The 254,975-nt window shown below is 43.0% G+C and overlaps 10 protein-coding genes across 25 annotated transcripts in view; 7 read left to right on the top strand and 3 right to left on the bottom strand.

Moving 5' to 3' along the window:
- The window catches only part of CHCT1 (CHD1 helical C-terminal domain containing 1), a 17,691-nt gene extending 12,730 nt beyond the window's left edge, over positions 1-4,961 (bottom strand). The window contains exons 1-2 of the mRNA XM_054208256.1: positions 4,919-4,961; positions 4,682-4,743 (exon numbers count right to left, since the gene is read on the bottom strand). Of these exons, the coding sequence (XP_054064231.1) occupies positions 4,682-4,743; positions 4,919-4,961 (105 nt within the window). The remainder of the gene's footprint in view (positions 1-4,681; positions 4,744-4,918) is intronic.
- Positions 4,962-11,590: 6,629 nt separating this feature from the next.
- On the top strand, positions 11,591-89,125 carry USP32 (ubiquitin specific peptidase 32). Of its 7 annotated transcripts, XM_054207968.1 has the most exons (35): positions 11,639-11,747; positions 28,896-29,011; positions 33,826-33,953; positions 41,000-41,105; positions 41,666-41,784; positions 45,079-45,238; positions 54,753-54,884; positions 56,396-56,503; positions 57,289-57,404; positions 57,795-57,857; positions 59,750-59,833; positions 62,496-62,557; positions 62,670-62,772; positions 64,532-64,724; positions 65,901-66,076; positions 66,844-66,984; positions 70,181-70,340; positions 72,655-72,809; positions 73,532-73,613; positions 75,320-75,394; positions 76,000-76,138; positions 76,422-76,527; positions 76,765-76,938; positions 77,466-77,640; positions 78,289-78,440; positions 79,194-79,305; positions 79,870-80,081; positions 81,523-81,707; positions 82,053-82,139; positions 83,037-83,157; positions 83,768-83,959; positions 84,553-84,844; positions 85,351-85,784; positions 86,111-86,203; positions 86,740-89,125. In XM_054207968.1, the coding sequence occupies exons 2-35, from the start codon at positions 28,933-28,935 to the stop codon at positions 86,911-86,913; spliced, it is 4,890 nt and encodes a 1,629-aa protein (XP_054063943.1). In that variant the 5' UTR covers positions 11,639-11,747; positions 28,896-28,932; the 3' UTR covers positions 86,914-89,125. The 7 variants fall into 7 exon arrangements, with proteins under 7 accessions (XP_054063944.1, XP_054063943.1, XP_054063948.1 ...); XM_054207969.1 differs by lacking the exon at positions 28,896-29,011 and having other exon boundaries at positions 11,591-11,747; XM_054207973.1 differs by lacking the exon at positions 11,639-11,747 and having other exon boundaries at positions 64,532-64,577.
- Positions 89,126-106,847: 17,722 nt separating this feature from the next.
- CA4 (carbonic anhydrase 4) lies at positions 106,848-126,761 on the bottom strand. The gene is made up of 8 exons (XM_054209060.1): positions 126,619-126,761; positions 115,511-115,564; positions 114,547-114,717; positions 111,938-112,095; positions 111,114-111,206; positions 110,784-110,847; positions 109,662-109,825; positions 106,848-108,586 (listed from the first exon to the last, which is right to left on the bottom strand). The coding sequence occupies exons 1-8, from the start codon at positions 126,674-126,676 to the stop codon at positions 108,398-108,400; spliced, it is 951 nt and encodes a 316-aa protein (XP_054065035.1). The 5' UTR covers positions 126,677-126,761; the 3' UTR covers positions 106,848-108,397.
- A 7,938-nt stretch (positions 126,762-134,699) lies between these two features.
- Positions 134,700-135,887, top strand: LOC128913200 (lysophosphatidic acid receptor 1-like). 2 transcript variants are annotated; one of them, XM_054210372.1, is made up of 2 exons: positions 134,700-135,114; positions 135,533-135,651. In XM_054210372.1, the coding sequence occupies exons 1-2, from the start codon at positions 134,779-134,781 to the stop codon at positions 135,617-135,619; spliced, it is 423 nt and encodes a 140-aa protein (XP_054066347.1). In that variant the 5' UTR covers positions 134,700-134,778; the 3' UTR covers positions 135,620-135,651. The 2 variants fall into 2 exon arrangements, with proteins under 2 accessions (XP_054066347.1, XP_054066346.1); XM_054210371.1 differs by having other exon boundaries at positions 134,700-135,887.
- A 1,814-nt stretch (positions 135,888-137,701) lies between these two features.
- On the top strand, positions 137,702-139,145 carry ZNHIT3 (zinc finger HIT-type containing 3). The gene is made up of 5 exons (XM_054210373.1): positions 137,702-137,822; positions 137,999-138,030; positions 138,107-138,193; positions 138,265-138,345; positions 138,630-139,145. The coding sequence occupies exons 1-5, from the start codon at positions 137,743-137,745 to the stop codon at positions 138,818-138,820; spliced, it is 471 nt and encodes a 156-aa protein (XP_054066348.1). The 5' UTR covers positions 137,702-137,742; the 3' UTR covers positions 138,821-139,145.
- A 52-nt stretch (positions 139,146-139,197) lies between these two features.
- MYO19 (myosin XIX) lies at positions 139,198-167,219 on the bottom strand. 7 transcript variants are annotated; one of them, XM_054210362.1, is made up of 25 exons: positions 167,047-167,219; positions 158,995-159,084; positions 157,091-157,235; positions 155,552-155,700; positions 155,206-155,319; positions 154,310-154,442; positions 154,045-154,114; positions 153,571-153,673; positions 153,262-153,358; positions 152,700-152,776; positions 152,221-152,311; positions 151,038-151,209; positions 150,632-150,705; positions 150,416-150,537; positions 148,531-148,644; positions 147,979-148,155; positions 147,492-147,638; positions 146,905-147,012; positions 145,971-146,041; positions 144,893-145,002; positions 142,838-142,998; positions 142,042-142,171; positions 141,768-141,853; positions 140,964-141,272; positions 139,198-140,016 (listed from the first exon to the last, which is right to left on the bottom strand). In XM_054210362.1, exons 2-25 carry the CDS (start codon positions 159,004-159,006, stop codon positions 139,888-139,890), a joined length of 2,901 nt encoding a protein of 966 aa, XP_054066337.1. In that variant the 5' UTR covers positions 159,007-159,084; positions 167,047-167,219; the 3' UTR covers positions 139,198-139,887. The 7 variants fall into 7 exon arrangements, with proteins under 7 accessions (XP_054066337.1, XP_054066335.1, XP_054066336.1 ...); XM_054210360.1 differs by lacking the exon at positions 167,047-167,219 and adding an exon at positions 160,365-160,497; XM_054210361.1 differs by lacking the exon at positions 167,047-167,219 and adding an exon at positions 159,871-160,021.
- PIGW (phosphatidylinositol glycan anchor biosynthesis class W) lies at positions 161,358-162,908 on the top strand. The gene has a single exon (XM_054210370.1). It carries the CDS (start codon positions 161,358-161,360, stop codon positions 162,906-162,908), a length of 1,551 nt encoding a protein of 516 aa, XP_054066345.1.
- Positions 167,220-167,267: 48 nt separating the features above from the next.
- Positions 167,268-186,989, top strand: GGNBP2 (gametogenetin binding protein 2). 2 transcript variants are annotated; one of them, XM_054210369.1, is made up of 14 exons: positions 167,268-167,399; positions 168,135-168,266; positions 172,116-172,196; positions 174,259-174,512; positions 175,516-175,614; positions 178,769-178,882; positions 180,581-180,784; positions 181,813-181,987; positions 183,521-183,715; positions 184,360-184,510; positions 184,692-184,817; positions 184,900-185,051; positions 185,453-185,701; positions 186,342-186,989. In XM_054210369.1, the coding sequence occupies exons 2-14, from the start codon at positions 168,174-168,176 to the stop codon at positions 186,543-186,545; spliced, it is 2,097 nt and encodes a 698-aa protein (XP_054066344.1). In that variant the 5' UTR covers positions 167,268-167,399; positions 168,135-168,173; the 3' UTR covers positions 186,546-186,989. The 2 variants fall into 2 exon arrangements, with proteins under 2 accessions (XP_054066344.1, XP_054066343.1); XM_054210368.1 differs by having other exon boundaries at positions 180,581-180,790.
- A 1,844-nt stretch (positions 186,990-188,833) lies between these two features.
- Positions 188,834-214,035, top strand: DHRS11 (dehydrogenase/reductase 11). Of its 2 annotated transcripts, none has more exons than XR_008467837.1 (7): positions 188,834-188,984; positions 204,313-204,522; positions 210,498-210,592; positions 211,054-211,183; positions 211,824-211,938; positions 212,579-212,644; positions 213,723-214,035. XR_008467837.1 is itself a non-coding variant. In XM_054210103.1 (7 exons), exons 1-7 carry the CDS (start codon positions 188,853-188,855, stop codon positions 213,762-213,764), a joined length of 768 nt encoding a protein of 255 aa, XP_054066078.1. In that variant the 5' UTR covers positions 188,834-188,852; the 3' UTR covers positions 213,765-214,035. The 2 variants fall into 2 exon arrangements, 1 of the variants encoding a protein (XP_054066078.1); XM_054210103.1 differs by having other exon boundaries at positions 211,846-211,938.
- A 4,670-nt stretch (positions 214,036-218,705) lies between these two features.
- On the top strand, positions 218,706-227,445 carry MRM1 (mitochondrial rRNA methyltransferase 1). Its single transcript, XM_054209489.1, has 5 exons — positions 218,706-219,867; positions 220,330-220,423; positions 222,255-222,375; positions 226,415-226,534; positions 226,681-227,445. The coding sequence occupies exons 1-5, from the start codon at positions 219,050-219,052 to the stop codon at positions 226,728-226,730; spliced, it is 1,203 nt and encodes a 400-aa protein (XP_054065464.1). The 5' UTR covers positions 218,706-219,049; the 3' UTR covers positions 226,731-227,445.
- The last annotated feature ends 27,530 nt before the right edge of the window (positions 227,446-254,975 follow it).

The raw sequence follows: 254,975 nt of genomic DNA, 5'->3' as shown, positions 1-254,975 counted from the left end.
GTCTCTCCCCTCTCTGAGTCATGGCACCCGCAATTTCAAAGCCACCCTTTACGGCAGAGGCTCTCCAATCTGGATCTTCTTTCCGTCTTTTCCCTGCTCCTTTAGAAGATTTTGGTATCTGCCTCTAGTGATCTTGTTCTTTGCACAGGAGTGTCAGACTGGCTACTATTCCTAGTGCAATCAGTGCCGCTGGGCTGGCTGCCTGCTGGCATGAAGTGTGATGAGGCTTCAGGGCATGTGATGTGTGCCGGGGTTGCAAGGGGTAACGAAGTTCAGTCTCCTGGTAGGACTCAGGTCTCATCCCTCTGTTGTCACTGATGCCCTTTTCGTGCACATCCCTCCTTGCATTTCCTGTCTTTCCCCTGCTCCCATGCCTGTGCCTCATATCACCCTGCCCCACGCCTGACCCTGTATGAGAGAAGGGTGGCCAGTGCTTGGAGTATTTTTAAATTTCCACTTAACACTTATTTCGGTTCATGGATTTTTCCAGAGGAAGTCAGGTTTTGGGGGTATTTTTTTGTTGTTCATTTAACTTAAGAGAAAAAAAAAAAAAAGGAAAGAAAAAAGCAAAACCCAAGGAAATTCCCCTGCAACCTACAGAATGTAGTTATCAAGAGCAGTGGCTTCATTTCTCTTTCTTAAAGCATTGAACACCCTGTTATGCTTAAAATTATAAAAGCAAAAAAGGCCAGCCTTCTTTACGTGATGGGTTTCAGTCTCTTGTAATGATAGTGCAGTGGGGTAGCTGTAGTGAAATGTAGGCTGTGCTGAGATAGGCAGAAGGAAAAAAAAAAAAGCAGTGCATGCCATTTAATTTCTGCAATGTTCTGATTCCCTCCTACCAGCCTGAAAATGCTAAACATGATCCTTTGTCTGGCATATGGGGACTTGGAGAAGTGTTGCTAATTACTGCAGTTGTGCTATCTAGCTTAACCGGCTTAAATAATATATTAAGTGCTTTTATGATCTTTCACAACACGCTGGAATGCAGAGAGGTGCATTTTATGCTGTTTATACTTTATGGCAGGCATAACTTATATAACATTAATCTGCAGAAAAAAATTGGTTTTGATGATTTATTGCTTGTATAATTCACAGCCAGGGCTCTAGATGATAAGATCGTGTTGTGCTAGGTGCTATGCAGACGCAGGGCATGCATCTTTATCTCAGAAGGTGGAGTCTAATGGCAGGGAAGGAGGTTGTGGGTGGCTACAGGGAATGGTGGGGCCGAATGACTTGGGATGCCAGGCGAGGGTCTCAGGACACTGCTGGTCAAAGCACTGAGGATTCAGTGTATGTCTGATGGCAAAGGCCATCAGTGGGATCCCAAAGTGTGGGATCTGGAATAGGAAGTTATGATCTAACTTATTTAGGGAACATACCCATTGTTTTAATTAGCACTTAATATGAAATTAGGAATGGGTTACTAAGCATCATATCTAGAAGTGGGAGTATTCTAGGGTCTAGATTAGTGCTTATCCAGAAAAAGAAGAAAGGCATTATGTCTGCTCAAGAACCCTTTTTTTTTTACCCCTTCTTTTTTTTCTTTTTTTTTTTTTAGCAAAAATTCTGTTAGTCATCTGATTCTACCCAAATCCCCACATCTCTTGCCTCAAAATCTCAATTTTCTATTACCTGCTATTGTACCTAATGTCTAAACAAAATGTGAGAAGAGTATGCTGTGAACCTCTTGTTGATGGATCTAGTGTGATGAATAATTATGGAGCGTCTGAGCAATGCTAGCCAGAGGCTCAAAGAACCTGGTAAGACACGTGCTGGGGCGGGGGGGAGGGGGACATAAACCACAGAGGGAATTAGTGATAATGATGAAAAGATTGGCACATTCTGACCTATAATTTGGTTTAGTTTGACACAGCTCTCTGTAAAGTCGCAAGGGCTGTTAGAATATGCTAGTAATTAGCAGAATTTCACCTATTTGAAATTAAAGCATTGTGCAGGCTCTGCAGATTAGGGAAAAAAATGTAGGTTTTTGTCTGGTTTTGTTTGCTAGTAGCTTGAAAACAGGAAGGTGAGAAACTTGTGTCTAATCTTGAAGTATAATTTTGCAATTAAAAGACTGAGGAGAAAGTGTGATCCGAAGACCTTCAGTTTCCTAGCTGTGACATAAAATTAACAGCTATCTTCATTCTCATTCTGTTTTAATATTCCTGCAGAGGAGCAAGCAAAAAGAACTCCCTAGGCTGGCTTCAGCAAAATGGAGGAGCTGATACTTAGACAGTAACGGGCTGGGAGAGGAGTGATTTTTTTGGTATTAGCTGGCTAATGGTCACACAGTGCTTTGGATGCCATAAAGTAATAAATATCTAATGCTAAAAATTGAGAGATGCTCTCTGGGAGATACAAAACACTGTTTAAAGGTGTTTTTTGATTGGCTACATGGAAGATTTCAAGGTCATACAGGCACCAGCTTGCACGGATGCACGGCTGGTAGCTCATCGCTAAAACTAGCAGAATCTCAACTAGAAGGCTGTTAGCTAACTGTGTGGGTAAAAATGGAAGGATAAATTGAAACTACCTGAAAGTGGAAGAAACAGCCAGGAAGTGATAAGAGAAAGAGAAACGAGTGGAGAAACTCTTGTCTATCGTTGTGGTGTCCAAGTGCTGCATAACAACTTCAAATTGCTCCCTTCCTTGAATGTACCAATTTTCTTCAAGCTGCAACAATTTGGCAACCTCCAGCTCCTTGGAATTTGTCTTCTACTGCTAAGAATCTGCTCAAGAGTCTACTCAATATTCCAGGCCTAACTTTTAATATAGTAGCTGAAAGGAGCTGCTAGGCCAAAAGCTCATACGAGTAGCTGGCCTTCTAACCAAAGGGAGAGTCAATGCCAAAGGCTTCTATGGATCATTTAACAGTATGTTTTATATAATAAAAACACATGCAAATACTTAATATAGTAGGCAAAATTTTCATTAATGCCTAATGCCTTACCTTGCTGAATGGGTATGACCAATCCACAAAAATGGCAAGGCATAACGTTGAAGGAGTTATTTGTCCAGCAGCAACATGTTGTGTTTGGTTTTGAGAATCCACTGTAACACATCATCAGCCCCTGCGTGTTCAGCTGAAGTGACAGCTAAGCAATCTGGTCATCTACGTCCTGTTGTGGCTTATTGCTGTATTTAGGGGAATGAGGTGTGAGGTAGTGGTTTGAGCAGATGGCAAGCTGTTAGACTTTTTTTGTTGCCTTGTTGGCTTCAGCAGCAGCTCTTCATTGACTCTGGACAGATTGCAGGCATGATACTATCTTAGATAATGCTACTTGGTAAAGAACTTTAAAATCATTAATTACTATCAATAGCCATTTGACACCATAAAACAGAGGTCTGTTATTTTAATGTTATGGGTGTCATTTTGTTTGTGTGTGGTGTGTGGTTTTTTTGGTTGTTTTTTTTTTTTTTAACCCCTGTCTGTAGGGTGGCTGGAGTGTCCTTAACTCAAACAGGGAGGTGTAACTTTTGGATGATCCTCAGTGGCAGGGTGTCCATAGCAGCATAAAAATGTGTGCATGTGTTTGTATGCATACATGTTTGTGTATGCGGTTGTCCAGAGTTCTTTCACTATCTGTGTTGTGAAAGCACTGAACTGAGACATCAGTCTGTTGGCAAGGTCATGAAGGCTGGCAGGTTTCTCTATTTGAGGATGTCCTTTGTTTGTTCAGTGTTTGAATCATGTGAAACCTTAATTAGTGAATAAGATGCTTTGGCCTTCCCTTCCAAGATCTGAAATGGAATTAAGGGAAGTGCAAAGATGTGCCAAATGACGTGACAGTACTGGCTCCATGGTTTTTGTTTTACTCCGCTGCCCTGCTGTTTTGAGATGCGCTTTCCATTGTATCAGCTGCTGGCAAAACATTCATGAAGTTGTTACACGTTTTATGCTTTGGTATTGCTTTTTCTATCTACAACAATCAAACTGCTAAGATGTTGGAGACCCTGTGTGCAGCAGCTGTTGAGCTGAGAAGAAAGAAGCCCTTTCTTTGAAAGGGAAAGCTGCCCTGTTGTGCCACAGCGGTAAGCCACTGCCTGCTGTGCACCGGGTTTGCTGTTGCACTCTGGGGGCGATGCAAGCATCCTCTTTCTACAATGCTATTTGGACTTTTCTGAAATGGAGTAAATGTTAGTCAGTTCTTGCAAAGCCACTCCTTTCATTTGATCTGTTATTAATTTTTTGTACTTCCTCTTGTCACAACACTTTTTTTGCTGCTGAGGATGGAACTGCAGAGAAATCCTTTACTACCATTCCAAAAACACAGTGGTTTTCTGCCTACAAGAGAGTACAGAATTGCTTTTATCAAACATATTTCTTTTCCCATTGTTTCCTGATGACAGATACTACTCTTAATCTACAAAGAGACAACACTTTGAAATGGGAGATCTATGTTCCCATCAATTTTTGTTACGTTGATAAATCATAGCATGTCTCACTTTCTGAGTGACATGCTTCTGGATTTAGGTCTGCTTTTTTTTTGTATGTGACAGTTTTTCTTTTTCAGTGCTAGCAATAGACTTGCCAAAGCTCATCTTTTCCTTTAGCGTTCACTCCAGCAGACTGATTAATTCTATCACGCTTTTCCCCGTATATGGCATAATCAAACAGGTTGATAGAAAATCAGAAAGGACGTGATATTTACAAAAAATCCTAATGCCTTATACTTACCTTGTGACTTTCATTAGTTGTGGCACCTTGTTTCTTCTGGGTTGGAGGAATGTCAGCAAAATCTGCCAGGAAAAAAAAGGTTTTTTACTGTTCTTTGTGGGCCTCAAGTGTGATTGTATCACCCTTCCACGCACAGGGAAGCTTTACTTAAGGGAACATCAAGAGTGGAGAGTGCCTTATGGTGTTTTCTTCTGTGTGTTTCATAGGCAACTGCAGTAAAAGTAGGGGATCACTTACCCACAATCTTAAAATAGCTAAGAATGCGGGTGACGTACCTCATTTTCTTTGGTTGTGTAGATAATGCTATTAATAACATGAGCTGAAATTAAGTATTGAGTAGTAATATGAGCAGCAATTCTGAGTGGCTTTAAACATGTCATGAACTCCCTGAACAAAAACATCCAGAGGGAAGTGGCTTAGTAAAAATATTAATTAATTCTCTTGTAAAGGGGTGACAAGATTAAACAGAGGAAACCCACAGCCCCAATAAGGCCTGTGGGATACCTCCACTTCCCTTGCTGTCTTTTCCTGTAGAGGACTGGGAACGGTTGTCCAAACCCTTCTTCCCCTATCTGCTGCAACCTGATATACAGCTATGGTTTTTGCTACACGTGGGTGTGCACTGCAGGTCTCCTGTCGTTATTGCCTGCGTAGCAGTAGTTGTCACCTCCAGGCTGTAATGACACTAGAGCTCAGCCCTTTGGGGCAGAGGGACACACTGTTCTCTCCTGCCTCCCCACACTGCTTGTGTGGTATCAACTCATCAAGAAAGAGGAAGGTATGAAGTGCCTGCTGCTGCTGTGAAGCAGCAGGGGACGATTTCCAGGCCCTGGCTGTTACGGCAGAGGCAGCGATGTCAGGGCGGGTGGGGAAGGGCACCTGCTTGAACAAGTCATGCGAGTGCTGGAAAGTGGGAATTTATAGGGCAAGTGTAAAAAGAGAATTGCCCTTGTACTGAAAATAAGGGGGAAAAATCCAAATCATCTCACCCTGAGAGTCCCCTGGCTACACCACACTGCCACCCTGGTGAGCACTGCATTCATTAACACGTCCTTTCAACGAGGGGGATGATTACAGGGTTTGCAGAAATCCTGTTTGACTATTTGTGGTTAAAAAATAAACACAAAATTTATTAAAAATAGGTGGGGCTTCCCAAGAAAGAAGATAATGTTTAAGACTCCATTTTCTTATCTGCTGCTGCTAGTTACAGTGAGCTTATTAAAACTGAATTCTATAAGTATTACATCTATTTTCTTCTCTTTTTTTTTTTTTTTTTAAATTCAGTTTTGTCCATAAAAGCCACGGCCTTTTCCCCTGAAATGTTCTGCTACAAAGTTCATCCTGGCAATAGTGTGGGAGTACAGCTTATATGGTACCAATGTGACATAGGAGGGTGCTGGTAAGAATCTGTATTGTGTTTTGTTTTGTTTTTTTCTCTCCCTGGTTCATATAAATCTGTAGTGAATGTCATCCTCTGACTACTATTCTAAACCACTTGTTTCCTAGAAAATGTGGGATGTGATAAAAGTTGTAATTTGCATATGTAGTTCTGTTGTTCTCTGAGGAAGCCTCTTGTATTTTCCCTTCTCTCTCCGACAACATCAGAATTAGACTGGCAGATAACGATTTGAGGTATTTTTCTCATTCATCAGTTCATTATAATTAGAAAGATGTGAAACCATTTAGCTATGAACACTGCAGGCCTACAGTTTACAAATACTCTTATTATACCATGATATCTCTCCCACCTTCTGCTCTTTTCAAATATTTGAGATGTGCTCTGCTGCTCTCCATTCAGGACTCTCTGAGGCAGCAAGGGGTAAAAGTTGTCTCAGGTTTGTACGGTGCCTAGTACAGTGTGTCTCAAATCCTCACTGGTGGCCATAAATGCAAATTACAGACAATAATCGGCTCTTAGAGTCCTTTACCAAGTTTCCTTCTAGACTGATGGGTGAAGAGAGTTCTGTTAGTTATGTCTGTGTTGGAGATTTGGGATCTACGTTTCAAAAGCGCATAAATGTCTTAAAAGAATAAATCCTAATGCAGTGAGTAGGACTTGTCTGACCATAATCCATTACATGCAATTACAAGTTCTACTTTTACATTTCTGCTCTGTGACCATATGAGAAAACAAAGTTTTCTATATGCTTCTAGCATGGGACCGTGGTTTTGTTCACGTTTAGGTTTTTTCCTTAAAAAAAAATAAAACCTTTTATCAAGTTTAAATGCCTGGGACGGACTTCTCCTCCCTGCCTCCAGTTGCTTGGAGCAGATCAGGACAGACTGAAATGCTGACCTTTGACATGTAAAGAATTAAGCCCTAAATAATTGAGCATTCACAATGCTCACGTATTTCCCTAGTCACAAATTTGACTTTGATGACCGAAAGCTCACTTGCTGGAGTAATAAAAACCTAGAAAACTCCCTTACTGGGTTCCTAATATACAAATTCCTAAAGATGACACAGCATGTTTCAGCAAAATTCTGCTTTTTGTAAATAATCCGTAATAGCTATGGGCTACTATTCTGTGGAAGTACACAATCTGAGATCGCTTCTTCTCTAGGTGACCTAGGCCTCTGACATGAGTTTTCCTATTCATCTACCAATTCTTTATCCCCTCATGCATTTTATATTTTTTTGTCTGTTAGGCCATCAGTTTCTATACAACACTTCTGACAGATTCAGATTTAGTTTTAGCGCTCTGGATGCTTTTTCATCTTTGTGCTGAAAATGCCTTCAGTCCTACTTCCCAATATTGTATTAAGTATAAATACTGAAGAGTAGCCTAATGTTTTGTAGTTGTTTTTTTTTTTTTTTTTAATCATCCTCAAAAATAAAGATTGCAACTATTCTGGAGAATAGCGTGTAGCATTTACATAGAATAGCACAATACATTTATATATTTTGAAATAGTTTGCAAAAAAATCAACTGATCCTTAAAAAAATGAATAATGTTCCAGGATGGAGCGGGGAGACAGACATTGGGAAAAGTGAGGCAAAGATTTAGAGTCAAATAATAGAGAAGGGCCTAGAGCTTGCATTTTTGGTTCCTGTTTTTGGTGAATTTTAAATCAGGAAATCCTAGGGACTTATACTGCTCTTCTTAGAATTGTTTTTGATTCAATGCAGCAGTTCCACAATTACTTGGCTTATCTCTTTTGAGTTCAGGCCTTTTCCATGCAACTGGAAACGCCTTCTCCTTAGCAGATGCCCACTTCAGCCTTGGCTGAAGTCTGTGTGACTTTTTTTCCCCCGTCGCTGGTAGCCTTGTGGCCTGCCAACCCACCCTCCTGTTGGCTGCCGGCTGCTCTGCCAAGAAGGCAACGTTGCCGCAAGCCTCCTGCAGCTTCTGTGCAGCAGTAAATGTCTGTTTTTCCACAGATACTTGACAATGATGCAAGGATACTTAAAGATATTTTCTAAGTGCTTATGAATTAATTTGTGATTAGTGAATAATTAAATAAATCACAGCAATCAAAGAGACACGTGGCCAGTTACAGTTAGATTTGCATATATAGCACTTTTCCACCAGAATAGAGGAGCTCAACTCATCTAATACAAGTCTAAATTCACTGTATCTTAATTTGATTTACCTTTGACATTACATTTAAATAGTAGCAGCATCTATAATCTTATGCTCCCCAATAAGGCTTCATTAAAAACTTACTGCCAGATCTAATCCACAGTTAGCATACAAAGTCTTATCTCTAGGTTCCTGCTTCAATGCCTTTGAGAACATGCTTAATTTAATCTGAACAAAGACACTGCCGTCGTAGTAAGCCTCCAGTCTGATTTTCCAATCTAGAATATCTTTGTTATTAAATTTGGTGCAAGCCATGGTGCATACAATGGATCAAGTAAATTATTTTAAAGCACTCTTTGAAGAAAATTCTACTGCTTGTTAGACATCATTTGTATCTCTGGGACATAAAAGAGATGTTACTTTAGGTTGGATTTTTTAAAATGTCATACGAAAATGCAGTGTAAGTCTAAACAATTTAGCTAGCTGTGAAAAGCAACCAGCTTTAATGTGATAAATATTTTTAACCATTTTGGAAAGCTGTTTTTAAAATATGAATTGTTAACTGTCATTCCAATCCATTTTCCTTCTAGAGAGAGGACGTCCTCGCTAGAAGTTTCTGCTTCCTCATTTGCATCAAATACCAAGTCATCTGTTTGTGACTATACTTCAGGCTGGGATGGTGGCAGGATCTGACTTGTAATTATAATTTTAGACATTCATTTTTTTATGATTTAGCAAGTGAACCAGTTGTCATTAAAAACCCTATACTGCCCAATAATCTCTGCTGCCTGAGAACAGGGCTTGCGTATGCTACAAGTAGAGGTTCTGTCAAGACACAACCAATAAAAATTGAATGGTTTTGCAAAGTGCTGGTAAGGCCTTAGTTGAAAATGGAGTAAGTCTCATTATGTGTACTCAAAAAAGTGATCTGAAACTGGCATAGAGGGAGTCCGTTAAGAATTGGTGGAATGATGTACTCTATAGAGAGGGGCAACTAACTAAAATAGCTTAATTTGTTGAGTTTTTTTGAAAGCTGAAAAGAGTTAGATGGGTTTCTGTAAATATACAGAAAAGGATGTTGGTAATTCATCCATGTTGCAACATGGAATTGAGTAAAAAGATAACTGCGTATATAAAGATATATAACTGCATATATAAAGATATAACTGCAGGACAGCAGTTTTAAACTGTGGTGGTTGCAGTTACATGGGATGAGAATCCTCATCCTAGGAGGTTCCTTCACTGCTACGTGTCTAGATGAAACAGGCCTGGGAGTGTAATGTCAGTTCTGTGGTGTGCCTTGTTACTTGGGGTTTTGCTGTTACTGAGACTTAAGGAAGGTGAGGCAAGGGTAAATATTCATGGAGAAATTGGCATGAAAACTAGAAGAAATTGGTGTGAAGCTGTCTTACAACACCATTGTGGTTGCTTCCTGCTCTAATTGCTTTCTGTAACTGCTCTGCCAGTTTGGGTCTGGCTGTATCCCACGGCAACTTGTTCCAAGAAAAACGGGACTCTCTATGTATTGTTATCTTTGTAATTCAGAGGAGTAACCAAAACATTAAAAGATTGTTACTAGACATAAGGTCACACAGGAATACCACAGTGAAGTCAGGAATTAAACCATAAACCATGTCTTCTTAGCTGCGAGTTAATACTTTAAAAAAGTGATCCACTGCAAACAGTGCATGGCACAATTAATACCATCGTTAGGGGCTGGAATATATTTAATGACAAGATAAATCAGACTTCTCCAGACATTTCTAATATTGCCAACTTACACTTTTGATTGACATATTGCTGTTTTTTGTTGAATTAATTCTCTCAAGTATTCTAAAGAGTTTATATTGTATCTAAATTGAAAGCTGCTTGGGTGAGAGACTATATTGAGAAGAGATATGTAAAGGTAGTATAAGAGGTAGTATAAACTCCATTATATCCTCTTTAAAAGATAAGTATGTAACAAGTGACTGGTAAGTGAAGCATGTTCCTGACAATTTCATGTATAATTTTTAAAAGCACTTTAGCTCACACCCATAGTCTATATTCCAGAGAGGCAAAAGGTCCTTTGTGGCAGATCTTATGCCTGATTGTAATAAATATATTATTTGTCACAAATCTAAGATAATAAACAGTTCAGATGATAGCAGGAAAAAAACATGATTTATGAAGCTTAATTCATTTGTGGTGTCTTTGCACTTTGGCAGTGGTGTTACATGAAGAGAAATCTGGCCTTCAAGCTAGCTTCTCTGTAAGCAGCATTCCTGGCTTTGCGTATCAGATATAAATTTGTTTGGAATGTTTGCTATAAAAATACCTACGCGTGAACTTACATCAGTGAGAAAGTAACTTCGGCTTGACCTTTCTCCAGCTCTGATGTGGTAAGATCAGTACGGAAACGGTGGCTTTAGGGAATGACTTGTGACTGCTGTTTTCACAGGCTTTGTTTCTGTGCAAGAACAATCCTTCGAATGAGCTGCCCTTGGAAATCAGTGTTTTCTTTCAAAGTCCTTATTTTCTGCTCGGGAGTGACCCAAGAGTATGTTACCAGGCTTAATGTTGTAACAAAGCCATTGGGGAAATCCTCCCATTCTGTGTAAGTACTGGACTGAATACTAAAAGCAAACATGCTGAAGAACAGCAAAGGACAGAGGTATTTGTGATCCTTCTACAATTCAGTCTGTGTTTCTGTTTCCGACGTTGAAAAGACATTTTAATGGATCAGGAACTTCTGTCATCCCATCCTTGCAGTACTTCTCCTTAGAGGGCCTCCTGAGGACAGCTGCGCTCCCCTGAGGGTATGAGGGGGATGAAGGGGGAGGGCTGCCATAGCGGAAAGGCCGTTTTACCCGGACCCCGTTGCACCGCGGCCTTGCGCCTCTTTCCTCAGCGCATGTGTGCGCACCGGCGGAAAGCAGGGACGGTTTCAACAGTGCCAAATGCCCAAGCGGAGGGAGAGCGAGCTCTTCCTCACAGGGCTCCTTCCTCTCCGCGCCCTGCGCGGCACGGCCGAGAAGCCGGCCCCGCTCTCTCGGTCTCCGCGGCCCCTCGCTATCCCGAGGGAACCGATATCCCCCGGGTCTGCCGGAGACGCTCCCCTCAGCCGCCCCCTTCCCCTCAGGGAAAGCGGGAGCCGCGCGCTGGCGCCTTCGGCGGGAAGGGAGGGTGCCGCGTCACGTGACGCGGGGCGCTCCCCCCACCCCCGCCGCTCCGGCGCGCGACGCCCGTTAGGAGGCGCCAAAGGCGCCGGTGCCGGAGCAGGCCGTCCCTCCCCCCGTCACGTGACGCGGGGCGGGCTCCTCACGTGACCCGCCATGGAGGCGGCGGCGGGGAGGGCGCGCGGCCGCCTCCTCCCCCCGGCGGCCCCGGCCCGCCCCGCCCCCCCCCGCCCGCGCCCTGCGCTCCCGAGTCGGTAACGGCGCAGCCCGGGCTCCGCGGCGCACAGCCGGCCGGTGGGGGAGGCCATGGACTGAAGGGGGGCATCATGGGCGCCAAGGAGTCCCGCATCGGCTTCCTCAGCTACGACGAGGCCCTGCGAAGGGGTGAGGGCGGGGGGGGGCCGCGGGAGGGGGAAGCGGCGGGAGCGGGGGGGGGGGGGCCCGCTCGGCCCCTGTCAGCGAGCGGTGAGGCGGCGGCTCCTCGCCACCACCATGGCAGACCCCGGCGCGGAGGCACTTGCGCCGTTCCTCTGCCTCAGGCTCCTTCCCCGCCCCCTTCCTCTCCCCCCCCACCCCACTCCATATTTATTTATTTATCTCCCCTGTCTTAATAATGAGGCAGCGGGGGGGGGTGGTGGTCTGTTCTCCTGGCCGCCTCCGCGCCTCGGCGGCGGGGGCTGGTGCCGTCCCGCTTCGGCCGGGGAGGGCGGCGGGGGGCTGGGGGAAATGCCGCCGGAGCTCTCGGCCTTGCCGCCGCCGGCTCTGCCGTAAAACCGGCGCTGGGAGATGGTGCCATCCCGATGTGACAGGAGCCGCCGCGCCGCCCTGTCAGCCCGCACCGCCGGGCTCCGTCCGCGTGTTTATCCGTGATGGGGAGCACCCCTCCGCGGCTTGGGGCTGGGAGATGGATGTCGCTTGTGTGGTTTATTATCTGTGTTGCTGTTTTAGTCCGTTTCCAGATTCCTCCTGGAGAATCTAAAGAGGAACTAGCGAAGGGAAAACATAAACAAGCTAAACGCTGAATACTTGCAGCTGCAGGGCTCCAAGGCAAGCTACACCCTGTCAGCTACCTTGCTCCAGAACTGATATCCAAGTCCAAGGACAAAGAGGGACAGTAATTTTCAGCAGTAAATGTTTTGCAGGGAGGATAGGGTTTTTTTTGATAATTGTTGCTCTATTGTGCGTTCATGTGATGTAGTACAGACAGTTAAAGCAGTTCACCTGTTTGATATTTAAAGCGTTGATAAAATTCATAAGCTCAAACCAGTACATGGCTGCCCTTTTTATTTCTGTTTACATCTGAGAAGCACGAAATGACTGATAAGGGAAAACTGGGAGGAAACAGGGAGTGTTAACTGAAGGAGAAACAAATTGATGTGAAATAAGATTTTTATTAAATATTTCATAATTTTATTTGTTTTTTGTGGTGGAGCCTCTGAGGGATGCCATGTCAGATAGGAAATGGAGCAACGTACTGTCAAGCAGAAGAAACAAATATGTGATTCAAACTCACTTTTGTTGCAGATTTTAAATGTAACAGCCTTGAAGAATTTCACTTCTAGTGAAAGTATAGAGAGTCTTTAAAAGCATTGGTGTATGTGTTTTTAGAAGAGCCATGAATGTAGTTTGGTAGAGGTGTGAAGTTGAATATAACAGGAAGTGTTTGAAATAAGCTCTTTGGTGGAAAATACATTTGTTTGCTCAAGGTGTACATTCCATAGTTCATAAATAAGAAAAACCAAATGTTCTGAATTTTAAAGTTAGATTTAAACTCATATATTGCTTCAAAATCTAGGAAGTCAGTCTGGATGTTTCATAGTTAAAAGTTTGCTTGACATAAAATTAAGATTGAATTTTTTAAAGTTATTTAAAACTTTTTCTTGTGCAGTGAATGTCATATTTTTCTTTGATGTTATTCTATCTGTATGAGGCATTTAATACTGTTGTTCTGTAGGAGAACAGAAAGGTTGTTTTAGGCGCTCTAATATAAATTGATGTTTTGCTAAATAACTATGTTGTTTACTTAACCAATGAATCATTGTATGTATAAAACAGTCTAGTTATCAAAACATTATTTGTTAGGCCATTCTTACTTGCACAGGACCATGCTGGTACATGTGGCATTTCTGTGGACACAAACAGTGATAATGGATAAACATAAACATTAAAAAAGGAAAGCCAAATATATTTATGTCCAATTAGATCTACCTTCTCTAACATTGCGTCCTAGTCGTTTAATGCCAAGAAAGTTTTATTTTAGGTGATATTGTACAAATTCTTCATCTGTGAATTCTTCATATGTAATCCATAGTGGTTAACTGTACTTGTAGAAGTAGTGATCATTCAGAATGTTGTGATCATGTTTTTGAGACACTAGTTTTAATTTCAGTTGTTCAGAATATCTGGAAAAATGCAACGAGTGCTGCAGGTTCTGTAAGCTTCAGAAAGTACAGCTGACTTTTAGGTTGTGAATGGCTGCAATTTTATTTATTGCAATTCCATTTTGGGAGTAGCCAAAGGTTGTGAAGGTGAGGAGAGTTTTTGTGGTTAAACACTCACAATATAAATAACTGTAGCTAAAGTGTAACTTCTATTCAAGGAGATGAAAATGTGAGAGCAGTCTGGTGTTAATGGTCCTTTTTCACCCCTGGAGCGTGAGATAGTACTGGGCTTTTTTTTTTTTTTTTTTTTTTCCTGCTCGTTGGTACAGACAGCTGACTGTGCTGTGGATGACGTGGCCATGCGGATAGACATGATGAAGTTGTCTTGTGTCCACCAGTGCAGGTCACACAGAGTCTTGTTAGTCTTCCTTTTTCCCTATGTCGTGTGTCCTATTACGTAGTTTGGGAGTGAAAAGTAAGGATGCTATTTTAGGCATCTCTTCTCTTGTAATGAATATTACCAAATTATGGTCATCTTATTTATAGTAGCCAGAGGCACTACTTTGCTGTGGAAAAGGTACGGGTTCTGAACTTGTGGTGAGAGCTCTTCCTGACCCTGTAGACCTCCTTCTGAGAACAACTTCTTTTAAAGAAGTGAAATTCCTGGACAGGTCATTACAGGTGAAGTAAAAGTGCCTTATTCCAAATTGGGCATAAGATTATTGTTTATTTTATCAAACTAAGTTTGTGATGGCATAAACTAGTAATGTGGCTCTAGAATTTGTTGCTTTTTTTTCTTATCCCTAACCTCCAACAGCAATTTTCTTCCTCGGGCAGCGCCACAGGTAAGGCAGGCTTCCCTCTCTCAGGCAGTATCCCTTTTTGGTTTGGGATTTCCCTTTTCCAGCATGTTCTCTGATTTCTGACTCCTCTACTCCCGTTCTGTTCATCAGGCTGGCTGGCTGGCTGCTCACTCTTTCTTAGAATTGCCCAGTGTTGGGCCTTGCCTCATGCCAAGGAGGTAGTGTTCTCAAGTCTGCCTTATCTTTTACTTGTTCTGCTGGCATCCTTGACACGTGATTCCTTAAAGGGCTGCTTTGGGCCAATAAAACTTTATAAAAGGAAGAACTTTCCATTACTATTGTTTTAGTTTCAGCACAGCAGTTCCTGCACTATGCTGTGTTGTGTATAGAATATTTTGATAAGGATTCCACAGGATGGCTACATGGTATTGATGGCCACTTTATTTCAGATCCGTAAGGACTGTATTTTCCAGTGACTGTTATTGTATACTGATTAAGTAACTTTCAGAATATAACTACAGACTGAGCGTAAATTTATGAAGGTATTTTAAAATTCTGAGATTATAGGATCTGTAGTCAAAGTTCCTGTGAATGCTGCTTGGAACAGGTCATGCTAACTCAGGCCATTTTCAGTTTATGTGTGCTAAATATTCAGTCAGGTAACCACTTAAACAAAAGAAATGTCAGCAAATAATCATGGATCTGTCAAATTTGTGACAGAGGGGAAGGCAGGGTTTCTTTCTGCTTAAAGCAAGGTAAAATGTTGTTACATGTATGCTGGGATCGAAGAAAGGGAACTGCCACAACGTCGGTGAGTATGCTGTTCGAAGAAATCAGTGGCTTCTGATAGATCTGTTTCATTGTGGGTTTTTTTTGTGCACAGTGATCTCTGAGAAGAAGAACAAAAAGAAAGAGCAAAAACAGTGCCATGTTTCAAAAATGTGCATGCAGTTAAAACACCAGCTATTATTGAGGCAAAACTTGCAAATGTATCAGTCTTACAGGATTTGCCTCTGGAGAGGTCATGAAATAGTAATTTTTGAAGACAGTTTTCTTTCCTGTTCGTGTATCTCAAAGATGTTACCAATTGCAGAACAACAAGCCCATCAAAGCAATGAAAACCTGCTTTAATCCACAAAAAGATTAGTTAGTATGCTTTCCAATTATGACTGATGTTATGTGATGGGCAGAGGATAAGTCTTGCTAATGACCTTTTGTGTCCTGATTGAATTTGAATAATAGCTACATTTGTTTTATTTAAATCAAGGCATATATATCTTGTGTCTGATCATTAACATCCTCAAGCGTACAGATGTAATAAATCTGACAAAAGAATGATGGAAAACTTGGGCAAATATGTAATCATCTATTCGAGGTTGTCTTGATCTCAACCTGGTGACAAAATCAATGAACTCAGCCCTTGAGCCCATGGAAGACTGCTTTTTATTACTCCAGACTATGAAATTGACTTTTAAATCCCAGGTGTGTTTTTAGGAAAAATAATCAGGGAACCATTTTAGTGGTTTATTCTCTTCTTTTGATATCCCACAAATGCAATTGTTCTACTTTATATTATCTCATATATGAAAAACAGTGCGTGAACACCATAGGTAGGTGAACTTTCTTCAGGATATGTTGTTTTCTAGGGGTATAAACCTGCATCCTTCTGTTTAAGGAGCTTTGAGTTTTCAGATGCATGTGATGAAAATGCCTAGATCTCTCTCAGCCTTCTTTTTCCTTTTTTTTTCTTTCTTTTTTTTTTTATTAGCTATCAGAATGAATAGAATCCACTGTTGAGACAGTCTAGATTATACAGCAAGACTTGTTATGTCAGCTGGTATTTGATGGCTTTAGGGCTCTGTCATATGATTAAAGCAGGTATGAATGCATAGCTTCACACTTCCTGTTTATAAATCTGTAGAGCTGCAAGTAGCCGCTCAAATTCAGAGAGCAGTAATTATTTCACAACTTCGGCATTCAGTTCTGATGCTTGTTTTGGGAGGATACCTGAGTAGTCTCTGCTGAACATGTAATACAATGCACAAGTGACTTGGGGAATTCTACTTAAAGTTCCACGAACTGATGAAAAGAGGCTACTGTTAGAAGAGAAGTTATTTATCTGTAATTCTTCATCTGCTAAGCTGCAGTGACCACTTTCTCTTCTTTTACTTCAGGTTCCAAGTTTAGAGAAGTGTACTCGGTGGTTTTCAACCTCTTCTTACTTTTAACTGCCCAAGTTATTTCCTATTGGAAATGAGGAACATTTGTATAGTGAACTTAAGTCAACTAACAGTAAGTTTCCTTTCCTGAGATGCCTTTTGTGGTCTTTAGAAGTTCTTTACGAAATACCAGTTGAAAACTTCAGAATTAGAGGAAAACGTTGTCTTCTGCTTAGGCTTCTGTGAGTGCTGTGGTGCTGAGGGAGCTAATCGCGTACCTTTTAGTAGGTTTTTAGTAGTTCTTAGATGGTTAGCAAGTCCAGCTGTACCAAGCATGGCAGTAACTTGGTGAGTGGTGAAATGTTGGATGTGCACACAGTGATGTAAGTCTGATAAAAGAGGATTTAAGAATGTAGGCATTTCATAAGCAAGAAACAGTTGAACATCTTAAAGCAAAAAGCCCTCAAAACTTTGAAATATGAGTCAGTAAATGTTGGGAGTCCTCTGGTTTCTCACTTCAGCAGGTGAATCATGTCTCTAAATAATAGTAGTGTCATAATATTAGGTGCATTTTTGTCCTGTCAACATGTTACGAGAGATTGAAATCAAAGCGGTCAGGAAAGCTGCCAAATGAGCGTAAAGAGATAATATCATTCCAGCCATGGTGGCTGAAGTTAAAGGATAAGCTGAACAAATCCTCATTTTGAGTGTTAAACGTCTTGATATAAGCTAAAAGTACACTATCGGGCTATTATATGCGTAATATATTTTCTTACATTGGTGTGTAGACTGAAATTGAATACGCAAAACATTGATTTGTTTTATAGATTATGTGCCTATATATCTCATAGCTCATATCACTCTCACTTGTTCTGCTTTATTTCTTGTATTTTAAGCAATGAAATAAATTATTGTTGTGGTCACCTCTTTCTAATCAGTTTTTAGTTTTTACTCCTTTAACAGCAGGCCTTTTTTTCTTTTTTTTTTTTTTTTTTTTTTTTTTTTTTTAATATACACACCCAGAGAAAGTTGTTGAACTTTCATCCTTAGAGGTTTTCAAGACCTGCCTGGACAAAGCCCTCTGCAAGCTGGTCTGAGTTCAGTGTTGACCCAGTTTCAAACACGAGGTAGAACGAGTTGACCTCCTGAGATACTTTCCAACCTGACAGATTCTATGAAATATTTCTGTTCATCTTGAGTTTTGTAAAGCCTTGTTTTTATGAAAAATAACATCAGGGTCCTAAATCTACTTAGCAGTGTCCTACAGAGAAAATAAAATAAACCAAAAGTAGAAACTAGGAAGCTTTTCAAAATTATATCAAGCATCTCTAATGAAATATGAAAGGGAGAAAAAAAATAGAGGGGGCTACTTGAGTCCTGTTATACTTGACCTGTAATGGTATCAGCCTTTCTGGCTGCTGGCACTATGGAAGAAGTGAGTAAAACAACTCTCACCCCTTTCTTCTGGTCAGAGGGAAGACAGCCTACTGTCTCATTTAATAAAATAAGTAAGGCATTCCATTCTTTAGTACTCAAAAAAATTAAATCACATTCAAAAAACATGGGCCTGTGAAGGAATGACAAGCTTTGTGAGAATAAAAAAGAGCATAGCATTAGCAAGTTATGTGATTAGGTGAGGCATGGTATGTCTATTTAATTCTATAAATTAATATTATACAACTGCTGCTTTGTGATAGGACTGATTATGATTTTTCTGTATTTGAAAAAAAAACGGATGTTACTAATGTCTCTCATCTTAAAAATGACAGAATATCTTCTGAAAATTGAGTTTATTTTTGGTTAGGTTGTGAATTTATACATTTGTTCTAAATAATTTTGTATATGGGGAGTGCCAGGTAGGTCTAATGAGTTGTATGTCCTTGAGCTCTTATCATGGCATCTGTGTGACTTAGCTACTAATTATTTTAAAAATAATCCTGCTCTTTTTTGGTCCAAGAAGAAATGCAAAGTACAGTGAGCTTACAGAAAAGACATGGAGGAGGGGTAGAACAAGTGTTGCATTTTCAAATACCAGAATTGTTTCTGTCCACTAAGTTATTTCAAGGACTGTTGTAATCTAGAGCAGTTGGGCTTTTTAGGGCCTCCTGGGTTATTTAACAGTAGTCTATTAGTTTTAAAGATTTGCTCAGTGGGGAGCTTTGCATCCACCTGAGTCCTTCTGGGCCAGGTGGGTGCTGTGCTCCTTCTTGGGTTGGGATCTGCAGTCTTTTTTTACTGTTGCTGATGGAGGGACTGGGAGTGCACCAAGAAATGTTTGGTACCTCGCTGTGGGACTTTAGAGTAATGTATTTACAGAGACCTATGAAGAGAAGTTGTGTTCTTAATGAGTAGAAGTGTGAGAGTTTCTGTGCCTGTCCTTGACTCATAAGTCTTTGCCTTTGTAATGAGCGGGGTGTTTGCTCTCCACTTTATTACTGCACCCTAGGTAGCTAGCAGTACCGAACTATTTGGTGGTAACTTACAGAATTATTTTGAGTAACATGTGGGACTTGGTGTGCAGTGGAGGCTACTCAGGAGGACACAGTGTTTCATTTGAAGTGCCCAACCTCTCTTTAGGTGAGCTCCAGTTGGGTGTTGACTGCTCGCTGGGTTCTACAAGGAACATCAAATGAGATGGAGAGTGTGCTGAAGGTATATATGCAGGTCTTCAAGTTCCGCATGCCTGTTTCCCAAAATGCATTTTACAGTCTGGTCTTCGGTATAGTTCATAATGAAACTGGTGATTTCCTAGTTTAATTTTATGTATGGGAAAGAAAGTTCTGGAGTTTAATTCCACAGAAGACTTTACATTTTTAAGTATTTTAAAAACAAGTTATTTCTTAATTTGTTATATTGCTTGAAGCAGTTGCTTTTTCTTTAAGTTATACTTAGTCTGAGTTGCTGTGGATGTCCATGTGATATTTGCAGTATTGAGGAACTACAAAAAGCATCTTTAACATTTAATTTTCATATGAAAAGGTCATTTACATAATGAGACAATGAAGCCTTTGGGCAAAGATGAATGTAAAAGAAAAATCCATTAATGTAGATTCTGCCTAAGAGTTTGAAAGGGTCTAATTCACAAAACTTTGAAGACTATATTATTGCTAGCACTTACTGGAATAAAAATACCCTGCTTGCCTAAAGAGTGGCAAAATCCTAATGCACATTCTCTTTTGTGATTTCTTCAGGGACATCTTAACTTTTGTTAGTGATGACTCTGTCCCTATAGCTTCAGTGTTTTCAGCTTAGCTGTTTAATAATACTTAGCATTTCTTTTTTAGGTAATGAATTTTACCACCTCTGAGAAGTGGGTTTTTTATGAGCTTGTGTTTACAATTGAGCAGCGTTGGCGTAGTCCTCCTTATAGGTGGGGATATCTTTGGAAAGAGTGTGTCTCTTTTAACTGCAGTTTTATTAAACTGGTGTAAAAGCTTTTCTGGATTTCTGATTCTTAATGGGTATAAACTGGGTTCAGATCTTAATTTGAAACAAAATGTGTCTCCGTATAGTTTTGATAGTGGTTCACAAATCTGTTTAAAAAATTATGCAGGTTATAATTGATCACAGCATTTTTCTGTGTAGACCATTAAGTTACTCATCATAATGACAACAAAAAGTTCCTTCATTATTTTAGTGTAATATGGACATGCGGCTGAGTTCTAGGAGATAGAGATGTGTGTTTCTTGGTTAAATAATTTAATAGGTTAAGGAAATTACTTCCTTTTAAAAATAGGCTAACGTTTGCACTAAGGCCTTTATTTGGTTTAGAGGCAAAATAGGATATGCCTGGGAAAGGTTTAGACAAATGATAATCAAGGCAGTTTGTAATGACCAGGGTTTATTTCCTGTTGTATATGTTACTTAATGTAAAAATGGCAAAAGCACTGAAATAGTTACTTACCTGAATCATTACCTCCACTGAAGTGATTAGCTATCACAGGTAGGGTGACTTGGCATATCAAGTAGCATGCTCTGATCTCTTCAGTCCTCTCCCTCCTCCTTTTAGCCTATCACAACGCATAATGAGCCTCTCCTATCACATGGAAATGCGCTGATGAGGCTAACAACTAGGACTTACCATGTGGTGTTTTGGGGGCAAAATAATGATCTCCTTCTGTAGTTCTGTAACGGTGTTCCTAAGCTGCCCAGGTTAATGTGTTCACTAATGTATTAAGGTGGAATGCGCTGCAAACCATCCAGAGCTTCTGGGACAAGGATGCTGCTGGAACTAACAGGACAGAACCCTGCTCTCAATGGGTAGCTTTGGACAGACTGAGAAGACAGGCAGAAATATCATCTGGCTTTACGCATTGCTGTACGCTTCAGCTTTGCCTTTTAGAGTGGTTTTAAACAGTTAGTGAGACATTCTTCTGTACCTTAAAAAGGGATTTGACTTCTATTCTGGTCAAGTTCTCTGCGGGTGCATGTCATGAGCTGCAGAGAAAGGCACTGAAGAACTGGTCTGGCGTGAGGCAGCCCCGCTAGTTGTTGAGTGCCATACGTGCTTCTAACCACCAACTACAAAGGGAAAAGGAAGCTATACTTGTGTCTTGTATAACACTTATTTTGAGGATTTTTTTTTTTTAATATCCAAATCCTTTGAAGCTGTTTTGCTTAGTTTAGAGTCTGAAATGGACACAGAAGTTATGAGAGGCAATGTCACCAGGCCAAAATAAGAGATAATTGCGTTCTGCATAGAAATGTATTCTTCATCCTTTAAAAATAAAACCTATTACGAGCCCTTTTGAATTCTTCTCACAAGCTGTACTTTTTATTCACATTGTATCTATCTTTTTGTTACCTGGTCTTTCAGTCGTCATCCACTCACAATTTAATTTCATGTTAAGTATTTAATGTAGAATGTATGCTTACATTTATTTTTTGTGTGTTTTAAATTGATATTCCTTATCTTAATTTACAGTGATAATGGGAAGTGCTCAGTTTTTGTCCTGTAGCAGACTTCTTTGGCAGCAAGTCATGAACTTAAGTACTTGAACAGGTATATTCTACTGTCTCAATTGAACTCTACAAATGACCATAAGACTGATTTAGTTGGATTTTTTGACAGCTGTTCTAAATGAACAATTTTACTGCAGTAGTTTGGAAAATTGTTCTTTTAAAATTCTGAAACCTTGAATGAAAAAAATGGTGTTCTTCCACATTTCCACTCAGAAACCTAAGCAGAACAGGAAGTGCCAGATTTAATAAGTGTGTGAATGTAGAGAAAAAGAACTGGAAGTATTGGGATAGTAATTATGAGAACTTCAGTTTTGCAGATTAAATTTGTTCTAAAAATGAACTTGAATATGGCATCATGAATCTGTTTTGGGCTGAAGAAACACTTCCTTTCAATCTGTGTTTCTAGTTGTTAGGTGTTATCCAGAAACAAAATCTTACTCTGCTCTGGAAATTTCCTAGTCTTGTAAAGAAGACTTTTACCACGTTTTCCTGAACAATGTGATACAGTTAAATCCTGGATTTTAGTTTAAAAATTAGAAAAGTGGATTTGCACTTCGGATGGCAGAGGCACCATTGCTTTAAGAAAAATAAACAGTGGCGGTTAGTGCAGTTAGTATAGCCTGCTCTGTATTCTGTGAGGATGTTAACAGAGGTTGTTATCAGTGGAAAAGTAATATAAAAACTTTTTAGCCCCTGTATTCCAATCTTGCAGCTAACAATGTTATTTTTCTTTTCCTAAAGAATTATAGTCAATCTTTTTGCCACTAACAAGTTCCCTGCTTTTTTTGTTACCTGCAATTCAGTGCTCTCTTCTAATCACCTTGCTTAAAGAATAGTTGTGTAAATGTCTTGTGTGAACTAATCTTACTCCTTGAATAACGAGTAGATTGCAACGTAGATAGGTTAAAAGAGGAAGGAACCATAATATACGCTAATTCTAATATAGAGCACTAGTTAAATATCTGCAGAAGCCAGAGTATTACAAGAATAGAGGCTAAAAAGCAGAATATAAACTATTTGATAAATATCTCTTCATATAAAACGTTCCTAATTCATTATGTAAATGTGCTGCTTCTAATAGAGCCTGTAATGTCCTTGGGGATATATTGCGAGCCTCTTCGGGGATTCAGGGAGAGATTCCAACTGCTGATGCTATTCAGGGCATCATAGCTCTTTGGTTTTAAGTCATTCTAATACCTTTTCTGTTCCTGTACTTCTTTTCTGTGAAACAATGGACAGTGTGTTTATATGAAACTCTGAAATTTGAGTTACCACATCAATCTAAACTGGCCAGTGGCAGTAACATCAGCGGAAGGTGGTTTCCCATACAGCTGTTACATGGTGTATCTGAATATACTGCTTCTTTTTTCTGAATGTAGGGCCTTAGGAAGAGTATGCATCTAATAAGGAATATTTGTATAGATTAATTTTGTAATAGAGCACAGATACACTTAAAACTAGTATGACATCTTTCAGGATAGTTCTTCAAAAATGTTAGTCCTTGGGTGTTAATGGAGAAATCTCTTAACAGGAGATGCATCAGTGGAAATGGAGTTTGGAAAGAGTGACACTGATTGTTTACTATTCTCTGTTAAAAAACATCTCTGATTCAGGTCTTCGTGTTCTAGCAAACATGTAATAGGGTCCCAGAACTAAGCACATGTTAGTTTTTATTTTATTTCTTTACTATATAGGCTAGTGTGTCTATTAGTAATTCTGCCTTTATTTTTCAGCCACTCACAGATTGCTAGCAAACTTGTGTTATGTGTTTGTAACAGTGTAACAGAAGACATAAATTTGTGACCTGAGGCTAAAATAGTTCACTTCGCATCTGAGCTGAGGTTGTATTTTAGACAGATACATGCCCAAGAGCTGAGAATAGGAGCCTTTTTTTGTCCATCAGCTGTATGTGTACATACATGTGCATGATGTGTTTCTACCAAAACACTTGGCTTCCAAGTGAGTAATATTTTTCTTCTAACTTCAGAAATTAAGATGTAGCAGTATATAAATATTATCTGAATCTTTTATTATTCTTTACTTGTGATAGTATTTAAGTACTACGCTTAACTAGTTTGCTCTTTTAGCTGCCAGAGACTAACACTTGAGTAAATGCCCGATCAAAACTATACCAGCAATCGCAAATTAGAACTTGCCTTTCGTCCTCACAAAAGGCTATAGGAAACATTGCCTTCCTATGCAGAAATTGCAGATTATGTTTTAACTTTCAGGTTTTGTTTATTTTTTTAATTAAAGAACAATTCATAGTATAGTTGCATTTAGTATCTTTGACACTTTTGGGAGACAGGGTATGAAATATTTTTTATATTATTTTGTAGTAAGGTCCTTATATAGTGTTTGCTTTTACATAGTTGTCATTTGCCTTTACTTTTCATTTTAATGGGCTGTTTATTTCTTGGAAATTAGTTATATAATGTAATTTTGTGTATCTTAACAAGCATAAATGTCTAGATGATTTTCATGGTGGTAATAAAGTGGGAGCAGCTTTTCAGAATTGTGACAGAAGCTGTTCTACTTACCTGTGACAAAACAAACCTCCAGCGTATTTAGCAGGAAAACTGATGAAGGGACAGCTCAGAAGAGTGGAGTTCTGTTTCTGATTGAAATTGGACTAAATACTGAAAAGACTGACAGCTAAAACCATCATCCCAGGAAATGTACAAACTACATAAACCATGAAGAAGCATTGGAAGAAAACAGTAGTGGAAAAGGAAAGAAAAATGAGGAATGAAGAGGTTAGAAAGTGAGCAAAGAGCGATGACTGTGCTCAGGTAAAGGCAAGTGTCCCAGCCATAATTGATTACTTCTAGGGCTTCCCTGACTCCTTATTCATTATTGTCCATGCGTCTGTCTTTCGGAGGGAGTTCAGGGTTCTCGGTGCTCTTACTGCAAGATGGCTTACGCTCTGTGTTTAAAACCACTTAAAACTTGTACTTCTGCCTCTTTACCTTTTACGTTTCTGTGTGGTTTCCATGCCTGGCTGTGCTGGTCAGCTAGCTCGAGTGTGTTTTCTCCAGGGTCATTGATAATTTATTCAGAGCATCTACCAGCACCTCATCTTGGAAGAAGCGGTAAGTGTTCTGACAGGGGCCAGTGGCTGGGAAAGGTGGCATCCTGTGATTAATCAGAGCTAGAAATTGCGTTGTGCATTCACTGAGAATTAGTTTACCAGTTCTTTAATTGATAACAGTAATTAATTTTGTCCCTAATATTAAATTTGTGGTCATATGCATGGTCAAAATTATTTTAATAATCTGCAGAGATTTCTGAATTTTCAGGTTCTTTCAGGTTTCTTCTGTGGCTTACAGTGTTGGACTGGAAAGCATGTAAAACTAGGCTCCTTTAATTCCTGAGGATATAAAATATAGCCAATAAGATTTAAGTGCTCAGATGGTGGGAGGATTATTTCACTGTTGGGGCTATTATGTAGCAATTCCTATCCACACTAGTCTTATGGGGAGGGTTGTCACAGAACCTGTGCTGATTAGCTTTGCTTGAAGCAAACATAATCCAAATAGCAATGTGACAGTGTGTGCCCTGATGGAGATACTTTACAGATGGATAAAACAGGCTGATAATACTTAATGGCATTCTTTTTGAGGATGGTAACTGTGAGAAGTAAGCTCTTTGAAGATTAAAAGCGTCACATAAATGCTAAGTATTCATGTTACAGCAAATTGGCAAATCCTATTGTAATAACTAAATCTTCTTCCGCTCTCTGCATACAAGATGTTAAACCTTTGATATGCATTATGGTTAGGTCTAGTAGAACCAAGAAAAGCTTTATCCCCAGGATGAGCCACTACGACCAAAACCCAAAGAATAGGTAGAAGGAAAAAAATACAACTGGATTGAATAATATTTATTTTATTTTATTTTTAATACCAAAACTGTGTTGCTGTTATCCTTAAATTCCTGTTATTGGTAAAGGTCATGTTAAGACTGTTAAGTCTTCAGTGAGATGCACTGTTTAATTTGAATGGTGCCATTTTTGATACTCTGGTTATGAAAGATTCCTTAAGAGTGGATTAATTTTTTCATTAGGGGAGGCAGGATTTTTTTGTCTGTATTTTTGCCCAAAATATTGTCAAGTGGATTCCTTTTTGGCAGGAATGGGTGTGTGTGGATGTTGTCATTTTAGTCATAGCTGGTTCATTTATCTCAATAGATTTTTGCAGTTTGTTCTTCCTGTTTGAGGGTTGTTCCCAAACATGCTTTACATTCACTTGCACATTTTACCTCTTTGAAGCTTTTTAGTAATTGCTTTGGTTCTTGACAACTTCATAACCGCAGCCATTAAGTCACAATAAAGACTAATGAAAAAAGTAATAAAATTTCCATGTATAACTAGGATGAAGATTCCTGGGGGAAATATTGAGCAAGTGATTACAGGGAAGATAACTGTCTGGTTAGAGAATTATATGCCCTGTGAGTTTGATATTGAACCTGTAAAATTGTCGCTTAAAGATCAAAATATTAGAATTATTAAAACCTGAGCTGGAAGTCAGGTAGAGCTCGAGGTAGGTGAATTTTGCTTGCTTTCTGAAGGATGATCAAGTTGTCTGTTTTATTAAAATTCGGGTTTGGTTATTTTTAGTAAAGAATAAATGCAGTGTTATGCTGATGGTTGCAAATTATTGCTTGTTCTGTATACTTGAGATCTGCAGGGGTGTTTTGTTTTTTTGGTTTTTTTTTTAAGGCACTGACATAGCAAGCTCTTTTTCTTCCAGTAGTGACACTGGAAATTCAGATTTTTTTTTTGTTTGTAGAGCATTGTAGGCGTTTTGATGCTTACAATTCGGGAAAAAGTACCAGCACTACTAGATATATTGTAAGATACTTTAAATCAGATGAGCTCAAAGTTTCTTGACCCTTCACCTTAACTGAACTTTTTATCCTCGCCATTTGTTTTCTTCCTGCTTATGCAGTAATTTGTTTCCTGTTTTGATTTTCAGCATTGTCGATACTTTGTGGTCTTCTGCCTTGATTTGGCTTTTTTTTTTTTGTTCGTCTCCTGCAAACTAGAATAAATAATTTCTTTTCATGTAGCCAAATTAAATATTTTAGGCTTTTGAGGCATAAAGATTTTATCAGCTTTTTGGTGCTGTTACTACTACTCATACTAATGGAAGTGATGATTTACATGTTACTTTTGTGATTCTGGTGTAAATAGTTGTTACCACATCACTGATTTGTTTTCAGCTGTCACTAATATCTCTAATAAGATGAAAGGAAAGAAAACAGGTATGTGCTTTGTGTGTCCAGTTTGTTATAGGTTATGTTAATTGGCTGTCAGTTGATAGTAGCCATGGCAGATTAACTCAGTTAAACTACCACCTCCCCACCTACCCTCAGTTAAACTATTGGGATTCTGTCCTTTTCACTGATTAAAGCAGCTCCATAGTAGTAGTTTACAGTACTTTTCTTATCCTTTCCTACAACAGACAACTGTACGCTTTTCAAAGCTGCATTTTGTATCTCATTCTGTATTACTACAGCATTTTACATAATTGTGCTTGGATTTTGAAGGGTAGGGGAAAAAGCATTGTAAAGGAAGGCATTCTTATGGCTGGTCTGACTCTCCAAATAAATATTAAATAGGAATTTAAAATGCATTTATTGTGCTCGCTCTCGTTGCACATGTCACAGGCAAGGTATATAGTAATTATGTTATATAAGCTGTAATAAATCCATTAAGCCTGACTAACCACTTCTTTTAACCTTTAGACAAGCTCCCTTCAAAATGAATATTTGTTTCTTATAATGCCTAACATTCATGCGTGAGCTGTTGCATCTTAACCAGCAGTGCTCACTCGTAAATTTTGGTGTTGCTTCTCTTTAGTGCCTCTGTAAATCTTTAAACTTCTCTGCAAGGGCATTGGAGAGCAGCCGTATGCTGCAAGATGGGAAGATAAGTTACTCTGTTCGATCTTGCTTTGGGTGCAAGTTAGTTACTGGTGCCAGGCAGAGACTGTAGTGAGTGCCAGTTCTTACATTCTTCACCTCAATAGTATTCCTAGTGTTGCATCATTAAAAAACAAAAAAATTAAGGAAGATCTTTACTTTATTGCAGTATTTGAGTAAAACATACCATTGAGTTAATTTGTACAAACCTTAGCTAAGATTCATTAGTCTCTAAGGAAGTATGATGGAGTATGCAATGGAGGTACTTTGATCGGTGGGGAATTGGCTTTGATGTAACCATTTTTCTTCTATCTCTTTTCCCAGGACAGGAAATAAACAAGCAAAAGTATCAATATTTGGTATATTTCATTATGTAGTCATATTTTCATTGGTGCCTCTTAATAAATTTCACTAGCAGTCTTGTAATAGCAGAGGAACTTTTGCTGAGACAGCTTCCCAGCTTGCTGAGTTTTGCATGGGTGTTGGTTGTGTAAAGTTGTCTTGTGCTTTTCAGTATGACCTTTGTCTTGAAATGCCAGAGGCTGTGCTGTATGTTGGACCATACATTACTCACAATGCATTTTAAAACTTCCCAAGATAAAGCCGAGAAAGTGGGGGTGACATTAGTGCTACAGGATGTGGAAAGAAAAAACTTTCGAAAATGAATAGAGAATGTGTCTGCAAAGCTTGCCAAAGCTCCAGTGTAAGGGTTGATTTCCTCCACCTTAGTTTAGTTAAACAGAACTTAAGGTACATCTAAAGATGTATTTTAAAGTTACAGAATGGGTAAGCAAAAAGAATGCTATCTGTTGCCTGAAGAGAAATTGTGATACATAAATTATTGTTTTATGTATACTATTTGGACTACAATTTTATACAAAACAGACTTTAAATTTGAGAGTAGTTGATTGAGCACATGTAAATTTGAGAATTTGAGTATTAGACAGTAAATACTTCAGGTAATTACCCTTGTTTCTATGCACTGTGCTGAGTTTTAAGTAGGATGAGGAGGAAGGGAGTAACTTCAGCTGTGTTTTCTGCTTTCCCTTTTCAAATGGAAAGTTGTATCTAATGTCCAGAATGTGGGTATCTGACATTAGGCTTCTACATAAATGTAGCATATTTTTTTCTGAGACAGATTCCCTGCAGCTCCTGTTTCTATCAGTGACACAGCTGGTGGGGATCCCCTCTGAAATCCAGCTCAGTTTTACGTGGGTGGCAAAACGAAGTTTAAGCCTGCAGTTGGGCATCTAGGCTTGCATAGTTTGAGCTTTAGATACATTTTTTTTTTTTTTCTAAAAGGAAAACTCCAGCATGAGTCGGTGATAAATAATGTGGAATGAAAGCAATGGAAAGAGGGTGGCTTCCAGCACGGGACTGTTTTGGAATGCACTACACAAATCATTACGTGGAGAGATGTGAGTTTGAAAAAAATAGTAGTCTTGTAAATCAATATAAACAGCATTATGTTTAAGTAACGCTTTTAAACTAAAAATATCCTCGGCAGTTGAATGAGCTGAAGGTTTGTTACAATTACTGTAACTTGCGGTGACATTTTTAGCTGAGGTTGCGTGGTTTCATTTAAACTTTATTAAACAAACTGGAGCTCAGCTATTCCCTGCAGAGTTGGAAGCAGCGCTAATTTTCTGTTACAGTGTCTTTGACTTTATTGGAAGCCATCCAGCCAAGGTAGCATTGAGGAGGTTTGTATTATAAAAGTCACCTAGATGGAACAACTGTGACTTTTCCATTTGTTTCAATGGTGGTTTTTGGAATTTGGCAAATATGATTTTAAGAATTAGAATACAGTATCTAACTAGTGCAAATTGTTTTTATTATTTTGAATTAGAACCTCACAATAAAAAGCTAGCTTCAATAGTCTTGAAGTGTAAAGAATTAGGCGTGCAGTTCCAATTCCATTGCTTTCTCTGCCATAATATTGAGGTTGTGCCACTTGTTACTGGTAGGAGCAGTTGGCATGGTTTTTGCTGTGTTGGCTACCGTAAACTTACTTCGGGAAGTCTTACGTGTTCTGTTTTTCACTGTCAGGTTATGAATGCAGCAACAGTGTATCCCATAGTGTAGTGTCTGTGTAGTGAAAGCAGCTCGTGAATGGTCTTTTCATCGGTGTTTGTAGACAACTGTCTCCTGAAAGCGTTTGGTAAGACTGTGCTTTTGGAAACAGTGAATATCCTTAATGAAGGAACTTCAGTCAGTGTAGGAAACAGCGTTGTTAACTAAATTTGCGTCTAAAGGTGGGATTAAAAATATCTCCATGGTCTATGATGCTTCCTGCATGGGACTTGTGGAATTGAGAGGAAAAAAAGGTGGCTTGTGGGTATGTGAGTGTTCCAATTTTTATAGTAATAGATGTATTGCTTCTGGAAATGTTACTTTCATAATTTAAGACTTAATTTTATTTCCTCTCAACGTGCCATCATGTTCTATCTCTATGTTGAATAATTGGTACTTTGGTGTTGGGATTTTGTATTCAAATATTTTATTTGTCTTACAGACTCATAGTAAACATTGATAATATCTTTGATTTATACTCTGCTTATTTCAGTAGTACTTTCATGTGCCTGGATCTAAATGTGTAATGAACTTATTTTTACAAAGCTTTGCAGATGATTTTAAATGGCCAGCATCTGTCATTTTAATGTGTCCTGGGGAAGGAATGGAATTACCTTTCCTGTAATTCCATGACCTGTTTTGTAGTTTCTGCATGCAAACAATAGTATTACATGGTCTCTAGCACTAGTCACTTGCTTTCGCAACGTAACATGGGTTGTCAGTGTCAAGTTATCATCCACTATTAAATGATATGCTGACAGTTCTTTTTGAAGGTGTTAGTAGTATTGGTTGACTATTTTCTTCCCAATCTTCTCCTCGCCAACCCGTCCTGCAGCAGGACCCCAGCCACTTCTGTGTTTCATGGTGTACATATGGGATTTTTGTATATCTGAACACTGCCTGAAATACACTCTTGGCAGTCGTAGGTGCTCAAGGAAGTACCAATAACTGCTGCCTGCCGTGCTCTTGGGCGTACTGTGTATTTCCAAGATGTAGTTGGCCCCAGTTTCATTGCTGTGCTTGTTTTCTTAATTTGTGATACAGTGAGACCTATTTGCTTCGAGTGGAAACTGAAAAACAGCAACCCTTCGGGGTTAAATTAATTCACTGCTCCTTGTTACATCGGAGTTTCACACAAGAAATACCGCTCTATGCAGCTCTGTCACCAGAGAGGTGGTTGCGTTTCGGTGACTCCTAGAAACATGTAACTTGTTTCATGCACTTAAGGATGTAAGGTGATACATAAAATATCTCTGGAGTACTAATGTGGTCTGCAATTAAGGTTGTCAGATTACAAATTGCTTTAATTTCTGTTAATACAGGTAAATTTCATAAAGGAATGGCCAGAAAATTTTTTGATTAGGAAAGTACTTGACTGACTGAAATAACTTTATATTCTAGCCTATTAGATATAGTCAGTTCACATTTATTGGGTTAATAAAATTTTCTATTAACAGTGATTGGAAGTTTTACATCAGTATGGGCTGTTGTATTTCTTTTAATTAATCCTAACAAGAAAATAGCGCACAAGTATAACTCGGCAAGATTGTCGTTGTGTCCCTGTTGAGAAGAGCTTTGCTGTAAGAGGGCTCAGTGGTGACGGCAGCTGGAAGGTGCCCGGAGTTGGGTGAAAATGCTCTGCCTGGGAACGTGGGGGCTGTCAGTGCAACCAGGACGCAGCGCTGTGCTCCCTCCCTCCTCTCCCCGTGCTGCGGAGAAACTTTAACTAGCTGGAACAAGGGACACAAACCAGTCATTAGAAATGAATGCTGGGAAAAAAGATATTTTGTAATTTTTTAATGAAAATGATTTGAATTTTCTCTGCAGTCAGGAAACTGAACCTGCAGACGTTGATAATGACACAGTGCTATTTAAGTCGCTGTATATATTGTGTATGTTTCAACTTTATTTTTGCAGTAAGCATTCATTAGGTTACTTGAAAATCCATTATAATATTTGTAAAGCTGTAAGCATCTATTTAGTTAACGCTTGGTTTGTGTATAAAATTTTTGCCAAATGATCGCAAACCAGGTTGGATTAACTGCTGAGGAGTTCAAAAAAATTAACTGAGGAGGAGAAAAAATCAGAATGCAGAGTCTATTTTTAATAAAAATGTGTGTGTGCTCATGCATATAAAAAATACAACAAATTAAAATACTTTCATCAAAGAACTGTAGCTAGATTTTGTCTAGGATCTAGGTTGTTTGCTATACCTTGCCAAAATAATGAAGCCAGTAGCTTCCCCTTTTTCTGTCCCCTTAGCAATCCCAAGCTTTTGCTCATCAAACGTGGTGGGAGTTGTTCCTGTTGGCTGAAAATTAGCTGTAGTTCCGTTGTGCATAGGAGGTGTGGAGGAGACGAGGTGAGGCATCTCTCTAATGGGAAGCACTTCTCTTAATTTTTTGCACATGTTTGGAGGAGAGGCTGCGGCATGAGGGTCAGTTTCTTTGAGGAATCTTCATTTTGCTTCCTGTTTCCGTGATTCCGAAGAGCTGGAGAGTGTGTAGAGTTTTGCATCAGGTTGTAAATATTGTATCAGAGAGTCTGTTTCCAGTTAGCTAAGGAAAAATCTTGGAAGAAAACTTTAGCTGATGTGCCTAACAGTGTTTGCACATTCATTAAACATCACACGTAAAGACACAAAGAAAGAAAATAACTCTATGGACAGATGTTAATATGAAATAGTGAAATTTAAACACCATATAAGCCAGGTAACAGTATTATACCAACATCCTTCTGCCGTATAATTAAAGTGTGCTTGTTTCATTAAAACAAGATACGTGGTGATGATAACTTGAGTATGTCTTTTGCCAAATCCATGTTAATTGACAGAACCAGTGCTGTGTGGGTCACACTTTAGGTTTATTTCTTAAATCCTTTGAAATTTTCCTTGTCAAAAGTACCCAGAATTTGTAATAAATTTTGAAAAGAAACATGACCCAATTTCTGGTTTTACACACAATTGTTAAATGAAATCACTAGTCTTGTTTCAATGCTGACTAGGATTAAAACTAGGGAAGAATGTTTCGATGTGATTTACTTTTAAGGAGTGATTTTTCTTTTGATGAATGAATTAATTGAAACATAGAAGTTTTAAAGAGAGTTGGATTAAGCTCTCAAGTGTTCTGTTTTATTTTGGCTGACAAAAGGCTTCACAAGCTTTTGGCCATGTCGGTGTTGTTTCTGTCTGGCTCGTTATATCAGGGTAAGGAAAATGCCTTACTATAAATACAGTGCCATAGTTATCATGTACAACATCATTTCTTTTGGCTTCTAGATGGTAAATAGCTCTTTCTGCACTACATGGTAACTTACGTGTCCTCCAGGTCATGGTGTGTTATTCTCTGCAACTTAATTTTTGACAAAGGTTGTTTTTCGTTCAGCAAGATACTTCACTTAAACACTTTGATAGAAAGTTGCTTTATGCTTGTAAAATCTGAAAGCAGGGACTGCTTTTCAGGAAGCTTGTGCAAGTATAAACAGGATGTCATCAAACTCTTCACGTTTACAGATTGTGAACAAGTTTGGGCAGGTTTTAGCTGGCAATCAGATTTTGACGGTGCAAGAAAATCTTAGGTGAAGAATTACATTTAGTCCAAAGTTTAACTGTAGTAATCCTGTTAAATTCATGCTTCACTGTATGGTCTTATGAGCACGTAAGTGGTGATTAAATATTTTTTTTATACAGAAGAGTGGTTGCTAGATGAAACTCCGTGAAGCGTGCTGCTGGAGCTACTCTTAATAATATCCACCACTGTTGGTTACAGATCGTTTCTCTGGTTTGCGTGCAATGTAAAATTGATCATAAAGCTAGATTATTTTTCTTTTGTGTGACAGTAATGGTGCTTAATTTAGAACAAATTATAATATGCTATTGTAGTCTGAGAAAACAGGCAGTGAACTGTTGTAATCACTGATGTTGACTTCAGGTCTGCTTCACTTCTCTTTTTTGGGGAAGATTAAATTATTAGATCTTGTTTTCTAGTAGTCCAATTTTCCCACTATTTAGGTGAAGTCATGCATTTAATTTCTTTCTGTCTTTTTATTGTAAAGGTAAATGTAAGATGTATTGGATTTTGAGAGTCCTTTAGCTATTACATTTCTACAATATCTTTACTGACCAAATCTTTTTTTCCTCCTCTCTTCTCACTCAACACAGTTACAGACATAGAGCTAAAGCGACTGAAGGATGCTTTCAAGAGAACTTGTGGACTCTCCTATTATATGACTCAACAGTGCTTCATCAGGGAAGTTCTTGGTGATGGAGTCCCTCCAAAAGTTGCTGAGGTAATCTATGAACATGCTGTTTTTCTGGGGAGGCCTACATGGTTGATGATGTGCACCTGTAGATGTGCACACACAAATATGCCTATACAAATACAAGAGCTAATTTAATTCCTTCGCATTTTTCATACAATATCACTATGTGCATTCTGTATCTGAAGATAATGTTCCAGAGGTGGATCATGAGTTGTCAGTGACGTATGCTTTACTGAGCTACTGATTCCAACCCAACTAATAGGTGGTAGATCACTTTGAAGTAAACCTGAACATCAATATGTAGATTTGGGCAAGTAAGAGGTTGGGGAGTTTTAACACTATGCGTAGCTATTATAACAGAAGATTTTATTTGCTCTGGGCATGTACTTGCTTTTGGTTTCTCTGAGATTCCATCAGCTGTTACTTTGTTTTCTAATTATCTTTAAAAGCTCTTAAAAATAATTTTATGTATAATAAATATATAAATTAACTGAAAAAATAGACAGAATCAAAATATGCTACGTACGCTAATGGTATGAGTTTCAACAAGGCCAAGTGCCAGGTCCTGCACTTGGGCCACAACAACCCCCTGCATCGCTACAGGCTTGGGGCAGCGTGGCTGGAGAGCTGCCTGGCAGAAAAGGACCTGGGGGTTCTAATTGGCAAGCGGCTGAACGTGAGCCAGCAGCGTGCCCAGGTGGCCAAGAAAGCCAATGGCATCCTGGCTTGTATTAGAAATAGTGTGACCAGCAGAAGTAGGGAGGTGATTGTCCCCCTGTGCTCAGCACTGGTGAGGCCACACCTTGAGTATTGTGTCCAGTTTTGGGCACCTCAATACGAGAGAGATATCGAGGTGCTGGAGCGAGTGCAGAGGAGGGCAACGAAGCTGGTGAAGGGCCTGAAGAATAAATCTTATGAGGAGCGATTGAAGGAGCTGGGACTGTTTAGTCTGAGGAAGAGGAGGCTGAGGGGAGACCTCACCACTCTCTACAACTACTTGAAAGGACATTGTCGAGAGGTTGGTGCTGGTCTCTTCTCACAGGTAATTAGTGATAGAACAAGAGGGAATGGCTTCAAGCGGCAACAGGGTAGGTTTAGACAGACATTAGGAAAAAATTCCTCACAGAAAGAGTGGTCAGACCCTGGAATAGGCTGCCCAGGGAGGTGGTGGAGTCACCAGCCCTGAATGTGTTTAAGAGTCATTTAGATGTGGTGTTAGGGGATATGGTGTAGGGGAGAACTTTGTAGAGTGGGGTTGATGGTTGGACTCGATGATCCCAAGGGTCTTTTCCAACCTAAATGATTCTATGGTTCTAAATATTGTGTGTAAATATCTAAAAAAAATAGTAATACCATCCTGCACACATGCATGTTTAAAAGAATTATTTTCTTTCATAGTATTACCCCTGTCTTGAGAAAGAAATTAAAATATTGTTGGTAGAGAAGAATAAGATTAGTGAGACCTTTCAAATGATATCTTTCTCCGTGTCATTTCTAATCACAGCTTCTATTTCTGGTATCTTCAGTGGTATTGACCTCACAGGCAGCGTACAAGTCTTCCAGTTTTATTTAGATAATGGGAGCGTGCATTGCAAAAGGTTTCACGCTGTGGCAGAGTTACTTTTTTTCAAAGCTTAATCTTTTCTCTGTTATTTTTTGTTATTTGTTTTTCCTAAGTGTTGATAAAGAGGATGATATTACTTGCCTCTGTAATATAACTGATAGTTTGATTTTTATGTGCTTAACACGAAAAATTGCAATGCGTGTTAGCACTATCACATCACAAGAGAGTATATGATTTGCCCATAGCTTAAAGCATGCCTTTAGTATTAATTTCTGTATATGTTGTCTGGAAGTTTTGACTGTTAGTAGTTCATAAGATTAAACAAAAAATGTATCCTACACTGTATATGATTGGTTTGAAATAAGATGTTGAGAATTTTACATTATTAGTTAACGCGTACCTTTTTGTGCCTTTTATGCCAGTATTAAGGATTAAATTACTGATTTGGATGAAGTAAACTTTTGGTCACAAATAGAGACTCTGGGTTTTCAAATGTCTGCTGGCTACCTTCTATTGTATATTTTAAAAATCTGTCCTTGAAGATACATTTTTAGTGATGATTATTTCTTTTGACACTCGTTGCACTTATACTGCAGTTCTTGGTTTCCAGTTGGTGAAATAGAATTATGGGAGAGTCATAGTTGGTTTTGATGTCACCTCATCAAAATTGGCACATCTCAAAATTCTAGTACAAATTACCGTGTACTTCTAGCAATCGTATTCAGGCAATGCAGCAGCCCTAACTGTGAGCTTGAATACTGTAAATTTGGACAAAATTTTAATTTAATTCTGCTCATACCATGAAGGGATACTTTGTAGTCCTGGCTTCAGGATGTGGAAAGGCAGGCAAAGTCATTAGGCAGCGTAAAGCCTTGTTGTGAGTTTTCAGCCTTTCAATCATTAAAATGGATCATTTTGAGCCTCAGACTCTGGGCTGTCTTCTCTGCATGTTTTGAATAATAGTTTTTCATATCTGAGCAGTGATAGGCCTTCAGGAATTCATTAAATTAAAACCACAGAGTTTTACAGCAGGGTCATAAAACAGACAACTGAAGCGAGTAGAACTTTGGTCAAACAATTTGCATGAGTGTCGTGCACGAAAATAATTTTTTAGATGTTCATGACAATAATGTTCTGAAAGGATGTCTTGGAAAAATGGAGTTGAAGATATTAATAAAATGAAATTAGAGATGTGCTGTGTTTGCGTTGTTTAAACTGCAGGGAAGCTGGTCAAGTGGTGATATGTATGAACGCAGCATTTATTTTTGCATCTAAGGAAATAATGCAATTACCGTATGCAGTTGTGGCACCTTGATAGAAAAAGTATTGTTCAGAGGAGGTGGAAGGACAGATTGCTAATAGTATTTCAAGAGAGCATTTCTAGTAGCTTTGTATTTTAGACTGAGAAGGGGAAGAATGTTAAGGCCCTCCTAACTTTGGCCTATGCAGTCATTTAAATGACCAAATAGATGATACCTTTTATATATACCTACATATATTATGATTGTGAGAAGGTTTATACACAGCAATCTGTGATACTTACTAAGTAGTTAAGTGTCAGTGCATCTTTTTCTCCAAATGTGACTAATTGGTTAGCAAGCTGCAGTCCAAGTAATGCAAAGAGAAGAGAGATGATGTGAATAGAAACATGAAGGACACAATGAGGGGGCTGCCAAAAGAAGAAGAACACAGACTTCTCAAGGACTGGGAGAAGGAGGGTCATAAGGATAAAATCAGAAACGAATCCAGAACATTTTATACTCTCTTGAGAAAGGAGCCAAAAGAATGCCTTTAGCATCCTCTCCTACTCTTCCAGCAGGCTTACGAGAGCACGTGGGCACAGGGCCAGGGATTGGGATCTGAAGGGAACTGTTCATATAGACTGAGCCATTTTTTTTAACAGAAAAGGAACCATATTGTTACACTCTTCAGTTATCCGTCAAACATAACATGTCAGACTTAAATTTTATTGAAAAAGTATGACTTATGTACCATATAATTATACTAAATTTTATATTCTGAAATGTAAATTTCTATGATACTGTCTAGGTGTGGCTGTTTTAAGTAAAGCTGCAGCAGTATTAAGTAATTTTGGAAAATACAAAATTGCATCATATTTTGATGGCATATCTTACTAGAAGTTTTCCAAATAACACATGAATAGAAAAATTGTGGAGCTCCTTCCTTAGAAATGCAAATTAAGCTCTGTTATATATTCTTATACAACTATTCAGTCTTTATAAACTCTTACCAAAGAATGGCTAAGCAGATAAACTCAAAGTAATACCAGCTGCTGGTGGTTGGAATCACGTATATTAAATACAAATACATTGGACATTATGCATAGAATTCCTTCTCTATGTTTATATCATGAACACTCAATGTGTTATGTTGAAATAATATGTAAATGTAATATTTGGCATTCAACTGATATCATAACTGAGATGTACAAAGCTCAACAGAAGTGAGTGGAAAAAACTCAGAAAAGGGTATGAAATAGAAATATGCTTTCAGATGGATGAAGAGAGGAGACAGCTTTATTCGAGGTAATTTATAAAATAGCTGCTCTTAAAAAGTCTAAAAGCACAGAAAGGTTAAATTTGAGTGATGGAGAAGCATAAAGTACACAGAAAAAGATCATATTTTATTCAAATTTATGAAAGAAATCCAGTGATTTCTCTTTTGTTTATTCAGAATATATTTTTTTTATCTTGGAAGTTCTGTTATCTGAAATGTAAGACTTTTCTTCCTTTTTGTGCTCTTCATGGTTTTTTTGTGATTAAAAATAGTTATATCAAGACGTAAACTATAGTGTTCAGCAGAGCTAACTGCATATTTCTAAAAAAGTAATGATTTCAATGTAATATAAAGGTAAATTTCTTACATAGGCAGTGTAGCCTTGAAGGCATCCTGTGAAATCAGAATGATTAGGAGTAGAAAGTGTGGAATTCAAATCTCTGCCATGATGCTCTCCATGAAGCCTATACAATCATTCTGCCCAAATAGAGGACAAATTTAGTTTTAATAATTTAGGCCTTCAAGCATTTGTAAATGGATTAAACATTAGTAATAGAAGAGGCTGATGTGAGCAGCCGACGGGAAGTTAATGGATTTAGGTAGCGCTGTGTCTTATAGGGGAATGAAACTGCAGGTTCTACATGATGTTTTCTGTAGAATTAGATCCTTCTGTGTTATCAGCCTCATTTACATTTACTTGCCTTCAGACATCTGTTAATAGTCCTAAGTGAATAGCAGTGATAGCTTGATGGGTGGACAAGGAGTGGATTTACCGCAGGTAACACACAGAACTGTATTGAGGTAAGTGACTTCAGGGAATCTGTCTGGTAATAACTGTGATAGGAGAGAGACAAATAAAAATTTAGATTTTTTGGGTTTTTTTTTTTTTTTTTTTTTACTACCTCGTTGCCCAATACTGCTTTGGAGGTGGTCTAGAATCCATTCTGCAGCTGAATTCTGCTATTCTGCTTCCTGCTGCTGGTGGTGGATTTTCCACACCTTGTTACCTGAAGCAGAAGGGGCGGTCACTGTTGTAAATCTACGGTAGCTGGTCTGCGTTAGGTGTTTCCATTTCTTCTGTTTGCGACTAAAGCACTCTGTGGCTTGGCCAGATCTATCTGGTGCCCTTGACAGGCCCGTGGCTGGTTTTGTTTGGTCACTCCCAGTCCTGGCTTAATTTTGCGTTGCGATGGAAGCCACACCTGCGAGAGCAGGAGCAGTGACTCGTTCCATGGCTCTGCTATTCTGCTCTTCTTCCAGCCTTCGCTTGGACTGCGGGGTTCTGGCCACAGTGCTGTGATTGCTGTTGCTGGAGGGGAAAGAGGGGGTAGAAAGAGGGATTTTGGTTTCAGTAACTTTCTTCTTGTTCCACGTAACCTGCTGCACCTCTTGTAGAATCCCAGCTCACTTACGCTGAGGTACTTGAGGAAACACAGATCTGTCTGAACTTTGCAATTAGACATTTCTGAAGCTCATGTTAGAGCCCACGTTATTCTCCAGAGACTCGGAGGAGACATGTGCCAGCCTCTGTGGATGTGGAAGTTAGGAATATGATATATTCAAGGCTTTACTGGAGAAGAATGAAAAAGCACTGCATTACTGCATGTATGCTTCCTGGTTTTAATATTGTCTGTTTAGAATATAATTCAGTTGCAAGCAGAGAAAATACTATATAAAACGTGCACAACACTTTTCTTAATGGAAGTTGAGCTCCATTCCTTTATCTTTCCCTCTGAAAAAGTTAAATTTAAAAAACAAGTTCAGCAAATAAATCTGTATCCAAACCATGATCAGTGACAAATCACTTTGTTCTGGTCTTTCACAGTAATAGTTCCCCATCAGCTAGACTTAATACTTTCTCTTTATGGACAGATGCTCAGTGTGATACCTACAAGAAAATCAAATTAAAAGACAAAGACACTGAAATAATTCTTCTATGTAAGAATAATTTATAAGTTCTGACTGCTTTAAATTCTAATACCTAATGCAGATTTCTGTCTTGTGATACTGATAAAGCACCAGTGCTTGTAGAAATAGATTTGGGATTACAGGAGGAGTCCACGTTTGGAGAGCAGTACAGTTTACGTAGCTTTGTTTGTGCTCTGTAGTGTTAAGAGGCGAGGTGAAGTAATATACTGCAGTAAGCGAGCTGATAATTCTTGTTTACTAGAAGTAGTTGATGTTTGTCCTAAAATGACTTACTTCCTTCATATCTCATATATCAGTGTTGAATCACTGTTAGGATGCTGTTGAGTAAGGCAAGCTGCAGCGTACAGACCTTTCAGGTCAAAGGTAAATGCTTCAGCCCTTCCATTGACTGCGTTGTTCCTGGTGGCTGCTCTGTCGATCTTTGAGTAAATTCTGAATAGTCCTGATTTCTAGTGCTTCGTATTGGAAGAAAGAATTAAATACTATTGTTAGAGCGGGGTACTAAACTGGAACAGTCATTCTAGCAACAGTTGCGTTGTTAAGATAGTTAAGGTATAGTTGATGAAACATGGTGTTTTGTGTGTGTGTCACGTCTTTTCAAAGCAGTAGTTTTTGATGGCTTACTGGAAGTGCATCTCCTGTGATTGGGGCAATGAAACGCTTGATGCCGCAACAACCTCTTGATGGCTCTGAGACTATCAAAGTCTGGTCTGGAGGAGGTTCCATCTTCGTTACCTTGATCAAGAAGTTTGGGGAAATGGCAGCAGTGAGCAAGCAAGAAGCTGTCTTCATTGGAGGATGCTAACTTTTTTTTATATTGCTGTTCATGAAAAGTACCTGCATTTCACTAAATAAAAGACCCTGGAAAGGCTATTTTATAGGTACTGGAATTGCTACAGAAGTATAACAGAATTAATACTAGAAGTGTGTTTCGCTGAATGTGAGGTGACTGGCCTAAAAGCCACATAAGACGAAGCCTCAGTATAAGTTGTCGGTTTTAGTTCTGACATCTCTTGTTCTCCCTGTTAACTTTTTGGTTAACTTCTCTGTTTTATTTTTCTAGGTTATCTACTGTTCATTTGGAGGAATATCCAAAGGGCTGCACTTCAATAACTTGATAGTTGGATTAGTTCTACTCACAAGAGGCAGAGAGGAAGAGAAAGCAAAATGTAAGTAATGTAACTTACAACAGTAACAACAGGATAGTGGATAGTAAGTGTAGAATATGCTTATGGAAAGCAAAAATAAATTGTGGTATACTGTCCCTATTTTATATGTAACCAGGGCATACATTTGCTGTATATTTTGAAATTCAGTGTATTTTTGTTTTCTATACTCACCAAAATGAAATATTTGATAAGTCACCATGAATGTAAATGTTAGGATCCTACAGAAAGAGTGCTGATCACTGTATGTGGGCAGAGGAAGGAGGATGGCATTGATATTTTTCAAAACAAGTGAAAGCATCTGCCTACTGACTTCTGTTGTTTTGTCTTCCTTGTGAATCAGACTTGGTAGTATTTATTTTCCTTTTGATTAGTGGACAGTGGTAAAAGAAAAAGGAGATACTTCTTGACGTAAACCTTGTTGTCCTGTATTGAAATTGAATCAACCTAGGTTTTTAGTCCTTTAGTCGTTGCACAGCCTTTGGCATTCTCAGCCAGTCATAAACTTAATATTTGAAAAATGTAGCTACTGTAGTTGCTTAAACGGATCTCTACTTCCTCAGACATTTTCAGTCTCTTTTCTAATGAATCTGGGAGTTATGTTGTCCGTGAAGAGATGGAGAAGATGCTGCATGTCGTTGATGGGAAAGTCCCAGAATCGCTCAAGAAATGTTTCTCTGAGGTATTTCATACAGGTTTTATCCTATTGCATTTACAAAAAAGTGAAAATTACGTTGGGCAATTTCTTTGACACATACATGCTGCTGCATGTATGGGAACAAACTGACCTTGTTTAAATTGGGTAAAAGCTCGTAGTTTTTTATGTTGTAATATTACATGTAGTTTGTATGGATATGAATGGCAGCTTGGTATATAAATGTAGGCATTCTCCATGCTGCTTTGTTTACTGTGCTAGTTTGAAAGATATAATTGCCCAAGGATAATCATGTTATCAAGTAAATTCAAATACTAATATTGCTAGTGGAAATTTATTCATTAGTGTGGGCATTTTATTGCAATTGGGGAGGAAATCTGGAACACAGATCTGAGAGGGGAAGGAAAATCTGCATCCTGGATTTAAAAATGCCTGCCAGCAGTGGTTTAAAAAGAATAGTTTTGTAGTATTACTTTTGTCTCACTGTGCCTGCCATGAGCTACAACCTTTATTTATGATTTAGGTGGTTTGAGAGATGTAATCTTTATGAAGCTTGCTGAAGTCCTCTAAAACAGGCTATTGTTAATTTTAAACATTCACAGATACTTCTTTGGCACTTGTGATCCTGACGAATTGTCAGGTTTTTGTGCTTTGGTCACTTCATTTGTTATCAGAGGGCTATAGATCAGCAAAATCTAGTAATCCTTATACATTCCACTGAAAAACTGATTGACCTAGAAGCTTTATTTGTGGATATTAGATAACTTAATTACCTTAAATTTTTTTGTCCTGTATTGAAGATAACGTTGATTATGGGCATAGGCTGAGACAGACTCATTTAATCTGGTGGTGGTATCAGGTTGGCTTTGTAGGCAATGATTACGTTCTTCATTCTTGGCTTGAATCACAAATCATATGTGTACTGCAGCCCAGTTTCTGGAGCTGACCCACTTCAGTATTTCCTATTTATAATTTCTCATCAATATGGTGTGATGAATTGTACCCTAAAAGTTAATTGCACGCTGTCCACGAAATCCAGAAATACTTTATGAAGACTTGCAGGAAGAGAAGTATCAATCTGGCTTCGTACCATTTTTCTGTTGAAGAAAATGCTGTATATTGATTTTTCTTTTAAAATGAAAATAGCGTAATAACCCACTCAGCAGGATTTACTGGCCTGTTAATCATACTAGGTCATTGCTGGAGAGTGAGAAAGTTTAATGTTCCTGCTGTGGGCCTTCCTTCCTGCTGTATGGCGGATGAGTTTATGCTTTCAAGGATGATGTTTATAGGTACTTCTATTCTTCAGAATTATTGCATGTACTCATCTAGAAATATAAACTTTAAAATATATCTGAGTTTTCCTCACTATTGTTTCTGAAATAACAGGAAACAAATTCAGTGATACCTGTATTGCTCTAGTTGCTCAAGTTCCATCGTGACTCAGGTGTAAACATTGCTCGCTTCAAATGCTTTTCCCCCTGTCCAGAGTTTTCCTGTCCCTCTTCTTCCTTGTCCTTCCTCTGATCAATTGAAACAGTGCAGAGTCTTATGAAATGTGACACAGCTCTTGCTGTGTTTGCAGAAAGCAGTGCAAAAAGTAGAGGGAAAGTAGAGTGGAATAGGTAGTAAGAAAATGATCTTGTCTCTGATCCAAACTGTTAGAGAAATTAAAAAAAATATATATTGAGGGCTGCTTTTTTCTCCTCTGTTAATTTGTCAGTAGAGGTTTTTTTTGCTTGGGAAGCGGTTCCATAATGGGTTAAATCCTGCGAAGTCCGCATTGTTGAGTTGCCCTTCTCCTGACTGTCATTCATTCTCCTGCCTTTGTGCTGGCTCGGGTATTTATATGATGCCTTGATGAACTGGATTGGGAAACTGATCTGGCTGAGCACTAAGCCCTTTTTCTGTAGCTCCTAATCCTGTAGGTTATTTTTCAGCTGGATCTGTTTTACCACCTGACTGCACTAATGTGATCGCAGTGACAAAAGAGAAGGGATGAAGGATCAGAAGCAGTGTTGGTAAGGGGAAGGTTAGGACTGTGCTGTCAGTCAGTAGTGTGGATATATCCAGATTAAACTGGTGATGGAACAGCAGTGTAGCATCTTGACTTCCTTGAATTATAACCGCGTGGAAGTCACTGATAGTAGCTGTAAGTATTGGGGTATTTCTGCATGTATTTGTTGGAGAAAAATGTAACACTCTTTACTCTATGAAAAAGAGGCATAAAAAGAATGAGCATCTGGAACCTGAAATAATCCATTACAATTGGAATGTGAAGCAAATGTTTTAGCAGTGATGGTGATTAACCATTTGAGCAACCTGGCAAAGGAACTAGTGGATTTTCAATTTTCTGCAGTTGGCAGCTGCAGATAGTCCGTGGCCAAATGCAAATTGTTGGATTTTGTAGAGGTGTAATTCAGTGAAGTTTAATGGTCTGTGATATTAGGGAAGTTTAAATAATCAATGATTTGAAACCTCTTTCACTTTGCAGACCCCTGTTTATTTCCCATGGAGATTAGGATCTCCATATAATGAGTTTGTCTACTGATAATAGGTTTGCTTTTATTTTAGTTAGTTTTATAAGTCCTGTAGAAATTAGTCTGGTGATCCCTATGGTTTCATGCCCACAGCTTGGAAACCACTCAACTAAATGGTTTAAACAGCCTGTCCAGCATTTAAACTCGGTGAATCTATAGTTTTTATGTATTTCTGAACAGTCAGTTCCAGGAGACATCCAGCAGAGAGACTGAGTTAGTACATGCTGTGGATGTCATGTTTACATGTGTGCTCCAAAGTGGGTTTTGGTCAATAGAGGCTAAAAATTGACATGCTACTGCAGTGATTAATCATACTATTAGTTATTCACAAATGTAATTTTTCTGTGTTAAGTGTTTATATACTTGCGCAGATATAACAGAATGTTTATGATTTTATAGCACCTGTTATTTGGCAAATAAGAGCTTTTTTCTATCATAATAAATTCAAATTAATAAAAATAACCTCTGTTATTTTGAGTTGTAAGTAGCCATTTTTCTTCTAATCCTTTTAACCTGAGGTTCAGAGTAAATGACTTTCCAAAGGCCACACTGAGTAGGTGGTTGAAATGCAGAGAGAGCTTAGGAGTCTAGTTTCCGTCCCAGTGCTATATTTCAGAATGAAATGGAAAATCAGGCATGTCTCCAAAGAAAAAAAAAATATTTTGGTACTTATTTTTATAGGAGATTGTCCCCATTCTTGTTGATACGGCTGGATGGTTCCGGTTTACTGGTACTGAGAAAGCAGAGAAAAACAGCTCATGTTTTCTTATTTTTCTTACAGGGTGAAAAGGTAAACTATGAGAAGTTCAGGGTTTGGCTATTGCACAACAAAGATGCTTTCACATTTTCCCGTTGGCTGCTGTCTGGGGGTGTGTATGTGACACTCACTGATGACAGCGATACCCCTACCTTCTATCAAACCCTGGCTGGAGTCACACACTGTAAGTAAATGATGCTTGTTATTACACACGTTTTTTTAAACTGTTTCAGAGTTCACAGACATAAGCTGTTGCCTTGCCATAGTTGTTCATTAAATCTCACTGCTCTGATGAGATACATCCAGTTCTGTTCAGTGGGATATATTTCTTCTCCATGCTAATTTGTTCTCTGCTTTTTGTGCTGTGCAATGTAAAACATTGTTATGTACAAGGACAATGTGGGTCATTATTTTTAAGAGATAACAATACTGAGATTACAACACTTCTTATAGTAAAGTTTACCACCAAGCAAATTTAAAAAAAAATAAAAAGGAAAATATCTTCTCTTTGACAAATACGCTCATCTAAAGTGACTTGACATTAATACTGGTTTTATACTTGGTCTTTTAGATATAGTGGATCGTAAAACTATTGAGACATTTCTGAAAATAATGCTTGATTCAAAACTAAGTGTTACCTCTTAATTTCCTTTCTGCAGTAAAATAAGTAATATTCCTGGCATGTGATGTAGTCAGGGAACTAAATTAACTAAAGAGAAGCCTCCTCAGGATTTGCATTTAGGAATAATCTCCAAAGAACAAATGCTTCCTTATGTCTATATTAATGTAAAAGAGGAAGCAGCTGTTTTTTAAATTAAATGTAAAAACAAAAGGTTGATAAATTATACTTGATGTGCAAGTATAATGGAAGCATACATTACAGTAAAGCATCTAAGGGACTCTGGTACCCCTAGGAGAAGGGTGTTTGCTATTGAGATGTCAGTGATTTGAGCAATCGGGTTGTGTTTTATGTACTCATAGATTTTCTTTGTTGGTGTCAGCATGGCATTTAATCTCTTTAATGGGTGGGTTGCTTGAATAAAGCAACGTATATATTTTTTTTCCTCTTGGTTTTAAATATGAGCATTAAAATTCTGTTCTGACCATCTGAAATGAAAATGCATAATAAAATTAGAAGTTTATAGGCAGGTAATTTATTTGCATTACGTGAGAGACTGCAGCAGACACTGAGGTTACAGAAGACCACTAAGTACTTGGAGGTGTACTGGACAAACAACCCTCTCTGAATTTTCTAGACTTCAGCCCTGTGAAAAATCTCTCAAGCCGTATCAAATCGAGATCTGCCATACTACAACCTTGGCGAGTCTCCTTTGCCCTAAGTGTTCAAAGAAAGCTTTACCCCAGGCCTCTGGATCTTCCCTGAGGGCTTGCTCTGATTTGTTTCGTGCTTTGAAATTGAAACTTTTTCCGAATAGCTTTTACTATGCTTTTTGCAGATAGTTTATTTATGCTAAAACTGACGTTTATAATTAAAAAAAAAATTCTTTTGAGAGCTACTGTTTTAATAGATTTTATTTCATATTTAATGTTATTCTCACTTCTTCTGGTTTTGATACACTTGTCACTGTTACCATCTGCAGACAGACCCTCAACTGTATTCCCAGCTATTTCAGATGTGCAAAATCAAAAATTGAAGAAAGAAACGGTCTTAGACTGAATAACATAATATTCTACTTCAGCTAACCCACACCTATGTTCTTGTATCAAGAAGAAAGCCTTTCTTTCTTCAAATTACAGGCTAAGAGATTCTTTTTCAGTTGTAAACAAAAAATTAGAGACATTAAGACTGAAGTGCTATAATTAAAAACAAAATGAAGGGAACTGGATGACAGGTGTATTAGAAAAAAAACGAATGAGGGCAAAATCTGTTCTGATTTTTGGAAAAAAATTGTTCAGGTGATTCCATGTCTTAGCCAAATTTGGAGAGCTCATCTGACAGTTATGTTTGGACCTCTAGACAAAATTAAATTTTACTGTCTTTTTGTGATTTTCTAGTTCAATTCTGTAATAAGAAAAACAGACAGTAGTTGTGCTGTGTTACGATAGCTGCAGCCCGGTATCTCTCAAATGACAGATATGGAAAACTGACAGGAATTTGAGATAGTAGGAAAATGAACTGGTGAACTAACCTGCTGGTGAACTAACCCGCCTCCCCCGGGGCTGGACAAATAGTTTCATTGTAATGTATCCATTGATTTCCCTTGTGATTTGAGACAGAATAGGAATCTCATACAACAAATGCAAAAGTAAGGAAAATATAAGTGCTTGAGCGCTTGGGTGGAATTGCAGTAAAGTACTAATACTTGGGGCCTTACTGTTTTGGTTTTTTTTAAGTTTAGTAATTGCAGTCTAATCAGATCAATCTAAAGAATAAGAAATTCAGTACAGAAGTATTCTTAACATCAGCTGAATGTGTAAAACAGTAAGAGCTGTTATGACAGTTCCTTTCTCTAAATGAAGGCTTGTTTTTAATACTTTTACCTAGGATAATGGTTGCCCTTTGGGAGAACAAGCAGCTGAAATAATGTTTAGTAAACCTAGGCAAACACTCTTAACAGAATCCAGTGAAAGACTGAAAGGTTTTAAAATTTCTTCTACTGTAAAATGAAAACTGATTTGTGAAACTTGCTAGCGCAATTATAAATTTCTCAGCTGGCTGTGGGACTCCAGCTGGGTGACAGCACGCCCTCTCCTGGCTCTGGCTTCACACCCTTCACATCCTCCCGAGCCTCACCTCTCACAGCCTGCTTCCCATTACATGTCTTGGACGATAGGTCAGAGACATGAAAAATGGCAGGGATAAAAATAGTGAAAGTTATTAACATTGATTTAGAAACAGACACCAAACATTTTATTGCAAAGCATCAGTGACTCCATTTAAATTTGCTTAATGAGCCAAGGTATCAGGGAAACAAAGGAATTCTAATTTTTCATTTGTAAATAACATTTATTTTGGTATGCAGATGACTTTAATTATATTTCTCAACACATAATTAGAAGTGAAATTTTAAAGTTACAGGAAGTTGCACACACTTGCTGCTTTTAATCAAATTTTGTTCCGTTTCACTTAAACCATAAATATGAATCATTTTGTTTGAAAGCTACCAAAATAACTTAGGTTTCTCTTGTACCTTTGGTCCCCAAAACCAGTTTCAGGGATACCTGAGTACTGTCCAACTTGCAGTAGTTTGGATTTTCTCAGTATCGTAGTATGATTGGGTACCTTTGGGGTTTTGTGGTTTTTGTTTGTGTGTTTTGTACTGTTTTTTTTTTTTGTTTTGTTGTTTGTTTTTTTTAAATTGTCGTATTGAATAGCACTGCAATGTAGCTTGTGAATCAAAGATAAATCCTGTCAGGGACTACTGCTAACACTAAAATTCTCTGTAGGGGAATGTTCCCCTAAATCATTATACATCCTTGATAATAATAAATTAAACCCCTAATCTTCTCTGGTACTTTGAGTCCAAATGCAGAATGTCAATAGCACAACAATTTTGGGCGACTGGTGGATATCACTTGGTTGCCTGCCCTGGCTGCTTTGCACTCTTGGAAGCATCCAAATGGAACTGACTCCATCCTACCTGCAGCCTACAGCTTTTGTGGCGTAGTTCAACACACAGACGGACGGGAGGATGGGACACGTGGAAGGTCTCCTGTCCCACTGAGTGCAGACCTTGGGGATCACTGTCTCATTCCTCCCCTAAGATACTGAGGCTTATTGTTTTGTGGGGGTTTTTTCCCCTCCAGTTGTGGAAAATTTATTCCAGTACTTCTTCTACATGTATTTGTGGGCGGTTTATGTCTTAATTTTCTGTCCTTGGTTTCAGAGTTGATACTCTCCTTCCTTTTTGCTATTCAGTATAAGTGCAAGTGACTCTTATGTTTCTTCTTGACCTTTTTGTCAAAGTAAAATGAGCCCAGTTCAGATTTGTTTCAGACCAAGGGCTCCATCCCCTGTTCTATCTCAGAGGTGGGTGGCACAGTGCTGTCATACTGACTCCAGGTGAGACCTCACTGCTTTCCTTCCTTGCTTCTGCTGCTGCAACGCAGGTGGTCGTTCCTTTTTTATGACTGTGTCATTTCTGTGTGTTTCAGTGTCTTGTGAAGGGCTTATATACTCAGGTTTTCAGTCCTTTTCCATGTCGAGAATACTCCCATTTATCAGAGGGGTTACTGGTTTCAAACTGACAGACCATGTAATTTGTACTTCTTTGTTACCCAGTTCTTGTGTCACTGAGTTCTTTTTAAATAGCATCCTAATTCTCCTTTGAATTGAAGAGACTCTCTTCTGTCATCAGAAAAAATCATCAAAACGCTCCTGCTTTTTCTGACAGCTCTTACGTACTGAGATGCAGTAAGACAGTGTGTAATCAGTGTAATAATTATATTTTAGAACGTACAGTTATTGCTAATTTAACAAAATAAATGAAAGAAGCCCTGGATAACCAGACAGCATGGTTGAAAGGGAAGAGTGAGTTTTTGAAACAATATAACATTGAAACTGAGTGTTGTGGAAGTAACCTCTTCTGGCAGAGATGGGTTTATAAATCTGTAGGGCTTTATGGTAAGATGAAGATGTGAGTCTGTAGCAGGAAAGTGAAATGAAGTGATCGTGTAACTTTGCTCCCATTAAAAGGCTGTCTGGATGTAGATACGTGTTCTGTAGCTTGCCCACTGCAGTTGTGGTACCCCACTCTTGAAACACCATCTTTTAATGATGTATGGAAGGCCGCTAGAGGACAATTCTGAAGATTTTGGATTTATTAAAGGTGCCTTTAAGAGCCTATTTCATTCTGTGTTGGGTTTTTTTTTTTCCAAGTCTGTGAACACTTGTGCTTTGAGAGGAACTGTAGTGTTTAATACCTCTCCTGTGTGCGTTCCCATCTTAGGGCACTGATAATCTGCATTCTGTTAGATAAATGCCTGAATAGTCGTCTGACACATGCAAGGATCTTGATTGAAGTTACAATATTCCCTTCTCTGTGTGTCCATTTTTTAATTAGGAAAAGAAAAGAAAAGATGAAAGTATTAGAGCAGACATGGCCAATGAGAAAAAGCCTCAGTGTCACTTAATCTGCATCTTGCCACTCTGTTATCCTCTTAGTTCCCAGGCTATTTTATGTCCTGCGAAGCGGCTCTCTGTGCCGAGGTCCCAGAGTCTTCCCGGTGTTAATTCAAAAGCGACAAACAAGCGTGTTTAGTCAGAAATACTATTTGGTGTTCGGTCATTCGGTCTCTGGTTGCGACTTGGCTGTTGCGTGATGAAGAGCTCTCCCTGCGACTGGGGCCTGGGTGTTGCGTAGAGGATATCATGGTAAACAGTCAAACCACCAGGTTTCAGTTAAAATGTTGGGAATATGGTATGCTTTTACTGCTGTGAACCAGAGAGGATTGTACCAATAGGTGGGTAAAAATTGAAGTTCTAAAATGTATTGAAGTACTTAATTAATTCTGGTCATGTAAAGAGTTGTAATAAATAGTGCCTGAAATGAAAACAGGTTTTTAAATTTTTTTCTAAGGCTTGGTACCTATGTAATATTAAAGAAGGCCATACATTTTGTGGAAATGGCATTAAAATGAAGGGTGCTTTTTTTCAGTGTTTATCGCTGTCATGCAGTCTGCCTGTCAATCACAGTGTGGCAGCTGGTTTTAAATCAACTCATTTTTAGTAGATTTACAGTTTCTCAGATGCATATTTTTGCTTAAAATATTTACCTGTTCTTCCTTTACAATATGAAAACTGTAGCTTGAGGAGTACTTGACATTATCATTCCGGCAGTTATACTTGTCTAATTCTTAGATAATTGAACTAAGAAACACTATTCATAATTTCACAGATCTGAAAGTTTTTAATATTTTTAATGAATCAGTGATGAGGGAGCCATAAAATAGCATATGGTAGTAAACTGGTAGTATATGGTTAAAGTTCACAGGTGCGTAGTATCACCATGTGTCCTCAAATAATCATATCGTGTATTTAATTGACATAAATGACTACTTATGTGGCGTAGAAAGCCAGTCTGTTCTGATGTTTTGGACTATATTGTATATATAAGATACGTTTTTTAAAAATAATCATACGTTATTTAAAATTTGAACTACTGAATGAAAGCCCAGATGACACACACTTCCTGATGTGATCTGAACAGGCACTAGGAAAAAAATTATACTTTGAAAAGGTAACATCCTTTATCTATATAAAACCTCTTTAGAATATGGCATTTTTTTCATACACATTAGTATGTTTGTATAATAAGTGCATCTGCTTTTATCACGCTTCATTTAAACTTCAGTAACAAATACAATTGTATGTATATATCATAAATTGCAAGAGATTTCTTTCAGTTTACATTTCTGGAGGAATAGAGCAATAGAGGAGCGCTACATATCCTGAGGCTGATTTACAAGATTATGTGCAAAAAATCACTCTGGAGAAATCAAATTCTGTAACAGCTGGCTTTTCAACTCGGAGTTAAACTTTCCCATGTGCTGTAATCCAATCAATCTTTCAGTATTTTATGTAAGTGAAGCTATTGCAGTGGGCTACAGTTCATTGCTACTATGAATGCCACATTTTTATTTGTATTCAACCTGAGTTGTGTAAGTCTAATCAGTGCAAAGAATATTATTTGCTATTTTGCCAGTTTTACTTTCTAAACTGTTTGGCTCTTCTGCAGAAAGTCAATACACTGGACCTGCCTTGGCTGTAATATCAGTGTAGCGCTTATGCTAATAGCTGTCAGCTGTTCTTTTGAAGATGATTATTTGAAAATTCTTTGTCTTTTAAATGACCATGTAACTTCAGCCACTGCTTGGCAGAAATGCAGATAAGATGCTTTCTGATAACCTTTCTTTTCTGAGATTAAAATAATACAGCAATAAAGTTAGCACTGTAGAAACAGTGAAGTACAATTTAAAAAATGGAGTACAACTCACTTCTATGATAGATATCTGAGCATGTTTTATTTTGCCAGCAAACCTGTCTTTCAGTTCTTAATTACTAAAGACCAATAATGCACCTGCCAGTGAAAGCAGGTTCCTGCAGAGTTACCGTTCAGTAAAGGCAATGTGACCTTCCACGTGTTTTTTGAATATTCTTAGTGTTGCATCATTTCAAGAATGAAGTGCAGCCAGCACATTTGTTATCCTTCCTAGTCACAAAGGTAGATGAAAAGGAAACAAAGTGATTTTACATGCTCATGCCCAAGAGTTAGCATAATGCTTTTGTATTTGCTAATGAGAGCAAGAATGTGTGTGCGCAATTCTTCTAAATGACAGTACAAACTTGCCCTTTGCGTGGGGTTGTTTAGGTAGTGTTATAGTACTGTGATTCTCTTCATGTACTTCAGGTTCTGTCTCATAAGGTGGCTCTTACCTTTCATTTGTTATTTTTGTTTATTTCTGTTCTTGAAACTACACGAATATACTTCTTCCTGTATTTCCTGCAGAATGCTGGTACTCTAGTCCTAATGTCATGTCTTGCCAGCTCTTTCTTACCAGTACTGTAGCACCCTGACACCTGTAGAGGCAACAACATTGAGGGAAAGTGTATGTTGTTTGGTAGATTTTCTCTCATCCATTAATATACTGACCATTGGGGGAGCAGGTATGTCATTAAATTATCAGGACGTCCCTGTATTTCTTGGAAAATACCAGGTGCAGTTCTACATCACTGGACTGTTCTGCGTAGGATCATGGAGCTGCTGACATCTGTGGCAGTTCTAAGCACCTACGATGTTTCTATATGCTGATCTTCAAAGAAATAACTACTCTATTTCACTTTTCATGATTTCTAGTAGAATGATGTTCCTTAATACGTTGAGATTACTGTTTCCTTATGTATTGGGGACGGAGATTTTAGTAGGGCCTGTAGCAATAGGACAAGGAGTAATGGTTTTAAACTGAAAAGGGAGATTTAGGCTAGATATAAGGAAGAAATTTTTCACTCTCAGGGTGGTGAGACACTGGCCCGGGTTGCCCAGAGAGGTGGGAGATGCCCCATCCCTGGAAACATTCCAGGTCAGGTTGGACGGGGCTCTGGGCAACCTGCTTTGGTGGAAGATGTCCCTGCTCGTGGCAGGGGCTTGGACTAGATGGCCTTTAATGGTCCCTTCCAACCCAAACCATTCTGTGATTACAACACAACCGAAGCCAGGAGCTGGTGAGCCAGATAAGGGAATCAATCTATCTAGGAAGGAAGGGGAGAGGAGAAAGGAAATCAGTTTGGTTTTTCTTCTGGATCAGTTCTCTTCTCTCACTCACTACGTAAATGCCCAATAGCTGATAATGCTGGTGTGAGGATGCTGTGGCACGTGCTTGGGGTTAAGAGGGAAGGTAAAATGTCTCCGTTCAGCCTGAAGGTATGTCACCTTAACAAGACCTGGGAACTGCAGCTTTGCTGGGGTTGTTCTGCATGCAGTATATGGTCTGTCTAGTGATTCTACTGACTGTACGGAGGAAAAGCAGGACGTGTCTTCACTGATGTTACTTTTCTAGTTAGACTGCCTAAAAATATTTTACAGGAAGATGCAAAACCCTTCCACTCTTCCAACTCCACTTCAGATATTAATCTTTTGTTAAAATTTTTCCGAACTTTCTGCTGATGAGGGTAAGGTGTTGTGTAGTTTGTGATGCATTATATGATGTGCCTGCGTGGGCAGTTACAGCTACTTCATGCTTATTGTAGGTTACCTAAGTTAATATTCTGATTAAATTACTACTCCTAATGACAGAAGTAGGGAAAGAAATCAATAAAATTTCAATTTGACAAATAACTTTTTTTGTGTCTCTTCTGTTCTTAAGCCTTACAGGATTATTATTGTTTCTGTAGACTAAATCAGGCCAAATAGCTCAAGTTAAACCTATTAGAAAGCTGGCGTGGATTTAAAGGCTCAGAACCATCTGGGAATGGGATCACATGTAGTAGTTCTTAATATAGACAGCTTTGTCATTACATATCTGTTTGAGAACCAATTAATTTGCACTGACCTAAAGCAGTGTTGTGACACACTTGCATATGTAAAAAGGTTAGAAGTATTGTTGAGCAGAAACTTAATATTTTTATATATATATATTTAATTTCAAGGATAAAAACGTAAGGAGACTGGCATTTGTGTATAATGTTTTGAAAGAAAACACAAGTTCTTCCCCTGGCTATTTTTATTCACCTTTGCCGAGCACCTTGTTTTACTCATTATAGCAGCCAAGTACTAAACTTTTTTCCATAGAAGTTCTGGGATTTTTTTTTTTTTTTAATGCTACTTCATACCCTTTTAGAGGATTTAAATACTGGATACATTGGGAAAATAAGGTATTGAACATATAATCTATCTGTTCAGTTCTCCAAGAAGAAATATGTGAAAATTGAGAGTCTGCTGGAGCCTTTAGTGGTGGGAAAAATTCATTTCCGTAGTTCTAAGCACTTGTGATGATGTGTTATTTATGTTGAACTCCTAGATGGTGAATAGGTAAGATGACTCGGTAGATAAAGAAAGTAAAATTTGACCTTTATTTCTTTACTGCTCATGTTTTCAATTTTTACATGCAGGAGTCAGGCATAAAAAAAATTAACGTAGTTTCTCTTTGTAACAAAACAATGCTGCATTTTTATTTGGTGCTGAATTCTAACATGGTCTAGATATTACCAAAAATTTCTTTTATTTTTGTTGATTATACAGTGGAAGAATCTGACATCATCGATCTCGAAAAACGATACTGGCTGCTAAAAGCTCAATCAAGAACTGGACGTTTTGATTTAGAAACATTTGCCCCCTTAGTTTCCCCTCCTATTCATCCATCTCTGAGTGAAGGTATGGAACTTGGATCAAACCTGCGAGGAAGTGGTGTTGCTGTGGTGTTCAGTACCTGGTAGTCTACTGACGTACAAAGTTTAGGGGTTTTAAAAGTGGGCCTATTTTAAAATATGTTTTAAGCTTAAATTGCAGAGACACATTCCACTGAGTTCAGAATGTTTGAAAATGAGAAAAGATGCCTGAGAAATCTCTTTTTGTTGGAAATCTGGAACGCAAACGAAGTGATGCTTCTTTGTGTTACATACTTATTAGTTGTCAGGAAATATGGCAGACGTTCTGTATAATTTGCCTTGCAGTTGCTTAAAATTTTTCATTGGATTTCTTAAGATTCTGTAATGACAAAATATACTGCTGTCCCTGAATGAGATAAAATAGAAGACCATTTTTTAAATGGCAAATGTGAGTTTCATCTGTTAAATGGCAATTTGGCATGCAAGTCAGAAGCTGTATCGTGCAGTCAATGAAAGACGCTTCCCTAGTAGTGTAAGTTAAAAGAAGATTTTGGTCAGAAGGCTTGGTCGGGAGGGTTGTGCGTTGCAAGGCAGGCACATTCATACCCAAGCTGGTCTTTCAAGTTGAAGCCGCTCTGGTAATAACTGGAGGTTGCAGTTTTCTAATTGCCATTTACTGCACAACATGAGGACATTAGGTAACACTCTACTTACATGCTAGTTTTTGTCTGCAGTCCTAGAGTGACAATTTTTTACCACCAAATGGTCAGTTTTACTGACAAGTGGCGGCGGTTGGTAGAAAGTGGGGAATTCATCTGCAGTGGATGTGAGCTGTTAGGACACCAGAACTTATAATTCAATAAGGATATATCCTCGTATCCTTTTCCTTGTGAGTGTACTTTATCTGCTTAGTGAGATAAATTTACACAGATGCTGTAGGGAAACTTGAATGGTTTCTGGTCATTCTATATGTCTTCTGAGTATAGTGCCACTGAGTCATTGTCACTAGGAAAAAAATTTTATGGGATAAAAAAAAGTTTTCTCTATCTGCTGAATGAATAGAACTCTTAAATCCTTTGAAGGCCAGTAACTAAACTTCTAGCTCACTTAGGGCCAGATTTACAAAGGTATTTGGTGATTTTCATAGGAGTTTCTATCAGGCGCTTTGGAAAAGCCAAAGCATTTGGCATCTGAGTGCCTTTGCTATGTTGGTCCTTCAGCTTTTGCGAAAATGCTTGTTGTGACAATACTGGTTTAGATGTGCACTCCTATAAATCAGTCGGTGCAAGGAAGGCGTGAAAATAAGGCTGCTGTTCAGAATTCTTGGTTTCCTCCCTGTCCCCGGCTTTGTCTAGCCATACACAAGTGATCTAATTCACCTTTGAAATGGTCTCAGTAGTGCTTAATTATCTTTATTACACTTAGTAAGAAATTAGTTATAAGTGTTTGAACTTCTCCTTGCAAATGTTAACCATTAACTCCTCCTGTAGATGCTAAGTATGATTGTGAGCTGTTTCAGCCAGATGCTGTAACAGGAGATGCTTTTGTGGTTTGCAGGTTTGTTTAATGCTTTTGATGAAAACCGAGACAATCACATAGATTTTAAAGAAATTTCCTGTGGGCTCTCAGCATGTTGCAGAGGACCCTTGGCAGAAAGACAGAAGTGTAAGTATGCAAAATGTTAACTATTGATGGTAGAGAGGTTTTTCAGTTTGAGCAATGAAGTTTACTTGTTTCCACCTTTTTAGATTTTTTTTTTTTTCCACTGAGCAAGTATGTGTCTGTGAAAGGTGACAGACTTTAGAAGTTAAAAAGTTAAAGGTATTTTAAATATCAATGCGTCCTTTTATAAAGGATGATTAAACCTAATTCTGTATGTTTTATAGCTTATCCATAGCTTCATATAAATTATTAACCTGTTTGGAAAAAAGATACATTTCAGAAGTTACTTTGCAGTGTTCTGCATTATGATGCAGAACTGTGTATCTCCATATAGGAAGTGCAAACACTTATCTATTCATTATATATAATATAAAACGGATGTCCTATTTGATTGTCTTGTGGTAAACAGCATGTTCTGGCTTGTTTACTGTCCATTTTTCAGCTGGCTCCCTGCAAAGTTCTTGTGTTTTGAAATACTTTTGTTCCATACTTTTCCAAAGCCATATTGCTGCAACTTAAAAGCTATCATTCACTGGAAATTTCTGGATGCACATATGTTCCCTGCTATGTCACATCAGAAAACACAGCACAGAATTGCAGGAATCTAGGTTTCAGTTTATTAAACACAGCTGCTCCATTTCCTCACTACCACACATGCATCCTGCCTCATCAAAACTGTCAGCACTAAATCATGTTCTTGTGACTCTGCAGACATACGTTCTGCAAGAAAAAAAAATAATAGTTGTTGAGTAGTTCTAACATCGAAAAGTAATTTCCTTTTTTCTCAGTTTGCTTCAAGGTTTTTGACATTGACCGGGATGGTGTGCTGTCTCGCACTGAGCTTAAAGAAATGGTGGTTGCACTTTTAGAGGTCTGGAAAGATAACCGTACTGATAAAATACCTGTAAGTTATATTTGGTTTTCTGTTCATTTGCTCCTGTTTCTTAAAGTCATCCTTGAAAAGTAGGAATGTGAGTGTTGTTGGAACATGGTTTCAGTGAAATACAGGCTTCCTTCAACTACGTTAGCCGAGGAGCCTTGATAACTGGATGGAACTTACCTTGCGTAGCTTGGACTTCCATTAACCAAAGCAGAATGATGTGACTCTAATGTATGCTCTTTCGTATAAGGAAACCTTAGTTACAAAAGTACAACTGTCTTGAAGCGCTCGCTTGCGAATTACATAGAGATATCATCAACATTTCTTGCAGTTATGTTTTTATTCTGAACACACGCAGCTCGGGAGAGTGCTGTGAGAATTTAACTCTGTTTTCTAATCCTTCTGTTTGTGAAGGAATTGGGCATGGATTTGTCTGAAATTGTAGAAGATATTTTGAATATGCATGATACCACAAAGGTAGGAATTTGCTGTTCTTCCCGTGTCATTTTTGTATCCTAGTATCTTCAGTTTATTTATAAGAAAGAAAGTAAAATCTTGTGCTTTCTTTAAAGCAGAGATGTGTCAATAAAAGTGTCTTTCAAGAAATGTCAGTTTTCCATTAAAATTTTCCATATTGTTCTGTGAGAGAAAGACCATGTTTGAATTTTATAAGCCATTTTTATATATGAAACTAAACCAAAAATACATAACCAGATGAAATTAATTTGAAGCATATACTGTTTGCAAGGCTTTGCTATGCATAATTAATACCAGTTTTAAATCTGATGCTTGACTTTTCTTCTGGAGAAATTATTTTTTTGTTTCACGTTAAAAATGATTTTGTGAAGAAAGGGGTAGTGCCATTAGTGTGTCTTATATGTTATGCTATGTAAAGACACGTTATCCTCTTGTGCTGGAGCAGAATTGTATTAATTCAGTAGTAACTTATGCATTATTATTATGAAACTACTTTGTTTGCGATAATATTATATACAAAGAGTGAACCATGTATGACGATATTTCAGAGCTACGTATCCGGGAGACTATGGGGGCATCTGTCATGACTGTCGTGACTCACAGCAAAAAGTCTTAATAGTTTATATTGTGCTTTATAGTTAGCTGCGTGTGAATCTTTAATTATGTTCTTCCTTTTTCAAGATAGGCACTATCATCTGCAAACAACATAGGGGAAGTTGTTTCCATTATTTCATCCTTTGCTTCGCTAATTAGGAAGAGCGTCTGTAAACTATAAATAATTTAAGAAAAACTATAAAGATTGTCTAGAAGTGCTTAATTACTTGTTTGAATAGTTGTCTTGCCTGCTTGTACTCCAACAAAGTGGTGGGCAAATATTCTATTACAATTCTTTCATTACCAAAGCAGTAGAAAATACAGCTTCAGTGAACTTTCTTTCATCCTTTGAGGTTTTTATTGCTTGCTTTTCAAAAGGGTAGTTTGTAACCAAGCGTATAGCAGTCTTGTTTCCACAAAGAGTTAAAAAAGACAACTGAGTCTTCAGAATATCTTTCATAGTTGCATCATGAATGTAGTGCTGGAAAGAGCTGATGGTGCAGTAATTACATAAATTACTTAACCTCTCTTCATCTGTTAGCTTTGACCTGTGTGAACTCTGGAGAAAATGGTCTGTAAGAGGAGGTGGAGTAACTGCCACTGCTGGAAAAATGGCTGTGAATTACATTACAATATAAAAAATTCAGGTTGATCCTGTCACTAAACTGTTGAAAATCAGAAGGTCCTCTGACATTGGTCAGTGTAACTGTAACTTTGTGTTGTAACTGTAACAGTGTACTGTAACTTTGCAAGTGATTAAGAATTAATAGGACCTGTGTTGTAAGGCAAAACCATAAGGACGTGATGATCCAAAATAGTTTTTCCCAACCCAGAGAGGAAGATGGTGGGTTTCTGAATGGATGCGAGTATGTGAAGAGCTTATTTGCATGATCAAAGTCTTAGAATGTCTTAGTCTTGTTGTGTCTCTTACAAAGTGATTGCCCCGACCAGTCACATACTGCTTCTGCTGGTTTCGTGGTTTCAGGAGGTACAACCGTGGCGGTTGAGCATGAATACTACATCTGAGTGATGGAGAGTGGGAGCAAAGTTTACGTGCTGTGCAGAGTTCATCCGCTGTACATGCAAAGCTTTTTGGTTCTTCAGGTTGCATATGTTATGCTAAAACTGGACTTTTCTTCTTTCATTGGATCAAATTTTGTTATCAGTGGTAGATGCTAATTTTTATCAAATCACTGTCTTTGTCATGCTTTGTATGACACATTTAATGAGCATTTTAATATAAATAGGTTAATGGTTTGATGTTTTTTCCTTCCCCTTTCCTTCTCCCTTTAACTAAGCTTGGCCATCTCACTCTGGAGGACTACCAGATATGGAGTGTGAAGAGTGCACTTGCCAATGAATTTTTAAATCTACTTTTTCAGGTATGTTTAGAGGAAATCTAAACTTGAAAATTATAGTAATTAACTCATGAGCTTTTTGCATGGCCATGAAGTTGCAGCATCAGCATTTGTGCCAACATGCTTACAGTTTTGTCTATTGCAATAAGGTATGTGGATTTGCAGTTGTGCATTACCTTGATGGAATAATTCTCTATTTGATTATTGTACTTTTCAGTGTATGGGGATGCCTAAAGCATAATTTGTTAAAGTGAATGTAGTGTACTGTCTATAAAATGAAAAGAAACTTCAAGTGTATCAGCAGTTATATTTTCCGTTAGAAAAAGGCTTTGTTCTTAAGCAGTTGTTTTGCAAATCATTGCCAAGAAAGTGACACAGGAAATGAGAAAAGCTATTGCTAACTCTTTAAAACCACTTCCCTTCTACCCTTTCTGTTACGGCCATCTGAGGAACCTTTCATTGCTTTCTTCATGAAGCAGTCCTTGAAAACTGTGATATCATATCACTATTGTGTTGCAAAAGCTGAGCATCAAGTGTGTACTGAATTTGTTTTTAATTGAGCTTGAATTGGATTTTTATAAATCCTTAAACCGGTCATAGTTTAGTGCTGTCTCACTTTGTGCAGAAAATAACTCCCTAAGAGTATTTTCATTCACTGCGGTTTGTTCCTTACCCATTTTTCTTAGAGGCTGAGTTTAAATAATAACAATCCTAATGGAGTCTTGAAGATTTGCCCTAATGTTTAGTATTCACCTCCAGCCCCTTATGACAGTCTCAGTTCTTCCAGGAAGGGCTCATCTTATGAGTGAAGCTTAATCAGTTACAGGGTCAGATTGTAGCAGAAAAAATATCTCATCAGAAAGAAGCTGTGTGGTTTTAAAAAAAAAAACAAACCACAAAACAAACAACCAATTGTTATGAGAGGCTGCCTGAATAGCATACTACTGATTCTCCCTTTTATTACCCTAGACTACTTTCTAAATTGTATTTTGAACTATACTTTTCCAAGGACTGCGTGGGGACTGAGTGAGAGTATTCCGAGGCCATCAGCTACGCCACAGCTGAGAAGAATAAAATCAGAAAGTTCTGCAAATTCTTTTTGTCTCTAATTGCATCAGGTTTTGCTTACATTGTAACCTTCTCAAGAAGGGCTGTCTTTATTTTTGGACTGTCTAGCAGCAAATATCCTATGATAACTTAGTATTGATTGACTAACAAATATCTATGCCATATTGAGTTAGAATGAATGAACATTTAGTAAATTTGTCTTGATGAAGATTCCACATAACAATTGTTACACATTGCTTCTTGGACATCTCATATACAATATTTTTTTCCTCCTGACAGAGTTGCTACGTTTTTGTTTTAGATTTTTATTTCCTTTGATAACTTTATCATGTGAGGCACCCTCATCTCATGCTGCAGGCTCAACAGTGTACTCGCACAGGACAGTCTGCCATTGATTTGTCTGGGCATTTATTTGAACTGTCATGAGCTTGTGTGTCTCATCTGCAGACAGAAAAGCTAAGTGGTCTGAGTGGAGCGCCTTGGAAAGCTTGGCAGCAAATAGGTTGGTTTGTTTGCAGCGGAGTTAGTTTATGTGAAGAATCTGATACTAGCACAGTGTTACATCAGTTTAAAAAGTACCATCAGAGCCAGCTGTGTTGTGTGTGCTGGAAAATCTGTTGCTTCCCAGCAGCTAATGGCCTTTGTTTTATTCAGAATGTGAAACGGTCTCTCACACTGTAATATAAATTTAAATAAGATATCTCACCAGTCATTAGAAATCTCCAGCTGAGATGCAAATTGATAGCCTCAAAAGAGACATAAGGAAAAGACTATAAATCATGTTATGAGTAGCAACCAATTTGAAAACCGTCTGGGAGAGGAGACGGCTGACCCTCCTCCCTGCACTGGAAACCAAGACTCCCGCAGAGTCAGCTCTTGCTGCCGCTTGCCCTGGGCTGGGAGCTGCTGGGGAAACCAGCCAGGGACGTCGCTCCAGCCAGCCCGGGGTGGCTTTACAATTAGCCATCTGGGACTGCGTCTTGTACTCAGAATAAAACCCCACCCAAATTGAGTAGCCGTCTTGGGGATGGTGCTTTTTTCTTCTGTGTCTGTTTAAAAAAAAGAAAAAGTGCATCAGACATTCAGAGAACGTTCTACAATTTTGAAACTGGAGAGCATTTGTGGTGTCTGGTTGGTTGAGCTGCTTTAGACATCTCCCTCGGTCTCTTCATGTGTTCCCACCTCTCCCCATTTTTCCCCTTTCCATATTTTTTTTTCCTAACTTTTAGCTTATTCTTCCAGCAGCTTTCATTCTCCCAGTTCCTCATTCCCTCTCTCCAGTACATATAGACATCTTTAACTTTTGTATGTCCAATCCATGTCAGTTACTGCGCTCTTCCATAGCACGTGCATCAGACATGAAAATTCGTTTTCTGTTCACCTTAATGCCTCTTAATGTCTTGGGGCATTTAAGATTCTTGGTATTTTTGTCTTAACAGTGGGAACAGGTTGGGTAGCTCAAAATACTTTTTAGTGACTTTTTCAATTCTAGGTAATCTTGCTACATAATTAAAAAGAATTTTCTGAAAGGTCCCATTAGAGTTGTTCTTTCTTTCGTTTACCTGATGCTTGTTTCAGAGTGGTGTCATTCTTAATACGAATTGTTTTCTTTTTCCAGGTGTGTCATATAGTTCTGGGGCTACGACCTGCCACTCCAGAAGAAGAAGGACAGATTATTAGGTGTGTGTTTTGCTCAGTATCTTAAATGGGTTTCAGAATCACCTTTTAATATTTTCAACTGTGATTTCCCTGTTTCAATTAATACTTCACGTTGTTCATTCTTTATGTGCAGAGGCTGGTTAGAAAGAGAAAGCAGGTATGGCCTTCAGCCAGGGCACAACTGGTTTCTTATTGCAGTGCCATGGTGGCACCAGTGGAAAGAATATGTCAAATACGTAAGTGAAATAATAATAATGTATACTGAATAAGTGATTTCTTTGTATTTGTGAATGTGCTGATGAAAAAAGAGCGTGGAGCAAATGACTGCTTAGCCAATAATGCTTGAAATTAAGCTTCTCCTGTCTCTTTGTGGAAAATAATTGTTTTGCTGAATCATTGTCACATGGTGAGCTTTTCACTACAACTTCATTAAACTGCCACCTCTTTCTGTAATTTGTTTCATTATTCCTGCACGTCAAAATATTTTTGAATAAAAACATACTCTGACGATAGTACTTCCCTTAAGTCTTTTGATCCATTTGATAATAAAGCTACCTGTTTTGGTTTTGACTTTGCTTGGGCCATAAATACACAATGTCCGTTTTCTGGACGAATAAATTTGATTTATAGGCAATGATGAAAAGTAGTCCAGTACCTGATGGTGATCAAAGGAGTCGTACTAAAACCTTATAGTTACAGGGTGCTCTTTCATACTCTTCAACTAAAATATTCAAGTTAAAGCATCACTATGAAGTTTACAAAAGAAAGCATATTTAATAGAATTTAATTGAGGTGGAGATAATTTTTTTTTTTGCAGGTTACACGAGTGGAATAAACTATTTCTCCAAAGAGTTTTATATAGTGATAAGTAATCATATAGTATTTGAGTTGTATAAATATAAATAACTAAAAGTATTCAGCAAACTGCAATGTATGCATTAACTAACCATGTAATTACAGTTATTCTTTGTGCACAATGAATTGGACAGATGATGGCTTAAATGCCTGAAATACCGGGTAACTTGATCCTTGTCCTAGTATAAGTACTCAGATGGACACATGATTTCATACCTAATGCTTTGCATAACAGCACAATGCCATTAGTCACTCTACCTCTTGAGCAAAAAGAACACTCAGAATTCCCGTGAAAATCTGTAAATGATTGCTGTAATTCCAACATACATTTTTGTCTTATTTTTGTACTTGTAGCTTTACTGCACGGTTTTGTTATTTGACAAGATACTATGTTTAGTGATGTGATAAATAGTGGAGGGGACAGCATAAAACAGGAAATATCCCTTTTTCCAATGTTGTTACAGTGCAGTTCATTGCGTGGATTTTCTGTTTTCCCCTCGGAGGGTCAGTTAATTCCCTTTTTCTTCTGCTTTCTCATTCATTGACGTTTCTTGTTGTGACTGGTGCTGTAAATTGGGTAGGATTCTTCTTACATCTTGTCTGTACTGGGCAGGCAAGTTATGCTTTTGGGGGGATGCGCATTTTTCTTGCCCAAGCGTGAGCCAGATTGCCTTTGCAATGCTGCTTCTCCAAAGGAAACAACGGAATTTTGTTTCAAAACAAAGTTAGAGAAGACTAAAATGTTGCAGGTTTGAGGAAGGAGTGTTTTTTTGTTCTCCTGCTTGCGCTTCTCATTTAACCATATGAAATTCAACAAGAACAAATCCTCAAATATTTATAGTCTGTAATTACAGCTGTCTAAAATGGTTGTCTTTTTGTGTATCTAGATAGAGAAAATAATTCTGGTATTTCGTGATTTTTATATTGTGCAGAAGAGTTTATTCGATTGGTTTAACACATCTGTCTCTTTCTGCATATTTTTCATCAGTAGATGTAGAAAGTATTTTTTTTTTCTATAAAGCTTGTTGTGATATGCAAAAGTGGTCATACAGCTGTGAATTTTGTTGATTGATTTGGCTGATGCTAAATGTCTTTGATATGGGCTTATAATTAACTTTTCTACTTGCCTACCAATTTTAGGATGCAAACCCTGTTGTGATAGAGCCTTCATCTGTCTTGAGTGGAGGTAAGAATTCACTCATAGCTGCTGCAGCCAATACTTCAGAACAGGGAGAAGACAAAATGGGAGGTCTTAATTACTTCAGTGCAACAGAAGAAAAGTTTTCAGATAATATTTCTACTGCATCAGAAGCCTCAGAGACTACTAGCAGCAGTAAGCATAACATCTTATTTCCTTGGAGGTTTAATGTAGAACAGGTTTTGAGAAAACGACATACTGCATGGATTCCTCCAGGCGGAAAGATAACACAGCTTAGATTGCAGAAGTGGCCGACGTGTAGACGTTGGTGAATTACTAGGATTTTTTCGTCTGCGGTGGATAAGCAAGAAACAGTCTTGTTTAAACAGCAGTTCATCTTTTATGCTATGATTAGTTTCCAGAATTGTTTTCAAGATAGTTTTTGTCCTATAATTTATTTTCCGAGTGGATTTTTTTTCCCCCTCTTCACCTGAAGTTGTTTCTAGCTCATAGCTCGTTGATATCGGACTATGTCTTGCAATGAGATGACCTCAGCTACGACAAAGAAGAAAGAAGCAGAAAAACAATTAGGAAAAGCAGACTTATAGTTTTACAGGGCATGAGATCTAAATGAGTTTGTGCAGATTCTGGGAGCCGTCTTTGGGAAAGAAGAAGAGATTTTAGTGATGATTTTCAGTCAGTTCTTGTGAGAATTTGAGATGATGTTTTTTTCCTTGTGAGGCAGCTGAATGTGCATCTGGTATTTTAAAATCTGTATCTTAAAAACACAACTTCAATTTGAAGTAGATAAATTACTGTGATCTTTTTTGGGTTGGGGAATAGAGGAAGGGCAGAAAGGGAGACAAGTTTTAGATAAAGGTTCTTTCTTTTTTCTAACCTCAAATTTAGATTTGTTGTGCTGTATAACAAAAGGAGGTTCTATAAGAATAAAATTTATGTGCTGATTCAAGAGGAAGAAATGAAAATAAGGCATTATTGCATATATATTCAGGTTTTTCTGTAAGATTTTCAAGGGTTTGCTATTCAAACATCCAGACAACAGCAAATGCCAAACACATTTGCTCATGCCAGCCTAGCTGTTTTCAAACCAGTTTCGTGTAAGTATCTGCTTTGGTATTTGGATCTCACAGATCTGCTTCTTTACCTTTTCTGAGAGTGCTAATATGTTTGTCACTCTCTAGTTTGGAAGAGTTGCATGTTTTACTGAAGTATGAAGGATAGCAAACTTCTTCAGCCTTTTTTAAAAGCAAAAAAAGGATACAAGTTTAACTGTTTTGTTTATGTTATGGACTCATGAACTAAAATAGAGATGATTTTTTTTTTTTTTCCCCCCTTTGTATTCTGTTACAGATACTCTTTACCCTGGCACACCAGGGTCTGATGTCTGTTTCGCTAGGCAGCATAACACTTCGGACAATAATAACCAGTGTTTCCTTGGAACCAATGGGAATACTTTGCTACAACTTAATCCTCAGAAACCAGGAGCTATTGATAACCAGCCCCTAGTAACACAAGAGCCAGTGAAGGTAAATGCATCTAAGTCATGTGAATATAGGAAAAGTATCTTTTTAGTGTACTTTTATCACAGCTTTTTATGTGTTGTTTTTTTCAGCCAGTGGCTTAATTCTAAGTTAGCGCTGTTTTGTCATATAACAGAATTTGGGTTTCTTACTCTTATTTTAAGAGGGGAAAAAAAATGTCTTCTGTTTTTAAGGCTACTATTGAGTGTTTTGTGAGAAGAGAAACACTCAAAATGTTGTTAAACAGCGTCACAGACCTTACGAACGAAAAAGGCATTTATGAAAACACAACTTTCAGCGTTACGCTAAAGTATTTTAATAATTAAACACTGTTCTTCAGTGTTTTCAATCTAAATATAAGAGTTATTGCTATTGCATAAAACCAGAAAATAGTTATTAAATAGTAAACCAAACCTGACAGTTTTTCCAGTATTCATACAAACAAAACATAAAACACAGACCAGCACCATCAATGATGAGTATAGATTGGATTTCTCTGTGCAGTATCTGAAGTTGTTGGAGTAGGTGACACAAGAGAGAAATCAAATACAAATTTTATATTAGACAGCCTTTTAGAGAAATAGTAAGTAGTGAAACTGGAGCATTAATTATTGTTACATTTAAATACCATCTTTCAGTATGAAAAACAGTTGCTAATTGCTACTTAAAAGTTTGACTAATTAAAAAGTCTTCTGTGTTTGTGAACTAAAATTGCTGTAGCTGTATACTATTTTTTCTGCTTGAGATTTGAGGAAATCCCTTTTTGTTTAAAGGCTGCGTCACTAACAATGGAGGGTGGAAGATTAAAGCGATCTCCGCAGTTGGTTGAAGGGAAGGACTACGTAATGGTACCAGAACCAGTTTGGAGAGCACTTTACCATTGGTATGGAGCAAATCTGTCCTTGCCCAGGCCGGTAAGTTGTGATTGTAGACGCTGTTTACTTGCCATAACCACCAAGATAATCTAAACAACCTCATGTGTCCAAGCTTCTGCCAGTTCCACAAGGTAATCTTTTATGGTCATCTCCAACTTCATCCAAAAACGAATAGTCTAAATGAAGAGTCTTGAAGAGCAAGCTGGGAAAAAGCAGTCTCAAAAATAGAAAGTTGTAGATATTTTCCAGGAGTTTTGCAGCACAAACCCCAGGAGATACTGCAGCAGGGCAGAACTGTTGCTCAATAGACAATGATTGCTAAAGCAGACAAAAGTAAATTTGAGATCAGTTTAAAGACTCGGGATCAAAACACTCATCTTTAAAAGCTAAGATAAATTTTCAGCTGGTCTGCAAAACTAATAAATTTAAAACACCTGCATCTTTGAAAATGCGTTTCTCCTCTCTTACAATTTAATGATGTGGGGGGAAGTGTCATAGAAAACACAATGCGCAAGATTTGGTGAAGATCTAAAAAGCAATAGATGATCCCAGTAAAGAAAACAGGCAAAGACTATTCTTTGTGAAAATGCTTGCTCAGAAGCACTTCTGAGCTGTAGCTGCAAGCTGCAGGAGCAGGTATTACTAAAAAGAATTCGCGTATGAGCATAGCAGCTTTTGAGTACTCCACAGACTGGTTAAGTTGTTCACCTTCTAGTCAAAGGTTTTTCAATAAAGCATTTATCATAAGCAATTCCACAAGAAATAGATGCTAAAACTGAGTTGGCATCTCCTGTCAAAGGCTGAATCAGCATGATTCTGGTTAACCATGTTCAGTGCTAGAAGCAAAGACCAGCACCTGATACACTCATCCAATCGGGCTGCTCTTTTAATTCTTCAGTTTTGATTTTTATTGCAGGTATTACATATCGTGGCCATTTGAATACCAGTTATTATTTTGAGCAGATCATATATTCAAAATAAATAGTTCTCTCGTGTCATTCATCTTCGAGTATTATGATAATTACCTTTCTTTTTTCTAATGAGTAACTAAAAGTCGTACTGGTGAGGCAAGTGATGATCATTCTCATTCTTCAGCACAACATCAGTTACACTCCTCCAGACTTAGGGGATACTCATTTGCCAGCAAATAATTTGTATGTAGTGAATTTTCCCATTTCTTACATTTGACAGTAAGCAGAAAAGCCAATGAATCACAATAAAATTGTGAAATAGTTCTACAAATGATTAACCATAAGTGTTGCAATTGTGTGATAAAAAATATATTTACAAGTCAGTAATACTGATTTTTATATCAACATTTATTTAGTTGCCTGTAGTCACTTAAAGCCTTGTAATAAAATTAACTAATTAGCAAGAACGTGTCAAAGATAAGAAAGTATTTGTATTTGTTTGCATAAAAGTTTTATTAAAAAACAGGAAAAAAAACCTTGAAGAACTGAAATTGACTCTTTGTAACTAACACTAGTATTTTCTGTATTAAAGCTGTAATATCTTTAATTAAAAATTAATTTTGGGCATAATGCAGAATGTATTGCAGAATATAATTTTCAAATGTGAAAGTGCTATATATTAAATGGAATTCACTAAGTGGACTGATAATTAGTCTGTGTTATCCCAATGAGATTTTTTTTGGTTGCAGTTAAAACAGCAACAGCATTGAAAAAGAAGCAGTAATTATGTAGCAACAGCCATTGTTGAATCATATAATTTACTCACAATTTATTGAGCTATCTCTCTGTTTCTCTGTGTGTAATATTGCAAAACGATTAACAGGTCATAATCATTTGGAGCTAAAGCTGGCATGACTTGAATTATTAATACTGAATTTATAAAAAAGTAGGCTGATGTTAGAGGCAAGAAAAACTGATGTAATTTGGTGTATTCAGTTAGAGGCACTGGAAAGTTTCTTCTGTTTCTGTTGAATATGTTTATTCCATGTAGTGTTTGGTTTATTCTGTGTCAGGTAGTCTCTTATAGGAGTGACACGTAAAAAAAGGAAGTGAAGGGATTTTTTTGATGGTAGCAATAGAGATTAGGTGGTCGGTGTCACAAAAATTCAGTGTCAGAAACGGGGGAGAATTAGCTGTATGATGTTTTGACAATTCGATCTGTTAGCCGTAGTACCGGCAATTATTTTACAGTGAAAAAATCACTGACTTCTGTTACCCTCCTCCCACACATTCTCCATGGAAACAAACACCTTTCATGATCCAGAAAAGGCCACATTTCTTTATACACAGCACAAACTAATGTGCTTGAGATTTTTGCGATAGGGTTGTGAGAAAAAAGACTTCTATTCAGAATGAGAGAATTTCAGTTTGGGTATCCTGTCTGCAAAAAAAATATAAATAATGTATGTATGAACTTTAGTTTTTTTGGTCCATAATTAAGAAATTTTTTGACACTTAATTGTCTGAACACTTGAATTCTTGAAGACCATTTGATTACTCGCAGCCAGCACACAGGTACTTGCAGTCCCAGGCTCCCACCCCGCGGCAGGGACTACTACATTGTTCCTTTCCAGAAAATTTCATCACTATTGTTTTTATTGTAACTGAGGTTTAATCCCGTGGCACTTCAGTGCATTATATTGCTTCTCACAACTTAAGCTGAGTGTTTTCTTCTGCTTCACATGGTCACAAAAATAGTGAACATTGCTGCCATTTATGTATGTCTACGTTTGGGCAGATCTAGGTAGCACAATCTTTGTAGAAATGGTGGCTGAAAAGCTGCAAGTCCTGTTCTGGGGTAATTGCGGCTTTTCCTGTCAACATCTAAATGCAACAAAAGTAAGTTTCAGTCTGTTCTTACAATTTAAAGGTTTGAATTCAGTCCTAAAGTTCAGAGTGAGTGTTTTTCAACAGTTGTGAAACTTTTATATTGAAGTATACACTGAGCAGAATTAATGAGGTTCATTGTAAATTCACATATATTTCAGGGATTATACAAATGTTCTTTCCATGGTGTTGTGCTCCACTAAACGAGGTGTTTGCTTTTGACAATCTGCAACTAATAAGCTTCAAAAAGTGCTTAGAAATCAGTGTGGATATTTGCTTAAGACCCCATAAGAAGTTCAGAGGATTTCTCATCTCCTAGTAAAACATAGTTTATTTTTTTAACCATCTGCTTTAATCATTAATTCCTGTTCCTATTGGGATTTCCTACACGTTTGGAACAGCAGTCTCTTAAAATGTGTTTTAAACGTCTTTACTAGGTGATCAAAAACAGCAAAACAAATGTGCCTGAGCTGGAGTTATTCCCTCGCTACCTGCTCTTCCTGAGACAGCAGCCTGCCACTCGAACGCAGCAGTCCAACATCTGGGTGAATATGGGTATGATGAGCCTGAGAATGTTTCCTCAGCATTTACCTAGAGGTAACTTAAGAATGCAGCAAGAATCCCAAGTGCGCAGTTTCTAAGAAAGCGAGAGCCGCAGCTGTAGGAGCTTTGCTGCCACTGTGCTTGTACACCAGCTAATCAACTGTGAGGCACAATCAGCGGTTGGTAAAGATTGAAAGGCTTTTCTCCTGCCTTCTCCTGGAAGAAAGAGGCACGAGGGAGCGTTTGCAGTGCAGTCAGTTCAGTTGCAGAGTTACTGCAAATCGAGTGGGGAGATGAAAGTGAGCAATGAGCACTGCATAAACACCCAACAGCTAAGAAGGGCAGGTCTGGTTAATCCTGTCCATAGTTAATTTTGCGGCCATAGAATACATGCGTCTGTGCATCGGGGTGGGGTGTGTATCTGATAGTACAGTGGTACGATAAATGAAATCATGATGCAGCCAACTGGTTCCGAGTTAGTTGGGCAGCTAGAGTTTAATGCCCCAAATTATTTCATACTCTTTAGAAAAGGATTGAATTAATGGAATATGAAGACTGTTATTTGATGCATTTCAGAAAGACAATTCAGTAGAAGTGTGAACATCCAACTAAAATATGTGCCATAATCGTGGTGGTAATGCTCACCAGAAGATTGTACAAGTAATGGGCTATAAGAAAAATCTTTAGATTGCAGCTTCACGTTTCAGCGGGGAAGTGTTGCAGGATTTGTTTCGAGTACCAATTTGTATGCGCAGTTGCATACTTGCCTTGCACAATAGGTTTGAAGAAATACCTGATATTCACACACCTGTACATCTGGATACAGACAGACACACGTGGGCATCCACAGTAGTGTGTGTCCAGAAATGGGATCACCTGACCACTGAAAATTAAATCCTTCAGCCTTGCTTTAGTTAGCCTGTCTTTAAAAATCTCATGCAGATGTTCAGTCTTTCACTGCTTTGGTAGAATCTCAAACTTAACGTGTAGATGGTGGCTGCCTGCTTGATCCAGTTCCGCTACAGAAACTGCCTGCTACCCAAATTCATTTTTCCTACTTGACCTAATAAAATGGAAACTGCTTTGTTTGGACATCCTAAAATGCCAAAATTCAAATAAAGAGAATCTTCTCATGTGCCAAATTTGATCTTGATTTGGAATTATTTTGCTCTGCACTAATTTATTTGTCCAATCAGTGATTAATCTTTTTGAGTTTTCAGATATGCTTTCTTGCTGTAATCTTACAACTAATCCTCTGATCCCTAATCTCAGAAAATGCTTTTTTGTGTTCTTTAAAAAAAACTTGAGTACTTTGCTTGGTATACTGAAGCAAAACTGATGCTTTGCTGACTTATAAGATGATTACAGTATATTTTTACACCCTTGTCAAATTGCATGTGATGTTGCATCTTTTCATATGGTACTGTTTATTTTATTTTAATCTTTTGACAGTGAAAGTAGAACAATGTCACTTGTGGTTATTTAAGTAGTGCAGTTGCCCGGTTGGGTTTGGCTGTATAATAAAAGCTTTTCATGAATATGTTACAGACCTGTCTCTGGGAGGAGCGGGGAATTTCCCAAGTTTAGACTAAAGAAGCTCAAAAAATAAAGCATGTAAAGCTGGTCTCATCTCTTTCAAACTGAGCTTGTGCAAATGTTTGATTTAAAGATGAGCTCCTATTATGGAAAACAGCAACAGTCTCGACTGATGGAATTAGTTCGTGTAGCAAACATGAGATTGTTGAAAAAGTCTGATGAAAATCCTAGGCGTCTTCACAGAATGTTTTGAAGAATTCAGTTAAGAATAGTTTTACTGTGAAACTGCCAGGTTGATTTCATCTTCACAGAGCAGCGTTCATCTCCGTACAAGAGCTGGAGCAAAGTTGCGCTACTTCCAAGAACAGTCAGACTGATTTTTTTTTAACCTTATTTTTTTTACTTACAGCGTGCTCTCAAAAAGAAAATTCTCATGAAATGCTGAAATCTTTTATTTTGAAAATTAACAGAGTCTCTGATACTCTGTCTTTAAGAGAAAAAAAAGAATAGTTCACTCTTTTAAAACTACTTTAAATTATTTCTTTCCTATGAGAACCTTAGGGGAGCAATTTTCTAATAGGTTTTGGTAAGAAAGGGAGGTAAATGTATCTGCTTTTCGATAGCAAGTTTGTTGTCCCAAAAGGTTAGTAACAACTAGCTTTCCATCTAACTCATTATTTTGTCCATAAACAAAAAGAGTAGAACTGTGTCCTGCTTTTTCACAAAAAGTACTTATAGTGTATGTAGTGTATCAGTTGTTAATGATCTGATTTTGGTTGGCCTATGAGTGTATACATTATCTTTTGCCCTTTTCTTATGATTGTGAATCCAGGGAACGTACCTTCACCAAATGCTCCTTTAAAAAGAGTGTTGGCTTATACCGGCTGCTTTAGTCGAATGCAGACAATTAAAGAGATACATGAATATCTCTCCCAGAGGCTACGTATAAAAGAAGAAGATATGCGCCTCTGGTTATACAATAGTGAGGTAATGTCAACATTTTTTCTTTTTTTTTTATCAACTATTTGATATTGTATGTCTTATTCTTTCATAGAAAGGATTAAATATACACACACAGGAAAAAAAAAAATAGTGGTTGTAAGTTTCCTTTGCAGTTTAACCACCCAGGTTGGAAGACTCTTGCTGTGTATTTTCTAGAGCTTTTTGTGCATGCCAAGCAGTGAAATTTAGATTTTGGTATTAATGACCCAGAAAAATTACCTTTTGTTTTCCTAGTAGCCTGATAAACACTAAATTATCCTGTGGTATATTTAAAAATTGGCAATTGACCTACTAAAAGGCTTAATATGAAGTGTCATAGAAACTGTTTTAAATGGAAATAAAAATATATTATTTCATTGACACGCATGATGATGTTGGCACAGAAGCCAGCAGCCATCCAGGATCTTTTTCAAATGTGTATGTGAACAAATCAGAGTGAATACGCAGACTATATTCCTCCAAATCATTAAGAGCATGCAATTCTCTCATTCTAAAGAAATACCACATAAAATTAAAGCATTGAACTAGATGCTTCTGGAGATCATTGACCTACTGTATTGAATTAACAGAGGTAGGAAACTGATGATCTCATTTTTGTGAAGAAATTTTTAATACTGTTTTAATTTAATTGCTTCAAGATTAAAATACCCTCCGAGAACTTAAAATCTAGAATTAATAACTGTATGAAGTATTTTTTCCTCCTGCAGAACTATCTTACTTTGCTGGATGATGAAGATCACAGACTGGAGTATCTTAAAATCCAAGATGAGCAGCATTTAGTAATAGAAGGTATGAGAAGGGCCTGTAATTGGTTTGCACACTAAACCCAAATAGTTTTATATGAGTATATATGATGTTAATAAATTGTATGTACTACCCATTTCTGTAATTGCCCAAACTACACAAATATATAGGCCTACTATCCAAGTGTTTTTCTGGGGGGGAAATGTTTTAAGAAGAAGGAGTATGTGTAAGTAGACGTCTGTCTCTATGTATGTATGTATTGAAAGAAACACAGGAAGAAATACCAAAGCTTCAAATAATCCACTGCACTTACAGTGGATAAAATACCAGAGATTTAACAGAAGCAATTTGAGGCATCTGAGGCTTTTTCATTACCTGATTTTTCTTTCACTAATTTTACAAGAGTTCAGGTTATGATACTTTCATGGACACATTCTTACTCATAAAGCAAAAGAGGAAGAAAACTGCATGTTTCAGTCCATGTCAGGTTCATGTCTAAGATTTTCATTACAAGCTGATTTTATTTTCACATCTGGAGAGAACCATTTGGCCTTCCCTGCTTGACTGGCTCTCATGATGGTGAAAAGGCATCATAAACAATCTCAGCCTTTCTTCTTTCAATTTATGTCGGTTGTGTGTCATCCTCCTGCCACGCGCTGCTACGCTGGGCAGTGCTGTTGGTCTCAAATACGTTAAGCCTTTCTCAAAGGTATCAGGGTGCATGGATGAGCTGAGTTTTCAATGAGGTTGACCTTTTTGGCTAATCTTTTAATGTGAGAACCAGAAGCGTACATTCTTAATCCACTCTTCTGTTGTCCTTACATCACAGGGGCTCTACGGAAATCTGGGTCTTGCATTGTGCTAGCTGGACTCATGCTTTTTGCCTCTTGGCTCAGCTCATATTTAATTAATTTAAAATTGGCAGAGTGGTTGATGTAGTTCACCGTGTATCTGCATTAATCACTAGACACAAGAGAAGAAATGGGAATTTGTGAGTGGAGACTGGGGAGAGGGACTGCCCCTTGCTGTATCAGGTGAAGCAGAACCCTGAGGCTGTAGTTCAATAAACAAACGGGTGTTAAGTCAACGCTGCCACTGAAAGGAGTCCCCCCTTCCTCTGTGTGTTATGCCACCTGCCTTAACCATGGACTTGATGCCTATCTGAGAAACCAGATGTGAGTAGTGATCTAGTGAAAAATAACTCCCTTTTTTCAGCCAGCTCCGTCCCTTAAGGCAGTTTGCTGTATGGCTGGTGTCAGTGCAAGGCAGAGGTTGAACGGGGATCCTATGGGGAGTTGGTGCTAAAGCTAGTTTAGGAAGGCTTGTGGGGTTTTGTCCCACTTTATCTCGAAACACATGTAATTTGTCCCTGTTTCGAAATACGCTTGAATTTTTCATTATATATATTAGCGATTGCGCATGAATTGAACAGATTTGTTCAAGCTGGTGGATCCTTATTAAGTATTACAATAAGTACTGAAAAATTTGTTATCCAAGAGGAAAGAAATCTGAAGGATGCTTTCTAAAGATGTTACTGGCATGGTTGGAATGATGCCAGCATTAGAAGGATTTCCCAAAACGATTGGAAACATTGAAATGAAAGCTAGCAAAAATAGTAACTAAAAGTAAGCAAATTTCTAATCTCAATTGAATATTAGAAAATTTTAATTAAACCTATTCAAGTTGTATAAGCTCTCTGGAGTAAGTAACAAACAATTAAAAAAAAATCCTTGTACTGTATCTCTCTTTAGTTCGAAACAAAGACATGAGCTGGCCAGAAGAGATGTCTTTTATAGCAAACAGCAGTAAAATAGACAGACATAAAGGTAAGTGTTTCAGCATAGTAATTGAATTATGATGAGAAGAAAAATCCAAGAGGCTGTATTATGTTCAATCAATTCTTTTTAATATAAGTGCTCTTAACATTGGAAGAGGTCTTTTACGCCTGTGCTGCTTTGCATGTTCTTTCTGTTTTATTAACTTTGATGCTGGAAACGTGGGAGGGTTGGATGTATAGACAGATAAATTTGTAGATGTTCAGATGCAGCAACAGAAAATGGCACATAGGAAATTCTAAATTTTATGTTTATTATCTTGGATTTTTTTGAGGTAAGGAATAGTTAAGATTTTAACAAAGTAATCCAACCATGATTATTTACCTAAAAATAGTTTTATGGATCGTACCAATGTCCATAGTCGATTAGATCCAACAAAATACCTCAATTTCTGTTTACTTAAGTGAAGTTGAGAGAGCGGGTGTGTTGAACAGGCCGTTCTTCTGTTGCATCTATGCTAGCTGTAGTCTCGTAATTGGGAGCAGGATAAAATGAACCAGTTACTGTGAAAAGGTCATATGCTTAACTTTACTGATTCACCATTCTGAATTTTTCACATCTGCGCAACTGGTATAATTATGTTTTCTTTATGTCAGTTCCTACTGAAAAGGGTGCTACTGGATTAAGCAATCTGGGTAACACATGCTTCATGAACTCCAGTATCCAGTGTGTCAGTAACACACAGCCTCTAACGCGGTATTTCATCTCAGGAAGACATCTTTATGAACTTAACAGGTAATTTTCTATTTGAGACCACTGGCGTTTTAGAGGCTGTAACGTTTCTTTAAGATGAGTTTCAGCTTTCAGAAGTAGACAGTATGAATAAATCCTTTTAACTTCAGTGTGATCAACCACTGCTATACAGCAGATGCTAGATTAGATAATTGAAAGTATAACCTCTTTTGTTTCTGGGAGAGTTAAAACAGTTCAGCAAGAAGCCTTTGCGCTTCCTTGTTCATCCCCATGCTTGAACATTATTTAAAATTTAGTATGGTATTAATTACTTTACAATTTCTAGGACAAATCCAATAGGAATGAAAGGACACATGGCCAAGTGCTATGGGGATTTGGTTCAGGAGTTGTGGAGTGGAACGCAGAAGAATATAGCACCGTTAAAGCTGCGGGTAAGTCTGTGATGTGTGTTGTTTAAAGGTAGAAAGCAAGAATTTCTTTGAATAGTAGAAATCTTTCAATGCACTTTTTCCTGAGGTTACCTGTATTGTAATGGTTCTGGGACTCAAATTAGTACCTCCCCTAGAGAAAGGGAAGGTTGACAGCATGCGTCTTGTCTACAACATTTTGATTTATTGTTACAACTTTCATTACGTGATGTTAAATAACTTTCTGGCTTTTTTTTATAGTGGACAATAGCAAAATATGCTCCAAGATTTAATGGCTTTCAACAGCAAGACTCACAGGAGCTTCTGGCTTTTCTTTTGGATGGTCTTCATGAGGATTTAAACAGAGTTCATGATAAGCCATATGTTGAGCTGAAAGACAGTGATGGTCGACCAGACTGGGAAGTAGCAGCAGAGGTATGGGTTGGGTTGTTTGCTGGTTTGTTTGGGTGGTTTTTTTCCCTTATAGTACTAGGCTGCTAAGTTGTTGATGAGACTGTCTGTGGCAATACTCTTCCAGGACTGTACCATCTTTTGGAACTCGTTAGATCTGTGATTTAAGGAGCCAGTTTTACCTTTGAGATGAAAATTACTTTTAGATATTGTAATAAAGGTATAAAGATGATACTTCACAATCATTTTGAACAGCTCTTCAGAATTATGGAGTATTACAATTTTTCAAGATATCTGATGATCCTTTCGGAAGTACGTTAAATGATGTCATGTCTTGATTATTGTGTTAATTGAAATAACTTTTCTTTACTCATGTTGAAGCTAAATACTTCCGATTTATTAGAAATTGGTAAACAATTCCTATGGAAATAATTTGACTTCTGTAGGCCAATAGAACTTTGGAGGTCTTCCAGCGTATCCTCCTTCCTCTAGTTCAAGCAAGTAGTCTTCAGTTTCTGACTTCGTATTGGTTTTTTTGTGCTTCATTTTAGGCCTGGGAAAACCATCTGAGAAGAAACAGATCCATTGTTGTAGATTTATTTCATGGGCAGCTGAAGTCACAAGTAAAATGTAAAACTTGTGGACATATAAGTGTTAGATTTGACCCTTTCAATTTTTTGTCCTTGCCTTTGCCAATGGATAGCTACATGCACCTAGAAATTACAGGTGAGTAGTAGTGTTTAACTCCCTATAAACTTGTCATTGCTAAAATAAAAATTGTGTATGTAGCACAGCTACAAAACATCCAGATTTTGTTTGTGTTAGCACTTACGCTTAAAAATAGTATAGCTATTTTAATATAATAGAGTACCAGAATTTTCATTGGAATACAGTTAAACTGAAATAAAATCTTTAAAAACAAAGCATAGGTGGCCCATTTTCAGTCTCGACTAAAGGACTTAATACAGAAACATGTCAACTGGAAATTCTGAGAACTTTCCTTCTGTTCACTGTGTTGTGGAGATTGCCCTAAATCTGCCTAGAGCGAAAAAGAAGGGCTGGGGGGAGTATGCAAACAAAAAATACTTTATAGGTCATGAACTATACCATGAAGAACCCACGTATTGTTGCAAAAGAGGCAAAAGGAAGGATGATTAAAAAGTGAAACAAATTTTGATACCATTTTCTGCTGTCCATGCAGCAAGAGATTTTCTGACATTTGTCTGCAGACCTTGAAAATAGACTGGTAAAAAAATAAATCATATTTTTAAGTGGGGAAAAAAATACTTTCTGGTAAGTAAATAGCTGTAATGTATTATTCTCATTAAAACTTTCCTAGTTTGCTGACCAGTGTGTTTCTTTTCCCCTTTAAAGTAATTAAATTAGATGGTACTACTCCTGTTCGATATGGCCTGAGATTGAACATGGATGAAAAGTATACAGGCTTGAAAAAACAGTTAAGTGAACTCTGTGGGCTAAAACCGGAACAGATTCTACTTGCAGAAGTGCATAGCTCCAATATAAAGGTAAGAAGAAAAAAAAAATTAATCATTGCTGCAATGTACTTGTGGTATTTTTGTTTGTTATTTGTGTACATCGGCATACTACTTCATTCTTTTTGACATTATGCTTTGCTTACAAGAACTGTAAAATAATTGAATTAAAAGTGTGATAAAAAACTCTGTTATATCTCTATGTGAACTTTTATTTTCTTGTTAAACTGTAATTTGGCTTGCTTTAAACAGATTTAAAATCAAACTGAACCGAACCAAAGTAAACCACTTGTAAACAAAATTAATAGTGAAGTAGAAGCTTGCAGAAGCTTAATTGAATTGATTACTAATGATATTTTTAGGAAAAAAAAAAGGATAAAATCCTCTTGAGGTAATAAATCTCAAGTTAGAGTGCTGTGATGAGTTTAAACACTGTCAGGATGTCAGAGGCAGAAGTAATGACTGGCTTAGTTCTCTATACTGTGTATGTATATGTGTGTGTATATACATAATTTTTTTTGCTGTCATTGAATAGGATTAAAACTGCTTGAAACTCAGTGCTGCCAGTCTGTTTAGAGAACCATTAATAACTCTCAGGTCTTGCTGCAGAGATCTGCAAAGGGATGTGCTTGTTGGCTTCTTTTTTACCTTCCAGAAAGGCATAAGAAAGTAGATGGGAGGGGAGAGATGAGCTGAGACATACACTGTTTTTGAAAGAACAAAACATGTTTGGAGTCACAGACAGAAGTATATACATGTCTGACTAATTTTCCCTTTTTTATGAAGAATTTTCCTCAAGACAACCAGAAAGTCCGGTTATCAGTGAGTGGGTTTTTGTGTGCATTTGAAATACCAATTCCAGGATCCCCTACATCGGCATCAAGTCCTGTGCAGACAGGTAAAAGAAAACATATTTATTTTCCTGTTAATTTAAAATGCACGATGCTTTGGTACTGGGGAAATTCAGGAGAGAACCTTACTTCTTAGTAATAAGTAAACAGTGAGGACTATTAAAGAAAAGACAAATAAGTTAAGATTTCTGATCCACAAAGAAGCGGTGAGCAGTCTCAGTATGTACTGATGGTCTGTGATCCTTCTTAGGATGATGCCCAGGATGGCAGTTTGAAGATCACTATGTTCTTCTTTTAGTTAAAAACACAAGAAACACACAAAATATTTGTTACTTGTGGATTGGCTCTAAGGCAGGACATGTAAAAGATTGGAAGCATGGTGTTTGGTATTGGGTTTATTGTTTGAGGTTTCATATACGGGTTGTAAACACCTCTATTATTCTTTGCTCTTGCATGCTCTGATTTTGCAAAGTTGTAGCCAAATAAAAGGTTAGATGTTGGTCTTAAGGAAAGTAGAAGATACTTCATGAAACGCATTGAACAGAATGGAAAAATCTTATGATCAGTTCTGGTTACTGCAGATAATTGAGAATGTAATTGTCTCTCTACAGATGTCTCAACTGGGCCGTCAGCTAACGGAGCACCCAACATAATGATGAATGGGGACCTTCCGAAACCAACCCTCATTCCGAACGGAATGCCAAATACGGTAGTGCCATGTGGGACAGAGCGTAACCTTGCCAACTGGACTCTCAACGGGCACGTGCCCTTGCTCTCTGATAGTCCATGCACAGGGTATATAATCGCAGTCCACAGAAAAATGGTTAGTAGATTGTGCATTTGTTATAAACTGTTTGCATAACATGCTTTGAGAGAAAGTCAGTGAGGATTTTGTAATGTCCATATGATAAATTAATCTTTATTTCTTAAGAAGAAGGAGCATGAATACATTTCTCTCTTAAGTGACCGTCAAGTTCTACAGAAACACAACTCTCGTAAATTTAAATCCTAACGTCTAATGTTGGTGTATTTTTCTTTCCTTAGTACTGGCATGCTTCCCAGCTCTTTAATGCTGAGATGCATACTTGGGCGTTCGCTAACTCCCTGATTAAATGTTCCAGATTCTTTGAGCAGAAAAAGTTCTAATTAGAGGAGCTACTAGAAATGCATTTCTTTCCCATTATGTGCAAAAGCTTTATTTCTTATACAGAAACAGAGTGAAGATACATAGTGCATTCCTGTGTCGTTCTGTTAGCGTGAATTACTCTTTGTAAAAGCATCTGTAGTTAAGTTGAACTCTAAATGTCAAAGCTGGCTAACTGAGCACCTCAAATAGCCACGCGTTCTGTGTGCGCTGTGTCCAGGCTTTAGAGTCTGTTGATGTTTAGAGCCTGGTGGATGTGGGCCAGGAGACCATTCAACTTCCCTCTTTGCTCTGTGTGTGCATGAGGCTTTTTTGCATTATTTTCTCAAGTAGTGGCCTCTAATCACTGTCATCTCTGTTATCTTGATTCAGATTTTGCAGATTCTTGTAGGTGATCGGTATCATGCTTTTGAGACATTACAAGCTGATAGTTATACAGCTTAAAAACCAGGAAAAGTAGCTTGTGGAAGCTGTTCCAAGAATCCACGCTTGTCATTATCAAAAATCTTATCAATGGAAAGAGTTAATTGTACGAAATTTATGCAAGACAGTAGCCGTTTGCTGTACCTCAGTGTCATTAAGTCAGCGTGTTAAATCTTTCTTATAAATGGGAGATGTAGATGAAGGCTAGTTGTCTGCTTGGAATAAGTTGTGTACAGCTCTGCAGTACCTTCTTTAGACATAAAGGTTTTCTTTCTCTAGCAAACATAAGCGTGCCTAGTGTAGAGGTCTTTTTAGGACATAATTAGCATCATTAGGTGCACATCTGCTTTACAATATTACCAGGCGGTGGGAAAAGAAAGAAATATGTGTCATATGAAATAGAAAATATTGTATATGGTTGAAATACAGATCCATGCTGATGGGGTCTAATGCCTGAGTAACGCTGCCATAATACCATAAAATGCAAAAAGTTTTCAGGCAATTTCAAGTCAATGATCAAAATTCATAGTATTTAATATTGGAAAAATGGCTGAAATGGAGTACTTTTAATAGAATTAATGGTTTATTTTAATTGCCAAAGCCTGAAATAAGTAACAAGGTCAGCATCCTAGTAATTGTGGTAACATGAGTTAATGCATACTTATATCTGAGTTATTATTTTATTTCACATTCGCAGATGCGGACAGAATTGTATTTTCTTTCATCTCAGAAGAATCGCCCTAGTCTCTTTGGAATGCCGCTAATTGTTCCTTGTACAGTTCATACACGGAAAAAAGACCTGTATGATGCAGTGTGGATCCAGGTTTCCAGGCTTGCCAGCCCTCTCCCGCCGCAGGAAGCCAGTAATCATGCACAGGACTGGTGAGTTTGCCATCTCACTCTTTGGCTTGAATGGTGTAATACACTGGCACAGATTTCCTTACAAGATTTAAAACTCTATTCATCTTCATCTTTATCAGTTTTGACTTCTCATAATACCTCTCTTGAATGAACATATGCTTTTTCCATGTATAATTAAGCTTTAAATGTCAACAACTTTGGGAACAATTGCCTGCGCTTTTACCCCAAATGCTTTCTGCCTGTAATTCTGAAGGGGTTTTTCGTGGTGTTTTTTAAAGTAAACAACCATAGCAAGCATAGTGAAGGAAGGAAATTGGCAGTCTGAATGAGTGCTCATGTTTCGTGGTGTGTTCTCTTCTGTTTCAGTGACGACAGCATGGGCTATCAGTACCCCTTCACCCTGAGGGTAGTTCAGAAGGATGGAAATTCTTGTGCTTGGTGCCCGTGGTACAGGTAAATTGTCCTTTTTTTAGACTTAAGGAAGGGAATCACTCCAGCAGAAATGGAATTTATGGTAACGCATTTTTGATACATTTCGGACTTTAGAGGTAATATCAAACAATAAGAATCTAGAATCTAATTGAACCCAAACCCTCACATGACAGACTTTCCCTGTAAAGCAGCTTTTATGACTTGAAGAGCTGAAAGCTCTGCTGACACAGAAATTGTGAATTAGGAGACAGACATGACAACATCAAAAACCTCTTAACCTCTTACAGTATTCTGTGTGCACGTGTGTATATATCCAGGCACATACATGTACATATTTGGATGATTCGTGGGGTTTTCATACAAACCCAGACTTTTAGATGTAAATCACCTACCCTGGCTAGTTCCTGTAAGAGTAAGAAGTAAGAAGAGTAAGAACTAAAGTGGACAATAAGAAATTCACCCTGGACGCACACTTGGAATTTTCCTTAAACAAAGACATGCTAACGAAAATTTCAAACCCTTTCTGGAAGGAACCCTTTCAGAAGATATACTCATTTTGAAAAACAGTCTCTTACAGCTATATAAATAAAGTACATTAGCTATCATGTTGTAAAATACTTGTGGAGACAAAACATCATGGTTTTTTGGTGTCGTAGGTAGGCTTGGTCAGCATTATACACAGGTAGATGGTTGAGTTCACCCAGCTGCTTCCACTTCTCATCTCTATTAAAGTTTTATAGTAAAATAGCAAACTGACACTGATTATTGTTTTATAAAAATGCCTCTCTTACATCGAAGGCAAGGCCTGAAACTTCGAGGGTGCAGATGTTACAAAATAAGGAGCAGAGTTGGAGTGTGCAGTAACGTAGAACTCAGTTATCGGACAGTTTACTTACCACATCTAACTTTTTGATTTAGATTTTGCCGTGGATGTAAAATTGAGTGCACAGAAGATAGAGCTTGTGTTGGGAATGCTTACATTGCTGTAGACTGGGATCCAACAGCACTCCATCTGCGCTACCAGACGTCGCAAGAACGGGTAAAATTTCACTGCAAACCCTTTGTTGTTTGTTAATAGATCTGAAGCACAAGCCCTTTCACCAATTTTTTTCTTTTAATTTGATGCCTCGTTTGTCCATTTTCTGTTAAACTAAAGTCAATAATCATTGAACAGTATATTCTGGATAAATTAATATGTTAATGTTAGACCTCTTACGGAACCATAATGTGGAAGGGAAGCTTTTAAGAAACCACAGTAGTGTATTTTCCAGTCTGTTGTGAGTTGCTTTTGATCCAGCCTCCACAATGTATTACAAAATATGTATTTCCTCATTGAGTCAACAGAACATAACTAAAGGTAAGCCTATAGCTGAGTTAGTCTAGAATAGCTGTTCAAACTTGTGAGTTGAATCTATAAACTTGTGCTTTATGGATAAATTTTAAGCAGAACCCAAGAATATGGACAGTGCATTATTTGTATGTCTGCCTCTTCATAACTGAAATAAGATTTCTGCTAAAACTTAGTGCATCTAGTTTTTATCTTTAATCCTAACTAACTATATGATGTTGTTTGTATGATGCTGTGACTAGAGCCTTCTTCTGAGCAGTTTGTATGTTTCCGAGTCAGATACAGTTTTATCTCACTTTAGATTGTAGAAGAACATGAGAGTGTTGAACAAAGCCGACGAGCTCAAGCAGAGCCCATCAATCTGGATAGTTGTCTTAGAGCCTTCACCAGTGAGGAAGAACTGGGGGAGGATGAGATGTACTACTGTTCCAAATGCAAGACCCATTGTTTGGCCACCAAAAAACTGGATCTTTGGAGACTTCCCCCTATTTTGGTATGATCTCATGTAATTTTCCTCTACAGCAACAAACCCAAAGTACATTGATCACAAATTTGAATTGCTACATATGTCTCCTTGAGCTGAATAAAATGATTTGCTTTTCTTCCCAGTCTCAGGAGAGGCTTTGACTTAGTTTGCTTCACGCATTTCTGTAATGCAGGCAAATAAAACAAACCTCAAATCCTTTTGAATCTTTTTAGCTGATACATTGGTGGTGTTTTGCATTCAGTGTCATCTGTTCTGACATACAGTTCACGCTTAGGCAGTCTTTCCGGTAACATGATCTTTCGTCTAGTTGTGCAACACCTGCATTTGTTGCTTTTCAAATTTGGTAGGTTATTCAAAACACACAGTGCTCATCACTGAATTGAAGCAACCTTTTCCATCACTTCCCCATGAAAATATTAGTTCCATATTTTACCAGCTTGATCCCCAAATGCAAATTGTCACATTGCAGCATTGTTACTGGTTTACATTTGCAGATGATAAAATGTGTATGTTTTGGGAAAAATTATTTCTAAACAGTGAAATTCCTCACTGTGGTGTAATTGTCCTCCTGTAATTTTCTCAAACGCGTTTCTCCTTAGATCATTCACCTGAAAAGATTTCAGTTCGTTAATGGCCGCTGGATAAAATCGCAGAAAATTGTTAAATTTCCCAGAGAGAATTTTGACCCAAGTGCCTTTTTGGTACAAAGGGATCCAAGTCATTTTCAAAGAAAGCAGCTGACGCTCCAGGTTGACAGCTTTCCTGAACCACGGCCTCTCCAGGGGGAGTCTAGAAAAATGGATCTGCAGATCACTTACACACCAGGAGAAGGCGATATACTGAACAGAAGTCCCTCCTCCCTTAACACTACTGTCTTGAGTAATATCAAAGGTAGGTAATAATTAGGGAAAATTCCAATCAATGCTGATATTTGGCGGGGAAAAAAATAATTTATATTATGAACAAAATGATAACGTTTCTTTGGCCAAAGCACTGCATTTATTTTGAAACACTCATTTCTGTGGTTTGCCCTGGAAAACTTAGCGAAGCTTTACCATAAAAGAAAAAAGGAAAAAAGTTACTTGGTGACAACACACATTGGCACTATCTGATTGGGTAAGTGGGCTGGATTTAGAGTGAGGAGTGTGCTCCTGCATAAAATAGTTAAATTTCAGTTTATAGGTGTATGTATATGTGTGTGCAAAGACAGTTTTACTTTTATATATTACTTGTTAGTTGCAGTGAACTTTTATATATTACTCGTTAGTTGCGGTGAAACAGTGGGGGTTTTTGTGTTTGGTTATTTAAAAAAAAAAAACCAACTTTTTTTTTTTAAAAAATAAATATCTAGACTACGTGTTTACTTATCTTAGCAGTCCACATGTTTTCTGTTTTAGCATCTCCGTCTTTGGGGAGGAAAAGTGGAACCAGCTGCCCTTCAAGTAAAAACAGTAGCCCAAATAGTAGCCCAAGGACTTTAGGAAGAGGTAAAGGGCGTCTGCGACTACCGCAACTGGGTAAAAACAAACTGTCAAGTAGCAAAGAAAATTTGGATGCAAGTAAAGAGAACGGTACTGACCAGGAACAGAGACTTACTTCTGATCAAGGTGATGCTCTTACCAGAGGGCAGATGTTGGGTGGCAGCCAGAGCGAACTGTACACTGCTCAGGACAGTGAGCTGACTCTAGCCAACGGCTACATCTGTGAGCAGAATGCGTATAGCAATGGCAGTATCAATGGTCAAATTGATAACCACAGCGAGGACGATATTACAGATGACCAAAGAGAAGAAGTATGTGTTAACCCTATTTACAATCTATATGCAATTTCGGTAAGTTGACTTTTTATGCAAGTAAACTATGTGGCATTGTTTTGGCTAAATGCGTTTACTCTGTTGTTTTCATTGCAAAAAGTAGGGATCTATCAAGAAGGAGAACAAAGTAGAGCCTTTGTCAGCGAAATAAATTTACCATAAAACAGTACAACTGAAAAGTATATCTCTGCAAAATGTTTTTTCTGCTGGAGTATGTAAGCTTAGTCAGCTCCAGGCGTATAGATTGTCATGGACCGTTGTCGTTGTGTTTGTGGATCATTTATTCTGTGAATTTTGAGTTTTGATGTTTGATCCAGAATTTGTTTCTTCTTTGTTTTCTTCAGTGCCATTCAGGAATTATGGGAGGGGGTCATTATGTCACTTACGCCAAAAACCCGAACAACAAGTGGTACTGCTACAATGACAGTAGCTGTAAGGTAAATCGTTTATTTTTGTAGCAAATGATGTTCATCTTGGTTATGTAGAGCCAAAGACATTTACATTTGCTGAGGACTGTTCTTTGAAATCATGAGCATGGCGAAAGTTGCATCGGATAAATATTAAAATTGTTAACTGAAATTGTACATGAGATGTTTTTCAAGTTAACATCTGTTCATCAGCTGCCACCGTAGTTAAGGAAAGAAGCTTATTTTGTAAAAAGATGGAAAAATTACTAAAAATGGAAGTCCAAGAATATTTTTTCATGATGCTAGCACTTTTGTAGTCAATTATGGAATACTTAAGTTCCAACATTTCTAAGTATTTGCATTTATCACCATAAAACTTGTCATACTTTTAAAGTAAATAATGGAGCCTGATAAGTCTAATAAGGGAGACAGAAACTGTGATCCTTCTTGTTGTAAACAGCCAGTTAAAAATACTGTTTCTAGGGCAGCTGTGTGTATTTTAAGTTCAGTGGCAGTCACACAATTGTCCCATTGCATGTTTCCGACCACGTTTTTCTCTTTCTCAGGAATTGCATCCCGATGAAATCGACACCGACTCTGCCTACATTCTTTTCTACGAGCAGCAGGGGGTGGACTATGCACAATTTCTGCCAAAGATAGACGGCAAAAAGATGGCAGACACAAGCAGCATGGATGAAGATTTTGAGTCAGATTATAAGAAGTACTGTGTTTTACAATAAGCAGGTGATCTTCCGTGGACTGTTTTGAGAACGTCAGGGAAAACATCCTGAGACTTATATTTGGCGAAAATGTTGTTGAAACAGATAAACCTAAGTGTAGTTATTGTCCCCTGTGATCTGAAAGCACAAAAAGAAAACCCTAACTAAATAGCAGTTAATATAAAGATAGTATTGTTTTGTTCTGTTATCTCACTACATGCTCTAAACATTTCTGATGTTAGACATCAGGCTGAGACTGCCATTGGCCTTTAAATGGTTTGAGAAAAGCCGACTAGGACCAAATAAGAGCTAAATTAAATAGTCCAAATAAGAGCTGAACGAAGTAGTGTAGAGTTTACCAACTGTTCTAACAAACCCCTAAGGCTCTCTTTAGGTTTAAGATAATGGGGAAAAAAATTGTAGTGTTGTCTTTGGACAACATGATATTGCTACCTCCTTTTTCCTGCAGTTTTATTGCATTTTATTGGCAAAACAGGGAAAGCAAGAGAATGACAAGTGCACAAACGTAAAGAATTATCATCAAGAGTAAGAGAAGTTTCCAGTTTTGCCACCACTAATGTGTGTCAGTTGCTTTCTTTCTGTATGTTGGGAGCACAACCAAATCATAATTTGAGAAGAGATTAATTTCTACGCTTGAATGGTTGATTATAATCGTGTTTTCTCCACGTGTTGGCTGTGCAGATCAACATGTTTCAGGAACGGCTTTTCTGCCTGAGGGGTGCCATCTCAACCTTCTGAGATGCCTCAAGAAGAAACTTCAGGTTGAAGAGAGTAGTTGTGATTACACGCATGGTGTCTTAAAATGTGCACATTGCACAAAGAGTTCCCAGCTTTTGGAAGGAAAGATGCTTGAGCTTATGTTTCATGACTGGTGTTGCTTTTTAAATTTGCACTTTTGAAAATTCCTATAATTAAATTCAAAAACATAGTTTGTTTTTGTTGTTGTAAGGGCTCTGGAGTGAATGGCTGTGAATTATCCACTGTGTATTTCAAACACATAAGAAGCTGTGGCTGTCAGGTAGCTATCGTAGCATTCATGGATGGGGGTTTTTATTGGTTTCATAATTTAATGGAGTTTCTTTTTTTTCCAAAATTTGGTTGCCTTTTCAAGCTTTCTTTTTTGCAACAGGTTATGCACATACTTGCAATTAAACCAGAATTGCTTTCCGTGCCCTTGCAACATGCTCTTTTAAGTCAATGGGCTTATTGCACGAAGGAAAGCATGACTGAGACTTAGCAGAGACTGGAAAAAAGATGGTTATTTTTTGAGTAGGCATTTCTTTAAACAATTTCAGTGTTAAATAGTTTGCATATCTGAATGAAGATAAAAGTTTCTCTTTTCCGGCCTTTTGTTCTTCAGCTCAATCTAAGCAGCTTACTAATTTTGTCATATGTCATCTTCCAAATTCTTTACATTTTGTATCTTCACTAACAAAATTGATACTTACACGGTTGATCTCCGAAATAAATGTTTGGATTCATTTTAATGTGTTTTACAAGAATGCCAAACCTCCCAGTAAGTTTATAGTTTTCCAGAAATATCTGAGTTTTATCCATTTAAGAAATTATATCAGCTGATCTGGCTGTCTTTACTTGGGCAAAAACCTCCCAGCCTTTGTCGGAGGTTGTGCCTCTCTGAGGACAGCAGAGCGGTTCCAAAGTAAGTATTGTCTCACTGGAGAAGTGTTGCTCCCTCTCCTACGTGGTCTTTTATCTTTAAAGTGGTCTAAACATTGAGACTGCAGAAAAGCAAACATGACTTGTGAATTTCTAGGTTAGAAGCTTTTTTCAGTACCCATTTGTCTACTCCTCCCTACGCAAACTCCATGAAAAGTGAAAGAATTTCAACTGATTTACTTTAAAAATGTTTTATTTAAGCAGGTAGCACAATCTACTAATGTTATTTGATCTTCTGTGTTTGTTACATTGGTTGTAATTAATTTTTTAAATTAAATTAATTCATGAATTAGTAGTAAATTTATTAAGTTAACTATTAACTACATTCACTTTGTAAATTATTGTATAAAACTTACTGAAAATGCACTGACTTTAGAAAGATGTTAATGTACATAAATACCTTGTAAATAAAATAGTGTTGATGTACTGGAATATGAGCTGTATTAAAAAAAAAAGGTATCGGTAATTGTATATGGAGTGAACCTGTTTATCTGTAACTATATTATTCAAACAAATTAAATACTGTGGATGCAGATGAAGTGTCACTTCTTGTCAGATAATTTTTAATAGCTGTTTTCCTGCTTTGAAGTTTCTGTACTGTTTTCAGTAAGCTTAAATGGATTTGTCAATCCAAAAAACTGAAAGAGGTGAGTAAGCGTACAGCACTGCTTTGTGGTTTGTCCAGCGTAGCATTTAGTTCTAAGTACCAAGATATTTCAGCTCCTCTAAACTTTGTTTTTATTTTAGTTTTCCTTTCCTACATGAGAGAGAGAGACTTCTTACAAATAAGTCTGAAGAACTAGTGCCCTGAAACCACATCAGCGGTTCTCACATTTTTCTGTGGTGTAATTGTGATAGATCTGAAGGGAGATCAGTGATGACTCAGAAGCACAGTGGCTGCGCACGGGATCCCTTCTTACCTACCCCTGAGAATCCTTCTGCAGGTCATTCAAGTAGGAGTAAAAAATTAAATGTCTTTTTAAATATTTAATTGCTTAATTTTTGTATGTGTACTTGGACAATTAAAATTCGAGCTGTAATAATTTTATTCCAGGTTCTCATGCTGTGGTAAAATAAGGCTCCTTTTGAGTTTAACAAAAAAGTAGGTAAAAAAAGGCTTTGCTTCAAAATATTCCAGAAAGAATGGGATTATAAGAAAATCGTGCAAAGACTCCGTCATTGGAGGGTTTGGTAGGAAGTCAATGGCGTGTGCTGAATTTCTGCTTTCAGGCGACCTGGGCAGTGTGGCCGAGCTCCAAGCCCACCTTCGCTCCGCCAGCGGGATCTCGCGCTCGGGATTCGTAACGCGTTCTCATGAAAAAACTTATTTTTAACCTGTTAAAATGAGAACATAAACCAAAGTTGATCTGCAGTCGGCGTCTTCTGCACATTGCTTATTAGCGCAGGGTTTTGCCTCAGCAGGGGGAGCAATTTCTGAAGATACAATTTGTCATGCTGTAATAGAATCTGAAGTAGATGACAGTTAGTAATTATGCGCATAAGCATTTGTTTAATTGTTCTTGTGTAATTGATAATAGGCATTTTAGGTCAAGCAGAATATCTGTTTCCATCAGATAGAAAGAGTGCTCTCAACATAAATTCATACAAAAGACACAGAAGGAAAAGGAAAGATGCAAGTTAAAAAATAAATAGCGCTCATAAGAGGCGAAGCAAAACTGTGTCGGTGCTGCTGCAGCATCGGTGCCTGGTGCTCTCCAGAGAGCAGTTCGCATCCGTGGAGAATGAAACTGCTGCATTCGCCAGCAGAGGGAATTCTTTCCTCTGGCTAAAGGAAGAGCCACACACTGTGGCTCAGGCGGTCGTGGTTTCCTCTGATGTTGTTTTGTAACCCGTTAAGTCTGTAAAGTCACAGAATAACTTGGGCTGGAAAAAAGGATGTTATCTGCTGATCTAACTGTGGAAAGTATGGCTCAGTTCACGTAACGGGGCCCTGTATTGTGGCTGTGGTCGATGCAGAGGGTGATGGCTTCGGTTGTGTTTTATTTGTCATTACAAGTTGTGGCAAATATGCCAATAGGTTTCTTTAAGAAGGGAAAAAAATTTGAAATCATCCTGAAGGCCACTTTCTGGTACCACCTGCAGAAATAAGATGGAGTTTCATATAAACAGAGGCTAACACTGGCTTTTTAGGAAGATAGACTTGATCGTGAATCCAATTGACTGTGAGGTTAATGCTAATGGCAAAAAGTCCATGGGAAAATTTGGCGCAGGATGCAAACTGAGCTTAGCAAGGTAAATTCTGCTGGAGATCTGTCTCATTTGATATGGAGGAAGCATTCCCTGCACGTGTCAGGTCATAACACCGAGGTTTAAAAAGGAAAGGAAGAAAGAGAATTCTCTATTTGAGAAAATATTTGGGCCTTTTACTCAGAGTTGAACATGAGATTTCTTCTAGAGTCTTTTGCATTCATGATGCATGTTTGTTGATGTTATTTTAATGTATGTCAGTGTATTTTAGATGTGTCCCACCGCTAGGTTTTAGTTGATGCAAGACTTTAGGCTAACAAAGTGGAGTCAAAGGCCAAAATCTTTCACTTAGTCAGTGGAGGGGTAACAACTCTGAGACAAATGCACAGAAGTAAGAGGTCAAAATGGATCTTGCTGTTGCTTGGACATGTGCACTTGCAGGTGGATTGCAGTTTTGAAGCAAAATAAAACTTCAAAAGGTGAATCCAGTTGTTGGTTCATGGAGTTTCCAAAAAGGAAGGAAACGGTAACTCCAGTAACTAATAAGCAGCCTGTACCCGAACTGTATTTTCACCTGAAGCTCTTCTGTTGTTTACAGCAGGTAAGTCTGATATTTTCTCAGTCGAATCCCTTGTTCAGTATTGATGTTAATAATAATGACACTTATTCTTGGAAAACAATCCATTTCAAAAGTGAAATGATCCCTTACGCACATGAAGGTTTTGCTCTCGGAAGCCGTGCCTTTGAAACGAGAATCTGAAGGTACTTTCTGTACAGTCTCGGTGTGCTGACAATGTTCCTGCTGCTGCTTCTACACCTATGAGTATTTGCTCACGTATGTTCTTCTTGATTGTCTCTAGTGTTGAGACATTTCCTCTGAGCAGACAGTGACTATGAGAGACTTACTGCAATTACAATCACGCTTTTTTCCAAAAAGGAAGTAAATCTGGTTGAGTTGGCAACTGGACCAAAGTCCGCAGTAAGCTGGTCTATCAGGAGTCACATACCGCTTGGGTTGTTTGTTTTTTGAATGTTTCCAAAAACAGTGTTGTTATGTTTACCTGGAAATGAACTATTGTTCTTATTTTATGGCCCTTGAAGATGTTAAACTGATATGTAAGCAAGCACTAGCGTGCATCAGTATCACTAAGGATGATGCCAGAGAAGCTGGTGTCTCTGGAAATGAAGCCATCTCTTGCTATATTTATCAGCTGCAATTGGAGCATTTGTGCATCATTAAATGATGACACTTCCTCAACGCAGTTGTCTTTACTGCCTAGTGATACATTTTCAGAGCACTCACAGCGGTTGTTGTTCACAAGTGTGATAATTCCACAGTGTCATTTGAGTCATTTGTGCATTTTCAATATTGAAAACTGAATTTGAATCCAAGAATGTGATCTGTAGTTGTTCCTATCGTGGATTTCCTCTGTTAAGGCTTTTAGGTATTGAAAGCGCAATTAAAAAAAAATAATTCTAATTACCAAAGATGTTCCTACGTGCTGTTTTCAGTAGTAAAACTTTTATTGGTTTGGAAGCATACTAAGGGCCACTGAATAGATGAAGGGATCATGTCGCTGCCAAAACACTGCAACCTTTTTGTGCTGTTGAATGTCTGTTACTTCCCAGATCAAAACAAGGACTCTCTGGCATTAGCAGAGCCCATTTTGTCAGATAGGAGGAATTATGAAATGAGCTGTGCTGGGATTTTGACCACATGCCTGTGTGTGTGTCTGAAGTGCTAAAAATAGGTGGTCCACACTTGAAGGTAGTTGGGTAGCCTTCCTTTAAACCTGGAGTAAAGTCCATCAACTGAATGGCTTTTTTGTGTTTCTCCTGGGAAGAGAGAGACCCAGCAGGGAAAGGACCTTCTTAAACAAAAAACCTCTTATTTCCCCCAGTGTGATGGGGAGCATGGACGCACCACTTCCTGCAGATGCCCTGCTTCCAGAAGGGGTTGACCATTCCCGCCTCCCTTTAAATCTTAAAAGCTCAACTCCAAAAGTCTTTTTCATCTTCATCCTATTGTTTGCATCTGTTGTGGAGTTGCTGGTTATGGCCGGAGTATGTCCTCCTGTTCCCTGCACTCCTTGTGCCTGGCACAGCAGATCGTGTCTCTGCTTTTCTCTATAGCACGGATTTACCCGTTATCTGCAGATCGGGGCCATCAAGTGTCCTGAGAAAGTGCAGGGCTCGCGGGCACAGCTGCCCTGCTGGCCCAGGGCCCGGAGGATTGGCCGATGTGTTAATTGCAGCTTTTGTTATGCTTTTTCCCTTAGGCCCAGTAAATTGAAACGAGAAGTTAGTAAAATGCAGTCATCCATGCTTGCTGATTTATGGTTTCAGGAAAATAAAAACCTGACAGAAGCTTGGAAGATTGTGCCTTTTGTTTGGGACAAGCCTCTAACTTCCTTGTTCACGTGTAAAAGATTTCCTGTTTGTGAAAATTAAAAGCAATGTTTGATAAGGTCCCTTTAGCAAAATCAACCACTAGGTAGAAAATATATTAAGGATGCTTTTGAATTTAATATAAATCAAAATTTTCTGAGCATATTTGTAGAATCTAGAAATGCTGCCCCTGCTGATGGTTGCTCGCTTCGTGGGCCTCACAAAGAAACTAAACCAGATGGGTGACATCCTGGCTGTTTGATTATATAGACGCACAGACTCAAGACTCTTGGATTTTGGGGGATTAAATTGTGTTTGTCATTGCAACAGACTTTATCAGTTTTCCTAGTTTTTGTAATTTAGTCTGGGCAAACAAACCCGTTGGGCTCTGAGGAGAGATAAGTGAGCAAGACATGGGGGTGTCCGTAGGACGTGTCGTAGGCTCATGTGGTTGTTCATCTAAAAGCATAATTGAAAGGACTCTGGAAAATCAAGTTCAGTCTTTTGTTTAAATTTCATGAAAAATGACCTCAAGACTGAAAATCACAAGGCAAATTTCTATTACTTTGTTAAACTGCAGTTAATCGTTGTGCCTGAACGCAGTCGGTTGCCAGCAGCATTTGCGTCTTGTGTGGCAGTGATGGCCCTGCAGTAGCCATGGGGATAAACCTGGCCTAAACTGCTTTCCTGTGTTTAGCCAAGCCTGTGAGAAGCGCAGAGACAACCAAAGCATGTATGGCTACTCCTTTTACAACTAAAAAAGATAAATAAACAAGTGTGACAAGAACATCCATTTGTACAAAAGCCCATCCAGCAGGCGCTCTCTGTTAATTGTTAGCGTGGAAACAAAGGAGGAAAAATAATGGCAAAATCCAACTTTCATTTATATTTAGGTTCATTCCAGACAGATCTCTCAGAGTTAAATCTTCCTTTGGATGGATCTGTTGCCATCCTGCTGCGTGTTTCCAGTCCGATCCCCACGGCGTAGGCTTCCATCAAAGTCATTACTCGCCTGTCGCCATTTGGGGCTGGACGAAGGGATGGGTAGAAGGAACGATGTGAATCTTTTCTGGTGAGTAGCGCAGTGTGAGCTACCTGACAGCAGTTCTTGAAAGCTTTTGGATTCTGATCTTCTGCATAGTCTTTCGCTATAAACCCTCACCTCAATGACTCAGCCGTTCATGTCTCTTGTCGATATAAAATTGTAACAGCAGAGCTGAGGCAGCTGAATTTCCTGTCCCACCTGACCTGACTTACTGAACCTCGCCTTCAAACTCATAAAGCTTTTTTATTTAAAAATCATGACTGGAGAGCAGACAGATGTCCCTAGGTGGGTCGCATGCTGCTTTTGTTTATCAGAGTTCATGCAGCTCCATCCCCTGCAAAAAAAATAAATACAGGAGCAGATGCTTCACAGCCTTTGTTAAAGTGTTTGTCTGAACTCTGAAAATACAGGACTCCTTGTACTCGGTTAAGCAACGTTATTTATCTTAGTACTGCTGAGGCTTTTTTCAGCATTAGATTTTTATTGGGTGCAAAGTACAAATGAATTAGCTCTTAGAGCTCTTCTGTATCATAACTCTGCTTTCTGGATTTTGGAAATAGTCTATCCAAACTGCTCTCAACATTTCGTAGCAAGTTGTTCCAGTTCTATATAACATGCTAAAAATAATGCGCTTCTCCCTTTTCCAGAAAGTGGGAAGCACGGGGAGCTCATGGGGACCTTACGGAGGCAGAGTGCATGGTCTCTCGTGAAAGCAAGCAATACATTTCCCTTTTACTCAAACCGAAGGGTCAGGGTTGGTTTATACCATCGGCCTTTTCCACAGAGTGTAACACAGACTTAATACAAATGAAATATTATCATGGTGTGTGATTTTGCAAGGAACTATTGAATCATAAAATAATTCGGGTTGGAAGAAGCTTCAGTAGTTGATCCAGGGCAGCCTTCTGCTCAAGGCAGCGTCATCACTGAATTTGGGCATGCCCTAATGCTTGCAGATACAGTTGATTTTTAAAAAATAAAATAAAAAGTTAAATGAAGGAATTTTCTTTTCTGAAATACTTTTTTACTTTGTCAGTTTCTGTAACAGCCAGGTCATCTTATCAAAACTTTCAGATCTTGTCTGCAAATACATATCTTCTTACTGAATCTTCTCTAGCTTTTTATTTCCTCAAATTATCTTGCAGCTTATATTGTCTTTACAGCATCCATTTGAGAGGTTTTTATGGTCAAACTGAGGCAGCAGGAAGGAACTAAACTGGAAAATAAATTGGAAAAGTGGTGGATTATGTGCTGGCTGTGTTTGGAGTCAAAGAAATAGTTTGAGGTAACAGGCTTAACTCAATCTTAACATCAGAGAGAAGTTTGGCTGGGTATTTCAGGAGCTCCGGGAACATGGTTAATATTGTTTAAAATTTGCTGAAATGTGATCTAGAAAGCAGAGTATTCATCTAAACTTTCTTTATGTTTAGCGTACAATGGCTGAGACAGTTTGCAGATGAAAAATTGTCCCTTTACTTCATGCAGCATTTTGATGGAGAAAATATTTATCTGTATTATAAATAAACCTGGGCCTCCCAATGAGAAACTGCAGGGAAACTGAAGAGTGCCTGTGAGTTAAGAACTGGATAACAACAAAGGAAAGCTGCTGCTTCAGAGCCAGAAACAGGATCCAACACCACCAGTGGCAAATTAAGAAAGCCTTACAAATGATGTTTGTATTACGATGTTTGGAGTAACGAGACAATGCAAGGAACAATGTGATTACAGAGATCTGGCCCGGACATTGTTAGACAGATCCCTCCTCCAAAGTGCTCCATTGACATTTTGACAATTGCCCCCGTGTACCGCGCTCGATGCCAGTGCCACGCGGAAGGGAACGTGCCACGGAGAGAACAGAGTGTGCAGGATTTGGGCATGAAGGCTTGCCCGAGGTAGGGAGGAAGAGCTCAGCAATGGGGATTGGGTGAACGTACACTGATGTGATGCAGCCTCAAAGCAAACTAGATTAGGACCGAGAGCTCGGCAGAAGCCAGGAGAGTGTCCTGCCAGCAAGAAAGGTGAAGAGCACCCGCAGCCTCGTTAGCAGGAGCCGAGCCAGCAGACTGAGGGAAGGGATTATCCCCCTCTGCTCAGCGCTCGTCGGGCCACATCAAGCGTACAGCGCCTGCTTCCCCGAGCCCCCTCCGGTCAACACTGACGAGGGGGAATTGCAGAGATGCCGCCAGCCTCTTTGGTGGCGCAAGGTGGGAGGATGGAGGCAACAGGCAGAGATTTAAGAGCAGTTCTGACCTGACACAAGGAGAAACTTCTTCACCAAGAGGGCAGTGCAGCAGCGGGACAGGCTGACAGAGTGGCTGTGAATTTCTGTTGCAGGAGGTTTCCAAGAACCACCTGGATAAAAGCCCCAGCTGCCTGATCTGGCTGCACACCCACCCTGCTTCAGCAGGAGGCCGGACCAGAGACCTGAGGGCCCTTCCAGCCTGAATTCTCCAATGATTTGAACTCGTTTCCAAACTCACAAGGGAAGAACCAGCTGAATTTTTAAGCTCTGATGGTCAGATGTTCGTGCAGCAATTTAAATCATGGCTCAGTGCTTTATTTGGATGCTGGAGGTTTTCTTTTGTGATCCACCAGCGAACAGAAAGTTCGATGACTTTTTGTTAGATAAGGTTTTCCTTTTGATATGGAGTAAAACCCCTTTGGATCCAGATTTTTTTAGATCAAACCCATTCACATTGTATGAGCTTCTTCAAGGGGCAGGAAAAGATTCTGCGCAGGAAGACCCAAACGATGCACATGGACCATTAGCGCATGCTCATGTTTATGACCTTGCTTATGAGCAAGTGAGTTGTAAATGTTTGCTTGCCATGTGGTCTCGCCTTTTCATCTTCAGTTTTGATTATAAAAATGTTCCTGTTTAAAAGACATACGCAAGGGAATAAATCTCTGGGCCCGCAGCCTCTTATAGCATAGGCAGCCCAGTATTTAACTTGTGACAAAGAGAATTTTAGTGGAAGCTTTTTGATAAAAAGTTGGCAGCATATCAGAGGACCGATTTGACCACGAGATGTGAACAAAGATGTCACACGGGGTGCTTAAACTTCTTACCTTTCCCTCTAATTATATATCTTTAAATGCTTATGAATAAATAGAGGCTAGAATAGGATTGCCTTCAGTGTATATGCTATTTTCAAATAGTGACTCAGTTAAAGAAGTCATTAAATTTTGCTCTTAGCATAATCCAGAGATTTGACTGCTTAACAAGGCACGAGGCAAACTAGCAGCAGTTTAAAGTGGAAAGAATTAAGAGCACCTGAAGAATGCTTAGCTTTTGGCACAAAATCTGTGGGGATAAGAAGCTTGGACTGTTGTTTAACCTATTTGATTTAACTGGGACAAAAATGCTAGCTATATTTTAAAGTCGCCTTCTCTTTCATGTGAGTGGCAGGCACATCAGCAAAAGATAGGTTGAGTGTGAAGAAGGGTAGAGTTCAAATAAATAAATAAGATACATTAAGGGTTGATTAAAGGAAGGTAAGGGATAGAACACAGATGTGAATATCCCCCCCTAATATATTTCACTCTCAGCTGGGTTCGGTCTTGCTTCCTTTGACTGCTGGGCTTTGATGTTTCAGGGTAGAACGCAGACGCCTACTTTACCCAGGCTTTTGTGTTCAGGGCAGCATTGACCCTTTGTCTAACAAGTGCTCAGGCAGGTTATAAATCTGTAACATTGCACTTCACCTTTTGTATCTTGCTTAATGACCTTTTAAAAATAAATGCAGAATAGCTGAAGGGAACAGTATCAGCGATGGAAAAGCTGACACGTACGCAACCTGAGCTCTGATTTTTCAGATCGCTCCAGTCTGTTAAACAAAACTTCTTTTTCTTTGCTCTGTGGTTAAAAAAAAAAAAAAAAAAAAAAAAAGAAGAAGAAAAAGGGGGACAGGGAGTGTTTTCTTAGCTGGGTTCTCTGTCTTATAATTCAGCTGTAAACTGCCTACTGGAAAAATGCTGCACAGTTACTAGCCTACAGAAAGACCTACAGTCATTCAAATATGAAAATAGATTCTTTGCACAAATATCTGCTATTTTGTTTTCAGAAGTCTGTGGAAAGGTGTTGTTTTAAGGGACTTTTGCAAGAGCCATTGGAAATGGCATTGTTTATTTCTCTTGCATGAAAACAGTCATTTAAGATTCTCATCAGGCTCCTTTTCTGTTTCCCACAGTACTAAATTTAATGTATGTGGCCTTGATATGAAAAAATATCCATGAATGCATGAAAATGTGCACTATTGCAGAGGAATGTCTTACTATAAAATGATCTCCATCTGAATGAAAGGAAAACTGAAGTTTCCCACCATTTCAAGCCGGTACAATAGTTTATTTTGGTGATGATTATAATGGGTATTTTGGATTCATACGTAAAATAGTGAAACACTGACATTATTTGCTTTTGTTTATGTATTTTACTTAAAATAAAAGATTACTCCAAAGGAAGGTATTTGAGGAAGACTACTTGCAGAGAGAGGCCAGATTTATTTTGGCTGGCTGTTCTGGCCCATCAGCTAGAGAACAACCTGTTGAATTTACGGAGCCCTTCAGCCTGCTTACGGTTGCCTTTACTACAATTACTTCCAACGTAGAATGCCTACCCTAGCTGAACTGACTGATGCTGACAGACCCTTGCAAGCTGTAACCAATATTTTCCCATAATTTTACTACTTAGATCCCCTAAATAATTGGGATACCAAAAATCAAGGGAGTTATGGGCGGATCACTTGGATTATCTGTAGTTTTTCCACGTCCGCAGTTGTACGCCCTGGCTCAAGGTGAATAGATTCTGAGTGAGCCAGTTTTCGAGTGTCCTCGTGGCCTTTATTTTTGCTGGGGTTCTTTAAATCTTTGGTGTTATCTATTCTCCCAGTTTAACTGAAAGCCTTGCGATTCGCATGCGGTTTTCCTTCAAAGCCACAGCAGTTATAAGGTCAGTCTGAGAAATGTATTAGATACTTTACCTCGTCACGGCACACGATGCAGTTGCTGGCAGGGTGGCTGTAAAGCTCTGCTCTCTGCTTTGCAGGAGTTCAGACCCCTCGTGTGCCACACGGCTGGGTTAGCTTCTGGGTGCTGTGCTGTACCCTATATGGGACTTTATTTGTTTTGTTGAGGCCCTAATCGAATTTTTATTTCAGAATATTAGTATTTTCATCTAGTCTTTGCAGTTACCTGCAGGAGAGACCCTCATGTGGCAGGTTGTTCCCTGGCTGCGCGTTTCAGTCTATCACTTTGGACCTTTGGCCTTTACACAGATGATCCTGCCCGGGTTACAGATTCACACCATAAATCACTTTGATTTAATTTGTTAAAAACTTCCTGCTTTAACAAATAGCGTTCTGGATCGATTCGGGTTAAAGTGATGTTGATGCCTTGAGTCCAAATGCATGAAACATGAACAGTAGAGAGCAGCTTTCTAGAAAAGAAAAGACAAGACTGTTAACACTGCATTTTGCTGTATGTTATTGTTTGGCTTGCTTTTTTTTTCAAAAAAAAGGAAAAAAGGAGCAAGGGGTGGGAGGAGAGGAAACTACTGTCCTTCCAGTATTAGAAATTATGTTATTGGTGGTAGGATACTCTTAGAAATCATCAGTGATGATCAAATTCCTCTTAATAAGGACAAGAGTTTGCTGTTGATTGAGAACGTGCTGCAAGGAGCTGCTTATAAAAATCACTAAATAAAAATTCTAACCCAGGAGTGTTAAGAGCACCGGTATAAGAGCACTGCCTTTTCTTAAATTCCCTTCCAGGTAAGTTTGAAGACAAGAAAAGCAAACAAAATCCCAGGATGAGGATCGGGAGCAGAAAAGCAGGCGGCTGCTGGCCAAGCTTCGACAGAGTGTGCAGCGCAGAGAGCGTGGTACGGGGTTGTATTGAAAATGGTCTATTTGCCACAGAGTATCCTGGGGTAATTGAATGCTCTGTAATGAGGGTGCAGGATGTGTTAATCATTCCATTTCAGCTTTCTGGACAGGAACTTGGCAGTAAGTTAGAGTGAAGCAGGCACTGATACTGAAGTTTTTATTACCGCTGCCCATGCGACCGGCAGGTTTTATTATTGTACCGTTCTTCCTGATTTGCTAGATGGAGAAGCAAGTTACGCTATCGCTTCTATAGGCTCTGCTGGGGGCAACTTTTGAAAAATAACTTTCATAAAGTAAACTTCTACTTTCTTGTGTGTTGGAATTTCTTTACCCTTCTCTCAGTCTTCTTTTTTTCTTTTTCTTTTTTTTTTTTTTTTTCCCCTTTAGGCCTCTGTTTAGTCTGTTTCACCAGAAAGTTGCAAACTCTAGGCAGCTCTGTGTCCTGGAGAAGTTAAGGCTTATTTAGCCATATATGTCTTAGTCAAAGAGGGGAAATGAGCTATTGGAAGAGTTAATTCCATCCTATATAGCTTACTGTCCATGTTCTTTTTCTTCTGTAAATGAATTTTATCTGTCAGAGGTGATTCTGCGTATTCTTCTGTTGTACGGCCCTTTTATAAACGTCCTCTGTGTGTTGTCTTGTGTTAGTGAAACAAGCCACCAGGTTTCACCAAGCCGTCAGCTCTTTCTTGGGGCTGAATCTGTTACTGGGATCATTCAGTACTTGCTGAGAAACAGTCAGGCGCGATTTTTCTTCTTAATAAGCTTTATATGAAGCATCTGTAAATCACGAGCTATGGATTGCCCCTTGTCCTACCAGCTCTTCTCTGTCACAGTCTCAAAATATTCCTAGGGTTGCAGTAGAAATTGCACTGACTTTTAAAATATATTTCCATGTAATATGAATGTTTGTGTTTTATGAGCGTAATAGCTGTTTTTTAAAATAAATCAATCTTGTTCCATAACATGTACATTCCTATCTGTGGGACCATAAACCCAAACTTCCCGTTTATGCTCTGGCACTGCAATATTAACAATCAGGACAATAGAAATCTTTTTTAGGGGTTTTTATGAGTGACACTGGAGTCCTTCTTGCAGTGCTTGATAAGACACCATGTTCTCTGCCAATCAAACTGTTGTAAAACCATTGAAGTAAATGGAGCTTTGGCAATTGTTCTGCTCACAACCTGCTTCAGGGACTTCACCTGAGCTCTATACACAGGGACACTCCTTGGGCTGGGACTGTCCCAACACCCAGTTCCCAAAATGTTTGAGCTATATCAATGATTTGGAGCACCGAAATTCTCTGAGGACATGAAAATTCATGGTGAATCCTCAATTTTATTTATTTATATGTGTTTTGCTGCACAGAAAGCTGAGTAGCCATCAGTTGCAGGGAATTTCAGCTGAAGGGGCTGGAGGAAGACCTCAGCACCTCGGTGGTTGTCGTTGCATCGTTATCCTGCTCTTTTAAGCACCAACTTTTCTTTACCTGAGGGAGTTTACTGTTTTTCTCTCAGGATTTTTCATAGGTTCAGCAGTGACTGTTGGGTTCCAGGACACACATTATGTTTACTGCATGTAACAATGGATTTTGTGCCACGATGAGAGTTTCATGTACAACAAAATCAAATTATTCTAGGTGTTCAGAGGTACAGCATTCTTGATAGAAAATGTCTATGATTTATTTAGGGCTTAATCTCAACATCAGCACAATCAACAAAATGTAAAACTTTTGCCTTCCTTTCTCTCTCATAAATCCTTCATAACCACACATATCTGTAAACTAATCAATCAAGATCTTTCTCCTACGTGCTGGGAACAACGAGTAGTCTTAGTAATGTGGGAAGGGAATGGCTGCTGGCATTATGAAGGTAATTTCAGTAGATGGACTCTAATATATTTTTTGCGAGGTTCTCTTCATATAAAAGGATAAAAAGAAAGGGCATTGAAAAGTTTAGCTAGGAGGAGACAGATGGTAAGAAAACAAAACCCGTAGTTATTAAAATAGTGTCAGCTGTTTGGAACTTTTTTAATCAGAACTGTGTTTGAATACTAAATGTCTAAACAATTTCAGAAGATATTAATAGGTAAAAGATAATAAAATGACCCAAATGTATTACAATCTTATACCTTTAAATAATATGCCTTTAAATGCAAATTGCATTCAACTGCGAGAAGGGAAATAACGTCCCAAAGGCGTTTCAATTAATTGCTGTAGTTAATTACGCTCATAATTTTACTTGTGTGACTAATTATAATCAGGTTTTATGGGTGTATATGGATTTGTTTCTGATACTAAAAGCCCCAAACAGCGGGTTATTTTTAGGAAATATATTTAAACTTCATCACGAAAACTGCACGTTCCCCTTCTCCGCAGTTGGCTTGAATGAGTCATGTCTGTGTTCAGAAAGAGTTTGGAGGGCACCGAGATGATAAACTGCCCCGGCTTTACCCACCATGGCCGAGGTCGCCATGGCCCTGGTGAGCCCTCACTCTGTCGCCCCTGGTCCCAGATTCTTCCATTGCTTCTTACCCGGCAATAGGCCCCGAGGCGTTGGCCGGCTTCTCCGACAGTCTGGAAATGTGCTGGAAACATCCCTCCTGTCCCCCGGAGCTGCTGGTGCGGCACTTTGCACCTCTCAACCGGCCCGAAGCAATGCTGTCTTGGGGGATTTCCTGGAGGTGCAATGTTTGCTGCCGTGTCTCCGCCACCTGAAGCCCCAGGGCTACCAGACCTGAAACACGGTGGGGAAGGCAGCACGGGGCCGTTTTGTCCTCCGAGAGAGGCCCCGGCAGATGCCCACAGCAAAGGGGTTGCCGGGCTTGTTGGGCTCCCCTCAGCCTGACTGAAAGGGACCCTCAGAAGATGGCAGCCAGCAGCAGGTGAGGTCTGTGGGTGCCCAATCCCTAGCCTGCCACCACTGCTGTGCTGAGAGGATCCTTTTCTCTTTTTTCCCCTTTTTTTCTTCCCCACCCCCCCTTTTTTTCTTTTCAGTTCAATTCTTAAGTGCTGCCCTGCCTGGCATTTGAACCTGACTTTGGTGGCAGTGGGTGCTGCAGGCCGCCATGCCCACCTCAGAGGGGCCACAACCCGTCTGTGCTGCCGCTTCCCACAGCCTGCGACCGGCAAAGCGGTGAGTCAGTCCTGCCTTCAAAGGACATTACAAACAGGGAAATAACACCGAGAAAAACAAGGTGCACAAAGACCTGTCAGGCTGAGCACTGCCCCGGGGTAGGGGATGCTTCAGACAGGCATCCCGGGTCCCTCAGCTGCATCCTCACGGGTTCATCTCCTTGTGTGGAAACAGACGCTTTTGAAAGGCTCTGTAAGCAGCAAGTGAGAGACGCAGCGTACAATGAGGTGGTTTTCGGATGGTTTTTGGGGTGCATTTCCACAGGTGATGGTGCTCCACACCGGATCGTGGTCGGCCGCGTTGTCCCCGCTGTCTGTGGGGAGCAGCCCGTCAGGCTGGGCAGCGTGGCAGGAGCTGCCAGGCTCCTTTCCCTCACGTGTACGTCTTTGGTGCCTCTCAGCTGGAGTTTTATTGGCTTTTCCACAGGTATACAGTAATTTACTAGTAAATCCTACATTTCTTTTTTTTTCCCCCTCTTAATTTATGAACGATTTTCCCCTATATGAAACGTTTTCCACAGGCACCTCTGGCTGCACAGAGCTACCATGACATTTTTTTCTCCGTCTTTGAAACTTCTCTAAATCCCATGTCATTTGTAGTGCATATTGGAAGAAAATCACCACATCCACTTTAAACTCTATTGAAGAGACCCTCACATCTCTAAGCATAATCATTTTTCATAGAATCACTTCTAGAATCATAGAATTGTTTAGGTTGGAAAAGACCTTTAAGATCACTGAGTCCAACTGTAAGTTTTGTTGTGGAGTGTTATCTCCTGTGCAACATGTAGCTCCCCTGTCTCTGGATCGTGGGTGGTTGATGTTACACCTGGTACTAATATATTTATTAAACTTCAAAACCAGCCTGGGAAGCTAGGTAGGCTTCTCTGTATCCTTTTTTGACTACAGATGGATGAAGGGTATTTTATGTGGATTTTGCTGTGTGACATCTCTTTAACAGGAAGGCTGCTGGTTGTCCTGGCAAACGCTGTGTTCCCTGTAAAATCCAGTTCTGGATGAGCAAGGGAGGAAAGGAAAAGGCAAAGAGCTTTATCCTTTTCTCCAAGCAGTCATCGAAAAATAATTCTGTATGGAAGAAAAGTGCATTTTGAGCTCGTGTTTGTCAGCAGGAGGAGCTGACTGTACAATGAAGCTGGCAAGTTTCTTGAAATTCTTTGTGGATAATGTAAATATATTTCTTGTGAGTAATGGCTAGGTTTCCTTGTCTCTTTCTGCTTCCTGAGAAAATGTTTTGCTGAAAACATATTGTATTAGTATGGGGTGTTTTGTGCCTGCCCCTCTTGTCATCCCCTCTGCCCCCCCCGACCCCCGCCGCACTGGTTGTCAGAAGATTGTGATAGAAGTGAAGCTGGGATTGTGTTCATATGGCAGATCTGCTCCTTCACCTCTCAAACCTCTGAAGGCTTGCACTCAAATCAAGGTCCAAAACCGGGAAAGGATTGCTTTTTTGATGCATTATACAACAGCATGTAATCTCAGCTCGGTATATTTTTAGAAATGGGGAGGATTTGCTGCAGTCTGGTGACTCCCTAGTTGCTGTTCAGCCTTACAGTGAATGGACTGTACCGCGACAGCCATTACAGGTGAACCCGAAATTGAAATGCAAGCTGCTTCCAGAGGACAGAGTTCTCATAAGCAAAGCTACATCCAAACTTTGATAATCTCTCAGAATGTTTTGGTCTTTGCAGTCTTGAACATGATCAGTTCATGCGTCTAGTTTTCTGTAATCCAAATGCTAGTCTACCTCTGACTTGATTCAGAATAACAAAGCCCATGCTGGTCTTTTTTTTTGTTTTAAACCTAAAACATACATCTCTAGTGAATTTTATCTTCCAGTGTTGTTTCATTTTCTGTTGTACTCCAGTTTTCAGTACCCTGAAGACCGCTAAGCAGTCTTCAACTCTGGCTCCAACATATGTGAAACGTATTAGCAAAGTTCTGTGTTAACTTTTCTGTACGTGGGAAAATATTGTTCTTTCTGGGTCTTTCTAAATACCTCTGTTCCTCCCCCCACCCTTTCCTGTATTATCACAGCTTGGCTATTAGTTCTTCAGGAGTTACTGTAGTTTCACAGTGTCTTCGCAATGTAAGAAGCTTCATGCCAAATGTAGCGTAGACATAATTCTTGAAAATCTTTGCCTGAGGCTACCTGTGGAACAGCAAATTACTTTTCCATAAGGACCTTCACAAAAGAAAACCAAATGTCCCACTTCAAGCCTTCCTGTCTTCTACTGTTTTTTTCATCGAATAGCTTTTGCTGTAGATTTGTATTGATTTACTGCATTGATGCTTGTCCTGTAATTGTCACGTCCTCCACCAGAACAGAATGTGTCTACCTGGTTGCAAAGAGCTGCCCCTGACAAAGATCAGGTTGAACTAGATCATTGACACAGATGCAGATTGTAGCATTTCCCTTTTCCTCATTGGCATAAAATTCAGATTTGCCCAGTAAAATGGTCATCTTTATCTATTCAGATTTTATTCATGCTGAGGTTTGTGCTTACAGAGGACTAACCATCTTTTCAGCAGATTTTTTGTTTCTTCCTCTTAGCTATGTTTTAATATATTTCATAGTAAATAAGATCCTCCCACATCATAACTAATTGCTGTAAATGCTCCTCTCTATCCATATGGTAAACCGAGGCACAACCTAGTGAAAAGTTGTCCTTGTGATTTATCATTTACCACTAGCACTAAATGACAGTTGACCCAGATCCTCCATAGTTTCTTCCAACCATCCTTAAGAGAGCTGCCTATGAAATGAGAATCACTTCATGAAATTATTAAACGATCTGAACGGAAAGGGATGGTGTGCTCTTATACATATTCCCAGCAGATGCAGGGAGCTTGTTTAATGCAAAAGGCATTGTTCTCAGTGGAGGCATCTTGAGGAGTGTTCACATCACTGGTCTTAACACAGGAGCTTCCAGGCCTACGGGACTTTTGTATGTGATTGTGCTGTTTGCTATGCTGCTTGTAAATCTTGAAAGAGTATTAAAACGTGAGCCTTTCAGAATACTTACATTTATTACATCTTGTAAAAACAAAGCATCTTTCTCTTAATTTCTTGATGCATTCTCTATTTGTGGGATGTTGAGGGATGTAATGGACATAGTTAACACAGAAGTGTTCAACAGATGGGCAAGTAGGCAACTGTTTATCCTGGTTAACTAACTAGCCAAGTGTTTGCACAGAGGTGAAGTTACACTGGGTAAACCCATGGTACCCTTCCCTTCATGGTAAGAAATCTGCCTGTCCTCCAGCTGACGGCTGTGTGTGTGCACCAGCTCTGCTGAGCAATTTTGCTATGTGCAGGTAAGAGCCTGATGGTCCATTGTGAAGTAAAAGCTCCAGAAGCCGCCTGGCACCAGAAACATCCCAATGTACTGCAAATCCCACCCTTCTCTCCCCCTGCCCCCCCTCCCCCCTCAAAATGCAAACCCAACCCTAAACGTTGTGAAGAAAATAGGAGAAGAAAAAATCCCATTCCTTTTCTGAATGAGTGTTGTGTGGATTCTCCTTCGGCAAGGATGAAAGAAATAAAAACTCAAGGCAATAAAAATAGAGGTCACTTAAACTTTAATCTTTCATTTATGTAGGTTTCTCAAAAGTTTTTCATTTAGCTAAAAATACAGTTAAAGTCTTAATCATTCCTCTAAACTTAAAAAGGTGAATTTGCTTTCCCATGTGGTTTTTGGAAGCTTATATTACTAATTGTTAAATATGAAAATAATTTTTCACTCTGCTTTTTCTCCTTTGGTGAGCTGTGGTTAGTCTCACTGCCATGATTTTCCTGAAAATGGCCACATAGCTGTAGCATAAAGTCATCTCTGCAAACATTGCCCTAAATAAAAAAAAATACAAGTCTGCTAATATGAAATCTTATTTTGGTCTGGCCGAAATCTAAAATTCTAAAAGAAGACGTGTTATATGGCAATAGACAAAGAAAACTGTTAGGTCTGTCTTCAGAGAGAGAACTGGAATAATATAAGGAAATCCCATTTCCCAATATATTGAGATTTTCTGTAAGTAATTAGGTAAGATCTGAAGAAATCAGTTCAAATCACAGTCTTCTTGGGAAAACTATGAATCTTAACCATATGTGAATATTTTACAGGAATGTCATTACACAAAAATAAGGGAGGGGGAAATTCATAGGGAAACGTTCATGCAGAAATGTTCAAGCTGAAATTTAAAAGCTTCTAAAATGGAAAGAGCCATTTCTTGAGCTGTCCCATTTTCTTAGGAAAATGAAAACTGTAAAGGATCACCAAAGTCTCATGCTTCAAATGCAGCCCTCCAAAGAGAGGGAATTCCCAAGAATGTGCAATTAATATATGTGGTTGAGCTTCCCTTTTTAGCACATGGTATCAGGCATGGGCATCCCAGGGAAAGACGCTGTACTACGCTGAATAAATAGGCTTAATAGAGAAACTTGAAATCCAGAATCAGTAGATCAGATGAAAGAAATCCAGTATCTTCATCTAAAAATTAATTTCAGATATTCTGAAGGAAGAAGAGGGGGTTTAGTACAGGTGAAATTTGTCACATATCCTTCACTACGTAGGATGACCCAGATGTTGCTCAATTGTGTGTGAGCGCTTTTTCTTTGCTCTGTGTTGTACCTTCATGTAGGGATGACAAGAATTACTCCATGTATTACTGTCTTCCTGATTTGCAGTGCTGAATGTAAACATATTCCAAGAAAAACCATTCATAGGCACTTAAGAACAGATTCCTCCATAGGTCCTCTGTATAGCTTGTAAAGTGTCCTTCCAGCGTTGTGTTAAAACTACAGGCTTGCAGATAAGCCATCCTAATGTTTTCTTTAAGTTTTGGTTTGTTTGTTTTTGTTTTTGTTTTTTTTTTTTAAGTTTGAATCTTCATAGCTTTATCTTACGGTTCCTTTGAATTCTTGCAATTTAGTGCAATGCGTTTAATTTTATATAAGAGCAGCAACAGAAGTCCTTGGTTAGTGTCTGGAGGAGGAAGAGGTTAAATTCTGTATTCAGATATGATTCATGAGTTGGTAGTTAGACAGAATACTTGATACAAAAACCCAACCGACCAGCAACAAAAAAAAAACGCCTCCAAAAAGCCCAGAACCTTGAATGAGGTGAGAAGTGTTCATTGGCAAAGAGAACTCAGGATGTACGTAAGCATCAGGACCAACATTAAAACCTTAGCAGTAGGCAGGAGGGTGCTGGCACTGGACCAGTACACCTTTCGTTCATTCAGAAACTGGACAGGCCGGAAATTTTCAACCATGTGAGTTGAGTTCTCCCCATCAAAGCGAACTGTTGAGAATTGAGAAATCTGCAGACGTTGAAGAAAGAATAGATCGTTAAATTCTTTTTCCATGGAACACTGGAAATTGTGATGTTATAAATCTGCAGTGCCTTACTCTGTGGCATTGTTTTGAACTGTATGGATGCATTAAACCCATCAGGAAACAATGTGATGGAGGCTTTTGCCAGAGGTCACCACCAGATGACTTCTTTTAGCCTTTGAAATCATGGGGACTTCCTTTCTGTGTGAGCCAAATGCTTTGTCCAGCTCAAGGACCTGGTTGCACCAGTCCTCTTGACGCACACAGTCCTGTCCTTGTCCATCATGTCACAGTGACACAAAGTAAGAGGACTAAGATTTCTTCCCTCTCTTCAAATTTCTAACTCACTGCTTCAGCAAGAAGCTGGCTCAGAGTGAGCAGATGCTCGCTCTTGTGTGCGGTGGTGTGCTGACTTGTGTATGGCTGAGCGTTGCCCTGTGACTGAAGTCGTCATGAGTACACTGCAGGCAGGGAACTAAAATACAGGTGCTGGCTCTTGGCCAGGCTGTGCCGGCCAGTAGTATTGCTGAGAGTCCACTCCAGGACATCAGAATGTTTTAATCGTGTACTCTGTCAGCTGAACAATCTGCATTTTAGAGGCAGCCATGATTCAGTCTCCTGTTCCTCTCTATGGGACTAAAATGGGTTGCTTAAACCTGATGCTGATAGTCTCAAAGTTTGCATTTTTAAGCATTCTGCTTTGATATCCTAATACTTACGACTACAGGAGAAAAGCAGTGAAATTTGGGGGTGAGCAGATGACTACAGTGGAAGTGCTGCTGACAAATCGCTGAGCTAGGTGTTTACCTGTGGGGATTTTTTGGCTTTCTTTTCACATCGTCATTTCCCCTTCCTTCCCCTTTCCTGCCATTTTTTGAGACATGATTTAATACGGTCAAAAACCTGGCACGTGTTTAGACTAATGCCAAGCAAGTGTGTGTGTCACAGGAACAAAGCAGCGGAGCAGCTAACAAGTCTGTGCTAAATCGTGTGAGTGAGCAGGCAGCTGAAGGGGCAAAATAACCATAAGCAGGCCCTTCAGGCTATCCCTCTGTGACTTACCTGCAGAACACTGAGTTCAATTGGCTTCTCAAATATCGTCCAGGTGACACCCTCGTGGCAGTCGGGAGTGGTGAGGGAGCCCTTGTACCGATAGTACCTTCTAAGGTCTTCCTCAGGTGGGAGAAGAGAACTCAGTGGCAGAGGCTCCATCTGTGCTGTTTGCCCTAGACAAGCCACGAGGAAATATTGCTTGGAACAAGCGTTGCTGCAGGGATTGTTCATATTTGTCTTCAAATGCGGCTGTTGCTCGTGGCTGTGTAAAGGCTCACCCCCTCGCACACTCCCCAGGCCGCCTGGGGCACTGCGCTGCTTGTGAGATCCCTGAGATACGAGACACGCGCACCTCTTGTGCTAACACCCTGCATGTTTTTCCCTCTCACTTTGCTTCCTCCTGCAGAAGCATGAATGCTCATTCTGGTTCTGGGGGTTTTCTTCACTGCAAACTAGATTTTTCTCCCACCTGCAATGCTCTGAGTGCAGGATAAACTAACCTTTTTCTTTTGGCTTTGACTTTCAAGTAACAATCTCTATTGTAATTAGAACAGGATTGGACCGTGAACTACCTGGACTGTGAACTACCTGTGCTCGAAATAAATATATAGAATAATAGAATCATTTAGGTTGGAAAAGACCTTTAAGATCATCAAATCCAACTCTTAACCTGTCACTGCCAAGTCCACCACTAAACCATGTCCCTAAGCACCAAGTTGGGCAGGAGTGTTGATCTGCTTGAGGGTAGGGAGGCTCTACAGAGGGATGTGGACAGGCTGGATCAATGGGCCGAGGCCAATGGCATGAGGTTCAACAAGGCCAACTGCCAGGTCCTGCACTTGGGTCACAACAACCCCATGAACACTACAGGCTTGGGGAAGAGTGTCTGGAGAGCTGCCCGGCGGAAAAGGACCTGGGGGTATTGGTCAACAGACAGCTGAATATGAGCCAGCAGTGTGCCCAGGTGGCCAAGAAGGCCAACAGTATCCTGGCCTGTGTCGGTAATAGTGTGGCCAGCAGGACTGGGGCAGTGACCATCCCCCTGTACTTGGCACCGGTGAGGCTGCACCTGGAGTACTGTGTTCAGTTTTGGGCCCATATGTTGCGTTTTGACCAACATAAGTGTCTTACCTTTGTATTCAATATTCTCCAATTCATTTATTAGAGCTGCATAGTTTTTATTTTCTTCTTCAACCTGAAATGCAAATATTTTGATTCCAAATCATGTATTTCTCAACAACTTGTTGCTTTAATTTCATTGTGAGTAAGGCAGAAAAGAACCACAAGGCTAAAAGACAACAGCAAGCAAAACGTAGAAAAGGGCAAAGGAACTAAGTGCTGGCACTGAATGCCTGCAGAAGACAGGGAGGCTTAGTTCTTGGACTACTGCAACATTAACACAATCACTCAGACAAATTGCTAGTAGATTTGAGATGGGCAATTAAAAATGTGGCTACCTACCTTTATAAAGAACGCTAACACAGCCACACCATCTGCATATTTCTTTGCTTCCGTTATATCCGAAACATCATCTCTTATGTGGACAACATGAAGCTGTAACACAACAGTCAAGGCCAATTATTTGCTCATTTTCCTCTACTCGCTTGCTGTCAGGGCAGCCTGGCTGTCTCTCTGCACCTACGCTGCAGCGGGGCCGGAGCTGCTTTGCTGCTCGCAGGCTGGGGACACAGAGCTCGAGGCCCTTGACCCGAGGCAGGAACTATGCAATAAATGGACTATCATTTGAAGCTTCATTTATCAAAAACGGTATCATTTCGTACATCTTCCCAGAAGGTGAGGTGCTCTGTGGGCTGCCGAACCCCCAATTTTCAGCCTGTGCAGTGGAACTGGCAGATTTTTACGTCATGGTTTGAAAGGGGGCTGGTTTCCTTCCACCAATCCATCTGTCTCAGCACCGGCGACTTGTCTTGCCTTGAAGAGAATATTTTTTTTTTTTTGTTGCATAGGCCAATTCATGGTTGCAGTCACAGAAATTAACATATCATCTGAATAAGCAGCGTGAGAGTGTAATTAGACTGTATAGACTTGGAAATATTTCTCCTCCCAAAAGGCTACAAAACTCCAGATTTGTTGTCTCTCCTGTGGCTTTGCTATGCCAAACTAGTGTGTTTTCCTGTGTGTTCTGGTTAGCGACCAACGTGTCCTTGGATCTTTATTTCCACTGTGGGGGTTTCACAGAACTAGCCAATAGATTTTGTGCAACAGTATCTTAAAAAGCTGGAGTTCTTGAATCAAAGCCATAACCCACAAACACTCTCACCTACCTCCATGGCTTGTTTTTCTCCGTCTATGCTGTGCTCTGACCCAGGAAAGTATTGCTGCCCATCTTGGACTCCCCAGTGCAAATGAAGTTCTATCGCCTTGTATTTTCTTTCCAGACCTCCACCTCCAATTTTAGGGGATGTGCTTAATGTTACTTTAACTGGGGGAAACAAAGAAGTAGTTTAAAAAAGTAATAATCAGATCATACGTTAATAGTATTTGAGAGTAGAGAGATGCGTGTTCTTGAGATGCAAGTTTATCCTAAACTTCTGGTTTGGTTTTTCATACCAAGCGTTCTGGCAGTTCAACTCTACAGAAGCTGAGCTCTTACAAAATGGTAACTGAGATTAACTTGAGACGAAAGGGCGAAATCACTGCCCACTTCCCAGTAATATGCAACAGCATTTGGACATCCCTCTGTGGCACAGCACTTGGAGCTTCTGTTCCCATTTCTACCTAGGATTTGCTCTGTGAACTTGACTGACTTGTCTAGAGCCTCACTTGCTGGAGTTACCCATTACTTCAGTTGAATAAATAATAATAAATAAAATATCTTTGACAATACTTGTTTCCCTTTGTAAAATGGAGGAAAAGGGCAGAGCACTACTTTGAATTGTTCCAGGATAAGGGTTTTGTAGACTTTTACGGCATCCGTTGACATATCCCTTGGAGTGTCATCAGTTAATTGCATTTTGAAGAAAACAGGGTAATAGGCTGTCTTTCCTTGATTGCACTGAGGGGATTTGTAGGGATTTGTTCACTGCCATTGTAACCCAGAGCTACTTATACCTTTCAGGAGATCCTATATTCCTTCTTGTCCAGAAGAACACCCTCTATCATAGTATTCTTTAAAGTAAATTTGATCACAATTTGTTTGGGTTTTAAGCATTGTTTTTATCTCCTATTGTCTGCATTGTAACGTTTGTTTGGGGCCGGGTTTAAAGATATTCTGTTTTAATTTAGAGTAGTGTTGCAACTTAAGCCTAAACATCTAGGTACTTATAGCTATTTAATGTGATGCTTGATCTGTTGCTAACAGCAAAACAAAATTTTCTTAGGAAATATTTTTCTAGCTATAAATCACCATCACTTCCTCTGCTTGAGACGTTTGCGATGTATTTTTAAAATTTACTTCTTAAGACCTCTACATTAAGCACAGTACTTTTCTTTCCATAGGAAAGGTTGTTTTGACCTGGATTGAAGCCCCAGAGATTTAATTTCTGCTCAGAATTCCAAATGAACTGGAAGCTTGCGTGAGTCATTTAGTTACTTTGCTTTTTTACCTGTAAATGGATGAGTAACTATCTTTGTTGGCTTTATTTATTCAGATCGTAGGACCTTTGAGACACTGACCTTTGCTATCTGCACATGATTGAACATAATGATCGTCTAATCTCATGTAGAGCTTCTAATTGCAGCTGTAATTTAAGTAAAAACAGTTTCAGGGTTGTACTCATTGTAGCACAGGAATTGGTTGCCCTCAGAAGGAAGAAATTTTAAAAGCCCAGGTTAGAAACCTAATCCTTTTGCATGGCTGGGAAAGATGAGGGTTCTGACCAATCCTTATGAATGTTAATTTTTGTGTCAAAGCCATCTCTATGCACAGCAACTGTAACAGGGAGATTCTGGACTATAATTCTGTAATGGGAAAGCCATTAACCCCCACACTAGAGAAAAGTCAAAATGTCTTTTTCTTATGGTTGGTCAAAATGCTGATCTTTTAAACTAGAACCTCTGGCTGTGAAAATCTACTTTCCTACCTTTCCATTTTAAGTTAGGAAAATATTTGCCACTTGCAACTTTCCATTTTAGGGATTTGGCAGTTAAAACAATCCATCTAAGGTTTTAAGAACACCTATAGATAATTAAAAAAAAAAAAGGATGACATATTTATTTTTAAAGTAATTTAGTGTAATATTGTTGAAGCATCATCATTAGCATTGCTTTTAGTGAAGAAAATGGAGGAAGTGAAACAGTGCTAAATTACTATTCACTGATTCATTGTTTACTGAATCAGTAAGTAGCAGATCAACAAGCTCACATTAGATTGCTTCCGCGTGCAGAGAAAACAGGTTGAAATCTGAGAAGATCTCAGCTCATCATTAAAGAACTGGTAAGACACCCATACTGCAAGCCACTGGTTGTATGACTTTCCCAGATTGTGGTGTTCTTCAGCAGAATTGTTTGTGCAGAAGCAAGAGTCAGAAAGGACGAGTCCAGAAATGAAGCATTAAGTTCCGCATTCAGCAGAAATTATATACCTCTGCCAAAACTTTTGTCTTAAACCCCTATACTCACCTGCCTCCTAGTCCTAGAGGTTCCCTAGACATCTCGAGTTCTCTTTCTGCATATGGAGAGACCCAATTTCTGCTGAGATGCACAAGGACCGTGTCCGGAATCCAAAAACTAGATAATTCCCACAAAGTTCCCAGAAGACCTTGGTTCAGACAATTTTGCTTCTGAAATTTAAGTGGGCTGTCTTATTTTTGCTTCCTTGCCTTTAAGTAGCAGTAATGATATCTAACACCTGGCCTAGGGCATGGAAGAACTGAACGGATGGTTCCAAGTGAAGGCACAAGTAACATAATAGTAAAAATTTGATAGTACTTGCCTGTATGTCCATTATTTTCTATCTTCCATTTTGAAGATCCCTTCACATCATATCCTTCAAAATTCAGTGGCTTAAGGTTTTTGTCATAAATGACATTTTTGGTGACAATATTGATAGGTGACTGTTTGTTTCCTTTGCAGGTGGCGTATGCAGTATACCATTGTCGAGGATCTATTTGAGGATGAAGAATATAATTGTTTTCTGTAGACTGTAAATTCTTGATAAAGCCAAACCACCAAACAGCCAATAGAGTCTTGCTTGGGAAATTGGAGACATCTTTGCAGGACAGGTCTTTGGATGTTGGAATTTAATACAGGAACTTTATTAGCATATCATTTTTTGTAGTTTTAGAAATATTAATATGTGTCAAGAATATTCTCTTAAGCTTAATAGGAATATATGCACATGTAAATGGCTGTAAAATAGAAAGTGAACTACCACTGAGGCTGGCTGAACTATAGAAACTACAGGAACTTGGAAACTATAACAAAAAAACAGGAGAAAGTGGTGCTGCCGGTGGTGGTGGTGCTGGGAGTGAAGTGCATTTTCATTTCACCCCGACTTGGTTCCAGGGAGGGCTGGGCAGGACACAGGGATGAGCAAGGGAACAAGCAGCCTAGGTGGATACTGCTGGTAAAACAAAAGGTGCAGTTGTAGGTAGAACATTAGGATTTTTCATAACTGTCCTTAAGAATTTAAATAGCTGTCTATACCCAGCTTGCTGGGATGATTACCTCTGGAGCACATTTAGAGTTATTCTTATATTTTTAGCATTATCCTTGGAGGAAACAAAATGAAGAGTTAGAACAAACACTGGTATCTTCAAAATAACCTTCTTTATGTATCCTTGCAGATAACACGATCAGTGTAGCATTAAACGCTGAGTTGTGTGTATTTTTGCCTTTTGCAAAACAGAAGAATCCAAACACTAATGTGATTGGAAAAATAAATTGTTTAGCAGTACCTTTACAAAGTGGCTGGTCGTGCTTCTGTGACTGATAGCACCAATGGACTCCAACTGAAAAAAAAAAAAAATCAGATGTTGAAAATTAGATTAATTAAAAGCTGTACAAATTGTGAAATGGATTTGCAACTTGTGATCCTCAGAGAGTGATAACTGGGCACGCAGTTTTGAGAACTTCTTAATTTTTTCTGCCTGATTTTATTAAAGTAAGATGTTTAATATCTTAAATATATAAACAACAAAGGCTGGTAAGAGGTGAGTGCTTCTGCTATAAAGTGTGGAGCACATCATCCAGCAAGCCTAGCTGGATTCTAATATCAAATAATTCAGAAGAGAACATAAAAATCCTGCAGTAGGCAACTCTGTTACTCTCTCGATCTCCTTCTGGTCTTGAATGAATCAGTTTACGCCTGTTAATATCCCTTCCAAAAAGTGTGCTAGTGTGAAATAGTAGAACTCTGGAAGGGTTGCAGCTCTAAATAATTTGTTTTGAAACTTTGCCTTCAGCAACTTCTTCTGGAAAAAGTTCCACATCTGAATATATGTAGTGTTAAAATAAACTTCCTTTTATCAGTTCTGTACTTGTCATCCTTTCATATACTTGTAAATTTACTTATGCAAGATGCCTTATCTCAGTCTGTTCCAGGAAGTATTTTAAAGATTACTTAATGCAACAAGGAATTTTAAGAAATGAAGGATCTCATTTCCCAAAAGGAATGAAGAATCCTCATTCTAACTCAGCTGTGATCCCACACAGATGGTTGAAAAATTTTTCAATAGAACATCTTAATCTTGCTTTTTCATTGTCAGAAGAAATGTGAAATTCAGAGGAAGAGAGCTGGCTTAACTTATGTATGTGTTGATCTAGTCAGAAAAGTGAGGACTATTTTGTTTATTGCAGCATGCTTCAATGGTTGTTTATAATAGTAATAAAGTTTAAATGGACTTTAACAGGAATAATTCTCTTTGGTGATTTAACTTTGATCAATAACAATTCGAAACCTCTTATAATCATGATTAATACTATAGGTTTTTTTTGCCTATGTTTAGTAAATTATAGACATTTTAATAAATGGCTAATCAATTTTTAGGGATTATTATGGAGGAGTCCTGTCATTAGATTGCTAATTATCATAATTTATACCCTTTTATAACACATCTGTTGGAAGGCTCATAACTGCTTTTAACACCTTTATTTTCATATCAGTAACCTAGAAATACCATTCAATTTATTAAGTATTTAGAAGTTATAAATAGAATCTTGATATAAAATGTGGCTAGCTGTAATAACAGATGGAGACTTGGGTGAGCTTGTGGCAATTAATATAATCTTGAAAAAATGATACTGTTTTAGTTCACCTCACTCAAAAATTGAACTCATGCTGAAAACTATAAATAATGTTGACTCACTTTCCAGCTTAGCAAATGTTTAGTAACATTGATAAGAAAAGTAAACAATATTGCTACGTTCGTATTGTAAGAACTGTATTTCTGTTAATATTTTGTAATTATAAAAAAATTGTTTTTGACAAGGTTGAGTTTTTCTGACACTCTTCTAAACATACACAAAACTTAGCTTTAGGACCTGCCATTTCTAAAATTGATCATTGCGGTTTTTTTCAGGCCTGTGTACACAAGACAGCAGCCAGACCCCCAGCAGCACTGAGCGACTTCCCATCTTCCCTGGGAAACAGCAGAACCACAAGTTCCAAGCACAGAATGTCACCAATGCCTTAATCGATATTTTAATCAATAAATGCCTAGCCAACACCAGGTAAGCCAATCTTCACAATGTGTAATGTGTTAGTGTTTGCATGGATGAATGACTACAGACGTATTTTTGGCAACTGCTCTAGCCCAGTGGTCAGTATATGCTTTAATAATGGCTGCACCAGCACCCTGTGGTTGGGAGCGGTCTTTCTTCCCAAGTTACATGTGCGTGAGCCTTCAAGAGAGAAAGTGCTGCACTGTGGGAATAACCTGGACACAAATATTGAAAGGTGGTAGCATGTATGAGACATGAGAAGATAGTTACCTGTAAAGCTTTGGTCTCAAAATCTTTGGGATGTGAGTTAAACCGGAGAGGAAAGTTGTCAGGTGAGAAATCAAGGTCGGCTGAGGTATTCCGGTCTATTTACTGTAAATTCTTGGAACAAGGTCTACTGTTCTGGGTTTGTATAGTGCCTTGCACAATGGGAGGGTGATCATGACTTAGACATCAAAGCATTACTGTAATGCAAATCAAATTTTACGGTTGATATGATTCACAATTAGGAGTAAGCGCAGCATGTTCATTTTTCATTGGGTGCAAGGTTGTGGAGCTTTTAGACCATGAGCATAGAACCATGAAAGTCAAAGATGATCACACGAAATGCTGAAGGATGGTAAATATCGCCAAATTATAGTGTCAGTGGTCCTGATATAGTGTCTCTGTACCAGAGGAGTGAAATGGAAGTCGATTTTGGAGCCTTTCATTGCTGAATCTGAATCCAACCCTTCTCAAACAAAGCAACCCCTGATTTTTTGCTGAGAGGTGTTTGGCAGGTTCTCTCAAATAAGCTTGTGGGTTTCAGTCACATCTTAGTAGATCGACCTATGAGCACATTAACACACTGCCTGCACATCAACATGATGGGGAGAAAAAGTTCAAAAAAGGAATATAAAAAAAATCTATTCCTCAGGCAGCTACTGCTGCCCTTACATCCAGCACTCATGAGTATTCTTCCCTTCTTCTGTCAAACATAACATACACCAAATAATCAACGTCTAATTTTTGAAAGCTTTCTGCAGAATTCCTAATGTCTACAAACTAACAAAGAATTACTGTTTTTCTATCAAGTAGTTATCACAGTTGCGGTTTAGAAAGTTGGCTGGTATCAGTGAAGTAGAACAGGATATAAATTCAGCAATTCATAAGGAAAAAGTCCTTAAAGCTGTTAAACCTTAAACAATGAGCTAATTAAACATTGCAGAATGCCTGAGCAAACAATGAATTGATGTTTATTGTGAATTAGGGTGGGTTTTTTTTGGTGGTAATGTAACATTTGCTGGTGGTAATGTAACATTAGAGAACAGGATCTTTTGTGTAGATACTGCTCAGGAGGAACCAAGCTGCCATATCCTGTGTCACAAGAAAAATTTGCATTTGTATTTGATTTGAGTGAGGTGTGATTTCTCCCTACATTATAGGGACCTTGCGTTTACAATGGTCCTTTTTTCCCCCTGGGCTTAATGGTTTTATTTCTGAAGCAAGAAGGAAAGATACTTGTCACATCCAGTCTGTTGTCTGTGGTCTTGGGTATGATTATGCCCTAAAGTATGTTGTCTAGTCTAGTTTTAATTGTCTGAGCGGCTCCTGCCACTTCCCTTAGGAGACTTTTCCACAGTTTATTAGCCTTCACTATCAGGAAATGTTTCCTGTTTAATAACTTACATTTTCCATTTGCTTATCTGCATCCCATCACTCCTAGAAATATCACTGAACCACCCTAAACAATTCTTTTCCCTCCTGGTGTTTACAGCATTCAAATAGTTCCTTCATAATCTGTAAATCCTGTTCTTGCTTCATCCATCCTTTGTCCCATCTCTTGACAATGTGCCTTTCACCTTTCCACCATTTCCACGCCAAAGTCTTTCACCTCCCTTTCTCTGAAGCTTCTTTCCTACAGGGACTCAGTACATGTCAGATCTCATCCTGTGGTCCTCTCACCCGACTGCTCTTTTGATCAAACCTCAGCTCCCCCATTCCCCTTCCTGTTGTTTATTTTATTGTCCAGAAAAATACAGCAGAACATGTTTGGGTTTTTTGGTGTTTTTTTGTTCATTTTTGTAGTTGAGGTGCTGAAACCATTGCTGGGATATGAGATGCCCTGGAGGGTTTCACAGCTTACTCCCATACCGTGCTGGTACATGTGAGTTAAGCCATGAGTATCCACGCTTTGCTCGGGATAGTATTAGATACTAGCCAGGATTTCCAAAAGCTCTTTGCCTAACTGGCATTAAATAGAGATATTTGCGATGTCGTCACTGTTGGAAATAATATAATTCAGTATACATATATGCCTGGACTTAGAAATGCTATATTATCAACTGTATCTGATTCTTGCATTCTATTATGGATTCTTGATTTAAGTGGTGATGCACCTTATCATAGGTGTCACCTTGACTTCACTGTGTTTTAATTTAGAGTGGGGCTGAACTGGGCTGAAGGCCTCTTCTTCCTTCGCAAAGTTCAAGACAGTTAAATTTAGGGAGTCTCTCTTGGCAAGTAAGCAGTCCTACTTATCTCTGTTTCTTCCTTGTCAAATTTACAACTGGTTTCCTGACCAAAGCTGTTTCTTGGCACCAAAATAGCTGGAAAACAATACAATTACGTATTGTTTTCATTTTATTGTAAATGTTTTTGATTGTTTTAGCTATCAAGCCTAGCTTGGAAACTTGAGGTAAAAATTCCTTCAGTTGAGAACTCCCTCTTCTGTTCACTTAGGCAGCTGGATGGAGGACGGTGCTTCTGGCTGGAAGCCAGGATGTTAGCAGTTTGCCAGTGTGCTATTGTGTGATCTAGGAAAAGACCCTTAAGCTCTTTGGACCATGGTCAGATTGCCTGAATTCCATAAAAGTTCCTAAATCTACTTTGTCCTACTTGTTCCCCGCTTACTGCCCTACTTGGAGCTGCCGAGCTGCTGCTTGGAAACCTGCATCTCCTCTGACTCAGTGCCGCGAGACAGGTGGTATTCAGGCTAGCTGAAAAGTGCCCCTTTCATTTGACAAACCACACAAAAGAGTTCCTAAAACAGGTTTTTTCCTACTGGATAAAGTGGTTGGAAATCTATTAATTTTATATGTTGACAGTTACCTGTTTTTATTAACTATATTTATCTCTTAAAGTGTGAATGACCTTTATGCCACTGAAGGCTGAAGTACTGAGACAGTAAGAATACCCTCTGTTGCTTTTTAGTTAAAATCCCTTCTCTCTCTTTCACTGACTGACACCTTTGTTTGCCCCTTTAGATCTCTTGTCACCCTCTTTCAGCCGTGTCCTTGCTGGCAATTCGTTGTTTTCTGCGACACAGCTGATAGTGCTTCTACTGCACCGCCGCTTTTCAGAAAGCCCAGGCTGCCCTGAATGTCATAGTTCTCGTTACTGCTCTATTGTCCACCGGTTTCAAATCCATCCCTAAAATCTGTTGTAACGGCCAGCTTTGGAGCAGAGTGAAGGCCGGCCTTCTCTATGAAAATGGCAAAAGCTAGTTTTGCATGCAGTCTATTTTTAGCTTTAGTTTGTGCGGGGCTCATTCTATTTTTAGCTTGCTTTGTGAAACTTATTATCTTTAGTACAAAAGACAAAGCAACTTAAAAGCAAGTGGAATCTAAGTCTGTCTTTCTAATTAATGAGATTGCTGAACATGAACTGAGCATATACACGTAAGTCTATTTATATATTCTTAAGTGTTACACATCCTCAGGAAGTCCTGATCAACTACTTTGACAGGCAAAATCAGTTCCAAATGTTTATTTCTGGATTTGTGTATCTCTAATCATGTAAAAACAAGTGTTTGTGATCATTCCTATCTCTTCTATTCACTTTTACCTGGAAATTTTATTTTTCATAATGATATGCATTTGTATGTTATGTACGTTCCAAGCTATTATGGGGAGTTAGCCTTGAAAATAAGCTTTATTATTGTAGTAGTGAAGCATTACAAGTAACCATATCTGATTTGAGCATAGTGTTTATAATTTGCACATGTATACATAAATCACATGCTTAATGAGATCTTTGACTGTAACACATATAAACTAAAGGAAAAATCCAAGGAGGTTGGAGGATTCTAGATATGCCCTATAAACAACTGCAAACTACTTCCTTTGTATCAGAGAGTGAGGACAATGTTTTTAGCTGTGACCTGTGATACTGTCGTAGCCTCTGTCATATATGTGTGTCCTCATAAATTTGCTGTATCAAAGAAAGAAGCTGACCTTTAACAAAAAACGAGTATCCAGGGCTAAGGTGATGTGCTTCTGTGGGATATTTTGCTTTGCTTTACAACAAAGGCAGTGTCAAAATTCAGAAATCCTTTTTTTAGTATTTTTAAAATTTAATTCAAACAAATGACTTTGTGGCTTTACTGTCCCTTTGTAGTCTTCTGTGCTGGGTTTATGATAACCGATCCTATGGCTAGACATGGGACTAAAAATCTAATAACAGGCCATTGGATACATTCTGCAGCATAATAAAGCCTCTCCTGCAATGCCACAGAGGGGAAAAAAGCCTGTTTGCATGGAGACAAACACCCCATTGCGGAACTGGACCTTGCAACATGTCTTGAAGACCTAAAGGTTTGTGCTGGTTATTTGGACAGCTAAAAGAATGGGGTTTCTCAGCAGTACCTGCCTCTGAAACTGCTCTTCTGCTTCCAGTCTTCAAAATCTAAATGTAAGGGCTAAGAGAAATCATGACTCCATTTTTCTTAAGTATCACAGTGCACAACTTGCAGCATATAAGGGATATTCCAGTTCTTACGCTGATATCTCTTGCTATAGGAGAAAGGAGAGTAATTGTTAAACTCAAGTAATGTCCCTTGTCACCTGCATGTCGTTCCTATGTATGGCTTCTACCATGCATCTTCCCTTCCCCCAGAGCTGAAAGCACCCTGGCTTGGCTGCTGGAGAAGGACGAGGTGATGCAGCACATTGCAGTTCTGCATGAGGTCAGCTAAACAAATTGATGACAATGTAGTGTACTCACGCTAGTCAGGCTGATCCTTAAATGGAGCATCAATAATGTGATTGGGTCCACTGTGTACATGGAAAATTGCCTACTGCTTGCATGTTGCCAGAAGCAGGCTGCAAACTAGTGAACGAGGGTTTTTGAGCTTGGCACTGTGATGCTCTTGGATGCATCAGCCTAGTAAAAAATGTCTGCTCAAGAACCTCGATGCTGATCACGGCATCACATAGGTGTATGCTGCCTTAGGCGCAGCGTAGATAAACCCAAGCAGGATTCATCTCACGTGTGACGGCAGTCGTTCGTCAGTACATGCTATGTGCAATCACGCTGCAGCGGTTCAGAAGTCGTGCACGGGGATGAGGGGCAGTTGTTGGATTCATATGTGGTGGAGATAGCAGAGGTGATCTTATAATGCTTACATGTGTAATTCTTTAAGAGAATTCAGGATCTGCAGATGAATGTAGATTACAGCAAGGTGTGACTGCACAGTATATATTCTTGAATAACTTCACACATAGACTAATGTGAAGAGAATCAAGGCATTCCTGTTCTGACACAAATTTATCCGTTTGTGCAACACTGATGCATCTGGATGCCATGCCTGGCAGGCTACAGAAATGTAAGAAGTTAAAAACATTTCCAAGTTTATTCCATATATGACTCTAATACTGTCTTGTAGCTGCCTTTCAGGAGTCTTCCAGTGACACACAGTGTTGTTTCTTTGCCTGCTGGGCAAAGGGAACCAACTCTGCCTCCCAAAATGAAACAGGCTGTTACAGCTAACTGAAGAGCTGCTTTCTGGCTCCACTCTCTCACCTGCTGCTCTGCCACAAGCACTTTTCTGTCTTTTGCTGAATTTTAGTATCAAAGAGAGAGTGAGAATGAAGTTACACAGCCTTACCACGTTGTGCCTTTATCGTAAGCTGTGGAAGGAAGTAAGTGTACTCTGAGATTACAGGATTTGCATCCTTACGTATCCTGGTCAAGCAGTCTGTGTCCACTCTTCTCTCAGTTATAAACCCCCTCCATGTAGGCCAAATATGACAGTGATGAAACCTCTGTTCACCATAACAGTCCCTCTTACGGAGCTCGTTTGCTAAAATTTAATTGCAGGATCCATGTTTAATGGGGAAGTTAATGAATAAAAAAATTACAGTGTTTCAAAGATTTAAGCACAAAGCGCTGTTACTGGTCCAGCACAGATGATAAAGCTAGAAAATTCTCTGCTGCCTGAAGCCTCGTGCAGTTTCCGCAGCCGTATGAGGGGGACAGCACAGAGCAGCACCAGTGGGTATCTCTCGCTCTCAGTGCACACTCAGCAACCTGACAAATGTGAGCTCTTGTTTCTTCTTGCATACAGTGGACCTGACAATGACAGCACACGCTGATATGTACGGATGATGGCAGGCAGACTCACACAAGCCTTTAAATCTATTTTGGCAGCTTGAATGATTACACGGAAGAAAGAGAAGGAAGCCCTAAGCAATATATCCTGCATAAAGATGATGATTTGAGGTCCAAATTCTGTCTGCACTGAGATAGCTGTGGTAACTACTTTGAGATAATGTCAGCTTGTCAGCTGTATTCACTCGTTTGTTGGATTAGGTGGCTGGAGAGAGGAAAATTCAGGTAATCCCTATTTCCTAAAGAACCTATGGATTACTGCCTAAAGCAGCTATGTTTTACTGCCTTTTCTGTGTGTTCTAGGTCTTATTAGGCATTTCTAGGCAGTTATTACTCTTCTTTCTTAAACAACGGAAAATGCAACTTTTCATCCCAGAGTGTATGTGAGTGCATCTGCATCCCAATGTGTGTGCAGTCTATACCATTAGAAGTGGCAATGGAAGAAGTTAAAGCATTTCTTTTTATGCTCCTTATAGAGATATCAGGTATGCTTTGTATTTAAAGGTGCTGAGGAAATATCAGACTGATAATCAGTGCTGATAATAACAGTGCCAGCACTGTCATGTAAATTTTATATTTGTGAAAGTTGAAAGTATGTAAGTAGAAATATAGAAAATTAGAGGAATCACGTTCTATCGTGCATCTGTCTTTTGGAGCACTAGAGCAGGGACTGTAGGAGAAAGTCTTCTCGTGGCTGAGTTCTAGTCTGTGATAAAGAAAAAGGTTCAAACATGCTGGGGTTCATTCCATTCCTCTTAAAGAAAATTATTTTTCAGTAACACATGGAGTTTGCTGCAACCCCACTACAAAGCGTCTAGATGGATGTATATCGTGGTCCTCTACAATTGCTGTTCTCTGGATGACACCAGACTGAATCTATCATTAATAAAAGCTCTCTCTCAAAAGGTTTGGAATATTCCTGTTGGAACATTGCAGACCTTTTGCCTTTCTTCTGCCTGTCTAATAGCACTACCAGGGGGTCACTGATCTCTCAGAGGAATCAAGCAAGCCATTTGAGGTGCATCAGTGCAGCTATTAATGGAATGTGCTAACTGAGATACATATAAGTTGGTGGACAGAGATCCAGGCTAGAATGCTCTCCCCTCCTGGTGCTGGTGGCTGCACCAATGTGCCTCTGTTTCCCTTTTGTAGGATGAGGATAATGAAGCTTGCTTCTTTATAAAGCCCTGCAAGGACTATTAGTAATCATTTTAAAACATAGGTGCTATGATATTAAGACAGCTCAAGGCTGAATGCAATTTGAAATATTAGCAATCAGTCATATTGACTATTTGAGTGTAGTGAATTATGAGGCTGCCCTGGTGGAGGTGCCTTAAATGAGCTGGTAAGTGGATATCACTCAACCTAGTTCTGAAAAGTGGTCAGATAGAAATGAAATCCTTACTTTTTTAAAACTATACCTTCCAAATATAACAAAAAAGTAGTATAAACTGATTCTAAAACATTGAGGTTTCTTGAAATGTTTAGCCTTTAACTCGGCATAATGTATCCTGTGAAGCTGCTACCTGAGGGAAAGGTTTGGAAAAGAAGATGGGGAGGAGAGTGTGTTTCTTCTGCATTAATGATGGTGTAGTTTGCCTCTACACTCAGAGAAGAAAGTGGGAATAATCATGCTTGGGAAAAAAAGCAACAAAAATATTATATGCATTCCCTGTCTTACTTTCAACTGTTAAAGCACTAATTACTAACACTAATCTAATAAAAGCCCATAAGGGTTTTTTAAATAGTCTTTCAAGATCCTGTAATAAATCCCTCAATAGAGCAGTAAATTTAGCCAAGTGTTAAATAGTCAGTAATCAATATCAAGCAAACACTAGTTGTACACTTAGGAAGAGCAAAGGTTCTTTGTGTTTCTGTTTCCCTGTACTGCATGTGGGCAGCCTCCAGAGACAGAATGCCTACAAAATACAGACTGAAGAAGAGGGAAGGTATTTGAATTGTTCGGTAAGAATCTGGAAAAGGCAAGCTATGAGTCATAGATATGGAGAATTAATTTAAGAACAGAGAAATAGAATGCGGGGAAACACCCCCATTTCCCCAGCGCTCAGGCTGTGCTCCTTAAGGCACTTTCTGAGCACTTCAGACCTCTGTTACTTTAAGTCTGGCAACTGAACCTTGATCTGCTTTAAAACCGTGTCCCTTTAATAGGCTCTTGGTGCAGTCCTTCCCTCTGACACCTCTGATAATATTGTATCTCTTTTTCTCTTTTTTTTCTTAATGCAGTCTAGTCTAGTTCAGAGCAAACAATAGACCCTTCATTACTATTAAGAACTGCAGTGTTTATCTTTAATTTTGAGGCTGTGTGCTGATATTTACATTGGAAAGGTGATTTATTCAGTTATAGCATTGCTGATCTAATAGAAGCATAAAAATACCTTCTGCATTTTTCAATACTAATTATAGACCGCTATTTAATCTAGTCATTGTAAGTGCATAGTGTACTTATGTACATAGTGCACAGAGTGCAAAAATAGGTGGATCTGCCGGGCTAATGCAGCAAAGACATATTGTTCTTTCTTTCTCAGCAGGCAACCATAAGATTTTCATCTTATATCATAAATTGCAAAGCAATATGTGTAGAAGACTAAAACAAGCTATTTGAAATATTAAGACGTTTACAGATAAAGAAATTCTATTTTGATTTTTTAAATTTACATATATAATTAACTATAGAGATCAAGTCAAACCTCATTGATTTTTCTTGGAGGAGGAAGGCAACCAGAATCTCTAAAGGTGAAAAAAAAAAACCAACCCCACTCTTTCATTCATGAGAAAAGTGCATACTTGATATTTTACCACAGATAATAAAAGGCAAAGAAATATAGAAAACATTCTCCATTTTTTCATATAAAAGAATTAGAGAGTCTGTACTGTATGTACTGATACTCAGAAACAAAACATAAATAAAAGTAACCTTGGTACATGGGGTTAGAAAGAGCAGGCAAGGACTTACCTAATGCCTCTGTCTTGAGAATGTGCAGAGAGAACAGAACAAGGAACAGCAATTCCATTATCTATTTTAAATAGGCTCAGTGTTGAAACCAGAATTGATTAGACTTCTTAGTATGTGATCATATTTCTGCTCTCAGTTTTATACTGGAGTAAGTAGTCCTGGACAGACCTGAAAGCCATAGCCAGGAAGGTGAACTCCTCCCCTTTGTAATTCCTCCAGATTTACCCTACTCCTCATTTGCCTAAATTTATTCATTTCTCCAAAAATGAATGGCAAAAGGAATAAGGTTTATCTAGCACTGAGCAAGTAGCCTGTGGTGAATAACTGATACTTTGCAGCCTGTGCACATTTAGTAACTTATTACTAAAATGCTACATTTTTATTTACTGGTAGCTATTTTTTCTGACAGCCCACATGACATTTGATTAGCTGTGAACGTGTGTGTTAAGGTTAATGTTTTGTTTCAAAAAAACCCAGTGAAACAAACAAAAACCCAACTCCCTCACCCCCCCATCCCTACCCTGCAGCCTCCAAACAGTTGCTCAGGGTTGGGGTAGATTTGTGAGATGAAAATGGGACTTCTGTGTGCAGTAACAAGAAATGTGGCATACCAAAGCCTTACTTATATATACTTTTGCACTTAGTGAATTAACTGAGAGTACATTTTTTGTTTGTTTGCTTGTTTGTTTTGGAGCTTTTTGGCCCTTTTTCTTTTTTTTAAATAATACTTTTTCTTAACTTTCCTGCTTCTGGTACTATAGTATAAGATATGCAGATTATTTTTTTTCCTGTCGTCTTTACTTTCCTATCTGAATGTTTTAATTCCATGTGTCTGATTCAGGCTTTATGTTCAGCAAACAAAGGCGTGTACGGAAAAGTGGCACTATTCTATTTTTTTGCTCTGTTGTCTCTGTTATAGACACATTTCCATCTTTTCATTTGGGGTTGGACTTTGATAGAGCTGAGGAAAACAGAAGAGGGAGTGCGACGACTTCTTCCCCTTCCCCAAAATGCCTCTCTGTCCATGGGGGTTCAAGAAGAAGAGCAGGATGCTCGACCCAGTGTTCCTCCATGAAGGGGTGCAGAGAGTGAAGCTGCACTGAGCAAGCCTACTCATCCAGCAGGGGCTGGATTAAAAAAACAAAGGAGCTAAGAAAGTGCTGCTTGCCTTTACCAAGAGCTGCGGGCTCCCAGGTGAAGACCGTGGCCATTCCGCTGTTAGTAGTAGTAGGGTTGCACAGGATCAGGACCTGTAATAACAACGGGAAATCTGACAGCTGACTTATGAGCAGGTCTTTTATTCATAAAAAGGATGCCTATAAATAACATTCCAACAATGAAGATTTGCTGGGTAGTGTTTTTCCATCCTGGATTAGGTAGATTAAAGCATGAGCAGACGATGATTTGCCTAGCACATGGTGCTAAGACAAATAGTTACTGCAGTGACAAGAACAATAAGGGAATTTGTTGCGTTTTTTAACTTCCTAGTTTGGCAGTCTCGGTAGAGCTATCTAAGCAAGGTGCATGCTGAGCACGTAGAGAGAAACGGGGGCGTGAACATGGCAGTGGCAGGCGGTGTCAGCCTTCAAGGGCACCTACAAGACATTTTACTCTTGGGCTTTTCTCTTTTTCTTTTCTGGGAACGGTCTTTGGTGGGGAAACTGAACGAAACCCTTTGAATTTTTTTCCGCTCTATTTGTGTTTAGTTCTCTGAAAGCCAAAAGCCTGCAAGAAACTATCTGTTTAGGACTGAAAAGTCTGAGGGTTAGAAATTTCAATCTTGAAATTCAGGATTCTTGGGTTTGGGTTTTGTTTTGTTTGTTGTTTTTTTTCTTCTGTAAACTGTTCATCCTGTCATTATTAAAGTGGTAATAAATTGCATTTCAGCCCTGTTAACTAAGTTTTTATTTGTGCCAGGAAGTGAAGTCAGGCTCAGGGAAAGACGGCATTCCCTTTCCTTATAAGATCTGTAATCTAAATAAGCAGGGCAGATATCATGTGATCTCCTTTTTCTAAAGAAACTCACCTGGCAGTGAAAGGCTATCAGTTCTCGATGCCACCTTTATAAGATATCCTGCTTGGGATATCTTTGGAAGGACTTGCACTGTAGGTGGGTTTTACATAAAGGCCTTTGGACATTGGACCTAAATACGTATGAGGATCTTGGTCAGAGTAGCTAAGAGATAAAGTTACGCAGAGAGTCTATTGCAGGTCATTAAACTCAAGGCTATTTTTTCCCGGCATAATGATTGCAGTTGTGTCCATAGCTACAGGATAGATAAGAACAGGAGGGAGCATCAAAACCACTGAAAACTGCACTTATTTTGTGGCCTCGAGAGCCACTGCAGCAAAGATTTTGGAGTTGTTCCCCCCAGCCTGGTTTCTGAAATGCGTGAGATCTGACATTAGCCTGCTGCTACCAAAAGGGCTTCACGGGAAGTTCGGAGGGACTGACGTGACGGCTAATGAAGCTTGCATGTGTCTGAGCCAAACGATCCCAACATGTGCTGAGGGGAGGAAGCCCAGAGCTGTTCCTAACCTTCCAGCTGAGCGGCTGCAGTCCCCCCGTGTCCCAGCAGCACGGGCAGGAGGGGGTGAGGGCAGGCTGGCTCTGACTCCACGGCACAAATGCATAGGAGTCCCAGTCAGGGTCAAGGTGGTGGCACAGCTCTTTGTGCCGGGAAGCTCAGCTGTTGCTCTTAGAAGAAAGATCTAAAGCTTGTGATGGAGAGACTGACCTGAGTCCAAATCCTGTTCTGACCTGGGAAGAATTGTCCCTGCAGTGGGAGAGGGAAGAACTTCCAAGAGACTTAAAACACAGATGAATTTCATGATCAGTCACTGGGTGATTGGGAAACCTACTCTTCAGAGTGAGAGAGCACACTAAGTGCTCTTCATGTAGTTGTGTGTTGTAATTGTCTTCATTAGAGTTCCCTGACCATGAACAGGAAATCTGGAATTTCATGAGCAGTAGCTGTTGGTGAATCAGAAACATCAGCTCTCCATCTTTCCTGTGAAAATGTGGTTTGGCTGTGATTCTCCTTGAGTCTGCTCTATCAGGACCTTCTAATGCAAGGTCATTTCCAGTGGGACAGTAAGAAGCATTTCTCAATGGCTCTTTATTTGACCTTCTGCTCAGCTCCAGTGCATTAACTGCTTACTATCTATTTTAGGCTGTACCTGAGGATTAGACCCTGTGTTATGTGATGTCATCATTAGTAAAGCTGAACTTCTCTCCTTTTCGCAGTTTTATGTAGAGCACCATTATTTATGGGGACGAACAGTATTTGTTTGGTGAGTGAAGAAACACTAGCCGTGTGCAATTCAACATTTCCTAGAATTATGAAGATGTATTCTGAAGGATGCGTGGCTCTAGGTTGTACATTTAGCTCTGTGTGTTCACAGCCTCTATAGTTATTTTGCCTGGTTTGAAGCACACAGGTTTCTGACCGTTGCTTTCTTGTAAGAAGAGTCCTCACTGTGCCTCTGTAGCTGTTTAGTTCAGAAGGAAGATGCCCTTTGCGTGGACCATTTCATGTCTAAAGGGATAAGATGCATTCTGGCTTCTTCACATAGAAATTATGGGTGGAGGGCTTTGTTTACCATACGACTTTGGTTTCAGGTATTTATCAATGTTTGTCTTCTTTAGACAGCCTAATACAAGTTCCTCAAAGGTGAAAATAACAGTTCTGGCATCTCAGAGAAGTGTTCGGGCTCTGCATAGATGGGAGAGGGCCTGCTTTGTGGGGTGTTCTTGCAACAAGCTGTCCTTGCCATTATTTTGTGGCTTGTACCTAACATAATGCTAAACCTCAGTCGGAGACATTCAAGCCTGGTGATTGTCTTCGCTTTTAGTTCCTGGTAAGGGCCATGAAAGCATCGCTGGGACATCAGATTATGCAAAACCTGTGAGGCAAAAATTCCTCAGAGTGGGTGGAGGAGGAACGGAGAGCTGTCTGTTATGAAAATGTCTCAGAAAAATCTTGGAAGGAGATCATACATCCCATTTGTGTCTTCCTCTCCAAAGAGGAAGACTTTAATCTGCATAAATTAAAACATAAATTGGATAAATAGGGTCATGGCAAGCAGGAATTAATCTCCCTCAACACTTAGCCAAGATGCATGTCACTTGCCATTTTTTGGCTCAGGTCATGTGTTGCCTGCGGTTTGGTAAAATGTAGAGTTGGAGTGCAGGGTCAACTGAGGAGAAAGCTGGACCGTTGCATTTCACAACAAACAAGGTCTGGTGTTTCAAGAATGGAAGTAGGGATTGGATGTGAGTTGAAGGAGAATGTGGCAGGAAAGAAACCAGAACAGTAAAATCCCTTATCCTTTCAGTGCCTTGGGTTTTTGTGTATGTATAGTGTATGTACATGACTTTGAAAGCAACACCAAATCATCTTTAGCTTAATTGTGCTCCGGAGTTCTTGTTTTCATTACATGGATGCAGCTTTTTCTCCTGTAGTTTCAGGCGTAACTCAAGTTTCTTGGGGGATTATCAGCATAAAGGACACAGAGAATTGCTGTTACATCACGGTAAGGTAAAAGTGTATGTTGTTCAAGGGTTACTGCGCAGAACTAAGACTCTCAGCTCCTGAACTTAATTTCCTGTTTTGAAATCAACTTTGGCGTGTCACAGCTGGGGCCTGTTATGCTGAGCACTTGTGATTCCTGATGAAGTCTGGGAGCTGCAGGTTATCGGTGTTTCTGAAACTGCAAGCTCAGTTGTGTGAAGATAGATTTTCCTCAACAGCCACTTGAAATGAACGATCATTAAAAATTCAGCCCGAAGCTTCTCCTGTCTCTTTCTCAGTCTCTTCAACATGTTCAGTGATTATTGTCTTCTCCACAGGCATAATCGTCAGATAATTATTATTGAGCTTTGAGATTCTGTGCAAAATCATGCCATTTCCTACTCATGACAAATATCAAAACAATAGCAATTTGGACATTCAGATAAAGAAATATAAAAACAATTATAGAACCAAAAAGCGTTGTAGAAGGTGAAATCCAGATAAATATCAGTCAAAGTTTTGCCAACTGCAAGGTACAGCCTGTGTTTAAAGTGTCAGCCTGAGATATAGGAGATTAGATTGAGTTCCCTCCGTACTCCGCTTCTGCGTGATCTTAAGCAAATAATATGATTGTTCTTTTCCCACTTGTAAAAATGTAGATAACACCCTTTCCTGGCGGGAGTGTCGTGAGCGTAAGTACAAGAAAGATTGCAAAGTTCCCCGAAGTGTAAGAAAATCTTTTAACCGAGATTGCTATAGGTACAGATTTGGCTACGTAGTACCCTTCTGTTTCACACCGTGTTTTTGATCCAAACTACTTTTCACCTGTTTTTGAGAGCTCAAATTACAGAGAGTTGGAATATACAAATTGGGGTTTTTTTCTGTGTATTGAAGCACACTAAAAAAAAGCAGTTTCCACAACAATATTGTGTCCTTTAATCTAGCAACATTATGCTAATTTTTATGCAATTATATTAGGGAAATAAGATTACAAAGCTTTTGTGAAGAGCTATTTATACTAATTGATATTATTTTAAATTACATTCTGATCTCATGTCATTTAGTGTTTCATGCTTGATCATCACATTTTCAAATTAGAGAAATTTCAAGTAGCATTTTCAGGAATAGCTAGGGCTCTTTGGCGCCCAAGCTCACGGATATACCCATCTTAGTAACTAGGATATCTTTGAAGCTGTCAGACTTTAGGGACAGCCTGCTGCTCCTCACCACTCCCAGCCCCTCCCGCAGCTCACGGAGCCACGGAAACCACAATCAGAAGAGATCAGGAACGTGTGAGCCTTGGTCTGGTGTCCTCTGCCATTCCCGACCGATGTTCCGCTGGGCTGTACGTTACCTGCTGACACGCTTGCTGGCATTAAGAGGACATGCTGACTCGTGGTGCTGGCGCTGACAAGGTGACAGAAATAGTGGAGTCCTTGCTCAGCAGCAACCTCACACCAAAGATGGGGCTGGCGAGCCTGTACGAGGTTCATTATAGGATGCACAAAGTCTGGTTTAGCTGTGACACTTTTGAGAAGAATATTTTATAGGCTATTAATACATCAGCAGGCTTGATTAATCAATTTTCATCCCTTATTTCTATATAATCATTCTTTGCACTTCCCTGTGACCCTGTGAAATACCGTTTTCTCATTTGCATAGAGTACATCTAGTACATAATAATTGCGTGCTACTAATTGCACACTAACCTAAATGTACATTCATACGCTTCAATAGAAAAAAGAAGCTACAGAATTTTCCTTTTTAAGCTCAACATTTTAGCACAAATTTCTTACGTTGTAAATTCTGGCAGAGCTATCATACAGTTCACAGATTTACAGTTTTTGAGCAGGAATTGCTGCTAAAATGATCAGATGTGAGCACTGAATGTGGAAAGCCCATAAACTTAGCTGAGCTGCTGCTGCAACATCGTGGTGTAAAATTGGTACTAAAGCAAAATTAGCCTTTGTTAGGATAACAGTAAAAAAAAAACAACCCAAAACTCAGAATAACTTTGTAAGTAACATGGCTTTACCTGGATAATTTTGCTAAAGGAAAGCTTGCAAAAACTGTCTGCTGGGTTGCAGATAGATGCCAGGTGGCAGCCAGAGCACACTGATTTCTCCTTGTCTGTGGGCATTTTGAATAAGATGTAGGTGACACGGAGGCCGACCCACACTAAGCATTAGCAAATAAAAGCAGCCACTTTTGTGTGGAAAAGCTATCGATGGTGCTGTTGCTGTTGCTGTACTGATGTACTGCTCACCTCAACTGCTCTGCTGGTTAAAATCCCATATTCCTCACTGTGCACTGCATTGTTCGTGCCAGCAGTGCCCTCTGCTGTCTGACAGCATTGCATATATGTCCAAAGAGCTTTTATCCCCAAGTCTCAAGTATTTTAAATCTAGTTCTCAAAAACCGTTTACCTTTAAAAAGACACATAAATAGAAGATATAATGATATCACATTGGTTTATTAATGTACAAGTTACATATCAACTTTAAACAAGCAAAATATCCCATAACAAAGGTATGGGTATAGATGTCTGTCACTTTCGGGTTGCATTCTCATCCAAGGATTAAGGTGGAAAAATAGCATTATCAGAACTGCTTAGGCATCTTAAGTCTCCAATACCATTCATCTACTAAAAGGTTAAGCCATTCTCCTGCATTTAGTTAATTCAACAACTCTTTGAATACATCTCTGTTTTTCAGCTTGCAAAGCATCAGTACCTCTGATTTGCACAGAGGGAAGGACGGCCATACAATTTCAGGTGTATTCTGACAACTTCTGAGTACTCCGGAGACATTTCTATGGCCTCATGCACAAGAGCATCTGTGGAGACAAGAACTCTTACCTTTTTGCATCCCCTTTGCAGTGCTGCAGTTCATCATATGGTTTTGCCTGCAAGTTTGGGGTTTGTTATGGAGATATGATCTAACTGTGCTTAGAAAAACAGCCACTGTTGGCCACATCGATTTGTAATTGTAAGCAAGAGGCAGTGAACAACTAGGTGCTGTTGTCTCTTGCTCAACTGCGAGCATTTTAGAAGTCTTGCAGTGTCTCTAAGTTGATCCAAAATTAGGATTTACATCCTTCACTGAACTGGGGTCCGGGTTAGTGACGTGACAGTGATGTTCTTCTTCGAGTTCCATCAGTCACATATTCCCTCCCTCCAAAACCAAAAAATTACTGCTCTCCATTTTCTGACTCTCTAGTCCTTTATCTAACTAACCTATTCGTGAATTAAAGCTGAATTCACATTCATTCCATTTTAGAGTAGCCTCAAAGACTTTTAAACTACTGATGTGATCTTTCCTCCTCACAACAACTGGCCAGATTTTGCTCTTGATAAATGTTGCTTTAAGCAAATCATCTGTATAGTAGTAAATATGTTTTCCAATTTTGGCCATCCTAGCAACTGCAAGGTAACTGGCTATGCTCTGAGTTGGTAACCCAAATATTTAAAAACACGAGTGGTTAAAGTTTAATCCATGATGATGATGTGACAGCAGAAGCTGTGTGTCAGGATTCATTCTTCGCCTGGAGAACAAGGTGGCAGTAACGCTCGAGTAGTTTGTTCTCTTACAGCACACGGGATGTGTAAAGCAGACCTTGTTAACGGTTGAAAGTAGGATTTTCCACCATGAATAGATACTCAAACTGCTCTGCGAACCACACTAAAATCTGGAGTCATTATTTAGTACTTGCACTGGGCATCCCCCAGCTGACCATTAACATAGCATCTGTGATCTTCAACTGCACGGTCATCTTCACCAGAATGGCGACAAAGGATCTGCACAAGCCTATCTCTATACTCTTCTGCAATTTGGCTTTTTCTGATCTCTTCACCAGCTTTTCTGGCTTTTGGATTTCGATGCTGTTCATCACCAATCCTGACGTTACAATTTTTGGATCCAAGGATATGCTCGCACCTTATGCCTTCTATACTGTGTCTATTTTATCCACCATCTATAACTTGGTAAGCATTGGAATTGAACGCTATCTGGCTGTCGCTGAAAGCATGAGGACAAGATTCAGGGTTACTAGAAGCCATTCCATAGCTGCAGTTTTAATTAACTGGGTCCTTGCTTTCTTTTTGGGCTGCTTGCCATTGATGGGGTGGAACTGCTTGCATATGGAAAAAAATCTCTCTGTCCTCTACAGTCCGTTTTGCGTTAACTACCTCATCTTCATCGCCATTCCCAATGTTGTGGTAGCTTTCATTATACCTCTGTTCACTTACCTTAGAATCATTATCATCTTGAGGAAAAGAAAGCTGAGAATGAAAGCATGCGGACAAGCTACCGGCACCTACAAATCAGCTGAAGTCCAGGTTGCCAGAACCAGTATTTTTATTTGGCTCCTGGCTTTGATCTCCTACGCCCCTTTTTTCGCAGGAGTCATATTTGATGCAACAAACCACCAGTGCCACATTGATCTCTACCCAGGCGTCTACATCTTTCGAAACTGCACGGCTATGCTGATAACCAGCAACTGTTTGGGAAACCCCATAATATATACCCTGAAAGTCAAAACCCTGGGAGCTAAACTCAAGGCTCTGAAATGTCTCTCCGCCAACCGCATCCGAGCCTGCACCATTGAGAACGTCTAGCGGGGACTGCCCTTGCCCCGGGACTGCCCTTGCCTCGGGACCGCTGCCGTCTCCTCGCGATGGGAGCTGGCAATTCCACGGCGGGCTCCCGGCGCGGTTCAGCACCCGGCGCGGGGACAGCTCCGGGGCGCGGAAAGCAGCGCGGGTCCCTGCGCGGGATGCGGTGGGGGGGGTGGTGGTGGTGGTGGAGCTTTGGGGCTTCTCTCAGCATCTTCCATGGCCTGCGGAGCCGGGGATGGGCGCAGCACGGTGGTGGTTGGCAGCTTCCCTCGGCGAAGCGTATCCCGGTGGTGCCTGGTTTGTCCGGCCTCCGTACGGAACCCGCGGAGCTCTTCTGCTGGGAGATAAAAATAACTCCATTAGCCATGTTTGCTTTGCCTTTGGAAACGGGCTTCTGTGTGCGCGCTTTGCTGCCGGGGTGCACGTCCTTTTTGTAGCGCTTTTCTGGTTTTGAAGGCAGTTCAACGGCTAGAAAACATTCGTTACTGTGGGTGAAATGCAACTTTACTTTCTCATCTACAGACAGGCAAATTGTATCTTTGAATATTTGATTAATCTCTTTATCAATGGGGGCACCCAGTGCTGGTTTACTGTTGTAATTTTAACTGCAGTATGTAGCTGGATTACACATTTTTTTTTGTGAGACATTTGGTACTACCCTTTTCCTATTTCTACTTATAAATAGAGGCACACTTGGGTCTGTGGCTTCCGAAATTTGAATTGCTCTAGGAGAAAAACCTCACTTGAATTCTTCCGTATCAGAATTGCAGTGATGTTTCCTGTATAAAACAAACCAAAATAAAAATGTCAAGACTAAGTATTTTGTAAAAGGAAAAGGTCTTACCCCTTCCCTCTCCAAAAAGGAAATTGGCTACTGAATAGTTAATCTGTCAGATCCTCACAGAAATTAATGGTTATTCTTTGTAATAAGGGGGTATTTTCTAGAAGAATCTCAGTGCTTACATTTCTTCTCCCCCGCCCTTGCGCAGCTACCAGTCTAGAAGCCTTGAGGAATAGATCCCGGCACCATTAGCTCGTCTTTCTGGTTTGAAAGTATGCTCAAATATTGCTCAACGGTATTACATCAATGCGATAATCCACTTGGTGACAACGTTCCCACTTTCACGGAACACACACGCACGCACCATCCAACCAAAACCAGCCCTTCCAGTGCAGGTCGGCATTTTCACGGATTTATTTCATTTGTTTGCTTTGTTGTTGTTGTTTCAGCATTTCCAAAGGCTTGAGTGTACTGGGAACAAAACCCCATCAATCTGTTCCCGGGCGGGTATGAGAAAAGAGCAGGTTTTGTGTAAGAGATGGGTTCACCCACTAATGGAAGAAATGGGCAAGTGCCATCACATTAACAAATCCAATACTTCGTGTTTTACGTTTATTGACATAAACCCCTTTTTCTGGGCTGCTTTACATTGAAGAACGCTGGCAGGATTTCTTTTGCCTGAATTGAAATTCATCCATTTAAGGAAACGGATGGCTCTAAATGATATGTAATTAAAATGAATTATTTAAATGCATAATGTAACTCAGGCGAGATAAATCTGGCTCCATTTTCCCTCTGTCCCTAAGCTTGTGCTCCCTCGGGGAGTATTGGGCTGGAAACTGAACGTCTGTCTCCCACTGAGTGTATTTCAACCTAAGCTGAATAACTGGAGATTTTACCCAAACCCGGCAGGTGCAGCCGGGGCTGGGTTTGTTGGGTGGTATTGATCATGTGAACTGATTTCTCTTCATCTCCAGGGCGAGGCGGTCTGTAACCACCAGAATATTTAATGCAGCGCTGTCTATGGCAGCGATTGTCACTTCAAAAGCAAGGGGACAGCTGGAATCGGGGAGGTTTATATATAAATACATATAAAAAACAACCCCGGGCCCTGGGCTTGGCTCGGCCCCGCCCGCCGCTCGGCGGTTGACTACCCAGCCTGGCTGCAGGCGCTCGGCGTTCGGCTGGGCGGGACTGGCGCGGTGGCGGACGCCATGCGGACTCCGCGGCCTTGCGGCGTCTGCGGGGCGGCCGGCGCGGCCAAGTACCGCTGCCCGCGCTGCGCCGCCGCCTAGTGAGGGCCGGGGCGGGCCGGGGGGCGGCGGCGGGCACGGGACTGGGGCCCGGGGGCGGCAGCGGTGGGGACGGGGAGGAGGGGGGCGACGGCGCGGCCTGTCGTGGGGTGAGGGGGGCGGCGGCCGCCCGGTGAGGGGCCGCCTCCCGGCCTTACCGGCGGCTCTCGCCCCACAGCTGCTCGGTGCCGTGCTGCAGGACCCACAAGGGTGAGTGACCGGCGGGATGGGGCCGGGGCCGGGGCCGGGCGGGCCGCCCCGCCGCTCACGCCGTCTCCTCTCGCAGAGCGATGCGCGCCGGAGCCGCAGCGGGAGCGTTCGGCGGCCGGACAGGCTCTCCCCGGCGGGGCGAAGGGCGCCGGGCAGGCGGCAGGTAGGTGGGGCGGGCGGGCTGTGCGGCGCCGGGCCCCCGGCCCCCTGCAGCCCCGCTGTGCTCCCCCGCAGGCGGAGCCTGGTCGGTGGAGGACATCCTGAGGGAAGGCGAGGAGCAGGACCGCGTCCCGCTGCAGAAACTCCAGCTTTTAGGTAATCTTGAGGAGTCGGAAGCCAGTTGGGTGTGTGGGTGGCGGGGGGGCTTCGGCAGCGCCAGTGGAGACACTCGCAATTCCCGTGAGCTCTTCATGGAGCACGGCAGTTTATCCCGGTTGTGTGACTCATTGCAAGGCCTTCAAGATTTAAATGCTAGAAACTGTTTAAATGCCAGTTTATTTGTAAAAAAAAAAAAAAAAAAAAAAAAAGGGTGGTCTCAACTGCATTTGTAACTGTTCGAGATTAGTATTGTTTATCTTTTTCTTTCCTTTTTTTTAAAGCGGAATCGGAAGAACTGAGAGGATTGCTTCTGAATCCGCATCTCAGGCAGCTACTGCTGACCATCGATCAAGCAGAAGACAAAAGCTCCCTCATGAAGAAGTACATGCAGGAGCCGTTATTTGTTGAGTTTGCAGACTGCTGTTTGAGAATTGTTGAACCTCCGGAGAAGGAGAACATTCTTCCTGAGTGAGCTACTTTGGGAATGTTTTTCTTTCCTTGAGACCTTTTTCCCTCTGACAGAAGAGATTCAACAGTAGCCCGTGCTGCTGGCGTGCAGCGTTCTGTGTGTTTCCTCAAGGTTTGGTCACACTTTGCTCATGGACATCAGTGCTCTAATTTTCAATTTAGAGTTGATTAGCAATGACGTAGTGTTGGACCGCGTGGTAGATACTAGGAGTTAAACCTGATGTACTATGGACTTGCGTTCTGTTAGTACAGAAATACTGTCAACCACGGGAAACGTTGCTTAATAACAATTAATATTAAATATATTTGCTTTTATTTTAACCCACAAACTAATCTGAAATGTTTTTGTTCGCTAAACCTTGTTGCGGACGGTCAGACACCTTTACAAGGTATTTAACAGTTTATTTAAAACACAGAAGAGCTGAACATTTTGAAGACCCATGTGAGCAATACAGGGATGGTATGGAGCGCCTCTAATGAGAGCCCTGGCCCGCTGGCAGAGGTAATGCTGTTGACTAGCGCTAGAAACGCGTGGTGGTTGTGAATGTGTGTGTTTTGGTCCTATAGATAAAAAGCAAGAGTCCAGTCTTGCTTTTCCCTGAGACATCTGCCTTTAGTGTTACGGCTGACTGCGGCTCGTCCCCTTGGGCAGTCAGAAGTGTTGTGGTGGTACTGGATGCTCGTGGTCAGTCAGAATAGTTGTATCTCCAAATGAGAATCCAGCGCACATCGGAAACGTTTCCCTTTTTTGTGGTCTCGTTACCAGCCTCTTGCTTCTCCCAGGTAGTGCCAGCAGTGTTCAGTTCAAGTATACGGTTGCACTTGATCTGTTTTAATTATGTTGAGTGTTCTTATACTACTGATATTTCCTCTAATATGTGCATGTGTGTGAGAGGGGGAATGCCCCCCCATGCATTCTAGATTTGATTTATATTATATTTTACGTACAATGCATCAATATAGAAAGCTCTGAGGTAACGGCAGATATGGACGTTGACTAATTTGGAAGCAGCAGCTTGCAGACAGTCCTTCCCTGACGGAAAAAGTACAGTATGTGCAGGTGGCCAAAACCTATGTTGGAAGGAGTTTTTTTCTGTCCAGTAAAATCTGGTTAAATCCAGTGATAGAATAGGCATCCGTATGGGGGCTGACGTTTGCGTAGTGCAGGGGAGACTTCTTACAGTGAAACTTGATGGAGCCCTGGAAGAAAAAGAGGTGGAGAGGTCAGTTGATGTTTTGCCAGATTTTGAGCTAATTTTGCTATTCAAGACTAAGTAGTGCTAGTGAATGTGAATGTGGATAGAGGAAGACCTCCAAAGAAGTCCTCGTACAAATGTATTTAAGAGAAATGTTTACTACAAAGAGTAACAATGTGAACTGAGATTAGCTTGAACTCTGAAGACCTGAGTATTTACTCCATACTGGACTTGGTACTGCTTCTTCCTCCTTCTGATAACTCTGACCAGGCACAGGCTGTGTTCTTGCAAGCATAATTTTATGCAACCTCAAAAATTTATCCACAAAAAAAACAAGCATGGGCCCAGGGGATTGGATTGGTAACCAGAACGCAACTTCCACGAGAAGCCAGGCTGGATTGTGGCTTCTTTGTAGTAAATGGTATCTAAGACTGTTCTGGGTGTCTGTTAGGAGATGACGTACTGGAGGGTTGTTCCCCGCTTTCTGCCCTGAAAATCCTCTATGTGATTTAGTCTGTGCAGTTAACACAGGATTACTGGGGCGTTATTAATACCCCGGTGCTCTTCCCCAGGTGGATGCTTTTTCACGTGTTCACCTGTTGTGCATTTTGAATCCCCCAAACAGAAAAAATACATAGTATGTAACAGCAGAGCTCACGTCGGAATGCTCTGCTCTCCAGATTTGAAGCAAGAGCGTTGATGAGTTTGTTCCTGTGACAGAGATTAACAAGAGTTTTCACACTTGGTTGAAAGTCTCAGCTCAGCCCTGTGTCTAGCTTGACCTATAGATGTCAGTCATCAATGGCCATCTGGCCTATCCACACCCGTGGAAAAGGAAGACTGCAGCCTGAGCGCAGACCTCATAGTCGCTCTGCTCAGTCGCAGTGTTCAGGTTCCTGACCTCACGACAGCTTAATTGTGCTGGTGACTCGAGTGGGTGAGGTACGTTACCTGTGGGAGAGCTCGAATGGAAGTGATGCCACAGCCAAAGAAACAGCTTTCCACCTTGTAGCAGTCGCTCTCCTGAAGTACTCTGAGGCAAGCCAGCAGGGACAGGTCTCTGCGAAGTCCCGTTACAGTAACGGGTGCAGCAGCCAGGACAAGGCCAAGAGGCCAGAACGGAATTATTGCATGCAGAGGCCTGGTTGTTTCCAAAGAGCAAGGTGGTTTGGCTGAGATTGTTGTAGCTCCAGGACCTGAGAAGAATGCCTTTTCTTCACCCTCATCCAATTCTGCTGCTGCTAAAGCAGCCATTTTTGCCTTTGAAGAGAAGCAAAATGATGTTCTTGAACAAAATTATCAAAACATCTTGAACAAAATTTAAAACCGCAAAACTAACAGTCTAAAAAAAGGGCATCTTAAAAGATAGGACACCCTTTGGGACACTGTCCCATTTTACGATGGTAAGGAACGAGTTCATTCTGCAGCCTCTGTGCTGCCAGTCTGCAGAAGCAGCTGTACAAGACTGGTGTCCATCCTCTACTTTTCAGCTTGAGAAAAATTTTCTGGAGAATCCACAGTATTGGTTTTGTATGGTTACTTGACAGAAGGAATCATAGAATCATAGGGTTGGAAGGGACCTCTGGAGATCATCTAGTCCAACCCCCGTGCCAGGGCAGGGTTACCTAGAGCAGGTTGCACAGGAACGTGTCCAGGTGGGTTTTGAATGTCTCCAGAGTTGGAGGAGATTCTTTCTCAAACACAGAAGCGCCTCAGTCACTCAATTTCAGTGTATTTCTGTACCAACGTACTTACCTTCCATTTCCTCCAGCCACGCTTAATAACATTTGCAGCCTTGCGCATCCTTTGGAAGCGATTCTTGGCTAACCAGGAACGAACAGCTGAAGATTTAATGACAAGAAATCTGAGTACCCAGAATCTTAGAAGTGCTTGCACACAATGTAAGAGAGATGGTACTTCAGCTTGCTCCTTGCTCAATTAACGTAACACCTCCTGCCACCTTAAACATCCAGTGTCACTGGAAGTGTTACCTCTTATATTCTCTTCAGCCACACCCTTATCAAATTACCTGCTTGGATGACAGTTGCAGACCGTCTCTCCTCCTCTAGTTTCTTCTCTTTAAATCTTCTCCAGCAACACTGAATGCAAAGTGCTTTCTCATTTAATACCTCTGCTCTTCTAGCTTCGAGTCGCTCCAGCTGCATTGGGGATAGGAGCCTGCCGTTAGCGCTCGGGGACAGAGTTGTGTTCACAGCTCTTCCCGCTTCTACAGTCTCTTGGTGTCTGTCAGAAAACCACGTGCACATTGCAGAGTGATAAAACTGCTGGATTAGGTTTTAGAAGCGAGAGCGCTTCATTAGTGCTTATTAGATACCATGTAAAATGAAAATGTAGGTATCCGAGGGGGAAAAGCGGACACTCCCGAAGTCACAGTTGCAGCCGGCTTAAATCTTGCTCTGTTGAAGGGGGTTCTTTTGTGCCTGCACCCTCCAGCGTGCAAGCCGTGCAACTGTGCCTTCATCTCTTTCACAAAGAAGCTGCTTAGGCCTGTCTGAGTAGCCAAGTCTGTCAGCTGAAGCCAAGGAAAGCTGTAATTTTCACAGGAACTGGGAGGATACTGACAAGACTAGACATAAGTGCAGCTCCTTGTTTGTTAACAACAAGGACGCCATTAAACAAAGTGCTTCTGATAGTTGGACTCTGAGGGATGTTTGATTTAGTTTAATAATTTGAAGGAAAATGCCAGATTCCGGTCACACTGACTTTACCAGGACTGTCGTCTAAAGCATGATGACAATCTGTGCCAGAATCCCCATTACGCAAGTACGCTCCAGAAGTGTTAGCCAAGGAAACAGCATTCTTACCACAGAATTAGCCATAAATACTTTGGTTTTGCCGCAGTACACTGAAGTGTTTCCTGCTCTGTTCCCTCTTTGCTCTGCAGTAGTTCTCCCTGTAACATTCTGAAGGATCTCAAAAACAACGGAACGTGACGCTTTGTCATCGTTAACCACTGCAGTCTCGCCTGCAAATGAAGCATTGGAGAGAAGGTATCACAAAACTTGGAAATCATGATCAAGGAATGGTCTTTATACTGGAGACTTCCTGGCTATTTAGGGGGGATACACCCACAACAAGAGGGAGGGAGGTGATGGCTGAGACATTACTAGATCTAGCTGTGTGTAAGTGAAAAATGTGACAGTATAGATTTTGCCAATAGCCAGCAACCAGAAAACCAGCTTGTTGTCTTTTGACTAGGATGTAGTCTGGGTGCTGTCTTACCACCTCTATTACAGCCTGTCCGTCGGTAAGAAATGTCATTTTGGGTAGATCTAGACAATGAAACAGACATAGGGAGGGTTCAGCTGTTCTCACATTGTTTAAAGCATCCTACATGGAAACATTAGAAAGCAACAGCAATGCAATTAAGAATAGATTTGAGCAGCTCAGTCCTAAGAAAATCTGACAAAGTACCCAAAACACAAAAGCTGCTGGGGACAAAGAACGAAACTCAAGGAATTAGACTGGTAGCCTTAATGTACTGAAAGATGCAGGAACAGAAAACAAATTCTACACAATTCTACAGCTTTCACAGGGCATCAGAAGCAGCTACAAGGATACGTACTAAGCGGGAGTTTATTGCAGCAATAAGAGCTTATTAAAACCATTTCTGGGACATAGTGCACAATTTTTTACGTTATGAGACAAACAGGTTAGCCAGCTTAATCTATTTGGAAAGAGAGGTAGACTTAATTCAGACCTGTCCTTGAAAGAGATTGTGTTGTTCAAGGCAATGCTGCATGAGTTTCTGCATGCCCAATGCTGGAACTTGATGGTCTTTTGTATCTTTCCATCCTGGATACTGTTTGCTTTTCTGCTATAAATATTTCTAAGGAGATGAGAGCATTTTAAGGTACTGAAAACAAATATAAGCAATTCTTGCTTACAGGAAGACATCTGGTGACTATGATGGTGTTCATGGGGCTGGGCTGATAAGGGAACCAAAAGCTTATCCCCGTGTTTAGGAAATTGTTTTGCTTTGTTTGCAGCTTATTACCCGCTAAAGATAAAAAGGACTAGTAACCTATCACAGTGAGGCTTTTCAGCTAATGGGTTTATAATTGAGGGAGAAAGATATGGCGTGTAAGTAATTTTCCAGCCTGTACTTCGTTACTCCATCCCATTTCCGCAAGGCGAATAGATTTCCAGCCATTTTCCTTATCTGGCATAGGCCGGTACTTACTGGTCCTGCTTCCCACATCTACTGGTTACTGAACAGACCCATTGGGTGAAGATGGGATTAATCTGGGAGAGAGAAGGGGGTTGCAGCAACTTTCAATATTAAGTGTAACCATCTAATAAGCTCCTTCTTTCAGGGGTTCATACCAAAGACGTTACCTTGTAGACTGGATTGTGGTTTTTAAAGTCCATCCTCGCTCTCGCTTAGAAAAAAGAATCGCATACAGAAGTTTGCAAAAGGTAGAAGAAGCAGCAGAATCCAGGTAAGCTAGAAGGTCAGTGTGTTCAGCAAGAAAACAAGGTGGGGGGAAAAAAAAAAGGAAGGAAGGAGAAGGAATATAAGCAAAAAGGTAAGTGGTTTTCAAGTCTACTCAAGAACCAACTCTAAATCAGATTAGACTCGGGGGGGGAACCCCAAACACCATCATAACTGTAATTATTCTACCCAGGAGGAACACAGAAAAACAGCAATAAGATGAAAGATTTGCAGACTTTTAAAAGGGCCCGCTGTAAGCATTAGGCAAATTAGAAACTCAAGTTGGTGATAGATGAGAAAAATATTTTGAGAATAGTGATGTCCCTAGTGCTAAAATACAGTAATTGCATCTGATGTATGCGATATCAAATTGGTGCGGTGATCATTTCATTTGATAGCAGCGGGACTATCTAAAGAAACGTACCTTTTTCCTCGGTAGTACGATGGTTGCTTTTATCACACACTCTCTTTTTATTGGACCTGCATGATTTTCTCAGTATTTGATAGCGCTCAGTGAAACTTTGGAAAGGGATCCTGATAGACAAAAGTACAGTTAATTCTTGGCAAGTATCATCTCCTATATGGTAAATAACCTATCCCTGAGGGGCAAGAACTTGCAGAATGGCTTAAAAAAGTCTAGTGCGTAGAATGCAAACAGACTGATGCCTGTGTAGTCACCAACATACAAGAAAATACAGACTTTCTGAAGACATTCAGGAGACTGTCTAGTGCCCAACGACAGTGACTTCTGCCTGTAACAAAGGCCGGCCAGGAATTGTGCTCCTTTATGGTAACGATGAGCTTCACCCCATCAATACTGAGCTGTCAAAAACACGACTAGCTCAGGCCTTGTTCCCTCCATCCTCTAAAGGTGGTCAAGAAAACCCAGCAAGGTGACTGGCTGCGATGAGATGCTTGACTTTGAGTGACTACACTTAAATGAATGCCATTTATAATTTAATTTTAATTGCTGAAAATGTTACTGTGAAGCCATGTTAAAATAGAAAATTTTAGTACATGATAGTCCACATCAAAACAACTCTACCCCAGCTTCTCAGGCTGGAAAGGTACAGTGAGCTCTCAGACCAGAGGAGTGTGTTATAGACGCATCTGGACTTTGGTAGTATTTGGTATATTTTTAAGAATCCCATTGTCTTGAACGCAAGTTGCGCTAGCACTGCTGGTTGTGCTTGCTGTTACTGCACTTTTGGACTTGCTGAACGAGCTAAGTTTCATTATCCAAAACACCGAACAGCAGTCCCGGTTTGTGACAGGTATTTTTGTCTCCGAAACGAGAAAGAGAGGTGCTCAAATAAGCTTAAAAGCAAGCAGTGAGCAGAACTCTTCAGATAGCTTTGAAAGAATTGGTAAGGCTTTGTGGTCTGACACAGACTGCAAAATATCTGGATTTCCTGCTTATAAGCTCTTCTGAATAACTAATATATTACTAATTGCTATAGAAACGGATTATGGAAGACGTTGCTCACGAAATTTGGACTTACCTAATAGGGAAGCCCGCTGCACTGATGGTGATGGCTTCGACTATTCCACACGCCTGAAGCTGGCTGAGAACCTGAGGTGTAAATAGAGATGATTTAGGTAACAGCTGTCTTATTCTTTGTGGAAGCCGTGTGTGCTCGGCCCAAGTGACACGCAGCTCAGCTCAGCAGCCACGCCAGAGCTTGTGTGGTGTGCGCTGCCATGCTGGCGGCTGGGGAACGAATGGAGAGGGCAGAGAAGGGAATTACGCAGCCACTGAACTACTGCTTTGAGGAACAGGGTCAAGGCAGGGCTAACGCAGGGGGACAGTTCTCTCTCGTCGTAGCCACACACCCTCCACTGGCCAATGCTGCAGAACACGGAAACCCAGTGCTGGTATTTTAATACCACTTGCATAGAGTGTTTAAAATTAACGCGGCACTACTCCAGGTGCTTGTTTTTACATCAGATGAAGCTCTCTAATTATAGCTTTAGCATCTGCTACTCTCCTCCCAAAGACATGCTTGTTGGTTGATCTCATCTATCTTGTCCTAGGCTAGACTCCAGGAGAAAGCAAAGTATTGTTGTGGGCATTCACCATGAAGGTATCTGTGTGACCGGGACTGCTGAGCAGTCAGATCACCTTTATCTTGAGGGCTGGGATGGCAGCACTCCAAATACCCAGGAGTACTCCGGTAAGAGAACTTATACAGCAACAAGTAAGTTGCATCTGGAAGAGCTGCTGTGCTTACTAGCTCTGTTTTAGACAAGCATCATCAGTGATTCTGAAAGGATGTTTATCTTGGAAGCTCCAAAGGAGAAAAAGCTATTTCAAGATGTGCTTTGAAAAGAGCTTTTCAAGGGACTCAAGATGATGAGAGACCCAATGCAAAGCCCGCACAATGTCTCTAGGAATCTTCTCACTGAGTCAGTGAGGAAGAGGTTTTGAAAAGTTACCTCTTCTCTTTTAAAAGTCATTGCCTTGCAGTCGGCGTTAGGCTTGATGCATCGGATGTAATGTGGTGTGGTGCTATTCAAAATCTGCATGAGATGTTCAAGCGAACCCTGTAGAAAACAAATACAGGTTTAATTAGGGACTCTTCCTTCACAGGTAGTTTAGCTCATCAGTGGTCTTCTATAAAAACAACGAAGCTGGTTTTTGCACGGATGGCTCTACAGACTCCATATCAGCAGAGCTCTTCTGTAAGGACAGCCTGACCAAAAAATCCACTCTGTGGATGCTTTTGTAAAATCGTTGATGGTAAATTCAGAAAGTTTCCAAGATTATAGCAGGGCTATCAGCTGAAGCTAACCCCTCCAGAGGAACAGGTAGGAAGAAGCCCCACAAAGGCAGATACCCAACTGTTAAAGGAAAATGTAAAATCAGAGTGAGTTAAAACCCTGAGAATCTCAGGAATCTGAAGCTATTTCTGTTTTACAGCTGTTTCGTTTTAATAACATTTACTGGTCTTGGTCCAACTATACTGTTTTCTCATCTAGTTATGAAGATAGCAGTAGAAAGCAGAAGCTTGAATAGCATGTACCTTGAACTTTGACACCACTGTAACAACAGCTGCTCTGTTCTGGGTTTTGATGTTACTTTGGTTCCTTTCTGTCACAGGAAATAATTTTTGAATCAAAGGGTCCTTGGAATTCTGCAAAACATGGACCAGCTCTGGTGGAATGGGGTCCTGCAAACACAAACGTGACTCATTAGTATTTGGACTTAGGCAGAAACCTGCCACCTTTGAAAATGACTAAAAATTCCACATATATAGATGGAATAGTATTTCTGATGCCAACTTTTATTTAACCACAGCTGGAGTTTCAAATCTGACTAGATGCATTCATAGTCAGATTCAGGAACATTTTGCAAATCTATTTATTTGGAGCAAGGTATGTATATCCAGTAAACGTCACTGAATATACATCTTAGGGGTGCTTTGATTTAAATTCCTTTTGGTCTGTAAGACTTTTTGTTAGTTGGCTGTTTTGTTTTTTTTTTAAACACCTCTTTCTGAAAATACCTACCTTATTTTTCTCCACCATTGCTGCCAGCTGATAGCAGACTTTGCCAGCATAATGTGCAATAATAAAGTTAGGCTTCTTACTAAACTTGTTTCGACTTAAGCATTGATTATTAGACAAGGCTTTCTCAATCCGAGTTTGAAACAGGTCAGTGTTAGAGGATCTATTCAGACGGCACTCCTGCATAACAAACAAGACAAAATTGCAGCATCTCTTATTTGTCGTAATGAACTGTCTTTAAAAGCTAAAACACCTTAAATGAAAATCATAGCCATTTTACTTTTAGAGTTGCTTTGAGTATGCAAGCCCTGAAATACTGGGGAATAAAAAAACCAAAATAATGTAATTGAGGCTTCATACTTGAATCAGAACATCCTGGATCAGAGGAAAAAAGATGACAGGAAGAAGCAGTATCATGATTGTTCTGAAAAATAAGCTCTGCAGAAATTTTATAACTGTCAAGTTTCCTACTAATTTAGTGCTCATATTTGGCGGCACGGGACGGATGGCAGGCGACTAGGCCAAAAGCATTCAGGGGTTTAGATCCACACTTACCTCATTCAGCAAAGAAAAAATGCTGAGGGGATTTCCCTCTATCAGATCAAGGCAGTTCTGGTTGTCCTGGTAGTTTATGAAAGACCACTGTAGGCCTTCAGCTGCATATTCTTCCTGAAGTAAGAGAGAAACTGGTTATTCTGCAGCAGAGGGCACTAGAGCTCAAATAAGTGCATGCCTTTTTCCAGCTTGATGCAGTTACTGTTTAACAAGTTAATCCCAGGCTCAGCCTACTCATCCAAAGCTCAGCTCATGTTCAACGGCAATCCTGAGAGACGAAAACAAACGAGGATATTCTGCCCCAGGTAGCTTTTGAGTATGTAGCCGCAGATCCTGCTGGAACAACTTGTTTAAGCATTTGGGAGCCTCACAGGTTTATCAGCGAGAGCTGCGAGGCTGCTTTACAGAGTAAACAAACGGAGGCTACGGTCCCAGTAAGCCTCTCCTGGCTGTACTGGGTTTTGCCCTGTAGGGCAAGGAACGCAGAGAACTCCTTCCTTAGCTTGGGACAGCCCTACACCAACCACTGGTGGTTTACAGACCTTACAAACTGGGCTCCATTTAAAACAAAGCCAGATCCAAAAGGAAGAGGAGAAAGATATTGGTTGAAATAATTTGTACAATGTTTTTGCCGAATTACAGAACAAACTGTCAGGAGTGTTTAACAAGCACAAACTCTGGCCAAGTCATTTTAGAAGTCTCCTGGCAAAAGCCTGCTCAGCGCAGCCACTAATGGTGTCTAAGTGGTTTGGGACACAGCCAGATCAAAAGAGGTGAGAGGGCAGGTGGTAATGGGGAGGGGTGCTATAAACACAGGTCACGGATCAGTTTCAAGGAAAGTAATTGTGTGCTTGAACTTGGTTTCCACCTTCACTGACCATTAACCCCTGGCATACTGAGGAGGGCAGGCAGGAGAGGAAAAAAAAAAAGGCTGGGCATATGAAAGCACAGATTATGGTTGAAGAGATACTTATCTCCTGAATAAATTGATAAAACCGCCGTGAGGCAGGAGGTACCATCATGTCAGTGCCATAAAGAAAAGAATTTCCCAGATTCCAGTTAATGGCAAAGAGCATTGTGGTAATGTATGTGTCATGCGGAGGAATTCAATGAGGACTTAAGTACGTCTATTAGGGCAGCATCCCAGGCCTGGCAGGGACTCAGTAGCTTTCAGAGCACTCAGATGAGAACTGGAATTAGCAGCGTGTGACCATTAAGGAAGTGACTGCAGTCTATTTAGCATGGTGCAAATACCTTCTCTACTGTAAAACAACACAACTTGTGTACCTCCTCATTCCAAAAGAGAAGCTGATGCGCAGTGTGTTTTTGTCTTTAGAGGTACCAGCATGATAACTGGGTTGATGAAGCCGTTCTCCGGTGGCAGAAGGGCTCCACCAGGTACCGCTTGCTATTGATGTTCGGGTTACAAGGTTCTGCTGGGCGCTCTGCCTGCGCACTAAGCTCAGGTCTAGAAGCTCCCCACCCATTTAGGGACTTTACACTTGATGAAGAGAATTAGCACAGTTATAAGCAGCAGCTTCCAAGAGAATCTCAATTTAGGCTATTCTTACTTCAAGAATTTAGTTTGAAGTGTTCAGCTCTTTGAGGGAATGCAAACAGTTCAACAGACCACAGAGCCAATGGAGCTGTGTAATAGGGAACAGATTTCCAGTTCCCGTGTGGAGAAAGCTGTCTCATTCCACCAACTGCCCCACACTCTCCTCTTCAAAAAAACCAATCTTTACTCACATCCCACAGATTTCTGTGGCGTTATTGACGTGACTTAAGGTTGCAATCTGATTGGAAGCACAGAAATACAATTAAAGAGACAAAAGATGCTGTTTTAAAGTTAGATATTTAACATTTGATCTTAATGGAGTGTTACCTGTTGTGCCTTCAGATAGTGTGCTACGAAGTGCTGCTGCAGTTTCTCATTGGCATAGTTAATACAAAGCTGTTCCAAGTTGTTTTCAGGGAAGGCTTCAAAACCGTAAACATCCAACAAACCTAGGAGGAATATGGGAAGACAGTGTACTTTGGTCTAGGAGCAGCTTGAAGGACTTACAGTAACCCAGTTAAACCAGGGATGAATAAACCGTACCTATGAAGCTGGTCCACCCTGATGGATCTCCATAGATGCTCTCATTTATGACCAAAACGAGCCATTCAAACAATCTGCAGACAATGACAACTGGATTAGTTGGGAAGCGCTTGCTTACAACCACCAGTGTTCTTGTACTGCCGTTTTTACCAGTATCACATGGAAGAAACAAAATTATGACATGCTGCCTGCTGACATGAAACAGCAGTTCTCTGAAGGTCTCTATCCCATACTGCAGCTATGTCAGGATCTACAACTGAATCAAAGGCATGTCGAGCAGGGAGGGGAGCGTTACACTGTTGTAGAGTCCAAGCAGAAAGCCAGGGAAAGTAAATCCCTCTGCCCTCCCTCTCCCCTCAGAGAAGTTGCAGGGATTAGCACAGCAGCCTGGCCTACGCGTCCTTACTTCGCGTAGATCACTTTGGCGAGGCAGTCCCTCCTAGTCTCACATTCAGCTCTGGAGCACGGCTTCTTGAAGACTTGTTGTTGTTTCCCAGCAGTTATTGTTCGAATTCTTAATGATTCCAGTAGTTCCTCGACAGGTATCTTCAGCAAATCTCCAGCGGTCTTCACAAAATCTTGTCCAGAAAAAACCAACATTGCAAGGTTATCTGGAGTGTCAAATGGAGGCAGCCCCTTTCACGTTACGGAAGGTGTAGAGATAGTATAGAAAAATGACACTTCCATGAACTCACCAACTTAAGTGTGGATTTTGGATCTTTCTACCCAAACCTGGGAGAAATTTTTGCAAGACCAGACTCTTAATTTGCATGTACAGCACCCCTAGAATTTTAGGTACTTTATTTAAAATGAAACAACAATACCAAAAAAACTCTGAAGTTTGCCACGCTCAAGCAGGCATTTTAGAGAGTACTTTCTAGGTATGTCTTTGTTACTTTTTCACCTTTTTTGAGCGGAGACCTCTAAATCCAGATAGACAAATCAAACAGTCACGACCAGAAAAAAACAGGGACTTTGGGGATAGAGTAAGGAATTGCAGAAGAATGAGTATTTGCTAACAAAGCATTTAAGATCTCGCTAACCTGAGCTGTATGCAAAACTGTTTGAATATTAACTGGTGTGAATTCAGAGCATGTGTTTTAGTTCTGAAGGAAAACTAGATTCACAAACCTCCTACGGACACGCAGAACAACCTATGTTCTAATGCTGCAACTTAACACATTTGCTGTTACTAAGTTTTAGTCTTTATCATGAAAACTTCAAAGCTTTAATTTTAAAAGCCCTGCTCTCCACTCTGGGTCAGATTTCTGGAAGTCTTGCGATGTCAGCGTAAGATTACAATCCAGAGTACCGGTTCTGCCAATAATCCTTCTGAAATGACTGTCTAATGTTGCAGTTGCCTTGACCTGTACTGGAAGGATATTATCTCTCAGAGCTGGGGAGCATTAGGTTTTTGTTTGTTCAGTACTTTGAAACTGTGAAGTACCAAACAAAAACATGCTTAAATTTTGGTTTGCCCATGACCTTAATAGTCCCCTATCAAGCAGAAGAGCACAGTAGTCCTTTCCATTAGGCATCTACACTAAGACAACAAGACTCTCTGGAGCACAGCATGCTTGTTGCCTCACCTTTGGCTTTGTCTTCTAGTTCACAAGGCTGAGATTCATCCGCCGGATTAGAGAATTCAACATTCCCAAGATGGAGAAGGCCTGACAATACCTGAAATATAATCATTCATTGAGTTTTCTAAAACAGAGCTGCCCTCCAAGGCAGTGTCCTCTTAGCCTTCCCTTAGCCACACGAACACGACAAGTCAGAACATTTCTGCACAAAAAAAAAAAAAAACACAAGTAGATTCCAAGCTTCCACGTTAATTCCTAATGCTGCAATTACTGAAGGAAAACTAAAGTCCCCGGGTGCAGACTTTTAGTTAAGAATTAATATTTGGTTACACAACCTATTGTGTAGCTGCAGGCCCTCCAGTCAGGAGTACCAAACAACCCATGCTCTATACACTGATACAGATTTAATTCTGCAGAAATCCCACGCTAAAAAGACATTCCAAACATTAGCAGCAGCCTCATGGTGACCGTGCTTTGTACCTGACCTTGAAAATATTGTTCTGCATGGAGTGGTCAATGCCCAAGTGAAACATTGCATCTCTGGTCACTTCGAAGCAGTCCTCTGAAAAGCCAAACAGGTGCTATTTAAAAGAAAGCCACGCACACAAACACAGGCAAGCCGAACACTCTACACCATGTCCAGTTTAGCTGGAATTGTCAAAGGAGATAAAGGAAGCCAGATGCTGTTTTGGTAAATCCCAGAGTACGCGCTGGAGAACCAGGTCGTTGACTTAACGCTGACTCTGTGGGGCTCTGAAGTTAGGCAGCAGGTTGCTGAAGCACATCCAAAGACAAACGAGTTTCTAAACATAGCCACAGAGAGATGCAAATTTGCTAGGCCAAAACCTGCTGTTTTAAGCCAGCTGAAAACTGAATAACAGTGCAAACCGAAACTTAAAAAGAATCACATTAATGCAGGTGGCTTGGCAAAATGTCTGCTGGTGTCCAACCTGGGTCATGGGATTTGATAGGGCAGCCACATTTTTGCCTGCTTTTCTTCAAAGTTACAGCCGTTATTAATGGACAGTCTGTGAAACCAATCTTTACCATCTAAGTTTCTTTCAGAATTTGGCAGCCAGCGGTAGTCAGCCCCTTCCGGAAGGCTCCATTCCAGCCTCTCCTCTGCAGTGGCACCTTTTGTGATCTGGAGACAGAAAACAAGGTAATGACTGAATTCTGCCTTTGGTATTCGCATCTCACAGACAATGAAGAAGAACGCATTGGGAGCATGATTTAATTTGGAAGCATGGCAGACAGGAAAACTGCTAAATATTAAAAGTTGCAACTGTGCTAAATCTGGTGATTTCATCCCCGCTGTTTGTCAGAAATATGTAGCAAAATCAACTGAAGGCAAACCTGATAAAAAATGTGAAAGTTTCTTTCATTGGGGGCCTGATAGGCAACTCTGGTCTTCTCCAAAAGGAAAGTCTGAATGGAAGCACTACTCAGGTGGTGGAATCTAGAGGGGAAAAAAAAAAAAATCAAAGATTTCAACAAAACTTTCTCCCAGAATCCGACAGGTGTTGTTACGATACCAACTGACTATGAATGCTTTGCAGTTCACCTTCAGTTTTGTGCAACCTTAAGGTAATATTTTATTCAGAGTTCTGAACTGCATCTCTGTTTTTCCATTGCTCTCTTTTAGAGATCAGGGTGAGAGAGCTTGCATTAAAAAAAAAAAGAAAAGAAATAATAATAATGTAAGCTGCCAGCAAACCAAAATATGTTCTACAGACAGATAAAATATTCTATAGCAGGCTTCAGAAATAAGCTTGTAAAGATTTAAAGGAACAAAGACAATAGATAAGGTTTTTATGCAGTAATTATTACCTGTCTAACTGAAGCTGGATATATTTTCCAAAACGGCTACTGTTGTTATTCCGCAGGGTACACGCATTTCCTGTGAAATTGCCAGTGACAGATACAGCATAATCAGAGTGGTTCCACTCTTCCATGTAGGACATACAGATATTAAGGGTGATATTTGAAGAGTTTGTCTTTTAAGGAGAGGACCAAGAGCTAGACTTGTGTATTAACAAAGAAAATTCCCACAGTGGCCACTAGTTCTTTCTGCTGTTAAAAAAACCTCATTTACCAAATGCTTCCATGACAGGGTTGGAATCCAACACTCTCTTCTCTATCCTTTCCACAGTTTCATTGCCTTTTGGGGAGATAACTGAAGCAGCAACAGAAGCATAGAATTTCATAAGGCAGCGAGACGTCCAGGTCTGCAAGAGAGGGGCTTGACAATAGGTCTTTGTTTTTACCATGTTGTTAGTTATGTCAGTTAGTGAAACAGTGCTAGCTTCTGAAAACACAGTATGCAGCTGGCCATGATTCTGAAGAGAGCAATTGTGTCAGGATTATAGCTCTAGTTCAGTGGAAACTTTTTGTGCATGTGCTTCTGTGCAACAGACACACATTTAAATGCTACTGGAATCAGAGTGCGTTGCTGAATGGCAGTTCTACCAAGATGTAACCACCTGGAAGCTCACCTAGAATTAACAGTTAGTATCTTAAGATGAACCGAATATAAAAAGACTTTGAGTCACTAACATTCATCAAATCATTTTGTTCTCGGGCTTAAAAATATCCTGGATATCTTCCTGAATCGGGATGGACCATTACAGAAGGGTCTAGGATAGGATCTGAGTCTCCACATAGGGTTTGCTGAGACCCACACTAATTCCCTAACAGACTAGGCTGAGACATGGACTCGGGTGCGATTCCTGTTGAATGATTCAAATCTAGCCCTCCCAGAAATTACAGATGTCACCTCAAGAGCAGCTATATTAAGTAGAGTCTATTTAACTGCAGCAATCACTTCATGCTTTACACATATTTCAGAAGAGTCTTGCTAGAGCAGACTGGCTACGTGCTCTGGCAGAACTGTTTTTTCTTCGTCTTTCCTTGTTCACTGAAACACTGTGCACTAGAAATCACTAGCAAATCTCAAAACTGAAGAGCAATGTCAGAAAAAAATCTCCTTACCTTCCCAGCACCACTTTCTCCACTAACAATTATAGACTGGTTTATGGGTTCTATCTGGCTTTGGACGTTTCTGTAGGTTTGTTCAGCTACTGCAAAAATGTGAGGTTTTAAATCCTGGCAATAAAAGAGAATATTCATATTTAAGAGAACAGTAATTACACGGTTCAACAGCAATGAACAGCAAAGGTCTTCTCACATTTTTCTGAAAACAGTACTGCTCTTTTAACAGAACTCATATTTCACTAGAAATGGGTTTTATCCTTTAGATTATTTTGCTTATATAGATTTGGAAGAACTTGATCTCTGGGTTCTGCAGAAGGACAGTTATTTCAAATATAAGGATTACCTGAGGACGAAGTGCGACATGGTACTCTCTCATAAGCTCAGGTGAATAGAGGCAGGCGACAGGCTGAAATGGATTTAAAGCCACCAGGCTGCAGCCAGCATTTGTATAAAACAAGTTTACTGCATATCTTGCTTGAAGACATTTCAGAACTGAAAGACACACCTTCTGTTAGCATCTTTTGAAAAAGTGTATTTGACTCTTCCTGTTCCTGTTTGTAACAAAAATCTGCAGATACGTTACCTGTTAGGTTTAATAGAGAATGAGGTGATCGAGACAGTGATCTAATTAGATCTAATATACTGTCCTGGTTGCAGCTGGGATATAGTTTTCCTCATAGTAGGTAGCACGGGGCTATGTTTTGGGTTTGTGCTGAAAACAGTGTTGATAATATAGAGATGTTTTTGTTATTGCTGAGCAGGGCTTACACAGAGTCAAGGCCTTTTCTGCTCCTCACACTGCCCCGCCAGCGATGGGCTGGGGGGCACAAGGAGCTGGGAGTGGACACAGCTGGGACCGCAACTGCCCGAAGGGATATCCCATGCCATAGGTCATGCTCAGCATATAAAGGTGGGGAAGAACAAGGAAGGGTGGGGGGGACGTTCGGAGCGATGGCGTTTGTCTTCCCCAGTAACGGTTACTTGTGATGGAGCCCAGCTTTCCCAGGGATGGCTGAACACCTGCCTGCTGATAGGAAGCAGTGAGTGATTTCCTTGTTTTGCTTAGCTTGCGTGCACGGCTTTTTCTTTACTTATTAAACTGTCTTTATCTCAACCCAGAAGTTTTCTCACTTTTACTCTTCCCATTCTCTCCCCCATCCCACCGGGGGAGTAAGCGAGCGGCTGCGTGGTGCTCAGCTGCTGGCTGGGGTTAAACTGTGACATATAAGCAACAATGTCTTTAAGAGTTGCCCTTATTTTTAAAAATCTTTAAGGGATCTGCTAACTATTGCATTCAATAAATCCTGTGCTTTTATGAGGTTTCACATAGCCAGTCCTAGATAGAAAATCTGTTCATTTGCAGAACAGAGGCAAGAATTCCCCATCTGCACGAGGAACAGGCTTTAGCTTCTCTTAACAGGATGATCTTTAAAAGTTGAGTGAGCGATTTATTTTTCAAAACCGGTTTCATGGACACATTTTGAATCTAAGTCAGAGCCTCGTTTTTTTGATATATTCATGCAAAACCAAACTGCTATCACAAGGTCATGCAAGAGTCCTTCAACAGCATTAACCCTCAACCACACCCTGGCTACCTGAACCAACAATACAAACGTGAGCTCTGCATGCACAGCTTGATAAGAGAACAGCATGGCTAAATCTACAATAACAGTATTTTGGAAAAAAAATCAACCAAGCCAAATGTGACTTTCTAAGGCTTTGAATAGGTTTTAATAGGCTTTGAATCTTTAACTACTACGTTCTATTAATGCGTACTATAATAGTACTATGGTACTATTAACGCGATGAGAACAGTAACTACCACATATTAGTAGCCACCAGGGAAAGTGGCTCCTCAGGAGATACTCCCTTGGCTGCTCACCTGTTGTAGTTGTCACTGGATTAACTTTTGTGAGGTCATCAAAAAGATGCAATTTCTCTTCATCACTGAGGAACACTCTAACTTCTTCTTCAAATGATTCACTGAGGTCATTCTGGATGCTAGAATCTTCTTTTTGGCCATTTTCCTGGAGAGGATGTCAGAACAGCACCAAAGGCTGAATATAGCTGGACTTTCACCTCATCCACTATCGTTTATAGCTCTTCTACTACTTCCATATAACACAGGTTCAGTCTCAGCAGGAGTCATAACTTAGTATGTTTGAGCTACTCTTCCTCCCACTTGCCCTCCCCCTGCATCAACAGTTCCCATGGGGTGCTCTGTTTTTAGAAAGGTATTAGCGCATAAGAGATGGCAGGCGGACAACGCTGTCTGTAAACCGAATTCATCGCTGGCAATTCTGGCTGTAAGCAAAGGAACTTGGAAAGAATGTGTCCTTAGACTGACACTACCTGGCACTTGCAATTCTGCAGGTCGTTCAGCACAGACACATCTATCGTGTTCTCAACTGGCATATTTCTAAGCCTATGAATGTTATGGATTCGATGCAAACACTGCCGTGGCCATGGGAAACAGGAAGGACTGGCTGCAGAGGCCAAGGTAGAGCTGAAAGCTCTGCCGTCCAACACAGTTGCAGTTTTCCTAATAGAGACTTCCATTTTTAGAGCAGAGACTGAAGGCCCCAAGAGTAAAGTTGCAAAATGCACGCATTACATCCAGGGGAAAGAAATGGTGGCGTTATAAGAGCTGGGCTGCATTAGGTGAAGATTTGTCCCCTCTGAATTACTTAAAGTATTTAAGTCTTAGCCTCTGGGCTCCCATGTCCTTGACAACAGTTGGAAGGACACATTTGTTGTACAAACGTAATGGAAAACTTAGCCAGAAGAGAGACTTCAGGTCCTCTTTGTCATTTCTCGGGGGAAGGAGAGAGGGAAAATAAAAAAGGGAAAAGACGCCAGTCCCGATTTTTGCATTCTGGATATTCCTTTTCTGTTCCCTTTCTCCTTGAAGACAGAAAGTCCTTCAAAGTAACCCTACTCACTTGTATTTAGTAGCATAAATCTGCAATTCTTTAGAAGTTAACCAAGTCAATGAACAGTACCACCTTGTTTATACAGAAAAAGTGATAAATTTAGTTAGCAGCATTCCCACTACGTGAGCTAAGCTCATTAATAAAAGGGGAAACATACTGCAAAATCCCATTAACACATGTCTAAAAAAAAGTAAAGCTACAATACCGTACTTATTTAGGAGCATCATTATCCTTTGCAGACGGCATAAGTAGTTAATTTCTAGTAATACAAAATTTTACACAGTAAGGGGAAAAAAAAGCTTAGGAACGCAGCTAAACATTTACATCTAAGTGATTTCTGTTATTCTACTCTGAACGACCGTTAAGAAGCTTGCTGCTTTCACAGACAACAGACACGCACAATTATGAAATACTCTGTGGACAAGAGGAGTTTCTGCCAATTGCCCTTCCTGTGCTTTCCCACGTGTTCGCAGAGTTACGCCGGCACACGCCGAGTTCTTAAGTCCACTGTGCAGCTGATACTGCAAGACCTGAGAAAGGGCTTATTATCACTTCTGATACCTACACTGCATAGCTCATGTGTCCATTAATTTTACTGAAAAATTACCCTTAAGGATGTGCTTGCTACATGCATTAACACCTGCCCCATTAAAGCCACTGGCATAACAAAAATCACTAGCTGGTGTTAGTAACACAGCTCAAAACCACACAGTTAATAGGTCCAGGCAATTAATGAAGTAGGGGTGAATATGCATTAGTAGTTACCTAATCTTGACTGCATGGAAATAAGCCAAGAATTCCTTCTTGGCAGTAAAATTTAATTAGCACACACAATTCCTGGTTTTCTTTTTACCTGTTTTGGCATCTTGTCCAGCCCTATGGACGGGAACGCCGGAGAGGGCCTTTACTCGAGGGTATTTCATTCAAATTAGACTGATGAACCCTTAAAAAAAAAAAAAAAAGGCATTTAGAACAAAATAACTCCAGACATGTCATTCTCTGGATGGTTCCACAAGCAGAGCCCAAAGGCTTCAGACAGAAGTACTGATACCGGTGGAGGCCAAGTACGCTGGCGCTAGAAAGCCTGCCCGCGCTATCAGTAATAGTCACACATTCTGGTTGCCCTTGCAAATAAAGCTTATTTGGAAGGAATTATATATTTTTCCTTACTGCAGGAATAAAATGCTTGGTTTCTCTGGACTTAATAAAGCATGGTTCCTTGGCAAGAAATTACAACTTTGCTTTTGTTAAATTCTTCCAATTAGGACAAATGGGAAAGATTTGTGGGTCTGACGGCGTCAGAGAATCTAATGCTTTTGGAAAAGGAGTGACTCAGAAGTTTTGTATTGCACCAGAAACCAGATACGCTTGCTTGCTGTTATCTTCCTGTTTCCTCTGAAAATCAGCGGGACCCAACCCAAGGTGAGTCAAGCTCACCCTCTGAATTTCTGTGATAAACACAGAGATCCCAGTCACATAGCCAGAAAAAATTCTGTCTTCTTCCAGCAGCTGAAACTCCTATTCTATTCTATTCTATTCTATTCTATTCTATTCTATTCTATTCTATTCTATTCTATTCTATTCTATTCTAATTCTATTCTATTCTAATTCTATTCTAATTCTATTCTATTCTTCTTCCAGCAGCTGAAACTGCCATTACTTCTATTCTTTTTATTGCATTCCATTCCTATCCTATTCCATTCCTATTCTATTCTTATTCCATTCTTACCTGGCGCAAAATCACCGTTTAGCGACTACTTCAATCCACGATAAGAAGCGCACAGAGCTCAAGGTACGCACAGCCTTCCCCGAGCCCCTCTCTGCCTTTCGAGGGTTTCTAACCCAGTTACACTGTCACGCTTTCCTAGGAGAGGTGCTGCTTTGTCGCTGGCAGCGGAGTTCCCTGTGCCAGTCAGACCAGTTCCCAGAGGACACGGGCCATCTCAGCTCCCTGCCGATGCAGCCTCGCCCGCCCCCGCGCCTTTGCCAGGGCACAAACCGACATTCGCCCGGGCCCCAAGGTCGCTCCCAACGGGCCCGTCCCCCCCCAACCCCGGGGCCTAGCCACCGGGCCACCGCCAGCCCACGCGTTCCCGGGACTGGCGCCGGGGCCTCCCCCCGCGGAGCCCGGGGGCACGACCCTCCCCGGGGGTCAACGGCGGGCGGGCTCCGGGCGGCGGCTCCGCTGCGGGCGGCGGCGATGGCCGGGCCGGGGACACTCACCGCGGGCAGCGGGCGGACGGCGCGGGCCGAGGGCAGCGCGGAGCGGGCGGAGGCGGAGCCGGGGCGGGGGCTACCGGCGGCGGCCGGTGGCGAATCGGCGGCTGCGGAAGATCAGCGCTGGTTTCCCGGCGCGAAAGTGCGGGCGGGGAGCGCGGCCCGCCTTTACCCGGGGCGGGGCCCGGGACGCCGGCGACCTCCGGGGCTGGTTTCCTCGCCCCGCCGGGCTCCGCGGGGGACGGCGGCGCTGAGGTGCGGGTTTGTTCCACCCCCGACATCCATCTCCCGGTGTCCGGCGGGCGGCATCGGACGGGACGGGACGGGCCGGGCGAGCGAGGGAGCGCGGGTGGCTAACAGCGGCCTTGCTGCCACTCGCAGCCGGGTTACACAGCCCAGGCTGCAGTCCCGACTTTCTAATTAACGCTTGTCAAATTTAACGTATGTTCTCTTGAAACAGGTCCCACGGGAGAGGAGCCCGGCTGGGGAGGGCCACTGGCGCTGGGGCTTCTTTAGAAAGGATATTGCGATATTCTCGTGCAAGTGGGGATTTTATCTGCTGGTTTCATGGCACGCTCTGCTGACCGGGCAACAGAAAGCTCATTATGGTCCCAGTCTCACGTACCCATTTCATTTACGCTATGACTAAGTATATTCTATAGAGCAGGACATGCAGAAAGATTATTCACAAACTGAATTTCAACAGAGCATTTGGTATTTAGAGATCTTCAGCAAAAATATGTTAAGAATCTTGCTGGAACACAGCAAGGTTTGTAACGCTGGAACTCGGTTGGGTCTCGCAAGTGCCTCTGCTCCATTTCCCAGGTGCCAGCGCCAGCATCCACAGCACAGGGGCTGGTCCGTGTTCTTTAAATGGCAGAGTGACAAAACCAGATGACTTCTGAAATCAGCTTATGCTTTAATAAACCCGTAATGAGTCACAGGACTGATTTCTGATGAAGTTCTAAGGCTGCTGTTTTACAAAACTGACTCAAGTTCATGTTTGTGATTTCAGAGGAAAAAAGAAGAATGTCACAAAAGCATCTGAAGGAAGCCTTTATCAGCAACTTAAATGGAACTAGTTTGCTGGAAATTTCACTAGGCTTGTCTCTAGCCCCGCTCTGCCTGCTCTGCAGAGGACTCCTCCTGATTTTATATTACCTGCACTATGGGAAACCTTTAAGTTCAAGGAAATACAGCCTGCTGCTAGACTTCCTCGTGCTGGTATCTCCTCTCGTGTTCTCCTGTACAGTCTTGTCTCCGATCATCTTTTTCATGCCAAGTATCATTGCAGCCTTCTGTGCCGGAATATTTTCTAAAATATACAGCCAAAGAAAACACAAGACCAGAGTGCCTTTTAGGCAAATTGTACAGGAATTCCAGAAGACGTACTTGGATCCAGAATACATTCCAGCAATAACTGTGTTTCGCGTTTATGTCAACGTGTTGACATCCATCAGCATTTTGGCAGTGGATTTCCCGCAGTACCCAAGGCGATACGCCAAAGCTGAGACCTATGGAACAGGAGTCATGGATTTGGGAGTTGGAGCTTATATTTTTGGTAATGCTCTTGTTTGTCCTGAAGTTAGACAAAAGTCTTACGTGATGCAATCAAAATTTTCCAGTCTGGCCAGGCAGTTCTTTTCCGTTTGGCCGTTGATTTTCCTTGGTGTTGGACGACTGCTTAGCGTTAAATCTATAGAGTACCACGAACATACTTCAGAGTATGGAGTGCACTGGAATTTTTTCTTTACCTTAGCATTTGTGAGGCTTGCAGCATCTCTACTTTTAGCCATATTTCCAAAAAATAAATCTTGGATCATTGCTATAAATCTCGCTGTACTTTATCAGCTTATTCTTAACACTACCTCTCTGAAGATGTTTATCTTGCATGGGAGCAACGGCAGAGATTCGAGGGTTGGCTTTTTAAATGCCAACAGGGAAGGACTGCTCTCTCTTTTTGGATATTTAGCCATATACATGGCGAGCGTCCAGGTGGGACTGTGTCTGCTGAAGTGCAGGAACTCAGTCAAAGGCTGGATTGAAGCAGCGCGTTTCTTACTGCTGACAGCTCTTGTGCTCTTCCTATTTCTTCGTGTGTCGCAAGCGCACGCAGACCTTGTGTCCCGCCGGATGGCCAACCTGTCCTACTGCATATGGGTGCTCGCTCACTGTCTGACTTTCTTCACCTGGTTTGTGGTGACTGATCTCATGTTGGTGTTCACAAAGCTTCTTGTGAAGGGGTCCAGCGTGCCCTGCTGCTGGAACGTCGTAAAGCCCCCGAATACCGGCACAAAGCATGGAACGGAGGCTGTGCCTACGGGAAAGGAAGGCAAGCTGGCGCGCATTTGCCTGATTAGCGCTATTAATAAAAATCAATTACTATTTTTCTTGCTAGCAAATGTTATGACTGGTACTGTGAATATACTGATAGATACAATCCACAGCAAGACTGCATTTACCTTGTGTATACTGCACTTGTATATGTTTTTTAACTGTTTAATTATGTATATATTGCATGCCAAAAATATAGTATTAAAGTTTTGGTGATTCCACTCTTGTCTTAAGTGAAATGGTTCAGCTTTGTTTGCTGTAGTTGAATGACGGTATTCTAATGGAAAAATTAGTATTTTTCCTGAATATATTCCAATGATCTTTAATTTGGTATTAGCTTTTTATGTTTATGTTTTTATCTTATGTTTAGTGTTGATTATTTTTTTAATGGTTTGCTTTACCAAATTAGACAGTCAGTGCTGTTACCTGTTGGAGTTGTTACACATTTTCCCAAAAACTTAGTTTTTGAGATTGTTTGCTTAGTACTCCTGCTGCTCCTCTAAACACTCACGCAGAAGAGTAACATCGTATTTACAGTTAATGAGCTGTGTTCATACCCAAGTGCCGGTAGAATTCGGTAACAGTGTATATAGTAGAAGCCAGATGAAAAGTAAGAAAGTGGGTAATAATACAGAGAGAGACTTAGCTGTGTCAAGATTTACCTAGTTAAGGCCCTCGCATAAATAACAGATAAGAATAATTCCTCATATAAAAGGTATTCAATAAGTGGATACTTAAAAATGTTTTAGCCCCAGTCCTGCAAAGATTTATGCATGTGCTTGACTTTGATGGCAGTAATTGTATGTGGAATGTTAATCATATACTGAAATCTAAATTGGCCTTTGAATTAAAGCTAGATTTTATTTTCATCCTCACTGATGAATATAAATGAAGACCCTAGATAAACTGTGATGCTCTGAAGGGTAAAACTCAACTGCAGATGAATTCATAAAGCAGTCGTTGGAATTTGTGGTGCATATAGTAAGAGCAGCAGAGCCTTTTATGAGAAAATACAAAGATCCAAAACTAATTTGCCCCCAGCCTGCACACCAACATGTTGTGACAGCTTATCTTTAGGAACACTGTAAAATACAGTCTTCAGCTCTGCTTTGAAAGTACTCAAGGCCCACCTACTTGTCTATAAAATTATTTTAAACAGCAGCTCATTTCATAGTGTATTTTGACAGCTGAGATGTCTTCAACTGGGAACATTCTGTATTAATTTTTATTAGTAAACAAACAGTGTGCAAATGGAAAGAAGCATGACGCAGTGGGTCAGGGTACCGGCAGAGTATTGACAAAAGATGTGCTTGGTTTCTCTATCGCAGTCTTCCTGCGAGCCCAGAGCAGAACACCCTCTTTGTTCACTTTCCTAACTGTGACAGTTCTTCCTGACCTCATTAAGCTGTTGAGAAGAGAAATACATTTAAAGATTGTGAGGAATTCAATAATGAGAGATATAAATACTTAAGAAGGAGAATACAAATGGTAGTTGATGATAGATGTCTAATGTCTGTGGAGTTCTAGCAGTGCACATGGGCCATATTTCATATTTCTCCTTGTCTATCAAGTGTGATGAATCATAAAACCTATGGCGATTAAGCCTCTAAATCAGATTCCTTAAGGCAGACATGCTGTGGAATAATCTTAAATTTATGAGGTTCTCTCAGCCGTTGGCCAATGCAAGGGTGAAGTCTGAGGATTATAGGCTGTGGCCATGCTGATTTCATGCTTGTTTACTTCCAAGTTATAGCCACATAGTCTTCATAATTAAAGAAAACCAGCCTGTATTATCCTGGGGACAAATGCAATTAATTTGCAACGATGTCTTATTAACAGTTGTCACAGTTTCTAGCAGAGTTTTCTGGTAAGTGGTGTATGTATTTATTTTAAAACATTTCCTAGCCTTGCCTAGGGAAAAAAGGCCTCCATCATCATGAACTGAATGGCACTACTCATTTATGCAAAATTACTCATGGATATTAATTTTTGAAATATCTGAAGCACAAGACCTGGAGTGAGTTCTGCCTGTGAGCACAAGTCTATCGATGTGATTCAGAACTAAGGCACGAACGGGGTGTGACAAAGCGGAGTTGTGTCTGGACAAGCTGCAAACTATCTCGATGCCAGCTCCGTTCCGTGAAGCAAAAATCCCGTGGGAGGTCTGCTGTGTCTGTGCAGAGCCCTCTGAGCTCCACACTGGGAGCAGGCTGGCGGGCACCGGTCCCGGGACTGGGGCTGTGGTTTGCAACCAGAGAGACGTCAAAACGAGGGGACTGCGGTACAGAAGTGAGACGAGAGTGAGAACAACCCGCTTCTCTCAACAGTGCTGCATCACAAGGCTGTCTCCCACTTTTAAAGCCGCATGAAATAAGTTGTTCACCACTGAATTAATGAGAGACAATTAATTCTCATCGCTTATTGTTGATAACAAATGCGGCAAGCTCTGCCCTGAAGCAACCAGCGTAGTTATTAATGCTGAATGTTTAGACTATGAATAGATGCAGATAATTAACCATGCCTCTGAAAGAACCAAGAAATGCAAGCGAGCGTTCTTTGATCAGAGTCTGTCCGAGCAAACGGCACTGTAATTAGTCTGAAAAGATGCGAGAGAAGTTAACACCGTGATACTGCTGTAGACACTTTCTCCACACACACCTCAAGAGCTGTTAGATGAGTGGTTGGTAGGAACAAGAACACTACCTTTCATTTCACTTTGGGGCGTGTTTAGACGAGTAAGCTTCTGCAGATCAAAGATATATTTAAAAAAGACAGAAACTTTGATTTTGCTGTTACATAATTACTAAAAAGTTAAAGATATTTCAACTAGTAAGACTAAAATGGTTCAACTATAGCACACCACTGACTTCAATAATATTAATAGAGCAGAGAACTGGAAAAAAGTACATTTTTCTTCTTTGCTGCCGTAATTCCACCTAATGACCTTTTTGTAGGGCTGCAGGATAGACAAAACACGGTGGGAGAGTACAGCTGATTACATTTATTCTTAACCTTGTTATCTGTTAAACATCAGTAGCTTCTTACCAAATTTCATTATTTTTAAGGATCAACTCACTAGCACGCCTTCCTTTCCAACCCAGGAGCGTCTCTTTTGAAGTCAAATGTAACAATAAAGATTTCGGGGAGTATCCTATTTCAAAGCCGCTATGTCCTAAAGAACAGGTATTTCTTCCAGGCGGAAGATGGGACATGCAAATGAATGGCACGAAGGGGCTGTCTGCCTTTTCACTGGTTTGTAGATAAGAAGCAAGCTGCATGTTCTAGCAACTTAAAAAAAAAAACGTGGATAAAAATGACATGAAATGTAATGATGCTTTTCATACGTAGTTTATCAATGTGCATGCACCCTGAGAATACAAAATTTGGGGCACTCCCATTTTGTTGATGTGATCCAACCACACTCTGGGAGCGGAGGGGCAGAAGTGACAGAGGAGATGGACCCTGCGAAGACAATGTTTGCTCATCACAGTCCAGTGGGCTCACGATATTCCAACATGAAACTATTCCTTGTCACAAAACGCCAGCTTTCTTTTTTTGCTGAAGAAGAAAACCATGAAAATACCCAAACTGCAAACTGTGCAGCGATGTGGCTCTGCGCAATGTTTCCGGTAGAGGTAGAAATGTTGCACGACGAGTTCAAGTAAATTAACTCCTCCACTAAAGATGGTTTTTATGCAGAAACAAGAAAAAAAAAAATCCTGCTCCCTAATTGCCTCCCCTGCATTTTCTTGTGAGGACTTTAGTATCTATATACGTAAATAACAAGAATGAACAGACCAAAAGGCTATGGGGGTTTTTGCAGCTGCCTAAATTAAGCAGCCACAGGATTTCGAGCTGGTTGCACCAGGGTGCTGCAGAAACCAACAGCCTTCAGTTAAGAGACCGTAAGTCCAATTAAAGCCTGCCTTACCTAGCGTGTACTATCAGGGCAGGGAAATCTGAGGCTGCACTTTGATGGGTCCGAAGCGCAGGCGTTGGATGAGCTTTTGGCAGCTCACGCTCCCCATCGGCCTGCGCTCGGCGGCCTCCACAGCAAAGCCTGCGCCAAGAGCCCCGCTCACGCTCCGGCCCTGTCCCGCTGGAGACAGCGGCGGGTTTCCATCCCGCCAGCCCTTCGGGGTTTAACCTCCCCGGCTCCCCTTCACCCACCGCCTCAGCGGGGGAGAACCGCGCCGGGGACAGCGTCTGACACCCCGCCACCGACGCTTCCCAAGGCGCGGGGCCAGGCCCCCGCCGGCCCCTCAGCGCCACGGCGGGAAGGCAGCGGCCGCCTCAGGGCGGGGAAGGCCCGCGGATCCCCCGGGGCCAGGCCTCCCGCCGCCCTCAGCCCTACCTCAGCCTCCCGCCCCGCACTCGAGGCGGCGGGCGCCGCTCCGGCCGTTTGTTTGTCACCGGTCTCCCCGCGCAGCTCCTCCGGCGGCGGGGCTGCCATGTAACGGGCGAGCGGGCGCCTCCTGCGGGCAGCCCCGGGGGCGGCGAGGCGGAGCCGCGGCCCCGGGCCGGGGCGAGGAGGGGGGGGAACGGCGGGGCCACCGCCTCTCGCGAGAGGAGGGCGGGGCGGCCCGGGGCCGGCGCCTGTAGGGAGGGCCCGGGGAGGGGGAGAGGAAGGAGGCGGCTCCGTGGCGGAGCTCGGGGGTGTCCGCTCGCCTGTCAGAGCGCCCGGGCCGCCGACCCGCGGAGGAGCCGGTAAAGGCCCGAGGGGGACGAGGCGGCCGGTGGGCCGCGGGGAGGCGGGGGGAGAGGGAAGGCCGGGAGCTGGCCCGCCGACTTGCCCCCGTTCGGGGCTGCCTCCCCGCCATCGCCGCCCCGGGCCGGCTGGAGGCCGGGCGAGGACAGGGAGGAGAGGGGTGGGTCTGCCCGCCGCGTCGCCCCCTCCCTCGGCCTGACGGAGGGAGGTGGCCGCGGGCCCGGGCTGGGGAGTGGGCGGGCGGCGGGCCCCCTCCCCGCCAGCGGGTCTCCCGGGCGGGGTGAGGCAGGTGGAGGCGGCCCCTCGCCCCGCCGCTGCTCCTCTCCCTCCCCGGCCGCCGTGGGGCGGGACGGGACGGGAGCGGCGGAGAACCGCAACCCCGGCTGCGGGCTGGGCGGGTCCCCGCCGGCCTGTCTGGGCCGGTGGCGGCGGGAAGGGGGGGCTCCATCCCCCCTCCGGCCTTCCTCCCCCCGGCTGCGCCCCTCCCCACCCTCCACCTCCCTTTTCTTCCATGTTATGTCGCATTTCCCAGCCTGCCCACCTCTCCCCTTCCCGGCCCGGCGGCTGGTTGAGTCCTTTCCAGGGCTGAGGCGGGCGGGCGGGCGTGGGCCGGGGCGGCGGGGCCGGCGTGGTGAATCAGGCGATGGGGTAAAGCAGGCTCGTCGCCGGGCTGGTGAAAGTGTGCCGGGGAAGCGCGGCGGGTATTTACCTCCCCGGGGTTTGGCTACTGACAGGCTGGAGCGGAGAGGAAGCAGCAGCAGACAGCGGCAGAGATGGCGCGGCTGGTGGCCGTTTGCAGGGACGGGGAGGAGGAATTCCCTTTCGAGAAGAGGCAGATCCCCCTCTACATCGATGACACCCTGACGGTGAGTGGCTGCGGCCTCCCCCGGGCACCCCCTCCGCCGTCCCCGCTCCCAGCATCTGCCCCGTGTTGCAATTCCCAGGCGAGGCCTTTCCTCCGGCCGGGCCTCCCCGGCTCCTCCTTTGCTCCCGCAGCGTTAATCTTCGGGACTTTGCAACACTTGGGGTTAGCAGCGCTTAAATGGGGCAACTTTTTTATCTGATTCCCAGCTCTAAAGACACGCAAACCGCACAATAACAAAGTTATTGCTGCGTTGGGGCCTGTGCCTAACTTATTTTTAAGTGGCGTGTCTCGCTGCCCAAGCCCAAATGTGGAGCAAAGCCATTTTTCAGTTAATAAGGAAGGGAGCCATATTAACATTAAAACCCACCTTTCCAACTAGGCAATTATTATGCTCTTAAACAGGCAAGAAAAGGCTGAAGGTGTTTCTGAAAGCTTTGGCTTAAAGCAAGCGTTATCAAGTCCGTCATAATACGCTGCTGTGTCTGCAGTAACAAATCTGAGCGAGTTTCTGTTTCAACGTGTTATTCTCAATTGAGAAACATGGGGGTTTTGCCATTTCCAGAAGATTCAGTGGAAAAATGAACTAAATGCAGCTTGCAGGCTGTCTAGTCTCTCTTCTCTTCCTCACGTGTTTAGAGGAAGGCGCAGAAATTGCATCGTAGGTGAACACAGAGCAAACGGAAAAAAAATGTCCCACTAGCCAGTTGTCATTTGTTTTAATCCTTAAGGTGTGAAAAGGTTGGGTTCAAAATAAAATTGTAAGTGTAAATTACACTTACATAGTGTAATTGGGTATCTTAATTATTCGTATTTGATTTCTGTCAGTGGTGTGACAGTACCTGCTGTTACTTGTAAAGTGGTGTAAAATGGATGAGCTTTAAATTCCTAATCTCATGTTTTAGTATGGGAGAATGCCTTACTTGCATCAGCTAACTTGATCAACTTTGTAATATAATTTCTTCCATCTTCAAGAACAAAACAATTGAATGTCTTCAGATAGTCTCCTAACCCTCCATCCCACTGTTAAAAATTACCTGTCTCAATCCCATCTTGTTTTGGTTCTTTTGAAGCAAGGATCTTTGCTGTATTTTAGTTTTGATCATTTTAAACGATGGCATATTATTAATTTACCAAATAGCATCACTAATTTTTTTTGGCTTTACATAGTCTGTCATTTCTGGTTAACTGTGCTTATACAGTGGGCAGAGTTTCCCCCTTAGTTGTCCAAAGCTTTCCTAGAGTGGTTGATTACCTGGAAAACCCAGTGCTATGTAGCAATGGTGTAAGTTTGAGGTTTTTTAATGTCTTGGCTGCGCCTTAAAAGTTATTTTGCCCCTCCATTCCCCCTGTAGTTTTAATATCTTTGATTTCTCTCTTTTTTTTTTTTTCTCTTTTTTGTTTTCCTCTGGACCCCCTAATAAAAATTACCCATTAGATTGTGTCAAGCAGAAGACTTACCGTGCTCGTTACCCTTGTTGTGTTTAATAGGTTGAGAGAGAGAGAGTGAAAATTTGGCTGTACCAGGCGTCACGTAAATGACTTCAACTGACCTAAAATTCCATTTGTGGTTTAGTTCCAGAATTTAATGCCCGGCCAGAACTTTGTGCAATTGCACTGTATTGTCGTTATCCTTCTACTTTTTACACCAGAGGCAAGCCATACTCATGATGAAGAGGTTCCTATAGCTGTAAATCAGTTTTGTATCCATCTGGATGAAAGGCATTTATGCAAGTGCAAGTCATCCTTACCATGAAGAAATCTTATCTCAGGCCCATTTTTTTTCCCATTATGTTGCTGTTGTTACAAAGTACTTGGATTTCTAGGTGGTTCTGGAGGCTTTTATTAAATAAATCTGCAGAAGCAAGTGAATGAACTCTTAGCTTCCTTGTCTTAGTCTTCTATAATTTATGTTTTAAATTCTTAATGAGAGCTATTGCAGGACATGCAGTTGTCTTTGAAACATAATTTTACATCTGCAGCATTATCTTTAAAAAATAGCGGTGTTTGTTGGTAGGAACTGGCTTCCGTTGCCCTCTTTTAAAACTCGAATTTTAAAAATAATGGGACTACTTAATTTCTGTTAGTCAGCGGGAGGACAATCTATGCCTTAAATCTAGAAATTGTGAATCGGTGATTGCAAATTAGTGAATGAATGGCCTATAATGCTCTTAAGCTTGTAACATTGCTTTGTAGTAGCATAGAAAGCTGTCTAGGTGCAACGTGGTAGTGCTCCTCTAAATGAACACTTTTCTGTTTCTTATGGCTCAACTAGAAATTAAAGGAAGTTTAAATATTTAACCCTTTTCATTTCTTAAGCAGCTTTTATGATTTCTAGAAGGCATTCCATTTGATGTGGTATTATGGGAATTTTTTCTTGTAGTTCAGAGTGTGATGGTGGTTGATGTTTAACCACTTAATCTAATCAGGCACATGAATTAATTTAGTCTTTGATAACTTCACTCTGTTGTACAAAGCACCTAAGGGTGTTGTCTGATAGTGGGAGATGAAGGTGATGGGGGGGGGGGGGTGGGGAAGCACAGATTTTTTGCTTCTCTCTGTTATTAGCTGATAGAGCTTTTACTTTTGCATGTAGCTCATTCCCCACAGAAATATCAAATTAGCAATGTAGGAAACCTGTAATTCCACAGCAAAAACCTGGGCAGCTGCTTAGTGTGTATGGGTCAGGGGCAAGGGAAACTGGAAGAGAAATACATGAGAGGTTAGAATTAGCCTGACTGTGGCACTGTTCTGTGCAAAGATAAGCCACCTGTGCTAGCGTTCCAATTCTAGCACATACGAGATCGAAATATTGCCTTGCTTTCTGGCCTTAGAGAATAGATGTTTATTTTGGAGCGCTGTTGAGTGCCTGTAAAAGTAAATGTATGGGTTCTCTGGAGGTAGTGTCAGCAATTATGAAGACAGCAGGGAATTCCGTCTTTACTAAACAGTTGAGGGAAGGTGGAGGGAGGAGAAAGGATAAATTGGACAGTTTCATTTGGTGTTGATTGGTATTAGAGTTATTAAGCAAAGTTGTTATTCTGTCTTTCAGATTTTAAAGTGAACTTTCAGTATTTATACTGATAAATTCTGTATTTCTCAGTTTGGACAAAGAAGACCAACTAAGCCAGTACTAAGCCAGTCTTTACTCATTTTTCTCCATGCCCGTAAAGTTGGATTTCTGACTGAAAATTATTTTACTAGCCCCCAAGAAATTGCCCTCTTTGTTGGTCAGTAATTATTAATATTTCCTTTACAATTACTTACGAGTAATCACATTGTTCTGTAGGCTTGACATTTTACTTTGAGCCTCTTGAGAGTTGCAGCTGCAATTGTACAAAACAAAGTATACCTTGGAATACCTTGTTGGGTTAATATGGTTTTAAATTAGCCTTTGAAGGAGTCGACTCAGTCACTAAACTGTTGTGACTGTTTCTTCATGGCTTTATAAATGGAGTTAGGCTGTTGGATCAATTTGGATCCCGGTGTGTTGAAGTACAATTTTATTTTTTTTTTTAAACTGAAACAAGGTTTCAAGTCATGTAGATAGTCGGCTATACTGATGTTCCCTTTAGCAACTTTTGCTTTCTCTCCAACAGCTACTTAAGAGTTGCCATTTATAAACTGCCTCTAGAACATTATATTAGTGAAACATCTAGTTAATTTGCTGAAACATTCACTACCTTAAACTGTTACTCTTATCCTTTCCCAAGCTTCAGATAGTTATGTGAAAAGAATGAGGATTTAACATAATTTCTGTCTTATTTCCCTCAAGGAAGTAAAATAAACTAATGCTCTGCGTTTGACTTTTTTTCTGAAAGCTTTTATTTTCCCCCCCCCCTCTCTTGAATAGATGGTGATGGAATTTCCTGATAATGTGCTAAACCTTGATGGACATCAGAATAATGGTGCACAATTAAAACAGTTCATTCAGGTAAATACATCCTTCTGTTTTTTAAGAAGACCACGTATTGGAGCTTGCTTTCCTTAATTCCATGCTTTCGCTTCTCTAGGAGATTGTCACTCCTGGAATGACTTAAGACACGTCAACCTATATGCAATTACGTATTGGTACCAAAGTACACCGGGTGCACTCATTTTCTGTATTTCACAGCATTTATGTGTTGCTGTCTTGTGAGGAGGTAATTGCTGCATATCTAGTTAGAACTGTAAACTCTTTAAAACAGTGCATCTTCTGGTCACTGCCAATTTATACTTAATGGAAACTACAGTTTGTAAATACATTTTCATCTTATTGTTTCCTAAATACTTTTGAACTGCTTTTTCAAGTGCATTGCTCATGATTGAGTTCTTGTGATTTGTACCATGCCAAGATAGAATTAATTGCCAGTTTATAGATTACATGTAGTTGAATAGTGAGAGGCAGTTTTGTGGTGCTCCTGAAGCTTTAATTATAGAAACGTATCTGCTAACGCTCGGGCAAATAACTGTAGCACTGGAACACCTGCAGCAAAGAAAAAAGTTGTGCCAGTTGATGTCCAAAGGAACAGGCCAGTTTGCTGATACGCAGTTTGCACTTTTTCACTTGTGGTTTGACAGCAGCAGCTCAGGCATATGCTGCATATAAAGCATAGTCGTGTTGTGAAAATAGCTCGTTCCTGCTGTTGCTGTAACTAGGACTGTTAATTACAGGAAAGAGGATTATTGCAGAGTGATATCGCTTGTCAGATTATTTAATGTGCCAGCCTTTAGGAGCACAAACCTTAACTGTTATCTGATAATAGCTTTACTTTTCATAACATGTATTACACAAAATCAGCTGAAAATATTTTCTCTTTTTGGTTGATGTATTTACACATTCCATGTGATTGATTAGTTTTGCTATGTTGTGTGGTCTTTTCTTTCTCCCTCTAGAAGTTATGACAAGTCATTTCTACAGTAGGAGTGTTTAAGTGGTGTGATACGACAATAATACAGAAAATACTGTCATGGAAAAATATTCCCTGTGTAGATACAAGCTATACTTTGTATAACCAGGGAAAAAAAGGACAGTTAATACACTGACAGGCCTCTGCTTTTACAGATGATGTTGGAAAGTGCCAGTAGTGCTGGTAATCTAAGTGTAATGTGTTGGTTGGTGTGTGAGGAAGGGACCCTGTCTTCTGCATAGCTGTGCTAGTGGCAGTTCGGTGTTGATGAAGTTCAAGCCAGTAATTTAGCAGTTAGAAGAAGAAATAGCAGAGTATGTGCTTTTTGTGTGTATGTGTGCCTGGATGTGTTTGACAGAGCAACCAGGAGAAGCTCCTAAAATTGTTTATTGATGTAAGAAATATTAGAAGGTGTTGTCTTTAGTGATCTATTATTAGCACACATTGGATGTTTGCTACTGAAGTAAAATGTTTCATCCTGAATAGTAATGTGTGCACTTATTTTTTAATTTCAGGTATTAGAATTGTAATGTGAAATGGTATTTAGCTTTCCAGGAAAAATATTGTTAAATTGTCTTGGTGTGAACAGAACAAGTTTGTTGTAAATGAGTTTTCCAGCCAATGAGTGTCCAAGAATTTCCTTTTTATGTGCCAAAGATAAAATGAGCGTGAGTAGAAGACGAAAACTTGCACAGTTGTATGTGAGACCCTTTATTCCTTTACTAAAACATCTGTGCTGAGGTGGAGAAAAAGGGGCTTCCTGATAAGGACAGGGAGGTGTGCTGTTTGTTCGGAAGCAGCATTTGCTGATCTGAGTGGTAGGAGGCGGGAACAAGAGGAGAAAAAAATATTAGCTTCCTTTCAGAGAGTAGACTGTAAGACTTGAAGCAGAATTGCTGCTATGATCTTTGCAAGCATGGTTTTGTTCATACAGTGAGTGTTTTCAGTGATCTACAGTAAGACAGTGACCTGAAACTCTGAGCACTGCGTACAGTTTCCGCAAGTGTATTTCGATGAGGAAATGATGTTGAAGGCGAAGAAATCTTGAATAGTTTGATGTGTTTTTATATATTTATTTTAATTATTTAATTTCTCATTCTTTTTTAGAGACATAGCATGCTTAAACAGCAGGATCTAAATATTGCCATGATGGTGACATCGCGTGAAGTTTTGAGTGCACTTTCTCAGCTGGTCCCATGTGTTGGCTGCCGTCGGAGTGTGGAACGTCTGTTTTCTCAGCTTGTGGAGTCTGGAAATCCAGCGCTTGAGCCCCTAACAGTAGGGCCAAAGGGCGTTCTTTCTGTAACTCGAAGCTGTATGACTGACGCAAAGAAGCTCTATACACTGTTTTATGTGCACGGGTAAGTTAGACCCACAGCTGTCTTAGAACTGCGTAGGTAATAACAATCTGGGGAAAAGGGATGATACTTTCTGTGCATTTGGCTTTGTAGCTTTCTCGTTGCTCATACTGAATTGTCACGAGTTTGAATGTTATAGTATGTACTTGTCTCTTACAGCTGCGTTAAACTAGTTATTTCCTAAACTGGGAAAAAACAAACCCAAAACACCTAATCTTTCATATCATCAGTTGCAATGCCATGATTGCAATTGAAAAATACCAATATTAAAATGTTTCGTCATTAATCTGAAATAGGAATTGTGGGTTTTTCGTGATCTGTGGAAGAAGTGTGTTACTTTGCATTTAAAAATTAAAAAAGTAATAATTCAACAGCCCCACCACCGCCCCCCCCCCAAAAAAAATCCCCCAAACCCTTTCTACTCTTGGGTAGAAGAGTGACACTGAGACAGTGAAACCTCCTGGGTTTAGCTAGCACAATAAATAAATAGTCTCAGTCTCAGTGCCATTTGTTTCTCAGCTGTCAGCGGACCAAACAGTGACTGCTCACCACAGTGTGCCTTTGCCTTCCAGTTGGCTTCAGCTCATTCTAATTGTTGCTCCAGTTAGCAGCCCAGTGAGAAGCAGGAGAAGTTAGTGCAGAGCTGGGGAAGTTGAGATTTGGAGGGTGAGGTAGTGTAACTTGATAAAGCGGTTGTAGGGGTTCCCTGCACTTTTGAAATAGGTGTCATTGCTTGAGGTCTGTTACTTATGCAGTTATGCAATAGCTTTTTAGTTGTGGGTTGTCTTTATCTTGCTTGCTAGGAATTGTCTGGAAATCTATACTGGATTGTCCTTTTGTACTGCAGGATTGTATGGCATAAGAAGTAAAAATGGGGATAGGAAGAAAGTTTTAGATTTAATGTTCATTAGCGTACTTGTTTCTGATACACGAGCTGAATCAATCCCTTTAAAATTTCTCTGGATAACCATGCCTTCAGAATACTAAGTTACATTTTTTTCCTTAGGTCCAAACTGAATGATATGATTGATGCAATTCCCAAAAGTAAGAAGAACAAGAGATGTCAATTACACTCCCTGGATACACACAAACCAAAACCTTTGGGGTAAGTCTGTATTTAACATGCACAATTCAATCCAAAATATTTTAAGGACCTAAACTATCGATACTAATTTATTCTGAAGCACTGAGATCAATTCTTACGCTGTTATCTGTTTGCCAGAGTAGTAATCTCCAAGATACTTGGATTATAGTAGACCCAAATAGTTGTGGGGGAGAGGAACAGATGCACCCAGGAGTCTTTGGCGTGCTGTAGGGCATGAGCCTTTCTCTGTAGGCTTTCATGAGAAGGTAGCTCTTTTTTGCGCAGTAAGAGTGACAGTCTTATCAGTAGGATGTTTAATACTTTCCCCACTGTCCTTGGTCACACTTTGACTGGACAAAACTAGTGCTATAAGGTCTTCTGCCCTCCCAGTGTAAGATCTGTACTCCTTCCTCAGTGTGCCCTTTGTCAGAGCTCCCTAAGGCAGCTGCTGATGCTCTTGTATGAAATCTGAGGCTACTATATGATATCAGCCGTTTCCCAAAACTTGCTTGTTAGTTCTAGCTGTTCCATTTTTTGCCTCTTGGCTGTTGGACCTTTTACTTGGTTGTGGTTTTTTTTACTTGTTTTGTTTTTTTGGGTTGTTCTTTTTTTTTTTGTATAAAAATATCCATGTTTAATTTCAGAACCAGTTGCCAAAACGCAACTTGGCCATTACAAACCAGTGCTCTCTGATGTGCTTTTCATATCTCGCTGACATAACTTGGCATATAGTCTGCTCAGGGCATGGATGGCTTCTGCATTGTGATGTAAACAATGCTCTAGAAAGGCAAACTGGTTTTTGTGCTCTACACCAAAATGATCGATCAGCAGTTTTTCTCCCATTGAGGTGAAAGGGTACATGCTAAACAAATATACACCATTTTGCTTGGGTTTATTAAAAATGCCTTGCACAACTGTTAATAAAGGGCTTTATTGTGGTTGGGCTGCAGGGTTAAAACTAAAACTCTGTAAAATGTATTTTCTCAGAATGTGACAGCATGTTTTGAATACGCTGGTGAAAAAGATGCATATGTGCTTCTGTCTTGAAGTTGAAATGGTTTATTCCAGCTGGTTAACCAGAAAAACACTTCCTGTGAATCTGTTGTGGATTTTGGGGGGGGGGGGTGTTCTCGTTTGTGGGGTATTTTTTCTTTTTTTGTTTTTATATGATGACCAATAAATTTGGCTACTATGCTTACTTGGAGTGTCCAGGACCTTTTTTAGTCAGTTGTGTTCTGCTTCTGGTTAAGCATACAACCTGTGAAAGCTTGATCACGGTTTCCAGTTACAGGACATGTATTTTTCTACGCAGACTGGAGTCTCTTTGGGTTTAGATAAATCCCCTGAGATGCTAGGCATGTGGAATTTGACACTTGATTTTTACTTGTGCTGCTTGAGGATAGTGGTAGCTAATCATTACCTCCTATTATATTTTGGTTACAGGCCTTTCATATAATTAGTTTAAAGCTTGTGTTACATAAGCAAAAGATCATGGGGGTATAGGGGTGTATTTTTTTTTTTAAAATAAAGCAAATCCGAAGCTTTATGAAAGTGTTAATTTTTTTTGCTTTCTTTTTAGTAAGATTGATCTTTTCTGTATAAGAACATATATCGTGGAACCTGCACTTACCATTTTGGCAAGGCAGAACAATTCTGAAACTGAATGGAGAGGAAAATGCTGCTTTAATTTCCTCGATTCATGCTGGAATAAATCCCCTTAGTATTTTGAATACTGGCAGGTTAATAGGGAATATGTGGAAGGGCAGTATTTTAATATACTGCAAGTAAAGCTTTCAGCTTTATCTGATAACGTGGCTTGTGGACAATCAGTGTAGTTTGCTAAAGAAACACGGCTTGCACTCTGCTTGCTCAGTCGCTGCCCGTTTGTTGTGCTACAGAAGTGATCAGGGTGTATCAGTACTGATATTTCTCCAAATAAATCTGCTGCCTTGAGTGGAAGCAAATCTACTAACAGCCTAGACATGGAGGCGTCAAATACAATTGTCTTACAGAACAAATTTTATTTATCAGCTTAGAGCTTCTGCTTGACTTCATTACAAGAAACTTCTTCAGCTGAGTTGCATCTGTTAGGCATTTTATACGCACACAAAAGGCTTTGAGTTGTAATTGTGTGTTTAATTATACAAGTTACGTAACTAGCTAATACCACTTGAGAGTTACTTGATGTCCTCAGTTTCAATGTGCCTGGTTTATGGCTACACGGTTCCATTTGGGGCGAAGGAGCATTTTAACCTCTCATAAATGCAAGCCGTATGATCTGGCAAACTAGATAATAGCATAGATAAATACTCTAGAGGAGCTAATTATTAAATAAGAGTGCTTTTTTCCCCCGTCTTCGTACTCTGTTGTATCCATACATGAGCTTAAACAGAAATGACCGTTCTGATAAAATGTCAAGTGTAGGCAAGCCTGTAAGTAAACATGACTTGCTATTTAAAGTTTGTTCTTTGCTCCATAAGTGTACTTTTAGCATATCCAAATGTGTGTTATAAAATGTTGTGGGTTTTTTTAACAAATTTTGGAAATTTAATGTAGAGTGTTTTATGATTTCTTATGGTGGTAGATGATTGGAAGTTTGGGGGTTTTGTTTTGCTTTTTTCTTTGGGTTTTTTTTTTTGTTGTGTTTTTTTAGTAGTCATATGAAATTTAATTTGACAGAAGTATTAAAACTTGTGTATGTTTATACTTAAGTAATATTCTGAAAAATTACTCCTAACTTTCAGCTGTAACTTTAAAAAGTCATTATGAATCTGGATTTATAACACAGACAGCAAAATTTATATCTCATGTCTTACCCTAACTTCACTGGAAGTTAAGGCTTAGCCTATAAAGGATTAAAAGTAATTGAAGGAACACAGTAGCATTTTCATGGCATTTGTTTAGGAAAAATAACTAGTTCATAATGTATAGGTTTAAAAAAAATGTTTTTTAATACTATGTGACAGTGAAGGGAGAAGTAGCACACTCAGTACAGAGAAATTAAATGCAGATAAGAAAAATAGTGAAGACAGAAGGAAGGAGAGCAAGTGTAGCATCACTTTCTACTGTGGACCTTTCCAGGGAGCAGTCAGGTAAACTAATGATGCGTTATTTTGCTGTTTTTCTAAACCCCAAACAGGATAATGTACAGTCTTTTGTTTCTTATGATTTGCAGGGGTTGTTGGATGGATGTGTGGGAGCTCATGTCCCAGGAATGCAGGGATGAAGTAGTTTTAATTGACTCTAGTTGTCTTTTAGAAACATTAGAAACCTATCTACGAAAACACAGGTATGTTGATGAACAAAGACACACTTTCGTGTTGAGGAATACATGCTGCTTTTTTTTTTTTTTGACTCAAAATGTCTGTAGAGTTCGCAAAATATTTAGAAGTGTAGAGGATTCTTCTGATGCTTGTCTAAAACATAAGATCTAAGCTTCGTGATGATGGAGGACCTTGACATTGTAACAGTTGATGAGATTAAGATAGTGAAATATTCTTTGGGTTCTACCTATTGTTTCAGGTTACGATAGGGGAAATGCAGAGACCTCAGATGAAGTCATAGCTACTTGTCTTAATATTTTTGGTTAGGATTAAATTATGATTTACAATTTGATGTATTAAAACTGTGTATACTCTTTCCCAAGTAGCCTGCTCTGTTCGGGACTATGCCTTCTTTTAGGCTTTCAAAAAGTATGTGCAATTTCAAAATAGTATGAGCTGAACTAATAGAAGCAGACTTTAGGCTTGGTGTTGCTTGTAAATCACTGTTTTAGAACAGTTGTTTATGACTTAGTAGCGCTAGTGCTATTAAGTCTCTCTTGCGGGGAAAAAATAGGCCACTAAATTATTGTTGCATGTGTATGGTAGCTACCATGCTGATTAAAAAGTTTTGATTTCCAGTAGTCTCAAGGTTCTGATGTAAACTGGGCGGGGGGGGGGGGGGACACAGATGGGTGCGGGGGTGGTGGTGGTGTGGAAATAACACTTTGGAAACAAAATAACTTTAATCTCCTGTGACATTAAACATGGTGTTGGCAGCGTTCCTGATGCTAACCTGCAATAATATTACTGTTTTCTTTCCTTTCACCACAGAAACTAGCCAGTTATCATAGTTCTATCAAACATCAAAATATGTTTGACTTAGTGTTGTCAAGTGGCTGGGCAAACTAGGAAAGGGAAAAACACCGTGCAGAGATGGCGTGAAGAGCCAGCTTTTCAAGCTGAAATGTGAGCAGCTTGTCTGACTTGCATTTTTAGAATAATACAGCAAGAGGTTTTGTAGCTTCTTGAAGATTACTCCTCTTATAAAATAGAATGAGCTTAATTTGGTTGTATTTTGATTACAGTAGACTTCATAACTATACTCTCCTCATATTAGTTATCTGAGCTATCACGTGTTTAAATTGAATATACTTTGTGTTATAAGTAAACCTTGTTTGGCTATCTGTGCAGTAATCTAATAATTCAAAATATGTTTAAAGGTGCTTGTAGTGGAAACACCGCTCTAATACAGCAGGCAACAGAGGGAGCTTTTTCTCTTACTGCTTATCCCTCACTTGAGTATATTTTAGATAATTGCTATAAAGTAACTTGGAGTGTGTTACTTGAGAGGAATTTTGTCCTGGCTTGTACTAATGATTCAGTTTGTTCACTATTAGACTTCTGATCTTTGAATGAATATGGAATTGCACATCCATGTAGGAATTCCTTTATTTTAACAATTAGCTTGATTTATGCCTTGGAGCGCGAAAGTTGATATCCAGCCTTGTAACATATGATAGGTAGTATAATGCATATAGTAAACTTAAGTGGCTTACAGCCAAAGGCTTGCTGTTTTACCTTTTGAAGTAACATAAACCTTACATGACCTAGCTTAAATATAGCATGCACTATTAAATATCTCAGTATATCATCACTTAGACTAAGCGTGTCTAAATTTCTGCTTGAATAAGGATTCAGTTCTGTGATGTTCTGTTTTAACACAGGTTTTGCACTGACTGCAAAAATAAAGTACTTCGGGCGTACAATATTCTTATCGGTGAGCTAGACTGCAGCAAAGAAAAGGGCTACTGCGCTGCACTTTATGAGGGTTTGCGTTGCTGTCCCCATGAACGTCACATACATGTATGCTGTGAAACAGATTTCATCGCGCACCTATTGGGTCGAGCTGAACCAGAGTTCGCAGGAGGGTATGAGTATGTAATTTGCTAGAGTGGGCTATCTAGCGCTTTGCTTCTTTATTTTATTATTGAATGTTTTTTGCAAAAGTGATTTTTGCCTCCTTGCTGCATAATAAACTTCTGAATGTAAATATTTGTATTGAAGTAGGCTTTCAAGATAGTGCTTCAAAGTAGGGAAGATTTTATATGTGCTTTTGACTTTAAAGTGCATTTAACTCTGAAGGCAAGACTGAAACAAACTGCCAAATGTCTTCTAGTTCATTTGTTCACTCACCAGGGCTGCCTGCTTTTCCACTGAGGTGTTCAAAAAATGCGAAATAGAAAGAGAACCTTGGTTGACAGCTTTACCAAATGCCAAGTGTTCAGTTTGGTTTTGTTGCCATTTGTATATTATAGTGATTTCTGAACCTCTTTTAGCATCTTAAAATCTTCCAATGAAAAATACAATTCCGAGCTCAGTATTTTTAGAGCTCAATCCGAACTGTTTGATTAGGAGGGCAAATCCTTTACAATGGTTTTTCTTTAATAGATGGTAGATGCAGATCAATGCTGAAATTTGTGTGTTTTTAATTTGTACGGTAAGTAATGTATAAACTTCTGGGCGTGTTTATTCGGCTTCAGTTAACTGACGCATAAATGTCTAGGAAGCTGAAAGAGTTGCTATATAAACTAAATACAGATTCTGTGAAACAAAAGAATGGCTGCATCTCTCTGGCATTAAGACTCTGCTGATCGCTTCTAGTAGGAGCAAGCAGAGACTGATGGGGCAACACCTTCAGAAGTCACAGTTGGGAAGGCATAGTGCAGCTCAGCAGTGCCGTGCAGAGATTAACGTGTTAGGAATGCAGTGCTGGTTTTGACCTGGTCCTTTCTATTTTGCATCCGCATGCAGCACAGCAGAACTCGATTTAAAAGCTGTTCATGCAAACATATCTTCAGTTGTACATAAAGAAAATACGTCACTGAACTGCTTTGATCTCTTGGTAGACTTCCAGCTGCTTTAACCATACTATACTTTGGTTCAACTCTTCCTTTAGACGAAGAGAAAGGCATGCTAAGACAATAGACATAGCCCAAGAAGAAGTTTTGACCTGCCTGGGTATTCATCTTTATGAAAGATTACACCGAATCTGGCAAAAGTTGCGGGCTGAGGAACAAACGTGGCAGATGCTTTTTTACCTAGGTGTTGATGCTTTACGCAAAAGCTTTGAGGTAAAAATCAAATTTTATCTAACTTGTATTTGAATTGCTGTAGTAACTGTGTGCGTTTTCACTACAATTATTTTTCTGCTTTCTACTAACGTTGGGCTGGAAGGAGCTTCAAGGGTGTTGCGTTCAATCCCTTGTTCACGGCAGGCAACAGTTGTGTAATGTCAATGCATAGCACAACTGCGTTGCATTCCCACGTGAAGTCTACTGGAACATAAAAGATTGAGGCTTGCTTTTACTTTCCAAGCTGCATGTTACAGTACGCTGGGTCTTCTGTGTTTTTAATTCACGGTGAATGTGTTTCTACCCAGTAGCATTTAAAGTAGCTCTGGCTACAACAGTTTTTATTTGGCTTATTAGTAAAAATGGAGGATGTGCTTTTGAATTACAAACGCAGCTGCGAACTCTTGCATTCAGCGTGTTCCAAGTGCACTCTGTAATCCTGTGGGATCTTGAACTTCCCACAGAACTCCATGCGATTCCTTTAACGTATGTCAATAGCATACTTCCCCTTCGGTATGACATAGATCTTTTTTGTTTTATCTTCCAGTCGTAATGCCTGTTCTCTCTAAAAAGTTTTAAAACATCGGAGGAGGAGGAATAAAATCAGTTTGGGAAAGATCATACTGGAACCCTAATCTAGTTAGTTCTTGGGGGTTTTTTACAAGTAATTTTTTTTAAAGACTTACAATGCTATGGAAGCGGCATTGGACTGGGTATGCTCTGGCATTTTTGTCCTGATTTTTTTTTTTTTTTAATCTAGTAAACTATGGTGTTGAAAACTCATTTACATTGTAAAATTTGGGTCATTATACTGGTGTGCAAGGTTGGTTATGAATTTGAAGTACAGAACTGTTGTATATTTATATGGAGGCCTTTCCTAAGGTGAGTGGGAATGGTGATGTCTCATTTTGGCTTAAGGAGTTCCCAGAGTGATCTGAAACACACACACCCCCGCCATGAATTTGTTTTTACCTCTGTAGGAGCGTTGATCCAGAATAGTTTACTAGTTGATCTATATTCTTTTAACTTCGTATGTAGGTGTGCCATTATGGTATATGTTCTAAATTCAATATTAAGGAACATGTTTAGATACATGCTATATTTAGAGATATGTCTACACTTCACAATTGGCCTGCCTAGAAAATCAGTTAGGTTTTTCACTGGTTACCGTAGACAAAGAGCTGCAGGAATTCTGTAGCGGTAGTTCTAATGTGTTTTTCTGTGCTGCTGTGTTAGAGTATCTACCATGTAAACACAGATCCAAAACCGCATTCAAGTCTGCAACTTTTTACTGAAAATTGTGACTTTGGGCTGCAAGTTAAACACAATGCTCCCCCTGTACATATATCTTCCCCGGCAAACTAAATTTAGTGACTGAATCTGGATAGGCATTTTTCTTCTCTAGTCAATAGTTGTGTTGCTGTGACTTTACAATAAAAAGTACTTACCAGCTGTTTTCCTCCCCCTCTTTTATAAATGTAAAAGCTTGAATTGTGTTAACATCTATAAATAGATCTAACCTCTTATAAACAGATGGCTGTGGAAAAAGTGCAGGGTATTAGCCGATTGGAACAGCTCTGTGAAGAATTCTCAGAAGAAGAAAGAGTGCGAGAGCTTAAACAAGAGAAGAAGCGCCAAAAACGAAAGAACAGACGGAAAAATAAGTGTGTGTGTGAGATCCCTACTCCTTTGCAGGCAACAGAAGAGAAGGAAATAAATCAAGCAAAGGTAAAGATTGATAGCTGTGGCTTTCTGCTGGTGTTGAATCATCTAGTTTGGTGCTTTGTGCATCAGCTCACTGTTCCATGTTAGGATTCTTGAGAGGTTTTTACTGTATTTCGGTTTTGGGAACTAGTTTTTGATCGCTAGTGGAATTTAATACTTTTTCATAGTATGGTCTTTTTGTAAAGTAGTTGCCTGGAACTCCATAGATTTTGAGGGTTTGGTGGTTTTTAAAAAACCAAAATCCTAAATCTAGGGGGTCAGGTTATTCTAGAATATTTTTCAACTACCTTTTCTTAAAGGTTACTTAGAATATGGGAATTGAATTGTTCGTTGCAGACAATTACCATTAAATTTGGGGGGAGGGGAAAGCTTTAATTGACTAAGTAAGTGCAATTATTATTCTGGATCTCGTGACTGAACTCAGTGGGCTAGCTGTAGGTCATATTATTGTAGGGAAAGTAGCTTGGCCTTGTTGGTTTTGTTTTTTATTTTTTTAGTTGTCTTGTACTTATGGAGAATTACAAGCAATGCCGTGGCTGTTATCAGTCAGTGTCAGCTGATTTTGCACATGGAAAGAGTATCGTTTATAAAGATGCTGGCTGAGCTACTTTCAGTACTTGCAAGTAGTTTTTTGTTTTTGTTTTAAGGAAAATTCGAACTTCACGGAAAGTAGTTGCAAAGCCTGTGGTAGCAGCGAAGAAGCTAACAATTGTGTAGAAGTAATTGTTACTAATGAAAGCACTTCTTGCACCTGTCCTAGTAGCGGTACCCTATTAGGTTCACCTAAAATCAAGAAAGGTATGTTCAATGTCATTTTTTTTTTTTTAATTTTTAAAAACATGTACCATTTGCGGGATAAACAGCGCTCAGCTATTTTTAAAAAAATAATTCTTTCGAAAGAACTCCTCCTTGTTAGAGGCATAACTAAAGAATAAGCAACAGCTATTACAGCTTACCCTAACTTTTCACTTCGTCTCAGGTTTATCTCCGCACTGTAACGGTAGCGATTGCGGGTACTCATCGAGCATGGAGGGCAGCGAAACAGGATCCCGAGAGGGATCAGATGTGGCCTGCACTGAAGGCATTTGCAACCATGACGAAAATGGTAGGTTTGCTAAAAACATGATACTGGTTTAGTATCCGCAAAACTTAATGTATCTGAGAAGAAAATTGTCTGTCTTTTGCAGGAGACGATTCGTGTGTCCATCGCTGTGACGACAAAGAGGAGGACGGAGATAGCTGTGTGGAATGTTGGGCTAATTCGGAAGAGAATAACACAAAAGGCAAAAACAAAAAGAAGAAAAAGAAAAGTAAAACTTTGAAGTGTGAGAATGAACATGTAAGGAACATAGCTATTCCAGAATGCTTATTTAAATGCATACATTTTAAAGTCGTTACAAAAGTATTTCAAATAGCGATTGTGACTAACGCTGTAAATGCGGTGAGGAGGATCTTCTGTTACCTCTCCATCCAAGTTTTGAGATCAAGGTCCTTCCTAGAACGGGTTGTGGCGGAAGGAGGCTCTTCTCTCCTATATTCTGAAGCATGTGCACTTCTGTGCGCTTGCAGTGAACTAACATGCCATTCCCCACTCCTCCCCAGGCACACGTATTTAAAAAAAAACCATTGCTCTCTTTTCGAACTCTTTCCTTTCCTCTTTCCCTCCTGCCTCCATCTGAAACTTGAATGTTTCGGGTTTAACGCTGCTGGTAGTTCATTACAGGCTATTTTCAATTTTAGATTCAGAAACTTGGAAGCTGTACGGCAGATCCAGGTAACAGAGAGACCTCAGGAAATATCATGCACACAGAGTTTCATCGCGACAAGACCAAAGACATACATGCCGAAAGCTGCTGTAGCTCAGAAAAAAGTGGGCAGCAGTTGCCTTGGTTTGAGCATATGAAAAACGTGTCACAGTTTGCAGAACCTACAGAAATGTCACTTGTTCCTGATACTGGAAAAGGTGCCAAGAGCTTAGTGGAACTCCTTGTAAGTAACTGCTTACTTTGAATTTTAGGCTGTAGCGTACTGCTTTCGATCCTTGGGATCGAGGATGGGGTTTAGAACTCAAATCCCAGTGAAGAATGTTACAAGAGAGAACGTAACTGAACCTGAAATTCACAGCTTTCTCTCCCAGTGCTTAGTTTGTTTGCTTTTGCATGTTCTCTGTGAAGTATATAACTGGGAGGCTTTGCAGAGGAGGGGAAATTGCCTGTCACTGGAATGCAAGTGACAGAACTTGTATTGTAAGTGTTCATTACCAAGGACTGTATTATTCCATAAAATGAAGCGTGCGTTATTGCTGCCTTCATGCCTCAAATATTACTTCGCCCCTACAAGCTCCTAAGATGAGTTTCTTCTCTCTCCCTTCCCTTCCCCTTGCTTTTTCTTCTTTTCTCTCTCTTTTAAAAAAAAAAAAAAAAAAAAAAAAAAAAAACCTGTGATAAAACCCATCCTCTTTCAATGGAAACGAGCACTGTGTGGAGGGGTGGCTGGGTGACCCGGCTAAGCCTTGCCGTGCCGTGACACGAAGGCTACATCTTTTTTCGGAGCAACTGTAGGCAATGCGTGGGATCGCGGGACGGGCGTACGCACAGGACGGTTCCTAAATGCCTGTTTTCATTTGTAGGATGAGTCTGAATGCACGTCTGACGAGGAAATCTTTATCTCACAAGATGAAATACAGTCCTTCATGGCAAACAACAAGTCTTTCTACAGCAATAGAGAACAATACCGACAGCATCTGAAGGAGAAATTTAACAAATACTGCCGCTTAAATGATCACAAGGGGCCCATTTGTAACGGTTGGTTGACAACGGCTGGAGCGAACTAAATCCAATAACCTAGCTCTGTCTTTCACTGAAATTCTCAAGATGACTACTGCGCCTTCTCTTTCAAAAACTTAATTTAGTGACTTACGGCAAAATTTTATCTTAAATTAATGTGATTTTTTTTTTCTTGTTTTTTTGGGGAGGCTGGTGGAGGTGATTTCATTAATTTTGTTCTTTCTTCAGGCTTGTATCTTTAGTTGAGTAGCTGTGCAAGCCTCTCTTATAATTTAAGCCATCTCTTTTCATTAAATGTTTCTCTTACTGTGAGACTTACAAAAAGCAAACTAGTGGCAAAGTAATGTTGTACCTATAATTCTGTACAGAATGACAATGAGCTGAATATAAGATTTTACAAATTAGACATCCATTTGCAAAATGTTTTGGATGTAATATGTTAAAAGCGCAATGTGCAAAATTTAAATAAAGAATATTTATTAATATGCATAGTAAAAGTTGGTGTACCCGTTTCTGCTTTAAACACTCCTTCCCAGCAGTCTGAATTCTTGCTCTTCAGGTGGACTTAAAGCTTCTGCGTGAGCCCATCGGAATGTAATTAAACAAAAGGCAGGCTTTCAACACACCTGGACATTTTCTTAATGGAATAACGAGCTCTGTTCTGAGTTCAGGAGTGATTTTTGCATAAGTATCCTTTCGGCCATGTCTTGTTCTTACACACAGGGTATCTAATGGCGCGGCTTGTTTGTCAGAGGTGATTTGACACGCGGTGAAGGTACGGGGTGTGGGAGATGAAGGAAAAAAAAAAAAGGGCAGTTTAAAACCTGGTACTCAGTCAGCAGGAGCGGAGGTGGTGGTACGGTTTGCGTGGTCAGCACCCGAATTCACCTGAAGTCAGCTGCCACGAGCTGAATTCCGTGGCACTTACACCTTCATCTATTGGTGTGTATCTAGAGACGGAGGCCGTTCGTTGTACAAGTGCAATTCAACAACTGTAGGAATTAAAAATTATGTATGCAAATCAAAATCAAGATACAAATGTTTTCATAATAATAAAAAAGCCCTGAATAACTTTTATATTTAAAGGGGATCGTGGTCTGTTAATACACACCCCCCACTTGGTTATTTTATAGCTGTTTTACAAAATCAGACGTAAAAAGTACCTTCTTGAGTGAGCTTTAGCTTAATAATTTTTTTCCAAGTTAGCTGGTAATACTGAGAAATAGTCCCTTTGGTTAATAATTAAGATATTTACTGATTATTTCACTCAATTACAAAACACAGAAGAAAACTCTGAAGATATGACTACTCCTTTTTTTTTTTTTTTTTTTAAATATGATGCTGCTTAGATTTTGGTCGCACCTGCCACTAAAAGGATAAGCTTTGCTCGCTCTGCAGCATTCCTAATCTGACACCAGCCTGGTTTGGATGCCCAAAGTCTTAGATTTGATAGATAATTTTGGCAAGAGCCATGAGCACTTTCCCTCCCTCAGGGCTGTGGAGCCGTTGCCCACAGCAGGGACCGACCCGTCTCTTTATTCGCACTCATATATTATATTCACACATAGATATTCATATATGAATGCACATATATATATTCCCACAGATACATTATACTATATTCCCTTTAGCCCACAGCAGTAGCGAAGGGCTCGCTGCCCCGTTTCCAGCCCAGATCTTTACTTCTGCCAAGTTTAAACAGAATTGTTAAATCCCAACCCTTTGCTGCGGCCGGCTGCGGAGAAGCAGCAAAACAGCATTAACATTCCCCCGATGGTCTTATTTCCAGAACCCGTGTTGCATTTTTGGTTGCTTTTTGATTTCGGTATGAAATGCTGAAGCAGCCTTCTCCTCCCCCCGCCGCACGAACGGGGGATTCAGCCAGTGACAGGGTTACGATCGAGCTCGGGTGATTACTGCGTGGTTGAAGAGGAGTTAAGGCAGCCATGTCACGCTAATTAACGAGTTTTCATTTAAAGCAGCCCGCCTCCGTTCCTTACCCAGCCGACAGAACCTATTTTACCTTTAAAGCCGTTTTGCGGCCTTTCACCTTGCAGATTTCAGGACTCTCCCTTTTCCTTGGGGACGTTTTGGGGAGGAAAATCCCCAAACCCAGACAGCGCGAGCCGCTCGCGACCGATCTTCCCCCCGCCCCGACCTTCCCCGCCCGCCGTTTTCCACCACGAGGGCTGAGCCCGCACAAACTCGGTGCATACGGGCCTGAGGGACACGGGCGTGGCCTGATGGATATGGGCGGGGCGGGGGCGTGGCCGTGGGGTGGGGGCGTGGCCGTGGGGCGGGCGGGCGGTGCATTGTGCGCGGCGGCGGCGGCGGGGCCGGGCCGGGCCGGGGCCATGGAGCGCTGGACCGGGCGCGTCGCGCTGGTCACCGGCGCCTCGGTGGGCATCGGGGCGGCCGTGGCGCGGGCGCTGGTGCAGCACGGCATGAAGGTGGTGGGCTGCGCCCGCAGCGTCGACAAGATCGAGGTACCGGGGGGCGGAGGCGGTGGAGAAACCGGGGCGGGCAGCCCCCACGGAACGGGAGCGCCCCACGGGCGGGCCCCGGCCGCCGCCCCACCGGGCCTCGCCGGGGCGCTGCCGGCAGCGCCGGGCCCGCGGGATGCCTGAGGCTGGGCCGGGGCTGGGCCGCGGGCGGGTGATGCCGGAGCGTCCCCCGCGGTGCTCGGGCAGCGGTCGCGCCCCCTCTCCCGGGTGGGTCCCCGGGGCTGGGCTCCCCCCGCCGTTCCTGGAGCCCGGCCAGAGGGAAGAGCACGGGCCCCACGGCCGTGCGTGGGGCTTCACGGAGCCGGGGGGGGGGGCGTCCCACCCCGGAGGCGCAAGGAAGGTCGTCTGGAGGATGCTCGAGGAGCAGATCCAGGGTTTTGGGGTTTTTTTTGAGCTTTTATCTTATTGGGGATAAAAGTAGCCCCTGTCTGCCTCCCCCCCTCCCCCGTGCTACTCTGGGCTCTCAGGGAGCGGGTCTGGGCTGCCAAGCGTTTCAGGGCACGTTAAACCCTTTCGGGTTGGGATGTGACAAGTTTCTGTCCACACGCTGGCAGTCGGGAGATGGGACGCTCTTACGAGTCAAGGTTAAAAGAGAGTTTCAGTCCCTAACGTGTTGTTCGCCCCTACGACGAACATCTCTAGAGCTAAGTCAAAAACCTCACGTTGGCTTAAAATAAAGATGCTTAAAAGAAATAATTTCTGTGGGATCCTTCTTTTGTAGTCGGGTGCGTTTGTAGGCTTTCCCTCGCGATGGCATGAGCTAAAGCTTGCTTACTTTTTAAGAAGTTTCCTCTGAGAGAGGATAAAAGTTATAGTTGGCTTAAATATTGTCATCTTGCTGGTTTGGTGGCTGCTGAGCCAAAGGAGATCCATACGAACATCCAGTCTTTGTATTTCCTTAGCAAAGGCGATAAGGACTCGCTGTGCACAATTGACCGCACCAAGAATAAATTGTCCAAAAAATCATGGCAAACAAGGCTTGCCATTGCTGGTGTTGCTGAGAGGTGGAGTTAAATAAAGAAATGCTTGGAATAAACAAAACTTTTTCCATTCTTGGTTGTGAATCAGAAAGACAACACTTGCTGAGAGGAGAAAATACACCGATGTAACGTATTTAACTGTCCTTTGGGGCTTGCTTCTCATTTCACGCTTTCCGACGTTTTGATACTGTGGTTTGCAGGGAGAGCCAAGCTTTCCCAAGGCATTCCCACATGCGACAGACGGTGTTTAATGTACTTTCATTCCCCAGCTTCCTGAGGCTGTTGTAGCCTCACGGCCTCTGCTAAAGGATGCTTTAAGGGATGCTGTTGTTTCCCATTCCCCTCCAAAATAGAAAGAAAAGCCATTTCCAATATTGCCCTTTCTTTTGATGTCCTTTTGAAATGTTTTGATTTTCTTTGGTAAAGAAAATCAATTAAACTTGTATTTTCCTTTGATGCTACAGAGGAATTTCCTTTCTGAAGCCTGAAAGCCTTCCTTTCCAAAACTTTTCTGGCAAAAATACAGTATAGATTTAAGAAAGAGTAGTCTCTTAAAGGCTTTGCCTTTTTGTTTAAATCAGCGTAAAATGCAGTCATGTTTTATATAGGTGATTTATCTGGGTGCTGTGATATGTGCATTTACTGGGAGTGCTGACTGTTTGGCATCTTCCAAGTCTCTTGCTACTGTCAAGGTTTAAAAATTTGCGTTAAACATCGCAGTGAACGTTTGTCCCTGCTTACTTCTTTCTCCCGCCCTCTCTAAGGACCGACGTGTGTTTGCGGCGCGCAGTCATTTGTTTTGGTAGGTGTCTGGACTATATTTTCCTCCGTTGCTATTCTGGTTTTATTTATTGCGAAGCGTGTTTCCTTAAAGAGGAAGAAAATCCCAGAGATGCTGCTGGCTGGCTGGGGGAAGGGAAGGTGGTGGAGTGCGAGGTGGTCCAGGGTCACTCCGGGAACGGATCCGTCACCTCGCACTGGCTGCCAGGGATGCTTGTGTCGGCACAGATGAGGCTTCTTACCGACACCTGCCGTATCTTCGGAGCAGGGTTGTTTACGATAGCTAGGCTTCCCTCCAGGAGCTTCACCTTGTGGGTTCTTTTCTTCAAGAAAAAAAAAAAAAAAAGAGGAGGAAGGTATTTAGGCTTCAGACTCTTGAGCCCACGCTGGGACTTGGGACTTTGGACACGGCTGTAAGAAGCCATTTCGAGGAGCAGGGGGTTGGACTAGTTGATCTCCAGAGGTCCCTTCCAACCCCTGTCATTCTGTGATTGATTCTGTGAGCAGGAGCCGGCCTGGTGTGCAGGGGTGACCGTGCGGTGATGGCACGGCGGGCGATGGAGCCAGGCCCCCTCTCGGGAGCTGCCCGCGGGGCTTCTGCCCTCTGCAGGGGCTTCGGATGCTCCAGGCAGTGGGAAGGAAACGGGAAGGTCTGTGCCGTCGGCGCCCTGCGAGCGTGTCGTTACCTTGATTAGTTACTGTATAACCAGATCCAGCCACAACATACACTCATCTGTTCTCTCCGGCTGCTGGTTTTCCAAGTCATTGTTGGTTGAGGGGAGCTGGGGGACGGGATCCTGGCTGGAGATTCAAAGGATGGGTGAATTCGGGCGTAAGGGGCAGGATGGGGGAAGTGGAGCTGATGCTCAGGGCTGGGGCGCGGTGACGGAGGGATGAGAGGAGAGAAATACGGAGAGAAACACGTAGGAGGGTTGGTGTTGCCAGATGCCAATAAAGAAGAGGTTGGAGCATCACAGCCCTTGCTGCTGCAGGATGACTCTTCTTGCTGGATTAAAATGGAATAATTTGCTAAATACCTCTGTGGATAATGGCATACAGAGGAGCGAACCCAAAAAATAAATCAAGGCAGCTTGAAATGGAAAGAGTGCAAACAGTACAGCTTAAAACCAGGAATAAAGGACTCGTTTTGTAGCACAAAAGCATATGTTTTCATTCACGTTATGCACTAGTCATCCATTTTAAGGTGAAGTGGCTGGAACCGCTCTATATGGTGGTTTTATAACCTGCTGTAAACTGGTGACTGAAAGAGTATGTTGTCTTGTGGGGAACTGAGCTCAGGCCATAAATGCTATGTCAAGATTTCTTAATCTCTTGGAAAATCAGATAAGGGCTTGAGGCAAGATAATGAAGGAATTGCAAAGTTGTGGTTTTGGTATTAAACCTGTGTCGTGACTCCAGTGCTCTTCATTTGACTTTCGAAAGAAAAATGTTAATGGCTTACAAAACCGGCAAAAAAAAAAAAAAAAAAAAAAAAAAGAAAAGGCTCTTCTTTCTTTTTTTTTTTTTTTTTTTTTCTTCCACTGGCTTTGTAGAAAAGCCGTGTGCTCAGCTTGCCTTGAGCTAGTGCTCTGTCTGACTCTGGTGGTATCGTTTCAAAATTAGATTTGATTTTTCTTTGGTCACATCTTCATACGTGCAGGCGTGGCGATGGCTGGCTCCGGCGGCTGGGTTTCCCCTCGGAAATCGTACAGCCATCACTCTTTAAAGCCCGGCTGTGACCCTCCTGCAGGCCGTGCTCCCGAGCAGCCTCACGTTCCCCGCTCCTCCCGCCACCATTGTGAGTGGAGACGCTGGGCCTGCGTTGTCCGACAGTAACTTTTTTGCTATAGTCAGACTTGAGGAATAAAAAAGAATTAAGGTGGCTTTATTTTACTTCTGCATGCCGGGAGATAATTCGGGTTGAAAGCTTGTTTTCAATGAGAGGCCTAGAGGTACTAACAGCTGTCACAGACTTTTTGTCGTGTGCTTTTGCGTTTTCTGCTCTTCGGATACCTACACGCGTTGCCAGTCAGGAGCGAGCGTCAGTGCTTTAATGCATCAGCCAAGAGTTTTTAGCAGTCTGCAAGACCAGGCGTTGGTGGAAGCTGCTCCCTGTTAGACCACCACCTTCACAGGGACCCCCTCGCTGGCCGCTTGGGTCTCCAGCGTGGAAGATGACTTGCTGTGATTTCATGGCTTAGTACAGCTTAGCTGGTGCGCCATAGCACGTTAAGCTGCAGTCGCTCCACCCCCCAGACAAAAGGCAGAGTACCACCTTTGATGGCTTCTCTACAAGGTTCTTCAACTTTCTTCTTCCTGATGTTTTCCAGAAGTTCGTATTTAATGCCTGACTTCTTGCAGCAGCACAAAAAAAGGGAGAGAGTTTCCCCATGCACGGGACAAAACGCTTCACCCCTGGCTGGTAGAACGCTCTCTGGTCTTTTGTTAAGCGTGATGTAGGAGTTTTATTTCGCAGTGTTTGTCTGCTGGGGCGAGGGGAGGGCTTGGGAGGGGGTTTGGTAAATGCCTCTGGCTCAGAGGCACGGTAAAGGCATCGAGGGGCTCCGGCGCTTTTCTTTTGGAGCATGGGTGGGTGCTTTTGGAGCACGGGGAGCTGTTTCCAAAGAGTTTGTCGTTGACACTTGGTATTACACAGGGGTTTTTTTATAAGAAAACTTAATTTTTTGTCTTTTTTAGGTATTTACTCTTATATTTGTAGAGAATGGCAGAAGTGCTGGATGGCGTTTTCCCTCTGGCCGCAGTGTCGGAGCGCTGGATCCGTGCATGCATCGCTCCATGGCCATTGCCGATGGGAGATGCTCCGCTCGGGGCAGTCCCACCGGCGTCAGGCCAGGCAGCGCCGGGTGCTGCTGCACTCAGGTTTGCTAGAAATCTTCCAGCCGCTCCTTCATTCCTTTGACACCTTGCTGTAGGGTGGCCAGGGGCATCTGTCACGTATTTTGTGATTTTTTTTTTTTTTTTTTCAAACCTTATTATTTTTCAATGCCTTCCAAGTGTTGTTAATTCATCGCTTGGGAAAGACTCCTCGGGAGAGGTGCGGGAAGTCAGCTGGCTCCTGCAGTCCTTCGCATCGCTGCTGGAAATACCTGAGCTGGTGGGGTTTTGGCATCGGGTTGGACCATGCGGAGCTTGGCGCGGCGGCCGGCTCGTCTTGGGCTCCCAGTCTGTGATGGGGACGCCTTGGGTCTGCTGCATGGCAAATAACAAAGCATCCCGCTCTCCCGGGAGACTGGCGGGCATCCCCCGGCGCAGCGGTACCCGGCTGCTCTGCCGGAGGGGCAGGACGGTGCGGGGGAACCCGCTGCCCTCCCAGAGCAGCATGGCTGCCTCGGCGAGCGAGGGGACATCCTGACCCTCGGGCAGTGACCTGCTTCAAGGCGTTGGTGAGATTTAATCATGAATGTCGTGTTCTAAAAAAAAAAAAAAAAAAAAAAAAAACCCCAAAAAACCTTTTTCTCTTTGTTGGGGTGCGGAGAGCGAGCTGTACAGGAAGCAATAAATGTGGTTTAAAATACAAGGTGTAACCGATTAATTCTAATGCATTTGTGACAGTTATTGATCAAAGGTAACATTTATAACCGGGGACTGCGTTGTCAAGGTTAGATCTTGCTCAAGAAATAGCCTTTGATAAGCAGAGCTATCGATTGCAGATTGGAGCAGCCCGGTCTCTGAGGAGGCCCGTGCTCGCTCCGTCGGGCAGCGCGGGAGGAGGGAGACGGAGCTGAGCCTTCCTCCCAGGAGCAGAGCATCCCCAGGAGCCACCGCGGGCTGGTTGATCCCTTCCACTAACCCTGTAAGGTGCAAGGGAAGCTCTCCACCCCTTCAGCGCTCCAAGGCGGTTAATTAATGTTTAAATCGTTTCGTAGTACCTGAACGTGGAATTTAATTATGTTGCGTGCAAATCACGGTGATGGCTTGCAGGTCAGCTGGTCAAAATGTTGGCCTCCCCCTGTGGGTCGAGCTGTGGATGTCCCTGCCATGCTGGGTGTCCGTGGGGGGTGTCTGTCACCCTGTCCTGCAGCCGGGGCTGGGTTTCACGGGGCATTCCCGAAAACTCGGGTTTGCCTCTGTGCCCACGCTGTCTTAATCTGGTGATTTACAGCAACGGGCTCATGGCTGAAGGCGAGAGGTGCGAATTTTGGTGCGCGGCACCGGTCCTCCCTGTGCCGGAGGTGGATGAGCCGCTGTCCCCAAAGGCTCGTCGTGGACCTCGTCGCTCCCTCTCTCCGCTGTCACATCGCTCTCCGAGCTGCTGGGCTGCGTGGTAGCCCGATGAATTCATTTTTTTTTAAGGCAGGATAATCCCAAGGCATGGTCCCCGTGTGAACGAATGACCTTCAGAATCTCCTTGGCCTCTGGAAGGGCTTGTTTTGTGTTTGGCGAAGGCCTTGCCTCGGGGATGGTGGGTACTCAAGGCCTCTGAGGTGCTTTTATTGCCGCTTGTCCCTGACCCGATCCTTTCCTGATTAAATACGAAAGAGATCCCGTAATTGCTGTCCTGAGGAGTGGGAACAAATGCTTCGCTGGCCCGACTGGCCTTGAAGCTCAGGAGGCGCGTGGGAGATGGGCTGTTTTGAAACAGGGTTGGATTCACCCTCTTTCCACCCCAAAACGTGCTTTAAAAATGTTTTATTGCAGCAGCCCCCCTTCCCTGTTTCTCTTGTGCTCCCTTTGGCTTTGCAATAGAGCAGCGATACCAGAGTATGTTGCACTCGCAGCCCTAAAAATGAGTAATAATTGAGCCTTTTCTGGGATTTTGGAAATATGTTGGGGTTCTTGTTCTGCCTCAGCTGCTCTGTGTAACGGGGCAGATCAGGGGCCGTCCTGTGCCTCAGTTTCCCCATGTAAAACCCGTCAGCTGCTGCCCTTGGGAGGTGGGAGGGCAGGACGGGGACAGTGTTCAGACACGGAGGGTTTTTTTTCTGATCTGTGTTTTGGGTTTGTTGGGCGGTGAGGTCCGGGCACAGCATTGGGGAGTAAATACAGTGGTGGTTTTTCTGGGGCTTGTTAACGGTTAAAGCCCTGCCGAAAGTACTGTCTGTGCCAAAGCCGAGCGTTAACCCTCGCTCCTGCCGGTGTCCGTGTGGGAAGTGCCAATGGTAATTCCTGGCTGACAATATCGTTATTTTGCCTTGGTTGGCCCCAGGTGTGTTCGTGCCCACCCTGGTTCCATAGGGTAAAGTAGAACCAGAGTGCTGCGGGAGCAGAGACCTGCCCTCTTGCTCCTTCGGCTGGACTTTTCTCCCCATTAGGCTCGTGCAGATCAGCTGCAGCTCCGCTCGGCTTAATTTGGGATTAGCATCAGTGTGGAAGTGAGTGGGGCTGAGCCGCCGTGTCCCGTGGCGTTGGTACGGATGTTTAATCGCGGCACCTGCGGGGCGATGGAAGTGGTTATCCCTGCTGTCGCTCGCTCTGACCACGGCTGGGCTGGGGCACGCGGGAGCCTTCGTCCCACTCATCGGTGGGTCACAAATCTGGGGCGTATGAAAATTCAGGACCTGTCATGTGAACGTTGGTACTGGGGAGCGTTCGAGCCGGTGGGGGGAAGGTCTGCTCCTCTCCAAGCTTGCGTTAATCTGCCTTTTCAGAAGCGGATTCGTGGAGGATTACACGGGCGCAGGATGGGAGCTGGTGAGACAGGAGAGCATGGGGACCCGAGCTCTCGCCCTGCCCTCGCAGCAGGGATACATGCCGCTGTGTTGGGAGCTTCAGAGAGAAGCCAGGGCTGTGCTGTGGGGTGTCGAGAGGGGAAAAAAGCTGATATTTTGCTCTGGCGGTGAAACCTGCGGTCCTGGTACGGTTCTCGGTGACAGCGGTGGGTGCTGTGCGGACGGGCTGTGTCACAGCGAGGCGTGGGGCTTGGCCAAGCGCTGGGAGACCAGCGGCTGCCGTCGATGCTCAGATTTTCCTGGCCCCCAAGCGAGGAGCTCAGAGCTCACCCATGGGTTATCATCTGCCATTCTTTGTCTCGCAGGTGGGGGGATGCTGGGGCTGGGAAAGGGGGGAAACCCATTCCCCCAGTGAGCTTCTGACAGAGCTGGGAACGGGTCCTGGCTGTCCTGAGGAGTGCTCCCGAGTCTTGCCTACAAGGTACAGTGATGTAGTTGGTTACAAAATATGTTATTCAGTGTGGGCGGATGGTTTCCATGACCTCTGATCACACCCTAGATCTTCAGGTTGTCACTAGGCATCTCAGACCTTCAAGACCTGCAAGATTGGGTGGCGTCTGATTTAATACAAGTAAATAATATTTTTTTTTTCGACTCCCTGAGCTTAGTGGAGGTGTGCTCGCCGGTGGTGGAGATGACACAGCAAAGGCATGTGCCGTGATCTGAGGGTGTCAGGCTGGAGCTCAGGCTCGGCTCTGCCCTCTGAGCGCTGTGTTTGCAGGTTGCCTTGGAAATCTGCGCTCCAACGGGCGGCGATCCAGCCTGCGACACGTGGGCCGTCGGGTCCGCTGTGTGCAGACACCGGGGTGTCTTGGAGCTCTGTGGTCTTTGAACCCTGCTCAAGAAGGCAGCCGAGGGCTGGTGGAGGGACGGCGGGTGGCTGCAATACAGCAGCTTCGGTCTTGATAGGAGCACTGGGGTTCCTTGGGGAAGGAGAACATCTACGTGCCTGGCTGCGTGGGAACCTGCTTTAGGCATGTTGGAGCTGAAGAGCAGGCAGGCACCGACGATGCTTGTTTTAGGATAGTCATACCTCAGAATAAGCAAGAGATATTGCTCTAATGAGCTGTCATCGTAGGAACAGCGTATTTCCTCCTCCCCCACGCCAGCCCGTAGCAACGTGATCTGAGCAAGCAGTAAAAAAAAAGAGAGAGAGAAGTGCCTTCAGCTTTGACGTAAGGAATGATTGTTTGAATGCCTTAAGGTAGCAGGGACGTTCAGGGCAGCGTAAATGGGGCAATTTGGCTTGTGTGTATGACACTGGAAATTTAAAATTAAGTGAGCTAGGAAAAAAATAATCTTGGGTGTTTAACGGCCGAAAAAGTGCAGGGAGCAGAGAGGGCTTGGAAAAAAGCAGTGTGAACCTGAAGCAGGCTGGGAGGACAACAACCAGTACCAGGAAGATGTGACAGCTCAACCAGGCCCCCGTTTATCAGGGAGTCTGGGTTCGGTGCCTGGGATGAGACCAGCTGAGGGGCTCCCTCGGGCCACGCTGCGCCCACAGGCAGGAGAAGGGCAGGAGATGCCGCTTGGCCCCTCTGGAGGCTGTGGATGGGTTTGCTGGGCGAGGGGCAGGTACTGTGTTGATGTTGAGTGTCCAGAGGCTGGGCAGCATCCAGGAGCTCTCCCGGGGATATGCCAGGATGTAATTTTGTGCTGTCTCTGGTGGGTATCGTAAATTGTGGCAGCACCACGGGTGTGAGGAGCCTGGCAGGAGGGAGGGCTGCCGTGCTGTGCTCTCTAGCCTTGATGGTGACCACGGTCACAACTACCTAGCTGGGGCTGTTTCCCCTCAGATGCCTCTCCACAGTCAGCTTCTCGCTGCTGGAAGCTGATAAACAGCAAAGAGGTCCAAGAGATTCCCCAATGTTTTATTCCCTTCTCTTCCACAAAACGAGATGTGATTTTTCTGGGTTATTTATTATATGAGTGCTGATTTTGTGTGCCACCTGTGAGTCTCTGCAAGGGCTGTCAAGTCAGTGCATTTAGGATGATACAGGGCGGAAAAAAAATGCATACAGGGACTGAAATTTTGTTCAAGTTTTGATCACTTTTTTTTCCTTTTCCTGTGCCAAGAGGTGGTGGGTTTCTGGAGCAGCGTGAAGAATTCAGTCTCCCTGATCAGGCAGCCTGTACTTGAGATGGTAAACAATCTGAAACTGGTGCTAGTCCTTCGTCATCTGTACTAGGTTTCGGTATTGGTGCCCCCAGCTGAGTACTGTGCGTTTGCTTTTCCATTTAAACCTTATTTTGCGAGATTTCCCATCCCCACCATTCTGCCTTTTGTCCCGGAACAGACATGGATCTGAGCTGAGAAGCAGCAATTGGCAAATAAGCAGCGAAAAGCATCAACTTAAAGCTCATAAGAGGGAAGAAGAATCACTTTACTGTTTTATTCATTTGAAAACTCTGTTTGGACTCCTATGGAGGCTCCATCTGGGTACCTGTAGCCAGGCAAAAGGAACTGGAAGAAATGTGAAGTAATACTCGTCCTTGGATCGTATACGGGCAAAAAGCCCCAGGTACCCAGCAGCTCTAGGGAGGGGCTCAATGTGATTGTCTCCCTTTTACAGATGGGGAAACAGCTCTGAATCTTGCCCGCGGTCACAGAGCACACTATGGAAATAAACCCCAGTCTAGTGCTTTATTCACTATATATCTCTTCCTCTACTATGCTGTTGCACTGGTATTAAATCTTAATTAAAAGAAGCTTCAACTTGCCAATTAGTAAAATGAAAGGATTTGTAGGCCCCCAGTTTTCTTTCACAACTGTGATGCTGTTCGTTAGAATTTTTCTCCTTCATTTCCTTTAGATAGGAAAAGTAATTGGGGTGACTTTGGTTTCTTTCCACTTAGTTTCTTGGTACGGCTATGTATTTAAGCATAAGCTAAATCAGTAGGATGCAAGTACCTGTGATGAATGGCAGCTTAGATTAAAAATTACCTAATGGTTTCTTCTGGCTTTAATCTCTCTGAACTAAATGTGTCTGAACTTAATAGGATGGTTTGCCAAATAAACCCCTACGTGACTCTTCTTTTTTTTCCTCCCCTTAATAGTCCCTTTAAATGTTTATATCAATTAGTTTTGTAAAACCATTTTACCAAGCCTGAATTTAAATGCATGGCACTGTGCCCTTTTCGAGTGCTGTATGCACAAAAAGCATTAACCCCGTCTTGGGAGAACTGATGTATTCTTAACATACGGAAAACCTCCCATAAATGCAAGGTATCCTTTTAGATAAAAAGCAGAAACTAAATAGTATATAGTAAGCAGCATGACCGGGTATTCTTCTTTGTCATACTTGCACGTAGGTAGGTGCTAGGTGGTTTGGTTTTTTTGTTTGCTCATTCATTCATCTAACACTGCTGGCAGCTGAGATAAATCACTGTGATGTCAATGGAAAAATTGGTGTCTAAGCAAGAGGCAAATCACAGCCCACGTATCTGGTACATACTGCCGTATTGGCTCACTATATCACACGAGTAGTTCAGATGCCCTTTGTGGAAAGCTGGTCTTTCACGGGTGTTGCAGAACTTGCTGGGTACTGGTTCGTGCCGGGTAGTGTATCGGAATCACAGGTGCGAGGGCCTGCATCCACGGCAGTGGATGGCTCTAAGTTAAACATTTTAACACACAGGGTGTCTATTTCTTCTTTATGTTGCATTATCCTAGTTCGTACCAGTAGCTATAGCACCTGGCTGTCTGTTTGCAAGCATCCAGGGATAACGGCATGGTACAGAGATGCTCAGGTCTCGTTTCAAATCTTCATCTCCAGCTGCTGGGGGTGCACTGGCCCTCCTCTGTATTGGTGTTGCATTACGTGGTCACTCTCAAGTTGCTTATGAAATCTGGAAAAACAACTTTTTTTATTTTTTTTTCCCCCCTCCTTCTGTGTGTAGTGTGCTTAAAGTGGAATGAGCATTAGCTGAGTGACTTAATGGATGCTCTGAAAAAATACCGCAAGCTCCCTAATTCAGAGAGGTGCTTTACATAAGTCTTCTCTTGCAAACTTACCCGCAGTTGATGTTTCTTTGAAGAGCCTGTGATGACTCTTTATCTATAGATGATTGAAGCACATTCAGCTCCGCCTGGATGTCAGCGGTGTTCAGCACTTCATTTTTCAAAGAGAATTTGTTAACACAAGTGTAGCCTGAGAGATGAAAGGATCCATGTTGAGCCTTGTTTGAGGCGGCTAGACACCACACAGGAAAAGAAAGATCTCGAGAGGTATTTGATTTCTCTGGTCAGTTGTGGCAGAGAAGCCTCTCTCCAAGTGAGAAAGAGCTTTCTCTTGGTGTGTCTAAGACATAAGCTAAGGAGAGTGACTGGGAAAACAGGACGGGCAGCTCCACCACGACAGCCGCTGCTGTCCGGAGCACCCCTTGTTTCATCTGCTCCTTCTTTGGGCTTGCTGTGCTGCAGCCTGTGGTGTTTAGACCCTGTCTACCTCTGTCGAGGAGCTCTACAGAGCAGGGAAAGGTTTCACCGAATAGTGAAAAGTAACAGCTGAACATGGAAATGGAGATACTAAACGCAGTGTTCCCCTCTGGGCTGTAGATGAGCTTGTCTGTCCTTTCCCGTCCATGCTGATGGGCTCTTCTTCCTCCAGCTCCTCTGGCATGAGTCCTCTTTTGGGAGGCTCATCGTAATCCCTTGTGCTTGTATTTCTCATCTTTTAAAATCATCGGCGTTGCTTGATTTGAGTTCGGCTGGACCGGTTCCTGCTGTAAGCTGTAAGCTTTCCTCCCCGCAGCTCTGGGATGCTCCACGATGCTCAGCCTCGGGACGCGATGGGTGCCCTGCTTTTCCTTTCTGCATGTCAGTACGCTAACTTTGAAAGACAGCACCCTGCTTTACCTGCGATGAGCACTGACACAAGCAGTGAAAATTAGAACCACCAATAACCACCACTGGAAAGTTAACTCAACCCAGCTTTCGATCAAGCAAACTCAACACATCCTGGCAATTGCAGGGGGTGCCAGGACACCAGCCCTCTTCCAAGAGCAAATTAAGACCATACTCCTGGCCAAGACCTGGTGAATTAGGGAGAAAAAGTGGCGGCCGTGAGCTGTGGTACTTTACAAGCAAATACTGAATGGGGTGGATCCCTTAGTGGAGTGCTCGAATTTGGGCAGTGGGATGGAGAGAGGTCTGAAGCTGTCACCTTGGTGCCAGGACATGAAGAACATGGCTGAGGGCCCCTTGCCCATTTTTTCCCTCCTGTATCTTTGCAGGAACAAGGCCCCATCCCTGGAGCGGTTTAGCACCTTCCAGCAGCCCTTCATACCACTTTTCATTTTCTATATGCTGCCCTTGCAGATTTTTCCCCCAACTGTTTTCTCAAGTGTGCACACTGATCTTTAAAAAGTATGTATTTTTCTACTATTATCAGCACATAATCAACAAGACGGCATGTGTAACAAAGTGAAACCAGCCCCGGGAGGGTACAGAGAGGTATGATGCGGTCCCAGGGGCGTCTTTGTTCTCTGTTGGGCAGAAATATTGTCTAGCTCAGCCCAAGCAGAGCTCTCCAGAGAGCGTGATGCTGTTGGGATGTATCGATCTCCCGGCTGAACTCAGCATGTCCGTCCCCTTCCCGCTTGGTGCCGTGAGAGCAATAGTAATAATTCTTTTGTTACTGCAATGCCTTCACTGACGTGGTACCCAGAAAAGAAAGGGGCTTCTGGACCAGACCTTTAGACCTGGTCTGGCTTCGGCTTGTGGTCCGTGAAGGCTGTGGATTGCTGTGAAAGGCAAATCAGAAAAGGTTAAACTCGCTGTCCGGGGACTTGGCCCACCCCTGCAGTTGAAAATCATTTACCAAACACAGCCACTTGCCCCAGAGTAATTAAAATGAATGTGCTTGGGGCGCAGAGAAGGGGTTTGGAGGTCCCGGCTTGTCTGTCCCTCTCCCAACGAGGATGCTCAGCCCTGCTCTGTGTAAGACTTGGCTAAGAGAAAGTTGGTCAACGAAAAAGCCACTGACGAAGAGCACGCTTTATGATTTGGAGTTGGGAGCCAATTCACATCTTCAGGTGGTTTCCCTGTGCCCCCCCGTCTTTTTGGATTTTGTGGCATCTAACCAAGTTGCCAGCCCTCCTCGTTACCCCGGGGCACGTGGCCATCCCGCGTTGTGCTGGCCGGGGAGCAGGGAGCCCATTCTAATGAAATTTCAGGGATCAGAACCTGCGGGTTTCCTGGGTGTGCTGGTGTCTCATCTGCAGGATGGCATGTGTTGGAGGCCAGCCGGATGGGAGCTGGGCCCGTGCTTTGGTTTGGCACTTGCCAGGTCCCGTGGTGTTTGTGAAGCGATGCAGCCCCACGAGCTCTCCTGCAGCCTGTGCCGGGGGGCAGGTGCTGTGCTCTCTCTGAGGTTTTTCTTCCCTTTCCCCTTTCCTTTATGTTCCTTTGTGTGTTTTTTCTTTTGTTTAATGTTTATTTCAGAATTTGGACACCAGTCTAGCTGAATCTGGCAGTGACACCTCTGTGAATGTCACCGATGCTGGATGTTTTGGGGGACGAGTCTGTCCCCGTGGCAGCTCCTGTAAGACCAGCTCTGCTAAGTGAGAGGGACAGGGAACCGTGGGGCTCGCTGGCTTCCCCTGGGAGAAAGACACCTTCGATGCTCTGGTTTGTCACTGCTTTCATTATAACAAGCCATGTCCGAGGCCAGCGTGGCTCTCCAGGCTCCTCCCAATGTTGGAACAGATGGTGGGGCTGGTTTCAGCATCTGCCTTCTCCAAAATGTGGGAATTTCTCCATGTGCCCTCCTGGAGGGCCAGGACCAGTCTGGGAGGTGATGCTGTACCTCATAGCAAGAAAAAAAAAAAGTCAGCATCCCTCCAGAGTGAGCTTCCCAGTGGTGTTTCGGGTGCTGCTGTGGCTGGTGGCCTGGCTTCCCCGTGTCCTTGTTTCTGGCCAAGGCCGGGTAAGCCCCAGGGCAGGTGCTCAGCTGGGGCTGGGATGTTCAGCAGCCGCCTTCGTGTGCAATCACCGTCCCGCCGTCCTCTGCTTCCAGCCAGGGCGCTCCTGTGCTGGGCCTCGCTCCTCCTTTCCTGGGCTGTGAATTGCAGTCCTTGGTATGCAGGGAGGAGCCGGCAGGAGTGGGAAAGCTGCCTCTGGCAGGAGAGCGGCTTTATTGCACCCTCTGAAATGTCACGTTGGTGAAACCGCCACGGGCGATGGCGTTCGAGTGATTTGGTGGACATTTGTAGCCAGAGTCCATCTCTCCGCAGAAGCCAGACATCACGTGGCTCTCGCCTCGCACTGGAAGCTGTCACTGTCGCTAATGTGACACATCAGAGATGAGATGCTGCTTCTCATTAGCATCAGGGGGTAAAGGGCATCCTCCAGAGGATTTGGTGCGGTGGCTGCCACATCATTAACGCAGGCGGCCAGCAGCAGCTCTTGGCCTTTCATTTGCTTTATATCATCTAATCTTATAAAAGATCTGGATGCTTGGAATAATTGTTGGTAGTGGCTAATGAGGAATTGTCAGGCATGCGATTGCCACGTCCTTCATCCGCGTGGCAGACTTGCAGCCCAGTGCCGCAGCAGTATTTATTCGTATTTTGCCAGCACCAGCGCACCTTGACCTGTATTGCCTGGGGCGATGGTTGAGCGCAGAGTGTGTCCTCAAGTTTAATAACTTAAAGGCTGAAGGGCTCAGACTCTCATGTATATCGATATTTCTTTTTTCCTCAATTAGCATTTACAGTGATTCCTCCCAAGACGGGCTCGCTGGGAAGCTGCCATGTTTTGTTAGCCCTGGGGTGTGATTTTAAGCGAATGGCTGGATACGCTGCTCCACAAGGAGAGGAGGCTGATGGTTCTTTCCTTCCTTCCTTTCTCTTCCCTAGAAATTGGCAGCTGAATGCCAGAGTGCCGGCTACCCGGGGACCCTCATCCCGTACAAGTGCGATCTCTCCAACGAAGAGGAGATCCTGTCCATGTTCTCCGCCATCAAGACCCTTCATCAAGGAGTTGATGTCTGCATCAACAACGCGGGGTTGGCTCGCCCGGAGCCTTTGCTCTCAGGGAAGACGGAGGGCTGGCGGACAATGATCGATGTGAGTAGTGCCGCTGGGAACCGTGCTAGATTTTTATTTCTTCTGGCCCCCAGCACCGTTGTCCCCGTCCACTGATTTCACAGGTGCAGAGCTGAGGACCTGCCTCCCATCTGGCTCTGACACGGCCTGGGTTTGCTGATCGGGAAGTGGAAAGACATCATGCAGTGCTGAGCCGCGTGCCTTCGCCTTGAAGTATGAAAACATTCAATACCTTCAGCAGCATTTTTCCTTTGGCTCAATGGCTTTCTAAAGGGTGATGAGCATCACTTTTTTTTTTTTTTTTCCTTCAATAAAACAGGAAATTGAAGGCGAAGCACTGGCTTTTGTAGCTAATCCTGTTAGTTGTAGCAGTGGGTTGTAAAATGGGCCGATTCTTTTTGGCTTAAAAAGCTGTAATGCTTTTTGTCTTTATAGCTTAATTTTCTGCCCATAATCTGGTTAAAGCTGGATGTGAATGAGGCAATTTCTTAGGCCGAACTGTGAGTTTGTGCAAACGGTCCATGCCATTTACTAGCTGCGCTTCTCCCCGGGTGTTGCTGAACTGAGGTGCTGCTGTGCATCTTTTTGGGACTTCATCTTTTGTCATTATGTGGTGGCCCTTTTCTGCACGCAGCAATGGCAGCCACGGCTGCGGGACCCCGGGCCAGTTTGCATGCCCTTGCCACAGCCCTTTTCTACTGGCCTTCCTGCAGCTCTGGCCGGTGAGATGCTGAAACAGGAGCTTTTCACGAAGGTGATTTTCCCCTGCTATACTACCTGCTTTTGTGCGTGAAAGTGTCATCCTCGTAGGAACGGGAGTCAAACTCATGGCTTCGAGTAAACCTTGCAGCACCTCCTGCAGCTGTGAGAGCTTGTCCTAGTGAAGGGGAAGACATGTCTTATTTGAAAAGCTGCCTGAAGCTGTAGGCTCGGGGCCACTACACCTGACAGCGGAGGCAGCCGGGATCTGCCGGCTCCTGCCGCAGCCGGTGGCTGTTCATCCAGCAGCAGATTCAGGGGCTGTGTAAAGCAAAACAGAGGCACGTCGAGGCCTCAGACTCCTGCTGCCAGGGCAAGAGCTGCCATATCCTGGCTAATTAAGTTCTTGTTAGGATTTTGGCCGGTCTGCTGGCTGCTGTGACTGCAGCCAAAGCGAACTCAGCTCAGCTTTGTCTGCCCAGCTGGGCTTTTGGGGGTTGCCCAGCCTGGGTCACTGCACAGCCGCAGCTCCCCGTCCCCGGTTGCCATGGAGTCTTTAAAGAAAATTAAGTGAAGTGTAGCCGAGGCTGAGTTGGTGGAAAGCAGGGCACTTCCCCGCGTTGTCTCGCTGCAGGCCTGGCCCCATGGGTCGCCTGCGCCTTGTAAACTCCTTGTCCTGGTTGCTGTCGTCACATCTTGTGCGGATGCCTCCGTGGATGCTGCGTGTCCCTCACGCTCATTTCCCTTTGTTCTTCTGACCTTTTGTTCTCTGCAAGGTGGGCAGGCTGGGGGGGACGCATGGCTTTTTCCAGCTGAAGGCCATTCCCCTCTTCATGCTCCCTTCCCTGGCTGCTCAGGTGGGAGTGCTCCTTTTGTCCCACCTTCCACCCATTTTAGGGAGCAAGATCTTGGAACGGGGATTGTCCTGTATGAGACAGTCCCGTGTTGGTATTTACAGTGGCCTGATGTGGGGTTTGGGAGCCTGGGGGTCCCCATCCTTACGGGTGCTGCTGTGTTGCACCCTTTGGAGCTGCGTTGGTGTGACGGATGGGGTGGGAGGAGAGGCAGGGCTGTGGCTCCGCAAGGGCAGTGTCCGGAAACCAGGCTGGGGGAATATTTTATTCCCAGAGGTGATCTGTAGGGCTTTATCTGCTCTCGTTTGCTTGGCAAAAATGCTGTTGTAGCGCTGGGAACAGACTGAGACGCCTGAGCTTTCTTCATACGCTGGCAGATTTTTTAACTCTCACCAGCTTCCCGGCAGCTGGTGGGTTCGCTCTTGGCTTGTGTGTAATTGCCTGAATAACATTTGCACTTGTAATGTGAAGGTGATGCCCTGGGCCCCTCCAGAGCCAAATGCTTCACCCACCTCAGCCTGGGCAGCCTGAGAGGCCTGGGTTTTGCTTTTTAGCCTGTTGGTAAGTGGTAAAAATAGCTCCGGGTTTTTCCTTTTGCTGTGTGTCCCCAGTTTTGTGTCTGTGACCGCTCTGTTTGGAAATCTGTGTCTCCAGCTGTGCAGGGGCCGGCGTGGCAGCGGGGCTCAGGGAAGGGGCCTGCAGTGACAGCTCTCCCCACTGTGGCACACCAGCCCCGGGCAAACACTGGCCAGGCCCATTTTTCCTGCGTGCTCTGAAGCTCTCAGATGGTCAGGACAGGGGAAAGTTGCCAGTGCCTTTCACGGGCCACTGGGCTTTGCCGAGCTGAGCGGCAGCGGGGAGGCTTCTTCCAAAGGTCCCTTGGAGAAAGGTGTTACCGAGCGGCGCCGTTTGAGAGATGCCGTTGGAGAGTTTCAGTGTATTTCTGGGCTGCACGACAGCAGAAGTTTCTAAACAGCCATCAATCTATTGATTTAGGAGGCATTAAGGCCTTAAGTTAAAGGCATTTTTTTCTTTTTGGTAAATTGATTTTTGTTTCCATGCATTTTTTATGAGCTTTGAGGCTCTGTCTCCTCCCAGGCTCCCCTCTCGCTATACCTATTTCACAAAATATCTTGCTATACATCTAATAGTCAAAATCATGTTATCATTTACTTATTCCTCGTCTTTTTTTTTTTTTTTTTTTTCTAATGTTCCGGTTCCTTATTGTCTGCTGTCTGTTCCCAAGAGGGAGCTGCATCTCCCTGGGCTGGGGGAATTTCATGTTGTGCCAGTCAGCTAATTCGGTGGGTGCGAGGGAGGGAGCAGGCAGGTTCTGAGCCCCTCGTCTTTTGGTTCACAGCTTCCCCCCCCTCCCATTTCTCTCTACTTGTTTGTGAGGTTGTGCTTGACACCAGGCTGGAGCAAAGTCCTCCAGCCGTCCCCCATCAGCATGGGAGTAGCCGGGGCTGGGTGCTGTGTACACACTGATGCCGGGCTCTGGGATTTGAACACCTCCTTCACATTTTACCTGCTGACCTTTAGAGACAGGAATTCAAGCTGAACTTTCCATTTGCACTGTTCGGGGCACAAAGGGTTGCCGCACACATCCTCTCGCTCCTCTAGACGCTAAATCTGTTTGATTCGTCTTGGCATTATTCATTGACCAAGCAAGATTCTGTTCTTGCTTTTTTTATACCATCTGTGCAGAGATATGTTTTCTGTAACCTGCGTTTTGTATGTGCTTAGGAGCTGGGATACTCATTTTGATGCCTTAGAAAGGGCTGATTCTGGGAAGTGAAATGCTCAGCGCTTCCAGGAACAGGATCTTTTATGTTCTCCCAACCTGGCAATTGGAACTCATTAATTACTAGAAAATGTGCCTTCATTGTTTCTATTGCATTAGCACACACAGGCGGCAGTCACGGACCTGCTGCCTTGTGCAGCATGCTGTGCAAAGGCAGAGCGCAGATGCGTTGGCTATCTTTGCTAAGGGACCTTTGAACCTTTTGTTCTTAAAATAGGAACAAGGCTGAAAAATGTCTTGCATGGATATTTGTAACAACGGCCTCTAGATTGTTTCTCAAAATGATGCAGCCCTAAGACTTGCTCATTTTCCAGGCATGTTTTTAGGTTCCTGAGTGCCTGTTCCACGTTTTGAAATGGGATTTCACCCCAAAATCCTGTGGGTGCTGTTGGGAAAAGGCAGCAAGGCAATCCTAGCTCAGCTGCCTTCCAGCCAGCTGTTTTGTTGTACCAGGGTGTCTTATCGTACAGGCTCTGGACTTTCCCATGTGGCTGTGGATTAGTATCTTGCTTTGCCAGTAGTTGTCAAAATGTTGTAACTCTACCCACGCAAGGAAGCGTTGCCCGGCGTGAGTCATGGCGTTGGAGCTGGGCTCAGGCTTTAGGCAGGTGTTACCCTCTAGTGGCCTACGGAGATGGAGTGGAGCCGGGGAGCGACTGCACCAAAGACACGGTGCCTGGTGGCTTCAGGGTGTCCTGGGGCAGGGAGGAGAGCAGGGATGTTGTTTGTCACGAAGGCTTTTTATACTAACAGTCGTCAAAATTGTATATGAAGGCACTTGGTTAATAGATGGGTCTGGAGTGGGTTACTCCCGCTTTCCTTGACCTTCTTACTGTGAAATCCAAAAGCCTTCAGATGCCCTGCCTGCTGTGGGCTTCGCTCCCGTGTTGAGGTATTGTACGGTGCCACTTCTGCTGCTCTGTCTGCTACCTTTCTTCCTTGCACAGCCAAGGTAAATCTTCAACTTGGTGCCGGGGAATTTCTCTCTGTAGTTCCAGGTACGATGACTGAGATATCCGGCAGCGACTGTGTGCTCAACCAAAGTGCACTTGGATGAGGATGATGACGACTGTACTTGCTATGTTGCTTGGGTACTCCAAGATCAGATAAGCATGCTGTTTATCTGTCGCCAAGACAAAAACTGGTAACATGGCCTCTAGTAATGAATAGAAATAATGACCGAGACAAAAGCAGTGACCGGAAGATTCCTCAGCTGACCCCACTCGTCCTTTGTGTGCTGCTCAGTAATTACATCTCTCAAACCCGTCTCCTTCTGCCTCTTACTTTCTGGTCTCTGAACTAATGTTCCTCTCTTGCATGTCCTTTTGTGCTAGCAAGTCCTAGTTAGCCCACCCCATTCTTGTTTCTAAGTTTCACGGGGATGATGGCCAGCCCTCTCCTGTATCCTTCACTCCCTGTCCCCATGGCCTTGTTCCTGCTGCGCCTCCCATTTATAGTTGCACCTGACTTCTGATTCATCAGAAATTTATTTCTTCCTGGGTATTTAGTTCACAGCAGTGCTTTTAGACTTGTCTGGCCTGCTCATTTAGTTAGCAAGTGACACGCCATTAGTAGGACCTGCCAGTGTGTCCTGCCTTGAAATTATGTCCTTTCTAGAGGGCTTCAGCAAACACTTTCTACCTTTCAGCCACTTTTCCAAATCTAAACCACTATAAAGTCAAGCAATTAGCGCTGCTGCTGAGACGGCTTGCTCATCAGTCTTGCACACAACAGCGGGTGCTTTGTATTCCAGCTGGGGCAATTTCCATATCTCTGTCTTCCTGGAAACTTTGACTCTGTGTTTTATGGTCAGCAAATGCCCACGGCATCTGCACGTTAAAGGTGGCACATCGCAGAGGCGATATGACCGAGTTTAACCAAGCCATGGTGTGCTGGGAAGGGCTGGTCCAAAGAGCGCAAGAGCCTGGAGAGCTCTGGATCCTGTGCTAAAGGACTGGATAACTTGTCCTTTCTTCCTTGGCTTATCCAGTTAGGGCTGAGGAAAATGCCAGTGGACTGTGACAGATCGGTGGCTTTCATATCTGCAGGGTTACCTGCCCACTCTGGACCTCCCCATGGCACGATGTGATCTTTGGCTTCATTTGTGCACGGGAAGCTCTTTGCTGGCCTGTTTGCAGCGCCTCTGAGCGCCTGGCGCTCTGACAGGCAATATCTGGGGATTTCCTCGTTAACTAGCTGACCTAATTACCTGCTGTTAGTGTCCTATCAGCTGCCGAAACGCCAGTGTGCTCAATGCTGTACAAAATAAACAACTCTGTCTCCTGGACAGAGCGGGGACTGTGGAGGGGTGGATTTGTTCTGCTTTACATTGCACCCTACCCTCACACTTGCCCATAAAACGATTAAGTCTATTTATTTCTGTCAGGGGCCAAGGCTGTCTCACAAAAGTGGGTATCTGTGTCTCCCCTGCCCAGACCTCTTGTTTCTGCAGCCCCGAGCCTGGTCGCGGCGTGATGCGCGGTGTGCGAATGTGCATTTCCCTCTGTTGGCCTTTGCAGGAATTGCTGTGAATCGGGGACTGGAACCTGCATCCGCGGCTTTGGGCGTGCGGGGGGCAACTCAAAGGGTGCCAGGCAGGGCTGCGGGTCTCAGTTTCTTCTTCTTTTCTCGTCCCCCAGGTCAACGTGATGGCTGTGAGCATCTGCACCCGAGAGGCCTACCAGTCCATGAAAGAGAGAAACATCGATGATGGGCATATTATTAATATTAACAGGTACACAAGGGGGGAATGTGGGCTCAGCCATGTGTGCTTCCTCCTCCCCGCCTCCCAGAGAGGATTTAAGCACTGGAGCTTTAACCTTGGAGCTGGCTGATGGTACCCGAGGAGGGGTTTTCCAAGGATTGCCATGGTTGATTTTTTTTCAAACCACTTTTTTTAACCTCCGCTGGTCTAAATGCAAGAAAGAACCAACCAGGTAGAAAGGGATAATGCCAGCCAGTTGCAATGGTACAAGGTTGAAGATTGAAACTTCTTGACCAGCTCCAGAAAACAACCATGTTGAGAGGAACCTCTGGTGGTCTGCGTTCCCTGCAGGAGAGGGGAATTCCTCACATAGCCATCATGTCAGTGTCTCTTTCGGTGTTCGTTACAGGGTTTGAATATCCTGTTGGTTCCTCCTCAGGACTCTGCTTGCCTCCCACCTCTCAGCACTTTCCTTTCTGCTCTCTCCTCAGCATGAACGGCCACAGCGTTGTGCCACAGTCGGTGGTGCATTTTTACAGTGCCACCAAGTATGCGGTCACAGCTCTCACAGAGGGGCTGAGGCAAGAACTCAGAGAAGCAAAGACCCACATACGAGCTACAGTGAGTACTGTGGGCTCTCTTCCTCTCTCCTGCTTTTGTGGGTGGTGGAGAGATGGCAGGCTTTATGGGACAGAGCTTTTCCCTTTGGATAACAGGCAAGGAAACGCAAAAATAGCACTCAGCACCCTGGGAATGTTCAAGTCCTGTGGCCAACTGTCCCTGGTCACCTCTTCTTCCAGGCAGAGAGAGACCGGGGGGCAGAAGGCCTGGCAGCAATGAGCTGTGTCAGGGAATAAACTTTTTGGGTGCATGAAGTAGGCAGTTGCTTGTTCGGGAGCGAGGGGAGCTCATGACAGCAGAGGGAGGCAATAGCTGGGCTGTGTGTTCTCATTCAGAACTTGCATCTCAGAAGTGATGTGTCCAGAAGTTAACTTGTGTTGCAAGCTTTTCCATCATTTTCTCTGCTTCTCTGTCCCTTTGGGGCATGAAGAGGGAAGTACCCATCAGTGTTCCCCGGAAGTACCTGCCACAACGGTCATTAAGGCAAAGTCTGCCCTCTTAAACTATTCCCTTAGAAAAAGCGTGGGAAAGGAGAACAATAGAAAGGGGGCTGGGTTTTTTGGCTTTTTCAGTGCTAAAAAGTTATCTTTTTTTCTTCTTTTTTTTTCTTTTATTGAAGGGGAATTACAAATCCTATTAGGATGTGCTCTGCTTTTTTCCAGTGTATATCTCCAGGACTGGTGGAAACGGGATTTGCTTTTAAACTTCATGATAATGACCCTGAGAGAGCTGCTGCAACCTATGAGAGCATTCGGGTAGGACATGGAGAAATGGAAACAGAGGGAAGTGGCTCTGATTATAGTTTAACAGTCTCTCCTGGCCAATATACAAGGAACTAGTTCTGCGGAGTGCCCAGTGCTTTCCAGGATGTAATCAGCATCCCCAAAGCCTCAGCACTCAAACATCAGATTTTGCACTGATATCTACAGGCTATGTAGGTTTTCATTCAGTTTCCCACTCCCTATATTTTTCCTTTTACGTTGATGTTCCTGTAAATAAATACCAGTCAGCTTTGACGTTTTGCAGGCTATGACTTCTTTACGGAAGAGAAGATATAATAAGCAAACATGCCTACACAGGAAGAAATGTTGAGAGCGTGTTGTCTTGCAGGTGGCTAGCACAGGAATTCTTGTGCTTCTCTGGGAATTTTCGATAAGGATGGCAATGCCTGACCTGGCAGAATTCCCGTGCCAGCAGCAAATGGAGAATTATCAGCACCAGACATGTCCTTTGTTAATTTTTTAATGGATTATTTTTTTCCTGCTTGCTTGCACCGTTTCTGACATGCCCCAGTGACACTGTTGAAACTTACGATTGATGGTTAGGAAAGGAGTGATCTTGTGGTTAACTTCCTGAGGTGCCCTTTGACTGAGAATGTCTTTCCTGTCTTTCCAGTGTCTCAAAGCTGAAGATATGGCTAACGCTGTCATATATGTCCTCAGTGCCCCACCTCATGTACAGGTAGGCTGTGGTCGGGTTGGAGGGCTCTGCTGCCGGTGGCTGAAGGCCAGGAGGGTAATTGCTGCCCTGACGTTTGCCAATCGGCGTTGCAGCCGCTGTATGAGCTGTGTGCTTAACAGAGCCTGGGCTGGGGATTAGCAGTGATCACATTTGTTTACACTTCCCTTATGGCAGCTCTGGGATTGCGCCGCTCGGGCTGCTCACAGCCCTGCGGATCCAGCAAAGGCTGCTCTGACCCCAGAGAAGGACTGCGCAAGGCAAGGGGAACGTGAGGGATATGGGCACGTTCTGCCCTTTTGGATGGTGCCATCTGAGATTTGCTGATAGTCTTTGCAGCTGGGTCAGGTTCTGCCCGTTGCCAAATAATGTGTTGGGTTTGATCCTGCCAAGTGCTGCGTACCTCCCCAAGGGGAGGGAGTTGAGTGAGTTAGAGGAGGCTTAGCTGAAAAGTAAAATTACTGAAAAGAAAATCGGTTGTTCTACCTCAAACCAGGACACTTGTGCTGCCAGAGGGACTTCCCTCCTGTGAAACGAGAAATAAGTGACCAGCTTTGAGCTAGAGCCAGGAGGAGGCAGGGGCAGTGTCAAAGTTTAGGATATGCAACATAAAAGTTCCTGTTGCAAAAGCAAACTTTGATCGTGAGAGGTTTAGCAGCCCCTCATGTGAACTCTGCTCCCTTGGAGCAAGATGTGGCCATCTTGACATTGGATCAGTAGCGATAGCTGGCCGCCCTGTCTTAAGAGGATAAAAAGTCCTGCCCGTGGCTGATCAGGCAGTGTTTCTGCTTGACCCTCCACGAGCAGACCAAACTGAAGACTTGAACCATGAGAGCTGATAATCAGTGTCATCTTGCGCTCTTCTGCGCGTGTTTGTGCTTTTAACCCTTCTGCTAAAAGCAGAGCTGTCGCATTCACCTTTATTTCTTGCTAATATCTCAGTTAAGCAGGCTCATTTCTAGCCTCAGGAGCTTCCTTCATGTGCAGCTTGCCACTGTGATGGTCCAGCGTGGAGGTGCCCAGTGCAGGATTTAAAATGGCCTTCAGTGCTCCAGTAAAATCCTATGTTGGTCTCTTCTAGATCGGAGATATACAGATGAGGCCCACGGAGCAGATTTCATAGCAAATGAAGAGGACCGTGAGCAGCACCGCGTATCCACTCCACTTCGAACCCTCTGGCAATTTAGGGTTTCGTCGGCTGGCTCGCAATGTTTTAATCAAGTACCGAGGATCACGTTTGAAGAATTCTTTTTCTCTCCCTCTCTCTGAGCTGGTGCTGGTGCTGAGCCAGTTTAAAAGGAAATAGTAGTGGGTCTCTGTCTCCCACGCTCCTTTCTGAAACTGCTTAAGAGTAAAATGTATTTGAAAATAATGCAGGGAAGTGGTTTGTGGAAGATTGTTGTCTCCAGGCTGGTTTATTCTTCCTTTTGCTTTCTTTTCAAGGTTTGTTTGATCCTATTTGCTGATGCTGTGTCTGGACATAGGTGAAGTGGCACAAGATGTCTGCCAGCTTCAGTGCGCTTAGGGTTTGAAATTTTCAGTGGATGTCGTACATGAATCCATCTAATTTTTGGGTTTATTTTCATCAGATTGATTACTGATGGTGATGATGCATGTGGTATCTTCTACTTCTTTCATATGCCACTGCCTAAACCCAGTGTACAATCTCACCCACCTCCCCAGTCCCTCCTTTCCCATTCACATGAATCATGCCTGCCAAGTTTGAGGAAGTATAAATGTGTGTGCTTGCTATTTTTTTTTTTTTTTTTTTTTTTCCTAGGTAGGTAGGTAAATAGTTGGAGGAAAAGTACCTGTACTTCTGCAGGTTAGAATGATCATTTAAGTGGCATAGTAAGGGTGAGTTGTTTGGTATTTTTAATAAAAATTAAATGTGTGCTGTCTTGTGATCACCTCTATCCTTGGTATCATCTCCCAGCACTCTTGATGTTTTTGTAGGTGATATTTGCATGCATTGACACTTTTCTGGAAATATTGATTGGTCTTAGAAAGATGTATGGTGCTGTTAAATGTTGGTGCTGATGAGTTGGAAATGTTGGAAGTTTGTTTATATGCAGAGATACAAACTCAGAGAGAGGGAGTGAAATGAACCGTGCTGAAGCTGTCCAAAATGAAAAAGATATTAGTAGGGGCATTTGCCTACGAAGCAGCAGGTAAAAGGTCTGGTTCGGATCTCGTACTAGTTCTGCGCTGGTGCAGCCCCATTGTTTTGCTCTGGATTTATTCTAACTCGAGGGAGAAGGGAATCAGCCTTAAAGCTGATCCATGCAGGGCTGGAGGCCGCTTGAGTTGTCTTAAGACTCTTGCAGTGTGGCAGAAACACGTCTGTGCGTAGTCCAACTTGCTGCAGAGCTACGGAGCTGTTCGCAATCTTAAGGCAACAACAGATACGTTGACTTGCTCCTGCTGCGGTCTGGGCTTTTTGTAGTGTTTCAGAAGGTGAATCGTTGGTTTAGGTGGAGCAGGTATTGTCGGTTGATTGGAGTGGAGGATTGGGAGCCAGAGAAACTTGGGTTGGATTGCTTTGCTGATACCAGTATAGCTCTGTGGCAGTTCCTCTGTGTTACACCACCATAAGGGAGACCAGAACTGGGCCACTATGTCATGAGTTTCAACTCCCTGTAAAGCCTTGGGCAAGTCACTTTACCTCTCTGCCTCAGTTTCCCCATCTGTAAAATGGGGATAATAATACTTACCTACCTCACAGGGGTGTTGTGAGGACTCACAAACTTTTGTAAAGCACTTTGAATATAAGAAGCGCTATGTAAGTGCTGAGTGTTGATATGAAGTATTATTATTAATTAAATCTTGTGATACATAGAATTCCTTGTGCCAAAGGTGAGCAACTGTAGAAGGATACAAGGAGAAAGCTGGTAAAACATTCCTTTGTAATGGCAAATCAAGGCAATTTGCCCCCCCTTTTTTTTTTCCTCTTTATAAATAGATGCTCATGGTGTGTTCTGTCCATTCCTCATCTGTCACCGGTTTCTACTGGCAAGTACTCATAGCCTCATCTCTGGGTTTGGCCTTTTAATTTACTGCGAGTGAAATTCATGCCCCGTGGTGCAATCTCGCATTGCTGTAATGCACTGCCCTCCTCCGCCTTGCTGAAACGCTGGCTTTGTGTGGGTTCTTTGCACAGAGCTGGGTTTCACATGCAGCTTTGAGTCAGATCGTGTCCCGCAAGGAGCGGCTGCTCCCGGTCTGCCCGCAGCCAGCGATCCTCACCGCAGCAGACAGCCCACACCAGCTGGAAAAGCTCTTCAGTCTCCGTCCCACCATGGTCCGCAATTCGGAGGCACCTGGCTAAGGAAGGCTCAAGCACGACTGCGCTTTTTTTATAACGCCGCTGTGATGGTCAGCTAGGCTCGATACGGAAACTCCTGGTATTTTCCATAGTGCTTCTTTTGCAGGAGCTTGTTGAAATTCAGCAGGCGCGCTGTGCAGTGGGTGCCGTCTTTAAGAGAAGATGATTGAACTAACAGTTGGAGGCCAAAAGAAAAAGTTGAGAAATTAGGAACTTCTGAGCAGAAACAAAAAAAAAAAAAGGGGGGGGGGGGGGCGTGGGTAGCACTGGTGAAAATACGAATTGGTGGCCACAGCTGTGTACAAAGTTAAGCAGATGTTGAAATGCATGGCTGAGAAGGGACCCAACTTATCTTTCTGCTCTGTAAAAGGAGAGAATTGCTTAAGAGGTAAGGCCTTGAAAAAGGGTGAGTCCGGGCAGTTGTTCCCTGCAAATACAACCTGGCTGACCTGCAGCCCTGGGAGTTTGGTGGGTTTTTTTCCCCAAGAACATTTGTAACATTTGCAAGTCTATAAAATAACCTTGAAATGATATCCAGTATATTTTTCCATTTCAAATGTGGTTTTAGAGGGTAATTCCTGCTGCCCGTGCACTTCCCATGTGAAGTGCGGCCCGCGGAGGGGTTAGAGCAGCCAAGCAGCCTGCGCCAGCCTCCTGTAACCTGCTGGCACCTTGAGCCCCCTTCCTGGGATGAGGTGGGATTGGCAGCACGACTCTGAGGCATTTAAAAACCCCAAACAGGAGGGTGAACCTGTAATTTATCAGTAGGTTTCTAATTGTGAACTGTAAAATAAAGAATAAAGAGAGAGGCACACCGTGGTTCTTTTGTTGTGTACGTAGCAGTTTTTGTGTTAAAACATAACATCCTTTTTATTGTTCGCAGCTAAACCTTTCTTTGGGGAAGAGTTCAAACAGAAATGTGTGATTTTTTTTTTTTTTTTTTTTTGGTTCTTCATGAGAAAAACCGTAATTGCTTTCTAGAGCAGAATAGCATCCAGTTGTTTCGCCGATAACCTGTGGAGGTTGGACTCGCCCGTCCTTGTTCAAAATGAAGCCGCGCTCCACAGGGCTTGGCTGAAATCCCCAGGCAGGCTGCTGGGCACGGCTGGGTTTGACTAAACTATGCAAGGGATGAGCTCCTGGTGCTGCTCGGCCTCGGATATTGAACTCTTTCAGTCTCTCGTGCTTGCCTCGAAGCAAGACAGGTTATCGTCGTCGTTAACTGAAGGCATTTTTGTTTCCCAGTCCCTTTTCTGCTCGTCCAAGTGCAGGGGCATATTCGTGAGCTCAGCTTGCTATCCTGGGAACACAAGGTTTTTGCACATAAGTAACGAATAGCTGGATTGGCTGCCGTTGCTGGATTTGAGGCAGGTATTTTGGATACCTTGTAAATAGGTGGAGAGCCTTTGTAGAATTAAAACCATGTTTTTTTCCCTATTCTTGTGCTTTTTTTTTTTTTTTTTTGGCAATCTGTAGTGTATGTATCATCAGTTATGTTAAAACTGCTCTGCCTCCAGCAAACGCTTTATCTGGCAGATTATGTGCTCTCAGGTGACCAGTCTTAGCTCTTATTTTTTGGGGGGAAGAACCATGGGCACAGTTGGCTCTGGTTATCAGCAGGAGAAATAGGATTTTACTTACAACCTCTGAATGTGTAAAAGCAATTTCATATTTTTGAGGCCTGACATAACTTGCCAGTACTTCAGGCAAACAGTACAGAAAAGGACTTCTTGCTTCTCTCTGCAAAATCCTTTAAAAATAACGTGGTTTGTCCCCCGTAGCCCACGCGGGTGTGTTTGTGTGGGGGATAAACCCCAGGAAGCCCTAAAGCTGCATGTGGGGGTTGGTCCTGTACCTGTTGCTGTGAATGACCCAGCTCCCTGTTTGCCTGCCCCTTGTCTATCCATTTATGAAATTAAAAGATGGATATAAACTATCACGTAATTAGAAAAGCGGCATTTTGGTGTGAAGTTACAGGTTTGGGGCAAGTTGAGTCCCGTGGCAGCATCGGAGCCCCTTCTGCCTGTGTTTAGAGAAGCACATTGCCATTCCCGTGCCTGGGTGGTAAATGGGCCGGGCCCTCGCCCTCGGAACGTGCGTTTCCAGCCGATTAGATGCTGTTGGGACAGTTTTCATTGTCCGGGGGGCTTTGACAGCGCGCCTGAGCACACACGGCCTTTGGGAATGGGGTCAGAGAAAAATCCCCACTCCCTTGAGGTAAATGCAGGCCAAACACTCATTTTTTTTTTTTTTTTTTTTTTTTTTTTTTTAATGTTAAAAATACCTGTGCCAGGCCAACGCCAGGACTTCCTGAAGCCCTGGTGCTTTTATTGCTGGACCTGGGTGGAGCCGGTTGTTTGGGCTGAAAGGCTGTGGGATGCTGCCCCTCTCCCCAGCCTTTGCGAGCTGCCCTAATGAAGCGACCAAAAGCTGTTTTCCGCTTAATTAAGGCGCTGCCAGTGGGGGCCGCGGGTGGCGGCGGGGTCAGCTCCCCGCTGAGGAGCTGGGGCCAGCACCAACCCTGCCCTTTGCAAAGCTGCCCTCCTCCCTCAGGGCTGCGGGGGGACCTTTGCGGGCCGTGGCCGGGGGCTGGGGCCCCGGTGCCGGGACCACCCGCTCCCCTCAGGCCTCCCGGCAGCGGGAGCGAGGCCGGGCCCGGCGCGGCTGCGCCCCCGCCCACCGCCAGGCGGCGCTGCGGGGCGGGGCGGGGCGATGCCCGTCTCGTTGGTCAGCCTCGTGCCCGCCCGGAAGCGGCGCGGCGCCGGCGGACGGTAGGAGAGGGGCGGCGGCGGGGCCCACGCGTGTCCGCGGCGCCCGCTGCGCGCCGGCAGCCCCTCTGCCGTGCTGGCGAGCCCCGCAGGGGCCCCACACCCCCGCCGCCGTCCCTGTGTTGCGGCCGGGCCGGCTGTGGAGCCGAGCTCGGTGTTTCCCACCCCCTCTCCCACTCAGGGCCTCCCGTGGGGTGGTGCGGCGCCGCCTCCTGTCAGCTCAGCCGCGGCCTGAGGGCCGCACCGCCTGCCGTGGGCTAGGCCGCCGGTGCCAGCGCTGGCCCATCCCGCGTGGAAAGGCCTTTGGGGGTGCCAATGGAGCAGGCGCTCAGGTCCGGTGTGTGGAGGGCCCTGGGGCTGTCGCCCGCCAGCCGCTGGTGGTGGGGGGTGAGACACGGCTCCACGCGGGAGCAGCGGCCCCCGCACTTCGCACCGCCTGCCGTGCGTGGGGATGAGGAAGGGCCACCCCGAGGTGGGGATGGCGGCGGTCAGCTTCATGCACCAGCCCTCCCGGAGGGTGCTCAGCCAGTGACCCCCCCCCGTGCCTCCCGTGGGGGCCTGGCTCCACAGAGCCGGCCACGACCGTGGCACAAGGCGTACGAGAGCAGAGTCAGGCAGGCTGTGACAGCCAACAGGGAATCGTGGAGCTGGCGAGAGGATGACTTCTCAAAGGCAAGGAAGAGCCTGGAACGGAAGCCTCTGTCCATCGAGAGGACTAAAGGCTCAGAGATCTTATTTGGGATTGCACCCTGTTCCCTGGCCCTCTCCCAGTCGAGGAGGGACCTGTTCAGGTTGTTCCTCAAGGAGAACAGTGGCTCTCGGCGGCGTGTTATGAGTGAGTTTGTCCTTCAGGCCATGGCCCGGGGAGTCCCTGTGCACCACGTCAAAAGGAGAGAGCTGGATGCTCTTTGCAGAGGTCAGGTCCACCAGGGAGTTTGTTTGGAGGCCACTCCTCTCCGTTTCAAGAGTTTGGAGGAAGCTGAGAAGCCTGATTTGGGGGATGAAGAGAGTCCGAACCGACAGCTGATTTGGCTGGTGTTGGAGCAGATTCAGGATCCCATGAACCTTGGGGCACTGCTGCGCTCTGCCTATTTCTTGGGGGTGGACAGAGTGGTGACAAGCCAGAGGAACAGGTACAGGGTCGGTTATCTGCTCCTTCAGCTTTTCTCTTTCTTTTCCTGCTGGCTCCCAAAGAGGTTCTAGCCTGCATTGCTTGACAGATGCTTTAGAGGGTTTTCTAGGACTGAACTTGAGAGCTGAATTTGTCTCGCTGCTGCTTTGCATTGCGCTTTGCAGGGAGGCTGTGAGACGTGGTATTCCAGGCTGGTAAGGAACCTCCCTGGGTCCTTTTTGCTTTACTCTATTTTGTGTTTCAGTTGTCCATCTGTGCGCAAAACTGCTACAGCCTATTTCCTAGGTTAATTTCTGAGCCCTCCTAATCTCCATAGGAAAATATATCATTATAGTGAGCTAGATCTTTAGCGCAGTAGTTGGAATTGGGTGGCAGAGGCAAGAGAAGGAAATATAGAAAGAAAAATTCTCCTGGATTTCCTTTTTTTGCTCTCATATGACACTTTTCCATTCTTTTCTTGCAGCTGCCCCTTGACACCGACAGTGAGCAAAGCTAGTTCTGGAGCCATGGAAGTCTTCGATGTCTACAGCACAGATGATCTCCGTGGCTTTTTGAAGGTAGAATGATCCATGGGGTTTTTTTCCTTTTCCTTTCAAGAAGCCTGAAATACTGCGTGTATTGAATAGAGAGGAGGTACAGGAAAAAGACTCAGTTATTTGCAGCGTCCGCTGCTCCTGGTCTGCATTCCTGTTTGCTGCCGATGGTCTGTGCTGTCGGACCACCTCTTATGGGCATGCACCCCCAGTCCCACTCCATCGAGTGGGGTGGGAGTCTTTTTTGGAAGATGATGATGGCAGGATGACACTGTCTGTCTCCCGTACTCATGCTGCGAGCTCGGTAAGACGGGCTCTGTCTCCCTTTCTGTCTGTGGGGACCGGCACTAGAGCTATGCCTGCAGCAGGTCTTGCCCAGCACAAGGCAGAAGCAGCATCCCAGGGCCCAGGCACACGATGGCAGCATTGGGCAGCCTTTGGAGCAGGGGAGAGGAGAATCCAGGGCTGGTGTGAGCTGCTGGGAATCTGTTTACGCTCCACCTATGCGGTGAGATGAGATAGGGGCCCTTTGCCAAATGTGCTGGAAAAGGAAAGGGAATGCCTGTGGAAAAAACATGATTTAAACTGAAACAAACCCAGGGATGTTGCTTTGAATTGGCAGAGTGCGTCCATCCCCTGTGATAGCACTGTATGACTGCCCTGAGTCCTCGTGGAGATCCCCTGTGCCCTGGCTGAATATTGTGTGTGTGCAGAGCAGGGAGCTGCAGGCTCTCATCTGCCCTCCCCTGTTCGTGTGGGATCCGCCAGACCTGGGGGAGCAGTGGGGTTGGAGGCTTTGTATAGGGTGGGAGGGCAGAGGCTGCAGACCCTCAGGGGAATGGAGGCACCCGGTCTGTGCTCCCAGGGTCGCTGCATGCCTGTGTCCCTTTGAGGAAGAGCTTGTCACAGTCTGGAGTGACTGCGAGGAGGGCAAGTGGAGGTAAGTCGGGACTGTTCCCACCTGGTGTGCTAGAAAACCCTTGTCCAGCTGTACAATAGGTCTGTGGCAGCTGGAGCTCTGGGTGGTGGCGAAATGAAAGGCACATAAAATATATTGATATTTAATTGAAACAGCTGGAAGAATCACTTTGTTACTGTAAAGTCTGAATTATTAACATTTTGAGCCAGTGCAGCAGTTCATTTAATTGGACCCAGATTCACTGCCGTAACCCTTGGCATTGCCTGGCTGGTGTAAATTTGATATAACGTAATGTAAAAAGTGCCAGTTTCACAGGAAATGTAGCTGGCAAGGAGCAACAGTTCTTTTATTGTTAAAATGGATTTCCGAGACAAATAATTAAGGCTCTTTTTACTAGGGTGCGGGAGGGAAGGCTGGTTCTCTGGTTATGTGAGGCACTGAGTGTTGAGTGCCCTGCCTTTTGTATGAGCTGATTTTTGGCATCAGCGTTTGAAAACGTTACTGTGGGCTTCTGGTGGCTGAGCCTGCACTTGAGAACTTCCACTGCATTGCTCTGTGGATTAGCCTTATGCTAATTTGTTTAACACTACTCTTTTTGTATGCTTTCCTGGCAAAAACCTTCCTAGAACTGTTGTATGGGCAAAAAAAAGCTTTTCAGTTGCTGTTTGTTTGCTTGCTGAACTGGAATAAACACTAGAAAGAAAATTACTTTTTCTTTTTTTTTTTTCTTCTTAAATGAAGGTTTGTGTGCTGGCGCTGGGAGGACTTTGGTGGTAAAAATTCAAGGGATGCCAAAAAAACCCAGAAAAGCCATTCAGCTTAACTGAAAATGTTAAAAAAAAAAAAAAAAAAGGCATGTTTACAGACATGACTTATTTTTTTCTTAAGTTTGAAAAGTAGTCAATTTTTTAACATTTGTTTCCTTTCTCTTCCTAGGCTAAAACTGCAGAAGGCTGGGAAGTCGTGGGAACGGTCAGCCAGCCTGAGGATGTGGAAAATGTTCCTGTCATCAGTTGCTTGGAATTTCAGTGGAATAAACCCGTCATTATAGTAATCGGTATTTCAATTTCCGGAGCTTTGGGCTTGGTGGAAGTGCATGTGTGAGGGAATGGTCAGGGTGATGTTTCACTCCAAAGCTAGTTGCAGGTCTGTTACGTTACATCACGCTTTGGTCTGGAAAAGAAAAGCTGAGCAAGAAGTACTAGAATGATCTGGCTGCAAATGAAATAGGGACCCAGAAAAAGAGGAGGAGCCAAGAAACCTCCCAGTAGGACCTGCAAGACCAAACCAGTTTAGTAGCTGCAGAGGGTCTAGATGGCAGTTTCCAGTGGCAGGACCGGTCTGTGTCGGTGCAGCCACAACGGGTTGTTTTGCACTGTGTTCTGCCAGATCACAGTGCACTTTTGATCTTGTCCTAGAGCCTTGAACTTAGATTTTCTGGGTTGGTGAACCACAAACCTGAGTGAGACCCAGGAGGTGCGTGTTTGCGCTTGCTGCGCTGAGGCTGCAATAGCGAGCTGTGCCATGTCTTTGCTCTGTCATGTTTCCTTCTTAAAAAAAAACAGGAATATGTCTCTGTGCCCAGGTCTGGAAAAAAGCATGAGGAGCTGTTGCTGGGGATGCTCTGAACACGAAGCTGAGCTTTATGGCACAGACACCACTACAGAGACCAGTCAGTGGCTGCTCTGTATGCTTAGGAGAAGGCAGGAGCTGTTGGCTGCTGGGCTATCAGCAGGAGGAGCTGGTGTAGCCGTAGCCTCCTCCCAGGCAGACCTGTGTGCTGTTTGGGCGACGGGTGACGCTTTCCTGAGCACCTAAACTGGGTGATTCCTCCAGGGCCTTCTGCTTCTCCCCCCTCTTTGTGTGGAGGACACTTGCAAAGGATGCTGTCTTTTGTAGGCAGAGTTTAGGGTTGTGCAACTTCCTAGGAGGTGAAGAGAAGGGGAGTAACGGCCTTTTGGCAGATAGAGAAAGAAATTCACCCAAGAGCGCTGCTCTAGGCGCCCTTCTGCAGCCATGCTGTAGCCCCCCACGTTGTGTCACCTGTCACAAGAGCTGGTTTGAGCTTTTACGCTTGGAAGTAGTGTCATGCTGGCGATGAGCCATCAAGGGGCTGTAATCCTGCCCTGTGCTGCGGTTTTCTTGGCTCAGAAGACATTTCTTTAATTAAAATGTTTATTGAACTCCTAGAAATACTGACAAGACAACGCCGCAAATCTGGCATCTCTACAAGATGTGTGGAGCTATATTATAAAGGGAGTAGGGAGGCTGGCAGCCCTGCTGATGGACCACAAAGAAATGCATCCCAGAAACGACGACAACACCAGGAGAAAGGAAGGGGGTGAAAGTGGCAGTGGTGTCGTTACCTTGAATTATGAGAGATTTCTCCAGGAAAAAGTCCAAATATCCTTTTGTCAAGGGAGATTGGAGGCTGATTGGTAGATGCATGAGGAGAGCTCCCGGACCTTGCAGCAGTAATGATTTCAACTCTCTGCTGAGCACTAACTCTTCGCTGAAAAGAAAATTGAACATTACAGTCATCCGATGCTGAGGTTGTTTGAAGAAGCGTCCTAGATCTGAATATGTAGCATACCTGCAGCGGCAAACAGAGAGCAGCAGAGATAATTTAGCATGGTAGCGAGCTTCCTAGCATTGCACAGATTGCCTTGTAAGTTAAGCATCTGCAGACTTGAATTCACCCTCCTGGCATCCTCGCTGGCTTGGCAGGGAGTGATTTGGACAGTCCGGCTTAATGTTGTCTGCACTGGAGTCATTGCCGAAGGTGACAGGCAGGCTGGCGGCCCTGAAGACTGGGAGCCTTGTGTGAACAGGAACAGATTGGGAGCACTTAGATGTCTGAGCAAGAAGAGTTTCTGGGTAATTTGTTCCTCTTACACATTCAGTCTTTAGCTTGGGGTTTAAGGCTGTTCATGGAATTGGTGGTTTTACCGAGATGCTCATTTTGCGTATCTCTTTGAACTGCCGGCACGGCTGCTTCTGCCTGGATTTGAACTTCCTTTGCTGGAAACTGCAGTTGTTACAGTGGTGTTAATTGCAAACGGGGCAGGAAACCTGTTTTATCGTTTCAGCCAAGCTGTAACTCTGGTCTTTGAGGCCTGTCAGTAAGGCAAAAAGCTAAGAGATGGAAGTCAAAGATGTGGAAGTGTTTTGTTCACCAGTATAAACTAGGATTTATTCTGATTCAGTCAGTACTCCCTCCCTTGTGTCACACTCCGTGCAAGTCTTTTTGCCCTGAATTTATGGGTCCTAATTATTTTAAGCAGCCAGAGCCATAAAAAGCTTTGTAAAAGCTGGAAGCAAAATTGCTGCCTTTATTAGGAATCGTAAGACCCTTATCAGGGAGAGGAGAGGATTGCTCTAGGAGCCATCGTACCTCTGGCAATAGCTGCTGTCCCGGTTGGAGAGTCCCACGAGAGTGTGGTTTGAGAAGCTCAGGAGACAAATATGGCTGTAAGTTGTAAAACTTTTCTGTGTTGAATCAGGAAAAAGTAGGATAATTTTTTTTTTTTCTTGAAGCATCCCTAGAGAGCCATAGTCTAGTGATGCAGAGGCAGGCCGGGCCGTGGGAGGCCTGGCTCTGATTCTTTGTGTCACCCAGGCTTCCCGTGTGACTTTAGGTAACTCACCCACGTCTTGTCTGCCCTTCTGGCTTAAAGAAAGAAGAAAATAATGGTTAGGATGGGATTTTGGTTTTCTGAAGGTTCACTGATGCCAGCCAAAGGGTGCTTTTGGCAGTGTGGCTTATTTCATGTGGGAAGGTGATGCAAGATGCATTACCCAAAGCGTTCTTTTGCTTGCTAGTTAGATCAGGCCAGCAAAAACATGAGACGGGGCTTCAGCTTCCAGTCTATGAAATGGGAATAACAGCACTCTGCTTCCCTGTGCACAGAGGGGTGTTGCACAGATCAATACATAGGGACGGGCCTGCCGGGGAGGTGCTGTAAGTAGACAACGGGAAGAATTTTGTGGCAGCTCAGCCCAGCAAAGAGCTCATTTACCTTGTGGAGGAGTGATTCTCCAGTGGCATAGATGGTGCCTAAGGCATCCCTGTATGCTGGTAAAACTTCAGGTAAGTGTCCAAATTTAGGTAAGCTTGGTGACAGCACCGGTCACGCAGGCAGAAGGCGCAGAAACCCTTGGCAGGCAGCGCATGTCCCGGCAGTGCTGTCCCAGGACGAGTCTGGGGTTCAGCTGGGGTCGGGGTATGGCTGTTGAAGGGGAGTATTTCACTTCCCGCATGCTGAGCCTGTTTTATCAGAGGATGAGCGTGTCTTAGAAATGAGCTGGGTATTCTTGCAGCCGTGTAGCTGTCTTTGTAGCTCTAAATAATGAATGTGGAAGAATTCTTTGGGGAGCTGAGCGGGCTGGGAGGTCTGTGGTCTTCTGCATTTTCACTTGTCTACGCGCAGGATTGTTTAAAGCCTCTCCCTTTCCATTTCCCTTTGTGACAGTGTGAGTCAAACAACTACTAATGACCTGGGATAGATTTCAACTCTGTTTCACCAGTGTATCAGCCCAAACATATCAGGGCTGTTGGACGGTTTAACAACTAATCAATTGAAGCCTCTGGTTAAACTGTCTGCATTCACAAGTTGCACCCAGCTGGTGGTACTGTGTGCTGAAAAGGCTGAACCCGTCACTATCAATAGGGATATGGGATTTGCTGGACCAGATCAGGCCCGTGGCCTCTTGTCTGCTTTGTCTGTCATGTACGTGGGCAGGCGTCCGCTGGCACGGTGGCTCTTTGCACAGGGGATCTTCCCACTCAGGCTACAAGGCTCTGCACTTTACGCTGTGCATGCAGGCGTGTTGCACAGGTATCCCTCAAAAACACTTAAGATACTGGAGAACAGGTCCGGGGAGACTGGAGTGGGCCAGGAAGGGAAGGCAGGTAAGGTGCCCATCTCGCCGCTGGTAGTTCTTGGCTGCTCCTGCGTGGGAGCTGGTGAGGTTGCTGGTGAGCTTAGGGGCAGGGTGTAGTTGTGACACAGCATTAGCAGGAACTGTACTCAGCAGGGGAAAAAGGGAGGTAGCAGTGGCTGCGAGCTGACCTGAGCAGTGTCTTTGTCTTGCAGGTAGTGAAGGTGACGGACTTTCCCTAGAGACGCAGCTCTTGTGCCATCGGATGCTGGCCATACCCCCTGGCAGAGCGCTTCACCCCGGGATCGAGTCACTGAACGTCTCTGTTGCTACTGGTAAAAACAGTTCTGATGCACAAAGGCATCATAGTCCAAATTTCTGTATTTAGAAAAATCAAACAAACATCCAGACCCGCAGAATAATTTTTTTGTAGTTTAAAAAAAGATTATTTTTTTTTAAATTTATTTTTACTTTCTTACAGGTATTCTCCTGCACTCCATCTGCAGCCAAAAGCTGAAGCATGGTGACTGAAGTTTTCTTTTATTTGGCGGGGGAAGCTGCTCGGCGTTTTGTGGCTGTGCTCTGTTGGTGTGGATGCGGAAGTGCTCTTTCCAGGGTCTTCACCGTTGCAGCAAGTTACAGGGAGAGCCCCATTGGCCTGAGCCGGATCTTGTCTGACGCACAGTACCACCCGAACCCTGGCTTAACGCTGAAGTCGGAGACCTGCAGGCACTAGGTGACACCTCCCACCGGCACCTTGGAGGACCGGCTGTAAGGAAGGGAGACAAAGCTAGGTTTTAAAAGCAGACAGCCAAATCCTTTGGTTTTTGCAGTGAAATACCACCCGGTGATGGCTGCAAGCCTTGTGCTTGTTGCGCCGGGGACTTTGTACGTTGCTTGTGCTGTGGAGAGAATTTGGGCTGGGGGTGAGAGAGGGTGCTCGGCTGGTGCTGCCGTTGAGAGCAGCCGTGCCCGAGCCCACCGCCCCTCCTTAGCAGCCAAGAGGGTGCTGGTGAGAACCAGGTACGATTTGGGACTACTCGGTAGCAATTTCTTCATGCCGAGGTGGTTTCTTTGTTGTATATTGCTGCTTGAATGTCTGAAAACACACCCTGTTGTATTTGGTTGTGAACCAGGTCTGCAGCCCTGCCGAAGGATGGACATGAGCTGTTAGAAAACAGCTGTAGCAGAGAAAAACGCGGCCCATTGAAATAAAGCCTCTGTGAAGATTGGTTGTAGACTCAAATCAATCCTTTTTGTGTCATATATAAATCCAGAGTGTGATTAGTGGAACAGAGCACTTCCTTCAGGTGGGAAGGAGAATCAGGAGCTTGTTCTCTTCTGCCGGGGAAGTTTCCTTTCCATGGTGGGCCTGATCCTACTGGATGCTGAGCTGCCCCAGCACCACCGTCCCCGCTGATGGCGTGGGAGGGGGTGAGGGTGGCTTCATTTGCAAATATCCTGGTTGAAAACCAGGCTGGCTAAATTATTGAGAACCAAATGAATGTTATCACTTAGCACCTTAATTATTTTATTTAGCTACTGTGGCCCTTTGCATAGGATTCCTCATTAACACTTAATTTACAGTGCCCTTTAGGGATAATTTCAAACAATTCAGCTTAGTCTCCTCCCTCCCCCCCTTCCAAATGAACAAGTAAATCACTCAGAGTGACTAATTAGGACTTTCCTTTGAGCTAAATGAAGTCTGTAAACCGGTCTGTGGATGTGGAGGTTTTTCAGATGGGTCCCTGGGAGGGCCTGGCCGGTGGGTGCTGCAGCGGTGGGGGGCTGTGGGGCTGGGGACGTCCCAGATGCCTGGGATGGGGGGCAGGGCAGGACAGGACATGGAGCTCTTCAAAGGTGTTGAGTACTCACTGCTGTGGCTGCGATGGAGAGGGTGCCTGGCACGGTGGTACATATCGTGAGCTGCGTCTGCCCCTTCGCTCTCTCCAGTGGAAAAGGACAAAATTCAAATCCCCCCGAAACAACAGCTGTCGACTCGGCTTTGTTGTCCAAGTCGGAAGGTGAGCTGGTCACTGAATAACGGTGAACTGGTGCATTGCTGGGGTGACAGCTCTTGTGTTTTGTAGGCGAATGTGTCTTTTTTTTTTAAATGTTGAAATAAAAAGGATTGTGGCCAGGGAGGCTGCAGGCCAGCTCCCCCTGCACCAGCGCTGCTCCTGCAGCCGTGGGTGCCCCAGCAGAGGGTGCCCGTGGCTCAGATTTGGTCATTTTTCAGCAGAAAGATTCAGCGCTTGGGGCTAACTGAATCCTTCCTTTCAAGCAGCAGGGATGAGGATAAAGCAGTTTCTTTATTCTTGACCTGTAGGTTAGTATATATATTTTTTCTGATTTCATAGGAACTGCAATTTCTCCTTTTTTCTGTATTTATTTGAGCAGTACTCAGTAAGATGAGGCACGTTGCTGGGTTTGCGTGTGTTTGGGAAAGCCGGGCGCTTTCAGACTGTGCTTAGCCACGCCGGCTCACTCCTCAAAGGAGGAGGCAGGTGAGTAACGACGGAGCAGCTACTTTACTTCTGGAAGGCTCCCAAAAAGCTTTGGAACCTCAGTGCCCGCAGCGGCTCTGCCAACAGGACGAGCGAGGTAGATCGAAGCTCCCGCAGGCGCTTGTCCATCAGTCCAGCAGCCATCGCGATTCCCCTGCCGGTTTCCCCGTACAGCCGCTGTATCCACGGAGCACCTCGATTTGGCACTGGAGTATCAGAGAAGGCTGACTGGGAGTTGCACGAGGCTTGAATTTTAAGAGGCAGGAATTTGAGTGTGTAACCAGGGCTCTCTTTTTGCTTGAGAGCAGCAATACAGGCTTTTGTGGGTGCAGTAAATCCCACTCCGGATGGCTCTGCTGTTTGCATTTAGCCCGTTTCCCTCCGTGGCAAATTTTGGCCCTACTTTTTTCCACTGGGGTGCCCCTCTGGTGTCACTTTTGGATGTATCTGCCGTGGCCGATGCTTTCTCCTTCTGCCCCAGCTCCAGCCTGCTCCGGGCTGAGACCCGTGAGGAGCGCGGGGACCTCTGCACACTCGCACCTTTGGAGATGGAGCTTTGTGCTGTGCGATTCGCCCCTGATCTAATAAATGCGATCCATTAATTGGATCATTGCCTGCTTCTCCAGTTAATTTCCTGGATATTTTTAAATGTTAAAATGTAGTTTTTATAGTCTTTCATTATTTTTAGCCTTAAGCTTGACTATAATCGTCCCTGTAATGTAACTGTAAAAAACTCCTGGCTTTATATCATAAAGGAGGACATTAATTGTCATTTTTTGTGTACATCAGCAAGATCAAAACATGCTTCCTGATTACTTCTGTTTGTACATACAGTCTCTTTGATATTTAGATATGAATAAAGTGTGTGTGTGTAATCTGAAAGTCAATTCTTCCTTCCCTGCTGCTTGTCATGGATTCCTTTCAGAGGCTTATTTACCAAATTGATTTTAAAATTTAGTAATTGTGCTTCCAAAATGATTTCTCAATAATCAAAGTGTCTTTAAGCACAGTGGCAAAATATTTGTCCTCCTTGGTTCAGAAGATGCGCTCTGCGCCTTGGCCTTTTTATCCTCGGACAAGGGCGAACACAAACCTTTTCAACCCTCAAAAATCAACTCCAGGGAGAACTGGCTGCGAGAGGAGCTCTGGCTCGTGCCCCAGATTTCACTTCTGTGCACAGATTATCAACACGACTGGAAGAGTCCCATTCCGTCAAATCCATCGCTGGGTCCCAGTGAGGTTTCCTGAGGCTGGAAGGGCTTTGGCACAGAGACCAACTTCTTTTCGCAGAGCTGGAGGTGCTCCCACGGCCCAAGGTGCCGCGTGGCTGGGGCAGGAGCGGTCGCCCAAGGGGCACCTTCCTCCCTGGCGGTGGGGAATCTCCGCCGCGCCGCAGCCCCCGTCCCAGTTTGTAAATGTAATCAACCTTGAGGTCTTGTTACTTCCACAGGTGCAATTAACATTACCATCTGCTAATCCGTGATTAACGATGTTTACAAATATGCTACAACATGTTAAAATGTGCTGGCACTTCTTTTTTTTTTTTTCCCCCCCTCCCTCTCTGTGTTCCGGCACGGGAGCTGAGCCGCCGGCAGCAGCGCGGGAGGGCTTTCCTGGCAGAGGGCTCCCCGTACCCCACCGTTAATTCACAGACATTTTGTTTTCATTATTTAAAAGTGCTGTAAAACTCCAAACCAGCTGTAGGAACGACAAGTTCAAATCAGAAGGTCAGTGCTGCTAAATGGGGTTTAATTGCACGGGGGTTGAGGTACAAACTGATGAATCTGGATAATAAAACTTTGTGGGGAGCGACATATGGTGCAGTTTAAAGTAAATTTTTATTGATCATCCCACAACTGATGTGTTAATGGGATGGCAGGCTTTGCTGTGGGTTTGATATTGATGTGGAGTTTTAATAATGTCACACAGGAATATTGTGGAGGGATTTAAAATTTAAAAAAAAAAAAAAAAAAAAGAGTGTTTTCTATTAACTGCCTTTTTCTTCCTAACGCAGAGAGGAATACATTATAGCGCTACTGTATGTCCTCCAGATCTAGGTTACATGTAATTGCTCAGTAATTGGTAGAACCATGTAAAAGCCATGGTATTTGCCAGTAAACCCTCCTAAGTTACCATGAAATTGAAGTGTGATATTTATTCTCTACAAAACTTGCTACCCAAATATCGTGTACGATCAGGTTTGGTCACCGCAGAGGCGTTTCTGCAGTGGCTGTGCCATGTGTAATGCCTGCGCCGCTCGGATTTTCCACCGGTATCATCCTGACAACGGGGGGCAGGTCTGGCCGGGAGGTTAAGGGGTTATTTTGCTTCAAGGGAAGATGCTTTAACCTCCCTTGGGCTTCAGTCTCAGGATTATTAAAGATATTTCGAGGCCCAACTCAAAATGACGGAGGTTTGGAGGTAGCCGAAGACATTCTTGTTGTGTTTTCAATGGGACTGGGAACAGTAATTACACTTACGATCGTTTTTGAAGCCTTTGGAGATAAAGTATTTGTCAGTAGAGTGGGAGCATATCCATGGGTCATCTCTGTTTTAGCCTCTTGTGAAGTAGGATGTCCAAAAGGATGTTGGCAATTTCCATGATTTAATCGTGACTGCATCAAAAGTGCCCAGCAGGGTGAGGGCGGGGGGATTCTGCCCTTCTGCTCTGGGGAGACCCCCCTGCAGGGCTGCCTCCAGCGCTGGGGCACCAACAGCAGAAGGACACGGAGCTGTTGGAGCGGGGCCAGAGGCGGCCCCGGAGATGCTGGGAGGGCTGGAGCCCCTCTGCTGTGAGGACAGGCTGAGAGAGCTGGGGGGGTTCAGCCTGGAGAAGAGAAGGCTCCGGGGAGACCTTCCAGCCCCTTCCAGTCCCTAAAGGGGCTCCAGGAAAGCTGGAGAGGGACTCTGGATCAGGGAGGGGAGCCATGGGAGCCAGGGAGGGGGAAGGGTTTTACACTGAGAGAGGGGAGATTTAGATGAGAGAGAAATTCTTTGCTGTGAGGGCGGTGAGCCCCTGGCCCAGGTTGCCCAGAGCAGCTGTGGCTGCCCCATCCCTGGAGGGGTTCAAGGCCAGGTTGGACGGGGCTTGGAGCAACCTGGGCTGGTGGGAGGTGTCCCTGCCCAGGGCTGGGGGTGGCACTGGGTGGACTTTCAGGTCCCTTCCAACTTGAACCATTCCATGATTCTGGTTTAGAGACCTCCATCCCCACAGACATGCGTGGGCTCGTGTGTGAGGAGCCTCCGCTCGTGAGTTTCTCCCTCTGACCCCGGTGTTTGCCCCCTCCCGAGAAACGGCTGCGTGGGCACAGCGATGACTCCCTGCCGCCTGCCTTTAAATATGGGCAGAAGTAATTGCCTTGCTTATGATCAATAGTTTTATATACTTTAAAAATGTAACAATGTGCTGTGAATTGATGCAAAGTTAAACCTGCCAATTTTTTTTTATTTTATTTTTTTTTTCGCTGACCAGTTTTAGAAGCTGCGAACTCAGCAGTGTTTCCCCCGCGCTTGGGAAGCGGTAGCTCAGCTGTTTTCTCTGAAGATTTGAACGTCGCATCCCGGGCATCCCACGGATCCGGCCCCGACTCTGCCGGTTCGTGGTGGGAAGCTGTGGTGGCTGCAGTTGGGTGTAAATGTCCTTTCCTAATGTTTTTAAAGCCGCCTTTGAAAGGTTTGTACGGCGGATAAAAAGGCCGCCAGACCCTGCAGGTTCAGAGTCCTGGTGAGGTGTTACTGAAGTATCTGAGCACCAAACTCTCCACGGGAAAGCGGGCAGAGGGGACACGCTCAGCCCCATGGAGCAGCTCGGGGCGACCGGCACCGCTGAGGGCTCAGAGGACCTCCATGCCTATATAAATCATTAGCCCTCTTCCAATCTTTAATTAATTACGGGAGCAATCGCTGCCTGCTTCTCCTGCAGGAGGCAATGAATAGTAAAATGATGCTTTCCCTCCTCTCCTCTTTCCGTCGTTTTTCCCATTTTGAAAGCTGTTGCTGCAGGTGTGCTGTTCCCTTCGTACCTTGGAGCCTCCCCAGGCTCAGGGTGCCCGGCGCCGACACCCCCGTTTGCAGATTTGCCCGGGCACAGCGGGGTGGCCCCAGCCCCGCAGCAGCCCCTCGCTGTCGCCTCACCTTCCTTCAGGTGCCGGTGCTTCGGGAATTGCCCCCTTTTCCTGCGTGGTGCCAGCGTGGAGGTGGGGGCGGCAGTCAGAGGGTGCTGGGGTGAGAAGCAGGAGCGGACGGTGGAGCGATGCTGCAGGATGGGGTTTGTCCCACCAGCGCTGCAGCCGAGCGTCCTCGGGCATGCTTATACAAGGTACGGGATAGTATCGTACATTAAATGTATGTGACATAGTTACAGCGAGGAGAGTTACCCCTTTTCCATTTGGGATCGTTCCTGGCACACGAGCTCTGTCCCATGAGCAGCAGCGGGGGGGAACTGGGTGGTTTTGCCACCCTGGACCACGCTGCTGGCGCAGCCCCGTCCCTGTCCGCTGAGCAAGCGGGTGCCATAAAACCATCTTGATCTGAGCCCGGGTGAACACCCGGCCCCCCAGCAGCGCCGCGGGGGAATTGGCAAGAGGGAGAAGAGTTAAAAGCGAGGGGGATGTGAGATCGACGCGCGCGGGTTCGCGTTTCCCGGCAGAATAAATGAGGTGGTGGTGTCTGGCGGTGCCTTCGCAGCTTTGCCAACCCTCATTAGCACCTTTCAGCAAAGCGGAGCTTATTCAAACTATATCACAAGTCTTTTGCTGGAGATTGCATCTGTGCCTAATATGCATTTTTATATAAACAAGGGTACTAAATGGCCTTTCAGTTCCCTCTGTAATGTCTTTTTTAATGGAAGGTCCTGAATTAAGAACATATATATATGACTCTAAGAATTTTCTAAGTGATATTGAAAACCTATTGTAAAGTAGGATTTCTTCTTGCAAAATTATTTTAATGAGGTTCCAGTTTATTTTCTGGCTATATTTTACTTACTTAATCCTCCAGAGGGGCTTTTCACAGGCAGCATCTCATTTTCAATGCAACTATTCTTAACATTAGGGAAAACTACCTTTCTGAAATGCATGAAGGAAAAAAAAAAAAAAAAGAACCAGAGGAAGATGTTTGAGATAAGGATAAACTTGAAAAGCTTTGAGGTGGTTTATGGCGTCTCTTGAAAGAATAACAGTTCATGTATTTTTGTTATGGTGTGGTTTAATGATGCTTGCAGAAAAAAGATAAGGTAGAAATGGAAATATAAAATTAAACCAGCAAAGTGAATGTGATTATTTTAGTTACTAGTATTACCTGGGGAAAACGCTCTTGGGGTTTTTTATCTAGACTAAATATTTGCTTTTCTAAAAGGGAAGGCCCTCTGTGTCTCCTGGCACGAGGCTGGGAAGTGAAATGTTCCTGTTTGTCACAGCCCCAGACGGCGCTGGTTTTGCCAGGGTTGTGCCGGGTGCCATGATGGGGAGATGACCCCGAGAGGGGCTTCGCAGCCCCGCGGCAGTGTCTGTGCCACTGTGACACCGCGGGCACCCCCGGCGGGTGAGCAGTGCCAAGGGAAGGCACGGTGGGACCTGCTTCCCTGCGACTGTGTGTGACCGGGGCTTTGTGCTTGTTCTGGAAGATCGTCCTTCACCAGGATCCGGGCCCAGCTAATCCCCAGGGTGGCATGGACTTGTCCCATCCCATCTCATCCCACCCCATGCCATCTCACCTGGGCCGTGCCATGCCACACCGTGCCATCCCCCCGCTCTCATTTCACCCCCATCCCCATCCCCATGCCATCCTATCCATCTCCTCTCATTTCACCCCACCCATCTCCGTCTCTCCACCTCTCCATCTCTCCATCCCCGGCTGTGGGTGCAGACCTGGGGACCCTCTGCAGCCAAGAGCTCAAAGGCCCCAATCCAAGACCTTTTTGCCTTCGCTGAGCAGCTCTGCAGGTTTCCCATCCGAGCCGAGCCACCGTGGGATGGTGCTGGCCGCGCAGTTTGGTGGGGACTGGACAGGATCAGTCAAATCTCAAGTCAACTCAGGCGCAACAGGCAAGTCCCCGGCTGAGCATGGCCCCCGAGCATCCCGCTCCAGCCGCTGTCGGGCGAGCCCAGCCGCCGGGTCGCGAGAGGTAAACTCACCGATGAATTAAGCCTGACATGTGGCCTTGAGCTTCACTGGGTAGTTAATTTTTCAATTTCTTTCATGGATCTGGAATAGCGAAGAGTTTGCTTATAATTAAAGTACTTGAAGATTTATACTTTAATTCAAATAGCTGAAAAGAAGCAGTTTCTGTGTAGGTTTCTTCACTATCAGAATCTAAAACAGATTATTATGTAAATTTTTTCGATCCTAAATTCATTATAATATTCAATTTCAGGAAATGCTCTTGACCATCTGCTGCTGCTCTAAGAAATGAGTCTTGGAGATTGTTTACTACCAGAAATATTGTAGGTATTTAGGGTAGATCACCATGGAGTGTAAGGGCAATGTTCTGATTTCGGAGTCTGCTTATATAAAACCCTGGCGCTGACGCCACGAGCTGAGCGAGTCGGAAAGTGCATCCGTGACAGCGGCAGCTTCTGCTCTGCCAGTGTCCTGGCTCGTCCCGGCTCGCGGTGCTGGTGCCACCGCCCTCTCCCCATCCGCAGCACTGTCCCGTCTATGAGCAGAGGGTGACGGTCCTTCTTGGTCTTGTAGGGAGGCAGGATGGATCAATGCCTGTTCCTAATGAAAGTGGTTTGAGATCCCTGGGATGGAAAGTACCATCTCCTGTTTATTGTAACCCCCCAACTCACCAGGAGAAGCCACATGCTGATCCGTAGGGAGCTTTTTCTCTTGAGCAAGAGGGGGTGAAGTCCCCATCACCCACACGTGCAGGACTGGGAGCCCAGCGTGACTACTGAGCTGTGCTGGACTTTAATCTGTTTTTTCCAGTGTGTTTTACTACCAAAGCTCGTATGTCGTTAGCGGTGTCCGGTGCAATGGATGAAGCCCAAGAGCGGTGACACAGACGTGCTGCGGGATGGGCTCACATCCCGGGGGGCTGCTCCTCCCCAGCTCCCGGCACTTCCTTTCGCTGCCATTATTCAGCCTCTGCGAGACGCTAAAAGATGTTGCTGCCTCTCTGCTTGCTCCTACACGTTTGAGTTTGGCTTTAGGAGGAATGTATTAATCATGGCTTCTTTTTTCTTCTGCCGCAGCCTCGCTCAACAAGTGCAGCACCCACGGGGCCGGCGGCGGTGCCTATCGATCGGGGCTGGGGCCGTGCCTGCCCTTCCCGGCGACTGCGCCCGGTATTGACGGATCGAAGCGGCCAGTGGGGCCCACGCTGGGAAGCAACGGCTGCTGGCGGGGAGCGGGAGGGGGCCATGGCGGGGGCGTCCCCAGGGCTCACGCTCCCGCCGGGCCGAGCATCACCCCAGCATCCTCCCGGCACGGGGGAGGCGGCTGCCCCGCCTCGCCGCGGGGTCGGGCTGGGGACGATGCCGCACGGAGAATATTCATTAATGTTGAATTATGGGCAGTGTTTGGGAAGATGAACTATTAATGTAGTGGAGTAAACTTCGGAACAGCACTCGTGTCCATCCGGGTGCGTAGCGTAGGAGTGCCTGCGTGCGGAGGGATGCCCACGAGTGTTGTGTAGGTCCCGCAGGTTCTAGCGGAGCGTGTGCGAAGGGCGTGCAGCCCCGCGCCTGCCAGCCCGCTGACTCCCGAGCATTGCCTGAAGTCGGTTTTCTTTTTTTTGGCAAACCCGGTTTCACTACAAGGCTCCTCTGTACTACAGGCAGGGTGTGGGAAGGCGGGCGATGCGAGTGGGGGTCTACAGGAGAGGCACCCTTCAGCAGCCCTTGGATAAATATCAGAGCGTAGAGTATGACAGATAGGGGGTTGGTTTTTTTTGTTCCTGTTGTTCTTCATTCTTGTACAAACTATGAAACCAGCGTTTTCTTATCTGGAGTCCTTCCCAGGCTTCTGTATTCAAACCCTGGCGATCACTAATCGTCTTACTTCCCCTCCTTCAGGGAAATTTTAACTCTTGTCCTCTGCCGCCGAGTAGATCTTTAAGCCGGTAATAACATTAGACAGAGGGAAATTAACGGCCTCGTCCTGCCCCTTCCCTGGCTGAAAACTGCTAAAGAATTAAAGTACAGAATTAAAGTACAGAATTAAAAAGGTATAAATTTGCATTCAAATTATTTTCCAGCTGACGCGGGGTTCGTTTCTAACGGGGCGTGAGGGAAGGTGCGTACACCTCGTGCTCTCGCCCTTCCCCTTCCCTCCTCTCCGAGCCCCCCAAGGTTTGGGGTCGGCCGGGGGGGGACGGGGACCCCGTGGTGCCGGGATGTCTCTGCCCCACCAAGTCCCCGGGATTGCCTGGGATGGGATTACTGCTCCAGCGGCTTGTTCCCCTCCAACGTCCGAATCCCACAGGTGACACTCACGGAGGGGATGAGGAGGGCGGGTGGCCTTCCTCCGCTGTCGGGGGATGCTGCGGTGGCAGCCTGCGGGTGCCGTGCCCCGTGCGCTTTGGTGGGGGGTCACTCTGGGGGGGGGGAGGACACAGGGGGGACAGGGCCACGGTGGCCTTTGTCTGCCTGTGCCAAACAGATGTGAACAAACCCGAGTTCGATTTCCAAGACCGCCTGGGGAATATTGCTAACTAATTATAGAAAACAGAACGATGGGCTCCCCTCCTCTTGCATTTTTTGATAAACATTGTCTCCTCTCAACAGCTGAGTATTTAATTAGTGTTGATTGTTGTTCGCGTGTTCAATAACCACTCATCAGGAGGGGGGTGTCCGCTGGGGCAGTGTGGCCTGGAGCACCGAGGAGCGGAGGGTGTTCATAATTAAGGATGCAATTTATTTGAGTAAGTCATGTGTACAGCGCCCCGTGTTTTAGGTTAATTTTCAAGGTTAAAGGGTAAAAAAAAAAAAAAAATAGCTCGCAACTTTGGAGGACAAGGAACGATGGTTGGCAACTCAGCACTGAAAGGGGGGTGTGCAGGGGATGTATATATATATATATTTATATATGTGTGTGTACACACACACGCATAAATATATATATATATATATACACACACACGTATATAATGTATCCAAACCTCCATGTGTGTGTACGTATGTGGCTGCACTCCTGCTCCCACCGGAGCCCTCCAGGCCCCTCAGCGATTCCCATCCTCTTTCCCTATGGACTGCGCCCCTTTCCCAAGTTTTGGCTGGAAAACGCTGCTGTTTGTTTGTAGTTGGGCTCTCCAGCTGGGGGAAGGTTCCTGAGGAAGCAGGTTTCATGGGAAAGAAAAAAAGCAGCTTTCCCTCGGTGCTGCTGGGCGTGGGAGGGCTGAGGTTCACCGTCAGGCTGGGTTTACCACATCACGTAGGGATCGCTCCCATTTCGAGGAGCGACTACGACCTCAGACAGAAACAACTGCGGTTTTAAAGGCGATGCTGTCTGGCAACGGGATGAGTTGGCACACGTGGTCTCTCTTCTCTTTTCTGGTGACCGCGCACCCGTGTCAGGCTTGCACCGACATCCGGAGCAGGACGGTGAAGGTCTGGGGGGGGTGTAGAAGCATCCCTGCCAGCGGGGACACCAGGGTCCCTTCACGTGGTTTTAGGGACGTCGCTGTCATTGTGTGTGACGCTCTGCGCCGGGCAGGACTCACCGGGAGGGGTTTACGGGGGCCGAGTGGGGCAGAAGCAGGCGTTGGGCAGAGCCCCGGTCCCCGCATGGCCCCGGTCCCCGTTTGGCCCCTCTCCTGCCACCAGGATGGGGGGCAGGGGGAGCAGCAGCTAAAATAGTAAATAAGGAAATGCCCGTCTCCTCCCTGCATGGTTTCCCCTTTATTTATTTATATGTTTATTTTGCCGTGCCTGCTGACAGCGGTGATGGAGCTGTCATGCTTTGGTGGCCACCAGCTCATGATCCGGCACCTGTTCTCCGCGCTTTAATCTCTCCGCTCATATAGCGAGTCTATACATAACCCCCAGCCAAACAAAACGTGAAGAAAAATCAAATCTAATTACATGCCATTGATTTCTTTCCAAATTTGCTTCTAATACACTTTTTGACTACTCCCTGATTATATTTTTTTAAATTTTTTTTCCCCAGTTTTCCTTTCTCCTCTCCTTCCCCCGTCTACTCAGACAGCAGTCGCCTCCTCCCGGGGAAGCGAGCAGCTGCGGTCCCTGCGCTGGACATGCCGAGCCCCGCAGCAGTTGGGACATGCACAAACCAGCCTGTTTTTTTTTCTTTTTATTCTTAATAGGCGCCAGGGATGATCTGTGCGCTGAGCCTCTTCCCAAAGGACAGGTAGGACCGTACAGCTTCCTTCATTGCTTTTCCCCTTCTCCTCCTCTTCCTCTTTGCAAGCCTGAGCGTTGTTTTCAGTGCCGGGGCTGTGGGCAGAGCTGCTGGCCACCGGCACCTCCTCCAGCTCCTGGGTGCTCAGGAGGCGGCAGTGGGTGCCCCATGGGCCATACCCAGCTGCCCCGGCAGGCACAGGGGGGCTGGGTGGGCCATAGGGGGCTTGTGCTGGTCCCAGCCTCCACCACCGATGAGTGTAGCCGAGGTTTGGCCGTGGAGCAGGTCCCGTGTCCCCGTGCCCGGCAGATGGCTGTGTCCTGGTACGCCACAATCACCCGGGGGGGAACGAGTCCTGGGACTCACGGGATGTGGGGGGTGGCACATCGGCAGTGTGGGACAGACCCTGATCCCAGTTCGTCCCATCATGCGCTGGCCCCGCAGCTCATTAGCAGCGTTGGTGTGTTGGGCCACCGCTTTGGTTTCGGTCCCTTGCAGTGGTGGCTGGGCGCAGGTCTGGCCCCAGCCGGGCTGGGGACTCACGGTGGGGACACGGTGGCTGTCCGGGGACACACGTGTTGGTTACGGCAGGGGGGAGACTCCACACTCAGACGGTGCTTTGATCTCTGCAGCGATGGTGGGGAATGGCTCGTGATGGGCTGTTCCCCAGGTCTCGCTCCCTCCGAGCCGCCATGGCGCGCAGGCTCGGGGGGGCTGATACGCCGGGTCAGCAAACAGGCGCCCGGCCAGGCGGTGGGCGATGTGGCCGGACGTCCCCATCCCCAGTGACAACTTTGCTGGGTGGCCAGGGAGGGTGGAGGTGCGGGGTCCTGCCGGTGGGCTCCGGGCAGCAGCTGAAGGGTTAAAGGCAGCGGGATGCAGAGGCGCAGGTCACTGGGCAGCAGCGTTGGTCTGGTCGGAGCTTTCTCTTGCACATCAATATATTGAATATCCTCTAATCCGGATCCGCGGGAAGGGGGCGTGAGCCGTGGGGAGCAGCAGACGTGGCGTGTCCTAAGGGTGACATGGGACGGGAGGGCTGAGGGGGCTGCCCAGGGACCCCACGCTGCCCGGGGCCGCTTTGGCAGCAGGATGGAGGGAGGTGAAACAGTCTCCTCACCTTCAGCATTTCCCTGGGTACGATCTGACCCGCCGTTGGCAAATCTGACTCCTAAAAACGTTATCAGCTATGAAAATTAAGAGAAGAAAAGCCAAAAGAGAAGAAAACCCCAAGGATTGCCCCATCCCTTCCTTCTGTAGGGGTCTGGGCAGGGAAGAGACGCCAAGGCCACATCCTGACCGTGGCTACCAGTGCCACCGATGCATGGCCCCAGGGTCAGCAGTGCCAGGGGGATGCAAACCCGCATCTGCGGCACCCCTGGAAACACCCAATTCCAAGAGAGGGGCCGGATTTATGGCACGAGGAGATGTATTTAGGCTGAAGACAGTTCAGTTGTGTTAATTATGAAAATCTAAAGGCAATCTATATTTAACGTCAAATTTTTCTCAAATTTACTAAAGAACCAGGCGAATATATGCACGTGATGACATTTAAATGAAGAACAAGGTGCAATTAAACTCCAAAATGTACAGTAGACTAATTGGGAGAGGATGACAAATATAGTTATCATCGGCAACTAATTAGGGACCTGCTTTGGCTTTCCCTGCTTGATTAATCTTGACTAGGTGTTAATAAGTTACGCGGGCCCGGCCGTAAGTTGCGAAGAGGCTGTTTGTTGCTCCGTCTGGCGTGGCCGGGGGAGGGGGGGTTATGTTATTAGACTCCCGGGGAGGCTGCTTTGTGCTGGGGAGGGATATTCCTCTTAAAGGGGGTTTGTTTTATCGGGGGGGGGGAGGATCATGAGCGCACCCATCGTGCTGCCGGATGCTGTGGTTGGCGATGGCAATGTCCCCTCCGTTGCCACCCCGTGGGCACGGTCCCCCGTGAGCCGAGGGACCAGCACCCGGCAGCGCTGGCTCAGCGCCGTTGACACATCCCTTGTCTCCCAGATTTACGCTCTTATCTTTTTGCATTGAAAGGTAAGAATAATAGTAAAATGTTAATGCCGTACTCTACGTATAATACTGTACATAAACGGATGACATGACATGGGAGACAGATAAATCACCGCTGTGTTCAGACAATAATCTGCGGGAGACAGAATAACACATGAGTTCTCTGAGCGCGGGAATGTGCTCAGGCAAACGGGATTTTACAGCCCAGACCCTCTCTGGTTTTTTACTAGTGCGTTTATTAGAGTTCGATTTTACGAAATTAGATATATTTTTAAATATGCTGTTCCCTGCTCGTAATGGGCACTCAGCACTGTAAGGGGCTGGAAATACTCGCAGGTAAATGACTCGCTGCAACTTGGTGCCCATTGAGATGCCAAATGCATTGGCTAGAGCTGCGGTAAAACAGGAGAACCGGGAGGAAAATGTGTTTCTGCCTGGAAAACATATGGGAGCACATCCCCGGCACTGGGTTTGCAGTTTGTCACAGTTCCCTGGGGAAGCTGCGGCCCCATGAAGTCCTGGCTTTGCTGTGGGAGGGCAGTGGGGAAACTTCCCACGGCTCGGCCGCATGGGGCTGGGGTGGACGTGGTCCTACGACCGTCCTACGACCGTCCCGGGCTGAAGCTGCGCTAGAAAAGATAAAAGGCAATATCGCCTTCTGGTCCTGCTTCTTGAACGCCATTCCCAGGTGGAGACCATTTGGTGAGCGCCGTGCCACGAGCCCCCGGCGCCGAGCAGCTGTGGTGGGGGGAATGGTGCCACCACCCTTCAAACACGGCCCTTCTGCAAAACCCACCTCCAAAGGCCCTGGGGGGCGCTTCTCCCGCGCGGTGCCTGGCGGGGTACGGCGAGGAGGTGCCGCTGACAGATCGAAGGCTGTTTTTTCCCGAGAAACAATCCCGAGCGGTGGTGGGAGAGCAAAGCCATTACCGCGAGGATGAACTTGGCTCAGTCGCCATGGAAACGCTGGCCGGGACCCCGGCGCCGCTCGCGTGTGCACGAGTCCCGTTGACCTCACTTAGAATTATTACCTTTAGCCAAATAAAATAATTTGTGTTAATAAAGAGACCATTTTCTCTCGGCTTCCAAGCGAGCCTTCCCCAGAAGGCAGAGTGACTCCTTAATTACACTTTTACTGCAAGGTGATTAATGTTCAATATGTGATACTCTGTTTAAATAAGTCGCTTATTAACACCTTTAATATGTTTTAATTTTTTTTTTTTTAACTCCTTTCCCCCCCCGCCCCCGCCCCTCCTTCCCCCTCGCCTTGGCAGGCCGGGCTGGCGGCGGGAAGCGCTAGGTGGAGCTCTGATATTAGACATGGGCACGGGTGGGCACCCACGGGTGAGCCCTGGGGCCCTGCAGCCTCCCAGAAGGACAAAATGATGGGAAGCGGGAGGGAACACCCCGAGCGTCGAGGTCCAGCAGCGGCAAAAGTTAACCGGCCAGCGCACCGGGAAACCCACTTTGCTTATTCCTGCGGCAGGGTGGCCGTGGCGTGACGTGTAATGAGCAGGTGAGGGCTCAGCGTGCGCTAGGCGAAGGGCTGCGGCAGCCGTGGGATGCTGGGCGGCAGCTGCCGGGGCCAGGCCGGTCCCCTCAGGGTGCGGGATGCAGCCACGGCGGGTTTGGAAATTCCAGCTCTGCCCATTTCCTCCGCGGACGAGATGATGGTGGTGTCGATGGAGCGCGGCTGTCCTGAGAAACGTGCTGGAGCATGGCAGAGCACTGAGCAAATAAGGGAAAAAAGCTTTTTTTGGTCATTCCCCAGTTACGGAGGGTCTGTTTTGGGGACAGACGCTGCTGCCGTCCCTCCCCCTGCCCAGAGCCGTGCCTGGGCTGAGGGTGGGAAAAATGTCACACGCCCTCAAGAACTTTTTGCCTTCGGATACTTGGAGGCGGTTGAAGTCCTGACGGCGGCAGGGTTTGGGCGGGCTGCTCTCCTTCGGGACCGCGGGATGGTGTCACCGTCCCTGTCCCCAGGCGTGTGGCTGAAGGACGGGCTGGCTGTCCCCAAGGGCTGGGTGCAAAGGGGACCCTCCCGGTGCCCAGCGCCATGAAAAGCATCGCGCTGAGCCTGGACCCTGCTGTATAGAATGTGGGTATAAAATATATATATATATATTCTATAGAATGTATAGAATTTCCATGGCCGCCGAGGCCATGGGAAACACCGCAGTCGTGTTCGGTGTAATAGCATCATTTAACTGGCCTGGAGAGGTAGAACAGGAACCCTAATTAGAGTAATTCGTTATGCCTCTTGAAACAACATATATATGAAAAATATACATACGTATATACATTAGCTGGGGCTTGTAGAAATACAGGGGATTCTTCTCTTTCTCAAACCTGATGGTTTGAAAATGCCCTGCTTCTCATTTCCCAAAGGAAATACCTGAGGTGGGAATGGTCCCCGGGCAGCAGAGCCAGGATCGCTGTATCTCCAGCTCCTCTCTGCTCGGCTCTCGAGAGAGAAGAGGGAGATTTTGAAGGGCCCCCTCCCCTTTTGCATGTCATTTTTAAGAATCTTTTTTTTTTTTTTTTTTTCCGCTCTTGCTCATTGTTCGCTTGGGCGCTTGGCTGGCTTTTAAAAAAAAGAAAGGAATTTCTGTTACTCTCTGAAATGGATTGTTTCTCATGATCACAGCTGAATTTCTAAAGTTAAAAAGTCATTTCATTTTATATCAGATTTCTTTTTTTTTAGAACTATTTTTATTTGTGCAGCAACAGATGTTTATAAATACACGTTACTATTTGTCATATAAAAGAATGTATTAAGGGCCGTAGTATATTCCAGAATGTTTTGCCTTAACGCGTGTGATTTTTACAAGGCGCGCTTTAAACAAATCTCGGCAGCATTTGTGAAATCTCTGCTTTCCCACCGCCGGGTCTCACACGTGGGATAACGTCTTCGCAGCCTGGCTGGTGAAGCGTGGGGACGGCTCTGGGCTGGTGGCAGCCGCGGGGGACACGTCCCAGGCGGGGCAACCCCAGCCACCCCCCCGCCTCGGCCCTGCTGACACCCAGCGCAGCCAGTTTGCTTCCCAAAATGGGAACTCATACAAATAAATGAATAAATAAATAAATAAACAAATTAATTAATTAATTCTGGCATCACTGTAGAGTTTGGAAATAACGTTGGTGGTTTCTCCCTTTGCAGCCGGAGAAGGTGGCTTCAAACGCCGGCAGACAGGAATGGAAGGGGGGAGCGGGGCTGTTCAGCCAAAACAGCCCCTGTGCTGCAGGGAGAGGGCAAGGCGGCTCGACTGCGTGAGGAATCCTGATCGGAGGGCTGCTGATCCAAAGGATGCTGCGAGGGATGCCGATCTGGGGCATGCTGACCCAAGGGATGCTGATCCGGGGGATGCTGCGTGGGATGCTGATTCAAGGGATGCTGTGAGGGATGCTGATCTGAGGGATGCTGATCTGAGGGATGCTGCGCAGGATGCTGATCCAAGGGATGCTGCGGGGGATGCCGATCCGAGGGAAGCCGATCCGAGGGATGCCGTGAGGGATGCTGGCTGCAGGAGGCCAGCGCTGCTCCCCTCCCGCTGCAGGTGCAGGTTTGTTACTCAAGGAGTATTCTCTTCTTCCTGCACTCCTATGGTCGGGACAGGGCGCACCACACAGGCTGACACCGTTGTCCCCGGCAGAGGTACCCCTGTGCCTGTCACTCCAGTCCCAATTTCACCTGGCAGCAGGGCCTTGCCTTCAACTCCAGGGGGAACCCGGGGGATGAACCAACAGCGGCAACGACAGGAGAGCGGCAAAGGGATGATGGAGAGCAGTGACTGGGGGTTATCTGGGGAGAAGATGTAAATCCAGGGAGGTATGTGTGGAGGTAGGTGGGATGGAGGAAAGCTCCCTGTCCTCCGCCGCAGCTGGCTCTGCTGCTGGGACTTTGCACAGCCCATCTCTGCGCAGCTGAGGGGCCGAGGAAGCAACGGCAGCTTGGATTATCCATGTTTGAGTTCAGGCCCTGCATCCCCGTCTCCTCCGGGGCAGCCGCGCTGTGGGCACAGCTCCACCTGCTCAGCAAAACGCCGAATAAAATCCTGGCAGAGTCGTTTGCTGGGGGAAATGCCCTCCCGGTTGCTGCAGGGGAGGTGTGCCCCATGGGCTGGTTTTGGCCGGCCCATCGCAGCATCCTCCACCCTTCCGCAGCCCCCCCATCCCTAAATCCCAGTGACAGTCTCTTAGTAAAAGACAGCTTTTTTTCCCAGCACTTGCAGTGTCTCTCACCGCCGTATGCTGCTGTATATTAGAATGTTATCCCAGAGCTATTCGTTGTCTATCACCGGTGTTTAAGGCTGCGGGATGCTCCGGGGAGCCACGCACCCCGCGGGGATATTCACTGTGACTGAGTGGGTGTCGTTTCTCCTGTGCTGGGGGCCCGATCCAGCCCACGGCTGCCCTCCCCATGGGGAGATGCCAACCCGTTCGCGCCATTGCTGTCGCGTGCAGAATCACCAGGTTTCCTATAAGCGGCTATGAAAACCCACAACGGGAAAAAATGCTCGTTGAAACCCAAAAAAAAGGGGAGAGCAGGACTGTGTCGCAGGCCGGTACCCGCAGCGGCCGGAGGGTGCTGCGGCACGTTGGGAACTGGGGACCAGGCTGCTTGTTTGGGAAAGCTGGTGCCTAATTGTAAAGGGGCTCAAGGATGTTGCAGTGCAGTAGCCGAGCCCTGCTCCGGGCACTGTGGCTCCCCGGGGCTCCCGGGGCGGCTTCGCCCCCACCTTTGGGTCATGGGTTCCCAGATCTTTCCGCATCCCCATGGGCGCAGGAGCAGGATCGGGCCCCGCGTTGGCACGTCATTGTGTTACCGCGTGATCTATGGCATCCGTCAGCGTCGCAGCCGTAACGCTGAGAGCTCCCGTACACCTTTTTAAAGAACTCCATTTACTGCTACAACGAACACCGGCTGCTCGGTGGAAAAAAAAATGGAGACGAGGGGGAGCCTTTTTATTTATACAGACAGCTAAAAAAGACAACCTCACACGGTATGGCATTTACCCAGCGGGCAGGAGCTGCCTTCCCAGGTTGGGTTCTTTCTGCTTTATATCGTCTATTTTGGGTATCCCAATTCCTGCTTGGCCCCCCTGGTTCAAAGCCGGGGTGGGAAAGGATGCTCCCGGTGCCAAACCTGCCAATTCTGGGCCAAACTGCCCAAAAGTGTAACTCCACGTGGCAGGGGTTGACTCCCTTTCTCCTCCTTTTACCTGCTTTCTGCTGGAAAAGGGGTTAATTATTCCTCTTAATGGAGAAATATCCAAGGGAACTTGTTAAAGAGCTGCCCTGGCTGCTGCTGGGGGGTTGTACTGGGAACCGCTGCAGAGTTAACTAAAATTGCAGAGAAACAAATGATTTCTGAATGAACCTGTCCCCTAATTCCTCAGCGAGAGGGTCTGAGTAAGCGCTCAGGTGCTCCCCGTTGCCAATCTGCTGGAGCTTTTCCTGGGAACCTCAATTCCCCCGCCCAGGGCCCAGGTAAGGGTGGCTGTAGGTTATAAATGCCTGAAATGCACCTTATTTCTTTGAGGTGTTTTATTTTCTGCCCTCAGCTTGGAGCTTTCCGAAGGGAACTGGAGGTTTGCTGTTGTCTTTACAGGGGTAGGCTCTGGTTTCTTTGCTAGTGATTATTTTTTTTTACTGATTTCTCCTTTTCTTTTTCTCTTCTCTTCTTGCAAAGAGGTGTTTTACCAGGGCCACGAGGGGTACCCCTGAGACCCCAAGCTCTGGCTGCTCTCCTTTGTTTGTCTTGAATTCCTTCACTTTCTTAAAAGGTGCCAAGAACTGGGAGGAGATAAACTGAAAAACAGTTGATGTCATTTCTTTAAATTAGCAGTGGCCCCCTTTGGTTAAGGCTGGAGGGGACCCTGGGAATAATCTCTCATTAAATGATGCTAACGATTCTATTAATAGAAAATGCCTTGTAAAACCCCGGAAGAGGGGTAATACCTCTGGTTTGCTCTTGCTCTGGATTTTTTCTGGGGTGGGGCTTGTTTGTTGGCTTGGTTTTTAGTTTCCGTCTCCTTTGAGTAGTTTGGAAAAGGGAGGATCTTTGCTTAGGCTCAGCTTGTGAAAATACTAAAGCTCTGGTAGAGGAATAGCTGCTTAGCTGGTGTAAATTCTGAGAGCTCCGTTAATTTCAGTGCTAAATTAAGCATTTTCGTAACTGTTTGTCCTGCTAGCCACATCTCTGACAGAAAGGCATCAAACGCCCCCGCAGCCCCCTCCCCTGTGCTTCACCGCTAGGTGTTGGGGAGTTCATTAGTTCAGAGGGCTGAGCTACACATCATCCGGCATTTCTTAATAGTCATCTATTTCGGGACTAATTCCCATTGAAAATGAGCTTTTATTGCCTTAAATAAAAACTTCAGGTAATTCGGAGAATAATATTTCTCTAATGTTCGAGACCCAGGGAAAGTCTCCAGCCAAGTCGATGCTGTTTAATCATCGGGAAACTATAGATAAGGCAGTGGTGGGGTGTGCAGGTTCCCCCCCCACCCCGCATTTTTTTTCATATTACTTTCCAAGTTTGCACCTTTAGTATAATTTTTGCTTGCAGCCGGATATTTTGCTCCGTAATTTCTTTCTGACCTGATGCCACTTGCCTTTACTGGGTGTTTAAGCCGAACAAGGGAAGCCGCAAATAAGTGAAGTTCATCTTCGCCGCTTGATGGCAACGAGGAGATGGGCTGTAGCAGCCGGCTCCTGCCCCCGGCCCTTTGGGGATGCGTTTCTGATTACTCCTGGTGCTGCTTTCCTCCCGTCACAGACGTTCAGCACAGGGAGGGGAAGGAACGGGAAGCCCCAGCATCTTCATTTTTATTACGGGACCCTCCCCTGTGGCTGGGGTTGGGGCACGGCGGTGGCACCCCGCGGCTGCCGCGGCTGGTTGAAGCCCTGTTGGGAGCAGAAAGGAAAGGGTGAATCGGTCTGAAAGTAGAGAACAAACTTCTCTACTGGGAGAGACGCGCAGGAAACTCAAAGCTTGAAGCGGGGACCCCGTCCTGTGCCACCACCAGTGGGGACATGACCATCGGGGACCCCAGTTTGGGGGTGAAAGTCCCCACTTGGGGTCAGTGATGGCCCTTCTGTGCCCACAGGTGAGACAGTGGTGTGTGTCCCCTCCCCTGTGCCATCAGCGAACCCACCTGTCCCCAACGCCAGCTCTCCTCCTCCCTGGTGACAGCAGCCAAGGCCAGCAGCGCCTGCGGGGGCGGGCAACACCTTCCCTATGCCTTAAAAAAAACTCCTTTAAAACTTAACAGTGGCCAGTAATGAACCAGCAAAGGTTTATTGCCTATAAAGGATAAAATTAATGTAAGTTATCCTCATAAACTCTCCTGATTTGTGCTGGTCCTTCCTGTTCTCTCCGCCTGTTTCTGGCAGCCTGTTCTAAACAGCTAATGGGCAGCCTTGGGGGGGTGGGTTAATTAGCGAGTACCAGCCCTGCTTTGGGTGGCACCTCCCGAGGGAGCCCGGGATGCTGCCCCGGCCTCTTCCTCCCACAGCGAAACAGAGGCACGAATTCCATTTTCCCGTAAGGGGCTTCCTTGCTAGGATACAATCCTGGGTCAATATCTTTTTTCTAATGACCGCAGGATCATAACCGGGATTTTCTCGCTGTCAGGCCGCGCTGTGCTCCTCTTCCACCCCCCTCTCTCCAGACCGAACCGCGTGCAGCTCCCCGCCACGCGAATCGTTCTCAGAGAGGACGGGGGGAAATCGCACCTTGGTTTTTCTTTCTGATGCTGTAGCTAAACCCAAAATGCGAAATTCAGCCAAAAAAAGCACAGGAGACAAGCATACGGAGGCATGTACCTCTGACTTACAGTCTGCAGCATGTTTTTATGGTGGTTACTTATTTTCAGTAAATTGATGAGGCTTAAAGGGGAAGCTAAACTTTTCGCCGATATATAGGTGAAATAATATTAAATTCCCATATTAAAGATCATCATTAACCTGTTTGGCTTTTATTGGGCTAACAGTAAACGCAACAAGCTGTGAACAGGGCGCTTAATTATTTCAGTGAATATTTATAACATACAGGACCTTTAGAGTAAATAAAGAGAAGAAATTGTTGCACGGTGATTGGGAGGCTGATAAGCAAATCCTCGTCTTTGACCGGAGTGAGCAAAATGAAATGCATCCGCACTGTAAACCCTCGGGTTTGCATTTTTATATATATATCTCTCTATGTAGAGAGAGAGATTTTAAAAATTAATACACCTCTTATGAATCAACTTATTAGAGAGCAATTTCTTTTTAATGGACACTAGGTGGGTTTGGGATAACTTTGGTTTTAAATAGAAGTATTTGGAGGCTGATGCTGCGGCACCGCGACTCGGGATGCAGACAGGGTCACTAATTTCGGTAAAACCACCAGGTTTTGGGGTTTGGCTGAAGGAGTTTCTGGAGCCCCCAAACCCTCTTTCTGCAGCATCCTCACGTGGTGCAATCACTGCAGAAGTGTTTTTGGCGCTTGCCAGATATTTAGGGAGCCGGTTAAATAAGACATCGTGTAGGGATGGAGTGGAGATCTGCTCTACAACTTACTGGGAGGCTGTAAGAGGTACCACAGCACTGGCTGAAGTCCTTTGCCCTGTGTTATATATAAGGGGACATGTATGTTTAGCTTGTACAAGAATATATATGTTATAAAGCTCTCGATACAGACAATAGGATTGGATGCCATAAAGGGACGTGTGACTTGTGAATTAAGGGACTTGGTAATTTGTAGAATGATGGTTTAAAATGACTTTATTTTATAGCTAGTTTCTGACATCTGAGTGATGTTGCATGTATCGGTTGTATTTATAACTTAATAGCTTTTCTCAATTTTATTATATTTTTTATGATACTTGTGGCTTTATGGTACTTCATAATTTTTCTCAGATTCATTAAATCCGGTTGAGGGTGGAGCTAATGGCAGAGCAGGTAGTGCGTTCTGGGTGCCATGGAACACTCCGTCATTGCCCTGCAGAGCACAAGAGCCAGCTCCAGGATGAGCTCGTACTGCACGAGGTGACCTGGGCGGAAAAGGGGAAGGAGGGTGGTGATGGTTGGCACCCAACGGTTGGCACCAACAGCTGCTGGTTGGAGGCAGCTCATGGCAGGGCTGGGAACTGCCGCCTGCTCATGGTTATTCTGTTGGAGAAGACGACCCGGTCCTGGCAGAGGAGCAATCGCTGCCCTGCCTGCGGAGCACATGGCGGTGCTTCGGTATTTAGCTGTATTTAGGCACCATTGCCTTTGCAAACGCAGGGTGGTGTGTTTGCACCGGGGCGTGGGCTGGGCTGGGAGCTCAGCCTGGGAGAGTGGCACGGAAACAGCATTTGTTTAGGCTTTACATCATTCCAAAACCAGACGGTCACGGCACGGTTCCCCAGTATTCCCAGGGCCGAGCACGGGAGGGATCCCGGCCCACCGCAGCTGCCCTGCAGGTGCCAGAAGAGCCGGGAGAAGGTGGAGGTGCCAGCGGGCAGGGAGGCATCGGCTGATGTTTCTTGTGCTCCTCGGAGTCTTCATTTCATGGGTACCCCCGTCCATGGCAAGGTTAGGGTGGTTGATTTTTCTCTTCTGAACCAGTTAAACCAGTCATTCCCTCCCGTAACCACAGGGAAGGGGGAGGGAAATCTTGCATTTAAAACAAAGGTGTATTTTGGCAGCTCGGACTTTGCTATTGACAAAATTCTGTAGAATTTCTCTGATTTCTGCATTAACCTTTGGCTCTGCCATGGTCTGTCTGTTGTAACCCTTCTGGTTCTGTAGGTGCCGCGTACCAACAACGATGTTTCTGTGTTTTGAGGGTGTTAAATCCTCACCCTGCAGTTTGGCTGATGCCAACCCCTCCCGGCGTGCGATGGCATCCCGCCGCAGTCACAGGGACTGTGTATATGGAGAGAACACCTCCATGGCTTGTCGGCTTTGGCATTTCCTTCCGTGCTTGAAACTCACCCAAAATGATGCTAAATTTAAGAAAACTTGTGCGTGACTCAGAGTGGGTGAGGTGGCATGAGGAGCCCTGTTGGCGTAGCCTGGGCTGACCGCAGTTTCGGTGCGACAAGAGGAAGGCGAAAGCTTGGGCCACCCATCACCAGCCAGACCCTGGGCACGGGGGACCCGCGGTGACGGCTCGATGGCTCCTTGGGATGTTTGCATCTCTCCTGCAATGGGGTTTTCAGTCCTAAAACTGCACTCTTTGGGACAAAAATAGCAGCATCTTGTCATTCTGTGTTTTTTGTTTGGTTTTTTTTTTTTTTTTTTCTTGCTGCTTTTTTAAAAAACAAAGACAACCAGGCTCAGGAGCCCCCAAACGTCACCATTTTTAAACAAAAAAATGTCGTTTTTGTTAGCACTGAAATAGAGGGCAACCTGCAGAAAAGCCGCGGGCCCCCGAGGGCAAGTGCCATGAATTCCCAGTGCCCAACGAGCCCCCGGCTGTAATTGTGTCTGCAACAGCCCTGGTGGAGCAGAGACGGTGCTTCGGAGGCAAATCGGGTCGCTTTAATGTATTCCCCCTGGAGCGGGAGATGCCGGGATTATTCCTTTTGTACAGTTTAAAACAATTTAATTCCGAATCCCACTTTCCGGAAAATGGGCAAAGATGGAGTTGACTTCTCGAAGAAGGTCTGTGTCCCCGCGGGAGGCCGGTGGCCGTTGGGGACGGGGACATGGGACCCCTTCACCTTGCCTCCCTCTACCTATTTATGATCCCAAGAGATAACGCGCTACCCAACTCCGCAGCAGCCTTCATTACAAGCTGTTGGTCTGCGGGACCGCAATGCATTTATAATTTTTATTGTTATATCTTTTAATTTTATTTTGCTTTCCTTGCTGTCTCGGCGAAGGGAAGATAGGAGTCCATATTTATTACAGAGCAAACGATCTACCTCTGCGAATGTATGTATCAGTTAATTTAATCTCACCAGTTTTATTTAAACTGTTTTTCCTTCCTTTCTTTACTTCCCTCCTCCTATCTCCCCCTTTTCCTCCTCCTCTTGGTGCAAGGTGATCAGTTTGTTTAAAAAAAAAAAAAAAAAAAAAAGCTGGAAAGTAAAACTATCCCGTGCCTTTTATAATCTGTATTGAAAAGGCTCTTTCTGGTTGCTACGGAATCGCTCTGCCTTTCACTGCTTACGCCTGTGTGCCTCCCGTGGCCCCCCGTCTGATTGACATTTACAAATTACCAAGCTGAGAGTGTTCAATCTTTGACCCGTGTGTTTCTATTCAGCAATGAGTGAGATTTGCAAGCATTTTGTCATATAATTACTGCAAATCCCTTGAAAATTTCCACAACAACGCCTAGATGAATGGTAATTTGTGCAGACAGCCGCTGATGCCTTTACAATGCACTAAGATGCAAAACAGTCTAATTTTTTTTTTATTTTTTTTTTTTACCCTAAGATTTCTGGGGGAAAAAAATGTTCTGCATGCGAGTGTGTTGTAAAATATTTGGATTGTTAGATTTATTTGCTTACACAACCTATATTTGTGCTGATTTTATTGTATTGACTGTATGCATTTTTTTCCTCCCATTCTACAGTTTTATTGTGCGTTGGTCATATGCATACATCACCCGCATTGTTCTCCGGGAAATTTATTCCACCTTTCAGCATGCTCTTGATAGGACTTATTGCATTACTAGTTAAGTGCTGAGATTTGCTACTACAAAGATTTGAAACAGCCCCTTGTAATGTTTATTTGCCAGACATGGCTGAGATCATACGTTTTCGTAACACTTGGAGTACATCTGCATTTCAGCAGTTGGCAGGGTTGGTCCGCTCAGGGTCTGGTCCTGCGGGATGGAGCAGGTACCTCTCCAGGTTGGGTAGCCAAGGGGGAGAGCATCAACGACCCAGAAGGAGGTGGGTGTCCAACACCTGTTGAAATAATCATATATATTTATTCATGGCTTACCGATATAATCAGTCTGGTTGCACGTGCATCCTCGTACCCTTACACGTGTTGGGCAAACACATTCAGCCATCAAATTCTCACAAAGAGTGGCAAAACCGCAGGAAGCGCAATGCTCCCCGGAGCCGCGACCTTCCCTGCCCATGGGATGCAGCTCTTCCCTGGGGAATGCCGGGGCCACTGACGGGCGCAGAACCAGCGCCTGCGGAATTCCAGCCCGTGCCGCGGGGTGCCAGCGAGGGCTGCGCTGACGAGCCCTTGCCGGGGAGGAGACACTGGAGTTGTGTCTAAGCTGGGAAACGCTACAGTTGTGTCCCGGGAGTGAAGGATTTAGAGCTTGGCCATGGGAATTCTGGATTTATGACCTGTATTTTAAAGCAAGCTATTTTTGCCAATAATGTTTTGGTGGCGTTTAATAAGTATTTGCCTTTAAGCAATGCTTGCAATTCATCCAGATCACCTTTTCACAGTTTCCCCACACTGATGCATGTATATATTTATATTTATCTATATGCACGTGCTGCTGGTGCTGCGGCTGTGGGAGCCTTCCCAGGCTTCGGGTCTTACAGGGACCTGAGCTCGCTGCCTGGCATGAGAGTCGTGATATATGTTTTGTTGTCGTTTGTTAAAAACAAAACAGCTTTGCAAGGATCGTGATAACCAATTTGTGTTTTGGTATTGCTTTTGGCTTTTCTCTCTTCTACGCTGGCTGGGTTTCTGGCCCAGGTGGCATTGGGTGAGGGTGGGAACCTCTGCTTTTTCGGCAGAAACCGCTGCTTTTTGGGGTTTATTTAATGCCGGGGTCGTTGTGCCTGTTATTGGGGCCATCACCTGGATGGTATTTCTGGAGGGTACAAAACCAGACGCATTTGCTGGGAAGGTGAGCAGCAATGGGGCAGCTCGTCCTCCCCCCGCCAGTGTCCCCGGCAAGCGCTTTGATACCTGCGATGAAAAACTCCTTACCAATCCCACGTATTATTATTTATTATTACTCTAGTGTTCTCGCCAAGTCAGCCTTGACTGCACTGCAGTATTTTCCCTTTGCTGAGGAATTTCCTCTCTTGTCTTTGCGAGTGATTGTCCCGCACCCCAGCGAGCAGCAGTAAAACACAGATTTTAGGCTCTGGGATGCATAAATGCACGGCTGCTTGTGCAAAGCCGGGTTTGCATGTGCAGCTGCTGGGTCTGGAGGTGTTTTCTTCGGCCACTTTTAAACGTTGTGTCCCAGTGAAGCACAAGCAGGGTCACCCGCAGCTCCGGGGAACCCAGAAATGGGGGGAAATGGTGGGATGGGAAGAGCCTCGTGGACATAACTCCCAAATTTGTCCGTCTGGAGCTGTTTTGCAAGAGTGCGGCAAGCACCGGGTGACCATGACGGATCGGAGGAAGAGTTCAGTGACTGCAGCGCCTGAACAAACCACTCTTGTCATTAGGTTGGAAATGTAATCTCTGCAAAAGAAGAGGCTATGGTAGAGTTAGCAAGATCTGTTCACGTTATGGGAATTTAATGCACCTGGTAGAAACTAACTGCAGGTCATCAGTTTTTATTGGCATAGTGCAGACATGCAGTGTGATGAACTGATCTGGCAAAACATTAACAAAGATAAAAAAAAAAAAAAAGAAAAAAAAATAATCCTAGACCAGGTTTTGTAGTGGGTATCATTGAAATCGGAGGAAATACTACTCTTCAGATACTTGTCTGTTCGTCCCCTGTAATTTCTGCTGCTGTGCTGCTGGTGTAGATGGTCTTTTATACAGAGTTCGCAGATAAATTTTTGTCTGACACATATCTAGAACTTATATAGTCACCTGCTAATTTAAACCAATTTGCCCTAGGTGATGGGTGAATACACTTGAAAATTAAATGGGTCTGATTTAAGCATCCCTTCTCTGAAGCCAAAGATTATATAATTAAATTAAAAGAAAATGTGTTTTATAATAAACTGTATTTCCTCTTGGCAAAATCCAATTTTGAAACAAGATTGTAATATCATATCTAAAAATGTTTTCCCATGGGTATTACCAG

Source organism: Rissa tridactyla, chromosome 7 (genome assembly GCF_028500815.1).
Source record: "Rissa tridactyla isolate bRisTri1 chromosome 7, bRisTri1.patW.cur.20221130, whole genome shotgun sequence".
In the NCBI taxonomy this organism is placed as follows: domain Eukaryota; kingdom Metazoa; phylum Chordata; class Aves; order Charadriiformes; family Laridae; genus Rissa; species Rissa tridactyla.
The sequence above is the reverse complement of the archived record's forward strand: the minus strand, read 5'-3'. Positions and strand labels throughout refer to the sequence as shown.

What these genes read in the sequence shown, in the direction of transcription:
- USP32 (XM_054207968.1), top strand. Translation starts at nt 28,933, where the DNA reads ATGAAAGCAATGGAAAGAGGGTGGCTTCCAGCACGGGACTGTTTTGGA. An exon ending in TAAAATAGACAGACATAAAG is followed by an intron (nt 75,395 to 75,999) that starts GTAAGTGTTTCA and finishes TCTTTATGTCAG; the next exon opens with TTCCTACTGAAAAGGGTGCT. An exon ending in ACTGGGAAGTAGCAGCAGAG is followed by an intron (nt 76,939 to 77,465) that starts GTATGGGTTGGG and finishes GCTTCATTTTAG; the next exon opens with GCCTGGGAAAACCATCTGAG.
- CA4 (XM_054209060.1), bottom strand. Translation starts at nt 126,676, where the DNA reads ATGGAATTGCTGTTCCTTGTTCTGTTCTCTCTGCACATTCTCAAGACA. An exon ending in GAGAAAAACAAGCCATGGAG is followed by an intron (nt 111,207 to 111,937) that starts GTAGGTGAGAGT and finishes GTTGTGTTACAG; the next exon opens with CTTCATGTTGTCCACATAAG. An exon ending in TTGAACTCAGTGTTCTGCAG is followed by an intron (nt 108,587 to 109,661) that starts GTAAGTCACAGA and finishes CAACGTCTGCAG; the next exon opens with ATTTCTCAATTCTCAACAGT.
- LOC128913200 (XM_054210371.1), top strand. Translation starts at nt 134,779, where the DNA reads ATGAATAGATACTCAAACTGCTCTGCGAACCACACTAAAATCTGGAGT.
- ZNHIT3 (XM_054210373.1), top strand. Translation starts at nt 137,743, where the DNA reads ATGCGGACTCCGCGGCCTTGCGGCGTCTGCGGGGCGGCCGGCGCGGCC. An exon ending in CCGCGCTGCGCCGCCGCCTA is followed by an intron (nt 137,823 to 137,998) that starts GTGAGGGCCGGG and finishes CTCGCCCCACAG; the next exon opens with CTGCTCGGTGCCGTGCTGCA. An exon ending in GCAGAAACTCCAGCTTTTAG is followed by an intron (nt 138,346 to 138,629) that starts GTAATCTTGAGG and finishes TTTTTTTTAAAG; the next exon opens with CGGAATCGGAAGAACTGAGA.
- MYO19 (XM_054210362.1), bottom strand. An exon ending in CCCTGTCATGGAAGCATTTG is followed by an intron (nt 154,115 to 154,309) that starts GTAAATGAGGTT and finishes GCAATTTCACAG; the next exon opens with GAAATGCGTGTACCCTGCGG. An exon ending in GCAGCGGGCTTCCCTATTAG is followed by an intron (nt 145,003 to 145,970) that starts GTAAGTCCAAAT and finishes TTTGTCTATCAG; the next exon opens with GATCCCTTTCCAAAGTTTCA.
- PIGW (XM_054210370.1), top strand. Translation starts at nt 161,358, where the DNA reads ATGTTTGTGATTTCAGAGGAAAAAAGAAGAATGTCACAAAAGCATCTG.
- GGNBP2 (XM_054210368.1), top strand. Translation starts at nt 168,174, where the DNA reads ATGGCGCGGCTGGTGGCCGTTTGCAGGGACGGGGAGGAGGAATTCCCT. An exon ending in AATTAAAACAGTTCATTCAG is followed by an intron (nt 172,197 to 174,258) that starts GTAAATACATCC and finishes ATTCTTTTTTAG; the next exon opens with AGACATAGCATGCTTAAACA. An exon ending in TTCACCTAAAATCAAGAAAG is followed by an intron (nt 184,511 to 184,691) that starts GTATGTTCAATG and finishes ACTTCGTCTCAG; the next exon opens with GTTTATCTCCGCACTGTAAC.
- DHRS11 (XM_054210103.1), top strand. Translation starts at nt 188,853, where the DNA reads ATGGAGCGCTGGACCGGGCGCGTCGCGCTGGTCACCGGCGCCTCGGTG. An exon ending in GCAGCGTCGACAAGATCGAG is followed by an intron (nt 188,985 to 204,312) that starts GTACCGGGGGGC and finishes TCTCTTCCCTAG; the next exon opens with AAATTGGCAGCTGAATGCCA. An exon ending in CAACCTATGAGAGCATTCGG is followed by an intron (nt 211,939 to 212,578) that starts GTAGGACATGGA and finishes CTGTCTTTCCAG; the next exon opens with TGTCTCAAAGCTGAAGATAT.
- MRM1 (XM_054209489.1), top strand. Translation starts at nt 219,050, where the DNA reads ATGGAGCAGGCGCTCAGGTCCGGTGTGTGGAGGGCCCTGGGGCTGTCG. An exon ending in GTGACAAGCCAGAGGAACAG is followed by an intron (nt 219,868 to 220,329) that starts GTACAGGGTCGG and finishes CTTTTCTTGCAG; the next exon opens with CTGCCCCTTGACACCGACAG. An exon ending in ATCTCCGTGGCTTTTTGAAG is followed by an intron (nt 220,424 to 222,254) that starts GTAGAATGATCC and finishes TTCTCTTCCTAG; the next exon opens with GCTAAAACTGCAGAAGGCTG.